This window comes from Setaria viridis, chromosome 9, assembly GCF_005286985.2.
Source record: "Setaria viridis chromosome 9, Setaria_viridis_v4.0, whole genome shotgun sequence".
In the NCBI taxonomy this organism is placed as follows: domain Eukaryota; kingdom Viridiplantae; phylum Streptophyta; class Magnoliopsida; order Poales; family Poaceae; genus Setaria; species Setaria viridis.
This window is the reverse complement of record NC_048271.2, coordinates 43101276-43376002: the sequence shown is the minus strand read 5'-3', so window position 1 is coordinate 43376002 and position 274727 is coordinate 43101276. Positions and strand designations below refer to the sequence as shown.

General features: G+C 45.7%; 35 protein-coding genes, 1 long non-coding RNA gene and 1 pseudogene across 60 annotated transcripts in view; 22 read left to right on the top strand and 15 right to left on the bottom strand.

The window, feature by feature from the left end:
- Positions 1-1169, top strand: part of LOC117835479 (uncharacterized) — a 3057-nt gene extending 1888 nt beyond the window's left edge. Inside the window, exon 5 of the mRNA XM_034714820.2 lies at positions 833-1169. The gene's annotated coding sequence lies outside the window, so the exon portion shown is untranslated. The remainder of the gene's footprint in view (positions 1-832) is intronic.
- Positions 1170-5590: 4421 nt separating this feature from the next.
- LOC117838946 (sugar transporter ERD6-like 16) lies at positions 5591-10706 on the bottom strand. Of its 3 annotated transcripts, XM_034719155.2 has the most exons (18): positions 10329-10704; positions 10111-10173; positions 9655-9744; positions 9507-9566; positions 9364-9429; positions 9104-9169; positions 8946-9021; positions 8632-8696; positions 8155-8247; positions 7998-8078; positions 7763-7847; positions 7649-7692; positions 7511-7573; positions 7373-7432; positions 6667-6720; positions 6393-6452; positions 6145-6259; positions 5591-5911 (listed from the first exon to the last, which is right to left on the bottom strand). In XM_034719155.2, the coding sequence occupies exons 1-18, from the start codon at positions 10698-10700 to the stop codon at positions 5790-5792; spliced, it is 1635 nt and encodes a 544-aa protein (XP_034575046.1). In that variant the 5' UTR covers positions 10701-10704; the 3' UTR covers positions 5591-5789. The 3 variants fall into 3 exon arrangements, with proteins under 3 accessions (XP_034575046.1, XP_034575047.1, XP_034575048.1); XM_034719156.2 differs by lacking the exon at positions 7763-7847 and having other exon boundaries at positions 7649-7762; positions 10329-10706; XM_034719157.2 differs by lacking the exon at positions 6667-6720 and having other exon boundaries at positions 10329-10705.
- A 1912-nt stretch (positions 10707-12618) lies between these two features.
- LOC117836457 (sugar transporter ERD6-like 16) lies at positions 12619-17481 on the bottom strand. The gene is made up of 18 exons (XM_034715880.2): positions 17071-17481; positions 16285-16347; positions 15838-15927; positions 15694-15753; positions 15540-15605; positions 15333-15398; positions 15169-15244; positions 15021-15085; positions 14771-14863; positions 14609-14689; positions 14395-14479; positions 14275-14318; positions 14139-14201; positions 13996-14055; positions 13742-13795; positions 13470-13529; positions 13251-13365; positions 12619-13042 (listed from the first exon to the last, which is right to left on the bottom strand). The coding sequence occupies exons 1-18, from the start codon at positions 17332-17334 to the stop codon at positions 12921-12923; spliced, it is 1527 nt and encodes a 508-aa protein (XP_034571771.1). The 5' UTR covers positions 17335-17481; the 3' UTR covers positions 12619-12920.
- A 984-nt stretch (positions 17482-18465) lies between these two features.
- Positions 18466-22306, bottom strand: LOC117838649 (uncharacterized). 6 transcript variants are annotated; one of them, XM_034718760.2, is made up of 6 exons: positions 20005-22306; positions 19837-19921; positions 19550-19667; positions 19240-19323; positions 19057-19153; positions 18466-18924 (listed from the first exon to the last, which is right to left on the bottom strand). In XM_034718760.2, exon 1 carries the CDS (start codon positions 22191-22193, stop codon positions 20532-20534), a length of 1662 nt encoding a protein of 553 aa, XP_034574651.1. In that variant the 5' UTR covers positions 22194-22306; the 3' UTR covers positions 18466-18924; positions 19057-19153; positions 19240-19323; positions 19550-19667; positions 19837-19921; positions 20005-20531. The 6 variants fall into 6 exon arrangements, with proteins under 6 accessions (XP_034574651.1, XP_034574648.1, XP_034574647.1 ...); XM_034718757.2 differs by having other exon boundaries at positions 19550-19921; XM_034718756.2 differs by having other exon boundaries at positions 19240-19667.
- A 71-nt stretch (positions 22307-22377) lies between these two features.
- On the top strand, positions 22378-26898 carry LOC117838650 (serine/arginine-rich SC35-like splicing factor SCL28). Of its 6 annotated transcripts, none has more exons than XR_011897240.1 (7): positions 22378-22730; positions 23869-23946; positions 24443-24607; positions 24700-24767; positions 24854-24893; positions 25817-26096; positions 26234-26457. XR_011897240.1 is itself a non-coding variant. In XM_034718762.2 (7 exons), exons 1-7 carry the CDS (start codon positions 22513-22515, stop codon positions 26581-26583), a joined length of 735 nt encoding a protein of 244 aa, XP_034574653.1. In that variant the 5' UTR covers positions 22378-22512; the 3' UTR covers positions 26584-26898. The 6 variants fall into 6 exon arrangements, 4 of the variants coding, with proteins under 4 accessions (XP_034574653.1, XP_034574652.1, XP_072147189.1 ...); XR_011897239.1 differs by having other exon boundaries at positions 26317-26456; XM_034718762.2 differs by lacking the exon at positions 25817-26096 and adding an exon at positions 26580-26898 and having other exon boundaries at positions 26317-26478.
- A 3844-nt stretch (positions 26899-30742) lies between these two features.
- LOC117839970 (probable protein S-acyltransferase 17) lies at positions 30743-35635 on the top strand. Its single transcript, XM_034720416.2, has 10 exons — positions 30743-31036; positions 31114-31207; positions 32327-32421; positions 32498-32665; positions 32958-33030; positions 33104-33156; positions 33953-34044; positions 34348-34400; positions 34481-34606; positions 35145-35635. Exons 1-10 carry the CDS (start codon positions 30888-30890, stop codon positions 35418-35420), a joined length of 1179 nt encoding a protein of 392 aa, XP_034576307.1. The 5' UTR covers positions 30743-30887; the 3' UTR covers positions 35421-35635.
- Positions 35636-35767: 132 nt separating this feature from the next.
- On the bottom strand, positions 35768-39798 carry LOC117839971 (uncharacterized). Of its 6 annotated transcripts, XM_034720421.2 has the most exons (9): positions 39440-39798; positions 38715-38809; positions 38391-38553; positions 38029-38161; positions 37714-37952; positions 37349-37607; positions 36880-37059; positions 36428-36583; positions 35768-36337 (listed from the first exon to the last, which is right to left on the bottom strand). In XM_034720421.2, the coding sequence occupies exons 4-9, from the start codon at positions 38047-38049 to the stop codon at positions 36161-36163; spliced, it is 1032 nt and encodes a 343-aa protein (XP_034576312.1). In that variant the 5' UTR covers positions 38050-38161; positions 38391-38553; positions 38715-38809; positions 39440-39798; the 3' UTR covers positions 35768-36160. The 6 variants fall into 6 exon arrangements, with proteins under 6 accessions (XP_034576312.1, XP_034576310.1, XP_034576314.1 ...); XM_034720419.2 differs by lacking the exon at positions 38715-38809; XM_034720423.2 differs by lacking the exon at positions 38715-38809 and having other exon boundaries at positions 38029-38156.
- An 11782-nt stretch (positions 39799-51580) lies between these two features.
- On the top strand, positions 51581-53596 carry LOC117836239 (probable serine/threonine-protein kinase PBL15). Its single transcript, XM_034715627.2, has 2 exons — positions 51581-52632; positions 52724-53596. Exons 1-2 carry the CDS (start codon positions 51913-51915, stop codon positions 53309-53311), a joined length of 1308 nt encoding a protein of 435 aa, XP_034571518.1. The 5' UTR covers positions 51581-51912; the 3' UTR covers positions 53312-53596.
- A 13778-nt stretch (positions 53597-67374) lies between these two features.
- Positions 67375-69520, top strand: LOC117836144 (AAA-ATPase At3g28580). The gene is made up of 2 exons (XM_034715521.2): positions 67375-68265; positions 68378-69520. The coding sequence occupies exons 1-2, from the start codon at positions 67640-67642 to the stop codon at positions 69324-69326; spliced, it is 1575 nt and encodes a 524-aa protein (XP_034571412.1). The 5' UTR covers positions 67375-67639; the 3' UTR covers positions 69327-69520.
- A 2055-nt stretch (positions 69521-71575) lies between these two features.
- Positions 71576-78608, bottom strand: LOC117839096 (stomatal closure-related actin-binding protein 1). The gene is made up of 13 exons (XM_034719346.2): positions 78265-78608; positions 76339-76643; positions 76006-76134; positions 75713-75805; positions 75103-75243; positions 74473-74541; positions 74289-74372; positions 73424-73604; positions 73221-73337; positions 73077-73135; positions 72617-72751; positions 72200-72349; positions 71576-72112 (listed from the first exon to the last, which is right to left on the bottom strand). Exons 2-13 carry the CDS (start codon positions 76621-76623, stop codon positions 72074-72076), a joined length of 1482 nt encoding a protein of 493 aa, XP_034575237.1. The 5' UTR covers positions 76624-76643; positions 78265-78608; the 3' UTR covers positions 71576-72073.
- Positions 78609-87639: 9031 nt separating this feature from the next.
- LOC117840185 (probable mediator of RNA polymerase II transcription subunit 26b) lies at positions 87640-90621 on the top strand. Of its 2 annotated transcripts, none has more exons than XM_034720644.2 (9): positions 87640-88416; positions 88526-88594; positions 88679-88761; positions 88899-88951; positions 89041-89162; positions 89275-89302; positions 89395-89726; positions 89811-89928; positions 90136-90621. In XM_034720644.2, the coding sequence occupies exons 1-9, from the start codon at positions 88033-88035 to the stop codon at positions 90264-90266; spliced, it is 1320 nt and encodes a 439-aa protein (XP_034576535.1). In that variant the 5' UTR covers positions 87640-88032; the 3' UTR covers positions 90267-90621. The 2 variants fall into 2 exon arrangements, with proteins under 2 accessions (XP_034576535.1, XP_034576536.1); XM_034720645.2 differs by having other exon boundaries at positions 87642-88416; positions 89814-89928.
- A 7556-nt stretch (positions 90622-98177) lies between these two features.
- Positions 98178-100105, top strand: LOC117840039 (GDSL esterase/lipase At1g28600). Its single transcript, XM_034720492.2, has 5 exons — positions 98178-98673; positions 98782-99003; positions 99095-99246; positions 99339-99618; positions 99744-100105. The coding sequence occupies exons 1-5, from the start codon at positions 98298-98300 to the stop codon at positions 99968-99970; spliced, it is 1257 nt and encodes a 418-aa protein (XP_034576383.1). The 5' UTR covers positions 98178-98297; the 3' UTR covers positions 99971-100105.
- Positions 100106-100581: 476 nt separating this feature from the next.
- On the top strand, positions 100582-102081 carry LOC117835704 (GDSL esterase/lipase At1g31550). Its single transcript, XM_072290532.1, has 4 exons — positions 100582-101011; positions 101080-101314; positions 101403-101562; positions 101734-102081. The coding sequence occupies exons 1-4, from the start codon at positions 100729-100731 to the stop codon at positions 102079-102081; spliced, it is 1026 nt and encodes a 341-aa protein (XP_072146633.1). The 5' UTR covers positions 100582-100728.
- Positions 102082-103224: 1143 nt separating this feature from the next.
- LOC117835898 (10 kDa chaperonin, mitochondrial) lies at positions 103225-105708 on the bottom strand. Its single transcript, XM_034715223.2, has 3 exons — positions 105513-105708; positions 103983-104122; positions 103225-103455 (listed from the first exon to the last, which is right to left on the bottom strand). The coding sequence occupies exons 1-3, from the start codon at positions 105615-105617 to the stop codon at positions 103407-103409; spliced, it is 294 nt and encodes a 97-aa protein (XP_034571114.1). The 5' UTR covers positions 105618-105708; the 3' UTR covers positions 103225-103406.
- Positions 105709-118350: 12642 nt separating this feature from the next.
- Positions 118351-125723, top strand: LOC117838827 (calcium/calmodulin-dependent serine/threonine-protein kinase 1). The gene is made up of 11 exons (XM_034719001.2): positions 118351-119427; positions 121469-121599; positions 122777-122818; positions 122901-123009; positions 123223-123301; positions 123381-123677; positions 123770-123882; positions 124577-124684; positions 124757-124819; positions 124908-125075; positions 125150-125723. Exons 1-11 carry the CDS (start codon positions 118909-118911, stop codon positions 125285-125287), a joined length of 1767 nt encoding a protein of 588 aa, XP_034574892.1. The 5' UTR covers positions 118351-118908; the 3' UTR covers positions 125288-125723.
- A 1872-nt stretch (positions 125724-127595) lies between these two features.
- On the bottom strand, positions 127596-128312 carry LOC117838828 (agamous-like MADS-box protein AGL29). Its single transcript, XM_034719003.2, has one exon. The coding sequence runs from the start codon at positions 128310-128312 to the stop codon at positions 127596-127598; it is 717 nt and encodes a 238-aa protein (XP_034574894.2).
- Positions 128313-129805: 1493 nt separating this feature from the next.
- Positions 129806-132831, top strand: LOC117835142 (uncharacterized). The gene is made up of 6 exons (XM_034714514.2): positions 129806-130168; positions 130352-130438; positions 130526-130759; positions 130859-130961; positions 131638-131867; positions 132243-132831. The coding sequence occupies exons 1-6, from the start codon at positions 129855-129857 to the stop codon at positions 132457-132459; spliced, it is 1185 nt and encodes a 394-aa protein (XP_034570405.1). The 5' UTR covers positions 129806-129854; the 3' UTR covers positions 132460-132831.
- A 1212-nt stretch (positions 132832-134043) lies between these two features.
- On the bottom strand, positions 134044-136916 carry LOC117837502 (heat stress transcription factor B-4d). The gene is made up of 2 exons (XM_034717147.2): positions 136108-136916; positions 134044-134881 (listed from the first exon to the last, which is right to left on the bottom strand). Exons 1-2 carry the CDS (start codon positions 136393-136395, stop codon positions 134231-134233), a joined length of 939 nt encoding a protein of 312 aa, XP_034573038.1. The 5' UTR covers positions 136396-136916; the 3' UTR covers positions 134044-134230.
- Positions 136917-138354: 1438 nt separating this feature from the next.
- LOC117837503 (CST complex subunit STN1) lies at positions 138355-146986 on the bottom strand. 5 transcript variants are annotated; one of them, XM_072290656.1, is made up of 7 exons: positions 146828-146986; positions 145838-146319; positions 145068-145401; positions 144644-144717; positions 143231-144543; positions 141873-141938; positions 141475-141747 (listed from the first exon to the last, which is right to left on the bottom strand). In XM_072290656.1, the coding sequence occupies exons 2-3, from the start codon at positions 146316-146318 to the stop codon at positions 145304-145306; spliced, it is 579 nt and encodes a 192-aa protein (XP_072146757.1). In that variant the 5' UTR covers position 146319; positions 146828-146986; the 3' UTR covers positions 141475-141747; positions 141873-141938; positions 143231-144543; positions 144644-144717; positions 145068-145303. The 5 variants fall into 5 exon arrangements, with proteins under 5 accessions (XP_072146756.1, XP_072146758.1, XP_072146757.1 ...); XM_072290658.1 differs by lacking the exon at positions 144644-144717 and having other exon boundaries at positions 143231-143429; positions 144333-144543; XM_072290655.1 differs by lacking the exons at positions 141475-141747; positions 144644-144717 and adding an exon at positions 138355-140028.
- Positions 146987-147136: 150 nt separating this feature from the next.
- LOC117837501 (peptidyl-prolyl cis-trans isomerase PASTICCINO1) lies at positions 147137-156889 on the top strand. Its single transcript, XM_034717146.2, has 20 exons — positions 147137-147446; positions 147625-147709; positions 148248-148317; positions 148868-148965; positions 149155-149277; positions 150194-150226; positions 150475-150533; positions 151171-151252; positions 151732-151890; positions 153072-153129; positions 153993-154141; positions 154237-154334; positions 154409-154478; positions 154577-154636; positions 154991-155047; positions 155426-155494; positions 155630-155707; positions 156094-156195; positions 156276-156347; positions 156423-156889. Exons 1-20 carry the CDS (start codon positions 147361-147363, stop codon positions 156708-156710), a joined length of 1896 nt encoding a protein of 631 aa, XP_034573037.1. The 5' UTR covers positions 147137-147360; the 3' UTR covers positions 156711-156889.
- A 5153-nt stretch (positions 156890-162042) lies between these two features.
- LOC117838872 (flavonoid 3',5'-hydroxylase 1) lies at positions 162043-167403 on the top strand. Its single transcript, XM_034719060.2, has 3 exons — positions 162043-162857; positions 163366-163663; positions 166636-167403. The coding sequence occupies exons 1-3, from the start codon at positions 162232-162234 to the stop codon at positions 167278-167280; spliced, it is 1569 nt and encodes a 522-aa protein (XP_034574951.1). The 5' UTR covers positions 162043-162231; the 3' UTR covers positions 167281-167403.
- A 1787-nt stretch (positions 167404-169190) lies between these two features.
- On the top strand, positions 169191-171953 carry LOC117838873 (uncharacterized). Of its 2 annotated transcripts, none has more exons than XM_034719061.2 (5): positions 169191-169384; positions 170166-170482; positions 170920-171024; positions 171117-171164; positions 171469-171953. In XM_034719061.2, the coding sequence occupies exons 2-5, from the start codon at positions 170216-170218 to the stop codon at positions 171712-171714; spliced, it is 666 nt and encodes a 221-aa protein (XP_034574952.1). In that variant the 5' UTR covers positions 169191-169384; positions 170166-170215; the 3' UTR covers positions 171715-171953. The 2 variants fall into 2 exon arrangements, with proteins under 2 accessions (XP_034574952.1, XP_034574953.1); XM_034719062.2 differs by having other exon boundaries at positions 170134-170482.
- A 2561-nt stretch (positions 171954-174514) lies between these two features.
- On the top strand, positions 174515-175966 carry LOC117839664 (peroxidase 2). The gene is made up of 2 exons (XM_034720058.2): positions 174515-174797; positions 174900-175966. Exons 1-2 carry the CDS (start codon positions 174591-174593, stop codon positions 175659-175661), a joined length of 969 nt encoding a protein of 322 aa, XP_034575949.1. The 5' UTR covers positions 174515-174590; the 3' UTR covers positions 175662-175966.
- A 2335-nt stretch (positions 175967-178301) lies between these two features.
- LOC117839700 (peroxidase 2) lies at positions 178302-179670 on the bottom strand. Its single transcript, XM_034720095.2, has one exon. The coding sequence runs from the start codon at positions 179594-179596 to the stop codon at positions 178604-178606; it is 993 nt and encodes a 330-aa protein (XP_034575986.1). The 5' UTR covers positions 179597-179670; the 3' UTR covers positions 178302-178603.
- A 721-nt stretch (positions 179671-180391) lies between these two features.
- Positions 180392-182152, bottom strand: LOC140221337 (uncharacterized). Its single transcript, XR_011897109.1, has 2 exons — positions 181341-182152; positions 180392-181166 (listed from the first exon to the last, which is right to left on the bottom strand). It is a non-coding gene; the product is annotated as an uncharacterized lncRNA (long non-coding RNA).
- A 5487-nt stretch (positions 182153-187639) lies between these two features.
- On the top strand, positions 187640-192873 carry LOC117835161 (uncharacterized). Of its 2 annotated transcripts, none has more exons than XM_034714538.2 (2): positions 187640-192179; positions 192565-192873. In XM_034714538.2, exon 1 carries the CDS (start codon positions 187728-187730, stop codon positions 192099-192101), a length of 4374 nt encoding a protein of 1457 aa, XP_034570429.2. In that variant the 5' UTR covers positions 187640-187727; the 3' UTR covers positions 192102-192179; positions 192565-192873. The 2 variants fall into 2 exon arrangements, with proteins under 2 accessions (XP_034570429.2, XP_034570428.2); XM_034714537.2 differs by having other exon boundaries at positions 187641-192179; positions 192613-192873.
- Positions 192874-201158: 8285 nt separating this feature from the next.
- On the top strand, positions 201159-202714 carry LOC117836955 (peroxidase 2). Its single transcript, XM_034716486.2, has 2 exons — positions 201159-201500; positions 201640-202714. Exons 1-2 carry the CDS (start codon positions 201267-201269, stop codon positions 202411-202413), a joined length of 1008 nt encoding a protein of 335 aa, XP_034572377.1. The 5' UTR covers positions 201159-201266; the 3' UTR covers positions 202414-202714.
- An 11564-nt stretch (positions 202715-214278) lies between these two features.
- Positions 214279-215624, top strand: LOC117837152 (peroxidase 2). Its single transcript, XM_034716737.2, has 2 exons — positions 214279-214596; positions 214676-215624. The coding sequence occupies exons 1-2, from the start codon at positions 214366-214368 to the stop codon at positions 215435-215437; spliced, it is 993 nt and encodes a 330-aa protein (XP_034572628.1). The 5' UTR covers positions 214279-214365; the 3' UTR covers positions 215438-215624.
- Positions 215625-221112: 5488 nt separating this feature from the next.
- On the bottom strand, positions 221113-222916 carry LOC117840602 (cytochrome P450 89A2). The gene has a single exon (XM_034721123.2). It carries the CDS (start codon positions 222794-222796, stop codon positions 221255-221257), a length of 1542 nt encoding a protein of 513 aa, XP_034577014.1. The 5' UTR covers positions 222797-222916; the 3' UTR covers positions 221113-221254.
- A 3364-nt stretch (positions 222917-226280) lies between these two features.
- LOC117835703 (protein STRICTOSIDINE SYNTHASE-LIKE 10) lies at positions 226281-227364 on the top strand. The gene has a single exon (XM_034715041.2). The coding sequence runs from the start codon at positions 226286-226288 to the stop codon at positions 227312-227314; it is 1029 nt and encodes a 342-aa protein (XP_034570932.1). The 5' UTR covers positions 226281-226285; the 3' UTR covers positions 227315-227364.
- A 3130-nt stretch (positions 227365-230494) lies between these two features.
- On the bottom strand, positions 230495-231544 carry LOC117835702 (F-box protein PP2-B15-like; annotated as a pseudogene).
- Positions 231545-239641: 8097 nt separating this feature from the next.
- On the top strand, positions 239642-241437 carry LOC117840365 (pentatricopeptide repeat-containing protein At1g28690, mitochondrial). Its single transcript, XM_034720873.2, has one exon. The coding sequence runs from the start codon at positions 239758-239760 to the stop codon at positions 241309-241311; it is 1554 nt and encodes a 517-aa protein (XP_034576764.1). The 5' UTR covers positions 239642-239757; the 3' UTR covers positions 241312-241437.
- A 33-nt stretch (positions 241438-241470) lies between these two features.
- On the bottom strand, positions 241471-245871 carry LOC117840366 (novel plant SNARE 13). Its single transcript, XM_034720875.2, has 10 exons — positions 245528-245871; positions 244161-244253; positions 243725-243818; positions 243612-243649; positions 243309-243412; positions 242756-242835; positions 242617-242673; positions 242282-242374; positions 242071-242145; positions 241471-241834 (listed from the first exon to the last, which is right to left on the bottom strand). The coding sequence occupies exons 1-10, from the start codon at positions 245602-245604 to the stop codon at positions 241718-241720; spliced, it is 828 nt and encodes a 275-aa protein (XP_034576766.1). The 5' UTR covers positions 245605-245871; the 3' UTR covers positions 241471-241717.
- Positions 245872-254430: 8559 nt separating this feature from the next.
- LOC117839512 (pyruvate dehydrogenase (acetyl-transferring) kinase, mitochondrial) lies at positions 254431-259805 on the top strand. The gene is made up of 6 exons (XM_034719855.2): positions 254431-254864; positions 256581-256842; positions 257547-257727; positions 258074-258221; positions 259016-259220; positions 259514-259805. The coding sequence occupies exons 1-6, from the start codon at positions 254628-254630 to the stop codon at positions 259570-259572; spliced, it is 1092 nt and encodes a 363-aa protein (XP_034575746.1). The 5' UTR covers positions 254431-254627; the 3' UTR covers positions 259573-259805.
- A 1217-nt stretch (positions 259806-261022) lies between these two features.
- LOC117837903 (uncharacterized) lies at positions 261023-265313 on the top strand. The gene is made up of 3 exons (XM_072290623.1): positions 261023-261527; positions 261641-264194; positions 264283-265313. Exons 1-3 carry the CDS (start codon positions 261269-261271, stop codon positions 264470-264472), a joined length of 3003 nt encoding a protein of 1000 aa, XP_072146724.1. The 5' UTR covers positions 261023-261268; the 3' UTR covers positions 264473-265313.
- Positions 265314-265454: 141 nt separating this feature from the next.
- Positions 265455-266958, bottom strand: LOC117837905 (probable transcription factor At5g28040). The gene has a single exon (XM_034717713.2). It carries the CDS (start codon positions 266800-266802, stop codon positions 265657-265659), a length of 1146 nt encoding a protein of 381 aa, XP_034573604.1. The 5' UTR covers positions 266803-266958; the 3' UTR covers positions 265455-265656.
- A 4121-nt stretch (positions 266959-271079) lies between these two features.
- LOC117837906 (protein DMP2) lies at positions 271080-272129 on the top strand. The gene has a single exon (XM_034717714.2). It carries the CDS (start codon positions 271215-271217, stop codon positions 271806-271808), a length of 594 nt encoding a protein of 197 aa, XP_034573605.1. The 5' UTR covers positions 271080-271214; the 3' UTR covers positions 271809-272129.
- Positions 272130-274727: the final 2598 nt, after the last annotated feature.

Below are 274727 nucleotides of genomic sequence, written 5' to 3'. Positions count from 1 at the left end.
TGATAGCAATATCCATACCAAGACATGTGTTAGACTTGCAAAAGAAGGTCCGTCCCATCCCGTCCCACTTCATCCTCGCATCCAAGCACACCCTTAGTAAGTACTTCCAATATGGCTGTACGATTTTTGAACAAAACTGACTATATATTCAGAACAGCATCGGATACTGAAACATTAGCTGGAGTGTTTTTTCATCAGTAAACTGGCCAACCAGCAGAAAACATTCCAATATTAAGATTTTGAACCCTGGTTGGTCCTGACTTTCCACCTTCTATCATTTTTCCTATTACTTATGGAGTTTCTCAAGATATTCCCATCTCATGTTCCATTACCATGCGGGTACAGTCAGTCTCTGAGGTTGACTTTCATTGGTCCAATGACCCACACATGTCAATTAGACAGTGGCATATCCTTGAACTCAACCTAGGTTAGTAGCATATTCTCCCTGAAATCATAAGCTAATTGATACAAGCTTGGGCACCTGGAAAATGGGAAACATATTTGCTCAAGGAACTAACTATATCAGTGAGAAAATATGGTGGACGTCTATGTTTCTTTACTTTGCTGTCAGGACTCGACATTGATAATTTTGTAGGATCTTATTTCACAATATCAGTGAGTATCATGCTTCTATCGGATTACCTTTGGCTTATTAGGATGGAATCTCTTTGTATTTTGTTGTTTTCTGTGCTGGCCCAATAGATTATGTTATTTCCCCAGACAGACAATTCCATTTCAGCTTTTCTCTTTCTTTATTTTCTTTGATTTCATTCTCTATAACTTAAAGAAGCCTTTTCATGACATATATGCTGTCGCATAATTTTTTTTCCAGGGAAAACCGAGAAGCTAACAATGTGCAAACGCGGAACATGCTGAGCGAGATACTCAGTGGAGGCAACCTAAACAGCTGCTACGACAACTCTGACATGCGAGTGCACACTTCAGTTCTGAACGTATTCACGATACTTTCTTTAGTGAAGCCTGGTGGCAAGAGCCCAAGAGTTTGTGGTATTCTTTATTATTGACAATTGTTTCCGGCGGCACAGCATAGTACTACAGTAGTAGGTTTTGATTGGTCCCAGACTGTTTTTCTTTATCGGGACTGTTAGTTGATTTCTGTCCTACACTCAAAATTTGGATCCTATAAGAAATGCTGGTTGTTTTCTACATATTTTTCGATCTTTTTCCAAGCCATACTAGTTTGTTATTCAAATGTGGTGCCCGCTCAACATTTACCGACCTCTTGCACGGCATGAGATTGTGCAGGCACCTCCTGCGTGCCCTGCCCAAACTCAAAAGAATCTCAAGGGAACTAAAGCAAGCACCATGTGTTGATTTAGTTCCCTTGAGATATTAATGTACTATATCCCAAGCAGTAGTTTGCTGGCTCCTTTCTGTCTCCAAGATTTGTGGCTGCATATATAGTGCGGCTTCAGTACATGGACTGGACTATTGTTGATTGCGATCCAACAAATTTCGCACATGCTATCGCCGTGTTTGTTATTCTGATGCGGTGCTCCATGTACATTTTCATGAATTCTGGATCCGCCACCACTAGTTTTAGTAGTGATTTGGGCTGAATCACCAGCATCGGTTTTTTTTTTTTTTGAGCTATAAACAGCGCACAAGACAACCACGAAGACAACCGATGCAGCGATGAGAAATAATAAAACAAGAAGATAGAATATGCGGTCAGTCCAAATATGAAATATCAATGTCCAGATATCAATGTAGCGTCGATCATGCAACAGGAAACACTCAAATTCTAACGCAAAGCGCATATGAAATGGCTGCTTTGTTATATTGACAGTAATCAAACAAGCAAAGGAGGATGAAAAACTGAAGACACGGCTGCTCAGATTATTTTGATAAAGAAACCGTTGCTCAAAAATAAGATGGAATCGTAAACAAAGGGTATGCTGTCTACTCCATCGTTCCCATAGCTTGCAGCACATTTGTGCTAATCTTCACTTCGAGCTTCCAAATTACCAGGGCACCGACACATGGTCGCTCAGATTATTTGCAAACATAGATAAAGGACAAAAACTAGGTCACAGCGTCAAAACACGAGCACTGGTAGTATGGTACTGTCTACTCCTTGCTCGCATAGCTTGCGAAAACATGAGTGCTCATCTTAAATTCACACTTGCAGCTTTATTTCTGGGAACTCCATCCAGCATGGTGTGTACGGGAAAGATCTCTCAATGTCTACACATTGGCCAGCAATGTCACGGTAATTTTTCGGAAAGATGTTGCCCAAGTCCTGAAACCTCGAGGTATTCCAATGATAGGCTACTGCTCTGCTCAACGCTGCAGTCAAGAAGACAATCTCTTTGTAAGGGTGAAATCCAAGAAAACTGGTATATCCATCGTAGTGTCCTTCAACCATATGTTCAGTGTTGAGAACACTGTCGTCGTCGGAGCTCCAATTGAACCTGTCTTCCACAACCTCTTTATGTTTATCATTTCCACAAGGATATTTGTAATAGTTAATATCCTGCAGTCCTCACGTGCATGCAACTTCCGTGCAAAGGTCCTAAGATCAACATGATGCTTCATTTCCCAGACCATCTGACCGCATGATCCATTGAGGAGCAAAATCCAAACTCTATGCCAGTCATGATTGAATGCAAAATACACCCCCTTCTGTGAAATTCCCAGATAAAGGCTTCCATCATAATCCTCGAGGTCGCCGGAGATGGAGGGGCCCGTGGTGGGGCTGGAGAGGAACTCCGGGAAGCAGTGCGCGCGGTAGTTCAGGAAGAGGCCGCCCACGGAGCGCGGGAGGAGGTCCGCGCGCGTCGACGAGGTCGCGTCACGCCCTGCAGACGCACCGGGACACGGCCAGGCCGCGCGGCGAAGGACGTCGGCGATGAGGTCGTAGGGCAGCTCCCACCCGATCAGCGTCTCCGCCATTGTTCCTTCCTGTTCGACGGCGAGATGGCAAGGGCGGCGGCCGGGACACAGATCCAGTACTGTAGCACTAGTAGCAGCCGGAAATCAGAATCCAGGACACGATGCCAATCTCTGTGTCGCGCACATGCCCTCAAAAGCCTCGCTCAACAGATTTTACTGATTAATAAAATGGAGATATTTCCACCTCATTTTTTTCTCCCCAAGATTTGTTTGGACATGGGTTTAAGGACACATGAATATAGAACCAAAACGTGATAACTGCAATTTAGCAACCCGTCAGATAGTCTGCACTTATAACTGAACAAAAGGAGAATGCAAGATCGATTCAAATATCCTAGGCTCACGTTACAAACTGAGAGCAAAACATGAGATGTAAAAGATGAAGTTAACCCAGCAACAACAAAGAAAAAGGGTAGAAATATGAAGATGGTCACTCGGATTATTTCCCAAAAGAAGCATAGGGCATATACAACTAGATACAAGGACAGAGAGCCTGTGCTTGCACACATTTGTTCTAATCTTCATTTCGTGCTTCCAAATTATCTTCGCATGGTACGGTGTGTATATGAAGGAGGTCTCTATTTCTGCACAACTGAGAGCAATTTCAGTGTAATCTTTTGAAAATATGTTGCCCAAATCCTGAAATCCCTGCAAGTATTCCAATGATAGGCTGCTGCTCTGCCCAAAGATGCAGTAAAAAAGACAATCTCATTGTAAGGAGTATGTCCCTCATAGTGCCCTTCAACCATATCTTCTGTGTTGAGAAAATTATCATTGTCAAAGTTTATCTTACACCACCTCTTTATGTTTACCATTCCCATAATAATATCTGTAATAGTTAATATCCTGTAGTATCCAAGGTGGCAAGGTCCTTTATGTTGCTGATTGTAGTCCTAACGTGCATCCAACTTACGTGCAAAGGACCTAAAATCGACTTGATGCTTCTATTCCCATCCCATCTGGTCACTTGGTTCATCGAGGAGAAAAATTCGAAGTCCATGCTAATCATGCACGAATGCACAATACACCCCGTTCTCTGATCTTCCCAAAGAAAAGCATGATGGTGCCTACATTCAGCATCTATGGCCTTGGAACCAATCTGTACTTTGCATTCAACAAGGATATCCTAAAAAAAAGAATCAGTGACAAAAGATCTTGCAGCTTAGAAAGAGGAGAGGAGAGGTAAGAACAGAGGCGGCAATTGTACTAAACAGCAAAGCGAAGCTTGCCTTGCTTTCCTTTTGCTAGGAGAGGCGAATCGGGCATTGGAACCATGGGCGCTCTTGCTCTTGTCCCACTTCATTTTTTTTCCTTTTTTACCTAGATTTGTTTCGACTGGAGCTTGAGGACATGGAATAAAGAACCAAAAAAAGGATCGCTGCAGTTTAGCAACTCTTTAGATAATGTCTTGTACTCTTGTTATAACCGAACAAACATAGAACATAGATGAACGTTGATTTATATATTTTGGTGCATTTTACAAACCGATGGCACTATCATCCAGGCAACAACCAAAAAGAAAAAAAAAGGGTGAAAATGAAGATGATAACTTGGATTATTTCCCAGGCAAAACATTAAGACAAACTAGAGGGGCAGAAAGTCAAACATGAATACACTGTCTTCTATACATTGCTTCCACAGTAGCAACACATTTGTGCTAATTTTCGATTCGCACTTCAAAATTATTTTCTGGGAAATCATCCATCCAGCATGGTGTATATGTGAAAGAGGTGTTTATTCCTGCACAATGGCCAGCAACCTCAAGGTATTCTTTTGGAAATATGTTGCCCAAATCCTGAAATTTTGAGGTATTCCAATGATAGGCTACTACTCTGTACGAATCCGCGTTCAAGAAGACAATCTCTTTGTAAGGATGAAATCCAAGAAGACCGGTATATCCCTCAAAGTGCCCTTCAACCATATCATCTGTATTGAGAACATTATCATCGTCAGAGTTCCATTCAAAGTTGTCATCCACTACCTCTCTTTGTAAACCATTGTCATAAGGATATTTGTAATTGTTAATATCCTGTAATATCCAAGGTCCTTTATGTTGTTGACTGGAGTCCCCACGTGCAAGAAACTTACGTGCAAAGGACCTAAGATCAACATGATGCTTCAATTCCCATCCCACTTGACCACATGATTCATTGAGGAGAAAAATTCTTAGTCCATGCCAATCATGCTCAAATGCACAATATACACCCTTCTCTGATCTTCCCAAAGAAAGGCATCCATGGTACCTAAATTCAACATCTGATGGACTTGGAATCAATCTATACTTTGCTCCTTTTTTCTGTTTGATTGATCACCATCAATCCTAAGTTTTCAATTAAGAGCTCTTTGGCAAGACTCCGGCTCCTAAAATGGGAAGGAGCCGCTATTTTTAGCTCCACCTAGCGACTCCTGTGGAGTCATTTTTAACATACCTGTTTGGTAGGCTCCATCCGGAGCCGCGGGAGCCTTGCCAAAAGGACTTAATCATTTTTAAGGTAGGAATGCATATTAATAGGGAAGAGTCTTAATCTTTGGTCAACAATGTATTAAATATTTGTAAATTATAGAATATAAATTTAGTAACATTTGATTCATACTTGAAAGTACTTTTATATGATGTCACTTTTACGGTCATAAGAGGTACTAATTGTCAAAATATGGCCTTGAAGAGCGCACCTAGTCAAACCATGCCTTGTATTTTGAGAAAGGAGGGAGTACATTGCAGAAGAATTACATGAGGTGAAATTAGCAAGAACATCCTTCACCAGTTTAAGAGAATTTACATGAGGTGATAGTTTACAAGAGGAGAGTATTCACCAAAATTTTTCAAATGTGTTCTAGGTAACGAGCGTATGTACGTCCTTCATCACAGTCTCTCACGTGCTGGCTTTGAGCAACGCCTGGATCTCTTCCAGTGTTCTCCCTTTAGTTTCTGGTACTAGCTTTGCCACGAATAGCACAGTGACCAAGCTCGCTGCAGAGAACAAAAAGAACGTACCTGCATACAGAAACGAATAGGAATATCCAACAGTTATAGTTATATCAACCAAACAGATACAATACACACTGCAGCTTCGAATCAGATCCTTCTGTGGCTAAATTTCCAGCTACTGAAATGTTTCCTTTCAAAACGTCTGTTGTTTTTTAACTGCTCCTTGAACAGCCCAGTAGTAAATGCCCTAATTTTTCCCCCCCTCACTCTCCTGTGTTTTCGATGATAAATAACTTTACCTGCAGGATTCCAGTCCATAAGGGAGTTGAATGAGTAAGAAACCACAAAGGAACCAATCCAACTGACCAGGGTTACCAAGCCCCCGGCTATTGCTTTCATGTCAATTGAGAATATCTGTGGAAATAAATCAGGAGATGTCAACAGTTGAAAACATATTCTTTTCAAAACAGTTGAAAACATGAGTCCCTTACACACCCCTGAACATATGATCATCATCTAAAATTAACTTCACATGATACTTTCTTACCTCAGACATGATAACCCAAGGAACTGGTCCCATTCCAACTGAGTATGCTGCGTAATATACCTATTTTATTAGAAAGCAGGATCACGGTGTAAAATCTCCAAAAGTTCAATGGTGTCATTTTCAGAAAGGGTCCATTTCAGAATGTACAGGGTTGATCCCGATTAGCAGTGTTCAAGAGATTATCTGAGAATTAACTTCAACTCATGGAATATGTAAACAAATTTACATTTCAATTACATAAATATAGGAGTTTCAGTGATTGTAATTTCTATACCAATATTCCACAAAGAGCCAAAGTAGGAACCAACTGGGAGTACAGTCCTTGTGCCTGTAAAAGATCATTGGCTAACATCGCAAATCAAAATATAAAGAAAAGTAAATGTTATGTTTGCTGCATTGTTTTTCTAGACATAATACATGGATAGCTGGTGGATGTTCACAAAATTGTTATTTAGTTTATGTTTATTCAACTGTTTGATCATGTAGGTTTGGTCAGTTCCATTTTGTGATATTTCTGACTTCATCCAGTTATTCAATGGAGCCTCATACATACGAAGTATGAGTGTCTAGTAATGCAGGTCTTGTAGGAGTATTATTTATCCCATCATCAGCTACAAGATGGAAAAAAATAACTCAAGGCTCCGTTTTGGAATTAAGAAAAATTTTCTGAATCCCAGCGGAAACTGAACCATTTTTCTATGAAATTCCTGCTTTCCAAATAGAGCTTGAGCAATTCAAGGAGTGCAACATTCATAACTGCAGCTACCTCTGCGTGCAAACACAGTCTCAAAATAACTACTATTGATCAAAGGAGTCAAAATCAATTAAGTATTGAAGAAAGCAGTGGACAATCACAGAGACAAACCAGAAGTTGTTATAAAGTTCATTTTTTGTAAATCTTGATACCATTTGATTGCTAATTTTAAACATTAAGCTCAACTGTTCCTCTGTAAATTGACAGACTAAAATGTTTATGTTACCTTAAAATAGAATGATAACCCAGTCAGAAAGCAGCCAAGAAATGTTCCAGATGAAGATACCTAAAAAACAGAAGAATATCACATATAGAACTCTGTTTTTCCTGTGTGCACATCAGCACAGTTTTTGAGTGTCCATACCAAAAGAAGGGCTCTTCTTCCACTCCTATCCATGAGAAGGGCCCCAAGCAGTGTGATTGGAATCTGAAAAAATTGTAATTATAGAAAAAAAAATCTATGACCAATTACTTTTATTGAAAGAAGTGGTTAATCCTGAACCTGAATAATGCCAATCAAGGTGGTCCCAAGTTTTCCAGAAAACCCTGAAATTTCAGGAAAGAGCAATTGCAGATACCTCATTTTGAGAGAGAGAAATTTATCTAGTTCAGATACCTGCAGAGGAAAAGATATAGCTTGTATAGAAGCCTAAGGCATTTATTCCTCCCAGTTGCTGAAAAATCATCAGGCTAACACCCACCTGGGTATTGAAGTTACAGAATTAGCTCTGAACTTCTTTCATACTTTCCCAGAAAACAATAGACTGCACCATTAACTTCTGGATATTTTTTTTGCTTTTACAAGAAACTGATAAGGTCTTTCATAATAAATCAAGCGAATAAATTCTTACCGTGACTGCATAAATATTTTTACTCTGAAATAAATCTTGAATCTTTGCCTTAGGTAATCTGTGAATTGATTCTATATAACCCTGAATAAAATATTTAATTGAATATCTTATGGTCCACATTGTCTGATAAATGGAAGCTGTGTTGGGAAGAAATAACTTTGATCTCAGCAGACTCTTCAGAAATGTCTGAATCTCTTCCCCTAAACTTCTGTAATGAAGCATGAAACTCTTTCTCTCTCCCTACGTTGGCCTGTCACATCTCATCAAAGAATAATGTACAGTTAGAAGTTATCACTTCCGTCAAGGTTTTCGCTTCATAAAAGAGGTTATATTTTATTATTATTTTGATATATTTTACCATGTGTTGCAATGAGAAACAAGTCATGAATGTAACATAATCTTGATGTTGTAAGGAAAAACCAATGAGTGCTGAATTTGTAATACACATATCTTACGAAACAAACAGGATGGGAAAAATTGCCTGCCACATGATTGCCATCCTTAGATGAAAACCATGGACAGCAGAAAATGATGTTATTTTCCTCTAACAATACATGAAATTAACAGAAAAAAAAATCATCTTTCACATCACGAGTCATGACCATATCACACGCAAAGTCAGTTACCGTCTCACCAGCCACCTTGGAGACTCTGGAATGAAGAAAAGCCCCACAAGTAAGACAGCACAAGGTACTAATCCTGCATGAAATGCTACATTAGTTTCTCTTGATGCGGGACAACATCCATGTGAAGATAGTACTCCCTCCGTTCCAAATTGTAGGTTGTTTTGGCTTTTCCAGGTTCATAGATATTATTATGCATCTAGACACACACTATATCTAGATGCATAATAATATCTATACACCTAGAAAAGCCAAAACGACCTACAATTTGAAACGGAGGGAGTAGTTATTACTTGTATTCAAGAAAAAAAATAAAGGTTATTACCTACTAGAACCAAAGAGCGCCATGGAAGAAGTGCTCCAATAATGTAAGCAGCTGAACACCCTGAACAGATGAACAACTGCATATGCCAACGAGCCCATATTAGTTCTTAAGATTCACTAAAAAAATTTAAGAAGCTCTTCAGTTCTGATTTCTCTAACCTGGTTTGAGGTTGCAAGGCCCCCTCGGATATCCTTTGGTGCTATTTCAGATATAAAGACAGGCACCTGTGTTATAACCCCACGGAATGTTAGTGCAACAGAATAGGATGTTGTTAAATAAAACAAAATCTTAAGAAAGTTCTAAAAGCTGTGTGCAAACTTTTGCTGTTTTGCAGAGGCTGGGACACGTTCCCATTGTCTAAACAAAGTTTTAGAAAAATGAAAAATTCAGGTGCATATTGAGAACTATATATGCTCACCACATAGGAAAGAACTCCGGTACAGTAGCCCAGCAGAACTCTTCCGGCATAGAGCATCATAGCATCCTTCATATCATTCCAGGCCAGTATTATAGCTAAGAAATAACAGATGAAGCAATAAAATAGCTGATGGAGGAACATACCTTGGCAAAATATACAGTAAGCCAACCAAAAATGCCTACAACTGCTGCAAACCTCATGGTCTGTGATAAATGCAAATGGAAGAGATATCATGAGGATGAACAGAAGCAACAACGTGTGTTATCCCAATCATCAATTAAATTAGTTCACCATTTTTCGTCCAAGTATGTCCGCCAGGCGGCCGCTAGTCAGAGCACCAAGCATTGCTCCAATCGTCAAGACAGATGCAAAGACACCATACTACAAGATTAACATGAATCAAAATGATGTTGTGGTTGAAACCAACAGGGACCTTCTGTCCAACATTGTATTTGGTCAACAAAAAATCGATTCGAGAAAAAATAAGACAGGTTCAAAGGGACCAGTAGCTTGGTTGCATTTTAAATCATAATTCATAGCTGCTTCATCAACTAAACTTTTAGGATACAGTTACAATAAATCCATATTCTGCTTTGATAAAATGATGAAATTGCTTCTGTTGTTCTGCTAATAGCCTTCTACCATTTCTGGACACAAAGGTTAATTTGAACCACAGCCACGAGAGGCAATAAAGAAACTAATATCCCTGCTCGAGAAGGATATTGCATATGCCAAGAGCTAACCTACCTCGGAGTTCGACAGTCCAATGTCGCTCACAATCCCAACTTGAGCAGGTGCAGAATACCCGACCTGCATAGCATTAGCATGGCGACCAAACCACATTGAAAGCAAATCAAGAACGGCAGGTCAAAATTTTCTCCTCGAGAAGTATTACTTCGTGGAACTAATAAATCATATATATGCAGTAACATGGCTCATATGGCTAAACCAGAGTTAGTTCTCACACAGGTGCCGAACTCGAAGGAGCCGCACACGACCACCGCGGTGGCGAACAAGACCATCCACAGCGACCCCTGCCCCTCGCTTCCTCTGTGCGGCGCCTCCCCCGCCGCCGCCGCCGTACGAGTGGCTCCGCGCGCGCCATTGCATCCGGTAGGCGCTGCTGGCGGCAGCCACCGCGCGTCCCGCATCGCCAGCGGAGCTCCGGGTGCATCTCGCCGTGTGGCAGCCGGGCGCTGCCAACGCCGGCGGCAGCGGGAGGATAGGGAAGCGGCTGCGTGGCGGCGGAGGAGCAGCGGCGATGCTGCGGCGGACGAAGGGAGCGTTGCAGCCATACGTGGCGGAGCAGGGAGTATCATGTGTGGCGAGCGCCACATGTTTTTTTTTTTCTGGAAAAAAACCTTTGGGCGTTGCTAGCGCCCGACGTCGACTGTAAAATTTCTCATCGGACCCGACGTCCAATGCATCGATGCATCGTGACATCAAAAAATAACATTTGCAATATAGAAAAGAAACATTTGCAATATAAAAAATCACCATTTGCAACATCAAAAAATATATTGAAAAAAATTTATTAGCTATCTATTGATGATGAGGAAAAAAACCCGCCGCAATATTTGTTTCGTGTTGCATGGATCATTCAAATCTCTCATTGAAAATGAAACATCCAGATAAAACACTTACAACATGTGTGTGAAACATATGCAACATCGCAACATCTAGATCTACTTTGCAACATCCACATGAAACACTTGCAACATTCTTCTGAAACATCTGAAACACTTGAAACATACGCTTGCAACATGCAGCAAATCCTGGCAGGAGGAGCACTGCACAGCGAGATCCGACGCTAGGAAACTGTGGAGGAGGAGGATCACTGCAACAAACCGATTTACTTCATGCCACACGCACTCATGTTATCACCGACGCCATAGCTACAAAAAGCTTGTGCTGCTGTTTCCGCCTCTCGCTGCTCGACCGAGAGCATGCTGCTCTCATTCAACTGGATTGCAAAACAAAGAGAGAGGGTGGTGTAAAAGTGGTTGATGATGAGTATCCGGGGAGCAGGCCCAATGACCTTGACTGCATGCTTCCACCCTGGATCTTACTCAAGCAGCACGAAGAAGCCAACAATCTTGTTGCTGTGCTCCTTGCCTAAGAGGAAGGAGAGGGAGGGAGGGAGATGGGATGATTGAGGAGCTCCGACTAGAAGACAACTGATGAGCTGTTGGGCGAGATTGGAGGATGGAACGGAGGCAGCTGGGTCTAGCGGAGATAACGAAGGAGTTGATATTGGACTTGAGACGGCAGCAAATTGACATTGATGGTTATTCGGGTCCGGTTACAGCATGTAGGCTCATAAGAGCGTCCGATGCTTTGATGCTTCCAGAGCTATTGGACGTCTTCACCGAAGCATTTCTGACAAAAAATTTATGATACAAGAAGGTAAGGAATATCCACCGACACTTTGTAGCCAAACATAGACCGCGATATCATTCAGTAGTTGTGATCATTTGTGTTGAATTGGATGTTGTGTTCCCTTTGTGTATCTTGGACGGTGTTGAATTGCAATTTGTTCATAGTTGTAATTGAGGTGGTGTTTGGTTGGGTCGTAATCTGATTATTGAAGGTAATAAATCATATTATATATGTTTGATTGCGGTGGTTTGTAATCAATTGACACTGTAATCAAATCCCTTACCTAAATAATATCTATACAAGCTTGTTACCCCTCCTCTCCTACTAATCAGATACAGCACCCACACCGTATTCTGACTAATCTTTGTTTTGAAACATTTATTTGACTAATCTAACCACGTTACCAGAGCGCAACCAAACAAAGAGGGTAATCACCCGTTCTGCCGCCAAATACACTACAATATGATTCCCTTTGCGTTTACATTACCTTAGCACAAACCAAATACTTCTCCAGCATTTATCAGTCGACAAAAAAATCCAAATATATTCCTAATATGAAGCTATGCACTGCAGGATCTGCCCCTCATGCCTCAATAAACAAGAAAATAGTGTTGATTTCAGAATTTTGTAATTAACTGTAAGTAGGTTCAAGAAAGGTAGAAACCCCGGGACACTTTTTCTAATTAAGAACATTTGTATTATATTAGAATTAGAAATGTCTTTCAAAGTACATGGGGATTCCATAAATTTCTCAAAAGTTCAAAAATCTCACAGATAATTTTTTTAAAGATTTTTGCTTGTCTAGGATGATGCGTATGGAGGAACGTCCCGGTAACACAGCAGCAGTTATAACACCACTGTCATATCTGCTGATCATGAATGTAAATGTGATGCTCATTAATCTGGAGTGACATGGTACATTATTATCTTTCAGTTACAGCTCAATAATCTGGAGGGAACATGGTACATACTACATAATCTCAATATGCGTCGTCCTAAAACTACATAGGGTACACTATAGATAACAGAGAGAGAGGCAGGGGGGAGGGGGAGGAAGTGAACATTTGCATCTTCTATCTCCTGCAATGGGGCAGAAGTCCCACAGTGAAGGTGGGAAGGGGAACTCGTATATCACTTTCCATCTTGGAATTCTTCTGTAGTATGGTGTAAATTCATTATTATCTTCGAGAGTTCAGAGAGTCTTGGATCTCCTCAAGTGTTCTTCCTTTGGTTTCAGGAACAAGCTTCGCCACGAACAGTATAGTGATCAAGCTGGCTGCAGCGAACATGAAGAAGGTCCCTACGAGCAACGAGCAATGGAACAAATGTAAGCAGGAAGGGTACATTCTATGTCTTCTCTGTTCGTCTTTCAAAAAAGAAATGTCTTCTCTGTTCAATCTGAAAGTCAGCTTCTGACTAAGCAAATTTCGTAACAGCGACGTATTTTTTTATTTACCAAGAGAAAAGGAAGAGTAAAAGGTGAACTCCAGTGGAGTCAGGTGCATTACCTGCAGAGCTCCAGTCCATGAGGAAGCTGAACGAGTAAGAAATCGCGAAGGAACCCAACCAGCTGACAAGGGTTACCAAGCTTCCACCAATTGCTTTCATTTCGATTGAGAATATCTGCAGGCAGGAAATTCGGGTAAAGGTAAATGGCCAGCATACATAATGTACCATTTTTCAGCCAAATTATAAAATCATCAAGGCCAATCCAGATGCCATTTTACCTCAGACATGACAACCCAAGGGACAGGACCCATTCCAATCGAGTATGCCCCTATGTACACCTATTTCAGGAGGTAGCAACGTGCAATGTCAGATTGCTAGAGAGTGCGTGACCCGTGGCTTATATGGGGATAACTATCTCCCACAATGTGCCGCCTTACTAGATATGATAATTTCAAGCGGCTTTACCTAGAATAAATACAGCTTAGGGTCCTTGAAGATTTCAAATTGTAACTGAAGAAAACTGAAAGTGCAGGGATACAGTATCACTTACCAGTATGCCGGAAAGAGCCAATGTGGGAACCCATTCAGGTAAAAGTCCTTGTGCCTAACAGAGGATTAAGCATTACTATTATACACAAAAATAAATCAAAACAATTTTTCATAGCACGGGTTGCAACTTTTACCGGTAAGTTCCCAAGTGATTGCCATTAATTAACTTAAGATACTATCATACATGTTGTCAGTCTCAAAAGTTATTTTTTCCTCCACATACTAGATTAAGACTTAAGATCATTATACTCTTACCTTTAGGTAGAAGGATATTCCAGTCATGAAGCAGCCCAAAAATGTTCCAGATGTGGAGACCTAAACGATAAAAGGATCTCACAAAACATTCTACCTAACAATCTTTCTTTGTATACATCAGTTCAGCTTTGTAGCATTTATACCATCAGAAGAACCCTTCTTCCACTCTTATCCATGAGAATGGCCCCAAACAATGTAATTGGAATCTGAAATGGTCATTGTTATAAACAAAATGTTCTAATTAGTAACTTTTACCAACTGAAAGTGGCTTTCTCAAACCTGAATAATGCCAATCAAGATGGTTCCAAGTTTTCCAGAAAATCCTGAAGTTGCGATAAAACCAACAAATTCATAAAGGACTGTTAGAAAAACACAACAGTATCAGAGATATTTGCACACCAGCAGAACTGAAGATATAGCTTGCATAGAAGCCGACACCATTAATCCCTCCGAGTTGCTGAAAAACCATCAAGCCAACACCCACCTGCACATATAAGATCAACAATTATTGTCAGCTGGCAAATGTTTCTGAAAAGTTTCATATATTAAATTCCAAATTTAGTGAACAGAAAGAGACGATGTTGTAAAAGTATAGTTGCAAATGATTCCTTACAATGACTGCATATATATTTTTGCTGAGAAACAAGTCTTGAAGCCTGGCCTTCGGAAAGCTATGGAGTGATTCAATATACTCCTGAATAAAATATCAGTTTGAGCATAGTCCTCTTCACATTATAAATTCAAATATATACAACCAATTAGGACAGAAACCAACTTTAATCTCAATTGCCTCTTCAGATATGTCAGCATCCTCTCCTCGCAGCTTTTGCAGTGAGATGTGAAATTCTTTTTCCCTTCCAACATTAGCCTGTAATTTAAATTCATCAAACTCACATTTTGTATGTCCTACTAAAACCACTCTTGTTTAGCAGTGGAACCACGGGGGAAGCTAATTGTTGTTCACCACAGACACATCCAAGAAATAAAGTTTCGCATAACATTCACCTAAGGGAGAAGTGCCTTACCAGCCATCTTGGAGACTCCGGAATGAAGAAAAGCCCGCCTAGTAGGAGGACACAAGGCACTAATCCTGCACACGATAACTTCTCATTTCCATCCAGCATAAATATGAAGTATATCCATGAATCCCATATTGATACGAACACAACTTACCTACTAGTACCAAATTGCGCCATGCAACCAGGGCCCCTATTATGTAGGTAGCTGAGCTTCCAGAACAGATCAACAACTGCAAATGCAGAAGAAAGCCAGTGGTCAATATTAACAGTTAAGAATCAAATGCGAGATGTGGAATTCTTGAGCTCTAGTTATCAAACCTGGTTTGAAGTTGCAAGGCCCCCTCGGAGATTCTTTGGTGCTATTTCAGCTATGAACACAGGCACCTGCCAGAACCAGTGAATCAGTACACTAAAAATGAAGGTTAACAGGGTTAAAACATGAATGATGCAACTGATATAGACAGGGAGATAGGATAGAGTAAGAAGTGTAGTGCATCTAACTCGGAGATGCCGTGAGCTGCGTACCACATAAGAAAGAACTCCAGTACTAAATCCCAACAAGGTTCTGCCGAAATAGAGCATGATAGCACTCTGTACATTCATGACAAGTTACAGATGAGAACTGGTCTCTCAGAACAGATACGACTTGGAACAAGAACCATTATATCAAATAACAAACCTTAGCCAAATGTATAGAAAGCCAACCAAACATGCAAAGAGTAGCTGATATCCGCATGGTCTGTTACATATCGAAACAGATGAGACACTGAGAAATGATCTTTAGTAGGCAAATCGGCCCAACTGACAGGGGTAGTAATTTTACCATTTTACGTCCAAGAAAATCTGCTAAGCGCCCACTAGTAACAGCACCAATCATAGCTCCGATTGTCAATATAGATCCAAATATTGCAAACTGCAGATTAAAATGTGACAGTACACATCACAGTATAACAGAGAAAAAAGGTCAGAAACGAACAAAGTCTTGTACAGTTAATCTACTAAGGCACTACTCAGAAAGCTTGTTCATGCATGCTATACCCTGATGGGTCAAAACAAAGGTGACATTTTGAATAAAGTTTACTAAGACAATCTAAATATTTGCCATCTAGTTTTGGTACACTAAGATTGAACATCTGAAAATGGTATTCAAATTTTTTTCAAAAGTAGTTTTTGCAATACCATTGCTGTGGTTTATATACACAATTGTGTTTAAAGAACATGCCAACGTTCTGAATAACATTTAGTTTTCAAGGATGATATTGTCACAGACCTCGGAGATAGATAGCCCGACTTCATCTATTATCCCTGACTGCGTGGGTGCCGAATAGCCGACCTGCAAACAAACATGGCCGAGCAAATGCATCACGATTCGACAAAAAGAAAAAGAAAAAACTCCACCAGCACGTTCTAGCTAGTGCCCAGTGGAACACAGATATAGTATTATATGCCCCAACAACATGATTGGAAAAGGAAATCTTGTCCTCTAGCTATAAAAGACGGATCCAAGACACGTCCGAATCTGATTTTTCTTTTTTCACTCGAGGGGGCTAGCTAACAAATATATGCTGGACTGTTCGTTTCACTATATGCGCTTTGTGTACTGCAAACGCATCCGTGTAGTTTTGGAATGTTTCTTTTTCTTATATTTGAGACATTTGTCCCTTGCGGCATCGCAGTAAACCAAATGGTGACAACTGAGACAAAAAGGAAGGTAACTCTAGAAAAGCAGCAGTGATGCGGTGCTGGTACTGCAATTAGCTGTCTCTCATCAGTACTACACACTCATATCTTCCTTTTTTTTATCTGTCCAGGCGTCCAGCCAAGAAGCTAAGGTCCATATTAGAAATTCAGAACAACGAACGCAAACTGTCCATCGTATTTGGGACGAAGAGATTTACGAAAGATTATGCCTGGTTCCTGAAATCTGTAAGGATGTGATCGTCTTCTGATCTTCTCATACAAACGTCTCTCCCGGAGGCTAAATGCACGGCGCCAAATAGAGTAGTATATATAGGTAAGAAAGGAACGTGGTTAATGAGGCGGCGGCGGGGCTTACGCAGGTGCCGAACTCGAAGGAGCCGCAGACGGCGACGGCGGTGGAGACGAGGACCATCCGCAGGGACCCTCCTCCGCTCGCCGGCCGCCCCTCGCTCCCGCACTCGGACGCCTCCGCCTCGTCGGCCCGGATCTTGGGCTCCGCGTCCTCCTCCTTGCCGCAGAGCCGGAGAAGAGGCTCCGTCACCTCGCCGCCCGCGCCGCCGCCGCCGCCGGCACCGACCACCCCGGCCTCCACATCCTCGGCGACCCGCACTATCCCCATTGGCTCCGCACCAACGGATCAGGAACCCCCACACGCAAATCAACCGGTCCTAGTACCCCGCGCGCACGGCGGATCGGCGGCACAGGCAGGCCGCAGTGCTCTCCGGCCTCCGGGGCGGGCTGTGTGACGAGTTGGGCGACGCGAAGCGTGGCGGAGCAGCGGGGTATTTATACCCTGGCGCCGGGGGATCGCTCGGGGGCCCGGCGTCAGTGGGACAGAGGAGGAAAATATCTCGGGCCCTTTTTGGCAATTTTCCTTTCGACGCGTGTGGCGATTCATCGTGGAATGATCGATCTGGGTGGTTGATTAAGCGCCGCGGTTTTTTGTCTCGTCTGATGGCGCCATTACATTAAAATTTTTGCGAGATCAGGGTTAGGAAGACGAAGGATCTTGATCTGGTTGGTCGGTGACAGGCTGACACCAGAGTCCAGAGAGCAGAATGCAGGTTTAATCCTGTGCACGCTGTAGGTAAAAACTTGTACAACTCACAAGCCAGCAGCGTTCCGGAAAATATCTGTCATATGAATGTAGCCGTGCTTCATTCCTAGGAAAATATCTTATGTCGGAGCTTATATATCACCAACCATTTGTTAAGCTTTTACGGCACCGGCTGATCTACGATTACCGTTGCGTTAATTCAAATCGGGCTCCAAGTCCTACAGATTTGGATTGTGGTTAATATTCCCCCGCGTTGGCTAGGCCTGTCCTGTGTGTGCATGAGCGGAGATGGATCATCGGTTGGCAGTTAGCACCACTCAACCGATCGAAATCATGGCTGAGGGGGTGCCGACTGCCATCTCTCTGCCCATGCACCACTCAACCGGCAGCCATGATTCTTTTCATTTGGAGTTTGCCTTCTTGGAGTACGCGTACGGTCGAAACCCGAAGGATATCGTTAAATGGCGTGCCATGTCGGTAGAGCTCGCTCGGAATTATACGAGACTACATTTTTATTTCAAAAAAAAGAAGGAAATTATACGAGACAACATGACGCAGCAATCGAACGATGATGATGCATCACTATCGTCAAGGAACACCCCAGCCGAGTGCTAGTGCGCACTGACCCCGCGCTTCGTCTCTCGCTCGGGACTTGGCTCCCCTCATCGAGTAAAATGATCAGCTGCAAACGAATACAGCATACTAACAATCAGCTGCACAAAAGAATATCTCACTGTTTCTAGCGGTGAACAGTACATAATCAGCCACATGATAGTGCAGTATAGTATATACGATAACGATACTGTTTCGATGATTTCTCACATGGACGCATGCAGCCGATCACATTGTGTGTGTCAGTGACTCAGTGTGTGTGTGGCCTGACTGGCAAGTGAAGCCATGGGCTGCAACAGCAAGTCAGCAACCAAACCCCCCCACCTGGTCAAAGAATCATGGCTGCCGGTGGGACGCCTCCAGCAGTCGAGCCGAAGCCCGTGCATGTTACGGCAGACCGACGTGGGATCCGTGCACAAACTCCCGGATTCCCCCAATCATTAGGCGCTGTGTTTTTGCAGATCGACCATAGAACCATTCAACTCGACACAGGTCTGTCTCCACTTCTCCAGCCCACCCGGTCGCCTCCAATGATGGATCCTGCACGCATACTTCCACGTCACTGCTCTGTACGGAGTGCCGCAAAACAGTATTACTTGTGTGCCTCTTCCAGCTCCGCAGCACAGTGCACTAACACCAACCAAGAAATTTATCAGGAAAAAAAACACTAACCAAGAAATGTAATAGCGCCTCCCTTTGCACCCTCTGTTCCAATGCTGGAAAGGACGCTCGCAAGAGGCTGTTAGCCAATGAGGCTTTCCAATCAGAGCTGCTAGCGAGAACAAGCATCAGCTTAGCAACAGCTCACAGGTTACCTTAAGTCGCGATTCCTATTGTCAGAAACGAGCAGCTTACCGGATGCATCCTACACAAGTTCAGTGGAGACAATGTGGGGACTTGTACAAGATACCTGTAAAGACGAATAATTCCTTGTCCAATCTGTTGAGTTAGCAAAAACAAACGTTGGATCTGTACTCAGGAAAATCTCATTTCCTCAATTTTGGCGAACATCTGAGCTGATTTTACAGTCGTGGTAACAATTTCAAGCGAAAAGCATTGTCATTCAGTGGAGCTGCTAATGAGATTGGAGCTAAATTAAGAGCCACGCACATGATCAAGCACCAGCTAGTTACGGGTTACCCATGACCAGGAACGAGCAACTTACCAGATGTATCCTACAAAGGTTCAGTGGAGATATTGCTGCTTCTACTAGCTCTGATGATGCAAACATTGGATTTGCACTCTGGAAAATCTCATTTGCTCAGTTTTGCCAACCACCTGAGCTGATTTTACAATCACAACTTCAGGCTACAAGCATTGTCATTCAGCTTTATACACATGGTCCAGGTAAATCATAAATAGTCCTTCTATCTTTTTAGCTACATAAGAAAGCTGAACGGGACAGAGAAGAACACTACCAAAGGGAAAACAGAAAGAAAGGAGAGAGCATACCTCACATCCCTTGCAAGACAAAACGGCGTTGCTCTGGTACGGCCAATAACATGATGCACATGATTCAACACCATCTGTTGGAAATCTACATAACAACAGGTACATGGTAAAGCAGTGAAAGTTGGAGTATGTGCTGTGTGCCTATAGGGTGCAAACGTAATCCCTTACCATGCAATTTGGTTGATCAGATTTACATTTGCAACAGCCTTCAAAAAGTTAGTATCAGGATGCAGGAGTTAGCTCCTTTTTTGAACCATTTCCCACTACAATGATTCCTACACAGTTACACTGTTAAAAGTTTGTGTGAAGAAAAATCTTCTCTGTGATATTTTGACAACATGAAATGTCTCTCAGAGAATTACTCATATTTTGCAGCAAAAGGAACTCTGAGTATAGTGCATTATTCTCATCTCTGAATGATACACATTGATAACTATTTTTGATTCTTCAAGAAAATTCTACAGTGACACTACAGGAGCTACGACACTCGGCAAGCTCCACGGCAATTGCAAAAACGCTAGTCAAGAGTCAATTACGAACCAACAATAACATCAAAATTTTCTGATCATCAGAATCTTCTGCAGAAGGCATTTGAGTAACCCCCCTGACAGAGTCAAAACAACACGATCTTGGTGGGCACATCAGTCTTGGGAGGGCCAAAGAAACATTTATGCCATACGCAAGGCAGTTGATTGCTACTGGTTGCTCGCCAAAATATCATCCAGTTGGTGTGAGTACAATACATTGCCTGTGCATAGCTTATCAACAAGTATGGTACAGGCACACCTGCCTAATTCAAATCCAACTTTGAACATTATATCTAGGATCAGCAACGCATCATCCACTCGCCCTGAGGTGCTCAGCGATTCCACCAAAGAATTAAATGTCTGTTGTCGAGGTTTTATGTTGTTCTTCAACATACCTGCCAACCATGCCATACCCTCATCTGATCTACCAATCTTACAGAACCCATTGATGATGCAATCATTGTTCCACACCAATGGCTCCAAGCCCTTAGCCTGCATAGACTTGATCAGGTCCACTGCAGCATCCACCTGTCCTTCCTTACACATGGTGGCTATGAGCGGACTGAAGGTTGACACTGTCGGCTCCAAACCAGATGATGATAGCCACTCGTACATCCGTATTGCCTCGGCTAACATCCCAACCTTGCATAGGCCCCGGATTAATGTGTTATAAGTGATCACATCATGCTTGATCCCCTTTATTGACATTTCCTCAAACACCTCAAGTGCGTCATACACCCTCTCATGGACACAGAACCCTTTGATGAGAATGTTACAGGTAACAGTGGTCTGCTTGAACCCCTTCCCAAGCATTTCATCATATACCTTGCGGGCCTTCTCAAAATCACCAGCTTTGCAATAGTGAGTGACACGGGAGCAGTAGGCATACTCATTGGGCTCGAACCCCCTGCCCACCATTTCATCCCACATCTTCCGTGCATGTCTAGTGCGCCGCATTTCGTATAGCCCGTGGATCACCATGGTATACATAGCTCTGTCAATCTCATAGCCCCGCTGCTTGATCTCTCTGAACACACGAAGAGCCTCTCTACCCTCCCCTCGCGCAAAGAGCCCATGTATGATCCGCTGGTAGACCACCGTGTCCGGGATGGACCCGGCGGCGATCATGAGGTGGAGCGTCGCCGAGACCTTGGCGAAGTTGCCGTCAGCCGCGAAGGCGCCCACGACGTCGGCAGCGGCGTCGGCCGGCGGAGGGGACCCGCGGCGCGCTGCGTCGCGAAGGAGTTGGAGCCCGTCGAGGGGGCGGCCCTCGGCGGCGTAGGCCCGCGCGAGGCAGCCGACGGTGGTGGCATCGCCGGGGTAGTCGGGCGAGGAGGAGAAGGCGGAGAAGAGGCGGAAGACGAGGTCCGGGCGAGCGGCGCGGAGTGCGACACGGGACGCGGTATTGAGGGCGCGGAGGGAAGGGTGGATGCCGAGTTGGGAGGCGAGGAGGTCGGCAGCGTCGGCGGCGAGTCGCGGTGGGAGGCGGAGGAGGAACTCATCGACCCCGGGCAGCGGAGGGGAGGCGCCCGCCGGGGCGGCGTCTGGTGCGGGGGCGGGGAGGTGTGAGGAGAGAAAGCGGAGGAAGCGGAGCGATGGGGCTGGGGCGGGGAGAAGGCGGGAGAGCGTGAGGCGGGCAAAATCCGGGTCGGAGAGGACGCTGCTGGGGACCAGGGAGAGGAGGCGGGACTCGAAACACGGTGCCCGAAGGGCGGCGGCCGCGGCGAGCTCGGCCGCGTCGGAGACCGTGGATGGCGTCAGGGTGCCGACGGGATCGGATGCGGAGGCGGAGCAGAGGCGCCTAGCGAAAAGGAAGCGAGATGGGGGCATGGCTGTGCCCTGGCGGCGGCGGCGCTAGCGGGCGGCGGCGGCGGCGCGAGAGATTTGTCCGCGCTGTGTGTGAAGATGCCCATATTTGGTTGTGGGCCGACACAAAGTTGGCCCATGGGGCTTTCCGGCGCTCTCTCTCTCATCTCATAAGAGCCTTGTTCAGTTGTTCCTCTCTCTCTCTCCCCTCCCTCTCAAATCCATTTTCTTGGGTGTCAAAAATCAAAATCTCTCGACAGAAAACACCTTGAGCCAAACCCCGGAGAAACCCTAGCAAAGCCGGTTCCTCGTCTCAGGCGCGGCGCAGCATCCGCGACGAACGATGGCCGGCTACCGCAGCCGGAGTCCGAGCTGGAGCTACAGCCCGCGGAGGCGGTACAGCCGGAGCCCTCCTAGGCGCAAGCACTACGACGACCCCCGCGACCGCTACCGTGGGGGCGGGGGCGGGGGCGGGGGCGGCGGAGGCGGACCCCGGCGTTTCTACGGTCGGCCGTCGGCGCAGTCCGGTCTCCTCATCCGCAACATCTCCCTCACAGTCAGGTGAATTCTCGTTGTGCCTCGTGCCTGGGGTTCTATAGCTCGCACATGACCGTAGGGTTCGTGGACTCGGCGCTATCTGGTTTGGTCGATGTGCTAAGCCGTCAATCCTAACCTCTCTATATTTTGTTGGTGTTGCATGCAGATACATCTTGTTGACTCAGTTGTATTGTTAGTCGTTGTTTTGTTGCTTAGGACAGTTTAATTAGTCATTGACTCCCTTTATGTTTATTGGCCCTTAACGTGATACAACAAAACAAATACAATTGTTTCTTCTCATAAGTTTAGCTTTGATTCAATTGTTCACTTGTGATGACGAATTGTTTGGTTGTTTACATGCTGACAAACGCTTGCTTGAACGTCACTGCAATGGGTTGTTTTACCCTTTTTGATGGTTAACTGAAGATGTGTGCATAAATAACTACTCAGATTGTTTATAAAAATGTAAAAATGTATTAGGAGAGAAATAATTCCATCTGCCATGAAAAATGCTTTGGATTTTGGAAGCCATTCACTAAATGGTCTCAACATGATTGTGTGCATTCTTAATCTGAGCTCCGTGTCTTGCTAGCAATCCCATCGGAGGTGACATTTCGCGCAGTTAGATCCATTTCCTGATCCGCAAAATCCGACCGCCCAGCCAATCCTGTTCCACTGAATCCCCTCAGTCTGGACCCACAGCAGGAACAACTGCCTGTGGCCTCGGAGCCAATCCTGTTCCACTGAATCCCCTCAGTCTGGACCCACAGCAGGAACAACTGCCTGTGGCCTTGGATCTATATATCATATCATTCATATGTTAGATCAGTCCTGTTTAAGGCTTTGACAATTTTAGAATCAAATCTGGATTTTAATTTGATGTAGTGGGATGACATTTTCCAACCACTTTGGTTTTTTAAGAAAATAGATTACTGGTTCATATATGGAGTTGGTGCTCGCGATTGTTAGTATTATGGTATTCAAGGAACACTGCTAGCAGTTATAATCCAAGCATTTTAGGTTTGCTCAACCATATGATATAATCATATCAGTGATCAGATCTATGAACAAGATGTTTCCACATCTTATTTAGTGGTTGCCACCATGTACACCCCATATCTTACAGCTTGATGAACTGCTTTTTCTTACCCATCTGCTTCAGGCCAGAAGATATCCGTGTTCCATTTGAGCAATTCGGCCCTGTAAAGGATGTCTACCTTCCAAGGAACTTCCACACCAGGTGAGAATAGCTTTCTTTTGCATTTCTTATATCAAATTTTAGTTCAGCCTCATGCCAACCTCTTCATTGAGGCTATAATACTTGTGCATAGACAGACACTTTTTTTAATATGAAAAAGCAGATGAATTATGTGGCACACTTAGAAGACTAATACACTATGAAGCTTTAGTGTTTATTTCCAAAGTTCATTTGAAGACTATTAGTTTGACCCATTTGGATACAAATGAAAATTTAGTAGAAATGGATCGAAATTCTCTCAATGAAAATGCCTTGTCCTTTTTTGTCAATAAAGGCCCTCTATGATATCATGGTGGAGTTTATGCTGTATATTCTGTCTTTGATAAACAGTTGTTTTATGTGTCTTTGCCCATTCTTTTTAATTGGTGATGGGAATAAACAACCAACTGTTGGAAGTTTGGAACGATGACTTGTCCTTTTCTGAATTACAATAAGTTTCTTCTTTCTTGATTATTAGTTAAAATGGTCGATGTTACAGGGAACTTCGTGGTTTTGGATTCGTGAAATTCCGCTACCCTGAGGATGCTGCAGTGGCCAAGCAAGAGATGAATCATCAAGTTATTGGTGGTCAAGAGATTTCAATAGTTTATGCTGAAGAGAATAGAAAAACACCGCAAGAAATGCGCATGAGAACAAGAATAAGGTAAGTTCATCCTTTATCGACGCTCTAGATTGGCCTTAGTGGTAGTAAACTTGAAGCAAGCAAGGAAATAATTCGTGCTTCTGTTGCTGTAGTGGTAGGTACATGGATGGAAGGTTCACAAGACGATCACTATCAAGATCTCCAAGGTCTCGTTCCCACTGTAAGTGTAAAGCGGTTCATAAAATTTAGATGTTACATTTTTTCCATTTTACTGTAAAATAGTAAACGCTATTTGTTTCCTGGCAGCTCATTCACCCTCACCGTCTCCACTTAGGCATCACTTCAGGTATGAATCCAATTTCTGTTGAATAGATGAGTATGTTGATTGTTCTTCACTCCTATAGATCCTTCGAATGTCTATTTTTGGCTTCTGAATAGTTGAATTTATGCTTTTTTTTCTTTCAGTAGTTCAGTTCTTATGGACATACTGTTGACCATGATCAAACCAGTAGGATTAATATGCTACATTAGTTACAGTGTTCCTAGTATTTTATTGTAGCATGTCTAAGCTTGTTAATTTCTGAAAATTTCCAGCACAAGCCCTTCTTAGAAAAGAAAAGAGAGGGCATCAGCTTGTCTAGAAGTTTTGTTTTGAGGTTCATAAATCCATATAGCCTGAAAATCCATACTGTCGTAGTGATTCATTTGAATTTAGGTAAAACAAGCAGGAGATGGATATTATAGCCCATTCGTAAACATATGATGTTTTAGAAATCAAACCTCTAAAATTACCAGCATTGTAAAGAAATATTTAGTTTGGTCATGTGAAAATATCATTGGGTTTATCATGAAAAATGTTTTCAGAAGATAATGTTACAATATCTGGCTGTTATTTCGTATAAAAGCAGCGGTCAAAATTGTGTATTGGTGACTCGAGAAATCTAATTTACCTTGCTTGTTGAGTAACTTTTTATCCCTTTAGTCATGCTTATAACTGACTTTGAAGACTCGAGAATGATTGTGTTGCTCGTCCAGAATGTTAAATTGTTAATTACTTACAAGAAACAAAATAAACCAACTATTGACAAGAAACTGATAAACATACCTTTCCTACATTTACATTTGGGCATGCTTGCCATGTTTCATTAGCGATATGGTTTGTTAGATTGTTTGACATTTGTTGATTGGTGTAATAATATATGTTAATGTTGACAAAAGGCTTTGAATTTTGCTCTGAATTGTTCTGTTCTGGTTGTGTTTATTATCCAGTCAACAAAGAATATAGTGTGTAAGACCAAAAGACAACCATGATGTTTGGAGAATAAAGAGCAAAGTGAAAGTACAGTGACCTCCAGAGTTGGAGAATGTGAAAGGCATTACTTTTAAAGATAGAGCAGTACTGTCACCCAGAGTGTAAAGATAATCTTGGCTAAGAAACCTGGGGGAAAGAGTATTTTTCAAGTGAGCTGATTATGTTGAGCCAGCACCTTAATGCATTGCACATTGCATGTTTGGATCAAACTGGGTAGCTTTTATTGATATGGGACAGGTAAAAATTGATATCTCGCTTTATACTTCAGTTGTCTTGGGATAAAAGTGGTACTGTACTGCTAGCTGCTGTTGATAAGTGTTCAGTTATATATAATTTAGTTTGTTGATGATTCTGCTTGTTCTTGTACTTTACAGGTATTATGCTTTTGATGTAGTGCTCCTTTTGTCCTTTGCGTGATATCCATACTCAGGATTTTGAACTCTTAAACTATTTATAGGGGCAGGGACCACCGGGATAATTACTCACCTGGGGGGTCATGCTCTCCACGTCCTCGGGCCAACAGGCACCGCAGGTCACATAGTCAATCTCCAAGCCCAGATGGGGGCAAACCTCGTGTGTCACCAGTCACTGACAGACATGGTCCAGCTGTTGTATCCAGGTCCAGACCTCGCTCTTAAATGTTGCCTTTTTGTTTTGTTGCTTTTGTACATTCTTTGTGATCATTTCATATTTACACGATGGTGTTTCATTCAGCCGCAGATAAATTTGATGCTGTTTGGGATGCGTTGGAATGGAGGTGGGAGGATGGAAACTGCAGACAATCCCTTATTTTGAACAATCTTCCCTACAAGAGTTCAGTAGGCTTTTTTGTAAAACATGCTTGTATGACAGGTGATGCTGTCGGTTTTGACACACGCTATCATTTTTGTGTCACGGCTTTTGCCGTTTTGCGCATTTCAAACTGATGGTACCGTTATGGAATTTTCTGTATTCTTTTTGCTTGAATGATATCGTCTATTTGGCTATTTGCCAAGGACATTTTCACCCCGTCTTAATGGATTGCCCTACTGCAAATTTAGATATTGTTGTTACTGTGTTATCATGAAGGCATCTTGATAAATGATCTATTGGCTGAGACAAGGTTTGAATGGAATTACAGCCATTTGAGTCCTGTATTTAGGCAGGGTTAGAAAATTGAATAGAAACTGCTCTAGGATCAGAAATGCCCTGGTGGAATTCGTGAGCCCTGTGAACCGACCTTCACGGCGCTTTTCCTTGTGAACTGTGAAAAGCTACATAGTGGCGTCTTGCAGTTGAAGTAACGGGGAACGCTTTCAACACTTCGATTTCCTGCGATCGGGCCAGTTCAGTGCTCGCACTGCGAGTAACGTCCGGCTGCTGGCGCAGAATCACAGAAAAATGGTCGCAGATATTACAAACATATGCAATTAGATTTTGAAACCTGTTAAACAATATATAATGTAATCCATTACTCATCGATACCTTGAATAAAAGTCGACCTCTTTGCGTATCTAGCCCTCTCTTAGGCCTGTTTGGTTCCCCTTGCTTATTATAAGCAGCTAAAAGTTACTTATTTGGAGTTGCTTATTTTTAGTCCTAGCTGTTTGGTTGCTTAGGCTAAACAACATTGAACGAGGTGGACATTGACGTGTTTGTCCCTAATTATTGTTGCCACTGCCCTTTTTCCTTCTCCCACAGTCCCACTCCTCCATGGCAGAGCTCCAAATCCATGGCCGTCGGTACCTCACGCACGCCGGCCTCCGCGCCGCGCGGTCCCTCTCCTCCTCCCCCGCCGCCTCCGCGTGCTGCGCCTGGGATGCCGACGACCGCGTCGCGTCCCTACACCTCCCCGCGCGGCCTCGCGGGGCCCCTCCCTCCTCCTCGTCCTGATGGCCCCGAGCACGATGGCCACCGGAAGCCCATCCCCCGCCGCTGCCAGAAGCCCCATCCCCCACCACCGTTGCCCCCATCCCCCGCCTCCAAGCGGCTGCTCCCCTCATCCTCCTTCCTCCGGCTCCTGCGGCTGGCCAGGCGGCTCCAGCGCGCGCTGCGGGTCATCGCGGCGGCCGCGGCCGCGGGGGACGAGGCGGATGTGCTCCCGGGGCCTAGGGGCGAGGCAGTGCCGGGAAGGCTCGAGGAGCCATGGGACATTGGCAGGCTCGCCTTCCAAGGCGACGTGGCGGGGGCTTCGCCGGCGGCGGTGAGTTTAGGGGCTTCTGGCGGCCGGGATCCGGGGGGAGCGGCGGGGGATGGCGCAGGGGCGCCACCGCCAGGGATGGCGCACGGGACGCAGGAGAGAGAGATCTGGGGGAGAGACTGAGAGAGAAAGGGGATCGGTGGGGGAAGAGAGTGGTGATGGGAGGAGAGAGAAAGGGGGAGTCACCCAGCCATAAATGAGGGAAGGGGGTAAAAACCACCTTTTAGTCCTCATAAGCAACACAAGGCTAAAAATAAGCAACTCCATAAGTAAGCCAATAAGCAAGGGTGATTGGTTTCATAAGCAAATAAGTTGCTTATTTTTAGTTGCTTATGCATAAGCAACTCAAACCAAACAGGGCCTTAACCTGCCGGTCTACTTTTGATTTTGAAGATAATGATTGACCGGTAAGGGGCGGAAACCCAACGAGCATCACCCCTACAAAATCTATCTATACTGGGTCTGTTCGTTTCCGCTTATTCAGCTGACTTATCAGCCACCAAATAGTGTTTTCCTCGCACAACAAATCAGCTGTTTCAGCTTTTCAGCCGGCTTATAAGCTGAAGCGAACAAGCCCAGTGGACCCTGCTGCCCACTTTTTTTTTGTTTGATCCAATTTTAGTCATTGACGGGTGGGTCTAACAATTGATTTATTGACCGCGGTGCGTGAGCGTGTCCCGGTAGCGGAGGATGGAGTCGAGGCGCTGTAGCCGGGGCTGCTCCCGGAACCGCTGGATGAAGTCGTCCGCGCGCGCGTCCACCTCCACCGTCGGCACCTTACCGAGCCCGGCACCGGCGCCGATGCCGGCCTCCCTCGCCACCGCCGCCGTGCGGTGGGCGCGAGTGGGGGGATGACGACGTCGTGCGCGAGCGCCGACTCCTCGGCCGCCGCCGCCCTCCACATCCTCCTCGTCCGCGGACACCGGCTGCTGGGCGCCAGCTCCGTGGCTGCCTCCGACCGGGTCCTCTCGATGCACACCACCTCCTTGCGCTCGAGCTCATCGTCGTGGCCGTCATTCCCCGCCGCCGCCGCGGCCCCCCTTGCCGGTGGCTAGGGGGACGGATCCGCGGCCGCATATTCGAAGAGCGGTGCGTGGTCAGCGGCGAGAAGCTGAACAACGCGGAGGCAGTTGACTGCGAGGGACAGCGTGCACAGGAGGGCCCTCGAACTCGCCACCCTGGCCACCCGCGCTGCCCCGGCCTCGGCCCCGCCGCCCGCCACGGCCACCCCGCCCGAGCCGCCTCCCTAGCCCCGGCGGGCGGCGTTGACTCAGCAGCACCTGGAACGGAGGGAGCGTCGAGACTGGCAGCAGCAGGGAGCAGACGTTGAAGGGTTACTGCGGCTCACGAAGAGGTAGCTACCGGTGGCGTCGAGGGTCGACGTCGCCAGCGGCAGCAGGGGTGGTGAACACCTCAACTCACCATGGCCACGACCAAGGCGTGGAGGCCTCTCCAATGAGGAAATTGGATAAATCGACGGCCGAGAATGTGGGTGCTGGATTTGTAGGTTGATTGGATTTTGGGAGTGATTTTAAAGGGGTTGCGGTGGATTTGGCGTACGAGCGGCTGGAGGCGAGCTGTCGCGAGAGACTAGGTTGGAAATACGAGCAAATTTTGAATTTCTAGTGTCCCTCAGGGTGAACCATTAGAAAACCGAAAAAAAACTAACTTCCCCACTTGAGTGGGGGCATAGGACGCAAAATCAGGAGAAAGTGAACTAGGAAACCGGATAGGGCATCGGCAATGATCAGAGCCATAGTATTCCTTTTGGTATCACATTAAAAAAATATTTTTAGTTTGCAAGGAACATACATGCAGATATTTTTAAAAAATATTTCAAGCTATTATTTAGTTTCCAAACTTTAGGTACCGTTTGTTGCTGGAAAAAAACATGGTATTTATTAGGAGTTTAATATGTACTAGAGTAGAAAAATTACACATGAAGATAAAAATTATCGCATATTGAGTAGTGTCGGTGTAGACTGACTGTACACTATGCTACTTGCACTTAGAAATTGATCCACATCTACCAACGCATATACCCAGTGTTCAGACAACAATGGTATTTGCTAAGCCAAAATATATGTGAAATGTGGTCGCTTTGTATGGTACAACATGATTACATATTTTTTCTGTAGCAACTCTCTTGCTTAATAAAAAAGTTTTAATTTAATAGGTATTTGAGTTGAAGGAAATAATTAAGTCAAAATTCTTTTGATTTTCTATTAAATGTGTGATATGCAATAAAAATTTAGTGATGAAAATAAAAAATATCATAAGTTTAAAAAAAACACAATTGATCTTTTACTGTAGCAACACACGGGCATTTTGCCAGTCTAACCTTAATTCTGCAACTCTCTCCAATAGCAAAATTCAAATCTTAAGAAATAATTTTAAATCCGAACTAGTACTCCGTACTACTCCCTCTGTTCCTTTTGATAATGATATTTCCAAAAAATCATATTATCACAAATGATAGTTCTATTTGCCATTGATGTGGGCTGCGGCAATAAATTTTACAAATAACGAGGAGTTATTGAGGTAAATATTGGGGGACTCATGAGAAAAGAATGGTTTGCATTAATTAGACGATAAGTAAGGTTATTTTTTTTGTCAATGTGAAATATCTCTGTAAAAAAGAATGGATGGAGTAAACTTTGACCAATCCCAATCAGGCCTAAAACCTCGCAAATGCCACGTCTCCCAACTCAGGTGCCCAGGCAGTGGAGGTTGCTTCGCGTTGTTTCCTCCGTCCGGCGGCGGTTCCTCTGACTGGATCGATCAGAATCACCGGTGGCGGCGACGGCTGCGGTTCCCCGGGGAGGGCGACGGGAGGGGCCGGCGGCGGGATGGAGGTGCCGTGGCTGCTGGTGGCGCACGGGTCGGTGACGGCGCTGGTGGTGGTGTCGTTCCTGTGCGGGCAGTGGCCCATCTTCGAGGGCACCTTCATCCAGAGCATCAACCACTTCCTCACCTTTGGCGCTTACCACTACCTCTTGTACGTTCTCGCGCCTCCTTCCTCCCCTTCCCTTCACTCCCGCCCCGGCTTAGCGAGTGAAGGGTTTGTTCGCGCAGGCGGTTCGTGCAGGCGGTATGCGGCACCGGGGCCAGGGATCTCGTCCTCGGCGTCGAGCAGTACTGCTGCGACCGGCCCAACCCGATCCTGCAGGTACGTAACTACTCATTCAGTACTTGAATTGGCAGTGATTGGGGAGAAGCGTCTTGAGTTGTCCATGATGGGGTGAATTATTCGCGACGAAAAGGGCATCTAGTGAGGATTTAGGTTTTTTCGCTTTCAGTTCTGAAAGCTTAATGCTGAGTGATTCCGGATAGCTGTCAAATTGTTGATAGGGGGTGTGGGTTCTGTAGCAAAATTTCCCTAATCGTCATGATGCGTCCTTGGAAACCCTGATGCTCGATTTAGTTCTGCAAATTTGGAGCTTGTTCTGAATTATAATGTAGTTGGTTGAAATGTTGAATATGTTGGGGCTTCGGTTAGTTGCATGCATTGGGTAAACCTGCTGCATTTTCCGAACAGTAAACATGTAGTCAAATCCTGCTGATTGAGGGAGGGATCTTATATTCTTCAGGTTCTGTGAAATTGTTAAAGGCTTTGTGCAACTCTGCTTCTTAGCTGGTGTAGCTTGGATGCATGAGGTGTATGCCTTATATGTAGGTTGAATTGGAGTGAACTAAATGTAGGTTGCCAACCACTATAAGTCATTGCAGTTGTCACACAGGTGTGCGAGGTAATGAAATGTGAATACTTGGGAGGAAGATTGTGAAAGGAGGGAGGTAAGAAAGGCAGGGGGAGGAGGGGGTAGAAACGGATTTGGAAGGTGGGAAAAGTGAGTGAGGACCGGAAGGTAGACCAAGTGAGAATAGTTTACTTTCTGGCATCACTTGGCATGTATAAACATATGCTTGGACAGTCGAACTGAATTTAAACTCTCTGCTCTGAAATAGGCAGCACACTGGTTCTATTATGAATGGATAATACATACATATAATTCATGTCAATTTCAGTTCCTCCTATAGTTAGATTCCCTGTTTTCACTGAGAATTTTGGCTTATTGAATATTGATTATTCAACTAATATCCTTAGACACATGAGCTGGCATAAAATGCTTGCCATGGAAAATCTGTAGCTCACTCTTATTCTTATATGAAACTCCCAACTGAGCTGAGAGTTTTGCTCCTGATGTGTTAGCTGAATGCATAAAACATTTAGTGTCGGCAGCAGCTCCAAAACAGTAGTTGGTGACTTCATTTCTTCTCTCAACTGCAGGTGTTTTATGTTGCCATAATTGGGGTGACATATTTTATAATAGTGCAGACATCTTTCGAGTACATTCCTGGGTATTATGTGAGTGGATGGCACAGGTAGCTTGCAAAATATTTACTAATTTGGGATAGATTTCATTGTCCATTTCTAATGATGAGAGGTCTGATTGTGCAGATATTTGAGCATAGTTGCTGTTGCTGTTGGTGCTATACTCTTCGTGCTCACTAGCTTTTCTGATCCTGGGACCGTTACTGCTGAGAATTTCTCTCAATATGTATCTGCCTACCCATATGACAACATCATTTTTGTGGAGAAAGAATGTTCTACTTGCAAGATTACTAGGTATATTTTACTAATCTATCAGCTAATTATTGCATGCTGAGGACTTTGGAATAGTAATCTGTAAGATGGTAATTAGCTTTTCTTGTAAGTTCCACCGTAGAATTTCACAGGGGAGATGCAATAAGTAATCCAACACATGTGCAACAGATAGAACTGATTTCTTTCATTCTTTGAAGTCCTTTTAATTTTGTTAAGATTCTAGGATAAATAACTTCCATTCTCTTCTAATGCTCATTATATCTGTTACCTTTATTTCATATCTTAAAGTGATTCATCAGTCATTTATGTGCAGACCAGCCAGGGCAAAGCACTGCAGAATATGTGATAAATGTGTTGCTCGATTTGATCATCATTGTGGATGGATGGTACTTGCACTTGCTGCTTGATGGTATTTTTTTTGCTTTTATTTATGTTCTGAATTTGTCCTTCTTGATACAGAATAATTGCATTGGGGAGAAAAATACTCGCTATTTTGTGGCCTTTTTGGTTTGGTGAGTTTTGCTCAGGTTTTCTTTTTCAGCCTACCTTATAATCTTTGTCTGGCCTAAATGAGAAATCTGAAGGCTCATGCCATTTCTCACAGATAATTCTTTATATTTTTCTATGTTTACCTTCTGTCTGTCTTTTATGGCCTAAATAAAAATTCTGAACATCAACATGATTCCCAATTAGAGCTCCTCTGTGTTACTATTGTGGAATGAACTGCCATTCTTTTTTAGTACCAAATATTAACCCAACTACAATAACAACAATAGGACATCAATTAATGTGAAAAGACAAGTAAACGTCTCAAAATAGATATGTTATCTGACTTTGGCTTCAAGATTACCTTTCTTACAATAAATTGGATCATTGGCTCCTTGCTCTGTTCTTTGTTTGTATGTGAAAAAGCTTTGCTTTCTAGAACTCTACCACATAATTTTACAATGTAGTGTGCAAAATGCAGTTGTTTAGATGTAGTGTTAACTACTAATCGATTTGTGCTGTAACTTCATGGGTTTTGTTATAACTTATAGATCATCTTATCTTTGCATTGCCAAATCAATCTGGGAGATTTAGTTAGCCACTTGGCTATTCAACCTAGCCAAACATTAGAGCCTTTTTGTAATAGTCATAATTGTGTAATTGTCATAAGTAGCAAGCTAATTAATCATCAAGGTGACTTACTAACCTGAAATATTTAAAAAGTTTGTTATTGATGACTATTGAACATTTTTTTATTGACATAGTCTTCTCATTTTCTCCCCTAGATGTTTTATTATTTACTTTGTCCTCCCTTCATAACAGGCACTTTCTTATATGTGTGTACGGGGCACTAGTCCTTGGCTTCATTCTTGCTGGCGAACTAAAAGAGAGGAAAGTTATCTACATTCTCACAGGTAATTCAATGGCTTCTTGAGAACTTGCTGCCTTGTTCAATTTGAGCAACTTAACATATCTGCTATAAAGCTTAACCATTCGCATAGGAGAATTGAGTTCTCTTATGGGAGGGTTAAACTCTCCTAGTAGCACATTTTAGGAAATTGTGTGCCATCTTGCTGAATCTCTGTAATTTCTGAATCTGTTATGAACGACCTGCATACACTAATAGAGGGATCATATAAACCGTGCTACGTAACATGTCTTCTTTTAATGGACTTATATTTTCGCATTTGAATTGAACTCTTGTTGGATTTTGACAGCTTATTATGGTATTGAGAATTCATTCTTGGGATTATTTCCACATGTTGCACAGGTATAATAGTGGAACACAATGAATCAATCTTTTTTTATTGCTCTACTGTATCTGGTTTTTTACTCTGGTCAATTTTGCAGTGGCTGCTTGCTGTACATAACACACAGATACTTCTGAGTGTATTTTTGGCTATACTAGCATTGCTACTTGGTGGTTTCTGCGCCTACCATGCACACCTTTGTTTAACAAATACAACAACCAATGAGGTAAGGCATAATTGACAACTGCACTTAAACATTTGAAATTTAATCAAAATTTCTATCTCAACACGTACACTTTGTTCCTGTTTATCATTCTTTGTTGTAGTCTTTTAAATATTATAATTAAAAGACTAGCTTCCCTTACTATCTGGATATGGCTTTTGTTTGGGTGGACAAAGTATAACTTTCTCTTTAAAAAAAATCCGAAGAATTTTTCTAGATGAAGCATATATCACTGTGGGCAGATTTTTTAAATAATCAGATGCCTCTCTCAAGTAGACATGAAGTGCTATATCAAGTGGGAAAATGACTTTAATTATAAAAAAACTAGGCCAACCTAGGAGTAACTATGTGTCTTTATATTAAGAAGAAAATAGGCACCCAAATTCCCCTCGATAAGATTTGAACCTGAGTGGTCTAGGTGTACATCCACACTCAACCGAGCTAGGTTCAGCTTCCTGAATTTAACTGTATAAAACAATAGTTTGAAGGATGTTTCTAATACAAAAATTCCTTTGTGGATTCTTTGCACAATCTTCTTCAGTCATTCAAATGGCAAGACTACATCATGTGGATGAAAAAGGAGAACGAAGCGAAGGCAAATGCTGCTGCACTCAAGGCCAGCATGGGCTCATCTAACAGCGAGGCACACAAAGCTCCTCCAAGCAAATGGAGGTCATTCTTTGTTAGGTCCCGAAGACCGAGTGTGGAACCAGTTGTGAAAAACAATATATATGACAGAGGCATGATTAGAAACATGTGCGAGGTGATTGTCCCTTTGTCAGAGCGGAAGTCATTTTCCCGCAGGAAATCAGATTGAGACCGACTGTTCTTACAGCTGTTGTATCAACAAACTGTTGTATATCCATGTAGAATTCGCAAAACATTTTTTTTCATACCATAGAGGAAATATTTTCAGGATAATCTTGTTCAGCACTGATGGGTTAGCATCAAAATATAGATAAGAAGTTTTGAAATTCCATTTATCTGTAACTTTGTACCCTTCCTGAAATAGAGAAACTTGCTGCAAGGAAAGAGGATTACCGCTGTTGAAGTAAAATTAAATCAAATCGGTGCTAGGAATCAAACCCTGTGCAATAAAAGTGTGCATAGCCGGCAACTGTGAAACTTTCAATGCGATGCATCAATTGCTGGTTGGGGTTCATGGAGCACTGGAGAACATACTGATCTACTCGAAATAAAAAATAGAAGTCGTCAGTAATGGCTACAAGTATCACACGGCATCTGATTATCTGCTCATTGCCGTTTTCTTGGAAGAATTTCGGAAATGGAGCTCAATTGCGAGCCACCTTTGGAGGACACCCAAAAAACCAGAAAAACATACACAGAATCTAAAAGGCGGAAAATGAACGCCTCAATTTTTATCTTCTCTGCTTCCCTCATCCCTTCTGTAAACCTCCTGCCTACAAACAACGCTGTCGAAACTGCAACCCTCTTACGCACTCTTTTTGTGGGGGCCAAAAAGAGGAAAAATCTATTTATGAACTCTTTAAAACTGGAACTATATCAATGACCCGTTTGGCCCTGAACTAGAAACCATCACTTGACGTAGTCTGCATCATCAAGAAACCGAGCGTACTTCGTCCCGTTCAGCATGTCGCTCACATCCTCCCAGTTTTCGACGAGGTCCGGGAGGGGGCGGGTGTGGATCTTCACATGCTGGCTGGACAGCTTCGTCACCGGAACTCCGAGGAATTCCTGCACTCGAGACAGTGCCTGCATAAATCGTAGAAAAGGAAAATTATGCTATTGAGTAATCCTGGAGCTAGTCAGAGGATGAGAACGTCGTTTGTTTGTGATCACTACATTTTTGTCGCTGATCACATCCTCATAGTAGAGGATCATGTGGCGTGTCTTGCTGAAGTGGCCCAAGCAAGTTCTCATGGAATGTTCAGCGTTTCTGATGCTTGGGATTAGAGTTGACACGTCCATCTTTGGCTTGAATCTCGCTAGTATCTCAGCCTGCCCAAGAAAAAGGTACAGACAGGATGAACTACTTTCCAGAGAGAATCAGGTAAGGTTGTTTCAGTAGGAGCAAAATGATATCAGCTGAACCATCTTACTAATACAATAATTTCATATTTTGTTTCATTACTTCATTGCCTGTTGGACTTTAGCTCATTCAAAAACTGACAGATGGCTTTGGTATTAGTCATGTTCTTAATTAGTAGGCTTATGAGCTTAACCATAACTCCAGAAATTGCATTAGAATAAATTTCTTCAGAAAATGTAATTGCAACTGCATATGCATGAGCTACCTCCTCTTTTGAGTGGACGTGTGATTTATGAATGCCATTCAACTGCTTTGTTCTCCTATCATGGTTGTTAGCCAACACAGAGATAAGCCTCCGTAATGTATTCCTCCTGAAGAGAAGTATCACCATAGCCCCTTTTCTGTTTAAATAATCAATAATGTCTTCATGGTGCTCCATGAGTCCCTGCAAAACATGCATGGAGCAAACTATCTTAATGCAATCCAGTGCTTTTATGCTTCATATCTACAGCATTTCTCAGGGCAAGAGCATGATGAGTAGCATTTTTAAGTTATCAAAATCCTTGTTGCTAGGTTTGGAGTACAAGAACATAAATATAGTCAAAGGCTACATGATAAGACCTATGGGTATGCCACTTCTGACCAACCAAACAATATGTGCTTTGAAAGCAGCTCACTGGGTAAACCTTCACACATACCACAGTGAAGTGGGGAATAATGCAATGATAGCTTACCTGATTTAGCATCCACTTCAATCCAAATGCTGATGTGCATTCATTTTTTGCTGCACTAGTGAGCCAGTCCATGCTATGCAGTTTATCAAGAGTCCTCAAAATAGTTGAGATATTTTCTCTTCTATCTCTAACAGAGAAGATTTCACCATTTGAGCTGACATTAGGATGGCTGTTCAACAGAGTCTCAAACCACCCACTTCCTGATCTCTGCATAGACACAATAACAAAGAAACGGACCGGGGTACATGCGCATTCGCCCCTTTGAAGCAGGAAATGAGTTCAGAAACAAGAATCAGAGAACATGACATGCACGAATTATATACATAGAACATTGGAGTAAGCCATCTATCTTCAAACCAAGTTACCTGTCATAAGTCATAGGCTTTGGGAAGTGCACATATCGCCTCTGCTCATGCGGAACTGCAGGTTTACTGCAAATACTTTTTGTTTGTTCTTCTTCGTTTGTCATTTTTTCTTCATTTTCGAAAGTTAACTGATTAAAGGAGAAGTAGCAGACGTAGAAGCCAAATAATGCAATGAAGAAGACGAGGATTGATCGGAGAGGAAACACTGGACCTTTCGAACCTTTTAATGAGTAAACACTCTGCAAAATGAGAAACCAATGATCAGAGATGTTAACAATAGTGGGATGAAGAAAAAAATTCGTTCCATAACATTACCATTCTCTCTTGCGATAGCATCTGCTAGATCAACTGTCTGCCTGTTCTCCTTGCGTGGCATGTGAGCAAGAAACCGATGCCTCTTGTCTTCATTGGCAGCACACCTCACCTTTTGTTAGTTAGTTGTGCTGCGCTACATTTACAGAATTTCAAAGTTAGCCCTTCAGCAACGAAAAATATAAAAAAAAATTGGGATGGTTTTTGTTCCAGGAAGTGCGAGGACTCTTCTTTCCATGCAAAATTTTAAACCATTTTTTCCCGACAAAATTGACCTGATATTTAGCGGCTTTCAGAACAACATGTTCCTGCTGAAACATTTAAAAACTTATAGGATTCTAGACTACGTGATGCAAAGTACGTACAGCAATCATACATAAAACATGGGTCTAGTTTTGTCGGGGGCTGTGCAGGATTGATTTGCATAAAGACTGAAATAAGTCCTCTGGTTAGTATCAGTCCCCTTGCCCGTATTGCCGTACAGCTTTGTTGGTAGAACCAGCAGTTGCTTCTGCCATGTTTTTCCTACTACACAAGCAAGATTAGTTAAGATTGTGACAGGCTGACAGCTACATTTTTTTAGATAACAGAAAAGGCTGTAGCTGTCAGCTACATGCCATACAAGTAGTTCAGCTCACCCAAAAAGAAGGAAAGAAAGAAAGGCAAAACAAAATAGCTAGTTACCCTACCACAAGTCAGAGGAAGGATAGCAGTGGCTTAGCGCAGCCTAAAACTTGACTCTGGAAATTTTGTCCAAAGGTACTCGATATTTGCATCATCGCAGCTGGATCAGACAAGACTCGGTAAGCGAAATGCACAAGTTTTCTTCAGTGAATGCGTAATCACTCGAATCGCCTTGGGCCACGACTTAAAGGACGGCAGAAAACACGGTAGCAACTAGCAAGCATGGAAAACTGGAAATGGAATTGGCAACCAAGGCTCGAAACAACGGAAGGGACCGGAGAATGCAGAAAGCATGGAGGATTCACGACAGGGAAAAGGAATATGCTTGCGCAACGAAAATAAATAAACGAAGAGGAGAGAAACGTAGTCAATTCTCAGGTGAGAATCCTGGGAAATGCTGAAGCAATTTCAACCTGGAATCACTCCATTTGGCAAGAGGACAAAGGAATCCATCCTCTCTGGTAGTCTGGTGAGGGGGCTAGAAGAGAAGTAAACTAGCTTGAGACGACGAACTCGATCAACAGCTACCCGATTCCTCGAAGGTTCAGAGAAATTCAGGGTACGGGGGATACAAATAAAGCCCAAACCAAGAAAGTCCCAAACGCCCAGGCAAGACCACAAGTCGTTGGCACGCAGACGCAGGCTACCGGTATGAAGGATGACTCATGGCCGAGGCCATGATCACAAACAGGTCAAAAACCATGAGACGGAGGTGTCTTGGATCGCTTACCTGATCCAGCCGCGGCGAGGAAGCAGTCTACCTGGAGCGGAGGAGGAAGAAGGCTTGGAACACTCGGAGGGAGAAGAAAAGGAGCGTGACGTCGCGGGGGCGGAGGGAGGAAGACAACAAGTAAACAAGAGAGAAGAAGAGAGGAGAAGAGCGTGGAGAGGTGCGTGACAGCGACAAAGCCAAAAGGAGCCGCAGCAGAAATTACATGAGAACAGAGGACTGGAGGATCGTGGGTTGCTGGCTTGCTGCTGCAGGCCTGCAGCAGGGAAGAGGTGCTTATTAGCCATGGTCTCTCTCATGGACCACCAGCCAAACGAAACGGATGGTAGGGTTTGGCAACGGCTTCCAGCTTGGAACTGCTTGCCGGCCCGTACTACAGTGCCAATCCTACCTACATGTACTTGCAACATAAACGTGATGATGTACCGGTGCGTTAGCTGGGACTGGTGCAATGTCTTTCTTTTTTTTCTTTTTCTAATTCCTTCACTGTTTGCGACTTGCGAATTTCATAAAGGCAGTTCGATTTTTTTGGTCTGGACCCTAAGATCAACCAGCAGCAATTGGTACTGGTGATGTTATGACTAACAACTCGATAGACCTCTTCCATTGCGTGAGACACCAACCGCGCTATCACAGGCAAAGTATGAAGGCCCGCGCGATTACGATATACTCCCTCTGTTACGCCGTTAACTTTTTACTCCAACTTTGACCACCAATATCTATTGAAACTAAAATAAAATATGTATCATTATATCTATTATCAAATGTACTTTAAACTTAACTTGTAGGTTTATCTATTTGCAAAAATATTTGTAGAAAAAACAAATAGTTAAATAAATGAAAAAAATCAACAGGGTCAAATATGTAAGAACGGAGGGAGGTTGGTGCCACGTAGACAGTGTGTTTGAGGTTTAAGCATGGCACCAACCATGCAGGCCGGCAACACCGACAGCATTAGTGGCTCACGGGATAATAATTAAGTAATTAACATAACGCTGCCTACCTGCCAAGTCGCCGGTGCGTGTTGATCGAGTTTTCTCAAATCTCCCGGCATTCAATTAAATTTTTTAAACACAGGTCACTTCTCTTTTCAGTATGGTGACTAGGACACCTCGACCCATCTCTTTGCAAGTTTGCAGTTATCCCCCTCTGCTACCTGGGGCAAATAAAAAATATATATCGCCCCCGTAACAATGATCTGACTTTATGCACGTACGGATCGTGGGGCAGGTGAGGTCCAACACTAGTTCTGCACTACAATGCGATATATTATATTCTAGGGAGTATTATTATAAAAAAAATCGGATACGATTATGTTATCTGGTTGGCGTATCTGCATCCGTAGCTGTGTACGGAGGGACGTTGGGGCCCACTACCCTACCCCCGGAGGTCAAACTCTCTCAGATCGAAGCGGAAGCTTGGGCATCATCGTCCATCTCTGTCGTTGCTCTCCTGATCCATTCATGCTAACCACCTATCACTTATGATCACATCTTTGTTTTTATCCATAAAAAAATATGCGTGCAACGGCACAAGAATTGCTCCAAAATTAATGAAACCTGATTTCCGTCGACTTGGTACGAATGTGATCGTCTTACGCGTGTTTCTCCAGACGTGTAGCTAGAATATAATTTCGGTTCCAAGGACGAGAGCAACTAACATGAAAAGGGTCGTGCATAGTGCGTACCTGATGTGTACACCATATCATTCATGTGCTTCTATGAGCACCAACAAACCGTACCAAAAACGAGATTCACACGCCGACAACTTTAGCATCACGGATGGCTAAACTTTAACCGAGACGAAAGAGGAAAACCACAATTCGCAAATTTGGGTTCAGATTGATGTGCAAGCAAGCATGTAAGACGACAAAAATTAGTCCAAAAAGAAGAATAAACTGGGCAACAATTAATTTTTTTTCCGAAACGAACGGAGAAGAGTGGCGGATTATATTAAAAAGAACATGAATTTCAGAACGAAAACAACAAAAAGAAAAAACAACACAAACATCGACGGTTGGATAAGATCATCAACGCCTGTCGCACCACGCCCTCACACGCAACTCAACTCTACAACACATCGGCCGGTTGGATTGGGACATCAACACGCACCGAACTCAACTCTTCTTCAACGCCTCGGCGACAGAACCGAAACCTTACCACAGCCCGTACCACCATACACACGGTCAAAGTCACTGATCCCTCCCAGCGTAACCTAGCGTCGATGTTGAATCGAGAAGCAGACTGCACCACACCGAGAAGGCCACCGCCATGCAGGACCTTCCGCCGTAGTGTCACTGTAACATCACTCTCCACCTAACAGGATGATAACACCGAATCAGGATCTCTCGCAGACTGCCTCGCGGTCGCCGCCACGATAACACAATACGCGGGGGCCTCGCCACATCCGCCGTTGGACTCTGTCTCTCTCGTCGCCTCTAAGAGACACCGTGCGCGGGGTCTCGCTACGCCCACCGCAATACTTCACGTCCCGAATCCATTTCTTTTGTCGCTGTCAGAGTGTTCGGCGATATTGCCCCGCTCCCCACGAACTCCATTAATCAACCAAAGCCGTTGTAGGGTATCGACCTCACCTCGTTGCTTCACCCTCGTACATAGCCTTCTCCGTCGTGACAGCAAGTTAGAGAAGTCGCTTGCGCCGTCTTCTGACGATGTACCGCACTAGATAGCCCAGCCAAGCTAAGCAACCTGCCGTGATCCGCTGCAAGCCTAGTCGTTCCACGCTACCGTTGCCGCAAGCACCGTCCTCCGACGCAGTTCCACACCGCATTGACCGCTGCCAAGCAGCGTTAGTCGCCGCGGTCCACTGCGAGCAGCCAAATCCAACAACCATGCAAACAACCCCTGACCGCCACCATAACTTTGATTGCTTGCACATGGGCTCGGCAACACCCAGTCAGCTCTCCACGCGGCGTAGTTGCCGCCATCGGCTATGGCCTCCCATGACAATGATTCAGCAATGCCACGAACCAAGTTGTGTCTCTGGAGAAAACGCCTCCAAGGAGGGTACGGCACCAATGGTGCCGCCATCGCTCGTCTAGGATCTAGACAGGGTTTTCACCCCGTGCAGTAGAATCGTGATTCCAACATGATGCCTCAGCGGGAAAAACGACATCCTAGGACGCTGCCGTCATGTCTACCAGCATGAAGGTCGGTGAGGACTTTTGCCCAAAGCAATACAACTCCATGCTGCATGTACATGGTTCGGCACTCCCGGACCACTGCTATGGCAACCCAGCCTAGGCAACGCCGCCGCCGCGCCTCCACTCGCCATGCCATCGTTTGTCCACCTTCGTTTCTGTCGCCACCCTCCACCGGTGCCTACACCCCTCCGCCGCATGCACCTTCCTGGCGGCGGCGCACGTCCGCTTGCCATTCCACCGTCACATGGCCTGCCGCGCGTCCCTCCTGGCCGCACGCACTTCCGGGCGCCGCGCGCTCCTCCCGGCAGAACAATCGTGACAGCGAGGTTCCAACAAGCAATTATGGAGGAATCATGTCACTGCAAAGTGGCCCATTTGTGTTAGGTCGAATCACTAGTTGGTCACAGAATGCAGTTTCTTCTTACCATTGCACGGCAGATTAAACAATATGCAGGTGCATCGTCGGTTAGATGGTCAAAATCAAGCCTTGATCCAGCCCATGCATCAACTGTTGCCCAGCACAACATCCATTCCCATTTCGCAAGACCAAAAAGGAAGACGAGCTGCAGCGAAAAATTTGGTGTCCTTAAATCACACGGAAAGGCAACAGAGCCTGCAATCACGACGACGACATGAAATCCTCTGGCCTTGCATCTTGCAATGGAAATAAACGTCCTCAAACTCACTGCATGCCATCACCTGTTTCGAGAATGAATAAGCAATCAGGTATCTCTGTGCACAAACTGTGGAGATGATCATGTTCAGGAGCCACCAACAAATATGCATGAAACTCGGTTGAGAATACTATCCTCATTCACCATCCTCTTTAAACAAAAGACTCGGCGCATTTAACTTGCATGATTAGAAACAGGGTCCAGAAACCACCGCGAGACATGCCAAAGCGCTATACACCAGCTTTTGTTAGTCAACTTTCATGTTTTTGCTGCCAATTCATGATGAGATGGTTGTAACAACAACTAAAACAAACCAAATGGATCTCCGTAGCACTACTGATTCATAAATAAGATTAAATAAAGTATAAGTTGCCTGCGTAAATTTGCCATAGATGGTTGCTAATAGAAGCTAGGATAGCAACCACAAACAAACAGTTAAAACGTGAGTGTGTTCAAGGAGAAATTTTAACAAAGACGGAAACCTTTTCTGAGTGTTAATGCAACGAGGGCATCATTTTCGACCTTCAGACATAAATAGACAAAATTAGTTGCATTGTTGTACATGATTCAGAACAATAGTTATAATGATAATAAGCACAAGTTTATTGCTAGTTTAGAAAAACCAAAGTTCAATTGGCCTTTTTCTAGAATATATAAGTGTCTCTCTTGGCTATTAGGCTCCCGTGGAAACAGCTGAAGTAAAATTGATCCAAAACTCTGTTTGGACAGGTGCACTGTGGGCATAAGATTGGTGTGATGGTACCTTTTGATTTGCCGATGTCTTTGAGTCATCCAATACATCATTCGTTGACAATAAGATAAGCCGTTGATTACTGGGAGGCTGTTCTATCAGTGAATGCAATTGTTGTTTGATGTTCAAAGTTGTCTCCGTTGGATCACATTGTATGAGGTAGGAAGTCTTGTTCCTCTTAACTATGAATATACATTGCCTGCACAACAGAAGATGTCTCTCGAATATCAGTAAACAGATAGTTTGATTGCTGAGCTGAGCTGAATAAGATTTGTAAAATCATAAAAATGGGGCACTTCAATGTAATGCTACACATAATAAGCTGAGCTTTCTTTTGGCACCGTAACCATCAACGGAGGAGTCAGAAACTCAAGATTTATCTTGTTAGTGAGGCAAATAGTGTTAAACTGCATTTCGCGACTCTAAATGAGTGCCAGGCTAGGCTTAGCCCGTCAAGCTCGGCCCGGGCCTCTTTTACTCAGGTCCAATTTAGAGTGTGCGTGCATGTAAATAAGTGTTTGTGGTTTTAACACATGTTTGACGGAAAAATACAATATAACAGTCATAAATAATTGGAATGCTAATAAGATTTGGTAGATATTAGTTTGTAACTTTCTGAAACATGTGTTTGTTCTAATAAGATTTGAATGCTCGGCCCGGGCCTCTTTTGCTCTAATGAAGTGCTTATGCTATCCATTCAAAGATTCATAGATATTAGTTTGTTTTCAGGATCTTGTTGGTATGCTACATGTATAATATTGAAGCACACAATCCCCACAAGAGCCCGTGTTCCCCATTTGAAGCACCAAGCCTGTACAAGATGGCAAGCAAAGGGATACTTGAATTCATAGTCTTTGCTTTAGTTTTTATCTTGTTTGTAGCACATCAAGTTTCTTGTCTGAGGGAGAGAGACAACTGTTTGCAATAGAAAATTCGCATTCTGGACGGTTGCAGGGATTCTATAAGAAAGCGGGGCCGCTACATTGGTCCAAACCTGGACTGCAAAAATACTTGCAGAAATACTGACATGCCTTGCGTGTGTAGGATACTCACTCCGATCGACGAGGTTTCGATAAGTGCAAGAAAAAGATTGTACGGGTTGCAAAGAAATGCGGCAGGCCGATTCCAGTCGGAGCCTGGTGTGGATGTAAGTGACCATTACAATTTATGTCCTTGTCAACTGATAGTGCAGATGTTTTTTCCCATCAAACTCCATCTTTTTTTAGATAAAGGATGATCTTAGAATATTACATCAATATGGTACAGTTAAACTAATAATGGGACTCAACTTTGTTTTTCAGGGCATACTGTTAAGCCAGCACCGGCAGCGCGCGCGACCACCACCACAATCGCCACTAATGATACAGCCATGAGAGCTCAGAGGGAAGCAAACCATGGGGAATAATGAAATGATAATGTGTATTCTTCCATGCATGTCTTATTGTCATGGCAAGTTACTGCGAATAACAATGAGATTGATAATATAAGCTACATGGCAAGATTTGGTTGCAGTACGGATGACCTTATAAACTAGTCCAAGAAGATTGACAGCTAATTTGAAGCAAATTCGAAGAAAAACCTAGTAGTCAGCTTCTATATGAACCTAAAAGCAAACGCCGCATTTAACATGTAGCTAAGCTACACAAATACACTTCCTTAGCAACATGACTTTTGAGAATGTTGAGTTAGTTTTTCGCAATTGTTGGATTTTTCTTCTAAATTGCACCGTGCACAAAAAGAGGAAACTAACTACTAAACCAAAGACAATAAACGCATGCTTGAATAGGAAAAAAAAAACTTGGAAAAGAAAAGGCTGTACACAGAAAAATGTAAGAAAAGGCTGCTTCGTTCGTGGGCCACTAATGGGCTGGCTGGTCTGAGCAATTGGGAAAGGCTTCGTTCGGTCAGCCGGCATTGGGAACTCTCGATCCAGCGCGTTCGACAACGACAAACGGAATCGGCGATCCATGTCATCATCGCAGGTCACAGCGACCACAGCCAACTGCTCCTCCTATCGTAACAAGGCTCAGATGCTGCCCAACCCAAAAAGGGGCAGATTTGTTTGCTGATTTTCCTTCGCTCTTCACAATTGCTCAACCTTTTCCACGTACTCTTCTAGCATTATCAAGTCCAAAGATAGTTAGGATCCGATCCGTTTACAAACTTTTACAAGATTTTGCTTCCCCCAACAAGATGAGTTCAGTCCCAAGGCCTCCAAATAAAATGTTCCAAGAGCTAGCTAGCTGCAGTGGCGCGTACCGTAAGGGAGGCACTCGTAGTGGGCTGGAGCCAGGTGACCCAACGCGTACATGATCCAGTGCAGACGTCCGGCTCGCGGAATGCTATCTGTCTGCAGGTTCGGCTCCGATGCGTAAAGAAATGGAGCGCATGATGTGGAGAGGCGACATGCTGCTTGTTGTGCAGTGGTTAACACGCATGGGGCTCACTGAATGGTTGGGATGATGATGCAATTGGCCCGCACTTACCCAGCAAAACTAAAGGTTAGGCTCTGTATGTTTCCCGCCATCTATAATCTGTGAGCTGACAATACGGCCTGTATAATATAATCTGGTTATAGCCTATTAGGGCATGTTTTTGGGCTTATTTTTGGTCGAAATAGCGATGCAGACGACCCGAATTCCATATCGTTGCAGATTCAACTGCTTTCGTACGGTGCACGTGCATGCGCGACACCAGGGTAGCTAGCATATGCAGTAGCGTACGTGGAAATGGGCGAATAATCCCATCGACCTCGTGCGATAAACATATAGACGCTGATCCACTACCGCGGCTGTCTCGCAGTCGATGGATGCTTTTTCGATCGATAACAATATTTAAGTGAGAGGATGACGTGGAGATCGAGAGGCGACAAAGATGCTGCTGCTGCTCGTGCAGTGGTTAACACAAGGAAGCAATAGCATTGCGCTGCTCATTGAAAATGGTTGGGATATCCAAATTTCAAGGAAGAAAGGAAAAAAAAGAATTATGAAGTATTGAGTTTGTATAAATACTCAATAGTTTAATAAGAATTATGAAAATGGTTGCTCACCACTAGCAGCAGCAACGCGATGTTTGTATAAATGCTGAACACTATTGAGTTCAATAAGAATTATGAACTGTAAAGGAGCACGTATCCAGCACGAGCACCCCGCGCCCTTTTTTGACTAGCTGCAGCATATTGTTGCCTAGCACTCGCGTCGTGCCCATCTGGCATGCATGCAAGGGGGTCAGCGACCAAGTCAAACTAGTCAATAGTCATGCAGGGTGGCCCCCAAATCCCAATTCAACATTGTTACACCTTGCACTACTTTTTGTGTACGGTACATGTGCGCAATGCCAGGCTAGCATATACGGTACACTACTGGAAAGATGCACGGATGCCTTTGCCACATCCATGGTCACGTGTAACACGCTGAATATATACTACCCAAATATTTATCGTTGTTAACTTTTTCTCGTAATATTTGACCATTCATCTTATTAAAAATATATGCAAATATCATTCGCTTTGTTTGTGACTTACTTTACCATCCTCAAAAGTGTTGTAAGCTAGACTTATCTTTTCATGTTTGCAATAATTTTTTTAATAAGACGAATGGTTAAATATTGCGAGAAAAAGTAACAGCGACAAATATTTTGATACGGAGAGAGTACCTAGATGCCGTGGATGCATGCTTTCCTATAAACTGGTCCATCCTCCCAGCTTATTTCTATGCTGGTCTAGCAAAAGATCATACTCTCTCCGTTGGTCCATCCTCCCAGCTTATTTCTATGCTGGTAAAAAGATCATACTCTCTCTGTTTATTTTTATAAAGCGTGATATGACATGGCACGGCCTCCCAAATTACACTTTGACCGTTAATTTATCTTATATTATATTTTTACGGTTATATAAACTTATAATTATTGCCAATTCAAGTTTACATCATAAAATAAAAAAATATTGGTTAAATTATTAGTTAAAGATAACAAAGTTTGAATCTTGATATGCGCATAAAATAATTTTATAAAGATAAATGGAGGGAGTAAAACACATCAAAGCCTACGCCTAATCCATCGAGTAATTTGGCTATTTTTTTGTGAGTGTATGTGTACGTGTATGTTTATACATGTGTTACTTACACCTAAGGTTATATTGTTGAAACCGGATCTTTGGGTGATATAATAATCACATGATCTCAAATAAAAACCTTATTATCTTAAAGTGCCTTGTTTTCTTTAATATATATCGGATTTGAGACACTAGCCAAGTCGATGTCTCTTTCAAAAAAAACATAATAAAATCATAGATTTTATGAAGAGTATATTTTCGGTCCAGTAAGGAAAACCGGAGGTATATATGGTAAAAATAAAATGGCCTACAATTTGGGATTACATATCATCTTATTAAAGGTAGAAGTATATGTCTTGTGTTCTTTTCGAAAAGGACGCTAGATTAGACTGGAAGTTCCATCACCGTTTCCCCACCGTACCTAGGGATCTTTTCATCTACATGTAACGTGGTGGGCTACTCGCTAGCACACAATAAAAATAACCGTGTAAATAGGATCACATATTTGTAGATGATTATAGATCTTACCTTCGCTCTTTGCACAGCGCAGCAGAAGACTTTATATAGATGTCGCTAATGGACCTTCTACAGTTGTAGCCCATTATGACTCTAATACCCTAATGGATCAAATCCATCAAAGACCATTAGCGGATCCTAATCCGGTTGGCTCTAGGACATATCTCCAACACTACATGTATCTTTTCTCTTTGAAAAAGACTAGCAGAAATATCCGTGCATTGCTACGGGTCCTTACTTGCTCTCACGTTATTATTCGCTTGTTCCTAATATGTTGGCTTTGCTTCACAGTATGTTGGTGCGTTATTCCTAGTAGTCCTCTTTTTGCAAGAATAGTAGTAGAAGATATTTGTGGGTGCTTTGATGCCATTTGTTTATTACGTGGGACCCACACATGGAAATAAAAAAAATTCACCGCTTAATCTCCACTCTATCCATTCATTTGATTTCCCCTGTACTTATCGTCATCCAGCCAGTCGTTGCCTCTTCATCCATCAGCGCCACCTGCATCTTTCTCCATCCTCACCGTCACCCAGGCGTTGTGCATCTTGCCATCCTTGCCGTCACTCAAGCAAGCGCTCGTCCTCCCCGTGCCTAGCCTCATTCCCGCTTCAAACGCTAGGCCATAGCGCCTCTGGCCGCCATGAGCAGGAGTGCGTTCTCCTCTTCTTCTCGTTTCCATCCACCTCCCTTCAATAATCCACTCCAAATCATTCCAATCAAGTACAAAATCAAACCCCCAAATCGTTCCAATCAAGTGCAAAATCAAACCCCCAATTGCTAGATATGGAGGCCTTAGTTCCGGATATGAAGGGGATGGACGTCATTGAGAGGGGGGTGTAAGGTTCCGGGCGAGCGGCAGTAGTGCGTGGTGAGCACGGGGAGGGTTGGTCTCGTACAAATACCTTATTGAAGGGGCCACCAAGATGAGTAAAGCGAATACAGGATGATTATATGAAGTTGATACAAAGAAAATACAGAGGGTAGAATATTTAGAAGAGAAGATGATCTGATGTCATACTGAGCTCCCATCGATGAAGTTTTTGTTAGATTATTAAGAAGTGCATGCATATGAGTCTTTTATGATGACTTGCATCCTGGCGTTCTAGGCGATCACGCAGCAAGGGAGGCCGGGGCAGACTTTATTGATGCATGTGGCAACACGTACAACGCATGGTCATGAACCGTGTCGAGCTGGCCTTTTAGTACGTGCATGTGCACCAGCAGTGGCAGTACCGGACGGACACGCACCACGGAAGTGTGGAGGATGGAAAGGCTCGGCTTTGTTCCAACCCGGCTAGGCTCTCGGCATGCAACTTCCGCGTGATTGGTTGCCTGCCCCAGCGGCTAAGTCAGGCTCCCGCGCGATGCAAGATGCGCCTCCCAGCCGGGTCCGCTGGAAATGCAGGAATCGAGCGTTTCCGCTGGGCCAGGCCGGTGCGAACGCACGAGTTGCATGAGGGTGGAGAGCAGCGGTTCAAGACCACCTCGTGCACCTAGGCAACCAATCAACTTCTCTGCTGGCCATGGTGCATGCGCGCACGCAACCAAACAGTAGGCATTTGCATGGCAGGATCTGGCTCACTGGTGCGATGCATGGATGGAGCGTGCAGGGAACCAATCAGACCCTTTATCTTCTCGATCGACCTTCTCCTCATCGTTCTATTCTACCGTTTCCATATTTTCTTTTCTGTCCTCCAGCAGTCTCACCGAGTGGCGCCGCATGAGCCTCCCTCATCGCGCGCAAGCCCACCCATGGGCCATGGCGGCGCACGAGGAAGAGGGAGCCTGAGCGCCCGCGCTAGCTGTTGCCCTCGGCGCGTGTCGTCGACTGTAGCCCACATGGAGGCAAGCGGGGTAGGGGTTGAGTGGTCAAGCGGCTGCTCGTGCGTTCCGACGAAAGCGGGAGCAGGCACAGCTCTAAGTGGCGTACCGCCGTTCGGAGTCCCACTGCCGTGGTAGAAGACGACCTACGATGGGAGCGGCGTCAAGATGTATGGCGACGATGACAGCGCAATTATTGTTGGGCTGCGTAAATAGAAACAAAGCTAAGGATGAGAATGATTAAATTTAAAGGGTATATTTTTTTAATACAAACTTTTGCGTATGATCTCGGATAAATACAAACTTTATATCAAAATTATAGACCACAATTAGATTTTAAATTTGTATTTGACAACTTTTTCGTTCGAGATCGTTTAGTAGTCCAAAATGTGTTATAAGTTCAGAGAAGAAAAATATTTGCCACGTCATCGATCCACAACTCCGAAACCGAGCATTCCTATTGGCCGAACTCTCCTCCCACCCTTCCCTCTCAACCAGCCAACCTTATCTCCTACCCTCTCTCTTCTCTCCCACCTCTCCTCTCTCTCCTGGCCCTATATCCTCTCTCTCTCTCTTCTCTCCCACCTCTCCGGTGCACCCCCGCAGAGGAGCCCCGGTGGCCGGCGCGGCCACCTCGGCTCGACGCCGGCAGCAGAGGCAGCAGGAGCGGCGACCATACCAGCCCCAGCCCCGGCGGCGGAGGCGGCCGGCACGGTGGCCACCTCGGCCCGACCCTAGCAGTGGAGGCGGCAGGCGCGGCGGCCACCCAGGCCCGACCCCGGCAGCGGAGGCGGCAGGCGTGGCGGCCACCCTGGCCCCGGCCCCGGCGGCCACCTCCACCAGCAACGCGGGTGGTCGGTCGGTTCCAGCTCCACGGTGGCGACAGACGGTGCAGCCCAGGCAAGACTGGCCGGTGCGGGCGGCCCCGACCCCGGCGTCGAGGCCGGCCAGCGCAGGCAGCTCCACCTTCACAATTGCAGGACCTTTTTACAAAATCGTCAAGACATATTTCAAGGACTGCAGGTTGATTACGAAAAAATTGAGGGACTTTTTTGCAACACAACCACGACGGTAGATATTTATATATGTTGTCGTGGAGAGAGTACTGGTAGTAATACTTACAAGATAATCGCCCGTGTGTTTGATGCTGCCGGAAAATTTTTACAAGGAAAAGACAAGCAAGTGCCAAGCAGTGCACGCGAAAGCCGAGGCCCATGCTGCCATAAGCGCACAATTGCCAGAAACGGGGAGTGGTTCGGAGCAGTTGAGTTGTGTGTTGGAACGGTTGGCCTCGCCTTCCCTTTCCGTGCCGGGGCCCCCTTTTCCTATATCATCCCGCCTCCCCCGCCGCGCTAACCACCGCACTCCCCTCTCTCAGACCATTCCCCTGGTCAGCTCATTCCTTTCCTCCCACCTGATCGATCACACGCGCAGCTCAGCTAGCTAGCTAGCTCCCGCAAGCGAAGCACCTGACCGTCCGTACGAAAGAAGGCGATGGGGAGGCCGTGGCGACCAGTGCTGGCGTCGGCGACCAAGTGCTGCGCGGCGGAGGACGCCGCGGTGGCCCCCGACGGGCTGGCGCGCTGCCGTCCCCAGCAGTCGGAGCTCTCGCGCCGCCTGGCGTCGTTCCGGCGCCTGTCGTCCCTGGCCAACAGCCCGGCCTCGGCCACCATGGCGTCGTCAGACGGCGGCAGCGGCAAGGCGTGCGGCGGCGAGGCGGCGGGGGAGATGGCGGGCCCGCTGCAGCTGCACTCGTTCGGCCTCGGCGAGCTCCGCGGCGTGACGCACGACTTCTCCAGCAGCTTCCTGCTGGGGGAGGGCGGCTTCGGCGCCGTGTACAAGGGCTTCGTGGACGCCGGCATGCGTCCGGGGCTCGGCGCGCAGCCCGTCGCCGTGAAGCAGCTCAACGCCGCGGGGTTCCAGGGCCACCGGGAGTGGCTCGCCGAGGTCATCTTCCTGGGCCAGTTCCGCCACCCGCACCTCGTCAGGCTGCTGGGCTACTGCTGCGAGGACGAGGAGCGCCTGCTCGTCTACGAGTTCATGCCGCGGGGAAGCCTCGAGAACCACCTCTTCAGGAGGATCTCGGCCACGCTGCCCTGGGGCACCCGGATCAAGGTCGCCATCGGCGCCGCCAAGGGGCTCGCCTTCCTCCACGCCGCCACCACACCCGTCATCTACCGGGACTTCAAGGCCTCCAACATCCTACTTGACTCGGTTAGTTGGTGTCGAATTCTCTGAACTCTTTCTCCCCCGGCCCTCTGAATTCTGAACTGAAGTCTGAACTGATTCCTGCATCAATTATTAGGACTTCACGGCGAAGCTGTCCGACTTCGGGCTCGCCAAGATGGGGCCCGAGGGCGAGGACACGCACGTGACGACGCGCGTGATGGGCACCCACGGCTACGCGGCGCCGGAGTACGTGCAGACGGGCCACCTCAACGTGAAGAGCGACGTGTACAGCTTCGGCGTCGTGCTCCTGGAGCTCCTCACGGGCCGCCGCGCCATGGAGCACGTCCGCGGCCGGAACGCCCACGCCGAGCAGCAGGTGAAGCTCGTCGACTGGACCCGCCCCTACCTCAGCGGCGGCAGCCGCCGGCTCCGCTGCATCATGGACCAGCGCCTGGCCGGCCACTACTCCGTCAAGGGCGCCCGCGCCGTGGCGCAGCTGGCGGTCCAGTGCACGGCGCCGCAGCCCAGGGACCGGCCGCGGATGGCCGCCGTCGTCGAGGCCCTCGAGCGGCTGCAGGGGCTCAAGGACATGGCCGTCACCGTCGGGCTCTGGCCCGCCAACGCCCCCGTCGCCGGGAGGAACGCCATCTCCGCCAAGATCCGCGCCGAGGTCAAGGGCGCCGCCGGGTCGCGCCGGAGGAGCGCGTCCTCCAAGCTGCCATGATTCAGTCGCGTCGTGTGCCGGCCAGAGTGTATGATGGAGTTGTATTGGATTGTATGTGTCCGCGCGTGCGTGTGTGTATGTACATAGTGATCGATCAAGATTTGCGTGCGTGGTGTTAAAAATCGGCGCAATGCGGGATTGAGTACTGCTGCTAGTGTCCGTTTAGTCTAGGTGAGCTGCCGGCAGATGATCGATCCTGCCTGTGTCTCCATGAACTGTACCATGCGATCGATGGCTTCGTTCCAGCGATCGCTATGATGAAATCTCGATCAAAAAATTTTCTTACCTGGATCTCCGAACAATTTGTGACCAGAGTGACCAGTGCTCTCAGCTTCACCTATTCTTGCATCTTGCCTGCGCAATGCACACGCAAAGCAGGTCAACCAACCTCTCTTAATCCCGGTGTGGAGAAGGAATAACGTCGATGTCTAGCGTGCCCGTGGATTGGCCGGCCAGCGAAACTGCAAGTAAAGCATCCGAACGAAAGGATAGGATAGAGCACCACTTGTCGGGTCTGCATCTTCCGTCTAATTTTCCGGTGGATCGAGATCGGAAGCTTGAGACGAAGCAACGATAGCGCGCGGAGCTACCGGACACTGGGGTGCCATTCTCGACGGCGACCCTGCCGCTATGGGACGGCGCCATATTCATCAACTCACCCATCGGCATGTCCCTGTTGAGCGCGCTTACTGTTCTCCTTCGCCGATACGATCAACGAAGGTGTAGGTGAGCCGCCTGGTGGGCCGTTTCGAATGCATGGATTTTTCATGGATTATTTGCCGCGGGGACAGGTAAACACCCATCCAATTCCACGCACTGTCGCCAGATTATATCACCGGGGTCTCGATCGGGGACGGGCTGCCGGCGCGGCACGTAGGAGACTCATACGTAACGGTCGTGGCGGACCACACGGATCTTTAGCCGCTGGCCAGGTCCCGACTTGCCTCCCCAAAGCAGGGCGTGGCCGGGCATCTTGGAACAGCGCCGTGCTCCGCCGGGTGGGTGGCGTGAGCAGGAGGGCGACAGGGCCCCCGAGCAGGGAGATGCGTGCGGCGCGGCCGGCGACCCAGCTGCGAGGAGACAAAAACACAAACCGCGAGTGCGCGCGGACCCGGCCGCCGCGACCGCGACGGCGAGAGAGAGAGAGAGAGAGCTCGCAGTCACCTCTCGCGCGCGCGGGTGGATGGATCTCCGTGGCCGCGACACAGGATCACACACACAGGAGACCGCGTGCGCCTGGTGAGCTCAACTTCCTGGACGGACTCCGTCTCGCCGGATGATTGATTGGCCCCGCACGCCGCAAACAACCCGGGGGCTACTCCGCCGCGGTCAGTCCACGCGCGCGCCGGTCGCCGATCCCCTATTCCCCTCTGCGTCTGGGCCCCGGATGGCGGTGGCACTGACGTACGACGACGCTGGGGGTGAGTTGACGGCCATGCATCACTGCGTGCGAAAGCGGCAGGTGGCTGGCTGGTGACGTCACGCGTCACGCTCCTCGCATCCGTCTCTTTCCCGGGAAAATTATAAGGAGCTCGCCACATTCCTGGAGCTTCGCGTCAAAGACGTGGCCAATCCGAGCACGAAAAAAAAATATTCTTGACTAGTTGAGGTGCGTTTTTTATTTCCTTTTCCTTCGTTACGTTGCTGAAGAGATGAAGCTTGCGCTATCAAACTCAACAGCTTCTGGTTCTGTGCGTGCTTCTCGATCCGTTGCCACTTCCTAGTGTGACCGTAACTACAGTTCGCCCTGGAAAATATGGTTCCCAGTTCCCACGTTGCCATTCATGCTTGCTGCATACCGCCTTCGTTGCAGAAACTGCTGCTTGGCAACGACCGACTATTCCTTCCTCTTTCAGTCAACCTCGTCCGCAACCTTCTGCATGAACCGGCTCTTTTTTTTCGGCCCATCAATTCCACTCAGTTGAAAGCTTCAAGGACAGCGACGCGTCATCGGGACACACGTCGTCTCAGCGAGTTTTTTCTGTGTTGCCTCGAGAAAGAAGGCCTTGTTTTGGGCATGTACCTCGAATCACGGCCCAATCAACGTACGTGGGCTCAGATTTGCGCTAGATTCCAGCTCACCCATCATGTCTTGATTGGGCTGTCCCACCCAAATCATATATAATCCAGCCACCTAATATTTTTTTCCCTTTCACGTCTTCGGTAAACGGTTAGGCTGTAAGCTGTGAAAAAGCCGTCAACCGGTGAGCTGTGAAAAACCTTATGGTACGAGGAAGCTAAAATCCGTTGGGTATGAACTGTGAGACGTGAGATATCTGACATGTACGGCTAATCTGTCAGCCTCTCATTCCCTTTCTTTCTCTCTTCCTTCTTATTAATTTTCTATGCTTCAATTTTCTATGCGCCCTTATCTCCTTTATCTCTTGCTCTAATCCAAGCACCTCCTCTCAATTTTCTATGCTCCAATTTCTGTTGGCAGCAAGAAATTACAAATTATTCCCCTGCTCTCCCCAACAAAGCAAATCCAAAGCGCCTCTGCAGGAGCTAGCATCGCCCACGTCGAGAACTCGCATGCGCTGTTCGTGCTTGCGCACCGTCCTCGCTAAAGCTCAAGGTCACCAGCAATGGAATCTCACGCGCCGTCGCTGCCGTCGCGGCTCTCAGCTCCTCTCGCTCCGCCGGGAGAGGAGGGGCCCAGGAGAGGGGCACCGCCGCTGGGAGAGGAGGAGGGGACCGCGGAGGGGCGCCGCCGTCGGGGAGGGCGGCCGCCGGCAACCAAGCGCGACCCAGGTGCGCCTCTGCTGGGCAGGCGAGGAAGAAAAGAAGAAAGGCCCAGCAGTGTATTTTTTGACGAAGGGTACGCATAACCAGTGGGGGTAATTTTGAGGAAAAACTCGACTCCACAGCTCTTTGATTGATCTTCGGCTTTTTCTAGCAAAAGAACTTCAGGAAACCCTGGGAACCCAACCAAAGAGCCTTAGGCCCACGCTAGCGGTGTTATAGGCCGAATCCGTTTGCGTTTTTGTTGTAGAAGCGTGCGTGGTCCACTTCGGCCCACATAAATCATGAGATTGATTCCTGTGCCGTGCTGCCTAGTTTTTGTTTCCCTTTGTTTTGTCTTTTGTTTTTTTTCTTTTGAGACTTTTTTTTCCCTAAAACAACGATACTATTTCCATACGAATACAAGCACACACGACTAACAGATCTTGAGAATAGCTAAATCACTATAGTGCTTCACCCTCAACGATCATATCACCTAGCACTGAAAGAATAAAATTATTTATCCTAAAATAAATTTAGGACATGGTGAGTCCAGAACTCAGAACATGAATATAGCTTCTGCTGTGACGAACCTAACCAACGGATCTCTGTTTGGTTTTCTTCAAAGACTTTGTAATCATAGTAATTCAATATTGTTACAACATACATATCTATATCTAATATCTATTAGTATAGCGCTGGAAGGATTCCTGCAGCCCGTTTGGATGGCTTCCGCTGGGCTTTTTCCGGCTGGGCTTTTCAGCCCAGCCGTTCGGATGGCTTCCGCTGGTGGCCTGTCGTGGAAGCCGTTCGAGCGGCTTAACGACGCACCGACGCTGCCCAGCTGCTCCAGTGCCTCCCTCTTGCCCCCTCCGTTGCATGCTCTCGCCCCTGCTCCGCCGCCGTTGCCCCCGCCGCTCGGCAGCGCCTGCGCTATCGCCGCTCTCCGCCGCCGGCTTTGAGTCACGTCGCCCGCTCCCTCCCGTTCGCCCGCGCGCCGCCGCCGCCGGTCGCGCAGCTCGCCCCCTCGATCGCTCGCACTCCCTCCGGATCCACCGCTGCCGCAACTTCCGCTCAGCCGCTCCCTCGCTCGCGCGCGCTCTCCGCCGCCGGCGAGCCGTCGCGTCGCCCTCTCCCTAGCGCTCGGCCGGGTGACGTCGTCGTCGGTCCCGCTGCTCGCCCCCTCCGTCGCTCGCTCCGGATCCGCCGCCGGCCGTCCCTCCGGATCCGCCCCCGCCGCTCCCTCCGCGCACCCGCTCCCGCGCTTGCGCCCGGTCTCCGGCGCCGGACGGCCGTCGCATCGCCCTCTCCCTCGCGCTCGTGCGGGCGACGCCGTCGTCGGTCCCGCTGCTCGCCCCCTCCGTCGCTCGCTCTGGATCCGCCGCCGGCCGTCCCTCCGGATCCGCCCCCGCCGCTCCCTCCGCGCACCCGCTCCCACGCTTGCGCCCGGTCTCCGGCGCCGGCCGGCCGTCGCATCGCCCTCTCCCTCGCGCTCGTGCGGGCGACGCCGCCGTCGGTCCCGCTGCTCGCCCCCTCCGTCCCTCGCTCCGGATCCGCCGCCGCCGGTCCCTCCGGGCGCACCCGCTCCCGCCGCCGGTGGGCCGTCGCATGCAAGGAACGTCTCCCACTCCGTCGCCCCCTCCCTCCCCTTCGCTCACAGGTATGGCTGCTCCCCCATCGGTATGCTGATAGGCATAACACTTAACCATATTCTTGATTGTCCATTTGAGGATGCCGATAGCCACATTTCCAATCCTATATTAGGTTCTTCAAATTGTAGCAAAGATTGAGCTCCTTAAATAATTTAATTAGTGGGAAGGAAATGCATAACTAATTGTATTTTTTGTGACTAGGTACTGTGTCTATGCTCTAGTGCAACAGAATTTGCAGATGGTTGCTCATATAGTTTGATTTGCTAATTAGAACTCAAATTTGGAATTACTTGGTGCACAAAGATGCCTTGTTTGTGATTTAGACATTATGTACTGATGACTGTGATAGTGATTCAAAGAAGGCATCCTCAATATGAAGTGCTGGTCAACTATTTAGCGTTTACCTAATCTTCTTATTGTTGCTACTTCATAGCAGATGCTTCGTATTGTTGTATGAATAAAATGAGATGTTTTGACTATGTTAGATGTTAAACTACCTACTGCAACATTGTAGCATGGCATGCTTATTTCTATATTTTGATTGCATATCACTCTTACTGTAATTGTCAAATGGAACTAGTGTATGAATTTAAATTCAGGATAACTGATTCAAATGATGAAATTTGCACATCAAAACCGTGCCAGCTTTCTTTTGTGCCCGTGATTATACTTTGAACCGTCTGGATTATGTTGACCGTATGTTTTCGGTTTTCTCACCTTCCAGGCGACTGATACAAGGCTACTAGGAGGCCAACCGCGAGGAAGTATCAACGGTGCCCACACTGGCATCGTCATCGACTTCGTCCTGCTCTCCTCCACTGGTGTGCCCATACAATTTCCGCCACAAACGCGCCAAGACACGTGCTAAGGCAAGTAACATATCCAGTAATTTTAGATTGTTTAGTTGTACGCAGCTCCTGGTTATCCGTAGCTCGATGCCATATAATTGCAGCTCCTGTGTACTCAGATGAATAACCGTGCCAGCTGGGATGAGGGCACGACGAAAACTTTGCTGGACTTGTGCATTGCTCAGAAGAACCAGTTCAATTGGAGCAACAAATGCCTCACTAAGTTGGGATGGAGGAACGTGTACTCAGGCTTCAGGGCACAAACTAGGTTGCATTTGGGCAGCAAGCAGCTGCAGAACAAGCTCAACAACTTGAGGAGGGCATTCCTCAGCTGGCTGGCCTTGCAAAACAAATCTGGTTTAGGGCGCGACACACAAACTGGTGGTGTGTCTGCTGATGCCACCTATTGTGATGAGGACGCAGAGGTACGTCCTATGCCAGGCCCCTAAGTTACTCGGCATCTTATTTGTATTGTTATGTTTGTGACCTTGATCATTTACTGTTGCTTCAACATTGCAGGACACCACTGGTGGTGGCGCCCAAGCGAGGTCCTAGTCGAGTTCTGTTAAGCCTCCACCTTTCCTCGATGAATTATTTGAGTTGTTTGTCCATGAACCCCAAGACAGGGGCACCTTGCTGACGGCAGGAGGTATTCGTGAGGTGACACCTAGCGTGGGGACTGAGGGCAATGCAGCAGACTTGGAGCAGGACCCCCCTGCTAGTAGTGCTCGTGCCATGTCCAAACGGCCAGTCCGGGAATTCTCTGTGGACAGTCCTACGAAAAAAAGAAGTGACAACTTGGAGCAGTACATCAGGGAGCTATCTGAGAGTGTGGCAAAGAGGAGCCTGAACATGCAGACCGTACCCATGAACAAATGGTTCGTTGTATGCAGCTCCTGAAAGAAGATGGTATACAAGAGGGGTCTCCGCTTCACTGCCAGGCTGTGTATTTATGTACTAAGAGCGCGGAGTATCGGTCGGTGTTGATGGAGATGACAACGAAAGAGGGCCGAATGAACTGGATAAAATTCTACTGGGACATGTCCAACAAGAAGTGATTGTGCCATGACTTTGTTTTATTGTAGTGATGTGTAGTGATGGGTTTCGAAAATAATGTTTGCACTTGTGTTGGAACAGTAATGTTAGCTTCTGTAACATGTCCTGTTCGTTGAACCTTTCTTTTTAGTGCTAGTTCAATTCCTTTGAAGTTTGTCACCATCCATGCTCAGTAATTTATTTCAAGTTAAATTGGATCAGTTCTTTGTGTTACGTTCCTTTCATTAGTATCTGTTAAGTTTTACCTATAAGTTTTGTAGGTAAGTTCCTTTCAAGTTCGATCAGTACTTTGTGTTAAGTTCCTTTCAAGTTGTTTCAGTACTTTCAAGTTAAGTTTTCAAGTTTTATGTTCAGTTTTCAAGTTAAGTTCCTTTCAAGTTAAATTCCTTTCAAGTTGGATCAGAACTTTTTTTACCTTGTCTCATTTTACAGTGCTTTGAAGTTATTCGGAATTTTGATGTCTGTTGTGTTTAACTTTTGGACAGGTACTTCAGTAGAGCATTGGTGGCCCTCCGCTCATCAGTAGCAGGAGCATTGGTTTACTTCTGCGTCAGCTCAAGGAAGGGGGAGAGTGAACTTTACAGGCACTGCACAGGTTCGAAACAAATGAATATGTACCTATGTGTAAGGTGGGTTTGCTGATGCCCCTCCGATTGTGCATGCACAGGTTCGCTCAAGTATGAGTAGTGCAGAGGAACAAAACAGTGACACCGGCAGCGATAGCAGCTCTATCTTCGATCTGAAGTGTTTAGGAGGAGCTGCATCCGCATATGCGGAGCTTCGCAGCATTCAGCGTCCTGGACGGAACCCGCCAGTTGATCTGCCACGCATGACGGGACGGCAATGGGTTGAGCTGAACCTCCGGGACAGGCGGCGGTGCTTCGATAATTTTCGTATGTATCCCGACACGTTCCTTCAGTTGCATGACATGTTGGTTAGCAATCATGGATTGAAAACGTTGCAAGGGGTAGAATCTGTTGAGGCTTTAGCTATGTTCGTGTGGGTGTGTGCGACACAGCAAGCTTGCCGTCAAATTAGAGAAAGATTTGACCGGAGTTTGGACACAGTTAGTAGGAAGATGGCGCATGTGGCAAATGTAATGTATTCGTTTGCCCAGACAGTCATCGCTCCAAAGGATCCTGCGTACTCTAAGGTGAATCATAAGCTGAACCAATATGCACCGTTCTTTGATGGGTGCATAGGTGCTCTAGACGGTACGCACATTCCAGTACTGGTCGAGCGTGAGTCCCGTGTGGATTTTATTAACAGAAAAGGGTGGACGAACTTCAATGTGTTAGCCATAGTCGATATGGACATGCGCTTCACGTATGTAGGAGCGGGGATGGCAGGATCCTGTCTTGACATGGCGGTGTTGCGTGATTGTATGGTGGCAAGGAACTACCCCCATCCACCTGCAGGTATGGTACTTCACTAATTACGCACATGAAGCTGCAATTGCAAAACGTGGAGCACTAATGTTGAATATTTTTTATTATCTATAGGCCGATATTATTTGGTCGACTCGAACTACGCAGTTTGAGAAGGGTATCTGGGGCTGTATCGAAATACCAGGTATCACCTGGAGGAGTTTAGCAGAAGGGCGGCGGACACATTGGAGGAGAAATTCAACTTTCACCATTCCAGTCATCACAATGTGGTCGAACGAGCATTTGGCGTGCTGAAATCCAGGTGGCACATTCTGTGGGAAGTTCCACTATACTCTCGAGATCGACAAACGAAGCTTGTTATTGCTTGCTTTGCACTCCATAATTATTTGCTGGACCTTGCCGATGCAAGTACTGCAGGTTCGACCATGGCGCGAGCTCCGGACTATGGGGTGTCCGAATGGGTGGCAGCAAATGCTACTCCTGATATGGCCAGTGTACGAGATTGGATTGCGGCGGGAATCTCTTTGATGTAAATGATGGGTGTATGCTGTGTACGTTAATGTTGTAATTTGTATGTAACAAATTGTAGTAGTTGGTGTGTACGTTCGTACCCTCCAGTGTGTTGGTTATGTTTGCGCGACAAAATTTAAATGTTGTAGGTTAGAAATTTAATTTTCGAACGTAGCAGCGCATCCGTAGGGAAAACAGACCGAAAATTGTTAAGGAGCAGCTGCCACCGCTCCCTCGCTCCCATCCGTAGGGAAACAATTTATTTTCTTTATTCTTAACAACCTTACATTTTTTAATTCTCAATAATTTCCGAATGATTTGTAGTCCCACGCCTGACAATAGTTTCATTTTATAAAAAAGAATAGCCAAATGAGACTTGCTAAATTATTTGGTGGATAAATTCTTTTGGAAACAACATAGATGCTTGTTTGCAGGTAATAGTGAGTAACTAAAGTTTAGAGCTGGAGTGGCCCAAACGGCCATTATCCACTGCTTGAAGCCGCAAGCAGCAGCAGCAGCCAGCAGCGGCAGCGGCTTCTAGCTCTGCCGAATGGCCTGCTGGCTTCCAGGCGCTCGACGTGGTTCCAGCCGCACGCGTTGTGCCGCGTGTCCAGGCACGCGTGGGTGACGCGGTTCCCACCGCTCGCGTCGCGCCGCGTGTCCCCAGCCTCCAGACGAGTGCTTGCTTTGGCCTGCCTTGGTTGTGTGGGTCGGTCTCTTCGCCGTCCGTCACTGCTCATTATTTCGGACTCATCCCTACTGTTTGCAACCCATAACAGTCGATCCATAGCACGCGCGAAAAGTAGGCACATGAAAGCCTCAGTGTTCGTATACCTCACGGGTGCCTGATGTCGTCACATCACACTTCCCGTGGTTCGACCATTAGGTGGCCATCAACTGATCACTATCGTCCTTTCCTGGCGATTGTTTCGGCGCGCTCTCTCTCACCACCTTCTTCCATCTCTGCCTACGGACCTCAGCCCCAATGCTCGCATGCACCATCGCCGCCGCTGTCGCCCGCACTGGCCCCTCCTTTTCTCCGTTGCTGCCAGCGCTGCCTGGGCTGCCCCAAACCGTCGTTGTTGCAACTCAACAAACTCGACCTCCTCTGAGCTATTCAATCCTAACACCCATCCCTTGCTCTCTCCTGCCATGATGTTCGCCACCCTCAATTTGTGTCTGGTCTGTGCCACTGCAGTAACAGCCACTTCACTGGTTTCCAACACGAGCAACGTCCCTTTTTTCTGCCCTATTGATGTGACCATCCTGGAGGCATGTGTGCAGCCGCACGGTGCTCTGCAGTTGAGTCCCCACGCCATCTGGCGGCCTACGATGGCCGCTACGAGGCGTCCCTCTCTGACGGCCTATCCTCCAATGGATCCGTCGTATCTGAGGTCAATGACGAGCACTCATGATGCCGTCATCAGCCCAGACAATGCTATCCTCTTCAACAAGTACAAGTTCTTGAATGCTCATGCGCCGTCCTCCCCTCTAATCAATGAGGCCCTACTGCCTCAGCAGGTCATCCATCCCAACTTTTATTCAGTTCGATTCTCTATCTAAGTGCCTGTACAATCTACATTAGAGAGCGCTCTTATCTATATTTTATCTCTTCATCACTAATTGTGCTGAACCTCATCATCTACAGGCGTGGCATAGCACGCCAATCTTGCTAGTATATACATGCTTCACCGGCTGTTCTTTTTAGTTTGCATCTTCACGAGATAACAACATGTAGTATATGCTTAGGTACACTGATTAATTTGTAGCCAAAGCCCAAAGGTCACTACTGGAAAACTAAGCATTCGTCCCGAGGCTTAGTACCGGTTGCATTTGGACCTAGTACTAATATAAGCATTAGTACCGAGCCTAACGGATAGTTTTCGAGATTCCCCCCGTGGCCCCCTTCAGTACCGGGTGGGAGCTCCACCCGGTAGTAAAGGTCACCCTTTAGTACAGCTCCCACCTGGTACTGAAACCTTCTACCACCTTATCCTCAAACCCCCTCTACCGACCGCTCCTTCTTCTTATCTCGTCTCCCTCCTCTATCTTAGTCACATCTTATCCTCTATCTCTCTCACAGCTTCCTCTCCTCCTTGATCTGCCTCCCCTCCCCTCCCCCCTCCGCTCGCCCCTCACCGGCAGTGAGGAGCAGTGGCGGGGAGAGGTGAGGCGGCGGCGGCGGCAGGCGGGAGCGGCCGGGGTCGGCGGCGGGGCGGGGGCCGGGGAGGGCAGGGTTGACGGGGGGAGGCCGGCGGGAGGCAGCAGGGGTGAGGCCACGCAAGGGTCGGGGGGGAGGTCGAGATTTTTTTTTTATTTTTTAATGTCCCTTTAGTACCGATTATTTCAACCGGTACTAGCGGGTCCCGTTTAGTACCGAACTAGTAGTACCGGTTGAGAAACTGGTATTAAAGGGGGTTCTCAACCGGTACAGAAGAAACTTTCCCTATTAGTGGGTTGACAAGCCTGCCTAGCTCCGGCCTATGGATGGTTAAATTCTCCAAACTCGTGGTGAGGAAAACTGGTAACAAACATTTCCTTTTTGCAGGAGCACTAATCACATCAGCTTAGAGCAACTCCAAGAGACTGCTAATCTTTACTCCTAATACCTTTTTTATGTAAAAAAAGAAAAAATGAACTCCAACAGTCCACCCAAAACTATCCCAAAAAATTGGCGACGCGAAAAAACACCCTCTTACCCCGCATATTTTCTCGCCCCGCATATTTTCGCGACGCGCATTCTTCCCCAATCCCCCGAGCTCCATTCTCGCGCTCCTTTTTTTTGCCCCGCGCGCGCACCGCCCGCATCGCCCCGGCCGCTGCCTGCTCGCCCCGCGTCAGAATCGAGAGGCGATGGTAAACCAAGTCGACTCGTGCTCCGAGGACCGAAGAAACCGTTAGATCTGCGTTGGGGGAGAACTGTGGTTTCCATGAGTGAGATCCACCTGCATCTCGTCGTTGCCGCCGCCCTCGCGCTCTCCGGCAACTGGTGTTGGCCCTGCCATTGCGCGTGCTCCGCCACCGCCTAGTGCTCGCGCTCCGCTCGCAGTCCCGCTCGTCGCTCATGTGAAGCTTGCCCACCCACTCGCCGCCGGTGCCTGCTGCTTGCCCCCTGGTTCGCTCAATGTCAGACCACACCGCTCGAAGCTCCACCTGCGCATGGTCACTGGAGGTCGACCCAGATCTGGCCACTGGAGCTCCACTCGCGCATGGTCGGCTCCGCCAGGATCTCCACATGCGTGTTGCAGCTCGTTCACCCATGTCCCTGCTGCCACCTGCTTGCACGCAGAATTATTGCAAGCTAGCTAATTGTGAACGAGCACGAATTGATTCTCGGATAGTTGAAATTGAATCCCAATTGCAAGAATCCATGCCTGGTGGAGTGAATCAATAGCGATGGCAAGAATCAACACATGACTGCGGCTGGAATTGATGGATTTGCTTCGGCTCGCTGCCCCGGCTCCCTGCGCCGAACGTCGAGCTCATCGTGGCCGCCACGGGCCTATCCCCCGACCTCCTTGCGCCGCCCCTCGAGCTTGCCCAGCCCGCCGCTTGCCGTGACGGGTGAAATGGATGCGGGATGGCAAGAGGAAACTGCTGGTGCGAGGAATTGAACAGGGACGGTTCGGATACGGCGGATTTAGCCGGCGGCGAGCTCTGCTCGGAGGGGCAATGTAGGTGTGTTCCGGAGGTAGAGGGGGGCCTTGTTCTAGAGGTAGGCACAATTACGTGGTAAATATTAGGGAGTAATTTTTAACATTCTGTTGTGGTTTCGTATGTTTTTGGAAAAAAAAATTAAAGCATAGCCTTCAATATCCCGTTTTGGGGAAGACCTCTAGAAGTTGCTAGTGGCATCAGCCAAGTTGCCGATGAGCGGCCTGCTAGGTGTTTATGGAAAACCCCATTACGGAAATTGGCCGGCACTTATTTTCTCCTACGAGCTGTGTTATACTCCCTCCATACTCGCAAAGGAAGTCGTTTTGGATAAGGGTTGGGTCAAACATTGGGAATATAAATCATGAATAACTTTTAAGTTGTTGAGTTTGGAAATGTGAAAGTCATATAAATAGATTTGTCTTGAAAAATACTTTCATAAAAAATATATCACTTCTTAATAAATATTTTTATAAAAACACAGAGTCGAAGTAATACTTTGGAGACCGTGTTGCTGTCCAAAACGACTTGAGGATAATCAAAGCACATGCCCACCGGCGTTACGGTACCGGTCGCGGTGTCGCCGGAGCTCTGCCTCGCCCCTCCCTCAACCTCAAGCAGGGGCCACAGGCCACGCCGAGTGCAGTCAACGCCGTACTAGCACGAGTGCACGACGAGAGGCGCGTGATGCGACGCCGGCCGTCACGCCGATCGACGACCTGGGAAAGACTAGGAGGAGACAATTCCAAGCGATGCCGCGAGCAAGACGACGCGGACCGAGCTAGGGACGCGCGCATGCGCCCGTAGCGTCCTCGTCGACGGCTAGAGCTGGGACAGTGCCGGCGGCAGCGAAATTCTTGGCTCCACCCGCATGGACATGCATGACAGGGCGAGAATCAAAGTGGCCTCTCGCCGTCTCGCGGTTGGTTACTGGTCAAGGGTCATCATCCACCCGGACTCGGCCAGTCAACTCCGGTCGTCGCCCCCCCTGCCCGTGGGCCCCGCATGCGTGGAACCGAGATATACGGCGATGTGGCCTTTGTCTCTTAGATGGACGTTCTTTTTTTTCCCCCTCCCTCGCCTAGCCTAGAGCTAGCTAGCAAACTGCCGACATCACACTCATTGCTTTCAGTGATTCCTCGACAAAATTAACCCTGCCACGTTTATAGAGATCAAAATTCGTACATTAAAAGAGGTTGTCTACTTTGCTTTCTAGATTCTAAAATCCCGAGCTTTACAAACATTTTTTTGGCAGTCCCAATCCATGAAGTCAGGTAGTTTCTATAGTGCCAAATCAGCCAACATAAACTTTAGAAATCATGTCACCCAACGCATCCAGTTTCTTTGAGTGTTGAGCTCGGTCTGGGGGGCCCATGCTCCGATAAAAAGGTAGAAATGTATTTCTCCTCTTATCGATCCATCAGAACGGCGAGACAAGAAAGAGAGAGAGAGAACAATGGCTGCCGGAGTTTGAGTGGCCGTGGTTGGAGCTGCAGTTGCAGGAGAAGTGGAGGGACTAAAGCAGAGGAGAAGTAGAAGCTGCAAAGGATTCTTGTCCATGGCGGGGATCGATCCGGCCGGCCGGGACTCCGTTTCAGCTATTGCAAGTTCAATTTGGCGAGTCCAACTCTAATGCCTGATTGAGAGCTTCCTCTAAATTACTTGACTAAACCTGTCTAAATCGTATGTTCCTAATCTCGACGAGCTCCCCGCATAAAACACTACCTCGGTTACCTCCTCGATAGGTTACCGGGTCTGATCACCGACATAGATAGCTTGGCGTCGCCGGCTAGCTCCCAAGGTGTGGCGAGCAGTGGCAAATTTGTGAGGGCTGCGATTTTGCCTCCGCAAGGAAAAAGATCAACTAGTGGAGACGAGGAAAGTAGTTGAAAGAGATCCGGCTTGTTGGAAGGGAGTTGAAATAAACTCGTTTTCCAATAGGCTCCTCAACGGAGACGTATGATTCATTGCGGTGAATCTAAATTTCGGATAAACAAATCCTCATGTCTTCATTTGGTTTGCTTCCGCTTCGGATAAACAAACTTGTTGATTTCCAGTAATTTACATATGCTTCCGCTTCGATCTACTTGGGTGTGTTTGTCTTGTATGCAGGGACTACTTTATCCTGTTGAAAATCATTTACAAAAGCCACTCTTCAAGTTTGGTTGGTGCTAAAAGTCAAGGAAGGACTCGAGCAATACTTGTGTGCCACCCTGCGTGGACCGGTTTGGTGAACCAGTCCGACCAGTTTGACCTGAGCAGTGCTTTAGGTTGAAGTTGATAAACTCCTCTATCCATCCCCTCTAGATAACGTCTCGGTGTTCCCCTGTGCATCGCATCACACCCGTAGATGCGCCCCTGGCGACTGGCGTCGTCCAGACCTCCACTATACATAGGATTGCCATGTCGCAAGAACGAACTCGAAACTGAACAGGATAGCCAGTACCCACTAGCTAGCGAGTAGCAGAGCATACAAAACGGGTGCCGTTCCATTGAGAGATGGATGAGCTCATGTCATGGTTCGGCCAGGCGTCTGTGCTGGTCAGCGTTCTCACCGTGTGCTGGACCATGATCTGGCAGAACCTGCAGCACATCCACCTGCAGCAGTTCTTCTCCCGCAACTTCAACCGGCGCGCGCGGCGGCTTGCCGCGGCGGTCGACCCCTACCTGTCGGTCACCTTCGAGGAGTACGAGGGCGGCCGCATCAAGAGCAGCGACGCCTTCGACGAGGTCAAGTCCTACCTCACCACGGCGACCGGCACGCGCGACGTGCGCCACCTCAGGGCCGAGTGCGGCGGCGGATCCCGCTCGGACGCCGCCGCCGCCGACAGGGACAAGCTCGTGCTCAGCATGGCCAAGGGCGAGGAGGTCGCCGACGTCTTCAAGGGCGCCACGGTCTGGTGGTCGGCGGCAGCCGTGCCGCCGCCGCAAGACACCGTGTCATGGAGGCGCGCGGCGCGCGCCGAGCGCCGGTTCTTCCGGCTGGACTTCCACGAGAGCCACCGCGACGTCGTGCTCAACGAGTACCTCCCACACGTGCGCAGGCGGGGCCGCGACGTCATGGCCCAGAACCGCCAGCGCAGGCTCTACACCAACATCCTCAGGGAAGGCTTTGATGATGATGGGTAAGCAGAAGCAGGAACACCCTTTCTTTCTTGAACATGATTAAAGACACTTACGTTAACGCACTACGAAAGTAATTAAAGGTCTGCTAATTGATGCAACTGCCGCATGCAGTTTCTACCGAGACGTCTGGACCCATGTCCCGTTCGACCACCCCAAGACGTTCGACAAGCTGGCCATGGACCCAGCGAAGAAGAAGGAGATCATCGACGACCTGGACATGTTCAAGAAGGGCAAGGAGTACCACAGCCGCGTCGGGAAGCCGTGGAAGCGGGGGTACCTCCTGCACGGTCCGCCTGGCACCGGCAAGTCCACCATGGTCGCGGCCATGGCCAACCACCTCAAGTACGACGTCTACGACTTCGAGCTCACCTCGGTGAAGACCAACACCGACCTCCGGAAGCTGCTCATCGAGACCAAGAGCAAGTCCATCATGGTGTTCGAGGACATCGACTGCTCCCTCGACCTGACCGGCAAGCGCAAGAGCAAGGAGGAGGAGGACAAGGACGACGACGGTGGGGAGGACCCCACGCGCCGTCCGGACAAGAAGGGCACGAAGAGCAACGTCACCCTGTCCGGCCTGCTCAACTTCGTCGACGGGCTCTGGTCGGCGTGCGGCGAGGAGCGGCTCATCGTCTTCACCACCAACCACGTCGACGGGCTCTGGTCGGCGTGCGGCGAGGAGCGGCTCATCGTCTTCACCACCAACCACGTCGACAAGCTCGACGCGGCGCTGGTCCGGACGGGGCGGATGGACAAGAAGATCGAGATGTCCTACTGCGACTTCGAGTCCTTCAAGTTCCTGGCCCGGATGCACCTCCACGACGGCGTCGTTGAGGAGCACCAGGCGCAGTGCGACCGTGTGAAGGCGCTGCTCGAGGAGGTGGACATGGCGCCCGTCGACGTCGGCGAGCACCTTACGCCCAAGGCCCCCGGCGAATTCGAGGACGCCGGACCGTGCCTCGCGAGGCTGGTGACCGCGTTGGAGGAGGCCAAGGAGAATGCAAGATTGGGGCCACAGGTAGATGGGCAGGGCGTCGTCGTGGAGGATGACGGTAATTAGGGTCTAGAGGGTGTTGATCACTCCATCTGTTATATGTTTACTTTTTTAATAAGGCTAGTCTCACCGGCTGGCTATTGCTAAGCACTGGCAGAGCTTCTCAGAGGTCAATAGGGGCCATGACCCCCCCGATGTGCAAACTCCATTAGTCCCTATCATTTGGCGATAAAAATAAAAAAAAATAGCCTTGTTCTTCTCGCTGCGGTCACCAACGAGTCCGGCAAGATGCTGGTGGCGGACTGGCAGCCAGACAACGTCTACAGCTCCATATACATGATGGGAATATGGGATGGAACAAGCTGGAACAACCTAAATAGAGGCCGGCCGGCCGGGCCGGGCCGGGCCCCTTTAACTTGGCTTCTTTTTTTTTTTGTCACCTTCAGCCCGTGCTCTCCCCTCCTGTTTATTAATTTGGTCTTTTCCGTTGGCCTGCCCTGCTGCTCGATCTGCTTTCTTCACTGGCTGGATACTGGATTCATAGTTGTTGGCACCAGGCCACTCATCACGGGCTTTTGTTTCGTTTCGCCGGCCTACAGCTCATTCAGCCGTTCTCATTCCTCCCAGTCCCACCCTACCAAGGCATGCAGAAACCACTGGCACGTTAGCCCTGAACCTGAACCGCTCTGGCGACTCAGGGGCCAACACTAGACGAAGCGGAAGTTGGGATATTCAAACTTAGCGATATTTGACTTCGGGAAGGGACGAAGGGTAAAATCAGACAAATTGAGTTAGAGGGCCAAAAATATGGACTTATTCCTAATTTTCAGGTGGAAGTGGAACTCTGAGGCAATAGTACCGATATCGTCAGAAATCGGGACCGTTAAGTCAAGCCCATTGTTAATTACAATAGCAGTTTGCCCTGAAAAAGAAGGAAACGATCAACAAAAGCAAATGGTTGCACAAAAATTGTTTGTAGGATCGAAACATTTGGCACTCGTTGTTCTTGTCAATTAGAATTTTTAGTTGAACAAAACAATATACACTTAAGTCACCAAAGTCCCCCTCCTCCTCCAACCATCTCTCTTAATTAGATCATAATCCAAGCACCAGAATCCATCCATCTCGTTCCCTCTCCATCTCGTCACCACTGTGTGCAGCATCTCAGATAGAAGTAGCAGATTAACATTGTGGGAAAACAGAACAGACCATCAATCAATCAGCTTATTATTTCAATTTCATATCAGATTTTGAGCCTGCACTAAAAATCCTTCAGTTGGATCAATTTCATTAGAATGGAGGCTGACAGAAACCAACTCTCAATTCTAAGTGCTAATGCATCAGTTAACCAGGCAACCTTGCCGTGCGTTTTTGCAAGCAATCAAGGCGTTGCTGTAGTTCGGCATCTACAACAGCACTGCGGCTTCTTACACCCTACCGCCACTGCTTGACCCGCGAAAAATTACAATTTTGTGAAGGGACAGGCGATGATATGGGAATAATCTGGAATTGTGATCATCTAGTTAGATCAGAGAATGAACCAACGAACCATTCAAGCTGCAAATGATGAGATGGCTTGACGGTTGGCGCCGTGCTCCGTGAGTGCTTACAAGTGATCGCGGCGTGCCGTACCAACCCAAAACCTAGCGTATAAATCTTGTGGGACTTCCAATTCAAAACGGTGTGTCACTCATCTTGATCTGCTCCTTGTGGTGGAGACGCGAGAGCGACACTCGGCTATGTCTCCGACAGATAGTGTTGTGCTTCACGGCTGGCCAGCGGTGATCGCGGGCGGCGGACTGACGGGATCATGGCCGCCGGACTGATTGCTCCGTGATCCGCAAGTGGCCATCGACGATCGCGACTGCCGAACCGATGACGATCTCGAGCGAGAGGAGCAGTTATCTGGTGGAGTGATTGACGGGCATGCATGGCCAGTGCCGCGAGGAGCCCGAGGTGTGGAGGTGCGGCGCAAGGCAGACGAGCTGTGACGAGATCGACGATTCGTTTCTTCCGCGATCGGAGAAGCAAAGTATTTGGCAACTAAAATTGAACGGCGGAACGGGCGAAAAGACGGAGCTGAATGCGAGAACGATAGATGGGCCACCAATCACGTGGAGGGCGGACCGACCGTCGAGCTACGCGCTCCAGGCCCACCTGCCTGGGCGACGGACGATGGAGGGAGGACGAAGCGGGGTGATTGGTAGTAGAAGATAGATAAAAAAAATACACTGCCTATTTTGGTGGGTGGAATCGTAACACTGTTGGATGATTAGAACTCCTATAGTTGTAGAGCAATTAACAAATAAGGATAATTAAAATTTAGAAACTAGGCAAGAACTATCATTTCAACCATAGAAATTAGAGTTACATATTACAGTTGTATTTCAAACCTTATCGTACAGTTGTATCATTCAACAAGAGACACTAAGGCGGGTGGTAAGGTTTTGTTCCCCATGCATATTAGTTATTACCTACCACTGCTTCAACATCAACACTAACATATGTCAAACACAATTAGATGTGTTCCGCATCAAGCTTAGCTGTCACAGCTAGCAACAGATCACAACGCTCGCAACTGAAAAAACACAGCACAGTGAGATAGAAAGATGGCGCCGAGGTGGTTAAAACGGTGCGCACGGCGCCTTCTTTCAGAAACCTACAGCACGAGGAAGAGCAGAACAGCCCAGACTGAACAAGAAACTAGGAAGAACTGATGCAAACACGCTGTGCACGCAAATGTACATCACTGCACGGGTCGCAGACCGACAGGAGCCATTGGATATGAGGAGCACTACCAGTGCCACCTTCCTCTACCAGGGAGTTTTGTCACCTGGCCCAGCAAGGATGATCTGCAACCATTTCATTATGGTAAGAAAAAAATTGTAGCAACAATATATGAATCAGAGCATGTCATAGTGCTAGGCGAAGGCACATACATTGCAATCTATAGCGAATCGCCGAGCAAGCATGATGGCTGTGTTGCGTTCTCGAGCGGTCTCAAAGGCCAGCACCAAGCTGAGGTCGTTTCTGGGTTGCCAAAAGATTGCCTGAGAGGCTGCTTCACCACCACCTCTAACACCACATAACTGTAACAGAAACAGGAAGGCTTTTAAGGGTAGGCACAAGCTTCTCACTTCTCGACTTGGACTGGTAGCAGTATTGAACAAGAGCAATATGCCAATACTAACTCATGCTTATAAGAAACATGACTACTATAGATGCAGGGTCGCAGATGACTACTATATGTTTCAACCAACTGAACTACCAGTAACATAGATATGGTGTTTTTTGCCTTCAGTCACTATCTAAACCGAGAAGAGAAGATATGATGTTACTCATGTACTGTACCATACCTGCATAGATGAGGAATAGAATTCCTTGGCAACTACTGACTTCCCTTTAGTAAGTCTCATCCGCAGTCTTCCGACATTGAGAACATGAACTGACTCTTTTGGCTGCTCAATGCCATTCAATTGAAGCACAACAACCTGTCATGAGACACAAAACAAGAGGCACCTAAGAACACCTGTTCAAGGTTCTTATAGTTATTTTTGGAGTGTTCGAGAAAAAAATAGTTGTGCCTTGATGGGATTTGATGTATGACTAGGTTACCAGCAGTATTCAAATTAAGAGCAGTAGTACATGCTTAAGAGTAGTGCATGTGCAGGGTTAAATAAAACTTTAAGCTAACATACTGGTTATGATGGTTCGGACTGCTTATTTGGTGAATAGAAATAAAGATTTCAAAAAAATGCAACCCCAACATGTTTGTGCAAAAGAAATGCCATAAAGTGAGAGGACGTGTGATCATACATTGAACTCCGTTTCAGGTTTCCTTACGAGTGTCTCCACATAATCCACCAATCCAGCATCTGCCAGCAATAATAAAAATACAAGTCAAGCAATAACCAGACATACAGATAATATTGCTCGCCAAATATGTTCAGTCAAACAAACCAGGGTCTACTGGCCCAGCTGTCTTTGCTACTGCAATTTCACCACCAACATCAATTTCAGCTTGCAAATAGCGTCCAACATCATGTGGCTCTAGAGCATATACTGGTCTTGTGGCACCTAAAAAGGTTCGATGACAAAAGGTGTCAAAAGCACTGGCACTCTGAATTTAATTTGAAGATGAGAGAGATAGAGCATGATTTCACCTGAAATTATCTCTTTGTTGCTTTCTTTTGGGTGTATGCGGAACCACTGGATTGAAATATTTGACAAATCCATGTGAGTACCACTCAGAGCAACTATACATAGGACTGAGCCTAAGCATTGGAGACCCTCCAAATCGAATGATGGGGTACTATTTTCTTTTAACCTTTTATGCAGTTCCAACTGCCAAAAACATATTTTGAAATCAGTAATCTAACACATATTTATATTCTACCCGGCAAAAGATCTTCCGCAGAAAATATTTTTCAGATGTTGAAAATAACAGAACTTGAGGTTGGTAGCCACACAGAAATAACAGCAGAACCAACAAAAGAAGTGGTATGTATGCATCATGCTTCTGAATAATATGGTGTCCTTGCACCCGTTTGTGTAATTTGTACTAAGGCCTGGTTTGGTTCCATTTGCTTAAATTTAAGCAAGTGTCACATCAATGTTTAGATACTAATTAGGAGTATTAAACGTAGACTATTTATAAAATCCATTATATAAGTGGAGGCTAAACGACGAGACGAATCTATTAAGCATAATTAGTTCATGATTTGACAATGTGTTGCTACAGTAAACATTTGCTAATGATGGATTAATTAGGCTTAATAGATTCGTCTCGCTGTTTAGCCTCCACTTATGTAATGAGTTTTGTAAATAGTCTACGTTTAATACTCCTAATTAGTATCTAAATATTGATGTGACACTTGCTTAAAAATAAGCAAAGGAACCAAACGGGCCCTAACTAATTTCCAGTACACTACACAATACAAATGACAAAATGTTGTATGATTTCAACTTTCACCCTTAAATATGAAATATACGCGGATATAATTGAAGCCAGCATCTGTAAAGATATACCTCTTTCAAGAGATTAACACAATCTGTGGACTTCTCAGCAAATGTCTTACGTAAAATCCGTATTTCGTTTTCCAGATCCATTGCCTAAAGAACAGCAAAATGTATCGTGCGGTCACATCGCTGAAAAGAGTATACAGGCAACAATTGACATACTGAGTTTTACAGTAAGTATGATTATTCCTACCTTGCTTGGCTGATGCAACATTTTGATCCTTCGAGCCTCTCTAACTTCTTTCTTTAGTTCATCCATGTCCTTCCAAACAGCAAATAGATATCACATACACGTTCATAGTTGAAAAATGGAATTATACGATTAATTGTAAATTTGAAATGATGTAAACCTCTGAATGAATACATGTATATACAAAGGGAGTAGCTTCTGCAAGTTCCGTATAATAGCATGGAACTAGGGATTTGAACTAAGAATGGTAAAAAAAAACAGAAATGCATGTACTAACTCCAATATGGCTAATAATACAGACATACACCGATACACGACAAGGGAAACTATGGGAAGTATCTTCCAGGTTATCCCAACCTGTACAGATGTGCTGAAATAAACTTTCATGTAACTAAATTTTATAATGATGCATGCATTGGTCCAGAGAGATAAGCAAATCTTCAGAACTGATCATACTGATTTTTGTAGATAAAGCAATTAGCAAGGAATAACAGATTGGTAAAACAAGACAAGATGTATCAACAACTATATCGAAACCTCACTTAAACTAGAGGCAACAAATCCAGTTTATGCATTAGCTTGTAGCAATTCGAAGGTAATGATTATGAAAAACTTCTGAGTTTATCCACATACTTGCTTCCCAGTACTTTGGCACATCTTCTCGTGCTCCTGAACTGCTTGCTGAACTCTTTGGACAGCATCCTTAGCACTTTCTATCTCTGTATGGGCATTAGCTCTTTCTTCTTCAACAATTCTCTTTGCATCTTCAGAAGCCTATGAGCAAGATTGAAAAGGAGCAAACTCTCACACGATTAAACAAATAATAACATGAAAGAGGAGTAGTGGGTTGCTAAATTCAGAATGCTGGGATGATTTTTATGCTGAGAGAAATCAATGCCAAAACACAATGCTTAAAATGAGTCTAAAAATCAAATCCTACATAAGGTAATCTGTGCTATGCTTGTATAGTAAATATATGATTGCTGAGTCATATTTAAATTACATAAAGTCAGGTGAAATAAAGGACTACCATTACAACAAGATTCATTTTTTGAGGCAGGTCATGAACAGAAATGGCTTCAAAACGGCAACCTTCGAGCTAAACATGTTGGTGGGAAACTATAAACGGTGCAATATGAATGAATCATGACAGTAAGAACTTTGGAATATTTCAATTAAGTAGATTTCAATTAAAATATTATCGCTCACATTTAGATAAGTTATACAAAAATGTGGATCACACCTGCTTTAATGATTTTGCTAATTTCGTGACCTCTTCTTTTTGCTGAAGCAACTCAGCTTCTCTTTTGGAGAGCTGAACTGCAAGGATCTCCACCTACAGAACAGTACACCCCAATCAAATATAAAAATGAAATAGGAGCACCACTTGAGCATGTTGCTGGAAGTTTCTTGATGAAAGTACTGCAACAGAATAGATAAAACACCCTGACACAACAAACTAGGCTATGTGGAGTCTTTTTAAGAAATGTACAAACCTAATAAAAATTCATTGACAAAGGATATGAAGAAACCAACCATAGATATAGACTCCTCGATTTCATCCTTAGTTTTGCCAGTCACCCGACCTCTCAGTGACTCTAATACACTCTTTAGATTCTTCAAAAGGATATCCCTCTCCAGTAAAGCTACTTGTCTCCATTTAACCTGTCAATTCAAGCAAAACATTTAGTGTTATATGTTTGGTCAGGCTTACAGTTATTGGTAAACCGCATTCATCACGGAACACATCAACCAACACACTACAATACTACATATTAGTATGATCACAGAAGCATGGAAAATGGTATTGTGTTATTGAATTAATTTAAATAACTGGCACATAATGCACTGAAATGTAAGGGTCTGAACCTCATTCGACAACAGCGTAGCAGTATTGAGACCCTTCTCAAACTTCATTGCAAGTTCACGGACAGAGAGACGCTGACGACGATCAAGTAGATCTGCAGTCTCCTTTGCAACAATCTCCTTGAGAGGTGGTATTTCTGGACCATCAGCCAGCTTGATCACTATACCATTTGAACCATTCTTGTATGTAGGAAATTTACTCCTGATGATATTTGCTGGACGCAATGGCCCTGGCCGTAGGGTCTCAGTCTGTGTCTTGGCCCCATAAAGAGTTGCAGCCCTCGTCATCTATGAAATACGTCACAATCCTGATCCACAAAACATAGCATTGTTATTGTGAAATTCACAATATTCTGTATACATATATCTTGTGGATAAACATTTGCCATATAATGATTTCTTTTGCTCAAAAGCATGCCAAAAAGAAAAGAATAATGGCCAAACAGGAAAACTTTCACGATGGAATCCAAGTATGTAAAGGTTGGTGGATACAGACTGGATGAGCAATAAAATAGGGATGGCCTAATTGTTTTTAGCATGTACTGCAATAAAATAAACTTCAATCGAGCTTGTCTTTGAGATGACAAGAAACAAGGAAACAAAAGGCGCATTCTAATGATAAAAAACAGTAATGTCCAAACGCCTTCTTTAACAATTCGCACCAAAAGAAAAAGAAAAAAAAATTAGGCACTCACAAAAAGAAGTCAAAAAAGGCCTATTATCTGGCAGGAAATATTTGGAGCATGAATGATTGCAGCCTGCAGGTGGTTGGAAAAATAATGCAGCAAGCTTCCCATACTGTCCACAGAATTAACAGCAAATTTGAGTACTAAGCTGAAATCAGAGTGGAACCAACCACACTTTTGACATCGCTTTCTTGAAATCCACAAAAAGGACAGTTAGGGGACGGCAAGAATGCAACTTTATCAGTGAATAAGAAAAGCATTTGTGCTTTACAGTTGGGAGTGGGCCACCATTGTTTGTTAGGAAAACAGCAAGTGCTTGGGACAGAGCTAGACTCCTAGAGAGGTGACTGAAAGCAGGGATCGGCATCTAGTGATACAGAAGATCAGAATTTCCTCACATGACAGCATCCCCTTCCTGCCTCATTTACTCCACATGCAGAAAGTCAATTAAATTACCGAATCAAGAACGCGATCTGACGTTACTCGGGGGTAGATCAAAAGTACAGCATAGACCAAATCTTGCACTGTGACTGCTTCAGTTTTGAGGACCTTTGCCTTGAAAGAAATAGCAATACATTACACTAAGCTAGAGCATAAGTGCATGACAAGTCATTATAACTATGCAATATACTGTAGTTGCTTAGCCCATTGATTTGGCATCCACTTGAGCTTTTTTTTCCAACAAAAACCTCTGTCAGCAAGAGGGATGAAGCCAGTACGACCATTTTTTCTTCTCTAGTACGCCAATACAATTATTGGCGTAGACCATAAGATAAGATCGTATCTTAGACCAAACAATTCTTAGAAAAGAAAACATACGGTGTTTAGCTTACTCCTACTAGCCCCCCAAAGTGCGAGTGTATTGCAAGCTCTACAAGGCCCCATCAAGAGCATAAACAATTGCACTCCAGCTGTATCACTGAACTAATTCGGACTCCACACGGCATCCCATTTTAATTCACATCACCGAGTCCCAGGACTAACCAACCCAACCGCTACACGGAAATGCGAGCCCCGCGCTTCAACCTTCTTCGCTGGCACTCAAGGGATCGAACAGAGCGCCTCGATGATGAACACAGGTCACAAAGAACCTTAACAGTACCAACGAACAGAGCTAAAAGATCCAAACTTTCCGCTCCCGTAGCAAGGAATGCATCAAACAAATCGCCAGATTGCAACGAAAGGCACACTAAAATCCGCGCGGAGGGAAAGGAACAATGATTGATACCAAGAAGTAACAAACCTCGCAATGCGCGCGCCTTGGCCGCGGCTCGGGCGGCCTCCTCCACGACAAACAGAGCTCGAATCGAGTCGCGGGACTCACAGCAGCAGCATGGAGAGAACTGCGGGCCGCGGAATCGGCAAGCCCGCGCCGCGGTGGTGGTCGCTCCGGCGAGAAACCTGCGGCGAGATTGGGGATCTTGCGAGGGCGAGGGCGAGGGCGGTGCGGGCCAGAAAGGGAGGGGAGGTAGTTGCTTTTCTGCGCGGGTTCTGCTCGCGCCTCGCGCTCTCTCTCTCGCCCTCTCTCTCCTCTCTCTCTCACACACACTCTGGTAGGGCTAGCTATGGGCTGGCTGTGGGAGCAGGGGAGGGCGGGTGGCAGCTTTGAATGGCAATCTCTAGTCCGGGGGTATCGCATCTCTCCTTTGCTAGGGCCACACTGCACAACGTGCATCTTCCTTTGGTGTTTCCTGGTTCACAAGGCATGCAGGAGCAGGACCATTGGTGGAAAAAAGAAAGCTTGTATTCTTGCTTTGTACGTTCTACTATTTGTTTTGCTTAACTTTTATTCCACATTAATGCTACAGCAGTACAGCACATTGTGAATTTCAAACTTGTCTTAATGTGGCGGCGGCTATAGAGACAAAAGGCAAATATTGCCTGAGAAATGGATTATAAACAACTTTACACATATATATAGCGGTCGTATCACGCGGTAGCCAATGTTTGTGGTTGTGTTAATCCTAAAACTAATTGAACGAAGATGTGTCATCTCCCCTTGAATTTGTTTGTTCGACTCCTTTCATGTAGCTTTTTTCATACATAAAAAAATAATTGAACAAAAAAGCGAGAATGAACCATGCTTATCTATATTAAGGTCCAATTTTGATATTATTTTGAATATACACCCTCCGTTTCAAATTGTAGGTCGTTTTGACTTTTCTAGATTCATAGATATTTGTATGCGTCTAGACGTACACTATGTTTAGGTGCATATAAAAAACTATGCATTTAGAAAAGCTAAAATAATCTGTAATTTAGGACTGAGGGAGTAGAAATTAGCTAAAAATCACTATAAGATCAAACACCTCAGGTAAAATGGATGGATTATAAAATTCCAATCACCCAAATTATTATAGTCCCACCACCTCCTTCAATCCTACTACTTAGAGACTATAGACATGACCAACCCTCCAACTGCCTTATAATCCATGGATCCAAATAGTCCAACTATTTTTCGTAAAAAAAAATAACCCATCTATTTATAATCTATAATATTTATAAGATATAAACATGACTCAAATGGAAATGTCGATACTACTCCATGAATCCTTAACATAATATTTTTAGAAATAATTCTGAAGGAAATTTCTCGTAATTGAGTTTGCGGTATTCAAATGCAGGGAAGTGTTCATTCTTATTTAGTGTTCCTGTTGGGTATTGACATAGAATTAACATGAAAAAAAAATGTAGGTAGCCGAACTGGATACCAAAGGTTTGGCTCACAGGGACTAAACTTTAACCCCTACTAATTAGGAGTATTAAACATAGTCTAAGTATTAAACATAGTCTAATTACAAAACTAATTATACAGATGGAGGCTAATTCATGAGACGAATCTATTAAGCCTAATTAGTTCATGATTTGATAATGTGGTGCTAAACCATTTACTAATGATGAATTAATTAGACTTAATAGATTTGTCTCACGAATTAGTCTAGGGGTTCTACAATTAGTTTTATAATTAGCTCATGTTTAGTCTTCCTAATTAGCATTCGAAAATACCATGTGATAGGGTTAAAGTTAGTCCAAACAGTTAGATTCCAGGGCATCCGTCATTCTCGATCGAGATGTTTCCATCTGGACTTCGTTTAGTTCTAGATCCAAGCAGTTGAATGGGAGTTGCCTCCGATTTGAGGTTGCGTGGCACTTGTGTTCAACACGGCTGCCAAACCTTTTGCAAGGACCCGTAGAGTCGATCGTGCACTCGTGGTGCACTACCCTGTTCGCTACGCAACACGTAGGAAATAAAAAACCTGCACGGAAACTACCTAGCCCTAGTGCGTCTTCGAGCGAACCAAATACCACATCAATCCTTTGGCTTTGGTACGCGAAAGCCGAGCACACCGGCGGTCACCATGCAGACACGAACAGAAAAGCAACAGGGCCGAGCAATCTGTGCGCCTGCGCCCCGCGGGCATCCGGTGCGGCGGCGCCCCACTCTGCGGCCTCGCCCGGGTGTCAGGCCATGGGACGGAGTCGATGGAGGAACGCCGCAGAGGATCCCGGCTCGGGAGTCGGGCCGGGGGGGGCGGTGGGACCCGGGCAGCAGCCGGCAGGCCCGCGCCGCTTATCCCGGTGCAGGCGGTCCCCTCTCCTGGCAGACGACGACCGATCGCGGCCGTCGGCTGGCCTGGCCGCCGCTCGGACGCGTCGGATCGCGCCGCTGGCTGGTGGCGGGAACGGGAGGGCGGGTCCCCGACGCGGACGGGTGGCGGCAGTCCGTTACAGGCCGTTGCGACGTTTTACGCGAAACCCCTCGCGGTTGTTCATTATCGCAAGTAGGGACGGACACGCCCCTGGAGAAGAGAGATCAAGTGGAGGAGGCCATTGGCTAATTGGCTTGGCTTGATCAACTCACCAACCTGATGAGCGTCGAGGCCGCGTCTCTGTCAGGCCGCAGGCAGAGACCAACCAAACCTAAGGAAGCAGCGTATGAATATACTCGCACGTTCCGTGTCGACTGTTGGCGGGTGTCTGATTCCGCGCCATTACGCCTGAATTATCGGGGAGCCCCATGCTAAACGTAACGCACGTACAGCATGTGCTACCGATGCCGAGGTTGTTCGGACTTGTCTCTCTTGTGGTCCTCGTCGTTTGAGGAGGATCTTGTCCTCTCCTTAATACAAATATAATGTGTGAGTGTGGAGTGCGTAGGTCATGTACATTCTTGTTCTACCCTCTTGAAAAAAAAATCAATCGCAATACAAATACACAATACGATCGTTTGGAACCATCGTGGTCTGCGGTCATTTTGCAAAGAGAGAGAGAGGAGAAGGAGATCCGCAAGTTGCCTACCTCCGTCGCCGGTGCGCCATAGCCGATTGTAGAGCTCCAATGCTTCACCTCTGAGCCATGGGGTTGTTCCATGGGGCTTGCCTCCACCACCAAGCTATGGAACCTGAGATCCACTTCTTGGGATGTTGGGCCTTCTCCTCAGGCAGATCTAAGGAGGAATTGGCAGCATCGGGAATCGACGGAACAGAGATGAGGTAGGGGCGACGTCGCTGCGCGAGAAAGAGATTGGATCGGAGGGTCGGAGGGATCAGGAACACATGAGAGAGAGATGGGCAGGAAGGAAGTAAAAAGGAAAAAAATAATGGGTTACTGACATACGGGTCCCACCTGTCTGAGAGGTATTGGAGATTGATTTTTATTAGTCTGCGGTGGCAGTGATCTCCAAAATCGCAAAAGTATCTAATGGGGATGGAGAGAGAAAATATTTTGTTAAGGGAATATGAGCAATCTGCTCAAGATGCTCTAATAACATTGATGCTATTCTCTTAATTGATATACCCCTCTACTTTCTCTACCGAATCAAGGCCATCTTTCTTTCTTTTTTCTCTTTGTATTCCGGCGTTCCAAAGAGGACTTAGAATGCCTAGCAGTGTCATGCTTCCAATTCATGCATGTCCTATTTTCATATTAGCACATGAGTAATTTATAAATAGGTATTTGATGCACTTCAATGGGTTAGCTGTAAAGTAGTTGGGTTTTATAAGTTCGTTTTTTAAATAGCAAGATCTGGGTAACTTATGAACAGATATTAGAGGTAGTTTGGGTTTCATAGTGGCATTGGTGGACAGTTTTTACTTTTCTTCCTTCTGCTCCATCTTTAATTTACCTCCTCGGCTCCCTCTCTTCTCCATGGATTAGAGAGGTTACTTTGAATTAATTATCTTTAATTGTAAAAGTGAATCAGTGAGTACTCAGTAATTTAGAAGAATGTATTGATCGAGGTACTTTTGAGTTAATATTTCATATATAACAGCAAGGTTGTAATTTAGAGATAAGTTCCATCCAATGGCTATTGTTATCAATGGTGATTAGAGTCTACTAAATCGGAGATAAGATATTTTTTATCAGAATCTCTATGATCCTTTTTCAGTGCTTCTCATACTGACCTTTTTTTTTCCTTTTAGGAAACTCGACATGATCAATTACCAAACTTGAGATATGTAGCCTTTACCTTTTCGACCCCAACTGACATGTTAATTCTAGCTGCTAGCTAGCTACAGAAAATCAGGCTTAACGTAAGGATGCAATTTCCACTTTGAGCAGACAGAGGAGAGAGGAGCGAGCTTAGGGAGCAACCTATGAACACTCGCCATCATTGCTGCTGCGTGCTGCAATTGCAGTGCGGTGCGGTCAGTGTTCTTTTTTAATAACAGTGCAGCGGTCACCAGATGATCGATATGCCTTGAGACGAAAGGCAACGATGATATGAATCTATGATGGGGTGCCCTAAGCCCCTAACCAACTAGCTACCTAATAAACCCAATTAAGCAGCAAGTAATCAACGCGCTTAACCACTGCGCGCACCCATCGGCGATCGGCCTTTTGTTTTTTTTCCCTCGCAATGATGCAGTCGGCCGCGCGCCCACCGGGACGTACGCCAAAATCATCATGGCTTGGAAAGGAAATCGCTCGCCATGGACGGAGATGGACGAAGTAATCCGTACGATTGATGACCAGCTTCACTGCTTCAGCGAAGAGAAGTATGTATGTATGTATGTATGTATGTATGTATGTATGTATGTATGTATGTATGTATGTATGTATGTATGTATGTATGTATGTATGTATGTATGTATGTATGTATGTATGTATGTATGTATGGCAAATGAGGATGCGTGCTGCGCAGGCCGTTGTCCGGATTGCCATTGCGACTACGGCAGCGAACATGCAGGCTACGGTGCCGCCCATATCCAATAGTTTCTCTCCTCCAAACTGGTCCTGCCAAAGATTATTTGCGCGCATCATGCGGTTGCTGTAGCTGATACTGAAACGTTCGAGGCATTAGGATAGGCATATGGACAGCTCGATTCCAAGCTCAACCACATCCTCTGTTCCATGCATCCTCATCAGTTCAGCTGCCACAGTTCATGCTACGTGATCTGTCGTCGTCAAGCTCGTCCTTGTCAAAGACTCACCCAACCAATACTCCCTCAGTCCCTCCACATGCTATGACACTTGAAACACTTCTTCGCCATCTGAACTTTCCTTTTGCAAGCATATGTCAGTCAGGCCAGGCCAGGACAGGAAGGACCGTTTTGCGTTTTTACGGAGGTTACCCGCTAACAGAGGCAGTAACTAACATAACCTAACCGATGGTAACCCCTGCATTCAAATGATGATTATTGTACCCTTACGGCTGCTGCAAGATCATTTATCTGCATCTGCCGATGGATCCATCATCCACCCGAATCCGATCCAGGCATTTATCAGGTACAGGCGTACAGCTAAGGGGTTTGCAGGAATCCTTAATTCGCTATGGATATACACGCATGGATTGGCCGCGTGGCCCAAGGAATCATGAATGCCTGGTCCAAGCTAGATTTCTCCGGAGGCACCACGTCCAGGTTTTCAGAACACAATCATATCGCTGCACCGCCTGAACGCACTGCCTGCTGGGTGCTGGCCAGGCCACCCCTTCTCTCAGCAGATTCTGTTTCTTTGGTGTTCCCAGGATGCTGTGGATCTCGTTCAGCTCGTTTACCTTGTTTTTGCAAATACACCAACCCGGCTGCAAAAGTCATTACATTGAGGACCGGAACGACGACTAGAGGGGGTGAATGGGAGTCTCAAAAATTCTTAACTAGAATTGAAACCTATGTCCTAAGTACGACCCAACGGATCTCTCTTCTAATCGCCAAGATCACCTGCACCATCCCGCAATGTATTGACCTTAGTAACGATTAGGAAATCTCCAAAGCAATACGGAAGCGAAAACACGAGCTTAGCTGCTGAACCAAGCTTGCACTAAGCAACTGTACTACTATGACTATAAGAAATTAACAACACAGTAGCACAGTCCAGGAGATCAAGTAACAGCAAAAAGAATTACTGGCATAGATGCAAGCTGACAGCGAGTCCAAAAGTACTCAAAACTAACTCCTTGCAATTGTACATGTCGAGCACCAAAACCTTGCCAAGGAAATAAACTAATACTTCAAAGATTAAACCATGATTATGTGAACAGTTGATTCACCATTGCATGAAAGTGACACTACATATCAAACGAATTTAGCTGGTACTTGAATAGCAAACTGCAAGCATGAAGGAACTGTCGAAATGGCAAACTAATGTGAAACTTCCAGTCACAACCCTCCTGCTGTTATTTTAGCACTAAGCTGAACCTGCATAGGAAGCTTGCAAATTTCCAGAGCTGCTCGGCAGCTTGCTTCCCACAGAAACTGAAAGGTAATTCCTTCGAGCTGCAGCAGAACAACTCAACCCCAGGCCATCTGAATAAAAGCTCAGGACCACAATCAAAACTGTAAACAGGGCAAGCTGCAAGCAAACACAAACTGAAGACCTATCAGTGTTGCTCTCGACAGGGAGCAGAGAAGAGAAACCACACATGCAAACAACCCAACTCAAAAGAACAGACTGACACAAGAACAAATTTGATTCACACAAATTTGTAGCCTCACAAGGTCACAGGCAGTCCATTCCAACCAGAATCAACAAAAAGATTTAGCCTCTAACTCGAATTTCAGATAACAGAGAAACCCTAGGTGAAGAACAATTTTAGGGAAAAAACAAATTCGTGAGATTTAAGCAGGGGAAATGCTAGGGAAATGCCATAGGAAAACTCACGAATGAACTAGTATAGAATCCCCCAAAAGAACTGTCTCAGAAAGCATCAAATCCTACGAACGAAAAATCCTCAGAAAATCACCCAAACATAGAGTAAAAGAGAAATATCCAGGAACAAGATGGGAGAGGTAAGACTTGACGAATCAACCAGGTCATGGATTAAGCAAATAAGTCAAGATTTTGATACAAGGCTAGGAAGCCACCTCATCCTCCCACTCTTGTGAAGATCGAAAGAAAAGCAGTCACTTCTCCTCTCTCTCTTTCTACCGTAAAGCCCTATGTAGCCTGGTGAAAAAGGAAAAATGAAAACTAAGAGAGCCCCCTCAACCAGCCATCGTCCATGCCTAAAGAGTAAAATATCCCTACAACTACAACTACGATACATAACCTCTTAAGAGCAAATCTACATACCCTCTTAAGAGCAAATCTGTTCATATTTTTTTAGACGTATCGGACGGACACGTCGCCTTCACGACTTCACTTTGCCTCGACACAAGCTTCACGATGACGCCACGTGCCCTCCTCGAAGCTCCGGCTGCACCGGGCTCACCCCCGGTTTTGAGGCCCAAACCGGGAAACCTGCCTGCACGGTGATTTTGAGGCCCAAACCACTCAAACCGTCTATCTCCGCTTGTCCGCCACGCGACCTCCTCGATGTCGACGCATGTCTGGCCTCCGCCAAGTCTTTGACGCCTCCATCCCGCTTGACTTGACCGGCGCCGTCTCCATCCTGTCACGTTCTCTTGCTCTTCCTTGCACCATATGGATCGCCTATGACTCCACCCAGACTCCTCGGGTCTCTCGTTTCAAGCCTACTCGTTTTCACCCTTCACCGTCCTTGGTCCATCAGCATAAACCTTTCGCTTGACCTTCACCGCACGTCGTTGGCCGCCATGTCGCATTCTAGACCTGCACATCACAAGCCAAAAGCAACATCATTCCACACAATGTTGTTAATCACTCATCATCCAAGGGTGACCACCGTTGGTTCTTACATATGAAAATAGGACAAATGATTAAGCAAGATTTAAAGTACAAGGCAAGTAGTATATGATCACAATTTCTTATTTCAAGAACGTGCAAAAGATCTGCGCCCATTTGATTATGGAAAGCATTGTGTGTACTGCAGCCGATAGTGAACCACTGAAATTAATTAATTTAGTTGAATCTACGTAGCCTTCCAAGCCCAACCACACCCTCTGCTTCCATCCTCGTTTCAGCTCCATGCACATGATCTTTCATCATGGTCACCGCTCTCCAGCTGCACTCTCTAATGTGCCACCACGCGCGTCGCTAACCTTCAGCTAATGCTCATGCATGCATCGCCGTCAAGCGCCCCTGTGTATGTCTGCCTGAACGGGATCCCCTTTGGCCGGCAGCCTTGAAATCCTCGGCGATCAGCACAGCTAGTTGATCTCGCGGCATTCAAACGCACGTACGGATCGTCACATCACGCAGTTGGATGTTGGGCTTGGCTCGGGAGATCCGTCGATCATCAAGGCTTTTATAGAGCACAGCTAGCTGGGCATTGGCAGAAACTAATTGCAATGGATACTACTGCAGCTAGGATCGGTTTGCTACACACAATCAAGCGCAATAGAAGAATTGTATTTTGGAATGCAGATATTATTACAACCTCATGGCACGGTTGAACAACTCCAAATGGTCCACAGGCTCGAAAAGATCTGCACAGCCATAATCTAAGCAGCAAAAGTGACATTCTCGACCGTATGAACGTCCTAGCACATAGTTGCATCTTCAGCTCAGTGGAATGGTAAAAAACAGGGCAGTTCTCATGTTTGCTGTGCTGCCAGGTATGGGAGATTGATAAAAGGTTTTTTTTTTGTTTTTTGTTCAAACTTTAGATACAAGGATCTTTCAAAGCAGGTGCATGTTTTGGATACATTTTGACGTCCACATTCCATGTGATAAATAAGATACGAGTTGAATAATTTTTTGTAGTGCCTTTGATAAAATTGTAGAAACACTTAGATTAACGTGATACGGAGTAATATCCAATACACTTTTTAGTTAGGTTATATTAGGTCTTACACGATGAATAAAGAAGTCCATGTCATCAATTTTTTTTAAAAAAATAACAAAGAAAAGCGTACCTACACTTCATGGGCCAGTCCCTCGCGTCGAACTGGGTTGGTCATTTTGGAGCAAACGAGTATCATGTGGGCTTCCGTCGGCCCGAGTATTATGTGGGCTTGTGTTCTATTATTTTTCAGCATCGCTGGGCTTAGTATGTAGCCTATAGGCTAAATTGGCTGGACCTGACTACGTAGAGGGCCCAGTCACCTCAAAGTCTCCAACGAGCGCAACGAATCGATCGATGACGCCCCCCCATCCCCTCAGGGATTTGCTCCCTTTTCTCGTTCGCATCGAATCGCATCGTGAAGAAAATCCACAGGAATCCGGATTGGATTGGATTGCGGCATCCATTCCATTCCCATTCCCACTCGCCATCGCCATCGCCATCGCGGTCCTCCTCGCAGCACCAGCCGGCCCACCCCCAACCCGCCCCGTCCCTGTCGCTCTCCATGGTCGCCCTCCTCCACCTCCACCTCCGCCTCCGCCTCTACCTCCCCCAGCTTGGCGTAGACAGGCAGACAGATACAGCGGCGCCGTTACCAAGAGAGACAGATCGCGCTGCCCAAGAAAAGAAGCCGCGCGAGCTTCCTTCTCTCTCTCTCTGTCCTCCCTCCTCTCTCCTCGACGGATCCATCGCCGGTTGAGACATAAATTTTTCGCGGTTCCATTGGATTGGACCGATAACCGCGAGATCAAGAAAAACGCCTAGCATTAAATTCCAAGACTAAAAATAGAACCAACCTTGATTGACTGCAATCTTCAAGAAAGGCGAGAGCTTTGGTTTGATCGGCGGCGGCCGATCTTGGCTCGGATGGCGCCGCCGCCGCCGCCGCCGTCGCTGGAGTACTGGCGGGGGTTCTTCAGCGGTGCGCGGGCCAGCATCTTCGACGCCATCGACGCCGCCATCCGGGTCGCCGCCGCCGACCACCCCGACGCCCTCCGCGCGCGCCGCGACGCCATCGCCGAGCGCCTCTACACCGCGCTTATCGCCCTTCCGCAGCCGGAGGCGCCGGGGCTCCCCACCCCGGGCCAGCCGGCGCTCCTCCTCCCCGAGGGCGCCGCCAGCGTCCCCAGCCTCTGCAGCTCCGACCGCGCCGAGGTCGTCACCAACGACGGCGGCGCAGCGCCGCGGAATGACGCCGTCGTCGCCGAGGCGTTCCGCGTCAAGGCCGCTCTCTCCAATGCCCATGAAAAGGTCCTCCCTTGCCTCCCCCTCCGCGGCACCGCCGGTTTCTTTCCTGACCTCTTGATGTTGGCTCTAGCCTTTTCTGATCGGCCCAGCTATGTGTTCTTCTCACTTGCAGTCGGAGGCCGAGTTGCTCGAGCTGCTTCAGAGGCTGCGCCAGCTGGAATTCACGGTGGACGCCATCATGGTGAGCCGTGATGAAACTGCCGCCGCATGTGCTTCATGAACTATCCTTTGTTTCTTTGTTCATATCTCTCGGTTGGTCATATAGGCTACTGAGATTGGAATGGCGGTGAAACCGCTGAGAAAGCATGCCTCAAAGCAGATTCGGCAACTCATCCGATCGCTCATTGAGTAAGCTGCTTATGCTTTTCCATGCTAAATGTGTCTATTTCTTCATACTGCTTGGCCACCATTTTAGGTGCCAGTTTGTTCCTATGCAGCTTTCTAGTATTGCCATGTTTGATGTTATGCTTCATCCGAAATTGTAGGGGTTGGAAGTCTACAGTTAATGAGTGGGTGAATGATGGAGGTCCCATTGTAGGTAAAGAATGCAGAAGCAAATGTACTTTTCACTGCCAGTTCTTCCTGTTCTGCTTTTGCTCAATATGGTCTTGCTGAAACAATTCACAGATCACACACCACAATCAGTGGATGCTTCTTGCCTGGATCAGGAAGAAGGGGGTCTGCCTTCTCCTCCAATGGACGAGGCTGCCCTGTTTGCGACACCATGCACTTCAATCCAGCTATCTGAGGTACCAGACACAGAAACTTCTGTTTTTGTTTTTACTTCATCTAGCATTGTTACAGTTGTTCTGACAAACTTGGACCCTTTCTTGGTGCTGGAAACCTGCTTTGGTTTCGAAGTTCTTCGATGAAATGGATGATGATGGAAGTGAGTAATCACACTTCCTTGATCGCATGCTGCGGTGACTCTCGGTTACATATTGCATTGACCTGACTCCTGTCACGTAAACCTTTATGCAGACATTAGAAGTGATGCCAAGGAGCGCACGCGGTGTAATCCTCCAAACCAAGAGCCAGTCAGGAAGCAATCACCTATGGGCCAATGGTATGACCCAGAGCAGAATTGGAGGCTAGATCAGTCTGCAATGAAGCAATCCCGACCGAATGAGCCATTCAACTGGCAGACAAAGCACCAACCTAATCCAGGGGCACAAGGGAAGCCATCAAATGCAGCATTTGGTCCAGGAAGACCTCAGATGATGCGTTTGGAGCTGAAAGGCTCCGAAATGAGACCAAAGCAAGAGCAAGATGTCTCAGTGGCCCAAAGAAGACTGAAACCAACGGTGCCTAAGGTAAGCATGATGCATTGTTACAAACTGCATGGTTTTTTGATGTGTAAGGTAATGTTGGTCTCAACAGTTTCATTGTCGGTATAGCAGCCATCGCCTCGGCAGGATGAAAATTCTGTTCGAGCAAAGCTAGAGCTTGCAAAGGAAGCCAAGCTCGAAGCTACAAAGCGTAAGCTTCAAGAGGGTTACCAAGAATTCAACAATGGTATGCCGTTTTCTTCAATTTTAGTTAGTTCTTTGCAGGACCAAAATTTCTTACAGTGGGAGATAATCTTAAAATAGAATAGTGTACGGTTTGCCGATGACCAATGTGTAGGTCTGCTTAGAACACTTACATTTATTGATCAATGATGATCCTAAGTTCCCAACCTCTCAAAAGTTGAGTTGTGACCCCAGTTTGATGCAATTGCAGCAAAGAAGCAGAGGACAGTACAGATGGTGGATCCACAAGACCTGCCGAAGCAAGGGAACCGAAACCTGGCGCTCAACGGCAAGGCAAGGAACAGCAACAACATCTGGAATCGGCTGGGCATGCGTCGCTGATTAAATCCATCCACCATGTGCATCTTCACTAATTTTGGATACCCACCATCATATCATCCATCCCTTGCCAAAAGATAAATCCCTTACCCTTGCCATTGGTGGTTGCTGCTTGTAACCTGGATACATGAGTCAGAGTGTTTTGGTTTGGTCTCAGTACACTATGCACATGCATAACAACGGTAAGGCGGGAACTGAGTCACCAGGGATGTACATGTACTGCTTTAAGTTGCAGCCCTAACATGTTGGGTCATAACTCATAAGTGGCTCGTTCGCCAAACTTTGTAGAGATGATGTTACATTATTACATAGTGATACTATAGATAGCAGCAGTTGTGACTTCTGGGACCTGCTGACATACCGCATTGTCTTCCTTTGGTCTGTATGCACATGCTCACACTTGCTGCTGCTGTCACCTGTCGTAGTAAGGAGACTAGGATGGTCTGTGTTGGTCTACTTGCGGCTGCAGCGAAGACCAAACACAGACAGTGCGTGCCCCCTCCTTTTGTGGCGGAGGTGCCTCCTGCCTGGGGCCTGTCGCTCGCACTGACCTGACCTGACCTGACCTGAACGAGCCGTTGTCAAGTGTGGCTTGGACCGAGAAGATGGCACGAGAACACGGAACAGTTGCATGTTTTGGAGCAGCGTTTTTCTTCTGCCGATCGGGATCTTGATTAGCACGGCAGCTCCGTATCAAATGTTCCAGAACCGACTGGGATAATCTTGCGCCGATCGGTTTGACCGGCAGTGGTTGGTAGGTACGGAGTAGCTTCCAAGCTCAGTCGGTGGCCTTCTTCAGTTCCATGTGATTTCGGGGTGATGCTGTGATGTGAACGCGAGGGACCAGAGCCCCTGGAGCAGGCGTCGCTGTCGAGTGGCCGCGCGACACGGCGGGAACCGGCGGCGAGCGAGCGGGCGGAGGAGAATGGTCGGCGGCGTGTCCGAGCCGAGCTCGTCGTGATTCATGGCCAGGTTGTCGTGGTACGCGGCTGGCTGTGTGGATACGGTCTCCAGCCTCCTGGTGCTGGGCCTGGATTGCGTGTCGCCCGCGTCGGGCGCGGCTTGTGTCACCGTGAGACACGTCGAGCGGTCGAGGGGTCTCGTGGCGTGGGGCACGCACGGGGCCTTTTGCTCGTGTCCCGCCGGGCGCCAGCCAAGCGATCCAAACAGGCTTTGGGGCTGCTCTGCGCCCTGCCATTCTGTTATCCACTGTGTGTCCCCGTCTACCGAGATGGCTATGAGTGAGGATCATCGTGCTTTCCGCAAACCTCTAAGCATTTTGTCTGACGGGAATACTTTGGTCTTGCCAAAGCAGTTTTTCCTTATATCGTAAAGTTCTAGAAAGAAATAAAAAGAGAAATTATCAAGTGAATAACCGCATAATGCCGCGAAGGAGCTCTTAGTAGCGCAGAACAAGCAAAGAGAAATCCAGCACGATCCTTTTGGGGTAGGAGACATTGACTTGTCGCAATCCGTTCTATCCGGCTTTTGGAGATGCTGATAATCCAATAACCGCATAATGCAAGGCTTTTCGATGCCTGCAGCAGGTCGGCGCTCCAAGTTCAGGGAACGATACTACAGGAAGCGCATCTCTGGGCTAGACGCTATCAGTAGTTGATAGTTTTCTTTTACCTGGGTTGTGTCCATGAATGCTACAAACTCTTGCCTAGCGCTCGGTGGCGTTGAGCGTCGGCTCCGCGGCGCAACACCTACTCTTGCAAATTATTCTTCTCTCCTCTTAATGAATGAAATGATACGTAGCTCTCCAACATATTCGAGAAAAATATGCATGACACCCTCTTCCTTCTTTTTAGCTTTATTTCCCCATCCATCAGTTTTGACAGTCTTGACTTTGAATTTGTATCTCGTCTGGACTCTTTCAACTTCCTTCACATTTTTTCCCCCTCTTTCTTTCTTCTCACTCTTCTTGCCTTGGCAAGATTTGGTGAGTTTTGACGAGGTTGAATTATGGTTTGAGTTGATTAAGATGATTCCCCAAACGATATTAGAATTAGGGCTACATAAGTTTTCCTCTTAGATTTCTCTAGATTTGCTTTCAAATCGATGTCTGAGTAGATTTCTTTTCCTTATTATTTTTACTGTGAGAGCACCAAGAGTACGTGAGACTGACAAGCCGTTGATGGAAAAAAACATACGTATTAAGCATTTATTAGCTGTGCGTAACACAACTTAGGAATCAAGCTAGGGGGATCCATTGGGCTGGAGCCTCCTACCCCATGAAGTTTATGGAACCCCTAATTTCAACCATAAATAAAGAGGAGGAAGAAGAAAGGAAGGAAAAAGAAGAAGGAAAGAGAGGAAGGAGGAAAAGGAAGGGGAAAATGAAAACCCCCTCCCTTCACAACCTGTGTCCGCCCCTGGAATCAAGCGATGAATGTGTTGGATCACGAGATAGTTTGGCTCACTCCAACTCGTTAAGATACCAGGATGGTTTAGCTTGGCTCGTTTATCTAAACGAGCTGGAATGGCTGCTCGGCTCTCGGCTCTCGGGTCGGTACTCGGGTCTTTTTTTTCCCTTAGTTTTCTCCGGATCGATTTCCCTTCAAATCGGCATGTGATGTAAATTTCGTTTGCTTGTTTTTCAGTTGTACGTGACAGTTGAGGAATCGAGCGGCGTACGTGTTGGATAACGAGACGTCTCGGCTCACTCCAGCTCGTTACGACTTAATTACGATTTGGAAATGCTGGTCGGTGCAAGGAATCGGTCCTCGTAACTAAAAGAAAGATAGCTTCTACTACTTTTGCATCAAATTTGAACTAGATCATGTCGATTTAGTGTGAAACTCTCATCCCAAAACAAGTTTTGCAACATAAAACCAATTCTAATAAGATACTCCACTAAGAATGTAAAGACACACAAGTTGTAAGAATGTAATGTGAAAATATAAGAGAAAGGGATGGGGGGAAGCAAACTCTTGACACGATGATTTATCCACCACTAGCTCACGTTGTTGAAGCACTCACACAAGAGTATTGCTTCCCGATCACCAAATCTCTTCCGGAACCCGTTAACTTGCCACAAAGGCTTGGCCATTAAGGCTCACGCCAAGTTTTCCAGTCACCTTGATGCCGTCTCCACTAAAGATCTTCTCCATAAAGGAAGGGGTCTCCACGTCCCGCACACGGTCGTCGACACCGCTCCACACCAAGTCGGAGGGTCTAAGACTTGCCGCGAGCCACCAAGGCTCCAAGGAGCCGGCACATCTTGTACAACTGTGGTTCCCTTTCTTGAACCGATTACAAGGTAGGCACACCTTGCACTCACTCTTCTAAACTTGTGCGAAGCCTTTGACAAATCATTTATGCACTTTTGGTGACTTGGATATGTTCTTGATGGGTCTTGATCTCCAATGGATTCCTGCACACTCCAGCAACTTCAAATAGACGAGTAAAGGGGGTATAAATAGCTCAAGGCATCAAAGAGCCGTTGCTCCAACGGCTAGTTAAAGTATACATCGGATCTTCCGATGGTCTGTTTTGGCATGCATCGGAACATCTAGTGCAACTAGCCATTGGCCTCACTTCGCCTAAGTTTTTCACTAACTCATCCAAAATTCATCCGACGCTTCATCCGATGGTGCCATCGGATCATCCGGTGCTAGAGAGCTTCTGACCAAAATCTCTCTAAAACTTCGCAAACTAAATATGCTTCATCCGACGCTCCCCTTGGCCCACCATCGAATCATCCGGTGCTATAGTGTTTTCTTTGTCTTTGTTTTCTTCATCCTAGAATTCATCTGACGCTACTAGAAAACCTACCATCGGAACATTCGATGGTCTTGACTCTTTTTCCTATTTTCCATTGTACCAATTGATCCAATGATTGTTCCGACACTTCTCAGATAGGCCATCGGAACATCCGATGGTGCCATTTTTCTTCTAAGCGCCACAACTTGCACACCGAAGATGCCGTCACTTGGATGCTTAGGAATGATCATGCATTTTCTGGATTTACACTTGGAGCGCCACAACTTGGTGCTCTATCATTTGGATGCTTCAATACCATAGAATAATCATAGATACTTTGGCTTGATCATTTGAATACCATAGCTTGGACACTTGAATATCATGATTTGGATATCAAGATTACCATGATTTGGACCTTACCATAATTTGGTTTATATTCTTGGGACCTAGAAAAAACCTAAAAGGTACATGCTAGATAAAGTATTAGTTCCAATAATTATGTTGTCACATAATTACCAAAAATCACAAACTATGATCTAATGAGCCATGTTCACTTCACTCGGCTAGGCTCGGTAGATGGACCTTCTTTTTTTCACTTAGCTTTCTCTGGATCGATTTCCCTTCAAATCACAATCTGATGTCATTTCCATTGCTTGTTTTTCACTGTAAGATGGCAGCGGGGAGCACCAAGAGCACGCGACTAACAAGTCGGCGATGATGGCGAAAACACATGGTGACCAGCAGTTCTCTTTCTTGACAAATTAAACAACGGCCTAATATATTGCATCCAGTTATGCGTAACAGTCGAGGAATCGCACGATGCGATCCACCGGCTGGCCGGCACTGTAGCTTGGTCGTGGCGTGACAAGGGGGTGTGAGCTCCGCACGCGACAGCGGATGGATCAGGTCGGGTTTAAACGTCAGCAACCAAACAGCGTCGGCAAGCGCTCGCGTGCTCTGCTCTCCCCTCCGGCCGCTTCTTCAGTCTTCATCACCACCTACCCGGGAGGCGGCGGCAGTGGCAGCTGATGCGCGCCTGACAGCAGACCACCGTACCCAACTCCAAACAGCTGATGCCGATCGATCTGGGCCGTCCATTGTATCGAGATCAAGCCCGTAATAAGTACTCAGTGGCAGGTCCAGACCTACCACCGAACTAGGCTGCCTGTTAATTAATTATGCCCTAATTAACCACGAGCGAGCCACCCACATCGAATTATCGATGATCGTCCTTTTCTGTGTTGGTGATGTGATCCTGCATTGCGATCGATCGAAAGGGAGACATGCATAGGGGACAAGGAGGTACCCACCATGACAGGTGATTAAAAATAATCACACAAAGAAAAAAGTTGTGACTCATGGCTAGGGCTAGAGCACCACACGAGAGAAAGAACACACACAGTAGCACCTAGCCTAGGCACCAAGGTGGTGAGCAGTAGCCAGGGGCTTTTGTCGATCTCGGTCACTCACTAGTGGGATCGAGATTGTCTGGATAGGGCACGCCGCACACGCACTACTCTCTCCTCTTATCATCGTTGGTGCCTCAGAGAGGGGTGAGTGGCCCACTTTGACTTCATGTCAGCGCACAGCAGTACTCAGGCAGAGCCGGCTGTTGGTGAGGTGGCCACCAACCTGAATGATACGATTCAGTCGTCAGTGCAGTCGATCTGCATGTGATGTGGGGTTCCTCTAGAGAGATGACTAACCTGTATAACACAAAGACCAAGATCGAGCGAGCGATCGATTTGATGTGTTAGAGATGAATGGTTGGTTGGACCGCAGTTGCAACTTGCATTACATTGCGTGATCCGTCAGCGGTCACTTTAGTAGTCTTTGAGAGACGTTGCATGCAGTTCGCATAATTGGAGCCCTGCGGCAGCCTCACTCACAGGCACGGCACTGCACCTATATACCTATTACAGTATCGTCCAACCACTTGGATCGTAGGGCAGTGGGCAGATCAGATAATCTCCTATCGTGCTTGTCGTAATATAGTAATGCATCAGGAAAAACTAGCTAGAGGACTTATTTTCTCGCCTCTGATGATCTCCGAGAGCATGGCGCATTAGCATCAGGCAACTAATTAACAAGGCCTTTTTCTAGCCCTTTTTATCTTTGGAAACGAACAGTGACTCATCATCTTACTCGAAGGAACTGAGGCTAAGGACGAACGAAGCTTTGGCGTCCATGCATGCATTTGCTCCATGGCTAGCTTAGCGGCTAAGAATCTCATGTAGCACTGCTACTACAGGTGGTGTCCGAAAGGCGCCTTTTAGGCTTTGCCATCAGCCATCACCCCCTACCTGCATGCATTGCCTTTGCCTCCCATCCTATAAAGAAAAGTGCGCTAGTCGTTGTTGTTCTCCTAGCAGCAGCATCGCCATCGCGGACCAGCAATGGACAAAGGCAGCTTCACTTTGGAGCATAAACTTTCTGGTACTCCGGTGTCTCCTTATGATCAGTTTTATTACCAGAACAATACAACCCTGATCGTCTGAACAAATAGTATGGCTACGAAGTGGCAGTAGCGCAGACCGCAGATGATGAAATTTGAACCAAATTGAGTCGAAAAATTAAACGTCGTTATAATATAGTAGGGATCACCATTTATTCACCACCCATATCAACAAAACGCGATCATTTTCAAACTTCAATTTGGAAGAGTTCCCCCAGTCTCGTGCAGGTTGCGGTTCCGCATAGGAAGCAGGCGACAGCAGAGCTGAGAAAAACGTCGCTAGGTCGGCCACCTTTTTGCTCAGCTCAGCGCACATGTGCATGGGTTCCAGGGGCATGAATTTCTGCCGCTTTCTTTCAATCTTTCGACTGTCTATTACTTTATTAGTACCTGTTGTTTATGACATTTTGATGTACAGTCTTAAAGTATAAACGTTTCCGAATGACTCTTTATTTGTCTTTTTAAATGAAAAAGATGCTCGAAACATGATGAAATTTGAGGATGGAAGGACTAAAAGGAATATTGTAGAATGTTCGTGCCCTAAAAATTTGTTTAGGAGCACGTTCAAAAGAAGAATGTGTGAAGTTGGTGTTGCGTTTCAAGCACCAAAGGCCGAATATTTGTTGAGGGAGAAACTGACGGCACATATCAGCCCAACCAATTTTCAGCACTCAGTTGGCCCACCAATCTGCTTTCGGCCTTGCTAGTGCGTAGCTGGGCCTTAGTAAATACCTTGGCTGGGCCGGCCCTCGCTCGAGAGCGGACCTCCCCTCCAGTAGCCGGCGGCCCGCGAGAGGGAAGACCTTGGCTGGGCTGTGAGCCTGTGAGCGTGAAGAATCTCAAATTTACGACGAAAACAATTTTGATGTTGTAGATGTTTGTACATTTTTCTATAAATTTGGTCAAAACTAAAGAAGTTTGACTTAAAATAAAATTAAAATGACTTGTAATTTAGAAAGGATGGAATAGCAATAATCTTGTCACTAACGATCCATATTATGTGCTACCTGCAAACCACAAGTCAAATTACGGCTTGCTCCATTGGCAGACCGCCGGCCTGATGTCTCGCCTGAACCACCGCTATGAAATGCATCTGCCGCATATTGTGCAGAATGTTATTTTGGACTTTTGGGAATTCAGTATCACCATCGATCGTTCGGTCGCAGTCGAGGATGACAAGAGTAACCGAATGCAAAGCTTCTGGAAAAATCACGGGTTGATCTTTGCTTGCGTACGTGATCACGACTAATCTACAAAACTGGAGATTTGACGAGATCGCGAGATGGCAGCGTCTTAGCTAGGCCAACTTGAGTTTCTCTAAATTTTACCAACCTTGCGTACCTCTATAGACCAATGGTTGCGCAAAATTTTATACGATTTTGTACGAGTGAGGCGTATATGTTATCTTTTGAGATTTCAACATGTGACCTTTGAAACTGCGAACGTTAAGATGACTGAACTGAATGTCAATGTGATCTCCAAAAAAAAAAGCATAATAGGGTTCAGACTTCAGACTATGGAGCTGCTAGCTAGGTACAGCACGCTACTGCATTTTCGTAATGCTAGATTTGCATGCTGCTGTGACAGTCTTTAATGCCAATTCGTTGTGTGTGTTAACGACACGTGCTCAGTTGACTAAAATTTTAAAACCAAGTCTTCGATCGATCAGTTGCCGGCCAAATGCGTGCGTGATGATAACTTAAAAACCCTTCATCAGTTGACGCCGAGAAAAGAATAGGTAGTTCAAGAGATTATGTGGATCATTGCACACACAAATAATAAATCGATCGCCTAAGATTGTGTCGATCGTTGCACACGCGAATTGATCTCGCGTATCTACGCTCGATACTCTTATATATGGAGTTCAACACATGCAACAAATTCACCGAGAATGCGTGCGAAAATTGATCTGTTTCCTCTTTGCTCGCAGCTTAATTTGTAAGTTAAGGTTAGCAGACAGCCAGACACCCATGGGGTCTTCGTCCATGGCGCGTGTCGTCCCCCTTCTCCTGCTGCTCCTCCTCGTCGTGTGGCCGTGCCCCGCCGCGTCGGCCGGCCGGAACGACGACCCGCCGGGCGCGTCCTGCTACAAACGGCTGTTCAGCCTGGGCGACTCCATCACCGACGCCGGTAACCTCGCCAGCGTGGCCCCCAACACCTCCGTCCTAGCGTTCCCCTACGGCGAGACCTTCTTCCGCCGCCCCACCGGCCGCTTCTGCGACGGCAGGCTCATCGTCGACTTCATCGGTAGGAAGGATCCATTGGTTGCCTCAACGCTCGCGGCGCGCCTGTGTGCTGATGTTGCAATTGCATGTCGTGGATGAATGCTAAGCGTGTGTCTGCCTGCGCCTACAGCGGAGGCGTTGAAGCTGCCGTTCCTGACCCCGTTCCTCGCCGGGAAGACGGCGGCGGACTTCCGGCAGGGGGCGAACTTCGCAGTGTCCGGCGCGACGGCGCTGAGCCAGCAGTTCTTTAAGGACATGGGTCTTGACCTGGCCATCCTGCCGCCCTTCTCGCTGGACGTGCAGCTCGAGTGGTTCAAGCGCGTGCTCCACTTGCTCGGCCCTACTGAGAAAGGTAGTAACTACTAGTATAACCGATGCATGTAACCAACCGATCGATTGGCAAAAAAGGCTTTGAACATCGTGACACGTGTACGTGTCTGCAGAGCGCCAGGACATCATGTCGAGCTCGCTGTTCCTGTTAGGGGAGATCGGGATCAACGACTACAACCACCCCTTCTTCCAGAACCGGTCCTTCGTCGACGAGATCAGGCCCCTGGTCCCAAAAGTTATCGAAAAGATCGAAAACGCCACCAAGGTATCCGTCCTAGTTCCTACCAAGCCCACACTTCAAAATAAAAGGGTCAGCTCCCTCTCCAAGTACGAAACTTTGATGCTCGATCACATCAGGTGCTGTTCGGGCTTGGAGCGAAGACGATCGTGGTCCCCGGGACGATCCCCATGGGGTGCATGCCTCGGTACCTGACCATGTTCCAGAGCGACAACCCCGGCGACTACGACGCCGCCGGGTGCATCCGGTGGCTCAACGACTTCGCCGAGGAGCACAACCGCGCGCTCCGGCGCATGCTGGGGCAGCTCCGCCCCCCCGACGACCACCCGGGGGTCGCCGTCGTCTACGCCGACTACTACGGCGCCATCCTGGAGATCACCCGCAACCCTCTCAAGCACGGTACCTGTCACAACCTGAATCAGCCGTGTTTTACTGACAGTAGAAACTGTCGTTCCAACATGCTGCTGCAAAAAAGTAAAACCGGAAATTCAACTTAAATCAAAGTAATTAAATTCAACATGCAGGGTTCAGGAAGGATGTCGCGTTGACGGCGTGCTGCGGCGACGGAGGCCCCCACAACTCCGGCACGCTCATCGCCTGCAACGCCACGTCGGTCCTGTGCCCGGACCCGTCCAGGCACATCTCGTGGGACGGCGTGCACCTCACCGAAGCGGCCTACCAGTTCGTGGCGGGGGGCGTGCTCGACGGCCCGTACGCAGCGCCGCCCATCCTGTCCAAATGCAGATGCTGATCATCATCAGCTGCAGCCCGCAGAACGGCTTCGTCTCATTGTCTGCGTGCGTGATTGTGAAATGGGCCCGTCCAAATAAAAAACAATGTACTCCAAAAATACTTTATTTGCATTGCCTGCTGCTGCTTGTGTGCATCTGCAGTGATCATTCCCAGTTGCCATTGCTCGCACGAGACTGCTCCTCGTCCGGCAACAGAAACTACCAAAACCACGGCACCCTTTTTGGTGCACACGTACGGCCACTCGATTCTTCTCGTGAAACAATCTACAGTTCTCTTCAAGGCGTAACACATTTCATACATTCCGAGTGATGTATAGTAACATGTGAGTACATCCAAGACTCTCGTGCACACGTCAACACGAAAAGATGGCTATGTGCGTTCCCAGTTTGTGCACACGGTTCAGAGCCAGCGAGACAACAAAATCGATCATGATGGACTCTGCTTACCCTGATTATTCATTCTTATTGACAGAAACGCGCATTGGAACGAAGTTTATATGATTGCTTTATTCACTAACCGGCTGAATGGTCTCCAAGTCAAAGGGACGACTTGCCCCATGATCAGCACATCGATCGGTCTTCTATCTGACGCGCCAACGGTGGCTGATAACATATGCAATGCTACCTCATCGATGTTTAGAGGAAAATCATGTCATTACAGGAGCAAATTGGTGACTGCCATCTGCACTCCGTGATCTCGATCACCACCATGGTTACGTTTCTTCCCCGTTTGATCTAGCTGTGACGACGTTGCTATATGTACTTCGATTATCATGTTGCAGCTCGGCAGTTAGCAAGGACGGTATCATCCGATCCATGGCGGCTTCTCCGCGGTGCTTCCCCTTCTCCTCCTCCACCTCCATCTCCTCGTGTGCCCGTACGCCGCCGCAGCATCAGCCGCTGGCGTCGCCTCCTACGGCTACACCACCTTCTTCCCCGACGCCCCCGCCACCGCGCGCTGCCGTACGGCGAGACCTTCTTCCGTCGCCCCACCGGCCGCTTCTGCGACGGCAGGCTCATCGTCGACTTCATTGGTCGGTGTTGAATGCACGCTTCATATACGAACTAGCTAGTGTACGAAAGTGACGCCAAATTGAAACGTGCGCAGCGGAGGCGCCGGGGCTGCCGTTCTCGCCCCTGTTCCTCCGCGGCGGCGGCGGCAGGACGGCGGAGGAGTTCCGGCACGGGGCCAACTTCGCGGTGGGCACGGCGACGGCGCTGGGCAAGGATTTCTTCAGGGAGATGGGGCTCAGCCCGGCCCTCGTCCGCTTCATCCCGCCCTACTCGCTGGACGTGCAGATGGAGTGGTTCAAGCAGGTGCTCCGCTTGCTCGGGCCCACGGAGCAAGGTAACCTTGACGGTACGTGTGTTTCACCAAAGCTGTAAGTGTTGCCAACACATGGACATGGAGCACGGTGCTTAGCTTTCTGCTGCGGAACGCAAGGGCATCATGCCGAGCTCCCTGTTCGTCGTGGGGGAGATCGGGGAGAACGATTACAGCTACCTCATCCTGCAGAACCGATCCCTGGACGCTGTGATCAAACCCTTGGTGATACCAAAAGTTGTTGCAAAGATAGAAAACGCCATCAAGGTAAGAACTATTTTTCACTACATTTTTCTATGTGAGGTGGGGAGGATGATGATTTACAGAAATATAATAAGAACTATAATTCTTCTAAGTAAAAAATAACCATCTTCAAGTCCGTTCTGCAAACCTGAACCCTGACAAAGCCACGAAATAATTCTTCTCTGCACCCACAAGGTCCTGATTGACCTAGGAGCCAGGACGATCGTCGTCCCAGGGCATTTCCCGATGGGCTGCCTGCCGCGGTACCTCACCATGTTACAGAGCACCGACCCGGGCGACTACGACGCCTCCGGATGCATCAGGCGCCTCAACGACCTCATCCAGCAGCACAACCGTGCCATCAGGACCATGCTGGCTCGGATCCCCCGGGATCCGGCGGTCGCCGGCTTCTACGCAGCCGTCGTCTACTACGAAGCCGGCCTGGAGATCATCCGAACCCCCTCAAGCACGGTACGATTCCGTTATAGTTGTCCATTCGGACCGCCCAGCCCGGTCCGGTACGGGCCTAGCAAGGCCTGCTAGTTTTCATGCCAGGCCTGATCCGTCACGACGGCCATGTCGTGCCGTGCCGTGCACCAGGGGCCCAAGCACGGGTCCACAAGGCCTTTTTCGTGCCGGGTCGGCCCGTAAAGCACGACCGCTTCGGGCCACCGCGAGGCACGGCGGGCTCTCATGGCCTGCTCCTTGTGTTGTGCTTGTGCATCACTACAGGCTGCAGCTCCTCCTGCGTGCCGCCACCGTCGCCCCCCGCACCGCCGCCGCCACCGGCTGGCCATGCGCCGCCGTGGCCAGCTCCTCGCACTACTGCTTTGGCTCCATGTGGTCGGCGCGTCGCGCTGCCGCCGCCACTACTGCTACGGCCGGACCTCCACACCGCTGCTTCCGCTCCCTGTTGTGGCTCTCCGCCCAACCGCCCGCCACTCCCAATCTTACTGCCAAGATCTCGTGGGGGGAGCCGAAGACCGGAGCCTATGGAAGGAGTGGCAATGGCAGCTAGCAGGAGCGACGAGGCCGCAGGGAGGGTGAGGCGTTGTGTGGAGTGCGATGGGGGTAGGGGCGGCGGGGCGCCAGATGCGAGAGCCGAGAGGGAGGCGGCGGGGGAGGGGGGGGTCTGGGGTACTAAGGGAGAGAGAGGGCCGGAGGGGTTGTGGCCTGTGGGCCGGATGGCTACCAAGCCGCCACCGTGCTGTGCAGGCTTGGGCCGGGCCAAAAAACCAGGCTTCGTGTCGGGCTGCATGGACATCTATAGATTTCGTGGGCTAGCTTAATCTCACATGCTGAGAATACGCTGGAGATGACCTCTAACCTCGCATGGTTTGCGGAGGACGGAGCTCTGGTGGCGTGCTGCGAAGACGGCGGCCCTTACAACTCCAACTCGTTTGTGTCTTGCAATGCCACGTCGAAGTACATCCCATGGGATGGGGAGCATCTCACCGAAGCAGCGTATCGCTTCGTGGCCAGGGGCGTGCTGGACGGACCGTATGCCGAGCCGTCCATACTGTCCACATGAAGATGCTGAACACTGTAATCCCAAAACAAACACAGTTGAAGAGTTACATGTAACAGCAGCAGCAGGAAATAAATCTGCAGCGTCACTTGTCCTGCCCCGAGCGTCATTCGAGCGTCAAAATGAGCAATTATGTAATGATAACACGATGGCAACCATTCGAGCGTCAAATGAGCCATTATATCATTTCAAAAGATATTTCAGGATGAGGCAATGTCATCGAATTCTCATGGTTGGGTTTTGTTTTTCCCATTCACACAAAAAAGAGAGAAGTCTCTTGCTACACTCCTGCATCTCTACTTGCAAACAACTGCAGCCTTGGGATCATTGCAGCCCGAAGTTACTCCAAAAGCTTTCCCAGTATGTCGTGCTCTCTGAAAAGAAGGTACCTGAGATTGCAAGCAGCCAGGTTAGACATCCAGCATGGAATCGGATGCAGCACTTGACAAACCAGAGTGAACTGTGTATTAGTCTTAAATCAAAATTGCCTTTAGCTATGAATTTTATAACTAGCACCCACTTCAGTTAAAGATTCATATAGCATATGGAGAAAAATAGTGTCAGCAAACCAGAAAATATGAGCAGATGAGAAGAAGCAAACACCCATTCAGACTACTAATTCATAGGACCATGCACAGAATTATTGCAACCTAAATCCTTAATTGGTCAACTCCAATGAAGGAGTTGATTTAAAGAATTAAGCAGCTTACATAATCGGAAATATAACCAGCTTAAGCATATATTGGCTTAATTACAGTGTCTTAGCAGAAGGAACCTAGTTGCCATTTCACTTGCTCTACCTTCCAGAATGCAAGTTAATAAGTTTTTGAAAACTTGGAGTGGCAACCGAAGCAACAGAAAAGGGAAAAGAAAGAAATATCGAGCCAAATTAACACGATAAAGAAATTTCACGTACTCCTTCTCAGCGAGCTTCACTTCTGTTCCACCATACTCAGGAAGTAGAACAGTGTCACCTTCATTCAGGGATACAGGTATCAGCTTGCCATCCCTATCACGATCACCAGGACCAACAGCTATGACTTTAGCAGCATTCAGCTGGATTCAAATAGAAGGTATGTATTAGGCTCCAAAGGAACATAAAAAACTCAAGACCAAAATGAACTCAAGCTCAATCTGGACCTAAATTAACCAGATTATTACATTTCAACTCAAACTCGCCCTATGCAATGTGCACCCACATCTATATGCAAATCTACCAGAAAATTGTGCATACAGCAGCATATTATGAAAGAAATATGCAAGCCAAATGCTCACACTGCCAAGATTGATCTAATGATCTGTAAAGGGCCTCAGGCAGGGCTTGATAGAGATATTGCAGTAACAGAAAATTCATTACCACTAGTATGCAATGTTGCCCAAATAAGAACCAAAGAATGGAAAAATAATCTTAGCACTAGCACTTGTCTCATAAAGACAGCAGTTTCACTATCTCTAAGGAAGGTCATAATGCATTTTATTTAGCCCTGATCATACATCAGCGGTGTCTTCTGTAAGCTAGATTACGAAATCACCAAAACCAGCATCCAAGGCAAAACCCACGTCAACAGCACAATGACATAACAAGTTGATATATTTTAACGAATCATAAACCATAAATATAAGATAGCAGATTATACAGCCTTGGTACTACCAAGACTCACATGGACAATAACAAAAATCTACCACACAATGATGCATCAAGTGAGCTGTGTTTCAATCAAAATACATAAGAATTTATGCAATATCACTCCGACATCAAATAATCTTTCTTGATGCATGTACAGAAGTTTATCGTAGCAACTAATTAGTAAAAACTATGTAGCATCAACACCTAATCTATTCAACTGTACATATTTTTAAGTCCATTGTCGGTTCTCTAACGCTGCATACCATGGGATCCCTGAGGAGCAGAAAAAAATCAGGTCATGCAAACAGAATTCCATCCCCAAACCTTGAACACATAGTTCAAAATATTTGATTTGGTCTTGGAACCGGTTCATGAATTCAAGCTGCCACCGGACCATTTGGTATCATCACGGAATCATACAAGAGCATAATTTCAGCCTTTCAGGCTTCATCCAAGAAAATAAAGATTAGTTGCAATGCTCAAATAATAACAAGCTGGCTAATAGCTCCTCAACTGAATAGTTTACAGAGCGCTCAAAACCCTCCTTTGTAGTCGGATCATCACAAACATAATCTGATTAATGTCTAATAATCACAACGCATCGACTCAAAACTACCACTTTTCCCCAAGCAACTGCGATACTGCCATTATCCCCTCCCTCCCAACAGGAATCTCAACTTCCCCGACCCGGATCTACAAACCCAAACTCCACGCCGAGAAGGCCTCCCGCGCACAAGCGCTGGACCAATCACGCGCGGATGGAGCAGGGACCCACCACGGGAAGCTGAGACAAACGAGCGAGATCTATGCAGCGCGAACCTGCTTGGTGGTCTCCGGGAGGAGGATGCCGCCGGCGCTCTTCTTGGGCTGCAGCAGCTTCTCCACCAGCACCCGGTTCAGCGAGGGGATCAGACGCTTCGCCATCGCCGCGAGGAGCTCTTCCGCTCGTTTCTTCGTGGGGAGCAAGTTGATGCGGGCTTCTGCTTGCGGTGGCTTTTGCTGTAGCCGCGGCCCGCAGGGTTTAGGGTTTATTTGGGAGAACGGCGACGGCGCGGGGGTGGGGCTTTACGAATTTGCCCCCGGACAGCGTGCGGGGTGCGGAGTTTGGCGCTGAGGGTAGGATCGGGAAACGGGGTGCGTCGCGGGAGGTCTAGAAGGTTCCAGGTCGTCGATACGCGCTCATTCGTTGTTGGGCTAACGGCCCAACGTGCAAGTTAATGGGCTGGCACCCATGCTGCTGATTCTTTGCACTGGAAGCTGAGCCTTTTTGTTTTTCCGTTTTTCCCTTATCGGATTTCATTTTGCGGAGCTCTGTGGTGCATGTATTTGCAAAAAGGCCTGGACTCAATATTTGTAATTTTTTTCTAAAGTCAAAGAAATTCAATGGCATAACAAGGCTACTCCAAGAGTCCTGCATCAAAGTATGCACATTAAACGAGTGTCACATAGAATTTCTTTTTTGGACATGGTACGGAGCTAAAAGAAGAGAATGAACTTATAATCACAAATATACGAAACAATTAATTATCGTACGATATATCAGAAACAGAATTCACTATCGAAGGCTACGTATCGATATGGGTCGAAAAGCCACCCCTCTACGTCGCCTACGCGGGCGACGGGAGGGGCGACTCTGCCTCCCGCCGCCGAGACTCCCGGTCAGGCCCTCCCCTGTCCGCAGCCGCCGCCAGCGTCCAGCGAGCGGCGGCGGTGGCCCGCGACGGTGCCGAAGCCCGTGGCCACGACACCCCTTCCCTCTCCTCCTTGAGGTCTCCTTCTTCCACTCCTCTCTTTCTCCCTTCATAAATTTCCATCTGCTCCTCCGTCTCAACTACATGCTTGCCTGGTACGAGCCTCCTCGTGGTTGGTAGATCCGGCATCATAGGGTATGGATCTGGCCTCCCATGGCTGGTCCGGTGCCATGAGACTCGGAGGAGCGTTTCGCCAGTACTGTTGGCGGGGCCGCCGATCTGTGTTGCTGACGACGCCATCTGACGAGCGTGCAGCGCCGTGGGTCTTCTAGCAGCGTGCTGTAGATGCTGCCGCGGGGGCCGTACGGTGATGGGTGGGCATGGCTTGGCTCCCCTTCACCGGATTCGGGTGTGAGGCCCAGATCCGGCCCCTCGGGGCTACACCGCCACAACATTCATGCCCCTCTGTGCGTGCTCGTCGTCTCCGGCTGGTTCTCCGCTTGGTTGGCATGGTGGTTGTGTGAATCAATCTACTCATCATTAAGGAAGGCCGAGGTGCGTCCATGGTGGCCATCCCTTTGTGTCTCATCTTGGTGATGAGCAATGTAGAGTTCCAGCAGAGACGGCACCTTGGTCACCGGGTATTATGGAATGAAAGTGTTGCGCTCGTTGTGCAGAGGTGCTTCTACACCTCGCACGTTCCGGTGACTTCGCAAAGTTTTGCTGCAGCCAAGGATCCTATCATGGTTGATGCGGTGGCAGCTCGTCGTCCATGTAAGTCCTCTACTATTGGAGCGTGCTATGACTTGTGGTGCTGGCGGCCTTGCAGCGAAAGCACCGCACCCGATGCATGGGGAGGTCACTGACCTTCGCACGGTCCGCCGTCCAAAACATCGTCTAAGTGGGTTTTGGTGAATTGAATGACAAAATGATTAGAGGACAAACTTGTTTGCTTAAGATTGTGAGCAGGATTTTATTCTCATATTTATGATGTGATATTATTTCATAAGTTGAATATGTATTATATGGCTCACAATAAAGAAAAGCAAGTGAGTATGTGATCCCGTGATGCAATTAGATGATCAATGACAAGCAAGGGTGAAGTAAAACTTGGGGATATATTTTATGATCTGATCTATAAGTCTCCAAATCATGTGATAGCTTGATTCACAAGTAAAGGGATCATTAAGAAAAGAATAGTGATATTCATAAATAGATATTGCAAGACTTCATGTGCATATGATAAAAAGACATGAGCGTATGTGTTACATATTGATCTTATTATTGGAAGTTTGCAATTTATGAGACATTCTTTATCAATCAAGAACAATCATTTGAAGAGGATTTCAAATGGAATTTCATTGTTGATGTCAAAAGCAAAGCTAAACTCAAAGTGGTAAGAATAGGTGAAGAAATCAAGCGAGATACTAGAGCGAGGGACTAAGCAAGCTTTAGTCAAGCGAAGGCTTAACTATGTGCGTTTTGCTACGGTAAAGTGGCTAGTATCCGGAAGGTTTCGAAGTATCATATCTAAACCTTACCAAGGAAAGCAATACAATGCATCTAATCTATTAGATTATGATTGATAAAATGGAGTGACTTAAGGATTCAAGCATATCTTATCATGAACAAGGGAAAATCTTAAGTCACTAAGTCAAGATGGATGTGCTCAATATGATAGCTATGTTGAGAGCCCTCAAATGACTATTGATCAAAGTATGGCATGGATGAAGACTTACAAGCTCAAGTGGATGATATAGTGTTTATATTTATTGTTTAGTATAGGTATGCCGTACTATCAAGAGGGATGCAACATTAGCTAATTGACAACACCAAAAGTACTCCTACTTGACCTATGTGAGATTGGCCTTAAGAAAACCCTTGAGTGAGCTAACTGCCCGGCTCAGTTAACAATAGTCGATTCAACCAGTGGGTGGACCGAGAGTGAGTGCTTGAGAGTTTTGGGGCTAACTTAGCCAAATCGGTCTGACTAGTTTAGCAGACTGGTCTGACTAGTCTGGGGGTTCAGGTAGCTAACGGCTAACTCAGCCAAACCGGTCTGACCGGTTTGGTGGACCAGTCTGACCGTTCTAAGGGCAACAGCTAGTTTTTCAAACTAGACTGGTCTAACCGGTCTAGCAATCGGTCTGAAGTTTGATCAACTCCAACAGCTAGTTTCTGGTTTGTGGGGTGTTTATACCCCTTGGGCCCCTCCTTGGTGGGCTACTGGTTACACACGCTCTTGACATCATCTAGTGACTAGAAAAACTCTCCCCAACCTCTCTTGTGAGACTTGAATGATTCTTGAGAAATCTTTGAGTTGGGTTGACAGAGTGATCTTGTGTGAGCATTAGTGAGCTAAAAAGAGCAATCCATAGCTTGAGCACTTGTGGTTTGCGTTGAGAAAGCATTTGAAGCATTTGTTACTCTTGGAGGTGTGCCTCCTAGACGGCTAGGCGTCGCCGGCTAGCTCCCAAGGTGTGGTGAGTAGCGGCAAGTTTGTGAGGGCTGCGATTTTGCCTCCGCAAGGAAAAAGATCATCTAGTGAAGACGAGGAAAGTGGTTGAAAGAGATCCGGCTTGTTGGAAGGGAGTTGAATAGACTCGTATTCCAATAGGCTCCTCGACGGAGATGTAGGATTCATTGTGGTGAATCTGAACTTCGGATAAACAAATCCTCGTGTCTTCATTTGGTTTGCTTCACTTGTTGATTTCTAGCAATTTACTTGTGCTTTCGCTTCGATCTACTTGGGTGTGCTTGTCTTGTGTGCATGGACTACTTTGCCCTATTGGAAATCATCTACAGAAGTCACTCTTCAAGTTTGGTTGGTGCTAAAAGTCAAGGATGGACTCGAGCAGCACTTGGTGTGCCACCCTGCCTGTACCGGTCTGACCGGTTTGACCTAGGCAGTGCTGCTGAGTGGGTTGAAGTTTTACAAATTGGTCAACTCGCCTATTCACCCCTCCTCTAAGCGACATCTCGGTCCTTTCAGCCTCATCTTACTTGGTTTATTGGGTTTATCCGTGGTTTGTTCGATGCCCGCTTCTGGCACCTCTGCTCCGTCGCCGCACTCCTTGTTGTTGGTGTCATCAAATCAAATGCTGGGTGTGTTTATAGTAGCCAACTCTCCCTCCTTTGAGGCTTCCTCCCTTTGAAGGGCGTTGGATGGTGGTAGGTGGAGGCCCGGATGTGCTTCTAAAGGTGCTACCATTAGCTCAAAGGGAGATTGGTGTGTCCAATGATATTGAGGTCTGCGTGCTCCCCTCATTCTTAGTCCCCTCTCTGTTGTAGTTGTCCCTTATTCCTTCGGGGCTTTCTCCCCCTGTTGGACGTTGAGGGCGGCAACAGAGTGCGCGTGCTATGAGGGGTGGTGGTGTAGAACTATGGTCTCCGTGGAGCTAGCAAGCATGTCGCTTGGTTGTAGTGCCTAAGGTGAATTGTGGCTTGCTCTTTGAGCTTTGCAAGTCTTAGTCTTTGTTATGTCTTGTGCTTTGTAATTCCGACATCTATGCCCCCTTGTAAAACTCGGCCGTGACCGTTCGGTCGCTGGCCTCTTTGAATGAAATGTTCAGGTGGGCGCATTCCGCCCCCATTTCTTCCTTAAAAAAATATATCAAAAACAGCCTATGATAGTGTATTCACCAAGGTAGTCGTATCCAAAAGTTCAAGCGACATGGTTTATTTGGAGTTTGTAATAAGATAAAGAATTGAGGGTAGCCTATAGGCAAAGAATGAAGAACAGTACTTGATTCTCTTCTGTCAGCAACTTTCCGATAGACGGTAAAAGTAGCATAGTTACATAGGCACATACACTAGTAGAAAAATGACCTTCCATCCTCAACAAAAATCTCGATCGTTTTTGGACCAGGGACTAAATAGGCTTTAGTCCTGGGTCTAAATTTCGTGATCCGTGGAGACCCCTTTAGTCCCGGTTAGTGTTACCAACCGAGAGTCACCTTTAGTCCCAGTTGTTAATCCTCCGAGCTTTAGTCGCGGTTGGTAACACCAACCGGGACTAAAGGGCCAACCGAGACTGAAGGGTCTCCCATGGGTGAATTCAAAAGAATAGCATCCCCTACTCAGTTGAATGTACTGTGTATGTGAGATGGTAAGGAAACTACGCGCGAGGTAAGAGGTTGCGGGTTCGAATTCCACGCACCGCGCACGCACATATTTCACATGAAAAATCACGTGACTTGTGACTTACGACGTGCACGTGTCTCCAACGGGTTGGTATTACCAACTGGGACTAAAGGTTTGTCTTAAAGACCTGGGACTAAAGATGGAAACCTTTAATCCCGAATAATTAGTCCCAGTTGGATTTTCGAGACCTATGTCTCTCCGGAGACTAATACTCAGTTTTTTACCGGTGACAGCTCAAATGTTGGTGGAACTCAACTAATCTTTCGTGCCGGATGGAAAACATAAAAACAAATAAAATGAACAATTACATGCATGGAACAATCTATAGCTACCTCTCTAAGAAAGAACCTTGAAAGTTGAAAGCGAGAGGACCAGAAGAAAGGTTGAAGAGGAAGAACTCGAGTGAAGCAGCTCGCCAGCACCCCCTATCTCCTGTTGTGAAGTGGATTAGGCCCTGTGATGACCTCCCTCTTGTCCTCCTCACGGAGCGCCCCTCCACCTTCCTTGGCGACCACTGGCTCCTTCAATCCCTTCGCAAAGATCGCCTCGCCATGACGACCCATCAACAATCTTCTACCTCGAAGCAGCCCTCCGCACTGATGGAAACAGCAGGAAGAGGAACAGCTTACACTCTGAAACTGCATCAGGAGCAGCAGGGATGCGAGGAGGACTAGAGGGATGAGCTTGAGCTCCTTGCCGCTATACAGCGTCATCTTCTGTCTGGATCTCTTTAACTAGCTAGGAGTGCATGCATGAACTGCGAGCTGATGATCACTCAGCTCTGGCTAAGCTAGCTAGTAATTGGTTCAGTCAGACAGACGGTCGAGCTCTTGCTGGTGCAGGAGTGGATTAGGTGCGCTGAAACCCTGGAAGAGGAGACAATAGCTGAGCTGTCATTGTTCGTTTGCCATCGATCGGGTTCTGCCGCCCGGTCTCATTGGAGACTGCGAAATTTTTGTGCGCGTTTGGTCAAGGCATTTACTGCAAGTCAAAGCACGCAATTAACTGCCATTGATCCTGGTGAGTGGAGTACTAAATAATCGAGGGCTCAGCCTAGTATGGTCGTCAGACAGCTCACAAGTCCAGTGTTAGAAGCTTCCTCGCTCAGTAGTGTGTCTGTCTTGGCTTGCACAGGAAGAATAGCACAAAGCAGAGTGGCCGTGGTTAAAGTAAGTTGAACTCGGCTACTTCTGAACTCAGGTCCTGTTTAGTTCCTCTTTAGCACTATGCAAAAAGAAAATTCTCCGTTACATCAAACTTGCGATACATGTATGGAGTACTGAATGTAGACGAAATCAAAAACTAATTGCACAGTTTTGTTGTACTTTGCGAGACGAATCTTTTGAGCCTAATTAGTCAATATTTGGACAATAATTCACAAATACAAACAAAATGCTACAGTTGCGCTACAGTATTTTTGGTTGTCCAAAGTTGGGCAACGAAGTCATCTGACTTTTTTTTTCAGACAGTTGATCTGAGCGCCGGCTAGGACATTTGCAGCCCATACTGCACTGGACTCTGACGAGCTTTTGGGGTTCTCATGTCTTGTGGTCTCCCTTAGTCTCAGGACCATCTTCGACTTTGCCATGCAAGCTTGCATTGAGAATCCTTCCGCGTGCGTTGTCAGGACCATATACATCTCGCTAGCTCGCTGACTACTCTGACACTTAGCTGCTGTTAGTACACGATATGCATGCATGGCGTGGCGTCGGTTGCGCACTGTGTGATTCGCTGTCGGCAGGGTGAAGGTGTCCCCCTGGATACGCGGCAACGTGCTGAGAGCCTGAGACTGACTGTCGTGGCGCTTAATCAACTGCTTATCACTACTGGATCAAGCGGTAGCAGTGACACATTCTCATTTCCGGCCACTAGCAGTGACACAAATTCAGCGAGTCCACAAGCGCAGGTTCAGAATGGATGGTCTTGCTTCAGATGGAACTGGCCACTGCAGAGTCTCCGGCATCCCCTTGCCAGAATTTCTTTTAGCTCTTCACGCAGCCACCTGTTGAATTGACTTGGGTGTTCATGGGCCCATCGATCGATCCATAAGCTTCCCTTGCTGCAGTGCTGTGTTCATCAGATCACTTGGTTTAGCTAGCTAGCATCGTGTACTGTTGGCCTGAAGTTAAGCTAGCAGTCGGGGCACAACTCGTTCACGAATCATGAGATGATGTACTACTGTGAGAACTGCTGGACATCATGTATAATGCATTTAGCATGCATCTGCCTTATTTCCTTCCATTATTTATCGCAATTAATCGACGTGCAACGCGTTCGCTTTCTTCTTGATTATTGGCGGATCCCGGCCTCTAACCAACCGTGCAGGCGTGCAGTGCCAGCCTAGCCATTCATTCCTCTTCCTCACCCTCAATGGACCAAGAAAATGATCGACCAGAGCCACGTACACATCCGCACAGACCATGGCTAGCGGATTGCAGAGGCAAGCCAAATTTCCATACACTTCTGCTCTAGTCCAGGCCCAGCTAGCTACGATTATGGTTGTCATTTGTCAACTGAAGCTGTTCGATCGTGCAGGCTAATGCTTTGGTGGTTAACTTGCAATGGCGACCTTCTCCCGAAAGAAAGCATATAAGGTCATCTCGCAATCGCATAAAAGTAGCACACATTCTTCCTGGACCAACATGCATGTTGCCCCATGTTCCACCAACTTTATTCTAACCAATACATTCCTTCCCTCCCCAACTACTTAATCAGGTTTTGAATCATTTTTGTCTGGTTGCTTCAATTATTCCGCTCAATGATTTTTGTACTGATATACTGATCATATGACTAATTCCATGGCGGAGGTACGGACGCTTCAATGGTTGTTGGAAGTTGGAAGTGGGAATGCGAAAAACTGGCCTGGTCTTTTATTTCTAAAGAAAATGCTGCTATGTAAGCGTCTAAGCGAGTCCTCAATTCATCAGAATTTTCCTAGGTTGTGCCCAAATCAAGGTCATCATCTGAGATAATTCTGCATGTATCACAGAAAATTATAAAATTTTCAATCTCTTTGCAAGACTCCTGGGGTATCACACAATATGCATGTGCCCATTAGCAATAGCCAAAATCCTAAAAAGAGCTGCTGGCAATTGCCTGAGAACAGAACGCTTATTACTAGCCAAATCAAATTAGTTGTATTACCTTAGACAACGTGTAATGGCCAATAAGAAATGACATGTTTTTTATGTAAGATAGTGTAAGAATTATATTTGCGCTCGGGCACAAGTTTCAGTTTCCTACCAAAAGAGTGAGACTGTTTCTAGAGAACTACTACTTGGCAAATGGGAACTGCAAGGTGACCAGCTTATCTGCAAAGAACAAATGTAAAGATCTTAATCTTAAGATAAGTAATGACAACTGCAAACTGATCAAGTATACCAACTTTTCCTTATTTATTCCTTTAATTCGTACTACCTCGATTGTAACCCCTATTATTTTCTTCGGCAATTCCCAAGTTGGACTCAAAAAGGGCAATCGAGTGATCGGAGTTGTTTAAGTACAGATATGATGATGACAGAGTCATTGATCAAGTCTATAAGTACAGAACTGATGATGAAAGAATGATTCTTCTTCTATGTATGTCCTTGTCATTCTCTAATCCACTCCTGAATCCCTGATCATCAAAGTGGTCAGGTTGCGGTGATTTCGTAACCTTTTGCTTGGCTGATCTGAGATTTGGTGGACCGTGTGAATGTTAGGCTGGCCATGATGCTCTGGGGTCAATAACAAAACACTAACCTTTCCCTTGTTTCAGAAACCCGAGAAAATTCTGTGAATTTCCATGTGCTTTTATCTGCTTTCTTGTAGAAATCTGCCATCTTTCTTTACATTGTTTATACATGGAGAGGAAACGTATCCCAGTGAAGGAGCACGCTAAAGGAAAACTAGCTAGATGGTCAATAACCGACACTAAATTTTTACTTGTTTCAGCAACCGGAGAAAATTCAATGGATTTTTCATGTGCTTCATTAGTTTTCTTATGAGAAAATATAACCATTATTAGACTGCCTCATTTTGTATGTATAAACAGAAAAAGGTTACAACAAAGGTGCATGGTAAAAATGTTTTATTTTTTTTTTCACAAATCACAATTTAGACAAAGACATTTATATACATGCACGAACACTCACCCCCTTTGAATACAAACACAAATCCTACCCCTGTGAGCGCTTCCGAGAGATTGAGTCGGCAGATCTTGAGATTAACAAAGTCGCACAGGAGCCTTGCTATCGATGATCACGTCGCCGCTAATGAACAACACCGTTAATTCATGGAATAATTCATAAAAATACAAGCGCTCGTGCTAAGTTAAGGAATTAAACCTGGGGGATAGATTGCACCTCAAGGAATCTAATCAGCTGAGCTAATATGCTTACCAAGTTTTTAGCTTCCGACAAAACTGGTTAATTATGATTATATTTGCAAGGTATTAATTACTTACCTTATCGTGAAAAAGGATACCATTATACTATATATGCATGCTTGCATCATACAACTACTTTTGATCAAGACTAATTGTAGTTAAAATAACTGAACATATACACATATGATGGATGTGTACGTGTAACCTGAACTTATAGCAGATGGCCTAGATCGCACATCAAAGAAATAATGATACTGACAACCAACCTGTATTATGTGAGTTTTGGAGAAAGTGACAACAGAATTATTGGACATTTTGGTTCCAAATCAACTATCTTTTGAGGTGAATCCCATTTCATGCTTCGAGGCCAAATTAAGAAAATACTCTCTGCATCAGCAGAAATATATAATTTGGGGTTTCCTTTGCCCAAATTCTAGCTGGTCACAAGTATAAATATCTTTTTCCTTCAGGACGTCGATCAATTTTAATACAATTTACATTGTGCTAGTATTATTGGTTACTACGTCAAATATTATTGGTCGAGAATAAATGCAAGTCCCTTTTGTTTTGTTAGGGCAATTGGAGTTTATAGTTTCTTGGAGATTCCACTTGAGGCTCACCCTTGGAGACTCCACTAGTGATATCTTACCTGCACGTCACACATACTTCATCTATTTGCTGTGCATAGAACAATTTTAGGTAGCTAGTCTTTTTCCTGAGAACATGAGTAAATTTCCTGTTTGGTTTTCTTGTGAAGGAAAGTGTGAACACGATTGGTTGGACGATACGTCTTATGCTGCACAAATCAGCTTAATATTTGCATGTTTCAATGTTGGGATTGGTACCTCACGCACAATTAATATTTTAGTAGGGTCCTAGATGTTGATGTGTTTATATAGATGGAGATGGCCATGCACATTACTCCTGTCCTTATGAAAACAAAATGTTGGGTCTCGAATAATTGTCTGATAGAAGAGGTAAATGCAAGAAGCTGATGCTTGTGTACATCATCGTTCTAGGATAGTCTGCAAAAGGACTAAAAAATTTATAGGAACAACCACATAGAAGGATGCCACAACTTACAACACAATATATGTTGGTCATAGAAGTAGGCTAACACATAGATCCAACCTTTACTTCATTCGTTGATAAAATTGTCAATACACATATTTATATGGAGATTATACATATTTTTCTCGTTATAAGATTTAGTCCAACCATATTCACTACACCACCTCCCCAGCCGCCTCTCGTTTGTGCCATTTTCTATCACGTCACCACCAGCTCGGTGTGGGAGGACCATTACCACGTCTTATTCATCCTCTCTCAATATGGGCAATCCTCCCACATGCACTTCCCCTTCCACCCACCAAAGGACGGTGATGTGCCATTGACCGTCGCATTATCTTGCAACTCACCGGTCACCGCCATAACAAATTATTCTTCCCTACACTCCTCGGTGTGTGCTGGACGATATCACAAAGTCATATAAATGTCCACAGGAAGTATATATAGGAGGCGCATTCGAATGCTTGGTTGGGCCGTTGCACTCAATTTTTCGGTCAATTGGATCAAGAGCTTACAATCCATGCCCTCCTTTCTTTGCCCTCTATCAACACGTACGTGATCTCTTCTCTCTCTTATCAACTAGCCTCCTCCGATCCTCTGTAGCAGCTCTTGGCATTGGATGTGCTACTACCACCCTCCCGGCACACTAACCTGTTAGAATGAGTTGTTCATGTCTTGACCTTCCTCATTGATTTCCTTAGCCTCCTCGCCCACCAATCACGCACCTTGGGTTAGTGTGGATTAGCATAGATTAGAAGAATCCTCAATGGAGCCCAAATCCACCAACCTTACACCCTATAGGTACTTGCCAAAGAAACTCTGCTGAAGGCGAACAAGACACAAGGCCTCGATGGAGTCACGGAAGCCTATTTAGCATGCATAAGATAATAGTTACAATAATTTATGAAAGAAACAAGATAATAATCGAAAATATAAACCTATATCCAATCCCGCTTTGACCTGACCATCCACACGTCACTCATTAATGTGTGTGTTTATGTTTTTCTATTTTCCCGTCCTTTTTCCCACTCATCCTACTACTTTTTTCTGACCGAATCTCATCCTACTACTTTATTCCTATCTTGGAAAAAAAATAAATCTATTGTCCTTTAGTTGTCTCTAGTACCCCCTATTTTCTTGTTTTTTAGATTTTAGAAGTTCTCTAGAAAAAAATTAAAGATGTTTGTATAAACATATTCAATGAAGTTTTTTCCATAAAACCTATTCGAAAAGGTTTTTAGAAAATTGATTTGAAAAACTTTTTGTAGAAAATTTGGTTGAAGAAGTTTTTTGGAAACTTATTTGAAGAAGTACAAAATGGTTTTTGTAGAAAACAGGTTTGCAAAAGTTCTCCTAAAGAGTTTTCGGTAAAACCTCGCTTAGGTTTCCGGAAATGTTTTGAAAAGCTTTCCAACAATAGGATGTTAAAAAAAGTCACTAAAAATAAAAATGAAGTTCTTTTATTGCTTCTCGGTTAGAGGTTTTCTAGTCCATTTTATTGAGATCTTACAATCCATGCCTTCTTTCTCCGGTCGTTATCCACCTATCCTCTTCTCTTTCTTGTCAGCTATATATATGTCCGGTTACACTTGCATCTACCCTAGTATTCTCCTCCTATATCTCGCTCCTGACGCTGAATATACTACCATCGCCCTTCCACCACACTAACATACATGTTTGAATTAGTTGTCCTTGTTATGACCTTTCTCACTGGCTAACATCATTGTCTCGCGCTACCGCCTCCATGATCAGGTTATCCTTCCTTACTGGGTTACCCACTAAATATTTTAAGTTCTCTTGAAAAGTTTTCATGAAAACCTCTCTTGAAAAAAATCTCCCTTTTTGGAAAAATTTCAATTGGAAGGTTATTTGGAAATGTTTTTTGAAACTATACTGTTGTGGAGGGAAAAAGTCAATAAAATCAGGAGGTATTTTTTTGTCGCGTCCTAGTTAGAAATTGTGTTGAACGGATTAGTAGGACCTTGATGTGTAGATTTGTGCAATAATCCAATAATTGAAAACCTTTAACTGAGATAAAATATTGATTTTTACCTGAAATAATACATTATACCCATTCTAATACACTCAACTAGTTTTGGTTCTCATGGCCGCCTACACGACAGCCTGCCTAGTACCAACACAAAATATGATCCGTACAAAATGTATACAAACTTTAAAGAAGACCATGAACGAGTTAATTTATTTCAATTATATTCTATTTCACCTTGGGCGAGAACGCGCTTTGGCAACAGAAACTGTCAAATTCCACGACCAGTGTCAGGTCAAGGAGCAGTCTCCACCTTCCTTCTGCACTGCAGGTACAGTACAGCCGGAGTCTTCAAATGGAAAATAGAAAAAAAAAAACTTCGAAAGAGGAGGAAAAAGATACGGAGCGAGAAGGAGAGCGCAACGGAAAGCAACCCAAGCCTCTCCTTTTCCGCCACTTCCCCCCATTCCACAGAGGACTCACGCGCCCTTCAATCGTTCGCCCTGTTTCTTCCTCCCCTCGCCTTCCTCCGATCCAGGCCCCGTCTGTCGTCTTCGCCCGCCCCCAAAGCTCCAACCTTTCCCTCGTTTTTGCTTGGCGTCTACGGCCTGGTCCGTCCAGGAAAACAACGGATTTTGTTTTCGTTGCGTTGTTTGCTGCTGTGCTGTTGCCGCGGTATTTGTCCGCTCCTCGGAGTTCAGTTCGTCTTCTCCATTTCTTGAAGCGCCCCCTCAGTGAGCTGCGTTATTCGCTTTGGATTCCGCAGCTTGGTTTGGAAGCCTCGGTTCTTGGTTTGGGAAGGATCCCCCTTTCAAGGAGAGGAATTTGGTGTGGGTTGATGGTATCCTGAGAGGAGTCCGCGATGCAATGATGGGTTCTTGAAGCCGAGGTGAATCTTTGACCAGCCCAATCTCCCGAATTTTGAGCTGACGTCGCTCGGTTCTTGATCCGCCGGGCGCCATGGGCCTCTGCTACGGCAAGTCGGCGGGGGTCCAGGAGCCTGCGGCGGAGGAAGAAACCCAAGTAGCCGCCGGCGCGGCACCTCCAGCGGTGGCCCGCGATGATGGAGCCGCGTCGCCGGCGAAGGCGCCCCCGACGCCCAAGCAGCCCAAGTTCTCCTTCTACCTGCCGAGCCCGCTCCCAACCTCCAGCTACAAGGGCTCGCCGGCCAACTCCAGCGTCGCGTCCACGCCGGCGCGCAAGCGCCCGTTCCCGCCGCCATCGCCCGCCAAGCACATCCGCGCGCTCCTGGCGCGCCGGCACGGCTCGGTCAAGCCCAACGAGGCGTCCATCCCCGAGGGCGCCGAGCCGGACCTGGGGCTGGACAAGAGCTTCGGATACTCCAAGCACTTCGCGGCCAAGTACGACCTCGGCCGGGAGGTGGGGCGCGGCCACTTCGGCTACACCTGCGCCGCCAAGGCCAAGAAGGGCGAGCTCAAGGGCGAGGACGTCGCCGTCAAGGTCATTCCCAAGGCCAAGGTGCTAGAGCATATCCTCTTTCCCTGGGGTGATTTCTTCTGTTCTGTTCCTCATTTGTTTTCACTGCCTAGTTTTGTTTGCTCGATTGGATCGTCCATGGCTGTTTGCATTCTTTAATAAATCGCCTACAGAGTAATGCTACTCCGCAGTTTGGGCTTAAAGCCCATTCTTTCTGTATTCACCTGAGTTCACCTTGCTCATGTGGTAATAGACTTTCAGATGACATGCCTGTGACTTATTCAAACTTCATTGCTTCATATTGCACTACTAGGAGAAGATAGGAACTATGTATGTAAATATGAAATAGATGTACACTGTACTTCCAGGGGACTTCATTTGGCACTCTATACTTCAATTATCAGATTGTTAGACGTTAGTCGGTTGCTTGATTAGTATTAAAAGGACAGATTGAGGAGTCTGAATTTGATCTCTTGAGTGATTGGGGTGGTTCCTGGTGTTGGTTGTTAGTTGGGACAGGGACCATGATGCTCCAGCAAAGCTTGGTTCCTTCTCCAAAATGTTTGTTCAAAAGCTCTGTTAGTGACCTCCTCTGACTGGTTTTAGAGAGCTTGCTCATTAAATTGGTATCATGTTGTCATAATGGTATCTTTGGCTATTTGATTCTCCGCTCCCTGTTGGTGGTATCTTCTTATCTCAAAAACAATCATGGTCATTAAATTTCCATGAGTCAAAGGCAGCAAGGTGTATGGTGCTATGCAAGTCCAGTCTGTATTTGTTAAAAATTCAATACTGTCACGACCCAATTTTCATTCTGTTGAATTAGTCACATTTGACCCGTTCTGGGGTCTTTCAGTTCTGTTAGTGGAAGTTTCCTTTAATAAATGCTTATGTAGAGTTTTAAGGCTTCTGTCAGAGACACATGAATTATCAGTTCTTCATCTTGGTAACCACGCACATGCAATTGGTACTTTTAATCTGGTAAATTGATGGTGCCACTTTAGTGGTATTATTTGTGTTACCAATTAGGTGCAGTGGTACCGATATGGTGAATATGGTCACGTTTAAGGTGTTATTTCTATTAATTGTTGGATGAAGACAATAAAAAAAATGAATGTTAGCATTAGATGCAGTTAATTGGATGGCTAGGATCAAATTGTGTGATATTAGTTAGTTTATTGAAGGCTGGATTGGCCAACAGTTGACGGATGCTACTACTTTTTCATACATTTGTGTTTCACAGTTTCAGCAATGTTGATTTCCAAAGTAGAATCTCCAAACTGATATTAGTTAGTTTATTGAAGGCTGGATTGGCCAACAGTCGATGTATACTTCTACTTTTTCATACATTTGTGTTTCAGGAATGTTGGTTTCCGAAGTGGAATCTCCAAATTGTATTTTGGGTTTGCCCTGCCTCTGTTCCACCCACACACCCACACAAACGCACACAAAATTAAGTGAATTCAAGAAGACAGAGTATAACTTTATGGTTATGCATTATATTCAGTATGTTGGTGGTGCACTTTTCTCGATGATCAGTTTGTAATACGTAATATGTATCGGTAGCATGGAGCATCTTGTTTTTCGTGTACCTACTATTCATGTTTAGTGATTTGTCTCTGCTGTCATTTGATTGTATAGTTTTTAACCAGACCAGATTGTTGGTTGTTGAATTAGAATAATCATTTGTACTTGGAGGTCACTTGAATTTTCTGTTACTAGTGGTCATAGCTTCTGGGCAAAACAAAAAATAATACAATATAAAATATACTCACACAGTTGTTTGGGCCCTAATTGATTTGATATATTTTATGCATTGATCTTGTAACTTCAATGCACAGTTAGGATTTGATCTAAGGAGGGCTTAGAAATTGTCTTGCAACAGACTCCAACATCAACATGGACCCTCTTATATATCATGTTCACCATTTTATCTTTTTTTATGGTTGATTGCATGATCAATTTTGATTATACTGATATAATTGTAATAGCTTGTTAGTATATATTGTTAGTAAAATCCCACTTAAAATCCTAAGAACATGCTGTAGTCTCACTCTCACCCAATCTAACTACTTTTGCACAGATGACTACTGCTATTGCCATTGAAGATGTCAGAAGGGAAGTCAGAATATTGAGTTCTTTGACAGGCCACAGCAATCTAGTGCAGTTTTATGATGCTTTTGAGGATGAAGAAAATGTATATGTTGTTATGGAGTAAGTCCACACTTGTTTCATTTATAAGTAATTTTACTAACTTACTGAAACTTCTAATTAGGTTTATGCAGCATTATGTCAACGAAATAGGACAGGTCATCCAACCTTGTCGTATGCATTTTCAGAAAAGGCAAAACTTGATGTACTAATTCTTGTACAGATTAGCAAGACTAAAATGTAGTCCCTGGTTGTGGTTGCTGAGCAGCCTTGGTCCCCGGCAAACTTGATATGCAAGACACTCATTTTGCTTGGCTTTTGGCTACATCTTATCATTCCCTTATTATTCCTTTTTTAATGAAGATTAGGTGTCTATATATGATACTGGTATGTAAAAAGTAAGCAAGCAAATCAGATGAGTCATTGAAACATGCGTCACTTAGAATTTGAACTTTTCTAAATTCAGTCACCTTTCAATGCTCTTTGTATTTTTGTCAGATCTGGAAAGGAAATAAGCGTGATTGGTTTGGCTAACTCAAATGTAGGAAAAAGCTAGGAATATATACATTATAACCCGACTAGAAGGATATGTTACCTCATGAATCATTATTGCTATCAATATTTCCGATCTCATGCACATTCTGCTAGTGTGATCAGCATTTTTTAAGAAAAAAATAGCTCTCACTCTCAGGATATGATCTCATGAAACTAATTATTAATAGAGATGCTTTATTACCTATCCATGCATAGCTTACATTCCAAGCGTACCAACCATAGAGAATAAAACTAGCTTTCCTTTTGGGAAATAGTGTCTTAACATCGATGGAACCTGTGCGGTCCATATTGACTAGTCCCACACCTAGAGTTGGGACTGGCTCTAATAATGCCACTTTATTTGCTTTCCTTAGATGTTGATGCCAATTTTTTAATACATTCAGCCTCTTGTTGGCTGTTCACGTATTTGCATGGAGTTGAGACTGGATAAGAGTCACCCAATATGATAGGACTGTTTTGTTGGAACAGCCAGACTGGGATGATTTTTTTCCTTGTATGTGTCATAACTCATAACAATGTTAGTGCAAGAACAGATTTGGCCTTGACTTGTATCTTTAAGATCTGTAAACTTTTCTTCCAAAGTAGGTTACCAAGCAAGCCCTTTTGATATGTACAAATATGTTGTATGCATCTATAAAGGTGTTGCAATACCTGAATAACTCACTGGTATTTTTTCCTGATCCAGGTTATGCAAAGGAGGTGAACTGCTGGACAGGATTTTGGCTAGGTACTTACATGACATTTCATTTCTAAAACTGAACTCATTGACTCTACATGAATTCTGAGAATAGCTGACTACTGTTTTGCAGAGGTGGAAAATATTCTGAGGAAGATGCTAAGGTTGTTATTCACCAAATTCTAAGTGTTGCTTCATTTTGCCATCTTCAGGGTGTTGTTCATCGGGATCTGAAACCAGAGGTAAGATTGTTCGAGCAATTCACAACTAATGTTTAGTACCATGAAGCTCACTAGTTGTTGGTGGAACTGTGTGAACGACGGCATACTTCCTTTTAACATGCCCTTATCTCTGTTGTTTCTGTGGATCTTAGCTGAGTTAAGAGAAATGCTATAAAAACCTTGATATTTTATGCTGATGCTAATGCTAGTTTGCATTTTACTTCCATTTTTCAGAATTTTCTTTTCATGTCAAAGGATGAGAATTCTGCCTTGAAAGTCATAGACTTTGGTTTGTCTGACTTTGTTAAGCCAGGTTAGTCTAACAGTTTTTTCTTTGGATCATTGCTTATCATTATTTTCTATTAAAATACACGTGCCATCATATTATGCAGATGAAAGACTTAATGACATTGTTGGAAGTGCATATTATGTTGCTCCTGAAGTGCTCCATCGATCTTACGGCACTGAGGCAGATATGTGGAGCATCGGAGTAATTGCATATATTTTGCTTTGTGGAAGCCGCCCTTTCTGGGCACGAACTGAGTCTGGAATTTTTCGAGCTGTCCTAAAAGCAGACCCTAGTTTTGATGATACCCCATGGCCTACCCTTTCTGCTGAAGCAAAAGATTTTGTAAGAAGGCTACTCAATAAGGATTACCGCAAGAGGATGACTGCTGCACAAGCCCTCTGTAAGTAACATTCTTGTTTTGAGCTTGGTTTACCCTGTTTTTCAGCTTGCAGATGAGATTACACCACGTTTTGCATACCTTGACAATTACAGGCCATCCATGGATCCGTGGCACTCAGGAAGTTAAGATTAATTTAGACATGATTATCTACAGGCTCATGAGGGCTTACATAAGTTCATCTTCTCTACGGAGGTCTGCATTGAGGGTAATACTTCTATAGGTTGTTTGTACTGTTCTGCAAGTCATCTTTCTTGTCTGTAATTGAAGATATAATAGCTGAAGCCTCCATTTTCCAACATAAACGATGCCAATAATATGAAATAATCTCCATTTTTCAGAAAAAAAGTGTATTGTATTGGTAAATGATTCTAGCAAATGGTTGTTCTGTTTTTTTTTGGATTCCTGATCCTGTCATGTTTTTTCCTCATACAATATATGTACCTGCTCTGGAAATGAAAACACTGAATGCCTGTGGACATGATTAAAAAAAACTCAACCAGAGGGAGAGACGTCTCTCTGATTTGGTCTTAAAGAAGCTGGTACCAAGATTTGAACCTGGGCCGGCAACAGGAGAGGGGTTTCATTGACCCCTGGAATTCAATGCTCTAACCGTTACGCCGCAAGAATCTTTGGTGACTGTGGACATGATTGTAGTCGACTTATTATGTTTAGCTTAATGCATCATGTATTACTACACATATAACTATTCAGTACGTTCCTTGCCTGCCTTTCACCTAAAAAGTTATAATCAATGATCACAAATTCATCCTGTGGGTGTTCTATTTTTCCATTCTACGAACCCTTATTTTCTGTGACTTCATTTTTGCTAGGATTGTGAACGGAGGCCACTTCAAGAAACTGCCATGCGGATTTGCTAATGAGCTCTTTACGTTTTTCAGGCTCTTGCAAAGACACTGACGATAGATCAACTCTTCTACCTGAGAGAGCAGTTTACACTGTTAGGTCCAAACAAGAGTGGCCATATCTCCTTGCAAAATATGAAGACGGTTAGTTATTTTTCCTTATTCAATCCAATAAATCCATGATATGCAATTTCTAAATTTTCATGGAACTTCTAGGCCTTGATGAAGAATTCCTCAGGTGCAATGAATGATTCTAGGGTTGTTGACTTTGTTAACTCAGTGAGTCTTCTCTGTTGTTTCTTATGTTCTTTTCATACTTGTGTGGCATGAGTAAATGACCATATATTAATTGTACCCATTGTGCTAGATATGCAATATCCCATATGGAAAGTTTGATTTCGAGGAGTTCTCTGCTTCGGCTATTAGCGTTTATCAAATGGAAGGCCTAGAGACTTGGGAACAACATGCTCGGCAAGCGTATGAATTATTTGACAAGGAGGGCAACAGACCAATTGTGATCGAAGAACTTGTATCGGTATAGTTTGATCTTAAACATAGTTTCTGCATAGGAAATGAACTGTGACTTATGATGTGTCGTTCATCTTTCAGGAACTTGGACTTGGCCCTTCAGTTCCACTTCATATTGTTCTCCAAGATTGGATCAGACATCCCGATGGAAAACTCAGTTTCCTCGGATTCATAAAACTATTGCATGGAGTTTCTTCGCGCCCTATCCCTAAAGTCTGAGATAACCTCTTGCGCCAACCAAGGAGAAAAGTGACAACTAAGCTAATCTCTGCCCAGTGCATGGCATGTCTGGTTGTAGAAGTTGCATGAAACTAGTACAAAGGTTAACAGATGATATAGTAGTGTAAAGAGGTAAAGGCTCTCAGTAGGTCTATCTATATTGTCGCCGCCTCTCACATGGATCGACATTGCACTCAGGATGTTTAGAGGAATGTTAGAATGTATAGATTTGGTTTGGGGAAGAATGGAAGGGCTAAAAGATTTGAGGCTGATTTTGTGGGTGTCAACGTTGTGTGGTGCTGTGTGTCTCAGTAATGGGTTGAGAGGTAATGCCTTGCCTTGTGTTGTGCCGCTTCATGCCCTAATTTCGTATTCTAATTGCTGTAATCTCCATGTTATTTATATTTCTAACGAGAGGTAATGTTTAGCTTTGTAACTTTAGAGCCCTTCCCAATAGAAGGATCAGACAGATCCAATGATAGCTACTGGGACTCATTCAGGAGCAATTAACAAAGTCGAATTCTCCAGTGTGATTGGTAAGTGTCAGTTAGGCGCTCTAGATTTTCACCCCATGTTTTTTACATCAAAATTTGCATTTATATACTCGAGGGACATTGGCTGATACGTCGATGAATTTTAGATTCGCGAAAAGAACAGTCGTGTGCGAGGACATGGGTCCTGTTAGGTTTTCTTTGGGCTGTGGTTTACCAGTTCGTGCCATAATTGATTGGGTCATAAAGCCAATAGCCTGCATTTGGCGAAGGGAACCGTTGTTTAGGTAAAAATATTACGTATTCCAGCGAGGGCGTCCTCACTTCAGCCCACCTCAGCCCAACACTCTGGGCCGTTCGCTCGTAGCCCGCGCAGGCCGGCCTGCTCGCTGCCGACTCGCCGAGCGCGCGCGTTTCGAGGCCCTCCTGTAAAGTGTAAACTAGACTTTCCTCTCAATCCAGGCCCGCTGCTGGTTCCTGCTCCAACAACTAACTTTTAATTTTTTTTTAAAAAAAATTATTGTTGGCTTTCTAGTTTTGAAAAACCAACACAAAATTTAAAAAATATATTTAGCTTTCTGCGCACAGAAAGCTACGAAAAGCTGAGCTTTCCAGCTTTTTTATATAAAAGTCCCATCTTTCGGAAAGGTGCATAAAAAATTTGTTGTTATTTAAACTTCTAATTTTTCACTACGAGAATTAGAAAGTTCAAGCAAACAGACCTGAACATGTCAGGCCGCATCTGAACCCGAGCTACGCCGAAGCCGCCGGGCAAACAAATCACAATTCACACACGGATGCATCGCGGATGAAGACGTTATGACAGGTGGGTCCTGGGCATCCATAGGGGCAAAATAATCATTTTCATAGTGATTCTAGCAGCAATGTCCACGTGCATTAATGAAATAATGAGGGAATCGAGCGTAGCTTAACTGGACGTTCCTTGTGGTAGAATCTATTCATTCGGGTTTGAGATCTTGACTCAACACGAGTGCTTGTATTTTTCTAGATTTGTTTAGGATTTAACTAGTGTTATCTTTCAGTAGTAGGTGACGTGCCCGTCGACAGCGAGCCTTGTCGTGACTTCATCAATCTTGAGGGTTACTAGCCCACTCTCTCGCAGGTGCTTGTAAGGGTAGGATGACATACGTGTATTTACAAGGGTGAGTGTGTGCGTGCACTTGAGCGTTTGCGTCTGTAATGCGTTAAAAAAAGAACATCCTACAATAAAAGAAAATAGAGGATTTTTTGGCCAACCATGGGACCTTGTGTTCCTACTATCCAAATATATTCAAAAGTTTTAATCCCATGCAACAGGGACTAGATCAAATGATCAACTGATCGTTTATAGTGAATATAGGGGTATTAAATTTTTAAGAGTATCTAACAATAAGCATGGGTCTCCATGGCGCAGCTAAGACCTCAAAATTAGAGTATCCTGTAGTAAAATTTTTCCCACAAAGATGATTATTTTGCTAACTATGGGCCTTGCATTCCCACTACATGCAGAGTTACCTAGAAATCTAAACCATATGCTCGATGGAAAAGACCAGACGGTTTTGAATAGAGCAATATCATACGACATAACTCATTCTACGAAAAATAGTACTAACATGTACGGAGAAATCAAGCTTCATAAAGTAATTCCAATCGTAACATATCTCCTGGATGCATGTATCTTGACAGTATGTCCAAGATATACCTTGGAGACATACATCCAACATAAATAACACAAATTGCATGTTTTACATAACCAATGATCAATCTTGCACATATGACTGATCATTGTTATTCTTATGACATTCTACTTGCATCCATCACCCATCAAGTTGATTGCTGGGATAGTTCACCGAGGTACCAACGGCATGGACACTGCTAGTCGAGGGGCCATTGACATCAAGCCCATCAGCAGCTGTGTGGTTAGAATTCAGAGTCGTGGAAGAAATATGTGTATCAATTTGCATATCAAGCATGTACTTTGAAACCAAATCGATAAACGCAGGTGGATATGGTCGTGTTGGGTGCCTTTCTTCTTGCATCACCTGTTTGATCTTTTCCTTGACAATATCTTGTATTGCTACAAGCTTCTTGTGGAATTCTTGCAGGTCATCAAGCCCTGATGAGTAGACTTCCGTAGTCAACAGATCCATCACACGCGCATCAATATCTCGCTCAATAATTGTCTCATCTAATCTCTTCTTTCTCTTCTTCTCACCCTCAATCGATTGTTCCAACTCTGAGTACTCTAAAAGCTCATGTGTAGTGTTTGTCTCCTCGCTACTACCATCACAACTCTCACCACTTATAGCAGGGTCGATCAAGGTACGGAAGCGATTGTACACGGCCTTAAAAGAGGGGCTACCAAATGAGAAGGGCCTACCAGAAGGGGAGAAGACAACAATAGCGACCATGGCACCACAAAGAATGGAGAGCTCAGCAGCTTTCTTGAACATGCCCGCACGACGCTTGGAGAAGCACACCGAGCGTGCCTCCTCACTCTCGATTTTCTTCATCTCGATCTTTTGCCTACCCATCGATGTCTTACCCTTCACCATCCCTTAGTTTTGACTATTTTTAAGCTTGCGTAGTATGTAGATGGAGATGCAATCATGCTATGGAACAATGCAGGCGATTATATAACCACAGATAAGGAGATAGCAAAGGAAACTTTAGTTTGTATAGATGTGAATGACATTCTGTTGTTGTGTTCTCACTAGGTACCGCGTCAGCATACTTGAAATGAAATCATGAATGCTTTTTTTTTAATACATCAATAGTCAGATATTAGCATTGCAATGATCTGGAACTTAATTGAGACCCAGTTGGCTATTTACTCTCTTTGCCCCGGCAATCTTTCTTAACAGCTAGAATGAACATGTATACTAAGCAATTTCTTATCAAGGACGGTGACCACCATTCACATTTAGAAAGACGAATCCCAGATCACACGACTCTCCTCTAGGTGGCTAGCCAAGGCACGTCTAATCAATCGTTTATCCTGTTTAAACGACTATTTAGCCCAGTCATTTAGCCTAAAAAATGACCGTTTATGTGAACACACTACCTCTAGGAAATACCGTAGCGTGTGTGTATGTGTGCCGGCGTGGGTACCTGGCTTTTGGGTATAAAAGGCAGTCCCAGCTCTCTTTCTTTCCAGGAGAAGCAATACACACCATAATAGCTTTAAGCACACCCATGACGTAGGGTTATTACTCAATTCAAGAGCCTACACCTAGTAAAATCAAAATAATCAAAATCCCTTGTGGGTGTTCAGGCCCATTAGAGTGATTTTCACCCTTTGACTCCCCTTGCCGAACACAAACTGCTTAGCAATCTTGGTATGCTAGCAATAAGCCGCTGATAACTGATGACAATGCAATGATCCCAATGCAAACATATCCCATCCTCGAGTTGATAGCTAATGCTGCTAAAATATTGCCCTCATCTTGATATATGTAGTAGAATTATCTAGATTATTTACTCCAAATCGATTAAAACTACAATCAGAATGGTCCATATATACAAGCACCGATTTCTTTCAAAAGTGTGTCAAAACCAGTTTAATAGAAGTGTTGATAGTTCCTAATATTTTTAGAGATTCCACTAGAAAGATTCTCCAAGAAAAAAACTAAAGTAATGTTCATATTAGTATTTTCTATCCAAAAAAAATTCTTCGCGTGCAATATGATAGCAATCATAGTCCAAGATCTATGAATAAACTTGATTTTGCTGCTCTAAGTTGGTGAAAATGGACGGAATCTAATGAGCACGAGAGTGTGTTTGATGGATTTTGCAACGCAGTTAGCTAGAGTATGAGCATTTGGGATAAAACATCTTAGGTGGAATCTCAAAACCTAAATACCATATGAAGTGTTTTTTTAATTTTTTTTCTCTTGATCCCAAAATATCCTGAAATCATTAGCAGTGCAAATAAACAGGGAAGGTGGCCCGACTAGTTTTAGACGCTGGATTGATTTTGAACGGCTCAGATGGCCACCTATCAATCTATCATTTAAGTGGCATCCAAGCCAGTGACAGCCCTGCCCCGGATCCCAGCCCTCCATCGCACCCTTCCCATGGCGATACCTCCTCCCCGGATCGCCGGGGGCGGCGGCGGCCGCAAGCCGAGGATTCCGCCGCTCCCACCGGCGAGGACCCTCCTAACTGCATTGGCAGCAGCGGTGGCGCTCGCCGTACTTTGCCTCCTATCCTCGTCCCCCGCCGCCTCGCTGTCGGGTGCTTGGAGATCCGGAGCTAGGAGCGGCGAGAAGTACCTTTACTGGGGCGGCCGCGTCGACTGCCCCGGAAAGCACTGCGGGTCCTGCGCCGGGCTCGGGCACCAGGAGTCAAGCCTCCGCTGCGCCCTCGAGGAGGCCCTCTTCCTCGGCAGGTAATAGCAACCGTCCCGCCCTCCCGTGCTTATGCTCGCCAAAGATGGTTCTTCGAAGTAGCTAAAAGTTTCATCTCATTGAAATACGGAATGCGAAGACTAAAAGACAAAGACTGGTACTAGAAGGCAGATGCCCCATGCTGCAGACCTACTAATCTGTGCTACTGGTTTGTTTCTTTGTAGAGTATTTGTGATGCCCTCAAGAATGTGCCTAAGCTCAGTACATAACACAAAGGGGGTCCTCCAAAGCAGTGAAACTTCAAAACAAAGGTTATTGCTTCTTAATCTCATCTATCTCTCTGTTGTTTCCGCACACTGAAGTTTGAATATTTCAATACTAAAGCAAGTATTTTGTAGATGGGAAGAAAGTTCTTGTGCTATGGAATCTCTATATGATATAGATCAGATCTCAAGAACAGTACCGGTTATTCTGGACAATTCCAAGACATGGCATGATATAGCATCAAAAAGTGTGAAATTAGAAGTGGGAGGTGTGGCACATGTGCAAGGAATTAGCAGAGGTGAACTCAAACAAAATTCCCTGTACTCAACAGCTCTCATAATAAACCGTACTGCAAGTCCTCTTGCTTGGTAAGCATACAGGTTCTTGTAGTGCCTTTGGTTTTCCCCCTCTCTGAACTTAATATTTTGTTCAGCAATGCCTTAGCCATTGATGTCCAAGAAATTCAGGTTTATGGAGTGCAAGGATCGCAAGAACCGCAGCTCTGTTATGTTATCCTACACCTTTTTGCCAAGTATGCCAGCAAAAAAATTGAGGGATGCAGCAAATAAGGTATCATTTCTTGCCCTTTTGTATATGCAGGCTGACTAATATTTTGGAAATGGATTGGTAGTGTGTTTCTGTTTCTTTTCCTGCATCTTTTGTTTATGTTTATATACTTAGGGATTTATCTTTTTTTTTTGTTGGAATGAGAATGACGTACCTAGTTGTTTTCTACAATCCTTGAGCTACACTGTATTAAATTACTGTATGATGATGTACCAAAAGTGGGAACTGTTGTCGCTAACTAAACCTTGACATTGTGTAAATGCCTGACGGCTCATGTTTATCATTCGAAACATGTATTAACTTCTGCAATCTGGTGTTGTTTTGATGCTGCATCCATAAAGTAAAGTATATAACGAACACCCTGGAGGTACAGATATCAGTTTATCTAGATTATTGCACTCTGTCTCCTGTGCCAAGTTATTAAAGTGATGTGCTAAGGTTGTGCAAACTTCTGACTGCGCGCAACAGAACTTACCTCAAGTGTCATGCCCTGAAACATCTATAGATTTGTAGCTTGTCAAGCATACATCAGGTTTAGAAGTATGGGTGTGGGTACTTGTTAACTCTCCTTACACGAGTTCTTAAATCAAGTAAATTGCTCTATTGCCAGCTCATGCTCACTAATATTCTCTTTAGTCTATATGATTTAGCTCCCTAAATCAGTCCCCCTCTGTTTCAGATGAAAGAAATACTTGGTGACTATGATGCTATTCATGTGAGAAGAGGCGATCTATTGAAAAATAGGAAAGATAGATTTGGTGTTGAACGGAGCCTTCATCCCCATCTAGACCGAGACACTCGCCCTGAATACATCAGAAAAAGAATTGCAAAATGGATTCCACCAGGTCGAACTCTATACATTGCATCAAATGAAAGAACTCCAGGCTTCTTTTCCTCTCTGTCAGACAGGTACCACCTGCACTATTTTCCCACTGTTCTCGTCCAACCAGGATCTCTGGCATTGTTTACATTGGCATTTATCTTCCTCCTGCATCCCGATGCATGGTACATCATTTCTTAGTAATTGCAGTAAGAAAGCTGTCCTCGTTCTTGTTCATATTCACGATTACCAAAGGCGTTAAATTCATTTTTCCGTTCAGTTTTCATGTTGTCATGGTTAAGCCTTTTTTTAGCAATAAGATGTTCTCATGTGGTTGGTCATGTCAGTTCTTCAATCTGTATGCTGGTTAAATCGAATTCAGGTTTCTACCTCCATATGTGTTAATATATAACCATCTGGTGCTTACTGAAAGTATTTGCTCATTCATTTGGGCAACAATCTAGGTACAAGTTAGCATACTCGTCCAACTTCAGTAGCATATTGGAGCCAGTAATTGAGAACAACTATCAGCTATTCATGGTGGAGAGGCTCATCATGCAAGGAGCAAAGACATTTGTCAAGACAATGAGAGAATTTGACAGTGATTTGACCCTCTGTGATGATCCGAAGAAGAACACCAAAGTTTGGCAAAGGCCAGTGTATACAGATGATTGGCGGTAGCTGGCCACCAAATATGAAGCTCCCTCTTTCAGCAACTTGACAACCTGACATAGCCTGTTAAACATGAATCTGGCAAGGAAGCATTTGCTACTGAAATCAGCCAGCACTGGTGGAAACTCCACCTGGGATTCACTGCAGCACGTTTGTTCATATTAACACATTCCTTGTAATCTGGAAAAGACCAAAGTTTTTGACTTGTTTGTTCCATTCTTTTGCAATTAGGGACTAGTTTAGAAGAGAAGATTTCTTTGCAGATTTAGGATGCATATATGTAATACCCTTCTGTATAGTATGTGTAAGAATCAACTGGCACATCGAGGCTTTTAAGTGTGGAGAATATCATTGGTTGGTTCTTGGTTGCCCTTTTTTTAATTCGTTTTTAAGGTACTACTCCCTCCGCTCAGAAAATACACTTTTTTTTATACGATTTCTAATGTTATCTTTGACCACTACTTTCTAGTATTATAATGTATTTATAAAATTCAATAAAGACTATGAAAGTATTCTTTTAAGGAATATCTACATATGAATTTTATGCTTCCATACTAAATATTGAAAGTTATTGATACTTGAAGTTTTCCCATCTCTTAGGTGAGTTCTTAGTTGTGACAGTGAGATTTTTTTAAGAGATTTGTTTTGACAGCATCTGAAATTTGACTGGTTCCTGCTGGGTCGGGCTGGAAGCTGTAGCTGGCCTTTTATTACAAGATTCCAGCTTGGCTTGGGCCATGTCGACATCCCTTCTCCCCTAGCCTGCTGGCATTGGATCAAATTCAGTCTGCAGCATGCTAGCTCTAGCAAGCCTAGCAGCCAGGCAGCCAGCCAAGCCGATCTCTACTATTAGTACAAAGTATTTACATTTACAGTACTATTTATGACGTCGAGGGAGTTCTCAAAATTTAAAAAGAAGAGGAAAATTGATAAATTATATGTTGCGGACGTCTCTGCTCTAAAATGAATTTGGTTTAGAAATTCTGACGAGTAAAATTTGTAGTACAAAATTGACCGCTAACTGAGCTTAACTTAGCTGAATTTATTCTAAGAATTAACCAAATTTTTAGAGATGTTCATAGGAGTAAGTGTACATGCGTGTCTGTATCTGTAATGTGTGTACTACATACACACATGTTCCGCGTTGAGTATGTTCCGCGTTGAGTGGTAAAACGCGGGCACCCACGCCACTTTACGGTGTTAAGAGTGTAACGAAACACGACTTGTTGTGTTTGCGACCGGAAAAGAAAAACTCCAATGAGGTATAGTAAGTTTTTTATCCTAGGCCACCCATTGTCAGTTATTATATATACACTCTCTTCATCCACAAATATAACAAGGTCTACTTTATTCTAGTAACTATTTCAAATCTAACTAAAGCTGTAAATAATCAATAATATTTATGATATTACGAAATGTATTTTTATGTTTTACTTCTTAGATGATGTTAATATTATTCCCTACAAATTTGGTTAAATTCTAAATAGTTTGCCTTATGACAAACAAAAAAAGACTTACATTTTAGATGGAGTACTACATGTCCATGAATTTTCACCAACACCCAAATCATTCCTTTGAAAAATAGAAGAAAGGTTAGTGATGCCATCCATGCAGGCCGAGAGCATATACTTAAGGTAAAAAGGGCAATGATTCCTCTCAAGCAAGGTTCCAATCAACTCACATAAAATGGATGCCTACCTAGCTAGCTAGCCTGCAGCAGCGTACGTACTACCATCATCTATATCTACAAAACAGTCTACGTGCTACGCGCAACAGCCACCTAATACGTCTCGCTTCCCTGGTCATCGCCATCGCCATGTCCATTGATGTGGTCACCATCGCCATCACACCGATCATCGTCATCGTCTTCTTCTTCCAGCAGCACGGCCGCCTGCGCCTTCCTCTTCTTGCCGTCGTTCAGCCGCACGCCAAACAGCTTCACCGGCGCCTCGTCGTCGTCGTCGTCGCCGCGCGGCCTCCGCGTCGTCGGTGGCCAGGTGTCACCAGAGCCGAGCTCCACGAGCCTGCAGCCGGTGGCCGCCGGTGGCGGCGGCGGTGCCACAGGCTCCACGTGGTTCTGCAGGAAGTAGATGATGTCGTTGTAGAGCCGCCTCATGTGCGCCAGCTCTGACAGCAGCAGCGAGTTGCGCCGCCGGAGCTCCCGGTTGTCCTCCGACAGCGTCGCAAGGAAGTCCTTGCCGCCGCCGTGGTGATCCTCCTCCCGGACGCGGTACGCCGACGGGGGCGGATGCGGCGGCGGCGGCGGCGAAAAGAGGCTGAGGTAAGGCTGGTGCGGAGGGAATGGCTGTTGCGGCGGCTGCGAGCACGACGAGGACTTCCTCCGGTGGATCTCCGAGAGGAGGTGCTTGGCGCCCTTCTTGAAGAACTCGTTGGCGAACTCCCACCTGTCTGCCACGATCTTCCTGAACCCCTGTTAATCACAGGAGACTAACAAAGTTAATTCGAATGCTTAGGCGTTGTACAAGTTAGTGTGAAAATCGATGCTACATGGACACAATATAATGCCATAGGGGTTGTACAGTACTTGGATTATTGCAAGTGTTTATGTCAATCTTTTCTCTGCCAATGATTGGGAGAGGAACATCACTGCAAAAAATGTACTGTTTGCTGGTGCATGAGAGGCATGAATGCCTGGATTGCTAGCTGTAAATAAGAGGGTGGGGAAGATAGAAGATGGATGTTAGTAAATGTGATGTATAAGTATAATGCAGGCATGCAGCTACTTCCATTGTTGTGACTTGTGAAAAAGTGTTGGTTTGCAAGCCATGGGAGTAATACTAGATATGGACACAAAACTGGACATGATGAAGCATAAGTAGCAAGAACTGAGCTTAGTTCAAAAAAGAATCAAACCTAGGCTGGTCCTAAAAGAATGATAAATAAAAAAATAGAAGCTCAAAAGAACCGCATGGAAGAAAAGATAGACGTAAGCGTGCACTCTCCTTCTGTTAAAAAAACATCCCTAAGAAAAAAGGCAAAAAGACATCCTGTGATGACCGATCATTTGTGACTATTAAACAAAAAAAAAACAAAATGAAAAATCGAGAAGAGATTTTATTTAAAAAATAATGTTTTCTCAACACATAGAAACAAAAAAATCGGCAGGTCGGAAAACCACACTATAAGTGCCTTCAATCTAGCAACAAGATGGTAGATGTCCTCGCCAGCTATCCCACTCTTAATTTAGTCCACAATCACCCAGAAACAAACACTATCGCTTGCCACATTGTAGGAAACACCAAGTGGAAAAAGGATGAAATGTCACCACCAACCAACATGTAGTCTGGTACAGCAATAAAATCTTCAGACATGCATGCATATATATCACGCTCTATTTTCACCGCCAAATTATTAGTGGTTGTATATCAAAACAAATTTCCGAGTAGAAAACACAAATCTCGCAGCTAACGTAACAGCAAACCACAGTAAAATGTCATCAGCAATGCTGTAGCTTTGAATAAAGCTTATCTAGGATGAAAACCAGAACCACAAGGATAGCTTCAGAACTGCAGCAGAACCCCCATTAAGTTGCACAGAAAAACAGGAGCCTCAAAATCGACGAGAGATATAATGAAGTGGCACTGAAACGCACATAAGCGACCACACACAAAAATTGTGTCTGATCTAATCACTTACGTAGGTGTTGAGCTGCCTGACGAAGCTGGAGAAGTTGTTGTGCTTGAAGTAGTTGGGGAGGAGGTCCCTGGCGAACTCCGGCGGCCGCCACACCACGAAGGTGGAGCCGTCCTCCCCCCACGACACGACGTGGTCAGTGCGGGGGTCGTCCACCAGCTGGAAGGTCTTGGTCAGGAAGGGCGCCGGCACCACCGGCTTGGCGTGCGAGCTCATCATCTCCATCTCCATGGCCTTGGACACCACCGTCTCACCACCACCACCACTGCCCCTCTCCACAAGGAATGCCATCAGCTCTGGGACAAAAGATAGAGGAGGGGATGGAGGAGAAAGAGGGGGGAGACAGGAGAAACAAGGCCTCTCTCCCTCTCTAGTCTCTCTCTAGAGCTATATCTCCAGTCTCACTGTCTGAGACTGGAGCACACATACACACACATGCAGGCGCAGGGCGCCACCTTCAAATATTCTCGCTGGGGTGGGTCACTGTCCAGACCTCAAGCTCGAGCTAGTCTCCTCCAATCTCTGTCCCCATCTCTCCCTCTCTCTCCCTCTCTCTCCCCGTCCCCCCTCTCTCTCATCATTATACATGCATATGCGTGGATATCTGTGCGAGCCTGCCTCTGCACGCACTTCCGCTTGGCACGTACCAGCACCGGCCGCTTGGTTTTTAGGAGGGGCTGGCTGCTCAGTGCTCACGAGGAATTCCAGGGCACGTATGTATACATCATGCATGTAGACCTCCTGGCTCCTGCTATGTAACTGGTCAAAATTTGTACAGTGAGTAATTATAGAATAACCGTACGTATAGATCATGCCTTAACTACAAACACTAGTACAATTATATTGGTACCACCAGCTAGCAGAACTCAACGGTTCAAATAACCAAGGTTTTTTTTTTCAAACAATGGTAATGAAACACTAACTTAAGTCTTGATGTGATTGATGACTGACGCTTATCATCTAGGATGCTACAGGCCTAGCGCAGAACTCCAACAGTCAAGGGTGTTTGGTTCTTTATTCCGGAATAAATTCATGTCACATCAAATATTCGGACGTTAGTTAATTAAAGGATTAAACATGAGCTAATTATAAAATTAATTACATAGATGAAGGCTAATTCAAGAGACGAATCTATTAAACCTAATTAATTCATCATTAGCACATGTTTACTGTAGCACCATATTGTCAAATCATGGACTAATTAGGCTTAATAGATTCGTCTCGCAAATTAGTCTCCATCTGTGCAATTGGTTTTATAATTAGTCTATATTTAATACTCCTAATTAGTATCAAACATTCGATGTGACAGGAATTTAGGAGGTTCTAATGAACCAAACACTCCCTAAGACCTTGTTTAGTTGCCCAACTTTGGGGTGCCAAAATTATTGTAGCAACATCGTAGCGTTTCATTTGTATTTGTGAATTATTGTCCAAATATTGACTAATTAAGCTCAAAAGATTCATCTCGCAAAGTACAACAAAACTGTGCAATTAGTTTTTGATTTCGTCTACATTCAGTACTCCATGCATATATCGCAAGTTTGATATGATGGAGAATCTTCTTTTTGCATAGTGCCAAAGTTGGGATTTTGAAGTGAACTAAACATGACCTAACCTAGCCAAGGGAGTGCATAACAATCACCTACGACTCCAAATAAAAGAAGATGCAAATATAGAAGATACACCTTAGTCTCGAGGAGGATTTTTTTTTTGAGATGCCCCCAAGAGTCATGAGCGAAATAGCTCTACAGCTTAAACACAACACACCATAGTGTGAATCAGACATTTAGCTCACGCTGAGCAATCCTAAGCAACTTTTGCATTCCAACTGAAGCAATTTTCACAGAGACCAAACAAAATATAGGTTTCTATATATGGTTTTTTTCCCCTAAACCTAAAACTTGTTACAGGAATATCCAAAATCTCAGATTGCACTTACTGTCCATAAAAAAAAACTCGACCATGAGATGATGACATCTGCTGGATTTGTCTTAAAGAAGGGCACTAACAATGTTTTGTGATGAGCAGGTTCGAGCCCGAGTGGTTGGCCGGCCTAGCTCTTCGACAGGAAACTCTACAAACGAGTTGTTGCTCGGTTCTACTTAATAATTAAAAAATATAGGTATTTTAGATATACATTGTCCCGCCCGGTAATGATCCTTTCTTAATTGCAATGATCCTTTCTTAATTATATCATACCATGATATATACCAATCCATATATGAATTAATAATACTTTTTGGCAGCATCAAACAAATTAGTTGTCATGAACATATATATAGTAGCTCACCAGATAGTACAAATTGTGTGAAGACACATAACTGCAGCTAACTAAAGTAAGATAGGTTTTAACAATTAGGAATCCCTATTTCTACAACCTTTTCATCTTAAATATAGAAACAAAAGGCACCTTCATGAATACAGAATTCAACATTTACAAGCACTATAATTTGACGTGATAGCACACTGGCTTGCATGTAAGGTCAGGAGAAAGTACACTTTACAGAAAAGAGGGGATAAATGCATGCATGAATAGGTTCTGGATTCATCAAATCCAGAGATGATCTATAAATTTCCTCTCTTTTTTCCCAGAGAAGATGAGCTTATTATATGTTGTGTAGTGTGTGCTGTACTTACCCAAGAGTCCTGACTGGTATATATCCCTATGGCATTTGGTGCCCAAATTATTGTGTTCTTCACAGCCTCATCACCTTCTAGATATATAGTTTCTCTTGCAGAGGTATCTTGTTTTGTTTGCAGAGAAAGGAACAAGGATACTGCAAACCTTTTTTTTTTCTAGTTTCAAGGCGTACCCGTGACTTCTATGCAAACACATAGGAATTAGAAGTGACAGGGATAATCATAGGAGTAGAGTATACAAAACTATATACGACTGATGGGTTCCTTCTGATGCAGCATCAATTTCCTACTGCTCTTCCCATCCATTGGACTGCAATACTGCATGCATGGATGTGCTACCTGCTGTAATTGTTTCCATTAATTCAGATCCACCTATAAAAGAACAAACCAAATCCCACACCCAACTTTTTGATGAAAAAAGTTTCCGTATTCTTTGGAAGTTGTTGAATTTTCTTAATTCCTTCTTGGAATTTGGAGACTGGAAGAAGGTTTGCAAAGATATAGATTGACCATGATTTACCAAGGCCAGGTTCTCTCCATAAAAGGAGATGCCACGAAACATTAGAAACAAAAAAACATGGAAAGATAAAAAATCAGATGGACTTACAGAGAAATCCATAGCTGAACCCAAAAGGTGGGCGCTGTCCATTATATGTGGATATTTACCTTTGTTCAAAGGAGATGCAGCAAGGGTTCTGGACTTCTGGTGTGCAGTGACTGAAATTGAAGCCCCTCCTCTATCCCTTTCCCCATTCCTTTCTCTGATGTTTGGAAAGCATCAGTTTGTCTCAGTCAAGTTAGCCCAAAAGCAAGCCGGGATATGCTACCCCTGTACACTGAGCACGTATCAAACTCAGGGCAGGCCTGGACCATGGCGATGCATCGCAAATACCACATTATCCTGCAAATAACTAATGCAGAGGCACCAGTCCAGGTGTGAATGACAAACATCTCTGCATTATCTACCATACCTCACTAGCTTTCAATCAACTTTAGCACCTAAGCATCAGAAAAAGTCATAAGCCATAACCCACTGGGAGAGTGGAGGCAGATTTAACGTACAAGCATTTATTTGTGATAATCAAACGGATTGCATTCGTGTGGTGTGGTAATTGGCTGTAGAATTTGAATATCTTGGAAGATTCCGTTCCACATATGACAAAGCTGCGTCCATGATGTGCTTGCAGAGACATTTTATGGGTACATCACATGACCTTTCCCCACCCCACATGTGGCCCACTGCATTTGCGGCGACTGGGCAGGTCCAGATCTACCTTTGACTGGCTGCATCATATAAACACCCCAAGAAAACAAAAGAGAGAAATGATGAGATGTGGATCATCACATTACATATTAGATAAAAGTGAGAGCATACTTTGTTCTTATATGCATATGGATGAGGCCAAAACAATAAGCTGATGGCATCATGCATGCCATACTACAAAAGACCAAGCCATTTGTACAAGAATATCTGACAGTTTTCGTTGGTTCCCTTGAGATCCTTGAGCTCAATTATTTTGTGTATCAGATTTTTTCTGCTGGAATAGGTTAATGTATACATCACATCGTCTGAGCTTTCTTTTTTGCTTCATGCAACTTTGGTACAACCCGGCTAGGCAGCCACTTTGGCATGGGGGAACTGCTGCTTTACTGTCTTTCTGAATTTTCAAAAAATCGAAATTATTTTGTTTTGGCCATTTGAAGTAAGGTATAAAGTATAAACTAGAAACAGATAGAATAAGGCTTTGAACAAAGGAGACAAGTGGTTCAACCAGAGGGTTTTACCATGCCACTTTTTTTAAAATGCTGGACGGGCGATTCAAAATTTTGGGCCTGACCTGGCTTTAAATGGTTACTGGCCATTTTTGGAACAATGATATATGCCACAAAGCCATTTATGATTATTAAAATGAAAAAGATGGAAGGAAGGCCCTATGCAACTACAGTATGAAACTAGCTAGTTAGACCAAGAATTGAGCTCACGTGAATATAGACTACTGTTTATGCATGTTCCCTTGCTGCATCGAGAAGAGCTGCAAGTACTGTTTGATTCTAGCACAATTGCCACTCTTGTATGGTACTGCCTGCAACCTCAGCTCATGAAGTTGGATGTACCTGATTAAATAGAGATCCGTTTTATCATCTACTACCCGCCACCTTACTCTACATCTAGCCTGAAAAGGAAATAAATGCAAGTAGGGAGGAAAATGTACCATTTCTCCTTATCATAGAGGTGTCCTATACTCCTATTAGGAAAGAAAAATTCTAGATCTCTCGCAAAAAAAAACCCCTCTAATGAGATAGAAGAGCTCTTGTTAAATATGACATGTATATTGCAGAAATATTTACTCTCACATGATTCCTTATAAATTCATCGCATCGTACCGAGAACTTTAAAGTTTTCATGCAGAAAACTAAAAAAAAATAGAAAAAGCAGAGGAAAGGTGCCTGGCCAGCCGAGGGGAACTTTTCAGAGAACATTTCCTCTTAGTGAGGGACGTGGGTCAGGGTGCAGAGCATTAAGGGAGACCTGATTAAAGTCAGTGCTCATAAAGGAGGTGTAAAGATGTGAATTTACCACCACCACTCTTTTTCCAAACTCTTACACACCCCACATGTCACATGTGCATGACCTCTCTCTCATGCTGCCATGGTGCTGCACTGCTGCTGCGGTAGAATAGAGAGAGACAGGAATGGCTCTGAGCACTAGATTTAGATGTTTCTGCATTAATAAACAAAGGGCATCATCTTATGTGCAGATGAACCAAATCACCAATAGTGCTGCCACACTGCAGCCACCTCATTCATCTCAGCACGAGAGCACAGGCAGATGCACTATCATCTTATATTAGTACAATACTGGGGCTCCATACATCAACTTATCCAGTAAACAAGGCCATAACACTTCTTGAAGACTTGGACCACACACATATATATCGGTTTGATCTAGTGAGGAATGTTGATTTAAAAGACAAACCTAGTAGCCCCGAGAAAAATATCCATCTAAGCAAAATAAGGGAGACAAAGTTCAAGGATGAGTAACATTTACTGAATATGCTAGAAGCCTAAGTTAGCAAATACTGCGTTAGAAGGGATTAGCAAATGACAACTAACTGTAAGTTGCTCACCAGGGGAACCTGTAGCCCGACTAATGGAAGGCAGACACTACCATGTCTTTGAAGGCTGCTACAAGCCTGCAAGTCAACATTTAGAAAGAATTACAAGTTAGAGATTAGAGAAGAAAGCACTCAAAGGCAAGGCAGTAGTAAAAATAAAATCTACTCATTAAATCTTAAACTGATACTTATACCACATCGATGCATATTAACTTTAGAATATTACTGTTTTTCATCCAAGTAACCACCCTTTTTCCATCGTCATGAATACAAGTGTCTATGTACCGTAATACAGATATCACGCATTATCATAAAAGCTTGTGGGACGTCAACTATCTGACTTCCAGTTCCAGGTATGCAGGGACAGAAATACAGAGGCGCACAGCTGAGCCTGAGCAGCAGAACAAGCGCATGCATGCGCCACTGCAGCCTCACTAATTATTTCTGCCTACATATGGGCACTGCTGGGAGCAGCCCACCAGGCATCAGTCCAAGCTCGTGCACTGCACACGTGAGTTGACGCCAGGCTCATGAGCATGAAGCTTCCAACACACATTCACACATACACAGCTGAGTAGCTGAGGTCGCCACTCTCCAGTGGTTGTCTGACCGGCCTTCTGTTGCACCGCATGGAGTCACATGCACCATGGCCACAATATTAGAAGGGAACAATTTTACATGTTTCAATGTGTATCTACTGCTTGGCTGGCCTCTGCGTCTGAAGCCTACTATTTCCTTTTTCCATTTTTACTAATTACTACCCAAGCATGCTGCAGAATGTTGCAATGTGGATGGCTTTCCTACAGCCATTTAAGTTCTTGCAGAATCTAATCATGATCCGGCTTCAGCCTTGGCCTCTTTTCTACAGGAGAAAAATAACATACTGATCTATAATTATGATGGATCAATCACCTGGCAGGCTGGCACATTCACAAGCTGTAATTTGTTCTGAAAAGATGATCTTTTGTTGATACTTCCTATTGAAGTTAAGAAGGTATTGACTATCCAGACACCTTTTCAAATCTTTTCCCCCCCAAATGCCACCTTTTCAGCTTAAGCAAGATTAGAGTGAAAGAAACAGCATAAATTTATGTTTCACTGTTCATTACCTTAAATAGTTTCTCAACTATATATAGTCTATATGGAATAAGGGCAAGACAACAGGTGAATGAGAAGAGTGGATCCCATAATTCAGAAAGAGAGGGGCTGCATACCCTCTCCACCAACCAAAAGGAAAAAAAATTAAAGAAGGACTAGAAAAAAGGCATATTTTGCCAAAGTAAAACATCTTTATAAAACTTTTAATGAGACAATTAAATCTTAAACATGATGATAAAAGGAAAGCAAAGAACAAAGATATCTGCACTTACTGTTATATATTGTGGATTCCATATTGCAGGCCTGAACAGCTCTCTGATTTAATTTTCAGGCATCCCACTTTTCCAAGTACTAAACAATTAAAGATCATAAGATCCAAGGAAGTTTATTAGTCCCCTAGGTGCAATGTAACAATAGCAATTTCTTCATATGTAATGAGAGTGTGTCCCCCTTTGGAGCTTATTTCCACACCTGAAATTACGTACAAAATGTAAACAAACATGGCCTTGTTTATGGTACACCAAGCACATCATTCATCTCAAGCATACTATACATGCACATTCCCTCAAGGGAAATCATGGACCAGGCATACATATGTGAACATAAATATAGAGAACCGAAAATATTATATTATCCTAATATTCATTTTTAAGTGTACCTGATGGCACAACTTACACGTTTCAGCTGGCGATCTCCCATCAACATTTCCGAATGCATGTGAGTGGCATATTAATATGTTAGAAAGGGACAATATAGAATACTGGACAATTTACTAGCAACACAATAACATGGGCTGTCTCTATGGCATGCTAAAAAGGAAGTCCGTAGGGAAGTGCCTATGCAGGGAATCAACCAAGTGACTGAAGAATGTTGCGAGCAATGATTGTACTAGTGAGCTCCTCTTTTGATATGCCTCCCTCTGGGTGTCTCAGCAGATTCTGATGCAAAAGATTTAGATCTCTATGGATAAAGCAGGAAGAGAGAAGAGGAGAAAAGGCAAGTGGGAATCATCAGAAGGCACCAACTTTCCAAACCCAATGGGTCCATTCTGAATCAAAAGTTATCCAATGACCTCTAAAGAATACGAGTTTTCTTAAAGTTGTGACTACATACTGTAACTTCTAGCTACCCAAGAATGTTGTCCTTTTAGTAAAGAAAGAATGTTGTCCTAGACAATGGTATAGCTGAGATAAAAGTAGTCTTTAGAGGAAGAACAACTCATTGCCCATGAGAGGATAGAAAATACTTTGAAGAATGCAGGATTCTTCTTGCAGCTGTGACAAAAATAAGAGCTGAATGCCAAACTCAAATTGAGCAACAGATACTTTGAGGATAAAATCAGTCATGCAATTTTGCAGCTCTTGTCGAACTTACGAGTCATGACTTATGAAAAATCCAAGGAGGTTCTAAAATTTAAGCAGACTCCACCTCGAAAACTGCATAAGTAAAGATAGGTCCATAATTTTAAGGAGAAGCAATATATAGCTAACAGGAAATAACAATTTTTCTTATCAAAGAAACACATGTCCAAAGAGGATGCACGGATTGCCTTAGTTTCTTTGTTTGATCCAAGGGGTTTCCAAACCTGCAGAAAAGCAAAAGCCACTCTTAAAGTTAACTTTAACATAAACATTGACTAGCAACAGATTGTCACCATCAGAAAAATCAGACATGCAAGTCCTTACTGGGAAAGATAGCACTTCTTTTTTTTCAAACAATCCAAAAAAGGGAAAAGCCAAAGGAGATTGCGATAGGAAATCTGTCAGCAACATTTAGTTAGTTTGCAAAATTATAAACTTTTGGTATTGTAATAGTATCAGAATATATTTTTTACTGGAACAAACAGCATTTAAATACAGTAGCCTCCAGAAATGAGTACAAAACATTGCAAATATCATTCAGTGAATGTGAATTCCAATATAAAACAGTAAATAAAAGTCTAAAAGGGGATACAAGATCATCTGACTTGGTTTTGTTTAAGTTTTTGGGCCCTTGAGGACCACATGTAGACACCGAAATTAATAAACGATGCAGCCAATGCCAATAATTGTAATACTGCCAACATTATAAACCTCAGAAGAAAAGGCTGCAAAAGGTTTTGCCTCTCACCAATCAGTCATAATATGTCTCTTCATGTTTGCACTTTGGTTTTTGTTCCTCCTAAATTTAATGATGGGCAGCTCGCCTGCCAATTCAAGGGAAAAAAATATGCATCAGAATTTCGGCTTGTTCCACATTACAACAGGTTGATCCTTCTTTCTGTCCATAGGTGATGACATCACTAGATGCTCCTGCACACTTGGCTTGAACAATGCTCAGCTCCTCAGAAGCCATAATGTTTCTGGTTATATTCTTTTAGGTGCAGCTTGACCTGTATTACCATTGCAGCAATAATGGCTTGGAAGAAAAGGAGTCAAGCCTAAGAACAGGAGCCACTGTTTTCCTGCAAGGCGAATATTCCATACTGAGCACCAAAGCGCGTATTTAAGTGAACGAAATATGAAATGAGATAGTAGATATAGTACCATTCAGTGTCAACATCCACTTAAATGGATAAGTGAGAACTAAAATAAAACTTTCCTTCTCGACTGACAGATAAAAACATAACCATTTTTGGGCACATGGATATTGCCTGGTCCAAGTGTAGAATCTTACCACTAGCCACTAGGTGCCTCCGCATTAGACCTTGTAATGCAGTTGCAAACAGCAGTTGCAAATTACTCAATAAAAGTAAACCCACACACCCAACATAAGCATGTGTATTTCATTAATGAGGCTTATTATGCACAATTTGATCATGTTAGAAGAGATTGGTTCTCCAGCAAGTACAGAGATGAATTTGTACATATTACACATCATCAATTGCATTCAAATGGCACCTTGAGCGGAAGGTGGTGACAGATCATAGCATTCCTTGGCCAAGCGGACACATTGTAACCAATGTAACACCTCCACATTAGGGTCCTTCTCCAGAACTACATCTCTCACAGCAATCTGGATTGCACCTCGGTACATGACAATCTTTCCTCGGACCCTCAAAAGAGTGCCTAGAAGCACATCCTCTGACATTTTCAATGCCATCTCCGCGGTAGGATCGGAATCCGACAGCTCGGAGGAAGCATTCGCATTTAAATATTGGTGGTTCAACCATAGGACACACGGTACACAGCCAGTGCCATCATCAATGAAGAAGCGGAGGAACTTGTCCCTGCGGTCACGCGAGACCACAATTCCAACAAGCTCTGCACGAGTAACCGTACGACCACGGCGAAGAAAGGAAGGCGGCGAAGTCTGCTGCACGGTTAGGGACAGAAGGTCCGCAGCCAGAATCTTGATGTGCACGAGATGAAGAGGTTCCATGCTGCGAATGTTAGGAAAGAGATGTTAGAAGAGCTTCATACTTATTTTCATACAGAATGAGAATAAAAGAAACTGCCACATCCCTTCAAGACATGAAAACATGATGAAAATCTCAAGGTGTTATTGACTGCTACCCTAATCACAGGGAACTATGCATTGCTGATTCGTTTTACTTTCTCTCTCCCATGCCTAAATAGGTAGCTACCAGTCGCCTTTTATCAAAGATATTTAGTTTTATCACACGGTTGGTCCTTTCCTCGAACACCTAAAGTGCAGCTCAAATATTCCCCATACCACCGTAGTTCCATGAATCACCACGATGCCTCTACATGATTAAACAGCCGGATGCATAAGAGAACAATTTGCTAAATGTATGCAAGAGAATCAAAATGCACCAAACAATACAATGCCCAATTCTCTTGGCGAAAGAGTTGTTTGAGACGAACTGAAGACAAGATAGAGGAAAGGAAGGATACTGCACACCAGTACCATTACTCTGAATTACTTACCTATTTTACGGTACCGCTGCCGAGCCTTGCTGACTACCTCCCGGTGCCGGCGCACAAGGAGTAGGCGCGGTGGCGGCGCCGGTGGTGACTGGATGAAGACGACGCGCCGCCGCAGAGAAAGGAAAGGAAGCAGGCGAACCACCGTTCTGCCAGCGTGGGATAGGCCTGGAATGGGAGGCCCAACGGCCCATTCTGATGAGCAGAACACGGAGCCAGGGCCCAGGGCCCACTGGACCGAACGACCCAAGTCAAAGCAAGCCAGTAGCAAGCGAAGCTTCGTTGGACTCTCCGCCGGCGCCGGCGCGAGTCCACCTCCACCACCATCCACCCGGTTCCAGCCAGAGGGACTCGCTAGGTGAGCGGCGCTGCCGCTACCGCAACTGCTCCGCCTGCCCCGGCCATTAATGCGCAGTTACGCTCGCACGCAGCGCCCTTGATTGGCGAAGAGATCGAACCCTTGGCCTACCTCTCCCCACCGTTTCGACGCGGCGGCAGCGGCCGGCGAGCACCTCCCCCGGGAGCTAGCTTCGGCCATGGCCCACGACGCCGGCGACGGCGGCGGCGAGCTCCCGCCGCCGGCGAAGAAGAAGTCGCCCGCCGAGGAGGCGGCCGAGAAGAGGTCAGTCCCTGTCCGCCCCCAGGGATTCCGAAGCATACAGAAGTCTAATTGCGCAACTTAATTTTGTATTTTTATTCCCGGATGTATTATTTTGCAATTCAGGTTTTCCAAATTTTCGTTCGTTGGTTTAACTGCTGCTGCTTGCTTGTGATCACGCGACGTTTGTGTTGTGCTGCAGGAGGGAGAAACTCACCCCTGGGAGCTTGATGAAGGGGCTCATACGGTCTGGGAGTGGCGATGCTACCCCTGCGGACGGCGATCAGGTTACAGTGTCCACCTGCAATCTTCCCTTCCTATGTCGCCCGATACCATTGCGAAAATACAATACATGAATGTGTGTTTGTATCTGCAGCCGAGCACCGTTTTGATTATCCCTATGCTCTTCTGTTTTTGTAATTTAAGTTTCCCTTGTAATGTTGATGATCAAAGACGTTTTGAGCTTTAGCTATACTTGATTGATTAAATCATCCAACAATTTGTGCAATTGGCTGTTGATTCTTAAATAGGAATGACCCTTCTGTTGTAATTATTTTGGGTAATGCCGAGAGCATCCATAAACTATCATTTCCTACTGTGTCCTGTAAATGCTATAACGAAACTTAGCCTGATGGTTAAATGAAATTCTTCTTGTACAGCTTATATATAATCTTTTTTTCTTCATTCAAGACTAGTGAGTTTACATTGTTCATGACTGCACTTTTTTCTGGCCCTCGTAATGGTTTTAAGACAGTCCTGTTTTTGCATTGTAGGCATATGGAATTTTAGGCTGTCAAATATTGCTCATCTGTAATAATTGTGCAGGTTATAATTCATTGCACTACTCGGACAATGGATGGTATTGTTGTCAATTCTACAAGAAGGGAGCATGGAGGTGATGCTATATCTTTCTGCATTATCACCTTATGTATACCCAAATATATTGCAGAGAATCATGGAGATAACCCTGAATTTAGAAATTCTTATTTCTTATAATGCTGTTGCTTCCATATCCTTTTTTCATATTAACTAGTTTGCTTTCCCCTCTGCTCTGAGCTGAGGTATCCTGCTTCCATTTCCCAACTACCAATTTCTCAGTCGCTGAGAGGTTTACATTTGTTTTCATTGAATGGTTATGATTCTAAATTTTATGTTGCAAGCATCCTTATTGCTGTTTTATGCTGGCAACTATGTATGCGATTTTGAAAAGGAGAAACAGAGGTCCGTACAAAACCTAATTTTCTAGCTAAACACATGTCCTGTGCTTCCATATACCCTATGGAGTCTGGAACAATATATTAGATTAAATGCCTTTTCCATAATATTTGTATCTTACAATTGATTGTTACATGAATTATGTACCCCAAATATTTGTCACATCTATATGAGCAGCCAATTGAATAACTAATTTAAATCATCTTCTTTTTTATTGTTATAATTTACAGGTAAAGGGATCCCTCTCAGGTTTGTCTTAGGGAAGAGCAAGATGATCCTAGGCTTTGCTGAAGGCTTCCCAACAATGCTGAAGGGTGAAATTGCTATGGTATTTCTTTGAACAGATTAAAACCATTTAATTAAACTAAACAATTTATTCTAAAAAGAGAACACTAATTTTCAGAGAGAATGCAACTATTCGAATAAAAAATGCACATGTCAATAACAATGCAAGCACCAATTGTTTTTTTTTCATTTTTTCCCTTTCCCCTTTTCTCTTACAGTTTCCTTTTTTCAGTTCAAAATGCAGCCTAAAATTCACTATGCCGAGGATGATTGTCCAGTTGCAGCTCCAGATGGCTTTCCAAAAGATGATGAACTTCAATTTGAGATTGAAATGTTGGATTTTTTTAAAGCCAAGGTTAGTCTCATTAAATGACTGCTTGAGTATGAATTCAACCGGTGGTTATTTCAGTAATGTCAAAGCACTTCTGGCAAATAGTTTCCTTTTCTAGTAGTAATTTTATCTACAGCATAGTACGATTTTAAAAATAGTATCCAATATTTGCTTACAAAATGGGATATTGTCATATAAGTTAAGACTCAGTGCTCAAGATCGCAGGGTACCTAATGTGGTTGTTGACATGGCATATCATTTTTCCTCTTCATAACTCAAATAATATTGTGTCTACCAATTGTTCTTTTATGGCAACACTTGTTGCTAACTTTGTATATAGTTTTTTTGGCCAGTATATCCCACTAAGTAGTACTCCCTCTGTTCCAAATTATAAGTCCTTTCAGCTTTGTATTAATTCTAACTTGTCTAACTTTGACTAAGTTTATAGAAAAATATGTTATACAATATCATATAAATGCACTATGAAAATACATTTCATGATCTACCAAGAGAAATTAGTTTGATGGTTCTAGATATTTATGCATTTTTTCTTTAAACTTGGTCAAAGCTAAAGAAGTTTGACTTAGGACAAACCTAAAACGACTTATAATTTCTATATATCACATAAGAAATTGTTTATCAATATTAATGATTTGGTTTTCTCTTTTCCTGGATAAAATCGATTTCAATTGAATATGAAAGCTGTTGAGGTTAACTGTTTCATGCAAACAAGCGTTTTTACTCTGATTATGACACTTGTTTCACTTAAACACAGTTTGTCAGGTTTATGTCACAACTGAGAAACACATTTTCTCTCCTTCAGTCGCCGTCTCGATTATTTCTTGATTTCATGGATGCTGTCCAACCTAAAATTTAAAGAACTAATGAGGTTCAAAATATATATTTGCTACTTTTGATTACTCTGCTTATTTTCTGACAGGTTGTGGCTGAGGATTTAGGGGTTGTAAAGAAGGTGAACAGCCTTCTCATATTGTTGCATTCAGCTTGAAAGATTCTGAATTCTGTTTTTTTCCCCCAGTTTGCTTGGAGTACCGCTAAAGGAGTACATTAGTCTTTGTTTTCTTCAAACTTTATCAGTGTTATTTATTTAACTGCCATTGTAGATTCCTTTTTTGTGGGTTTGCCCAATAAGTGGTCTAGTATGTGAGGCTGGATGCTTCAGCTCTTTGACAAACAATTTTTTCCCTTTGAATGTGGCAGATTATTGATGAAGGCAAGGGATGGGAAACACCTAGGGAGCCATACGAAATAACAGCACGGTAAACTATCTACGTTTTTTTATTTGCAGAAGGCTCGTCTAGCCATCTATGCTTTGGCTGTATTCATAGGATATGTTTTCGTTCTTCGTGTCAGCCACTTAATCTCTGTGCTTAGAAATGGTCAACATGATTGCCTATATTGTGGATTTCTGGCATGGAAAGGAATGGGGGTGATTCATGCCTTCTGTTTGTTGTTGCACGTGCCTGTACAAAATGCTCTTAAGACCTTGTGACTAGGTATGCGAGTTTTGGTTTCTTTGGATCATTGGGTTGACAAAAAACTCATTCAATTGAACTAATCTGGATTTCAAAGAAAAAAGGGATGCAAATTAACTAAGGAAATGATCTAGAACGACCCATCAGGTACCCTCTTGCATCCCTACTTGTGACCAATATACCCTTGGCTTCAACAATTAGCTAGTACGGGCACTATGGAAATTAAAGTATTTGATGCAAACCAGTTTACATTCCAGTCTTCCTGTACTTTGACTGCATTCTTATCTTCTTTGCCTTCTGCAACTGCCATTTCTGTTTACAGTAGTTTATGGAAGGCACATCAATACATGTAATCTATGACTGTATTATTTTTTTGCCTACCTGAATATTATCTGAATTAAGATATTGTTTAACATTCCAGGATAACTGCAAGAACAGCAGATGGAAAAGAAATTATTCCCAGTAAAGAAGAAGCATATTTCTTTACTATTGGTAAATCTGAGGTCAGTGATATCTTGTTGGATGTAATAGGAACATAGGTTATATCAATATTTTGTGCTTCTTCAAACTCCGTTGCATGTAGCAGGATAAAGATACATAGTGTATTTCAAACTCTTCTATTGTAAAATATTCTACAGCTTTGGGAACACATAGCACTGATCACTGGAGATAACATGTCATATCATCTCTTTTGAAGTTCTTTGCAAGGATATAGAAATTCAGTAGTTTGCTTGTAGCCTTGTAGCACATTGGATGATGTGTGATTGGCTGTTTTCTTTCATATACATGAACTGTTTAACATCTAGCAGTTATTCAATGCAACAATCTGTAGTGCTGGCTTCCTGGTCTTAATATAAGTCTAAACTTGACACTGATTCTATTTAATTAACACTAAAAGCATATATGCTTCATTTTGATTTAAGTGCCTTTTTTGCCCCTAACGACTGCTTGTTGCAATATCTTTGTTACTGTTCTAGTTTAGGTACCTAAAGGGCTTGAGATGGGCATTGGGACAATGACACGCAAGGAAAAGGCGATTATTTTTGTTAGCAGTACCTATTTGACAAAGGCCTCACTAATGCCACACCTTGAAGGCCTTGAAGAAGTTCATTTTGACGTTGAACTGATTCAGTTTGTTCAGGTACAGTCATAACTGTTTGGTAGTTTCATTTTGTGCGCCATCTCCTTGCTATGCTCATGCATCTTTATATTAATTTAGAATTAATATTAAGGCCTGCTATATTTTGATGACATCCCATGATTGTCCTAGGCTGCTATAATATCAGGTATTGTCCTAGACTATACCTGATGATGATTTCATCATTGTGGTCATACTTTGATTTTTTGACTAGATGATTATCCTGTCTACCAGAACACTGCAATGAAAATGATTTTGTGGCGTGCTACAAGTGGGCAAGGCTCCATGTCAATTATCCATTGAACAGTTTCTAGATCAAGGTCACTGGAGCTACAATTCACCTCCTAATGCGTTAATTTTAGCAGACAATTTCATATCAAGGTCACTATAACATATCAGTATATCTAGGCCACCAAACTAGAGATACAATCCCAGTCATGCTGATCATTGGCCCATCCTAAGCTCTTTTGCTTTACTAACCATGCTGATGATTGGCCCATCCTAAGCTTTTTTGCTTTACTAACCATGTGTATCACTTGGATCACCAATTAAGTTAGCAGTGAACTGATTGAGTGTATTGTGTCATAAATTGGCCTGCTTGCATCGCTACACCAACCTAAAGTGTTTGAAGCTTGGGTGATCACCTGCCATCCACTAACCACTAAGAAACTGTTATGCTGTCTTGTTTAAAGATTCTTATGATTGGTTTTATTTGAAGGTCTCAACTTTTTTTTTTCTTTCTTCCATGTTTATGTAGCTACATTTAATAAAATGTGTTTCCCTAAAGAATTTTTTAATCTCATGTTTCTTGAGACTTAGAATAAGAGTGTACTACAACTTTTGGGTAGATTGAAACAACAGAAAACTGGGTGCAATACTGGAAAAGGGTTATGACCTCTATATCCAGATATGCTTGACCAATATTTGAGTTCCAAAAATCATTTGCTGTGCTCACTGGTCAGGCATGGAGGGTTCCTGCTATATAATAGATTAGTCTGGTTCTCATATCTAAATATGCTGATGGAAGATACCAGAGCATTCTAGGAGTTCTGATACATTTGAATTATATGATTAAGACCACAATCTTTCTTGTACATATAACTTATATTCTATTGTTATGGAGATTCACATTCTCCTTTCCATGCTAAACTGCATTAAAATGTGTGTGTTGGATGCATTAACAGGTGAGAGACATGCTTGGCGATGGTCGCCTCATAAAACGACGTGTAGTTGATGGAAAAGGTAGATAAGCTTAACACTCTGTTTCATGTTATTTCTTTTTTTTTTGTGAGCATGAAATATTTTTCTTGTGTCTCCTACTACCTTCCATTTGCATAAGTTCTTTAGAACAAACAAAATTATAGTACAAATGGTTGCTTCCTTCCCAAAATTCATCAACTTGTCGACTTTAATACATTTAAGTTATTTATATTTTGTTATCAGATTTTGTATCCAGGGTTCTGGTATCCCCTTTTGTGAATGCAGCATGTTGCAGTGTTTCAAAAGTTCGTAAAAAGTCATGTATGCACTACGTATTACACATAAAGTAAGCCTGCCAAAAAAATGAGAGGTCAATTCATCCTAGATGTCAAGAAACAAAACAAAAGTAGTCCATCCAGCATTGTTCATCATGCGCTAACAGTAACACTTGATTTTTAGTCTATTTCAAAGATGAATTTGAAATTGAGATTTTGTAGGTTTACCTACTTTGTACTACACACATGATTCTTATGGAACTTTTTTCCTAACATGGACCCCAGAAATCCCTGGTCAACAACTGATTTCCCAATATTGAACAAGTCGAATTGACTTATATGTATCATTATTCCATGAGATGAAAATCAGATGACTAATGGTGTCTGATAATCCAAGTAATAGCGCTAGAAACAACCAAAATTTTGGGTTAAGGGAAGCATTAGTAATGTGAAATTAGACAAACTGCTTTGTTATTTGTTCTTATATTTTAATAAAACCTGCAGGTTCTTCACTAAATAAACCTTGCAGATGGAATGTAACTTTACCTTCGATGGTGTTACTGTTCTTTGTTTTGATTATATCATGTAGTTCTGCTTGTGATGCTTCTTTGTGTTCCTTATAAATGCCAGGTGAATTTCCAATGGACTGCCCTCTTCATGATAGTTTATTGAGAGTGCATTATAAGGGTATGCTCCTTGACGAATCGAAATCAATATTTTATGATACACGAGTTGATAATGATGGTGAGCCATTGGAGTTCTGTTCTGGAGAAGGCTTGGTAAGTAATACCACATTAACCTTTCTCATGCTAGACAATGATCAGTGGAATAAAATCTTGCTGTTAAATTTACAAATCGACGAAGCATGTTGTAGGTTCCTGAAGGATTCGAAATGTGTGTTCGACTAATGCTTCCTGGTGAAAAATCTATTGTCACCTGCCCTCCAGATTTTGCATATGATAAGTTCCCAAGGTTGTATCAACCATTTATATTAGGGTCCATTTTTGTAATGGAGCTTTCTGAATAATGCCTTATGGCTGCAACAGGCCAGCAAATGTTCCTGAAGGAGCGACCGTTCAGTGGGAAATTGAACTGCTTGGATTCGAAATGCCCAAGGTAACATGCCTTTTTTATCCACCTTTGCTTTCACTAGTGCCAGTAGTTTTCACTATCGAATCTTCTTTCTTCTGACAACTAATCCAAATTTAATGTAGGATTGGACTGGCTTGACCTTCAAAGAAATCATGGATGAGGCAGACAAAATAAAGAACACGGTATACTAACTTAAACTAATTATGCTTAGCTTGCCAATTCGTATCCCATTAGCTTGTCATACGTGTATTTTTGCAGAAATGTGTATACTTTGACAAACTGAATAGCCCGTCCTTATTTGGAATGATATCTAAAAGGAAATACGCAATGTTTCTCAATATGTTCAATTGGTTCAGTATGAACATGAGAAAGCCTTGAAGCTTACGTTAGTCCATTAACTGGTCTGGTTTTGTTGGTGGTTTCAGTCCTATATTTCAGCCTGTACTTGTTTACATGATATGCAATAATTGTTTATCTGCTGTCAAATACTTGTGCTTGCTATGCTTGATTGGTTCTAAATGGGAGGCCTTTCTCAGGGTAACAGACTGTTTAAAGAAGGAAAGTACGAACTTGCGAAGGCAAAATATGATAAGGTATGGCCTCCATAGGATCTGGAATTTGTATGCCACAAATTGATGTTTATCATAATTGAGTTACTGTTGTTTGTCATATAGATATTGGGTGAAGGCACATTATGTTCTTACACTTCGATTCTGTTCTGGTTACTAATTGAATTGTTGTATTTGTCATATAATTGAAGGAAGATGTTTTTTTTTTCTTTGTGATATTTGTCTTGTTACCTACATCTTTCCAGCGATTTTAATTATTTTGTCTCTGAATGGTCTTCCATGCTGTTCGATTAGTACATGTTCAATATTCATGAGTACATGTTCTCTCTCTTGGACCGATACAAGATTAAACACTTTTCAAATTTTTCATTAACTTTGGCACTCCTACCTCTATGGCTGCAGGTGCTTAGGGAGTATAACCACGTGCATCCCCATGATGATGAAGAGGGAAAAATCTTTGCCAATTCAAGAGTATGATGATACTCTGTTCCAACTTCACTCCTACCATGACATTTTGATGCTTGGATCAATCGACCATTTTCTTGCGCATCCTCCAATAAGCAGCAGTGGAAGATTTGTTCACCTTCTCTTTTGTTACACTTGCAGAGTTCTCTACATCTAAATGTAGCTTTTTGCTACCAGAGGATTGGCGAATACAGAAAATCCATTGAAACATGCAATAAGGTAGGTTTTTCTCGGAATATTAGTAGGTATTTTCAAATAACTGCCTTTGCCAAATACTGCTTATAGTCATTTGGGTTTAGCGGTAAAGAATTTCCTTGCTTTGTATATCAAAAAAATTTCATTTGGTGCAGTATATAAAAAACATTGCTGGTAGTGTGTTTATGATGTTCAGTCTTACTTAATCCCCTCTTCAGTTGAAAATTATGCATTTGTCTGGAAGATAGTAACAGTCACATATGTGCTTTCACATGGTGCACCAAATTGTAACATAAGTTAATGAATTTGTTAGCCGATCGTTTTGTTTCACATAACATGCATCACTGCCTTAAGCTACGTAATGCTGAAGCTAAATTGGGAAAACTTTTTTTTGTTTACTCTTTGAGCAGGTGCTGGATGCAAATCCTGTGCATGTGAAAGCTCTTTATCGCAGAGGAATGTCCTACATGTTACTAGGAGAATTTGATGACGCAAGGAATGATTTTAAGAAGGTTAGTGACGCCGTACTTCAGTGCCATGTCTAATTATCAGCATGCATCACTGTGCTAAGGTGATCGTGCTTCTTTGTTAGATGATTACTATCGACAAGTCGTCAGAACCAGAAGCTACAGCTGCCCTTCTTAAACTTAAGCAAAAGGAACAGGTATGCCATAGAGCAACCTTAACCCAGACCCTTCCAAATGTGTGGCTGACATGAGATGGACCCTTTGTAAATCAGGAAGCTGAAAAGAAGGCAAGGAAGCAGTTCAAAGGACTCTTCGACAAGAAGCCCGGAGAGATATCCGAAGTCGGTGCAGCAGAATCAAAGGGTGGAAAGGACTCAGGCGACGTGAAAGGCTCTGGTGAGGCAACAAGTGCTGATAGAGGTGCGGACACGAAGGGCAGCCCGAGTGGAGAATCAGAGTACGCCTTTGAGGAAGAGAGGCCAGGACTGCTTGGCCGCGTGTGGCCTTCCGCGAGGAGGATCTTCTCGTCTCTTGGCCTCAACAGGTGCACGATACTCTGAGGTTCCAGAATCGTGCCGGTTTAGAGGAATCGTTTTCGAGCTTTCTGACATTTTATAGTTCACTCGACGATGGAAAGTTGGTACGGAAACCTTTTAAGAGAAGTTGTTACGTCGTGTATGGAAAACAAACCATGTGTAAGATGCAACCATTGACGTAAATGAGAAGAGATGAGGAAGTATATACCGGTCGTTCTACAGGGGTGTATGAGTAGGAACCTTTGGTCTCAGTTTACAGTTTTGATGCATTTTGGTGATGGTGATGGCTCGGCAGCCGTTAGCTCTGAAAATGACACCGCAGAATACACAGAATCTGACTGGCAGCAAGACAAGCGACCCGCTGCGGCCGCCGCTAGCTTGGAGACGGCTTATTCTTTTGCTGCAGGTTGTGGTGGTGGTGGTAGCTGGTGAGCTGCTGCTAGTCGCTGTACAAGGGCACGTCGGATGTTAACGGGACAGCGATGTGGGGTGCAGGGGAGTACCGATCTTGACAGTGAATCCTGAGGCTTGTGTTTCATCGTCAACTTCCCCGTTTTACTACTCATGGTTTGTTTCCCGGTTTCCCCTCATGGGTGTGTGTTCGTCAGCTCTCATGATGGCTTGATGGGGCATGGGCAGCAAGCACTAGCCACTACTACCGCCTTCTACGGCGTGGAATGATTTCCCATGTTCCTTCTAGTCCTAGGGTCTTTAGGGAATCTTTTGGTTGGCATGTCGCGGCTTGTGAAGCTAGCCAGTATTTTTCGTGGCCGAATTGGACTTCGCTAATTGTAAGTGGTGAATTACTGTAGTGTCGCCAGCGTTTTGCAAGCGCCGGCAGAGGCACATCCGAAAGGCAAAAGCCTGTGCCACTCGCTGGCTCGTCGGCCGTCGCGCGGCCCAGTCATAGCTGACTCCGCGGACGGTCGGCGCGGTTGGTTAAGCCTCACCAAACCGCGACGGGGACATTTATAGATATATGGACGGGTCCATTTCCATCCATGTCGACCTCTCGTGTCATGCAGCGGCGGCTGCCGGTGCCTGGCCGGCCGTCGCCCTCCTTCACCTACTCCCCTCGAGCGTCACTCCCACGTCACCCCTGGCTGGCTGGCTGGCTGGCTGGCACTGAGGCAGCAGCAACCTTGGGATTTTAGGACGGAGCCCTAATTTGTTGCATTTCGATTCGGATGGGGCGCTGATAGATGAAACGTACTGGTGGTTACGAATTAGTGCAAGCTTTGAGGAAGGAAAAAAGAATTCTTTCGAGGAAAAGGTAGGGGAAAGATTGGAGCAGGAGCATCAAAATTTAAAGTACCCGTCATTTCCATATATATGCAAAACAATTGGTAAACTTGTTTTTCTTTTGCTTGATGCAAGTCTTGCGGAGCGCGGTACTTGAATTATCATGATTTTCCCCATAAGGTAGCACCATGCAGTCCTCTTGTATAAGTTTGTTTCCCTCATAAATTATATAAGTTAGATTATGGTCCAAGGGTAGTAAGGTAAAAGATCATCGTGGGATCACTCTGTGATCACGAATAATCTGAAATAAGCTATCCATGGCTAGCTTATTTCAGATTATTTGTGGTTCTAAGTGGTCCCAAAGTGATCTTTTACCATAGTACCCATGATCTATAATCTAACTTATATAATCTAGGGTCGAAGGCATCGAAGCATTCGAATTTTTATCCTTAAATAGTGTACTCCTCCGTGTAGGAAAAGAAAGTCGTTTAGGACAGCATTTAACATACCAAGGAGTGATTAATTAGGGTGTATTTTTTTCCTGTTTGCCCTTATTAAATACCCTTGCGGGTATTACCTATACAACTAACTTTCCTGGCTGGAGTGGTTAGCGTGCCTGCCTTAGAGGCTTGAGGTCCACAGTTTGTTTCCTGGAAGGTGTTTTTTTTGCCGCGTATTTTTGCCGTATGGGCGCGTATTTTTGCCGCTTGCTCACGTTTGGGCACACATAGGATTTGATTTGATCCATTTCTTATTAGTTTCCTTTTTCATATTCAATCGCCTCTCATATCACTCTTTCCTTTTTATATTTAAAAATCATCTCTCATATCATTGTTTTCTTTTGGATAGGATTTTATTTGAACTTACCACTAGACGAATTTGGTGCAGTTAATTTCAATTTTGAAGAAAACCTTGCTGGTAAGATATTTTATTTTGATAGTAAACTATGCTGGTAATCAAAATCGTTGGTTTGAATGTGCTTGTTTTTTTTTACAACTAGAAGATGTTGATGAGGCTCCCGTTCAAGTCAATGGACGAAGGAAAGACATGAAAGAAGAAGTCACAAAACAAGTGTTCCAAACTTTATTGGCAAGAGTAAGAATGGGGAACTAGGCAAGTATGATACGAGAGTTGTAGCTGAATAATTTGGACTTCACATTCGATCTGTTCAGCGCTTGTGGAAGCGAGGTAAAAATCCCCCTTGCTCAAAACATTTCGGTTAATGTTGCTAGTCTAAAGAAGGGTACAGTAGGCCGTAAGGCAATCCCTGTTGATTTGGAAGCATTACGCAACATTCCTCTTAAGGAAAGAATGACCATAGAAGATGTGTGTATTGTGCAACATTCCTCTCAAGGAAAGAATGACCATAGAAGATGTGTGTAACAAATTTAACATGAGCAAATGGAAGATACAAATGTATTTAAAAAAAGGTTTTCTTAGGCGCCACTCTAGTAGCATCAAACCATACTTCACAGATGCTAACAAGAAGTCTCGGTTAAAGTGGTGTGTTGACATGATTGAGAAGGGTTTACTTGGTGATCCAAGATTTAAGGGGTTTTTTGACTTTATGTTCATCGATGAAAAATGGTTTTATCTCTCTCAACAATTTGAGAAATATTACTTGCTACCCGAGGAAGATGAGCCCCATCTCACTTGTAAGAACAAGAATTACATCCCTAGGCTCATGTTTTTGTGTGTTTGTGCTCGGCCGAGGTTTAGGGATGGAGAGTGTATTTTTGATGGGAAAATTGGTTGCTTTCCATTGATCACTTATGGAAATGCTGTAAGAACAAGTCAGAATCGTCTTCATGGAGCCCAAGTTATCAAGCCCATAACTTCAATCACAAGAGATGTGATTAGAGATTTCATGGTAAACAAAGTATTGCCTGCCATCGAGCCAAATGGCCAAGAGAAGATGTGAACAAACTAATTTTCATACAACAAGATAATGCACCTTCCCATTTACCTGTGAATGATCCGGTTTTTTGTGAGGCTGCTAAGCAACAAGGATTTGACATTCGTCTAATTTGTCAACCACCCAATTCTTCAGATTTCAACATTCTAGACTTGAGGTTTTTTCGAGCTATTCAATCTATTCAATACAAGAAGAATGCAAAAACAATAGAAGATCTAGTTCCAGCAGTGCAACAGGTAAATGGATCAATTGTTCACTTGTTTCATTATTTTTTGAACAACTAATTTACCCATTGATTGATTTCTTCAACACATGTTTTGTAGGAATTCATAGAGTATTGTCCACACAAAGAAAACATAATTTTTCTACACTTCATAGTGTTTTGAAGGAAGCCAGTTAAAGCATGCAACAAGTTCAAGATTTCTCATATGCAAAAAGAAAAACTAGAGAAAGAAGATCGGCTGCCATTGCAAATCCCTTGTGAGGTGTCGTTGCTAGCTGATGCCATTGCTAGTCTTCCTGCATAAAAATAGTTAGACGTGTAAGCTTAGGTAGCAATTTAGGAGAGGCATGTTAGCTTGAATGAATGAGATATGTAAGCTTACCGATTATCTACTGCTCTTTCCTTGCATCTTGCTTCATCTTCCATAGCTCATCCAACTTCTTCAAAACGTGCTCACAGGCACAAGTATAGTGTCGCCATCAATTTGGTTGAAACTTTTTGACATCAGGAATATAGATCTCGCAATCCAATTTGTCTATGTCATCCATTATCCTTGCTGCGAGGTCGTAGTCACTATGAACAAGACCACAACGGACACACCTGCTAGGCGGCGAGCTAGGCGGCAGCCCTCAACGTCATCGCAGTCATGGGCCATGTCACAGCGAACGCAAGTAGACGGCTGGGACTCCGGCGGCAAGGAGTCTGGCACAAACGAGATGGCGGCCTGGGACTCCGATGGCAAGGAGTCTGGCACAAACGAGACGGCGGCAAACGAGTCTGGCACAAACGAGTCCGGCGGCAAGGAGTCCGGCGCCACCTCTCCAACAAGACGGAGTCTGGCGCCTCCTCCATGGCGCGAGCGAGCTTCATGGCATCGGACTCTATGGCGCAGGCAAGCTAGCGAGGAAGGGGAAGGCTAGCGCACAGGAAACAAAGCTAGCGAGGAAGGGGAAGGCCGGCACACAGGAAACAAAGCATCACAAGTAATGAAGGGAGGCTAAGAAAACAAAGCGCCAGGGGCAAACACATCCAAAAGTTGGTTCACGGAGCCAAAACGACTTCATTTGCGTAAATCATCTAAACGCCTAAAACGACCTCCTCTTCCTATACGAGGAGTACGTCACTATAACCATCCTTGCACAATTTTGCACTAATCCATTTAATTCTACTCCAATTGCATGCAAAAGGTTGCCTATTAATTGCACAGGGACACGAACAGCCCACCAATAACCCATGCAGTCACAACAGCTCTTAAATGCTTAACGAGGGACATGTTGGCTTTTTTCCTTTGCCCCCTTAATCTGTCATAAAAATTTCTTCGGTGCCTTGTATTTGAAGGTGGATGGATTATTACATATGCGTAACGTGTGTTACGCAGTACTCTCGCTATGTTTAGTAAGCTGGGTACGTAATTGACATGTAGTATGTGTATCAGGGTCATGAACTCACTCGTAAGTTGGCATGCCCGTGGCGACAAAGAAATTCTCTTCCCGCAGCTTTATATAGGAAGAAAGTGTGCACCAAGCTCACCAAACCATAATTTATGATCTTGTTGTGGTTGTGATTGTGTTTGATCTTCTGGATAGCATAATATAACACTATGATACGAGAGCCTTCTTCGATGCATATGCCAACACGGAATCACCCTAAAATGCGGTGATCGATCCGTAATCATTGCTACACGGGACTCCCATCTTGCACGCCTAAGTTGCTTTTCCATTTTTCTACATGCTGCACCACGCCACTAAGGGGGCCGGGGTCTTCTTTTCTGGTGGAGGGTGCACTAGCTCACCACGCCATGACAGCATGCCCATGCTCCTCTGACCCTAAGAAAACTTTCAAGTAAACGAGAAACGGTGTTTCAAAAAGAAATCATTGACGCTGGTTAGCTCAAATTTGAGCTAAGCAACGTCAAATAAAAAAGAATAAAAAAGAACGGAGGGAGTACGTATAAAGACGAGGATCGCACAACAAACAAGTCAATCGAAAGGTACAGCAGCCAAGCATCGATATCTTGAGCCACAACCTGAACCAAACCTATCAGATCGAGCTTGCACGCTAGCAGTATCAGCTAGCACGGATATATAAAAGCCGCCGTGCGCGCGCGAGGGAGAAGCTTAGGGCAGGTCTTCCTCCTCCCTACGCGCCACCGCCCACCGGCCACCATGCAGCTCGCCACACTCTGCACCGACCCCGTCGTGCTCTCCTGCGCCTTCCTCTGCCTCTTCCTCCACCTCGCGCTCCGCCGCTCCCTCTCCTCCTCCTCCGGCCGCGGCCGCCTCCCACCGGGCCCGCCGGGGCTCCCCATCCTCGGCGCGCTGCCGCTCGTCGGCCCGGCCCCGCACGCCGGCCTCGCCGCGCTGGCCCGCAGGTACGGGCCCGTCATGTACCTCAAGATGGGCACCGCCGGCGTGGTGGTGGCGTCGTCGCCCGCCGCGGCGCGGGCGTTCCTCAAGGCGCTGGACGCGCCGTACGCCAACCGCCCCGCCGTGGCCAGCGCCGCCGACATCACGTACGGGTGCCAGAACATGGTGTTCGCCAACTACGGGCCCAAGTGGAAGCTGATGCGGAAGCTGGCCAGCGTGCACCTGCTCGGGGCGCGCGCGCTCGCCGACTGGGCGTGCGTGCGCCGCGACGAGGCGGGGCACCTGCTGCGGGGGATGGCGGAGGCGGCCGCGGCGGGGAGGCCCGTCGTCGTGCCGGAGGTGCTCGTCTGCGCGCTCGCCAACATCGTCGGCCAGATCACCGTCAGCAAGCGGGTGTTCGACGCGCAGGGGGAGGAGTCCAACAGGTGAGTGAGGACCTGTATGCGTGCGGTTCGATGGATATCATAAAAATTCAAATTTCTTAAAAAGATAATTATGTGTTGAGATCGAACAGAAAGATAAATTAATAAAGTCGCTTCTAGAAGTGAATAAATAAAAAACCACATTTTCCCCACATTTCAGGATAATCGGTGCCTTTAGTTTAGATATAATTAAAATTTGGATCGTACTTCCTCGCAAATACTCAGAAAATAAGAACTAATCGGAACTGTCCTTTAGACAGACGAATAATCAATTAGGTTTAGTTGAGGTAGTGACCTATGTATGATGTCCGTACTTAAAAAATCTGTATCTGCCAGCTGCCAATGACTGAACCGTGAAGTCCCTGTCAGTGAAGAGAGTCGCTCACCAAAACTTAGAAAGTGAAACCGTGAAAAGCATCGGACTAACACAAATTAAATCTTTTTTTATCCAAAATATGGTGTGCAAAACATAATGTCCGTATCATACTATCATGTCGCATCATTGCATCAGCTACAAGGACATGATCGTGTCGCTGCTGACGGGCGCGGGCCTGTTCAACATCAGCGACTTCGTGCCGGCGCTGGCGCGCCTGGACCTGCAGGGCGTGCAGGCCAAACTGCGGCGGATCCACCACCAGTTCGACGGCCTCATCACCAAGCTGCTGGCGGAGCACGCCGCGACGGCCGCCGACCGCGCGCGTCACGGCCGCCAGGACTTCGTCGACAGGCTCCGCGCCGCCATGGACGCCGGCGCCGACGACGACAGCGGCGAGACCATCACCGAGGTCAACATCAAGGGCCTCATCTTCGTAAGCGCTCGACCTGGCTCATCCATTACTTACTTACTGCTTTTAGTTAATTTCTTTCCTCCATTGCTTGCTTTACGTACTCATTGACTGATCCATCGCTCCGAGATGTAGTAGCCACTACCTAACATGGGGCACTATTCAACCGAAAGCTAGCTCTAGCTGTGTAATTGTAACGCATGCCATGTTGTTGTTGCGGGATCGTGTTGATGTCCCAATCCGACCGGCCAAAGTTGTTTCAGATCGTGTCGATGTCCTAATCCAATCTGCTCATGTTATTTTTTCTTCCATTTGCTGTATTGTCTAGTCCAGACTTCATCTTTGTTTAATATAATCGGCAGCTCTCCTGCTTTATTTAAAAAAGAATAATGCATGCCACATTGGTGCGGGTGCAATTCGTGGGGCGCGCGCGGCTTCCATGACCGGGCGGGAACGAGTGAAGTGAGGTAGGTGGAGCTACTAGTGGATCGAGTTGTTGGAAAGCGACGACGACCGAAAGCACGCTCGAGCTGATATGTTTGGTTAGTGGTCGAACTGATGGTACAGTTTGGAGCCTTCCACAACCATGATCAGTCAAGTGAGGTGATAGCTGATGGCTTGTTCTGTCAAATTCCTAGAACAAAATGCATGCTTTTACGCAAAGATGATGTTTACCTAGTCCCCAGAATTCACTTAGCTTTTAGGATTTTTTTTTTGGGACAATCTATTTAGCTGCCCATAGATTTGCGGTCCCTGGATCATTAACTTTTGCAAAAGCGTTGGATAAATCCAGTAACAATTAATAAGGCCGAAATATAAAAGTAGGTGAAATTAAACAAGAAAAAAATACAATTTTCTCGAACATTTTCTCTAACTGGAATGTTTTTACTAGATTGGAACATGACAACATATATTTTTTAAATACAAAAGTCTATACATGTGGTGGCCAAAATTATTTCTTGCTACGGCGTGTCAACAATTGGAGAAGGTGGCCAATAAATTTCTTTTTACCCCGGCATATGGGTGCATGACAATCTAGTCTGCAAATTGATGGTTGTTTAGCGTGTCTGTTTTGCATGCAGAGGCGGCTGATCTCAAGATAGTTGCGATCACCTCTTACATTGTTTTGATATCAGTAGAAGCTTTTTTTACTGAAAAAAAATGTGGGTGGGGTTGGGGGGGGGGGGGGGGGAAGGGAAGGGATCCTCGAATCCTCACCCTAAAGAGGAGGGTTTTTTTTTTCTGAAAACAAACAAAAAGCCCTCTTTGGAAGAAACACTACAATAATAAAATATATTCTTATGGAGTATATTCTAAATGAAATTTTGGGGGAAAAATGGTGTGTTCCAAGATCATATAGAAATTAATTAGTGAAAGCCACGTAATTCTTAGTAATAACAAGTGAAACAGTCTATCAGGAAAGAAATAAAGAGACATTTATACCTAGGGATATATTTGCACTCTACTTCCTGTCCTTATGTCATTTCCCAGAAGAATTTTGTAGGCAAGTGAACCTATGGTGCGAAGGCTGTTGCCTTGAAGCATGATCTAGTTGTGATTATTGGTGAGTGTCAACACTGATATCATTGAGCCTAGCCCGCGCCGTGACTACTCAGGCAACCAAAACCACTAACGGTTGTTAAGGTTTGGACAAGCAGGGCTCTCAACATGACATCCTACTGACTCCTGTGGCCTTGACTCAAGTCTGAACCTCGATATCTTTACTACGTACACACGGTACACCCACAACTTTATGACGACACCTGCCTCCATATTGATCGATCGCTATCTAGGGTAAATACAAAACTGACAGTACCAAAATTGTTGTAGAGCAGTGTTCCCGTAGACCAAAGATGTTGACAAGGAACTGGTGATCACCATCCATGAATTTTGTTTTCTCTAATACTCCCTCCGTTCCAAAATGTAGGGTACGTCTAGATGCATAATAATATCTATGAATTTAGAAAAGTTAAAAAGACCTACAATTTGGAACGGAGGGAGCATAAGGTACACTGTGCTTGACGTAATAAAAATTGTTCTGGATTAGTGATGCTGTAACCACCTGTTGTTCTCAACTCACTTGCATACCTTGCAATGTACTGCTGCTGTTTTAATTTGCCACTGAAAGGTGTAGTAAAAGCATAAACTTTTCGGGGCCAAACTTGAAAAGAAACTGATCACCAACATACCTGAATTCGTAAACAATGGATCTATCCATATATAGTTTAGTTGTTAAGTTGGCTGGAAGTTAAGGTAGCCTACTCATGCCCGGTACTCGGTTGGTGCAGAGTTGCTTGCTGCTACCGCTAGCATACTCATCAAGTCACCGGTCACTTTTTTTATCTTCTGTTCAACTTTCTTTTACGAAAACAATGCACCACTGATCTCAAGTCTAAACTCACCAACTTGTTAGGTATCGATAGATAGTGAACTAAAATGGTGAAATAAATGAACAAGTTCAGGGTGTTTGGATACTAGGTGCTAAACTTTAGCAGTGTCACATCGGATGTTCGGATGCTAATTAGGAGGACTAAATATGATCTAATTATAAAACTAATTGCAGAACCCCTATGCTATTTCGCGAGATGAATCTATTAAGCCTAATTAATCTATCATTAGCAAATGGTTACTGTAGCACTACATTGTCAAATCATGGACTAATTAGGCTTAAGAGATTTGTCTCGCGAATTAGACTCCATCTGTGCAATTAGTTTTGTAATTAGCCTATATTTAATACTTCTAATTAGCATCAAACATCCGATGTGACATGTGCTAAACTTTAACATGGGGTATCAAACACCCCAGATGACTGCACTTGACCAAAGTTTGTTGAGATTCACATTCATGCCGTACAATATCGAACAATCTCACCTACATCTCGGGGACCATGCATCGTCGATCGTGTCTCCAACCAACCTATAAACTAATCTTCTGATTATTAGCCGTTGAGTTGCATTCTTGCTCATTAATTTTCCAATGGACGCGCACGTACGCAGGACATGTTCACGGCGGGCACGGACACGTCGTCGATCATCGTGGAGTGGGCGATGGCGGAGATGCTCAAGAACCCGTCCGTGATGGCGCGGGCGCAGGAGGAGCTGGACCGCGTGGTCGGCCGCGGCCGCCGTCTGGAGGAGTCGGACCTGCCAGCGCTCCCCTACCTGCAGGCCGCCTGCAAGGAGGCGATGCGGCTGCACCCGTCGACGCCGCTGAGCCTCCCGCACTTCTCCTTCGACGCCTGCGACGTCGACGTCGGCGGCGGCGGCTACCGCGTCCCGGCCAACACCCGGCTGCTCATCAACATCTGGGCCATCGGCCGGGACCCGGAGGCGTGGGAGGCGCCGCTCGAGTTCCGGCCAGAGCGGTTCCTGCCCGGCGGTGCGGCGGAGAAGGTGGACCCGCTCGGGAACTACTTCGAGCTCATCCCGTTCGGCGCGGGGCGGAGGATCTGCGCCGGGAAGCTAGCCGGGATGGTGTTCGTGCAGTACTTCCTGGGGACGCTGCTGCACGCGTTCGACTGGCGCCTGCCGGAGGGGGAGGAGAAGCTGGACATGGCCGAGACCTTCGGGCTCGCGCTGCCCAAGGCCGTGCCGCTCCGCGCCGTCGTCACGCCGCGACTCGCGCCGGAAGCCTACGCGTGACTCCCTGCTTGGTTTGATGTTGCCTAGTACTCCTGCGTACATATTTCGTTATCGCTGTACACACTTGATTGTCTCTGTCTGGTATTGGAACGTATGAATCCCGGACCATGGTTTCTGTAGCTAGCACGAGCATCTTCAACCGCTGCGTTGTGCTTCCATGATGCCCGCCTCCCTCTAATTCTAAACCCAGAGGACGAAGAAACTCTACCGGAGAAAGGAAACGGCTCGCCGTATGAGAAGATTGTTGCCCGTTCACGCTTTTCTCAGAACACTCAACCGAGAGAAGAGTTGGTTTTCAGGCTTTAGTCTAATATGGAAATCAAATGCAAATAAAAGCAGAGCATTTTCAAAAGAAGAAGGTCGAATTGAGAAATTATGAACGAGGTCACTACTAGTCCTTGTTTTAGCATCAGTCATCCGTTCATGGGGCACGCAGAATGAAAACAATCCGCCGCCGGTAGGGTTCACTGGTTCAGATAATATTTTTCTATCCCTAAAAAAGGATACATGGCAGGGCTGTGAAATCCTCCGCATCCCCGACATGCCACGGGGGCTCATATCTATCTCTTGGAAAACTCCCGGCCCACCTAGCTCCATCTCAACCTTATCTTCTTCTTCCTCAACTTCTTCCCCGACCCGCTCATTTGATAATGGCACACTGAAAAAATATTGGATAAAAAATAGTGTTCAATATTTTATTCAAAAAATTGGACCAACATTCCTTCGGGGAAAAAGTTGAACCAACATTTATTCGAAAAAAAAGTTGAGCCAACATCTTTTTGGAAAAAGTTGTACCAATATCTTTTTAATTGTTTCAAGTTTTTATTAGAAAACGTTCGCCACCGGTCACGCCTTCTTCTCCAGCTCCGGCGGCCGCGGCATAAGGATGTGGGCTGGGGCCGCGGCCATGCGAGGCGAGCGCGATTGGCGTCTACGACGGCCATGCGGGGCGCGACGCGACGGCGCCAGCGTCGGGCAATGCGCAGGCTGGTGGTGGTAGGGGGAGGGGGTGGCGACAAGCGGTGGTGCAGGTAGGGGAGGAGAGATGAGTGAAGGTTAGATTTAGGTTTGATGCACATCTGACAAACCACATTTGTTGTACGAATAACTTAAAAAATTCTTTCGGAAGATGGATAGGATTTCCGCAATGCCACGAGCCCCCAACTCATCTTGGGCTGTTAAATCCTCCTAATCCGACATGCCACAAGCCCACAGCTCATCTTCAAAGCCCACGGGCCAGGCCAGGTCGGAGTAGAAAAACGTTCGGGCTCAAATCGGGCTGGGTCAGGCCATTTGTCAAATTTTTACACGTTGGAACAACATTAAGGCTGTGGTCGGGCCGAATAAGGTCGTCACTACTTTTCCGGCCTGAAGAAAAAAGTGCTGTGGTGCAAACAGCAGCAGCAAACGGTTGGCGCCCCCTCCTCAGCTCCTCTTCCCGTCATGGCGTGACCTCCGCGTGGCCATTGCCGTGCCGTGCCGTTCCGTCCGGATATCGATCCAGCAGGCGCCGACGCCGGCGCCGCGAGCGCGAAACCGTGGCGCGATAGAAAAACCGCACGAGCGCCATGCGGTTTCAGGAAACCTGCCGTGGTAGCGTAGGAGACCAGGCCCCGCAAAACCAAACCAGACACGGGGGCGGCGCCGCCGACAAAGGCTGACGTCCCGGCGCCGGCACGCTGGCACCCTCTCAGCTCAGCTGCCGTCTCGTTTTGCTTCCGCTTCCCCAGACCCCAGAAACCGCCCTCGCTTATCCCACGCCGGGGCCCGGGGGTAGCTCAGCTGGCTCCCACCCCCACCCCCGTCGAATCGCCGCTGAATCGTGGGGCCCCGCCGTAGCGCCCACGGTCTCTGTCCTGTGGGCCCGCCCGCCGGCGCGCGCGCTTTAATAAGGGGGCAGCTGGGCGGACCCGGCTCCTCTGCTAGCCAAAGCTCTTCCTTCCGTCTGCTTCTTCCCCCACACCCACACGGCCACACCACACCCCGTCCGCCCCCGAGACAGGCCGAGAAGCAAGAGCAAATCGTTGCACCGCACTCAACCCAGCAGCTGCAGGAGGAGGAGGAGGAGCTCCTTCGTCGCCCCCGCGCCGCTCTCTGTCCCGAGGTGAGTGCGTGGCTTGTTCGGGTCTACTCCTGCTCTCGTGTGGGGAATTTCGTTTCGGGACAACTTGGAGCACCTAGGATGGGACCTCTCCCTTGTTCTTCTGATCCTGTGCTTTCTAGCACAGAAAGAAAATTCCTGCGTCATCTACGGATTCTTCTTCTGAGCTGCCTGGTTACCGGACAGGTTTCTCGATGTTGGCTTTGGGCCGGATTGGGCTGGCACGCTACTAGAATAGAAAACATGTACTCGCACACAACGGAAACAAATTCCTCCAAGTTTCCATGTTTAAATTGTTCCAACAACCCACTGTGGATGAACTTTTAATCCTCTGATCCGGTCAAAAAAGATGGGGTGGTTTTGTCATTGCTTGCTTGCTCCTAGTATATGAGACTCCGGGCCGACGTCTCGGTCAGTCGGTGTCAAAGTCCCTGGCAGGATGGCTTCGCCGCTCCGTGGCGTCCTGCCAGTCGCACATGTAACCAAACACCCGATTACAATCCTTTTTTTCTATACTTTGTTGATAAGCTAGTGGTTACGACTTCGGACCACATTTTGATTTTTGTGGCTTTCCTCCGCCCCATCATTACAAATTTCTTCTTGGCAACGATATTGCTGAATGTCATGTATCATGGCTTGCTTAGCATCGCCCACATGTTGGATGTGTGAATGCATTCACGCTGTGCAGTTGCAGCAATTATCTGCATTCTGCAGTAACCTCAACAAACATGCTTTCCCCCTGCTGGCTGCAGTACCTTACATATACAAGCCGGCCTCTATCCAGGTTCTCCGGCAGAGCCAAGGTTTCGCTGCTCAAGCTGCATAACAAGATAGATGGGTTCCGAGGGGCCTTCTCCGGTCACCGTTCACGTGACCGGATTCAAGAGGTTCCATGGAGTCGCCGAGAACCCGACCGAGAGAATCGTGCGCAATCTCCTGTCGTTCATGGAGAAGAGAGGGCTGCCCAAGGGCCTTGTGCTCGGGAGCTGCACTGTTCTTGAAGCGGCCGGGCAGGGTGCACTGCGTCCGTTGTATGAATTGTTCGAGTCAACTGTCCTGGACCGGGAAAATGGATCACCGAATCAGGGGCAAGTAATTCTGGTAAGACCTCACCTTCGCCCGATCCTATATCGGCACAGAATGTAAATTGTCTGACGAAGTATGAAACTGTGAGCTAGTTTGGAGTAGCGGTTTTATTAGTTCCTGTGATAAATTCCCAAGTTTTAGAAATAACAGCACTTTGTAAATTTTTTAATTTACACACCACATAGCATCTTTCATCATGAGATTAGCATAATTTGAAATCAATGCCATCTATGAACATTTTTCTGCAGGCAAAGTCGGAACTATGTATATTTTACAGAATTCCATCACCTCTTGGTTTGAAATTTGACCATTTAAATAGAAGTTGGTGTCGATTGACTGATTCTAATTTGGGTGAAAGATATAATGCTGAAATGTTTTCAGATGGCTAAACATTTTTTATTTATCCATTCATGTGGTTTAAACCTTGACTTATGGTTATGGAACATTTTTAGCTCCATTTTGGAGCCAACAGTGGTTCCCATAGGTTTGCTCTTGAGAACCAAGCTGTTAATGAAGCTACTTTTCGTTGCCCAGATGAGCTAGGATGGAAACCGCAGGTTGCTATCCTTGTACCTTTGTTTCCATTCTTTATTTCATTATATCTTCGTAACTTGTTTACATTCAATCATTCATTTGTTCTACATTCCAGAGGGTGCCTATATTGTCATGTGATGGAAGCATCTTACACTCAAGACAGGTATATTTTAACCATTAAATTTGAAAATCATTATGAGTATCTCTAAACATGTCATTTGGAAAACTTGTCTTTCACATTATGTTGTTAACTTACTGTCATGCAAATCCTCTGTTTTACTGACTCTGCTGTCCATTCTTTTCATTTTCAAGAGCACAATCCAAGTATTGATTTTCCATTGTTGAACTTAAAGCTATCACTTCAATGCAACACCCTCATTAACGAGCGATTTATCTCAAATGTTCTCCTGTTAGTTATATTATCATGCCCATCAGCTGAACCACGTTTTGCTTCCATGACCAAGCAGACTACACTACCAGTGAAGGAACTAAGCGAGTCTCTTCAACAAATGGGATATGATGTGGCGCCTTCAGATGATGCTGGTCGATTTGTGTGCAACTATGTCTATTATCACTCTCTTAGGTTTGCAGAGAAACATGGTATCAGGTCTCTCTTCGTTCATTTCCCCCTCTTCTTGGCAATTGATGAGGAGGTTCAGATGCAATTTGTTGCTTCCCTTCTTGAAGTCCTCGCTTCCTTGAATTTACAGTAATATAATGGTAGGTCTATGAGTCTATCACTACCAGTTGTGTATTGTTCCCAATTTATTTAGAAGGGTAAGTTGTTCCCAATTTACAAGTGGAGTGAATAAGAATGAGAAATCATTCATGTCACTATGTGTGCTCCAAAATGTGTATAATTTTTTTTCTTCTTAGAGTGCATCTCCATGTGCCCCAGATGTACAAATATTCAAAGCGGTCATATAATGGTGCATGTTGTTCTGAGAGCTTATATGTTTCACTGTCTGATGCTATTCAACACTTGGCTATTTCCTCTTTCTGTCCTTGGACATTATGAGCAACATTCTGTCTGATTATCAGGTCATATATAATAAGAGGAGTATCGTTTATGTAAAAAACATGGACATGACTCATTTAATCTTTGTTCACATGATTATGTTGAAAGAAAATGAAATTTATTTTTAAGTGATGAAATTCGTTGCTGAGTGACTACAATTTCTGGGACCAATTTCACAAAGCTATGCTACTTGGTACTTGCACCCTCATTTACTATTTTTCTTAGTATTCTTCCTTCTTCAATTGAATCTTCAGGAATAGTAACAAATACAGCAGGAATAATTTGTAAAAGGCTAAATTGTGCTGTAAGCCTCTAATCTAAACTATTTTTTGGGAGTGGTCCTTAAATCTGTGATTTTGTTGATTTGAACCCGAAACTACTTGTACAAGGGCTTCACCAATTTTGCTAGCTGACTCACCTTACAATGTTCGATTAAACCTCTGACACAACAACAAATGTTCACGGGTGTTAAGTTGAGCGAACCAGGATTAATAGATGAAATTAAATTAGGCAATAAATTGTTACCTGAACTATGTAGGTGTTCTTTGGAGAAACCCTTAGAGTTTGGTTACCAAAAACATATAATCTGCTTGAAATCCATAGTGCAAAACCTATTGTACACTGTCTTTTGCTTGCTACCCTTTCAACTTATTTGTTACCAAAAACATAACGAGTTTGCCTTTTACTCTCTCAATTTTTAAATACATTTAGAAACAGAGGAAATAATTAGAGTTTAGAACATGCTCCCTATGCCTACCTGAAGAGTGCACGGTAGGCTAGTAAGCTACAAGCCTACCACAAGTACTTCCTCCAATCCAAATTGCAGATCGTTTTGATTTTTATAGGTTCATAAGTATTATAAATATTATCAATAATATTTATGAACCTAGAAAAGCTAAAACAACTTACAATTTAGAATGGAGGGAATATTAAACTAGATGCATGAACAAAATCGCACAAGAGAAAATGAACCACCACGTATTGAAATTCAGGAGCTCAGCTAAATTTAAGTAGTGCGTCTGATTCTAGGCTCACTTGAAATGCAGGGAGTTATCCTGACCCTTCTGGAATCGAATTCAAGGACACTTCCAATGGGATCGGAACATTTCCTACTCTCTCCATCCCGAATTATTGATCATTTTATTTTATTTATAGTTTTTGCTATGCATCTAGATATATATCTAGATGCATAACAAATTCTTTAAATATAGAAAAGTCAAAATAATCTATAATTTGGAATCTATAATTTGGGATGACAGGACTACTAAACAACTCAACTTCCCGGTTTATGAAAACCTGAAGGAAGCAGCCAAAACCGTATGCACAAGAGGCAAGCAAGACTGGCAGTCTGGCACAACGCCCCCAGCTGTGATGAGTACTGTGCATTGCCAGGTGTAAACTTCAAACAATTCAGTTTTAGTCGGCTCGCTTGCTCATTGACTCAGTGCCTAATCCCACATGGTACTAATAATTCCCAGTTGAGCTAAGAAAGAGCGTACAGCTATCTGGAGCTTAATTATTTCATCGAACTTAGGTTGGCGGTCCTGTTTGATTGGCAGACGTCAACCAACAGGGGGAGGTCATCTGTGTAATTTTTTTACTCTATACATTCCCAAATACATGTATTTATACCTTATGATCAACTTTTGTGTTGAATGCATATCATTTACTACCTAATGTAGGTTGTGAATGAAAATTCAGCAAGGCAGTTTCTTGTATTAAAACTTAAAATGGTAATTATTCTGAAAATCCTACAATAACACAGTAGTAATTACTGAGGCGCCAATAAAATAAGTAGAGATCCAATCATATGGACAGCTTGTTAAAGGCGCCAATAAAATACAAACTTTCTGATTTAGAAAGGAACAAAGACACCACAAGTTGTTCTTTTTTTAAGAAAAAAACATCTACAGGTTCTTACAAGGCAATTTGAATGCATTATTCCTAGCACTGACACATATATCCATTTGAGAAATTTTTAAATCCAACCATCAGGTGCTAATTTTCCGTGGCTTCTTCGACATTGTGATCCGATAATTCGAAGATTAAGTGATCATCTAATCCAACGGGGCAGCTCCGTCCTGCTCTTCACGAGCATATATTACTCTTCACTACAAATGTTCACTTCCCTAAAGAAGACCACGAGATATATGTAGTGTGAGCAATTGGTTGAAAGCAAATCATGCAATGGAACATTCCCATCAAGAGACAAAAAAATTCAGTCACAGACAGAGCGAGGATACCACAGGCAGTTTTCCGCAACATGCAGCCACAGCAACTTAAACAATCCATCTGCAGACTGCAGGTTCTGTAACATGCTTAGCTACTTGCGGTTGCGGCTTCCATGCATGTTCTGTAACAGCTAGCTCCTTTAATCAGTTCCTCTTACTCCATAATACAATACACCATGGATCCAACTAACAACGTCGACGTCGTCGGCGAATCTCCATCTATAAATAGCCACCCCATCCGGAAAGCACTTCATCATTTCCCATCCGCTCTTAGCTCCCGCACTCAAATACACAAAGGCTCAGAGCAAAGTAGAAGAGAGCAGCCAAATAAGGACACACAATGGCTGCTTCGTTCAGGCTCGCCGTGGCGGTGACATGCGCCCTGTTGCTGGCGACGGCGTGTCAGGGCTTGCATGTGGGCTACTACAAGAAGACGTGCCCGCGCGTGGAGCACATCGTGAGAGACGAGGTGAAGAAGTTCGTCTACAAGAACGCCGGCATCGGCGCCGGCCTCATCCGCATGCTCTTCCACGACTGCTTCGTTGAGGTAACGCACTGTTGACCGTGCACACGAACACGATCGAGATGCTTCTTCGTGCAATGCTGCAAGGGATGCGACGACACTGACACGATGCACACTTATATATAGGGATGTGACGGCTCCGTCCTCCTGGACCCAACGCCGGCGAACCCGCAGCCGGAGAAGCTGAGCCCGCCCAACTTCCCCAGTCTGCGCGGCTTCGAGGTGATCGACGCGGCCAAGGACGCCGTCGAGAAGGCCTGCCCCGGCGTCGTCTCCTGCGCGGACATCGTCGCCTTCGCCGCCCGCGACGCCGCCTACTTCCTCAGCGGGTTCAACATGAAGATCGACATGCCCGCCGGCCGCCTCGACGGGCGCGTCTCCAGCTCCTCCGACGCCCTGAACAACCTGCCGCCGCCCGTCTTCAACGTCGCCCAGCTCGTCGGCAGCTTCGCCGGCAAGGGCCTCAACGCCGAGGACATGGTCGTGCTCTCGGGAGCCCACACCATCGGACGCTCCCACTGCTCGTCCTTCGTCCCCGACCGCCTCGCCGTTCCCTCCGACATCAACGCCGGGTTCGCCAACTTCCTCAGGGGGCAGTGCCCCGCCAACCCGACGCCGGCCAACGACCCCACCGTGAACCAGGACATCGTCACCCCCAACGGGCTCGACAACCAGTACTACAAGAACGTGCTGGCGCACAAGGTGCTCTTCACGTCCGACGCCACGCTGCTCACCACGCCGGCGACGGCCAAGATGGTGCAAGACAGCGCCAACATCCCCGGGTGGTGGGAGGGCAAGTTCAAGAAGGCATTCGTCGAGATGTCCAAAATCGAGGTGAAGACCGGCAAGCAGGGCGAGATCAGGAAGCAATGCAGGGTCGTCAACTAAGATCATCCACACTACTGAGCAATCCGATGTTGCTGTTGCCATGAACGCATGGCCATTGGAGCGTTCGTTCTTGTTTGCAGGGTTTCTCACGCACCTCGATTCCCCCCCCCCCCCCCCCCCCCCCCCCCATTTTTTGGCAGCAATTGGGCCTCTGATTTCCAAACAGCAAATTATCCATGCTTACTACTTCTTGTATTCTTTTGCTATTTGTTGTTGTATTGCTTGCTCTGTTATATTTGAGAATGTGTATAAATTGTAATGTGTATTTTCATTGTAACGATGGAACACTCGTTTTGATATGCTAAGTTTTGTGACTGACTCTTTCTCTTTCTTAAAAATGTGTTATGAATGATGGATTAAAATTAAAGCACAATTCCAGCTTCGGAACACAAGCCACATGACGCTTTGGGACTGCTCTGGGAGCAAGTTCCAGGACTGTTTGGTTCCTGTCAGAAGCGGGCAGCAGATAACTTATTAGCAAAACAGCTAATTTCAGAGAACCTTTAGTGTGCTTAGCCTTAAATACACAACATTATTTCTAAAAGTTTAATTCATTTCAAAAAACATGCGGTAAATGATTCTGAGAAAATTAAACTGGCCCACTATTGAGGAGTGCATGGCATCAACACAATCTAAGTACCAATTTAAAATTTGCACCGGATCTGGTTGGTCACCAAACGCCCTTTCAATGACAAGATCGAACTTCCCATGAAAACAAAACGAAAATATTTAGCACCGGTTTTCAACCAATCAAGCCATGAGACTGAAACATTTATTTTCATTTCAATAGATTTATACTAGTTAGACTAAATTGTATGTCAAATGAAATTTTTAATGACACATTAATAATATGTAAGATTCCCTAATAAGGAAATAATTACATACTTTTGAGTTTTTAATATATATATGTAATTGCTGGTAATAAGTACAAAATGAAAATTAATTAACTTAGTATTAACTATATATTACTTTTCATATCAATATTGTTCAAGAAGTAACAAGTTCTTTCTGCATTTCAATTTTACGCATTTAGAAACATATGTATTTTCATTGCTTGAAATAAACTTAGTGGCAGTTATGTAATACCTCAAATTGGCCACAATGGCAGCATTGATAAAAGGCGTATACTTATCATGAGAGTATGTCATGACATAAATTCAATAGGAAGACACATAGTTAAGCATGTTAAAGTTATCGAGTTTTTTAGCCATAATTTGATGACATGTGAAATCAAGGAGAAGTCACTGCCATTACATGGACAAAACCCAAGCTAATGAGGCAATTTAGAAGCAAAATATTCATATTGATGATGTTCCATCCATTATGTTATTCCTAACATATTGATTTTTTAATATTTTATGTCATTAGAGATCGTAGCTCTATCATATTGTCCTAAAAATAAATCTATTATTATGTAATCTTATGCACACACCAATTTGTAGATACAATTCATAAGAATAATTATCTTTTCATTATAGTGTTTGATCACTTGGTTATGTCTATAACAAAATAGATAGAAATAAGCTTTTGACAAATACAAATGGCTACATGTGTAGAAATATCTTTTTTTCATCATTTTTTATTTCACTCATTTTTGTTCTCTCCATGGTAGAATCACCGCTACCTTCTTCGTTGAGATCAAATGTAGTACCCCTCTTTTGTTTAACAAACCATTGTTTTTAGTTCTTTTGTGAAGCACCTCTATACATTGGGTGAAAATTCATTATTTAATTTGTCATCGGAAGTTGATGCGGTTCCTTATTTGCCATTGTCTCAAACTTTCATGCCTTATATAGTTATATGAAATTTCCTAAATTGGTAATCATTTGCTTGAGGAAGCACACCCATTATGATATGCTTGGTTATTTAAATGCTTTCATAGTTTCCCTCAAAAGTTTAAAGGTAAGTTCTAGAGCCTTCACTCATTTTTCTGGTACATGCATATCTATTTGCTCTAGAATTTACATCAACACTGCCCCCAAATTTGATCAGCTTTGCTCTCATATTTGCCTCAAAATTGCCCTTATGTTTGCACCGAAATTGCACTAAATTTGCCCTTTGATGTCAGTTATTTTTTCTTTGAAATATGTACTAACTTACTCTTGACATTCTAGAAATTTTAGTGCAACATTTTTCTCCCAAATATGTCCCATTGCTTCCTTTGAAAATCTGAAGAATTATCTTGAGTTCCTTTCTTTTATAATTTTCTCTCAAGTTAAGTTGAGGGAAATTAAATGTGCAAACTGCTTGCATGTTTCATGGGTCACGCAAGTGTGGGAGCTAAACACGGAAAGTGGAGGTGCAACGATATTTGTCATCTAGCCATGTAAAAGAACACATACAGAAATATGTGTCTTGGCGCGCAATTAAAAGAAAATTTTGCACTAGGCACCACACAAGAATGAAAGATCTGTGGTACTCTTCTTAGGTGTCTGCTACTGCTTTTGTCATGGTTGTTTCGCCATTGCTATTTTGCGTTACCAAGAAAGATCATCTACGTTGCTAGCTCGCATCTTAGACGTCGTGTCATCATTTCCCACAATTTTTTTTCATATTTCAGGCGCTGCTGTGCAGAGTAAAAAGTGTAACAAAGTAGTAAATCATCACCCAATCGATCGTTTATTACACAAAAATTAGTAGTAAATCTTAAATCACCAAATTAATCATTTATTCACAAAATTGAGGTATCTAACCGAATTACCACTATACATTCTCGAGAGTGAAAGGAGATTACATTCAAACCAGACACGAACAGCCAAACAACGTGTTGACGCAATTTAGAGCCAGTTTTGGTCGTCAACGCAACGAACAAAGAAATGAAAACAATAATGCAAGCCGAAGAAAATTCGAAGGATGGGCAGTTGATAATCATGAAGCAACCTCATGGTATGGAAATCGCAAGAACGAAACAATGTGGATGCAGCATCTGATCGATCGGTCGATCAGTAGTGTCTGTGCGGATGACCATGGTTGACAACCCTGCAATTCTTCCTGATCTCGCCCTGCTTGCCGGTCTTCACCTCCACCCGGGACATCTTGACGAAGGCGGCCTTGAACCTGTCCTCCCACCAGCCGGGGATGTAGGCGTTGTCGCGCACCATCTTGGCCGTCTCCGGCGAGCCGAGCAGCGCGGCGTCGGACGCGAAGAGCACCTTGTGCTCGAGCACGTTCTTGTAGTACTGGCTGTCGAGCGCGTTGGGGGTGACGAAGTCCTGGTTCACGGTGGGGTCGTTCGCCGGGGTCGGGTTGGCGGGGCACCGCCTCCTGAGGAAGTTGGCAAACCCGGCGTTGATGTCGGAGGGGGCGGCGAGGCGGTCGGCGACGAAGGACGAGCAGTGGGAGCGGCCGACGGTGTGCGCGCCGGAGAGCACGACCATGTCCTCGGCGCCGAGACCCTTGGCGGCGAAGGCGGCGACGAGCTCGCTGACGTTGAAGAATGGGGGCGGCAGGTTGTCGAGGGCCTCCGAGGCCCTGGAGACGCGCCCGTCGAGGCGGCCGGCGGGCATGTCGATCTTTACCTTGAGCTTGCTGAGGAAGTAGGCGGCGTCGCGGGCGGCGAAGGCGACGATGTCGGCGCAGGAGACCTTGCCCGGGCAGGCCCTCTCGACGGCGTCCTTGGCCGCGTCGATCACCTCGAAGCCGCGCAGGCTGGGGAAGTTGGGCGGGCTCCGCTTCTCCGGCTCCGGGTTCGCCGGCGTCGGGTCCAGGAGGACGGAGCCGTCGCATCCCTGGACGAAGCAGTCGTGGAAGAGCATGCGGATGAGGCCGGCGCCGATGCCGGCGTTCTTGTAGACGAACTTCTTCACCTCGGCCCTCACGATGTGCTCCACGCGGGGGCACGTCTTCTTGTAGTAGCCCACCTGCAGGCCCTGGCAGGCCGACGCCAGCAACAAGGCGCATGTCACCACCACGACGAGCCTGAATGCCGCAGCCATTGTCGTGCACCTCTGTCTTTCTGCTTTGATCCTAGCTTTTGCTCACGCGACTGTGCGTGTGAGGAAGAGAGCTCAAAGGGAGAGGTGACGAAGTGCTGCTCGTGGGGGTGGCCCTTTTATAGATGGAGACAGAGGGTGGCCGAACAATATTCTTAGTACACGTGCAACATGGCATCCACGAACTTGCCGGTTAATTGGCTGATCGGTAATTGACCACTGGATGTTGCTTATGAATCTTTCTTTGCAGAACTAGGGTACTTGGTCGTACTGCTACTACTCGGCAATTTACGACATAAGTATTGGCATCATGGCAACCACTATCAGACTCTGACAACAACTCTTCCTCCGCGTTACAAATCCAAAGTAAGCTGTGGTGGACATGATGGTTCAGCCACAGCTAGCTTAATCATCCAAGAGCAGTTTCCCAAAGAACAGAAAATATTATCCAACAATTAGTTTTGATTCTAATACTGCTGCTTTAAATTAGCACAAATCTCTAGGCTGTAAGGACAATTCTCAGTCGTCAATTAATGATACTGGTTGCAACTATTACCGCATCCATGTGTATGGATAAGGGTATCTGGGTCAAATTTGTCGAACCAAATTAAACCTCTCCCCTCCAACAAAAGCTACTCCCTACTTCCCTATTTCATTTGAAATGTAGACATAATGTTGAGAACTTGCAGCTAATTCTAAGTATGTTTGAATGTTGTATGCACCAATAATCGATGGACCAAAAACGTAGTTGACCTTACTTTGGGACATTCTTCAACGGAAACAAAACAGTATTCCAAATTGCCAAAAAGAAAAGATTATCCATCTGGACACACACTGTTAGCCATAATCAATCAACTTAGAACACTTTATTATCTTTGAATCCAAATAATATTAATCTAGATTCTATACTAGGAGCGACTAAGGGGGCGTCTGGATGCCAGGGGCTAAACTTTAGCCCTGTCACATCACAAGTTCGGATGCTAATTAGGAGGATTAAATATAAGCTAATTATAAAACTAATAGCAGAACCCCTAGACTAAATCGCGAGACGAATCTATTAAGCCTAATTAATCCATCATTAGCGAATAGTTACTGTAGCACCACATTGTCAAATCATGGACTAATTAGGCTTAATAGATTCGTCTCGCGATTTAGCCTAGGGGTTGTGCAATTAGTTTTGTAATTAGACTATATTTAATACTCCTAATTAGTGTCAAACATTTGATATGACAGGGACTAAAATTTAACCGCTCCTTGCCAAACACCACCTAAGAGTGTAAGGCATCACTCGTGCGCGGCGGCAGTCGCATTGTTGTGTTCGGCTGGGCTGCTGGGTGCGGCCGGTAGTGGTGGGTCAGTAGTAGTGTGGCGTCACAGAAACTATGAGGAAACTAGCCCAGACGAGTCTGTGAACGCGGGCTGCATCTTCGGGCCTGTTATGCATCGAATGGCCGAACGATGCATCTGTACTTTGCTGGGCCGTTTGGAGGGGCCTCTGACCCACACACACAGACGGACCAAGAACTTCTGAAGGCCCGTATGTGAATCATGTTCTACGATGATATGTGTAGCTCTGTAAAAAAAAAAAAGTTAGGGCAGAGTTCGGCAGCACTCCAGAAAAAACAACTATCAACTCCATCTTTTCATAGCTCCATCAAAGAAAACATAAAGTTATTGTATGTATTTGGCTGATTATAGGTCTCCAGCTCCAAAAATATAAAAATTTAGTATAAATAGTCTATTTTACCATTATAAATGGATCCACATGTCACCCTCCTCTCTTTTCTCTCCTCCCCTTCCTCTCTCCTCTTTTATCTACTGCCGGGGCCGTCGCCCTCCTCTACTCTTCCTCTTGCACAAGAACAGAATCTAACAACAAAGTGAAGGTCAATTTAATTCACCAAAAAGAATAACAAACAATAATAAAACCGAATTACAAGAGCCAATTATTCTAGATGCTGTCGCTAGCAGCAAGCAATCTTGAAATCCTTTGCTATGCAGGCACGAGCAAGATGGACGGACAATACCAGAAGAGCAGCTCGCCCGCCATACCACCGCTCTGCTCTCTGGCGCACCTCGAGCTTGAAGTCTTCAACATCCCAAAAATTTGTACTCTTCCTCCATGTGACCATGGATCTATTCGTTGGATTTTGACTTAACGCGGAAGACAGGAGGAGTGGCACATGGCCAGTGGCTCGATCTTGTTGACTTGGAGGCGGAGAGGCAACCTCGGGGGACGGGGAGCATCAGAGACGCGGCTCCGTAGGATCTAGCACCGGCGGTCTGCGGAGGCTTGGGGCCGCAGGGCAGTAGCGGCCCAGCGCGACATGGAGAGCCCCCGAGACCAGCGGCGCCTGGCGAGCGGCAGTGGCTTGCGACGGAGGTAGAGGCTCGCGGTCGGCATGGTGGGCAGGCAGTGCCAAGTAGGCAGCGCGACGGGGAGCAGGGGTGGCGCGGCGGCCCGTCCGGCGACAGCGACCGAACCATGGGGGGCATGGGTGGCGCGGTGGCGGCGGGCAGCGGAGAAAGGAAGGGGGCGACGGGAGGAGGAGGGAGGGATTGTTTTGTTTCGCGAACCGGTTGGGTAACGAGTGGGTGGTGGGTAATTACACCCCAACTTCACGAGGAGGTGTGAATTTAGTGTTTTTGAGTACCTTTTGAGGTACTTCGAAAAAAATATGGATCTGATTTTCTATTTCACGTTTTTTCTGTAGCTGGAGTTTACGAAGTTAGACGTGTTTGGCAGGAAGTTTTATGGAGTTGGTGGAGTGGAGTTGTTTTTTCTGGAGCAGAGTGCTGCCAAACAACCTTAGCTCTAATTTTCTTTCACTGTGCACGGTGGTAGCTAAAAAACTTTCTTTGGAAGATCTAGAACCTGGCTTGAATTCATATAAGAGGAGAGCAAGATTACAATCATGCACCAGAAGCACATATTTGTTATATATGCGATTGACGCTATTGCACGTTGCCAGTTTTTTTTGAAACTTGAAATTCACTTTTTTTTATTAAACTTTAGATCCTTTTGAACCTTTGAGTTCCGTGAACTAGTGCAACAAAAAAAAATATCGTATGAATATTTTATTATTTTTCATAAAGTTGGAAAATTATTTTCATGAACCTGGAATAATTTTCTACTGAACTTGAAATTGTACCAGGATCATAAAAATATTTCTTCAAGAAAATATCATCCCAATATATAATCAAGTATGGTTTTATTTTGAAAAGCTTACCATAAGAAATAAAATTGGGCGATCATATTTTAATTTGAACGCTTGGTTTGTGAGATATGGAATTGGTTTCTGTATCTTTGGTAAAATGTGAATGATGCCAACATCTTTTTTCAATCAAATGTAAGCAAAAGCTGGACCAGCCAAGGAAAGCGGCGCTGATCCCAGTTGCATGAGCGAAAGCATCCAAGAGAAAGATTGTAAGACGTACGGTCCAAGCACAGTATGGTTCACGGAAGTGGCCCAATCATAGGAGTGTATGTAGACGACTCTTTCTTCATCTTTGTAAAATTGTAAGGTTCACAAGCATTTTAATACTTCACATCGAGATCCTCTATTTCAGCACCCAGTCGCGGCCCCTGAGCGCCCCACGTCGTCCCGATTTCGTGTCCGTCCGATCACGCCGATCCGGCCGTTCGTAGGGAGGCACGTGCCATTTTGCAACAATACCCTCCATTTTCGGAAATCAACCCAAGGTCCAAGAAGGCCCGTCGTCGTTAACAGTGGACGCGCTCGTGTTTCTTATACGGGGACCCTGATTTACAAAATATTTCAAAAAAAAGAAAAAATTCCGATTTCGCGCCGGCCACCGACATTTTTACGCGCATCGGCAGCCCCGACCCGGTTCCCTCCCATTCTCTCTCTCTCTTCCCTCTTTCGAACGGCCGCCTCCGACGTCGCGCCGCCCGTCGCTGCTGCCGCCCTCCTCTCCTCCCCAGCGCCGCCGGCAGCCCCAGGCGCACCCTCTCCCTCTCGTCCTCCCTTTTCGCCCCCCTGTGAGTGGGTCGTCTTGCCCCGCGACCCGACCCCGGCCAAACCTTAGACATCGGATAGCTTTGGTGGCGGCGGTGCAGCCATGGGCGCCACGACCGCGCTCTGGTGCTTGATTTGGAGCACCGCGTTCGTGCGTGGGTCTAGACAGCGGTTCTCAGCGGCAGTATGGGCAACGGCAGGAGCACGAGCGGCGGTCCGGCGTGGGGTGCAGCGGCGGGACCTGCCCGCAAGGAAACGGGAGGCCGCGGGCTGAGGGGTACGAGTACGCGACCAGTGTGGAGGCGTGGGCATGGAGCAGAATTAGCGCCCCGTACGGCGGAGGCCCTCTGCTCTGCGCCTGCCGCGGCGCCCGCTCCTTCCTTCGCCAACAGCACGGGCTGCCGCGCTCCACCGACTACTGGCTACCGACTTCGTCACCTGGCGCCAGCTCGCTTCCCCTTGCCGCGGCCACGACAGCATAGTTTTACTTTTATCATGAAGCTGGCAAATGGACAGCATAGTTTTACTTTTATCTACCTATATGCATCGCTGCATTTATAAATTTCTCTCACACTAAATTTGCATTCATATGTCGATGACAGAAATTAGTTGGTCTAGTTGATTTCCAAAATGTAGAACAGAAATGCACTATAGTCTTTCAGATTGTGGCTACTATTCTTTTGTGTTAATGATTGAACTTTACGGGTTACAATTTGAGTGTTTATGTGTGGTACCAAAGATAAGCCAATAAGACAGATGATATTGGTATTGCATTTTTGAGAGCCATAGACTACTACTTGGTTTCCCAACAGACAAAGGTAAGCTGTTTGGCAATGACAACGGTGGGTTCAGTGCAGGCATCATGCAGTCCTAACGGTACTCCACTAAATTTCCCACCCTTTCTCAGCCAATTTAAGGTTTGTGATAGTGCGCATCATTCCCAAATTTCACAACTTTGATCAAGCCATAGGCAGAAAATATGAACTTTGTCCGTGTTTCACCTTTTGGTTTGCATAGATCTTCTTTGAGCATAAAAGTAGTGATAATGCTACTGATCATTTGGCCATGAACCTGAAGTACGAAGGACCATCAGAGATTATATTTTTTTATTTTGTACCTCAAAATACACAAAAAGGAGAACTTATTTTTCGCTGGTACCAGAAAAAGAAAAACTTCAACATGCCTTTACTGCCACAGATATGTGTTCATTACTGATAGTTATCTCAAAAAAAAATATTTGGTTAGTAAGCCACAAGGAGATGCTTTCTTGATGCTACATCAAGCCACAAAACTCATGCTTAAAAATCCTAGCACATTCTTCACTGTTTCTAACAAATGCCATTTTGCTTAGACCAATGCTTTGTACTTTTTTTTTAATGTCAACCTGGAGGCTCCTACTTTTTGATGGCCTATTCACGCTTGCTTGTGCTACAGTTTTTTATTTTCTTCATGCTATGGTCACATAAGCTACTTGAAAATGTTTCTTTTTTCTTCTGTTCAATTTCAAGCATCAAAGTCCTGTAAGATTATGATGAGAAGGAAGAAACACGGGGCAATTGCATTGTGCCTGCGCTTCTTTTCATTTCTTTAGTTGTTCCTAATTCAGATTTGATAACCACAAAGGATGCTAAAAGCATTGATTCGTGTTTTAGTTTTGCTTGAAATTTCATATACATATTGTCTTCAGCCAGCTTCACTGGATTGATCCTATTTTTAGTAGGTTTCTACAAGCAAAACCAAAGATATACATGACCGCTGGATACAAAAGATATATGGGATTTCTTTTATTAATATCGTAACAATTCTGCTTCTACTTTTAAATTCATTATGATTTATGAACCATTGAGACAAATTCATTGGTTAAAATAAGCTTTCAAATGCATCACTAACTTGCTCTTAATTACATGACAAATGAACTATCGAAACAAATTCATTGGTTTAAATAAGCTGGTAAATTCATTCTCTTTGTTTATACACTGCGCATCAATTTTACAAAAATTCTCAGAGACAGTGACATTTATGTTTCATTTGTATATGGGTGAAGGTATCATAATCCAAGTCAGTATTATGGAATTAATCTAGGTGTCATTCAGTTTAGTTGTGGAACTCATGCTATGGGAACAAGCTCTCAGATTCTATCATGAACATGGATTATTTCTTTGCCCTAAAGTTAATATAGAAGCAACTTTGGTTTCAAAGTTATACTTGTGGTCAAAGTTTACAAGCATAATTTTATTTGCACTACTTCACTGATGGATTTTCACCATAAATTAAGTTCTATGTTCTGCACCTTTGTTTTTTTTTTTTTGCCCCCTTCACTTCTCAAATTGGACGGTAAGATGTGTATCTCTAATTTTTTGTCCACTGAATGTAACAGCATGCTTTCTATTACATTTATGAGATTTCTGGGCTATACGTATCCTTTCATTACCTCTACCATTTTTATGTCTGCATATATAGTTGCCTTAGATTTGATTTGAATAACAGCTTGACTAGCTACATGTGAAAAAAAGGACAATACAACTTGCATTTGATCTGAATGACAGGTCCACAATGAAGCTCATTGATTTTGATATAAATTCATAAATAAATCACACCACCATTTTCAACACTTGCCTGGGAGATAGGCGCGCCTCCGGCGCGCTAGAGTCTCTAGTATAATATGAACTGGGCCGAATGACATCAGTTCAGTTAGCAGGGTTCTCTTTTTCCTTTTTGTTTTTCTTTGTTATTTTCATTTGTTGTGTTTATCATCTGTAAGATAATTAAATATTGTACAAATTTATGGTTTTTATTTTTTTACCTTCCAAACATCTTTATGATGTTAATGTAATATTTGATTGTTCCATAAATATTATACGAGATATCTCTTGTACTATTTTCAAATGCTCCAATGACACCACTATATTGTTCCGCACTAGAACTTGATTGTCTCAATACAATATTTAAATTGTGCCAACAATTAAATTAATTCATTGTTCTTTGGTAGATTTCAGATTGTTCTGGTAGTAATAAATTATTTAAATAATACAATTTAATTTTCCAACAATAAAATTGAGTATCTTCGGTTATTGTAGCAGCGATAAATTATTGTTCTAATAGTCCAATTTAATTGCTTCTTATAATATGTTGTAATGTTCAATGATCTATTTTTAGTTCCTGATGAGCCAAAATTTAGTCACCTTTGGTATTACAATTTAACTGTCCTCTATTATATTAAAATGTTATCATGGTATATTGGAAGTGTTCCCATAATATTATATTTTAAATGGCATCGTTCCTCTAATATCTTAAGGTGTTTTCATGATATATATTCAAATTGTTCCATTGCTTCTATTGCATCATTCGTTGGAACAATTATTAATTTTTTTTTATAATATATTTGAATGGGTCCCATGTTTCTATTGTATTGTTTGGTACACAATATTAAAGATTATAATTCATTGGAAAAATTAAAGATTATAAATGTGGATGAAAATATTATATAGTAATTACTAACTAAAATCCATCACAATAGATAGCTCAGGTAACAGTTTTGTATCAATATGGTATTATCTTAGAGTATTAAATAAATGAGAGAGCAGTAAGTTAAAAAAATTATTATTAACTAGGCGTCTAATTTTTAAATAATTTTCAAATATAATATCTTTTAAAAATATTAGTTCCCGCACAGGTTGATGGACTAGTTTTCTATAATAAAGATAAACATGAATCATTGTGTGTATGTTAAGGAGCATAACGCCAAACACTATTGGAAGAAATATTGGTGCCAACTGGAAAAGCTTTGCATGTAGCTCCAACTAAGGTGTTTTTTTTTTGCTTTTGACGTTACTTGTTAGAAACTAAGCTTTGCCTGTCGGAAGTAGGATTGTCATTTGGTAATCTTGAGTGGGGTTACAATTAGTCAATGGCAAGAATAGCTAGATCACATTGCACCTCGATTCTGTAGCTGTTAATCATGGTTTTATTCGCATAAATTGTGGATGTGTTATGTTACTTGTGTAGTTGTGTTGATTCCACGGAGACTCAAAGCTTTGAGTCGTGAGTTCAGGTCACTATATAGCCACTTGTCCCAAGCAGACAGCCCATTAAGTACTCGCAGTTTAAGTTTCCCTATATAGCCACTTGTCCCACTCGTGAGTTCAACTATTGCCATGAAGGTTGTCAGAAGGCTGTCCCGGACTGGTCTGTGCATAAAATACTCGCAGTTTAAGTTTCCCTATGAAATGGACGGCTGCTTATCCTCGTGTGTTTTGTCCTGCTCGTTTCCCTACACCAGTCACGGACGACCTCACATCACCTCTTGCCAACCCCATTCGCACTTCGCCGCCCTTTCTTTCACACCCAGCGCCGCCGCCGCCGCCGCCGCCGCTTTCTGGTTACCAGTGATCGGTGCGCCTCCGATGATGGCGGCATCTCATTTGGTGAGCGCTGCCCAGTGGATCGCAGGAGTCATCACGGAGAAGGTCATCGCCAGCAAGCTCGAGGAATGGGTTTCCCAGTTCTCCGGCCTCGGCGGCGATATCGACGGTCTCAAGGCGCAGATGAGGTTCGTCGAGACGGTGCTAAGCATGGCCCAGGGGAGGCGGATCCGGAACGCTCATCTGACCAGCCTCCTCTCCAGTCTGCACCAGCTGCTGTACGATGCCGACGACGCCCTGGACGAGATCGACTACCACCGCATCCATCAGGATGCGCAAAGGCGAGACCAGGTCACCAGCGTCAGCACGCCGTCGACGGTGGCCACGGCCGTACTGCATCTGCTGAGCGCTGTGGTGAGCCACCAACCGTTGGCCTCCCCCACGTTCAGGGGCATGTTCATGTACCCCGGGCCTTGGGGCCGGAGGAAGCGGAGAAAGCTCGCGCACCTACCAGCTTGTGATGCCAATGCCTCGGGCCAGCCTGGGTTGGAGCTTGACCGGAGCGCTCTTGGGCGGCGGATCAGAGAGGCCACATCACAGCTGCGAGATGTCAGCGAGCAGGTGCGCAAGGCGCTGCAGCTAGAGGAACTGGAGTCTATCAGCCTGGCGGCTCACAGCCTGCCTGACAATCCACGATTAACGACCTCGTACCCCGCCGGAGAGCACAAGATGTTCGGCAGAAATGGCCAGAAGGACAGTATCATTGAGGTGCTCACCGACATTAGATGCTCCAGCCAGAGTAGGCTGCTGGTGCTCCCCGTCGTCGGCAACGGCGGCATAGGAAAGACTACTTTGCTGCAGCACGTGTACCAAGACCAGAGGGTCCGGTCCTTCTTCCACATCATGATGTGGATCTGTGTATCCCACTGCCATAATTTCAGCGTCCTGCGGCTGACGCGCGAGATGCTGGAGGCCGCCACCGGTAAGAAACAGAACAGGGGAAGCAAAAACTTGGACAGCCTTCAAAAGAATCTAGTTAGACTGTTGCAGGGGAAGAGGTTTCTCGTTGTCTTCGATGACCTTTGGACTGTCGACGAGAAAAAATGGGAATTGCTATTGGCACCATTCAATCATATCAAGGCCTCCACCAATTGTACCATCTTGGTGACCACCCGAGACCGCCGCGTCTCAGAGCTGATCAGCCCAATACCAGCGATCAATTTGAGTGGTCTGGACGGAGAAGCATTCTGGGATTGTTTTAGAGCTTACATATTTGATGAAGAAAAGCATGACGGGCATCAACATTTACAGCCCATTGGAAGAGAAATTGCCAGCAAATTAAACGGTTATCCATTGGCAGCGAAAAGTGTAGGGGCGTTACTGAGGAAGGACCTGAGCATTGAACATTGGAGCAGAATATTAGAGAGCAGAGCATGGGAAGAACAGAATGGAACTGATGGCATCATGTCTATTCTAAGGCTTAGTTACGAGTACCTTCCATTTCATCTCCAGAGGTGCTTCTCCTATTGCTCGTTGTTTCCAAAGGGCTATCGGTTTCTTGAGAAAGATCTGGTGCTTATTTGGAATTCACAAGGTTTCATTGATACTAAGTTTGATAGGAAGCCAGAGGAAGTTGGTCATGGATATATGTACCAGTTGGTGAGTTTGGGATTCTTTCAGAAGGTCCATCCAAAAAATTGTGAGCCATGGTACCTTATGCATGATATAATACATGATTTGGCAATTAATGTCTCTTCCAAATTTTGCTTGACAATCGATCGTATCTCCATGTTCAATATGCACCCATCAGCGACCATTCGTCATATGTCCATAATTACAGAGTCTATGTATCATGAGGAAATATCCAGTAATGTGGCACGCAACGAGGACATCGAAAAGGTAGTAATCAAGATAGCCAGCTTGCTGCAGAAGAAATACCTGAGGTCCTTAATGCTGTTTGGCAGATATGATTCCAACTTCGCTCATGTTTTCAAGATGGCCTTTAGAGAAGCAACAAATATGCGCTCAATAATAATGTCCATGATGCCCTATCATGAACATGAAGGCTCTCTGCTGTATGACATAGGCCAGTGCATTCATCTCCGCTGCATAAAATTCATTTCTTATGATCATGTGCAACTCCCAGAAGCCTTGAGTAGACTCTACCATTTGCAAGTGCTGAATGTAGGAGGAGCCACTGGTGATCTGACAAGAAGTGTCTCTAGTGGATACACTGAAGCAGCAACTCCACCATGGTTGGCAAAACATATGTTTCTTACTTCTCTGAGATGTCTCTATCTCGATAACTGCAAGGGATGCAAAAATCTTCCAGCATTTTCGCTGTTTCCGGCACTTAAGAAACTGCATTTGATCGGCTTGCCTGATATTACACAGTTGCAAACTGCTTCATTAGAGGAAGTGATATTATCTGATATGCTAAAACTACAGAAATGGAGTGTTTCTGAAAAGCACCAGCTAATAGATGATCTGCAGGCACTCGAAATCTGCAACTGCCCCATACTGATAGACTTGCCTTTACCACCTGCATGCAACTCGGATATAGCAAATTACCGCCAACTCCAAAGTGCGGTGATTAAGAATTGCCCTTGCCTGATGGGATTACCACCGCTTCCTCTCGGTCCCAAAACTAAGCTGATGGTTGAGGATGTACGGACATTTCCATGTAGTCTCATGTCCTATAGTGCAGATACGAATCCAAGCTTGTTCTTAGTGGGGAAGGATCATCTGAGAGTTCTTGATGGAAAAGTTATGTCATTTCAAAATCTAGTTTCTTTGCAGGAGCTCTCCATTGATACATGTCCAAGCCTTACAACCATCTCATGGCAAGGATTCCGCCAATTTTGCATATTGAAGGATCTGACAATATATCGCTGCCCGAACCTACTCTCAGTGCCAATGACAGAAACAGAGCGAATGCTTGCTAAGGGACTTCTTCCATCACTCCAGAGGCTCGAAATCTGGTCATGTGGTATCACTGGAAAAAATCTATCTTGCTTACTGTCAAATGCACCAAATCTGTCCTTCCTGAAGCTGAAAGAGTGTTCGCGGATCAAAAGGTTAACCGTGCACCAACTGGCAGATCAAGGCAGCTCAATTTTTCTACCTGATGGTGTAGCAGCTGATGGTTTATTGCAGATCCAACCTCATTCTGTGTCATCACTCCAAGAGTTATGCTTTGACAGCTGCCCAACAATATGTCAAAATGGGGAGGGTCTCCGAGGACTCATCACACTAAAAAAACTGGAGATATATGACTGCCCAAGGTTTCTTTCCTACTTAGTGTTTCAAAATGAAGATATGCATCATGTTGAAGGTTCATGTCTCCTTCCATCATCGCTCCAAGTGCTCAAGATAACCAAAGCAGAGTGGAAGTCAATGTCCCTCAATGGACTCGCTGCCATGGAGAATTTATCCATTTGCCACAGCAAACTAGAAGCTCTTGACTTGGAATCCTCCAAAGAATTGAAGTACATTCAGGTTCTTGGATGTACAGAACTTACCACAGTACAAGGTCTGGAATCTTGTGTTGAGCTCAAAAAGTTGGAGGTAATCTACACTCCTGGGTTTTGGAGAGCTTGGGATCTTGAGCTGCAAAGAGAGGGAGAAAGCACCGAATTACTGTTTCCAGTGGAAGTCATCCACACGAGCGATAGTTCAATACTTAGATTGTCAATATGCAAGCACCTCAATCACCTTAGGAGGTTAGAGTTTCGTTGCCTTTCCGATAAACTGGAAACGGAGCAAGAGAAAGCACTTGAACAGCTCATCTCTCTCAATGAACTCCAATTCTCCGATTGTGAATATTGCTTCTCTGTACCAGAAGAACTACATCAGCTTACATCCCTCAAGAAGTTAGAGCTAATAAACTGTTCGACTATTTCCTCATTTTCAGAGAGAGGCCTGCCGCCTGGCTTGGAGCATTTGGTAATTGTTGATTGCAAGTATCTCGAGTCATTACCTGCTGGAATGTATGGACATTCCTTTCTGAAGAAATTGGAGATAAAGTCCTGTCCACGAATTCGGTCACTGCCAAGAGCAGGCTTGCCAGCTTCCCTTCAAGAGCTGAGGTTTGAAAAATGCAGCAGTAAGCTGCAGCAGCAACTCCAAAGGATGAATAAAGCTGACATGGTTATAGTATGGTCATGAGAAGATTTCTGTGGCAGAGAAGATAGTAGAGCTTTTAATTCCTCAAAGCCACGAAGACATTGAGCTCTTACCCTTAAGGTTTGACTTCCTAATCATGTTTATATGCTTAGTAAATCATCCATAGCATACCATGGAAATTCATTAAGAGTAGAAGTAAAACAACATGAACTTAGCTCAGAGGAACTGGTCTGGGAGTCAGAAATGTTGCTTCTGTGATCAAAATGAAACAACTAAGCATCTCTTTTTTTATTGTCATCATGCCAAAACCATTTGGAGAGTTGTTAATGTAGCTACTGGGTTAACTCTACCGAAATCAATATCTCATACGCTTGGAAATTGGTTAACAGGCATAAGTAAAAAAGATAAAAGATTAATTTTTGTTAGGGTGGCGGCTGTTATATGGGCGATCTGGTATGCATAATGATTTGGTCTTTGAATAAAATAATTTTCCTCTTTTATGCAGACTATTTTCAAGGGAGTATATTGACTATGATTTTGGTCTCTGTTGCAGCGTGAGAATACAAAGGAGACCGTCCGTTTGGCAGGCGTTGGAAGTGGTCGCCTTGGATATCTTTGCTAATAATGAATGGAGAAACAATAATAAAGTTTGCTTTTAACTTACTCCTATCGTTTGTGTACTATTTTCCTTTCTTATTTGTGATCAGCTTGAAAGCTGAGAATTATGTAAAAATTTGGCTGTGTGCGGTCGTAGAGATCGGAGACTATTCCATTTTCTAAAAAACCAATGACATGAACTCCAATGGACCGACTAGATGCGTGCTTGTCAGATTGATGGACCTAGGTTGCGAATATTGCAGGCTCCAGTTATTTACCATATGTTGAGTACAACAAAAACATTATCGGATTACCTTTCCTATGAAATGTTGTTGACAAAAAAATCATAATAATGGCCAAAACTTATCCTCATACTGATTAAGATTTGTAGGAACGGACCTATTTGTTAATAGAACTTCTTTTGCTGCAACAACGTTCTGAAGAACCGCGGAACTGAAATTTTGGCACTAAATTTGTGGAAAGATCCGAAATATCTGATTGTGAATACCTTATGTTAACCATGTCTGGTTAAATTATTTAGCAGGTGTAGGGACCCTTATTATTTCCTGACAGATAAAATCTCTGGCTTCTTGGAAAATCACCTCAACTGTGTGCAACGATAGTCCGTAAAAATGCACGTATAGAGCATTGTACAAACAAGCTTATGGTAAAGCTGAATATTGTACAAACAAACTTATTTTGAAGCTCCTGTATATACACGAAAGCCATGATAAGATCCTGAAAATGAGAGGAAAAGATCAGTGTCCAGAACGAGAAATTGCATCATTATTTATCGCCCAGCTAATAGCAAGTTTCGATTATAATGGAAACGCTGATTGTGTTGCTTTGGAAAATTTTTGCAGATGTGAAGCATCGATCCCTAATCCAACCTTGGGCGCCTTGCGGCTACCTGAAGGACTGAAAGGACGACCACATGGGGAAGTGAATAGAAGTCTATAAAAATTGCTCAACAAGAACCAGGCCTATATCCCAATCGTAACCCAAAAACACACTGCACGTTGTATTGTCAAGATGACGTTAGTCAACACGTGACAAGCTCACCCTAGGAACGATAAGCAATGCTCAAATCACAGCAGAAACATATCATGAATCGATTCCATCAAATTTGCTCAAAATGAGATTAAGCAAGATCACTACTGAGTGATTACTCAACTAACCATGCAAGAGAGAACGACTAAAGATTAAACATGCTTAGCAATAGATTTTACTAAAGAATCAAAGAGCAGGTGCACGTACTGCTACTGTCCATCGGCTGAACATGCAAACTCAAGAGTTAACAGAAACAACTCGACTAATCCCCAGCACAGGCTCACACGAATCACCATCAATAATAAATGACACTAAGGACAAGAAAGTAATGATTGCATGATGATTAGTCACATAAGAAGATAATACTCTGTACGCTTCAGTTTATCAGCGGGTCAATATTTTTCTCTCACAATAAATCAGCTGTTTCAGCTTTTCAGCCCGTTTATAAATCCAGCGAAACAGTCCCAAAAGATGGTGCACAACCTGATGACCGAAACCTGCAGCTTCTGTTGCTAGCTAGCTTGCATGTTCGCTTCAGCTTATCAGCCAGCTTATCAGCCACCGAACAGTATTTTTCTCTCACAACAAATCAGTCCATTCAATTTTTCAGCCGGCTTGTAAGTCCAGCCGAACACCTTTTACCTGCTGCTGAACGTTGTCGTTGCTGGGCTGCAACCTGCTGGCTCACGTGCGCTGCTAGGTCGTGCGCTGCATGCGCAATGGGCCTGGCAAGGTGCAGCCGCTGCCTGGGCCTCCTGGTCCGCACGGGCTGGTGCACTTGCTTGCTGGCCGTGACCGTTCACGCCTGGGCCGCGAGAGCTGAGGCGGCCTGCTTGCCTGGGACGCTCCTTGGGCCGCGTCGCTGGGCCAGCTACTCGCGCTTGGCACGCGCGGCCTGCTCAGCTGCTGGTTCGCTGCTCCCCCTGCGTAAACAGACTGACCCGAAGAACAGGAAGAACTCAAGAACTACCGGAACAAAGCTTCAAACTTCAAACGAAAAATCCTTCCTCAATAATCCACGGATCGAAACAAAACTTGAGACAAGGATGCAATACTTCAATAGAAAATAGATCCATATGACGAATCACAAAAAGCTCAAGTATTCATCTCAAATCTGGAAGAAAACCGAAACCCTAACAGCACGATTCGGGAAAAACTCGAAATCAAGCCGGATTCGTGAGGGATTTGAAGGGGATCATATCAAAGATGCTCTTCAAGGTCTTATCAACATTTCCTTTCAACCAATCTTATAAGATTCGGGCTCAAACATGATGAACGAAAATTTCCTAAAAAATAGCTCCAAAAATAGAGAAAGAAAAACGTTCGGGAATCAAAGATTTAGCACGATTTGAGACAACAAACGAAGCTAAATCACGAGAACATCTTTTATACAAGATGAGGATTAGTCTCCTCCCTTCATCCACCCACTAATGATGAAGAAATCAAGAGATAAAGAGTAATCACCCTCTCATCTCCTTCCCTCCTCTCTCTCTAAGCACATGACTAGCCTTTAAGCCAAATGATTATGAGTTGCTAAGCAAAGAGGTGCTGAAATAACTAGCCCCCATCCTTATATATAGTTCAGGACAAATGACCATACTACCCCTAACACTATAACTGGATAACTACCCACGCAGGGGCATTTTTATCCAAGTTTTTTTCCGCACATCAGACGGCGACTTTGCTTCGTCTCGACGCAAGCTTCGCGATAACGCCACGTGACCTCCTTCTCGAAGCTCCGGTCGCACCGGGCTCGCCCCCGGTTTTGAGACCCAAACCGGGAAACCTGCCTACGCCTTGCGCGGTGGTTTTGAGATCCAAACCACCCAAACCGTCCATCTTCGCTTGGCCGCCACACGACCTCCTCGATGTCGACGCGTGTCCAGCCTTCGCCAAGCCTCCTGCTCGACTCGACCGCCGCCGTCTCCATCCCGTCATGTCCTCTCGCCATTCCGTGCCCCATGTAGACCGCACATGACTTCACCCGGACTCCTCGGGTCCATCGGTCCAAGCCTACTCGCGTTGATCCTTCACCGCCCTTGGTCCATCGGCACGAACCTTTCGCTTGACCTTTACCGCACGCCGTCGACCGCCACATCGCATCCTACACCTGCACATCATAAGCCAAGAGCAACATCAAACCAACACAACGTTGTCAATCACTCATCATCCAAGGGTGACCACCATTGACCCTCGCTACCGCACGTAGGACCACAAGTGCCGGCAGGCAGCACCAACGGTGGATGGCGAGTGGATACACTGATATGTTGGCACGATGATCTCGGCTAACTACTTTGACCGAGAAAACAGGGGATCAGCACGATCGATGGGCCAAAGACCGATTCCTGGGCTTGGTCCCAGGCCACGCCGTGCCTGCAAGAGGGTCCCCGACACCTATCATGAGAGCTGAGCTAATGAATCGGGGGAGCCCTAGACATCCTACCGATCAGGAGTACACGACAGTGGCCTGAAGACCATTGCCTCCCGCTGTCCCTCTGTGACGCGTCTCCAGAACCGCGAGTCTACATCCTCCACAACACGCCTGATCGGGCAGGCCGCCCGGGGTCGTCAGCGGCCTCATATAAGGCATCTACATGTACACGGTCAGTGCAAATGGGTTGATTAGCTTATGTAATTATTAGGTGTTCATATCAATTAGGCTACTGATCCCATGGGTAAATAATGCTTAAATTCTAACATGATAATCTATAGAGAGGTGAGTATTGGATCAGGGTCTTTCGTTATGTAATGAGCATATAAGTGTGTACTGTACCACTTTTTTTGGTCGTCTGTATCAAAACTTTCGTCAGTGTCAGCAGTTTGATGCGGCAAAGAGTGAAATAAACTGCTAAGTGGCAGAGCTAGAGACTAGAGTTCCTCATATGCCTCGTAACCTCGGGCTAGCTGAAACTAGAGCCATTACCGATAATTTTTTCACCTTGGTATTTGGAATTTTAATGTTAGCTTTCAGTTTGTAACTTTTGCATATATGTACTGCCTCCCCTGTGCTAGTTGGATAAGCACTACGGAAACCTTAAATTTGCCGAGTGTATTTTTTTTACCGAGTGTTTTTTTGCGAGCACTCGGCAAACAAGCTCTTTGCCGAGTGCCAAGCCAAAAACACTCGGCAAAAAAAAACACTCGGCATATCGAGGCTTTGCCGAGTGTCAAATAAAAAACACTCGGCAAAGCCCCCTCTTTGCCGAGTGTCAAAAAAAACACTCGGCAAATAGGGGGGTTTGCCTAGTGTTTTTTTTGACACTCGGCAAAAAAATAATTTTTTTTTCCGTTTTTCGCCATGAAATTTTTTCTACTCCCCACATACAACATGTGGTACTCCATGTTAAAATTTGGTATATTTTTAGATTTATTTGCTATATTTATTTAATTAATTGAATTTCAAGGAAATTTTTGGTATAAGTCAAATTTGAACTGCAAATGATTCAAATTATGGAACAAAATGAGTAGAAAAATGATATTCATATTATTCGGCCCTATTTGAGACCTGACCCATGAAATGACAAGAAATTTCGAACATCTTGTTCAGGAAACACGACCACGAACGTGTGGCAGTGGTATTTTTAAATTATAAAAAAAACAAGCAAAGTCTGAAAATCATGAGATTTGTCATGATGTGATGATATCATAGGTGGAGGCTGTGGAAAAAAATTGAGAATGTTTTGCACATTTCGTCACATACGATGTTTACAAACCGAAGCATCTCAGAAGAAGATTAGTAACGTTGAGAAGGATTGCATAAGATTTGGAGTCAAAATGACGGTCGAGTTTTGATTTGACTACAAAACTTTTTGTATAGTCAATAGAGAATATATATTGGTTCGTGTGAAAATTTGGTATTTTTTTGAAATGGTTGGATATTTTTTAAATTTTTTCAAAATAAGTTTGCCGAGTGTCCTACGTTGGACACTCGGCAAAGAAACCATTTACCGAGTGTCCACGTAGGACACTCGGCGAACTTTTGTTATTCCCAACCCCGCACCGGCCGCACCGCACCTTATCCCCGGCCCGCACCGCACGCGCGTACCGCACATATCCGCACCTTATCCCCGGCGCCGCCCCCGAACTCCCGAACCTTCCTCTCTCCCCCCGCCCCCGGCCCCGTCGCCCGCCGCCCCCCGTCCCGCCGCCCGCCGCCCGACGCCCGACGCCTGGCCGCCCGACGCCCGGCCGCCCGCCGCCCGACCCCGCCCCCCGCCGCCCCCTTCTTCCCCTTCCCCCGCCCCGCCGCCCGCCGCCCGACGCCCGGCCGCCCACCGCCCGACCCCGCCCGCCGCCGCCCCCTTCGGATCTGGCCGCCGCCGCCCCCTTCTTCCCCTTCCCCGGCTCCCTCCCCTCCGGCCGGATCCGCGCCCCCTTCTTCCCCTCCGGCGCGGATCCGGCGGCCCCCACCTCTCTCCCCTCCGGATCTGGCGTGTGGTGGCGGGCGGTAGCGGGCGTGGCGGCGGCAGCGGCGAGCGGCAGCGGCGTGGCGGCAGCGGGCGGCAGCGGCGGGCGGCAGCAGGCGTGGCGGCAGCGGCGGCGGGCGGCAGCGGCGTGGCGGCATCGGCGTGGTGGCGGCGGGCGGCAGCGGCGTGGTGGCGGCGGGCGGCAGCGGCGTGGCGGCAGCGGGCGGCAGCGGCGGGCGGCAGCGGCGTGGTGGCGGGCGGCAGCGGGCGGCGTGGTGGCCGTGGCCGTGGATGGCCTGGGCGTGGCGGCGGCGGCCAGCTGGAGCTGCCCCCGATGGCCGGGTATGTTTTTTTTTATTTTTTCTGGAAATATTGTTTGCCGAGTGTTTTGTGCCACTCGGCACACCCTTTGCCGAGTGCCCGACCAAAGACACTCGGCAAAGTCAACTTTGCCGAGTAAAAGATTGCCGTGTGCTCGTCGCCGAGTGTTACACTCGGCAAACACGTTGCCGAGTGTTTTTAGGGTTTCGCCGAGTGCCTGGGGCACTCGGCAATTTGTAGCTTTCCCGTAGTGAAGCCGGGTCTCTCAGTAGTGATTGAGACACTTTCTCTCAAAACCATAGTATATTGAAAGAATCTAATAACAAGCAAAACCTAATTCTGGCGATCAGAACTGCGTCTTGTCCTTTACAAAAAAACTGCATGTGCCTTATAAAAAAACATGATACAATACATCGTTCTGGCAGGCAGCGACAATTTTTCTGTCTCTTACTTGCATTTAAAGTCATTCGGGCAGTATGAAAAACCCATGACGTACGTCCACGCCCATTCTTTTGCTCCAGCCGTACTCTCAATCGTTTCATGACTGGCTCGAATTCGCGGCATAAATTATGACGGCATGTAAGAAGTTTATTTGACTCACGTTCCATGCACCACTGGCTTTTCCTATCTTTTGCACGCATAGCTGGGTAAGTAGAGCAAGGATGTAGCCTTCGAACCACCACTCCATACACGTCAGGGTAACTTTGCCAGCCAGTCACCTCGATCCGTCACAAGAGAGAGGACTACAGACAAGCGAAGGAGACACATTCCGTTTGGTCAAAGACGACGCCCTAGCGTGGCGTGACAATTGGCCAGCTCAGCTCCCTGATGACGTTAATGCTAAAATTACGTTTCACCGAAAAAATCAAGGCTATCTTGTAGCATAAATTGGTAGAAAAAGGAACCACCGGAAAACATGTATGGTGGAAGCAGGTATAGTATTTTCCAGGTCAGGAACGAATTTGGAGCATGTAGTGTATGTCTGGTTGTTAAGGGAGGCTACCTTTTCGTTAAGCCGTGAAGAAGATACCAAACCTTGTGATTCGTCTGACCCGGCTTGGTCTTTCTCTGATCCTTGCCAAATGGAAACGTTGTTGTGAATGATCAGACCTCTCAACTAACTGCCTGGAAACATGCGTCCCCATCGTCGGCAACTGGTGGATTAATTGTTAAAACAGAAAATTAACTAAAGATGTAGGAGAAATCAAACGGAGCAAAAACACTTACTCCCTCATTTCGTCGAAATGTTTGCTCGGTCCGTATGCCTAGATGGCAATGGTATATGCTTGATGTTTGATCAAATTGTATCATATTTTACTCGTTGGGATAGATCATAAATAGGTCGTCCATCCAGTAAGAATAAGAATGATCCGATATTTACTGAAAATTCATTCGATATTTGAGAGTGCAAGGTATGTGAACCGGATCACAAACATTTTGAAAAATGAATGTAGTATTGATTAATAAATAATTGGTGCTTCTCCTAGCCTGCTAATAATTATATGACCAAGGATCATGCACGGAACCATCCAAGTCAGCGGCGGCTCAAGCGTAAAAGCTAAAGGTAGCAGTTGCTGCTTTAGGGACAGCGACCCAGAAGATTATATAAAAAGTGGAGTGGCATTATATTTTAAGCAATAGGAGGATGCTAATTAACCTGATGGTGATGGGAGAAGGAAACTAAAACAGAATCCACAATAAAACTGAGAAATTGCTTCCGTTTCATTACCATCAAATAAATTCTGCTGAAGTAGCTAGTTTAACTACATGCGTTCTAGATCAGTATTTTCTTTTTTATTGGATCTTGATTGAGAGTAGTAACATTTTTTCTTAGCTGGTTCAACAAAATTTTCACTTAAATCATATGAGAAATTGGGGGGGGGGGGGGATAGCTGGTGAATGTAGGATTTACAATTGTGTAGCCGCAAAAGGAAAAATAAATGCAATGGCCTCGATTAGTTAGGTTGATCCTGAACTTAATACGAACGAAATCAATTATATCTTGCGTTGAGAAAATCCAAAGTTATGCATTGTCTCATATCTCGACTCAACAAGGATGCTCAATTTTTCTCGACTCAACAAGGGTGCTCATATTTTTCTAGATATATTTTAGGAATTAATGATGCTATTTTTTAATTGATATGTGGCGTGCCCATCAACAACGAAGTACTTACGGTAACTTTGTCAATCTTAAGATATTATATCGACAAGTTTTTTAGAGGTTCTTATAGATTGGCTTTGCGTGTGTGTATTTCTAGAGGTAATCATGTGTACATGTACGTGAGTGTTTGCGTCTCTACTGTGTTTCGTAAAAAGAGTGTAGGCCAATAGTTCTCATTCATTGAACAGCTTATATCCAGGGATATGGTTTTCACTTTGTGATCATTGCGAAACTATCCACGAAAATAAGAGTTGACCACGATTAGCCTGTGTATAGTCTCAAGGTGATTTGCTCGATCCAAATTAAATTTAAGTGTAGCCTAGCTATAGTTCCCATTCGTTGAGCAGCCTCCATCCAGGGTTAGTGAACTGCTGTTGTCTAACAGACTAAAGCACGCCTCAGTTTTCCCTTGCTCCAATCTGAAAGGTAATTATTAACTACAAAAAAAACATAGTAGAGCAAATTGCTCACCAAACTCTTATTCAATTTTTAAGCCCATGCACATGTTGTGTATGGTTTATGCACAATGACATGGTCAATGTTGCACCCCTCCCGCCTATATAGCTTCTCACTTGAGCAGCAACTCCCCATCATCACTTCTTCCACATCACATTCTGAGATTCTCTACTCAAACATTGACTGCGAGAGATACCAAGCACATCTCTAGCAAACATGGCCACTGCTGCTACTTCATCGAAGATGCCCGTTTTGGCCGCACTCACCTTGCTGCTCCTAGCCGTGGCGTGCCGGGCCAGCCCGTACTACCCTCTGGAGCTAGGGTACTACCGTTACAAGTGCCCCCAGGCTGAGGCCATTGTGAAGGCCGTCATGGAGAAGGCCATCGGCCAGAACCCCGGCAATGGCGCCGCCGTCATCCGGATGCTCTTCCACGACTGCTTCGTCGAGGTATTTTATCATTTAATTTACATATCATCAGAGTGCGCCAAATTATAGTTAGTGCAAATAACAGATTTATATTGCAAGTACTATATAGTATATACTCTGACAAGGTTAGGTAAGCTAAACTTGTTTCATGGTTGACTAGGGCTGTGATGCTTCCATCCTTCTGGACCCGACCCCGTTCAGCCCGACGCCGGAGAAGCTGAGCCCGCCCAACAACCCGAGCCTGCGCGGCTTCGAGCTGATCGACGCGATCAAGCACGCGCTTGAGGCGGCCTGCCCCGGCGTCGTCTCCTGCGCCGACATCATCGCCTTCGCGGCCCGTGACGCGTCCTGCTTACTCAGTCACGGCAGGGTCAGCTTCGACATGCCGGCGGGCCGCCTCGACGGCACCTTCTCCAACGCCTCCGAACCGCTCAAGTTCCTGGTCCCGCCGACGTCCAACCTCAGCGACCTTATCTCCAGCTTCGTCGTCAAGGGGATGTCGGTGGAGGACCTCGTCGTCCTCTCCGGCGCGCACACCGTCGGGCGGTCCCACTGCTCGTCCTTCGTCTCCGACCGCCTCGACGTCCCCTCCGACATCAACCCGGGGCTGGCCGGGTTCCTCAGGAGCCGATGCCCGGCCAACGCGACGAGCGGCAGCGGCGACGACCCGACGGTGGTGCAGGACGTGGTGACGCCCAACGACATGGACAGCCAGTACTACAGGAACGTGCTGTCGCACACCGTGCTGTTCACCTCCGACGCGGCGCTGCTGACATCGCCGGAGACGGCGAAGATGGTGGTGGAGAACGCCAAAATCCCCGGGTGGTGGGAGGACAGGTTCGAGAAGGCCATGGTGAAGATGGCCAGCATCGAGGTGAAGACCGGGTACCAGGGGCAGGTCAGGAAGAACTGCAGGGCGATAAACCACTACTAGTTGATCGTTTTGCAACTGCACAAGTGTGCAACGCGTGAAAGACGATCGTTCTTAAGAAAAACGGCACGGTGATTGGTGAAGGATCTATCGTCGGTCGGTTTAGTTGTTGGTTTTTTATTCTTGACCGAGATGCAGTGTATTTGTCGTAATGTCAACTGTATTGTTATCTTTGTTGTGTTTTCGTCATTTGCCCTTTGTTTGATTTCTTCAAACCCTGGAGAGTTTTGTGTACGTGATTCTTTGATTTGTGTTTCTGTATTCGGAATATATATGTTAAATAAAGTTGAATAAGTTCAGTTTATATTACTGCCATCATACATTTCGTACATGTTTCGTTGACTCTTTCACAATTACATCTTTAGGCCTAAAGTAAACAAGTAATACAACTTGGTCGGCCTGAACTGGTCCGGTTGTGCTAGTATAGCAACTAGAGCACGCGTTGATTCTTTTATTTTTTTTGCACATACCCGCAAAAGGATGTTCATGCGGCAAATATCCCCTCTTGCATAATGTAAAAACTACTTGATGTCTTTGCAACATCCTAGAAATAAATCTTCAAATGTACTTTCATAACATCATAACCGTACTCTATATTTAGTTGTTCTCAAAAAAATATGAAAATCAAACTAATATTTTTTTTAATTTACCTATTTATTAATTTTGTTTTACAAGAACTATTTGTTTTAGGTATTTTCTTTCCAATTTGTATGGCGATTAAAGTACCAACTTTCCATAGTTTTTTACTTGAATTTGGCCTTTACTTATTGTGCTTTCATGACTCTCATTTAGGTATTTTGCTTCCAAATTTATATGAAACCAAACACTATTTTCATTTTTTATTCCGATGTTATTTATTAATTGTATCAGGCATGGTTTCTTAGATTTAATATAAAACATTATATCAACATAAATCTAACAATGTATGTTCTTTTTTATTAATGTAGTAATTTCTAGCCCTATCAACGAACACGTGTATAACACTCATTTATTAAGGTAATAGAAGATTGAGGTAATACGTATGACTGCATCAAAGGTGCCATCGACATGTTAACAAACCATACATCACAAAAAATAATTGAAACACCGACAAGTAAAAATGTATAGAAATAGTATAATACAAAATTAGCATGACATCTCAACACCCTTTCTGTGACTCCACGCGCGAATTAGGTGACGGCTTTTCACCGTTTGCCGTTTCTTTAGTGGCAGGGCGGCAGCTCTTTCGTCGAAAGGAACGGAAATTTGTGGATTGACGAGTGACAAAGCAGGAATCAAAGGAGAAAGACGTGCGAATCAGACGCATGCTCGGCGAGGTGAAATGTCGCTGCCGCGCCCTCGCGTGCGTTTCGTGGACGTACGGACTCTAACTCCATGCGTGCACGGTACCATCGAGACATACTGTAGCTGGAGCCTGTTACCACTGAGAAATTAAAGGAGATAAACCCCCGCTATGTATTTCCTACATAAAATAAACCTGATTAAAACCCTGCTATATGTTTCCTCTTATTGCTTCGGCCTATAAAATATTCATCTTCTTTTTTGAGATTTGAGACTAGGATCGTGCGGCCTATAAAATATTCATCTTCTTTTTTGAGATTTGAGACTAGGATCGTACCCGTGTGTTGCTACGGGCTAACATTATGGGAACAAAATTAGCATAAATAATTATTTTCTTAAAAAACTAAAGCATAAATTGCACATATGGGTGGCAAGATCACACATAAGCATCCTAATTAACTTTTGTTCATAGAAATTATTGCATCAACTTAAAATGTTTCGCACCAGGCGATTGCAAAGTATTGAAGCTGCAACTCTTTTATGTGAATCACATCAATGTACTCCTTGTAACCAACATATTCGAGAGAAGCCCAAAAACACATAACAAAAAAATATTTATATTTGTTTATGTGCCCAGCATTATTGCAATTCTAGTAAGCCAAACTTGACACATCACCTGGTCTCTTAGCAACACTTAATCTGCATTAAAAAAATCCAAAACCAATTAACATTGTATACTGAAATTTTCTAAGGAGAGAAGAATCTGTTACATGAGTCTATATCAGTCGCACAAACATGCAAAATCAAACACGGCGATCGTCTTATGGTAATGTTGTTCCACAGAAGATAGAGCTCAAGCAGTACTGCAGTACTCACAACCTAGGCTTTAGTATCAATGAGAAGGCTTGTCTCACGTTGCTGATCATCTGGAAGAAACAAAATCACCTCTCACATCTAAAAGCACTTTTGGATTGGTTAAAAAATAAGCAAGTTGATCAACCCAAATGTTGTATCTGACATTATTGGTTTTGTAACTCGGCTTTGCCATGGTAGCTCAGACATTGCCAAATAATTTTCCTTGCAAGGACTTAGCTTCAAACAACGTTTACAACCAGAATTCAAAAAACACGTGCAGCTATTCAGAATAAATTATAAGGAACAATACAAAATTAGACAAGAAGGATCGAAATAATAATTGAAATCAGATAAATGGAACATTTCAGAGTATCTAAAGGGCTAAATTGATGGAAACTCTCACCCTCAAATCCTAGAATCAGCTGGATGTTGCTGCAGATAAGATTAGCGCATTCAGATAGTTTGACAGATATAAAACCTTTTTCTTAATATTAGATGTAGTAATTATTATTAGTAGTAGTAATTTCATTCTATTTCAGATCCTGATTTAAGCTACACTGATTAGACATGACAATCATGAGTCAGCAAGAAATCTCAAATACTCGTACCTTGTATATGCACCCACATAAAAGCTGCAAATCAGAAATAATACCTTCATGTCTACATCTAATATCTGAAGATCATAGCCAGTGAGACCATTTGACCAAACAGACACTATCACTTGTTATGAAGGAATATTGGCATCATCTCAGGCTCTTATGAACAAAGTAAAATCTGTTGGCGCTAATAAATTTTTAGGCAAAAACAACTATATTTCTGTATCATATGGTATTAACAAAGTTTAGAATCTCAAGTAAGGCGGCAAAATACTTATACTGTAATACACGGGGCATTCAACAAGTTAATAATAAGCAGTGCATTTTTTGAAAGAAACTGGTACCTACACGCACAACACATGACTGTCCCTTGAATGTACATCCATAGAGTCTCTGCTGTAGGGATTTTCAGATGGGCAATAGGGATGATTTAGGATCCTAGTTTGAACTCAATTCAGAAGCACCTAACACTAATGCAGGAGCACCTATATGCATAGCACAAAATAGGCTGAAAAAAATATAGCCAACACCAATAAGCAGTTCAATCTCTAGCTCTGACTGGATAAAAAGACCAATACATATTATTAGATATATTAGAACTGAAAAAAAAAAGATCAATACACATAGTCTAACACCAATAAGCAGTTTGTGCTTTTAGGCTTATAATGGTTCTCCATCAGTTTGTGGTTTTAGGCTTATATATAATGGAAATTAAGGAGTCCACACTAACCAAAGTATATGAGAACATGATAATCTGAAAATTCCCACAACTCTTGGAACAAACTATGAATGTGAGGCAATGGCTTTTCGTTAAACCAGTGCCATCACCCACCACCTCTTGGAATAAGGCCCCTTTTCTTCCACTGACTTATTTTTAGCACCCGTCACATCGAATGTTTAGATACTAATTAGAAGTATTAAATGTAGACTATTTACAAAACCCATTACATAAGACGAATCTAAACGGCGAGACGAATCTATTAAGCCTAATTAGTCCATGATTTGACAATGTGTTGCTACAGTAAACATTTGCTAATGATGGATTAATTAGGCTTAATTAGGCTTAATAGATTCGTCTCGCCGTTTAGATTCGTCTTATGTAATGGGTTTTGTAAATAGTTTACGTTTAATACTCCTAATTAGTATCTAAATATTCGATGTGACACGTGCTAAAAATAAGTCAGTGGAAGAAAACGGGGCCTAAAAGAGAACATGATAATCTCGATTACCAAGTTCTTTACCGAATAATAAACTATGAATGTGAGGCAATGGCTTGAATATGAGGCAATGGATTCTGGTTAAACCAGTGCCATAAATTGATGTGCAGCAGGATCAGTACTAACAAGTCTACTCAAAAGAAATTATTTTTCAGGATCAGGATCAGTTATCCAAAGCAACATTTTTTTCAGTTTATTATTCCTTTTCGCCTCACAAAAACATTTTGATTAATCTGTTTGGTAGGCAACAAAAAGGAATAGAGCTGGCAGCCATGAATCGAAGCATTCATCACTACTTAGCATGGCCATCCTGTTAAACATAAACAATTGTTGCCATGAAAATAATCGTTGCCACGAAAAACAAGCATTATGTACTAACAAGTCTACTCCCTAGCCAATATATGTAGTGATCAATATAAAATATCTTCCTGAAGACCTGATAGACTGAGTGGCCAGATGGGATGATAAACTTGACACACAGTAGCTCATTATGAGTGTCTAAAAAAACTTCATCGAGCGCTGTCGAATGGGTTTTTTTGCGGTTTTCCCCCTGAACATACAAAACGCAAGCAATGCCTCTAATTTCTGATGAAACTCACTGAGCAGAACTTACAGAACACAATTATGCCTAATACGTTAGCAATGGCCAGTTTAATCAGGTTCTGAACATTGAGCTAGGTCAGATCATTGAGGTAAAAACATGCCAGCAGATTGTAAGCGTGGACTCTATCCATGTAGTACTTTTGATAAGCAAAATAAATCAGATAGTAGATGTAATATTCCAAAAATTTGAAATATTAACTTGAGTGAAATTTCCAAAAATTTAAAACTTTTTGTTTGAATTGTGTGCTCATTTGAAAATGGAAGACAAATTCTACTCTCTTCTAGAAATTCCCTAATAAATTAAATCTGAATTTTATTTGATTTGGTTCTTTTTGGATTTTATTTAAATCTCAAATATGAGTGTGTTTGAATTTTGAATCTAATTCAAAATTCAAACTAAAAATAAAAACCAACCCTAAACTAACCCACCAGGCCAGCCCACAACCAACCGTCCTGGTCTCCCTCCCGCGAGCAGCCCAACAGGCCGGCCTGCCTAAACGTCCCAACCGGCCTGCCAGCCACCGCGCCACCTTGTCCTCTCTTTCTCTCCCGCTGACAGGTGGGGCCCACCTGTCAGCTTTACCCCTCACCTCTCGCCGCCTCCCTCCCTCTCTCTCTCCCGCCTGCTTTGCTCCGTGCCGCGTGCCTCGCTGGCAGCTGCTCCGCGCGCCCGTGACCTACCAGAGCCTTCCGCGAGGGGGAAATCCCCGCCGTGCCCCTGTAGCTCCCACGGGCCACACCCAAACCCTAGCGTCCGGACCGTTGGATGGCCGCCAAGCCACCCTCGGGCATGGACGCCGAGGATGGGCGGCCACGTGTGTTCGCGCCCCGCGCCGCAACCCTAGCCTCAGCCGAGGGTTACAAATACCCCGGCCGGAAGGCCTCGCCCATCCATCCGGGGTCTCCCCGAGCCACCGCCACTAGTTGAGAGGGAGGAGGAGAAGGGAGGGAAGAAGGAGGATGAGGAGAAGAGAAGGGGGAAGAAGAGAAGAAGACGAGGAGGCCACGCCGCGTCGGGAAAGAGGAGCCGGAGCCGCCTCGTCGCTGCCCGAGGAGGAAGAGTCGCCGCTGTCGTCGCCAAGGGAGCCGCCGCCATTCCACGAGCCTTCACCACATCGGCGTCCCTCTTTTCCTCCGTCTCACTGTGAGCGTCGCTGTCCTTTCTCTCTCCCTCTCTCCCCTTAGCGCCTCTGTCCGGCCATCGAGCTGCCGCCTTTACCGCCAGTCTAGCCTTCACATCGCTGCCCCGTGCAGGTGCTGCCATTGTGCCCTCACCACGGCCCTACGACCCCAGGATGCCGCGCGCGTGGCTGGCCGTGCCGCAGGCAGGGAGCTCCCCTGCACCGCGCGGACGCGCAGCCTCACCGCTGCGCCGCGGCCAAAGGCGGAGCCTTGGCCGAGCCACAAACCACCGTGCGCTAGCCGCGCCACACCACGACATCGTGGGCGCAGTCAGCGCCGCCTTTCACCGTGACGTCGCACCGCCACTACTCATCGCGTCGCCGCCAATCGCGCACGTGCCACACGAGCGGCCACACGCGTGAGGCACACGGGATCCAGCCAGCACATCGGATCCTAGGCTAACGCCTGTGTGGCCACATGGGCGCCATCTGGCAGTGCCACGTAGGATAAGGGGGCCATGTGGCACTGACGTGGCATAGGACGGGCCCATACGAGGAGTGAGGCCCACCAACTGACCGGTGGGGCCCAGTTGACTGCTGATCGGTCAACATTGACCAAGTCAACATTGACCGTTGATCGGGTCAACGTTGACCGTTGACTTGGTCAACGCTGATGTCAGCCGACACGTGGCACACTCCCGTGCTGCCCCATGGTGCAACCAGGACCTGACACGTGTCACCCTAATTTAATGTTTTTCCAAAATTAATTAAATAAATCTTTTCATCTTCAAAAATTCATAACTAATTCATTTGACCAGTTGTATTAAATTCGTTAAATCAAGCCTGTGCTGTTTGTAGCAAGTTTGATATTAATTGGATCTTCTAAATTTGGCTTTCTTAGAGTGTTTGCCTAAATGTAATGCTGATTAATTTATATTACGCCATATCTCGTTTTGTACAGACCCGAGCTACGACCCGGAAGACTCTCCAGACCCCGACTATACCAAGGAGGATCCCAACGACTACGGACAAGGTGTCATGTCACTCCCAATCATATAGATCCTATGCATGCTTAGTTGCTAGTGCTTTATTTATGATACTTGGTTGATGATTAATTGCATAGCCTATGTTTTTAGCCATGCCTTGATAATTGTTTATCCTATCTTCCTTGTTGCCTACTTATGGGCTAGCTACAGACCCCTAGCTAGTCCACCTTACTATATCCATATACATGCTTTTGAGTTGTAGGTGGGCATATGCTATGGTTTTGGTGATGGGATTCCTTGTACACTCACGCGTGTGTTTTGGGTGAGTGTGATTCCTTGATGTCTTTTGGTGGGAGCGAACCACGGTTGGTACTAAGGAGTTCCTTGCCAGGGGAGAGCATTTTGGACTCTCTCCACCCCCTGTACCTGTGGTGGGTACCTTGTTTGACACTGAGGAGCAGGTGGCGTACTTGTACGTTGGAGGTGCTTCAGCACATACTTGTGGAGTTGAGTGCTCGCTCTCGGCCCCTAAGGACCGAGTCAATTTACCACCATTCACAGTATCTATTTTCATACATATCGTTCGCCTTGTTATGGGCGGGGTTCGGTCTGAGACTAGTGGTGGATAGTGCTCAACCTGTAGGTGGATTGGAGGATCTGTATAAGGAGTTCGAGGTGTTGACCTGCTCTAACTAGACTGCACCCTCGCGCGGGTAGGTTTCACAGCTTCAAGGTCCTCAACTAGGGAGGCGTGCCCTGCTGTTGAGGACGGTTCCAGACTCAAGGAAACAGGAGAGTACTATCCACTTACTAGGGCTCCGACTGTTAGGTGGGGTTTCGACGGATCACTACCGTTCAGGCACCATCCGTGCAGGTACAGTTGTACAATCTCTATAGAGTGTATAAATCTATAGCTATAGTCCGTATCCACTGGTTATGGAAAGTGCTTTGACTACCGCTAATTCTGACTAAACTTTGTTTATTCTTCTACCCCTCCCCCCGTTTTTTGAGATAGATCGGCATTTGCCATTGAGATGTGAGGAAAGGAAGCTCTCACATCATCTAGTGTGTTTGGGTGCTGGATCCTTGGGTAAAGGGTCCGGTGATTTGTGACGACTTCCTTGTTGTGAGGTGTTGACCTCGAAAAAAGGTATTGCTTTGATGCATCCTTGATTATTGTTGCTGCTGCTACATATACCTCTACAGCCATATATAGGATGATCCATGCATATAGTATTATTTCCTCGTTTCCTTGGCTTGCTGCTTTTGGGAGTTGACATGGCCTACCCGCTTATCGGGTAGATGGTGGCTTTTCAGGGTTGGAGCCCGACTACGACTTCGACAACGACAGATGGGAAGACTAGGGATGGTCCCTTGCTCAAGTCGCTTATGGAGATGTTGTTCGCCATGCTACATATTTCCGCTGCGCAGATGTTTTACCTTTCATAATTTAGTCCTGATGGACTTGTACCGGCATGTGCCGAAGTGTTGTACTCGACATTTATGATATTGTTATTCAGTTACTATTTTATATTTCTGTGTTGGTGTGAATTTATACTATCTGAGACAGGGATTCGCACGTGATAGCCTTCCTGGGACTATCACGAAGGTGCGTAGGCTTGAATTCTCAAAAATGAGAATTCGGGTCGTTTCAATAGAGCTTCTACTTCCATCACATAAGTGTAGCTGCTTCACCAACTCTGCATTAGCTCTACTCTCTAACAATCCGAGAAGACAAAAGCATCTTAAAGCCACTACGGATTAAGGTTGTTTTAATCAAGAGAGGGATGATACCTTCACGGCCTGGACGAAGAAGATGTCGCCCTTGATCCGAGCTCGATCCCTCGTCCTCAGTTTGCAGAAGAATCCTTAGGTAGATGCCAGACTGTGGCAGTGAGTCCGCGCGGGGCCGCGACACCATGGGCGAGATCACGCGAGGCAGTGACGACGGCGGTGAGTCGGGGGGCAAGGGGGTGGTGGGCGAGATCCCACGGGGCAGCGACATTTCAGGGGCATGGGAGCGGCGTGCGGGCCATCCATCCACAAGTGGGTCGCCGAGGTAGGGGTGGGCGGCTGGCGGCGAGCCCGCGGCGGAGTCGAGGAGGTGGCACTAGGAGGCGAGAAGAGCCAGGCGAGCGGGCTCCGGTAGGAGGCGGCAGTGGAGACGCGGGCGGAGGAGGAGGCTCACGGCGGCCATGGCCGGGGTAGGGGATCTGGGGAGGCAGAGGCGGAGGTGGAGGCAGAGAGCACGGGTAGGGCGGCAGCGCCTGGCGAGGAAAGGCTCGGGGTCGGGGGTGGGGTGAGGTGGAAAAAAAAAAGGTGCGGATGGCCGGGAAAAAAAATCGCGGGGGAGGGGCGTAGCGGACCGAAAAGCGGTACTGCGAAGTTTTGTCGGTTTTTTTTACTGTAGAGAAAAGAAATGTTTAGAGGCCATCCGTTCAAATTCCCCTGCTGTGGACCACGTTGCTCTCCCTCCTTTCCGTCATTTTTCTCTCCTCTTTCTCACTGGACCGGCCTAAGCCTGGTCCAGGAAGAAGTAATTCTACAAACGAGCCCACAAGCAGTTTACCCTTGTTGGGCTCCGAAGTGAAGAATTGGTCCAACTTGACATTGGGATAGAGGCCATCTTAAAATACGGACCTCCTTTAGAATTTGGACCACCCAGAGATAATATTGATAGTGTTTTCATGAAAAAAATTTATCCACTTGTTACACTTGCCATAACATACTCTAATTTAGGACAGACTAATAATAACGATGAATCGAACAGATGTATTATTGGAGATGACTAGGCAACAGCAAATCTGTTATATGTAACTAAAACATTTTCTCACATATAAGTCATTTATGCTGTCCAGCCGACGATTTATGGTGCTGGAGTGCACAATATTCAATATAGCTATGGCGTAAATAACAATGGTGGTTTCGTTAAAAAAAAATACATAACACAGTAGTGAGGCCAGCTTTGCGCCTACGTTGCCGTACCAACCAATCAGTTAGATAGATGTAGCTCGTAATCAAGCAAGTATGGGGAACTAATTTGGTATTGCATGGGAACGAGAATAGGTCAACTCAACACATTTTGACATGCTTTTTTGTCAACCATAAGCTCCCAATTTTGCGCTATTGGCGATCGAATATTCATTGTTGATTGACGTTTTTGGTCTGCCGCACAACGCACTTCTGACTTTCAGTGTTGTAGTAAGTATTTAACTACTAGATTTAACTATATTTAAAATACTTTCAAATATTTTTTAACGAGTGGCTGACGGTTATTGCACTTCTTTACTATTTTTCTCAAATAATATGCAAGGTATTTTAAGATCAACTAAGACACTTTCTTACATTTATTTACTAAATGGCCAACGGTTTTTTTTTTGAAAATGTTGAATGCGGATTTGTTTTCCCGAAATTGTCCAAATTTGACTACAAATAAAACCCTTAGCAACTTGAGAGAAAAATAATGTTTAAGAAAACAATAATCATCGGCCATCTGAGAAAACACTCAGGAAAACTTGAATATATTATGATGTTGTACTCCCTCCATTTCAAAAATATAAGGTGTATTAGATTCAAAAAGATCAAACTTTATAGTTTCCGATCAATAATTGGTCGAATTACATATCTCTCAATATAATATGGTTGTGTACTGATAACTAATATATTGTAATAGTAATTGACAGTCAAAGTATACATATAAAGACTTGTATATAAAAAGAAACGGATGGAGTTAGTACTCCGATCCATTTATGAAACTGTCATCTATATAATCAGGATAGCAGATGGCTACAAATAGCCTACGTCTAAGGAGGTGTTTGGTTCTTTATAACCTCCTAAAATTCCTGCCACATCGAATGTTTAGATACTAATTAGGAATATTAAACATAGATTAATTACAAAACCAATTGCACAGATGGAGGTTAATTTGCGAGACGAATCTATTAAACCTAATTACTCCATGTTTTGACAATGTGATGTTACAGTAAACATGTGCTAATGATAGATTAATTAGGCTTAATAGATTCATCTCGCGAATTAGCCTCCATCTGTATAATTAGTTTTATAATTAGCTCATGCTTAGTCTTCCTAATTAGCCTCCGAATATTCGATGTGACATGAATTTTAGTCCGGAATAAAGATCCAAACACCCCCTAAATGCATTTTTAGACACCCAGGCCGACGACGAGGCTGTTGCAGTGGATGTGGATGAATTAATCCTTAATATTAAGGGGCCAGACGACTTGTGCATCCGAACGCCATTATTTGACTTGAACCCTAGACCTAAAACTTTGCTTTTTCTTAGGATGGTCCTAACCAAGACACTAGCCATAGTTTCTATAAGCTCCACATCATCAAGATACTAAATACTAAAAACTACTCTTCCAATGCAAACACCACTATTTCATACTTGAATTTAATACTACTCATCTCTCATTATGTCTTAGATGGTGTGTAGAAACTAGGTCTCATGCAAGACCTGGTTTCCTTCTTTTTTTCATTTACTCCCTTGCCATATTATCTTTTATTCCAGGTGGCATCTCATTTAATTTTATGGACACCATCCTAGTTATTGGGTTGCTGGGACTAGCCTTATTCATCCACCGGCTGGTTGTTAGATTTGTTTTCCCCTTTTCCTTCAACCGGCTTGTCAACTTGCGGTGTTAATAAGCTGGTTCCCCTTTTCAGACGTGAAGCGTTTGTCTATGCCATGCAAATTCAGACAAAACCAAGTCAACCATAATTTTGTTTTTTCATGTTCTTTAATTCTGAGATGCAGTGTACAAGCATCCAGCTAGCTGCCCTGTCAGTTGATCACGAAATTAAAGCGTACGTCCCACCTAATGCCTTTCAATAACCCAGCTGCAGCGAACTGAACTGATCGGTTTCCCTTGTTTTGACTTCAGTCCCCTAGCAATCTGCTCGATCATGCACGCTCCATTTGCATCATCCAGGCAGGGTCGTTTCAGCTCCAAACCCGGCCCCTAAATTAGTACCTGCCCGGTTTAACGAACTAATACAAAAATGCTAAACAACATCGCTCATCAGTCGTCAACGACAATCATCTTAGCGCTTAGCTGTACTCAATCATCAGCCACGTTCCGCGCCCGGTCGCCTCCCCGATCGACATGCCGACCAGCTGCCCAGATAAACAAACGTTCAGAAGCCGCCCGTCCGGAAGCCCTAGCACGCTATAAAAAGCCCTGAGCAGGAACGCCACCTCACTCACACACTCTCATCATCAGCTTCGATCTCACTTTGAGACACAAAAGAAAGCTTGTTGTGAGATTAGAGCACGATGGCGAGCAAGGTGGCCGCTGTGCTCTCGTGTGCGCTGCTGGTCGTGGCAGCGACTGGCTACTACACTCCTCCCAGCCCTGCCACCTGCGGGCTCAAGGTCGGGTACTACCACGAAAAGTGCCCGCACGCCGAGGCCATCGTCAAGCACGTCGTCGGCGCCGCCGTCCGCAAGAACCCCGGCGTCGGCGCAGGACTCATCCGCATGCTCTTCCACGACTGCTTCGTCGAGGTACATTTACACTCTCTGTTCATACATGCTGATGCACGTGGCTTGTTCTGAGTACTAACACCGTGGCACGCGTTGGCAGGGATGCGACGCCTCCGTGCTCCTGGACCCGACGCCGGCGAACCCGCAGCCGGAGAAGCTGAGCCCGCCCAACAACCCCAGCCTGCGCGGCTTCGAGGTCATCGACGCCGCCAAGGCCGCGCTGGAGCGGGCCTGCCCGGGCGTCGTCTCCTGCGCGGACATCGTCGCCTTCGCCGCCCGCGACGCGTCCGCCTTCCTCGGCGGCCGCGGGGTCAGCTTCGACATGCCCGCCGGCCGCCTCGACGGCCGCGCCTCCGTCGCCTCCCGCGCACTCGACTTCCTCCCGCCGCCCGTCTTCACGCTCCCCGAGCTCGTCGCCAGCTTCGCCGCCAAGGGGCTCGGCGTCGAGGACATGGTCGTGCTCTCCGGCGCCCACACCGTTGGCCGCTCCCACTGCTCCTCCTTCGTCCCCGACCGCCTCGCCGCCCCCTCCGACATCAACCCGTCCTTCGCCGCGTCCCTCAGGGGCCAGTGCCCGGCGAGCCCGAGCGCCGGCAACGACCCCACCGTGGTGCAGGACGCCGTGACGCCCGACGCCCTCGACAACCAGTACTACAAGAACGTGCTGGCGCACCGGGTGCTCTTCACCTCCGACGCGGCGCTCCTGACGTCGCCGGAGACGGCGAAGATGGTGTCGGACAACGCCAACATCCCCGGGTGGTGGGAGGACAGGTTCAAGAAGGCCATGGTGAAGATGGCCAGCGTCGAGGTGAAGACCGGTAACCACGGTGAGGTCAGGAGGAACTGCCGGGTGGTCAACTAGCTCCTCCGAACCTGATCACCATCGGCTGCAACAAGCTCAATTTCACTCTTCTTATGCATGTATGTCATGATTTGCATCGCCATTGTTTCGTTCCATTTGCTATGGTGAACTTTAATTTGTGTAGGTTTGTATCATGATTGGATCGAGTTGGTAATAATGTTAATAAAGTCGATCGGTGTTTCATCTCTGCTCTGGGAAAACACAAATTCAACGTGTATATATCGACCGTCTTACCACAGAGGGCTCCAACAATGGAGCAAACAATAACATGACAGCAGAACTCTAACAGCCGATGGTTAAGTGTGGAACATTGAACGGGCGACGATGGCAAAACCTAGTGCTTGGCAACGACCCTGACACACAAATGTACTAACATGGCGTACGTACTACTACTTCTTAAACCTTTGGATTGGAGGAGCTTCTAACTTTGTCCTGACGAACCTTGGGTGCTAAACCGACGCCACTATTCATCTGATCCTGCCATGGAAGCAGCAGAACTCTGCGGAAACCTTGAAAGAGCAAGATAGCCAATGCCGGCGTTGAGACGGTGACCGTCACCGGTGAATCCATTGGAGAGGCCCGGGGCAAACCCATAGAGCTGAACTCCAGCAGCCACAATCTTGGCCGTGTTATGCCACGTACGCGGCGGGTAGATCCAGGGTGCTGTGGACGGTTCCTCTGGAGGCGGAGGCGCTGTCTGATCGGAGACAAAGTTCTGATCCATCCACATTGGAGCCATGATGCTGCAGTAGTTGTTGCCTCCTCCTAGAGGAGGCGCCAGGATCTTTGGGTGCAAGTATGGGACAAATTCTTGTGCTAAGAGTGGCGCCTGGAACTGCGAACTCCCCATGGCAGCGTTGCTTGGATGAACACTGATGTGGTTGTTGTCTCCTCTGGCAGCGGCCGCCATCATCGTCTCTTGCGGCGGCGTTGACACAGGCGACGACGTGTTAGAGAAGAAGCAATGGGACGTGTCGGCGTTCGGATCAACGGTGAAACTGGCCACTCCAGTATAGGCCTCAACTGCTAGTTCCTGCCCTGGTGCCTCTGTTTCGGATAGAGTTATATCCTCCTTTTGTGCCTCTTCTGCACGCATCCTCTTCTTTCTTGCCTTCTTACCGCCGGCACAACCGCCCTGCTCGGCATCCTGACTTTTCTCTCTCGTCTTCCTCTTCGTTCTTGTTATCTTCTCCTTGCTCTCCTCTCCATGCTTGGTCTTCTGCTTCTTCTTCTGGATCGTGCACAGCACAATCACATCCATCTACAAGAACAAAACGAAGCAAGATTATTAACCAAGGCCGCAAGGCGCTACGTAAACACAGGGACACAAACAAACTAACAAAGCTTGGTATCCAGATGAGGAGGGGATAAAATAGAGACGAGACCTTGGCATTGCCGTCGGCGCATGTTGCTACGAATTCCTCCTCGGACGCGAGGCTCTCGTACTCGTACATGGTCCACTCCGTCTTCACTCCCTTGTCTGCTTTGTCCTTCCCTACCGGCGGCGGCCCAGCTTCCTCGTGGGTCGTCTTCTTCCTACGCGGCGCTTCGTAGAACACCAGCGTCCTCACGCGCCCCACCAACGCGCGGCCGGAGCGGATCCGCCTCGGGCTCCCCGTCGCGTTCCAGTGGCCGTTGTCCGGCGTGGCCCGGTTCGGCCGGCTGCCGCCCTCGTGCTTGCGCTCCCTCTTGGTGAAGAAGAACCACCTGTCCTCGCCGTACTCCCTGTACTTCTCTGCAGCTCCAAATCATACATCAGCAATAGATGCGAAATCAAACCATTAGCTGATTATTTCTCAGTGGCCATGTTGAATTGTTGATAGAAAAATTGGCATTGCTGCAGGAGCTTTACCTATGAGTCTATCCGGATGGTAATGGAGGATGCGCTCGTCGAAGAAGGTCGGCAGGGGCAGCTGGTGGTTGGTGAGCCTCGGCCGCAGGTAATGGAGGACGAGCTCGGCGTCGGTGGGGAGGAAGTGGTAGCCCGGAGGCAAGTTCACCACGAACCTTCCCGGGCCTGAAGCAGAGAAAGAACCAACGGCGATAGCACCTGAACATGCAGCAGCAGTAGAAGCGGAAGCGGCACCTGCGGCCGCGGCCGGAGTATCATCTTCCATCGCCGCTGAGATGAGAAAGACCCTAGCTTGCCAAGACTATTTATGATCTGCTCGCGTGCGGCGACAGGGCTTGGATAGTTGGATTGGCCCGAGATGGCATAACTGAAAAGAATCCCATGTGTGCACGCGTGCAGACATTAATTTCTTTACCTAAAACGGGGAATTTCTTGCAGCGTAAAATGGGAACTAAACCAACAAATAAAAGGGCCATTCGGAAAGAATCACGATCATAGGTAGGATCGTCACATTTTGCCCGACAGGGATAGGACCGTAAGATTATGATCCTATCAGATTTTGCAAAATTTATATTTTTATATGAAATTTGCTATATGTTATATAAATAGGAGGCAATGAGATAAATAATTTGTAATACATCGTATTTTTGAGAAATCATGTTTATCATTACAGTGTGACAATATATATATATATACCTAATATTAAATGACGTGCATTTTTTTCCAACCGTCTGGTTATTTTGCAAAAAAGTCCCTTACCTTTTTCGTAATCAACCTATAATCCTAAGTTAAACAATCCACATGAAATTGGAAAAAAAAACACAACGTTGGTTCACCAGATACGACCTGTTTCAGAAAATAAGAAATAAAAAAATAAGTTTTGATCTGAACAAATTGCAGAATCTAACCCACCCATGAAGCAGAAAAAAAGAAAAGAAAAATAAGATGTCGTCGCCATGGCCGCCCTGGTAGAGGAGGAGGCCACGCGCGCTGTGGAGAGCATAATGAGGATGGACAACAAGCTCAATCGCGGTGCCATGGCAGCAGATTTGGCGGATGAGGAGGTGCTCACGGTCGCGCTACGGAGGTAGGCAGCCAACAAGGACGAGGCGCACTCGATGGTTGATGCGTTCGTCACGTCCGTGCGCCGCTTCCGGCCCGCCGGAAGCTCGCGGTCGTGCTGCGGAGGCAGACCGCCAACGATGACGTGGCGCGCTCGATGGTTGATGCGTTCGTCGCGTCCGTGCGCCGCTTCCGGCCCGCTGGCAGCTCGTGGTTGCACTGTGGAGGCAGGCCGCTAACGATGACGCCGCGCGCTCGATGGTCAATGCGTTCGTCGCATCCGTGCGCCGCTTCCGGCCCGCCAATAGCTCGCGTTGTCCTGCTACCGCAGGGGGCTGCCTAATGCGCCATTGTAGCCTGCTTGAAACTGACCGGTGCCACTATCTACAAGAAAATTCAGGAAAGAAAAGGAAAAATAGCAGGCTTCACAACTCACTCTGGATCTTGAAGCTGGGCAAGCACTCGTGATGCGTGTAGCCGATGGGTCATGGCAACGTTGGCGGCAGCGGTGCTACGTACGAGCGGGTCGGATTGGGTTCAGTCGGGGGCAGCCATGGCTGGCTTGCAACTCGGTGGCGGCTGGCAGCCGTTGGAGGGGGCCGGTGGTGCGTCTGCGCGTGGGCAACAGTGTCTCGGGCCGGGGTGCTCGGCCAGTGGAGAGAAGGGAGATAGATGGAGGGGCATGGGAGAGTGAACAGGAGAGGGAAAGGCGAGCTCAGGTGTGTACCTCTTGATGTGGCACCAAGGATGGGGGCAAGATGAGGATGGGGCAAGATGAGGACGGGGCAAGATGAGACCCTTGGAGTGGTGGCGCTAGGACACATCCTTGCCGCACCGGTAGCAATGATCGGGGGCTGTGCTCGAGGGAGAGGATACACAGCGAGAGGAGGTGGGTGACAGCATCTAAGAGGAAAATGAACTCAAGCAATATCTAACATTGAAAATACATCCGGCCTATGTGAAAACGCATACAGGCAAGTTCTTACAGATTCTTCAGCTCAATAGCTAATTATTAAAAGAATAAATAAAAGGAGGAAGAGTACATAAAAAGAGAATAATTATAAGCAATGTCTAATATTGCTTATCCATCCACCCTTAAGCAATGTCTAATATTGCTTATCCATCCACCCTTGACGAAAATCCAAAGCCTCAATTGCTCTGCTTGTCAAATGGACGGTCTCACTTATGTCCTCACGCCACGTTAATAAATTGCAGCCAATATGTTGCCCCGAAGGTAACCTCAAAGCGACGTAGGAAGATCACCCACGAGCAGCCGAGCAAAAATAGAGAATGCCGAAACACAAGATGGATCTCCACGACAACGCCTTCGTGAAGAACATGATGCCAACAGCGCCATCATCGTCGGTCCGAGTATTGGTCTAGGTTTACACCCGGAGAATCAAAACATGACCATGTGGGAAGGTGCAAACAAGTCGCCTCTAAGGAGTTAGTGGCACCCGCAAGCGTCACCGACAAGGCTTTCACCCCGACCTTCATCACGCCATGCCAATAACAACCTAAGCAAAAAATTCCAAAGGTACCTCACCAAGCCGCTAATGGTGTTGAGCACACCCGCGACTGCAGCCGTCATTATCGAGAGCCATACGCCGTCGTTGTGACTCACGCCCACCACACTAGGGTAGGGGGCTGGTTGCGGCAAGGCCTAGATGCGTGTGTCATGTCATAGCTGACACCGCGCCAAGTCCACCATGCTAGCACCCTATCGCACATCTGATGAGGTTCAACCATGCTGCCACCCCATCGCACATCTGATGAAGTCCGACTGGAAGGGTGCTGGTCGCGGGATCTGGGCACAAGGTTGCTTGAACCCATGCACTGGTAGGAATGGCATATCCCAGTGTAGATCCAGAAAAGGTCACTGTATTCAAGGTTGAATATACCAGATTAGATCGTCGGAGGCTTATCACCAAGAGTGCTGCCGCAAATCCACGGCAACAGCTGAACTCGGGGATGAAGTAGAGAAAGTCTCGCCAAGGGACGTGGGGGTAGGGCACTGCGGCGCGGCTACTCGGGCGCCGCCCGAGTCGCCCGCAAGGAGCGACGCGAGGGCCCTAGAGAAGCGGTCCTCCTCCTTGCCCATACGCGGCGCCGCCATGCCCGCATGTCGCTGATGCCGCAGCGCCGTCAACGTGGCCCAAATCTAGCCAGGACTCATCCTGAGCCGAGAATGCAGCCCCGTCGGGCCTCTGTGGCCATGCCCCCGCCGCCGTTGGGATGCTGCTCGCCCCACTCTGCTCCAGCCGCGTCACTCTGTCGTGGCACCGCCATGACCATCGCATCCGTCCCATGCGCAGATCCGGGTGCATGCCTCCAGATCCGGTCGATTTGCCTCACCGCCGCCATCGTGGCAAGCCAAGAGGGCTTCCTTTAACTCGCTCTGGCGGCGGCACAGCTGGGAAGACGGGGGGAGAAGGTGGTGCCACGGCTTGGTTGGTCACCACCCGAGTCGGCCGCACAGGGAGTGACACGGGGGCACGCGCCTTACACGTCTTGCAACTTGGGCGTATATTTTGAAATGGTAGGAGTAGATTTTTCTAAGAGGGTACATACATAGGACGCACACTACAACGCGTACACACACTAAAGAAGAGACTGGAGAGCCTACTGCCCTCGTTGCACGGGAAACACGCAGTACCGCTGAACATGCACGCGTGTGTACCAATAGCAATCCAGGAATAAACCTGAAAACCCCACAATTTCTTTACTTATTTAAGTATATGGACATATTTTGAAAGTTTAGTTCAAATCAAGCTGCACATTGCATACGTGTTTATTACGTCGAACACATACATGAGATACATCTATAAAACAAAATTACATCAGCAAACTTGAGAGCCTTTTTCCGATTATTTCGATTTTTTTCAGAACAGGCGTTGACGATTTCAATTCCTCGGTATGATGCGAGCCCGGAGCGACTGCTTCATGACGACTGTGAAATCCAGCCTCTCCGTCATGTCGACGGCCACCCCCTCCGCCACTGGCAGCCACTCCAGCTCCCTCACGAGGCTCCCCACGAAGAACTCCACCTGCAGCATCCCCAGCGTGTACCCCGGGCACATCCGTCGCCCGGCACCGAAAGGCATCATCTTGATCTCCTTGCTCCCCGTGATGTCCACGTCGAACCCCTCGCCACCGTCCAAGAACCGCTCTGGCCGGAACTCCAGCGGCGCCGTCCACACCTTCTCATCACGGCCGAACTCTCCCAGCAGGACGTTCACCTCGGCGCCCTTGGGCACCGTGTAGCCGGCGATCTCCGCGTCGCTCTGCAGGCCGTGCGGGAGAACGAAGTGCGCCGGTGGGTGCAGGCGGAGGCCCTCCATCACCACGGCCTTCAAGTACCGCGCTTCCTGGAGGTCGTCGTCGTTGAGCTCCGGTTTGGATTTCACCTCCTCGTACACCTTGGCTTGGACGTCGGGGTGGTTGACCAGCTCCGCCATGATCCACTCCAGCAACGTCACCGTCGTGTCCGTGCCGGCGTTCAGGAACTCGGAGCAGAGGCTGACCACCTCAGCGTCCGTGAGCGGGCGGTCGCCCTCGTCGGGCAGGCGCAGCGCGAGGACGGAGTCCACGTAGCATGGCGGGTCGTCGCCGCGCCGCGCCGCGCGCCTAGCTTGGATGAGCGGGAGAAGGATCTCGTCCAGCCTGCGGCTCACGGTGACGTAGGCCTCCCACCGCTTGCGGAAGATCTTCTTGGTGATCGCCGGGAAGAAGGAGAAGATGGGGAAGCAGGTAATGGAGCGGAGGATTTTCAGCAGTATGTCCTGGACCTCGTCGAGCACCTCCGCGTCGAGCCTCGCGCTGAGGCCCATGTACACAAGCATCTGGAACAGGGCGAGCCGGAACGCCGGCCTCAGCAGGACAGGGTTCGAACTGTCACCGCCGCGCGCGCGGAGGAGGTCGGCCACAAGCACGTCCAGCGCCGCCCGCCTCGCCGGCGCGTAGAGGCTGACGCGGGCGGGGTGCAGTGCCTCGGCGAGGTTTCGGCGGAGGAGGCGCCAGTAGGGGCCGTAGGGCGAGCTGCTCATGTCGCGTGCCCCGGCGGTGTAGAGGAGGCGTCCTGGATCGAAGAGGGGTGGGCGGTCGGCGAAGGTGGCGCCGCCCTGCACCAGGACGCGGTGCGCTATATGGCGGTCGGCGACGAAGACCACCGTGCGGAAATGGCGGACGGAGATGACGGGGCCGTAGCGCGTATGCAGTTCGCGGAGGATCGGGCCGAGGTCGAAGATCGATCGTCGGAGCGCCAAGAATTTGGCGAGGAAGACCAGCGCCGGCGGGCCGGGAGGAAGCTGCCCCTTGCTTGCTGGCGTTGCGTTCCTGCAGCCATGGGAACGGCGAAGCAAGAAGAGAAGCGAGGCAACAAGGGAGAGGAGGGTGCCGAGGAGGAGCAGCGGCGAGGTGGACCAGGCGGTGGATTCCTCCTCCATGGCTGCAGTTGCTGTTGGTGCTCTCGGACTCTCTCTGGCGCGCGGAGTTAAATAGACAGTTAGAGCACGCTAGGTCATAAACTAAACTGTATTCAAACGTATTTTTAAAAAAAAATCTTGAGCAGTTTAAGTGTTCAAAGTTTGACTGTCATTGTTAGTGTTATATACATCCTCCACGCCTTCCGGGCGGCAACAATGAACCAGAATACATAGCATGCTTTACTTTAGCAGCCACTGCATCACTAATGACATCGCCAGAAGAATATGGAGGTGAAAGTCTTGCTTTGAGATAAGCATCATCCTGCATCTATCCAAGAACATAGATGTAAAGTATCAAACTCCGTAATCAGCCGAGTATAAGCAAGATGATAAGGTGCGGAACTAGGATCAGTTCAAAGGGGTGCTGAGACTAGCACTTCAGCTAGCGTCGTGTCTTATGTGCATGATGATTACAGCACCCCTTTTGATCCGCCCCTAAAGATTATGTATACTCCCTCTGTTTCAGTTTCAAATTGTAAGTCATTTTAACTTTCTAGGGTCATAGATATTATTATGCGTCTAAACATATACTACATCTAAGTGCATAGTAAAAACTATATACTTAGAAAAATCAAAACAACCAGAGGGATTACATTAGTCGTTCTAACTTCTAAAATTCGCTCTGTTCTTTCTCCCTTCTTCGGTGCTGCTGTTTTCTTTATCTCCAGTCGGCTTCCAAGCCTCCTCCAGCCGGACCTGCTTAGATAAGCTACAATAACGAGAACATGCCATCATGCTTGCCGAAGTGGATTCCTTACCCATGCCTGCAGTTGCTGTTGGATGCTGTTGGACCTCTCACTATGAGCGAACTGTGAAATTACATCCGTGATATATACGACTATAGATAGAGCCGATACTGTTGGTTGCATCAGTACTGGTACTAACGGTTGCATATGTTAGTAGTGGAATGTGTGCAACTGGTACCGGTTGGTAACACTATCTGTATTAATGTGATGACTAATTGAGAAAACTAAAGGAAAGTTTTCAAATCCTCTTAGAATTCCTTAAGCAAAAGGAAAGTTTCCAAATCCTCTTAGACTTCTTAAGCAAGCATGGGCACGGTTCCGTCTAAATGTATACGGTGAATTTAAGGAAACACTTGTTGTTAAGATGGACTTTCCGGTATGTACGGAGTTTGCACATCTTATTTGTTCTATGCCACTAATATTTCATAATTTATTTTTCTGTTAAAGTGTCTAAAATAGGAAGTAGGGAACAATATATATAGATGCTATGTTTGTGAGTTCATTCACAATTCTGTAGGTGATAAGGTGATGGATTCAGATATCCAAGTACGTAAGCACCAATAACAATATATTGTTTCTCAATATGTTCAAGCGTTGATTTAATTTATTCATATTTTTTGCAAATGGCAGTCGATGAAGATGAAGAAAGAACTCATTATGTCGTATAGGATCTTCACAATTCAAGAACGAGGATTTCTTATGGGTGAGGTCATAAGTACCACAAGAGAATTCCGCTACGAGCCATCCTCTTCATCTACCAGAATCGTCTTCTTAAGCAAAGTAGTAGTAAATGTATAATATATTGTACATATGTATATAATATATTGAATATTATATAGGGATATATGAAATGCCCTTAATTACATGATGTTAGTTAGTTTTATACATTCTCAACTCAATCATAACAATGTATATGAACGTATAATAGTGCAAGATAGATATGTGGTACGCATGTTGCGTACACATAGTGGTGCAACTTAAAATAAGTAATAAAAAATAAAATAGGACCCTTTAGTATATGTTAAAGGAGTTCCCATGCATCGGCGTGCACGTGAATCCAACCGGTGCTAAAGGTTTTTCATGCATTGCAGCAACCGGTACCAAAAATCCCTCTTTAGTATCGGACCATGCATGTCTCTCATACCGGTTGCAAAGCACATAGGTGCCAGAGAGTCAGAGACACCAGTGTTTCAAACTTCTAAAGTTCGCTCTCTTCTTCCTCCCTTCAATGATAACAAAACTCAGTCAATTTTGTTAAAATTTTATGACGTGAATGCAGTGTTTTACTTACAGGGTCTACCTTTTGAAGTAGGGTGAAGTCGATTCAGCCGCATTAATATGCACAAAGTAGCTGACTGATATACTGAATTATCTCTTATAGATTTTAGTCCATTTTGCTAAAAACATTGAGTAGTCCACCTCCCTGGGGGCGAGCCTATCCACGAGCGTGGCGGACAGCGGCGATCCAACAGGTTTAAGACCTATATTAAACAGAAACACCTTGAACAAAATCGAGTCAATCCAACCAAACCAATAGCCTTCTCAGCCCATTTCCCACCAAACCAAATTGCCTAAAAAGAAAAACCAAACTGTGGAAACCCGGTTTGGCCTGAACTTTATCAGGAACAATGGCGGCTGTGGCGATTTTCAGTTGTTAGCGCAGTCAATGCAACTTGGTCGGCAGAAGAACAGAAGGAGCGTAAGACTACAGGTGCTGGGTTTAAAAAATGGGTAGCCTGGATGTTGGGATGTACTACTACCTCCGTATCAAAATGTTTGATGTTGATTAGTTCAAAAATGAACTAACCAACGACAAGCATTTTGCTAGGTAGTACTAGTTAACTAGGTCAAGTATTCTTTTTTTCCCTCTTAAACTTGACCAAAAAATTTGATATACTATCACTCAAGATGAGTACAATCGTGACTTCGTGAGCGAGGAACTTCCAAAGGCAGATCCCCGGTTACCAGGACATTTGTTAGGATCTGAGTCACAGATAAAACTTGTTCTGGTGCGCCAGCTGCCAGCACCAAGAACCAACCCATCGTCACGGCCTATAGAGAAAGAGAGAACGAGTGGAAGCAAACGGGCCTCGCCGTCGCCGAGAACGGGCAAGGCAAGGCAATGTCGAAGTGAGGTCCAGAATGAACTAGGTCCAATATATGTAAACTGAATCTCCAATTCATTTTCCTTTATGTTCTCCTATCCTTGCTCTGTTCTTCCTATCTCCAATTCAATTCTCTGTTCCTATATCCTGTTGCTGACTTGCTGTGCTACCTGTGGTGCTAACACCAGCGAGGAACGATCAAACCGAAGCAGCAGCAGAACGCAAAATTTCGCCAAATCCAAAACCGCTTGACGTGCACAAGACCGACTCCGTCAGAAGAGAGACACCTGAAAGGGCGAAGACGCGCGACGGACTCCTCCCGGTTTGCGGCGCCGAAACGTTGCAAGCAGAGGCGAATCCTGGGCGAGTCGCCGAGGCGGACACGGGACACCCACCAAAACGAACCCGAGCTGGGCTCGGACGACAACGCACCGGACACAGGAAAGAAGAAGAGCTCGAGTCTCCTCAACACTCACGGCGACGCAAGGCCGCGTCCGAGTCCGTCGCGGCATACTCGGCCTGGCCAATAAAACGGCAGCTACCTGCCCACCACGCCGTCCCATCAAACCAAAGCTGCTCTCAGCATAATCGAGATCGAGATGGCGCGCATTAAGAACCTGGTGGCGTCGCTCCTGTGTGCCGTCGCCCTCGCGCTCCTGCTCACGTCGTCGTCCTGCGCCGCCCAGCCGATCAAGACCACGCCCACGCTCTGGAGCTTTCATCTTCCGCTGCCCAACGGCGTCACCGGCGCCGAGAGCCTCGCCTTCGACCGCCGGGGCCAGGGGCCCTACGCCGGCGTCTCCGACGGTCGCGTCCTCAAGTGGGGCGGCAGCACCCTCGGCTGGACCACGTTCGCGCACAGCCCCAACTACCGGAAGATCCCGCTGTGCACGGCGTCCGTGGTGCCGTCGGAGGAGACGGAGAGTATCTGCGGCCGCCCGCTGGGGCTCCAGTTCTTCGCTAAGACCGGCGACCTCTACATCGCCGACGCGTACCACGGGCTGATGAAGGTTGGGCCCGACGGCGGCGAGGCGGAGGTATTGGCGACCCAGGCTGACGGCGTGCCATTCCACTTCGTCAACGGGTTGGACGTCGACCAGGCTACCGGCGACGTCTACTTCACCGACAGCAGTATCACGTACCCGCGCCGGTTCAACACGGAGATAATGATGAATGCCGATGCGACGGGGCGGCTGCTAAAGTACGACGCGCGGGCGAAGCAGGTGACCGTCCTCCGGGCCGGCTTGCCGTACCCGAACGGCGTGGCAGTGAGCGGGGACAGGACACACGTGGTGGTAGCGCACACGGTGCCGTGCCAGGCGTTCAGGTACTGGCTCAAGGGCTCCAAGGCCGGGCAGTATGAGCTCATGGCGGACCTGCCGGGGTACCCGGATAATGTGAGGCGCGACGCTAAGGGAGGCTACTGGGTGGCGCTCAACCAGGAGAAGGCGCGGCTCGACGCGGCGGCTCCCGTGAAGCACTTGGTGGGCGTCCGGCTCGGGTCGGACGGCCTGGAGGTGGAGGAGCTTACGGCGGCCAAGGGCGTCACGCTTAGCGATGTTGCCGAAAAGGACGGCCAGCTATGGCTGGGATCAGTGGAGCTCGACTACGTCGGCCTAGTTTATTAGGACTCGAGGATTAACTACTACTAATGTATAGGTGAATTAGTGTCAGATGAGTGTCATGGGATGAACTCCTCTCTTATCTGATAAAATTCTCTCTATTAAAATCATCATGGAATGAGTGTCAGATGAGTGTCATGGGATGTGACATTGAATTTAATGACATGAAACTTCCATTAAGACTAGTCTAATAGTAACGTCGTCATTTGCATATGGATGGATTATTAGATATAAGTAGATTCAATCAGACAGCCGGTTCTAAAAAGGTTTTACATTTCTTAGAACACCTTTATGCTTACATTAGATGCATAAATTTGTTTATTCTTTTTAAACATTAATTTTATTCGTTATATAATTTTATCCCGTAATTTTGCACGATCTCTTGTTTGTCATTGTCAGGAACACATATAGACCTCGTGTTCCATTGAGACATCGAGAACAAATATTTTTTTATAAGTAGTTGGCAAATAACTAATTGCCCAATCTTAGATCACCGATCTGGAAAAAAAATTCACATGGAAATAACATTGATTTGAGAAAGTTGTCCTGAAAATACCACTAATTTTACTATTGCGGACAAGAGCATGGTACCTGTTTGCAAAATTAATCAGGGGTATATCTCTACCTAATATTAAAGTACGGTTGTTTCTTCCAACCGTCGTGGTTGTTTTGAAAAAAAAAATTCCACAACTTTTTCGTAATCAACCCGCGGTCCTTGGAATAGTTGTTGATGATGGAAGGCTGGAACTCTCCCATCATGGTCGGCCAGGATTCGTAGCCAGCAGAAACAACAGGGAGGCCGCCCTCCACCGCCCACTCACCTTGCCCCTGTATGCACGCCGCTTATTGTTGCTGCTCCCCTCCGTGTCCATCCGCTTCAGCCATGAGCCCATGGTGCATTGATCCTCAACATGGTGCAGCGAGGGAAAACAAGCACCGGAGCAGTTCGCGAGGCTGCTGGTCATGCTTGAGCTTGCCCTCAAGGCCCTTGCATGGACATGCTACACTAGCAACCGACAAGAAGATCTGGAGATGAGTAATTGAGAGAGAGATGCAGGTGGAGCGGTGCTATGCAGCTGCCGTTTGCCTATTTGAATGATGAAGGAGCACAGAAAACAATCAAGAGAGAGGTAGGGATGGTGCTTGACACGATCGCCTCTTAGATGTGCTTCGTGTTTTGACCCAAAATAATTTAAACTGTGAAGTAAATTTGATTAAAAAAATTAGATACAAATGAATAAGAAGAGAATTAAATAGCAATAAAACTAATCCAAAGAATCAAAAAAAATATTTTGTAGTTCAAGGATCTTTCCATAGAAAAAAATAGGAACCGAAGGATTTTCTAGAGCAACTGAACTTAATGTGCAAATAATTGAGAATTTGAGCGAGAGCTCTATATTGGATCTTTCTTAAAATTAGATGCCAAAAGAGATAGCCCATATCCTCCACGGTGAAACGATGCCACCCTTGATCTAAGCACCTACAAAACGCTCCTTGATGCAGCTCATGTGGACGGTTGAGCAAGACAAAAGCCGAGTGAGCAAAAGTGATGACAGGACCATGACAATCAACAATAGCAGTTGTGCTTAGCCAGTGACGGTGACTCCACGCTCAACAAATGATAGCTAAGTATCATCAAAACAAGACAACTGTTGACACCAAAACTTGGTGCAGTAACCAGCAGAATCCAAATCGGCGCGCATGGTGTGCGCGGGCGTGCCAGTCAGTTTGACCATTCAACTGACAAGGTGGAGATAATTCTCTCGAAGTTCGATGGAGTCGGCCGATCGGGCCGATTTAATTCTGGCACAGTAGCAATAATAGTGCAACAAAATAAATCATGATAAATATATTAGCTGTGAAGCCGATTCCAGTGCCTTGATGAATGTGAGTGATTCATCGGCCATCCAGCCGATTTAATATAATTTACAATAACCATCGGCCAGGCAGCCGATAGAAAACAGGATGCTATTGAGCTGCCACTCCACCTTAGCTAGAGCCACAAACCGATGAGATCTAAACTAAACTCTCCACCAATATCTCTAGATGAAACCACAGCGATGCGCCCGGTAGTTGCAGTCTAGAAATATTTAGCAGGATGTTAATCTGAATCCCACCAGCCGATGATCCAATCACAACGGAACTTACTCCCAACAACACTCAAAGGATGGCCAAGATCAAGATGCAACAGGCTATTAAAAATAGATCTATCGTCTATTCCGACAGAATTAATAACAATTAATATGTCGTAAACAGCAAGACGATAGAACAAATAAATATCAGCCGATGCAAGCTTAATCAAGGCGGGATAACTGGTGAATACTGTAGATCGAGACAGAAGCGATGTGCCGTAAGTCAAAGATCCAAGATACTCGACAACCGGTAGATGAAACTAGACGAAACCATAGCGATGCGCCCGGTGGTTAAAGCCTAGAACACCTGATGACGAAACTTGCAGCTCGCCGGAGATCGAGGTCGATGCAGCCCAGCTTGCTATAAGGAACTCGTCGAGAAGCTACATTACTCCTACTCCTAGGGCAATGGCGTGAAGCCGAAAAGGTAAATAAAATATAAATGTATTGTATATTGATCGTGTGATGATTCTTTAAAATGGCCACATCCCTTTATATTTATAGGGCGGACGTTACGTAATTGGCATCTAACCACGCGCAAGGCAAGTCACGTACACAATCTTTTCTAATAAAAAACTCTATCTCTAACTAACCAAACTCTATCTCTAAAATATTTTATTCTATGAAACAACCTCCCGTACATGCACAGATCGGCCGCATGCATAATTATTCTGGTAGCCTCCCACTCATGGCATGCAAAGTGCACCAGAATCCATGTTGTATATTCTAATCATTTTTATCCATACGTGCTGGCATTTCCTTTATATCATCCTTGCCTCTCCTTGCCGATAAATCCAATGAAGCCGATTTGGACTCTGTGCTTACGTGCACGCATGCTAGCTTCTTATTGCTGTACGTGACTCCAATTATCTTGTACTCCGAATTTATAGGATTGGTCAAAATTCGGTGTCAACAACAACTTACGAATAGTAATAGTTGGATGCTAGATTTTTTTTCCTCCTGTGGCAATGCACGAACATCTAGTATTACATAAATTTCCCTTCAACCAAGCGTTACACGAAGAGTCGAAGTCGACAAGCTAGAAAGGCCGAAATCAGTTGACGAGCCTAAACTCGACGCCCTCGACAATGAGCCCACGCTTCGGGTACCACCCCAGCACCTCGAAGCTCACCACCACCTCCCGGTCGGCCTCCTACCCGCCGTCGTCGCTGGGCGTGCGCAGCCGCCCCATCTCCATCTCCGACCACCCGTCCTCCCGCAGCCTCGGCCGCCTCGGTGAGTCCTCGCCAGTGCCGCGGGACACGGCCCTGAACTTGCGCGCCGCGGCCTCCTCGGGGTGGAGGCACACGGCGTGGCGCGCCCGCGCCGCCGCCACGCGGCCCCCGCCCAGCGCCACGGTCGTCTCCTAGTCCGGGTAGCTCAGGCCGCGGTGCCCCTCCGCCACGCCGTAGACCAGGTACGCGGCGTAGGAGGTCGCCGGCGTGAGCTCGGCGGCCGGGAGCCGGCCGTAGATGTCCAGGGACGAGCACTCCACCAGCTCGGCCACGTCACCGAACCTGCAAACGATCGCAACGCTTATTACAGCATGGCTGCCAAATCAGCGAAATCAGGACGGATGAAAGATTAGCAGTATAATTTTTTCAATGACCGTGCAGATGCAATGATATGACATTGATGTCAACGTCTTCGACGATAAAATCTTGAGTATGAAAAGACTTTTACCTCCAGTGACATCTTGGAATAGAAGAGGCTTTTTGATACTAGGGCTAAATTTAGCCCTTGTCACATCAAATATTCAGATGCAAATTAAAAAGATTAAATATGAGCTAATTATAAAACTAATTGCAGAAGCTCTGGGCTAATTCGCAAGATAAATTTATTGAGCCTAATTAATCCATCATTAACAAATGGTTACTGTAGCACCACACTATCAAATCATGGACTAATTAGGTTTAATAGATTCGTCTCGCGAATTAGCCTCCATCTGTACAATTAGTTTTGTAATTAGCCTATATTTAATATTCCTAATTAGTATTAAACATCTGATGTGGCAGGAGCTAAAGTTTAACCTAGGAGCCAAACAGGCCCTAAGCAACTCAGAAGCACGGATCATCGAAAGTCACGGCGTGCCGTACACTACCATGCGTGAAAGTCACGTCACCACCGGTGCTCCATTCTAGGCCTTGTTTAGTTGCCCAACTTTGGAGATGCAAAATCACTGTTGTAACACTGTAGCATACTATAGCGTTTCGTTTATATTTGTGAATTATTGTCCAAATATTGACTAATTAGGCTCAAAAGATTCATCTCGCAAAGTACAACAAAACTGTACAATTAGTTTTTGATTGTCTACATTTAGTACTCCATGCATGTACCGCAAGTTTGATGTGATGAGGAATCTTCTTTTTACATAGTGTTAAAGTTAGGAGTTTGGGAAACTAAACATACCCCTATTCTCTTGCTGCAGTGTTGAGCGAATGAGCATTGATCTCTGTAGGGCCCGCTAACAGTTAAAATGTACAAAAATAACTTATTTTCTTCTCACTGCTAACCCGTGAGCAAGTAAGCAGCGGTACAGCTGCCGATGGAATTTATAATCTATACTTTGGCCTCGAGGAAACTTCGCATGTATTTGATTTTTGATTTTGGGACGAGGGTTGGATTGGAGCCTACCCCTTTTATGAGTTGGAGTTGATCCATCTCATTGTTTGGATGAGAGGGATGGAGAGGGATAGATTGGACCTAGTTTTTTGTTTCATTGGAGGGATCGAGAAGGTTGGGATGGATGGTATTTTAACACCGTTAGCAATAGGTCCCACCTATCAGCTGCGGGGTCCACATATCATCCTCTCTTTTTTCCCATGCCATCTTCTTCATCCTCCACGCCTACTCCTCTGCTCGCTCCCTCCCGGCCCCGGCCCCGGCGCCACCCGCTCCCTCCCGCCCCGACGCCGGCAGCCGCCTCCTCGCCGCCCCTACGCCAGCCCCGACTCCTCCCCGCCCAACGCCGGCCGCCGCCTCCTCGCCGCCCCTGTGCACGGCCGCCGCCTCCCGCGCACGCACGGACAGACGCACACGCCGTCCGTGCAGGTCGAGTGCGTCCGCTCGTTTTGGGCGGACGCATTCGACCCGCATCTACGGGGAATATTCCCGATGGAGGTCGAACCCAACCCACTCCATTTCCAACCAAACGTGGGATGATAGGGGTCGAACCCGTTCCGACCCACATCGACCCGGTAACCAAACAAACCCTACAATCATTGATGCTGGCTTTTTTTCGTTTGAGCATCGCGTCCTTCACTGCAGTGTGCTAATCCCATGCAAACCGATGCCTGATGAGGAAAGAGAAAAATGAAGCCTCGACTTGAAGGCACACTATGGCTGAGCCGGCGCGAGAGCTGGTTCCTGCATCCTCATGCTGACAGCATAGCCCCCGCGCTCTTCTCCTGTCGCGGTCTGATGCACATGTACGACACAGAGCTCAGTGTGCCCTTCCCTCCTCCATGTGTCACTGGTTGGACTGCCGGTACTGCTAAGTCGGTGCATGTCAAGGCTGACGGGGCTGACGTTGACGGATTGTACACCGTGCGGCCGCACGGCAACAACAATTAAGTTGTCACAATGTCACCTGAGTTGTTTGTCATGTTTATTAGGTTAGGGTTGTGCGATGATTTTTTTCTCCCATTGCAACCCACGGGCATACCTGCTAATATATTTATATATAATATTAAAGTGTCGTATGTTTCTTCCAACCGTCGTGGTTGTTTTGCAAAAAAATAACTCACATTTTTCATAATCAACCCACAGTCCTGTGAGTTAAACACACTGCAGTTTTTCTTCCTCGCCTGTGGCGCGTGTCTGCGATTGCCGACGTGTGCACAACACACGCCCCCTCCGCCATCCCCACGGACCTGTCTGAAGCGCTGCGATAGGTTCCTGCGACAACTTCTGCTTGCACGCGTTCGCGTCAAGTTCGGCGCCAGCACACTAATCACCACTAGCACCAGCTTCCCCTCCTTCTCCGTGGCATCACACGATTTATTACGCGTTCGTGCTGGCGCCGCCAGTGGCAGATGCTCGATGGATGAACGGCAGCACGCTGTTTGCAGGCAGGGGGAAGGAAGTGGAGCGGGATGTTGAGAAGGAGCTTGACGGAGGGGGCTCGGCGGCAGGCAGCTTGCAAGCAGCGGAGGGAAGTAGAACCGCCACTCCAACTGAGTGTGGACCTCTAGTTGCACGTTACCATTGTGGTTGTTTCACTGCTCTTGCGTCTCATTGCAACGCACGGGCAAATTTGCTAGTATATACATACGCCCTTCGCCTGTATCAACACATGGACACTTTTGCTAGTAATATCACTTTGATAATTTAATTGAATTCGTGTTAACTTAAGTGGACTAATTCACATTATTTTCAATCCACCATAAGTGTAGGTAATATTTTATTACAACTTGGTCTTTTAAAAGTTCCCATTTATACATTAAGTGTTAATGTATCACAACACGCAAAAGAGTATCAACATGTGGAATACGAAATTCCTAACAGTTATTATCAGAATCTGGCGTGCCGGGAGGCACATTGAGCGGGTTGCAAATTGTGAACTTTGTGGAGCCGAAAAAGAATCAATCCTTCATATCCTAGTGGAATGCACAATATTGGCAAGAAGTTTTTGGGAAGCTAGAGAGATATTACGGGGGTTAAACTGCCCCGTTTGCATCCAGTAACTTGGGCGAGAGATTTGCTGGACATCAGAGTGTGTCCTAAAGAACATGCATCAGTTATTTTATGCGGAATGTGATCCCTGGGGATGGCGAGGAACGAACTTCGGCATGGAGGGTCGCCAATGCCGCTGAACATGGCTGTTGCATGGGCCAAGGATACCGCATATGACTTGTGCCGAATCAAACACCCTGAGAGGGCCACAAGAGAGCCAAGAATCGAGAAGATGTGGGAGAAACCTGGGCTCGGGTGGGTCAAATGCAACTCGGATGCGCCCTTTAGGGCGTGACTGGTTTGCTGCTGAGCTTAGCCTAGCTCGTATCTGTGAGCCAGGCTCCCGATAGCCAGGCATCAACAGATGCAATGTGTATTCATTCACCCGGACCACGGACAGAAGTTGTTTAATTGCCCGCATGAGAACATGTTGCATGACATGAACTATTACAATAAATATTATTATGATGCTTATTTTATTTAAGTTTACTTTAGTAGTTCTTATTCTACCTCATTAAGTCTTAATCATCTTTGAAAAATACTAATACCACTTAATAAGTTAATCACTTGCTTAACATCATCATTAGTGAAAATCACTTGCACCCACCGAGCCAGGTCCACGGGAAACAGACTCCATCTGCGTTTCCCGGGAGCCAGGCTGAGTGGTGCCTTTTGCATGAGCCGGGTCAGGCTCGCATGAGTGTGCAGGCAACCAAACTAGCGCAGACTGCATCCTAGCAGCCTGGCTGAGCCTCCACACAGGCAACCAATTAACCCCTTAACGTGGACTCACAAACGGGAGCGGCAGGTACGGTTCTGCGTAGCCACAATGGTGGCATGATTGCTGGATATGCCAAATGGTACGCGAACTCTTTGGATGCCCTAACAATGGAGGCGATGGTGTGTATTGATGGTATGGAGCTTGCAAGAAGACATGATGTTTGTCAGCTAATTCTGGAGACAGATTGCCAGGAGCTTATCACCCTATGGCGCGCTGGTAGGAATCAAAGATTAGTGATCTCTCCGCACCTACAGCGTATGCAGGATCTGAAGCTTTGTTTTAGTGCTTTAAATTTGTGTTTGCTAGTAGAGATTGTAACGAGCTTGCGAATGTGTGCGCTAGGCAGGTATCGCGTTTTCATGTAGTGGCTGCGTGGCAGACTGAAGTACCACTACCAATGCGGGATATCCTGACTCTGACTCTGAATGTAACAATGTTGTTGGTTAATGAATGAATGTCATGTTAACCAAAAAAACAGTTACGAGTAAAAACTAATTTTTATCGTGAGTCAAATTTTGTTATTTTTTTGAGATCTCTCCACCTTTTATTTATTTAAAAATTTGGGAGAACGAATTACAAACACCATCCGATGGTGTTAGAAACCACACATATCTACTGACCTGACTATAAATTGAGCTCCTAGCTAGCACATGTGCGTTCGATGTTGGATCTTATGCTTTCGTGCACGACCTCAACAGTTTTGAATCTTCCTCCCTGTATTGATCTCCCGGATAACCTGTCCATAGCTACCCGTGCCAACCCCTTCGAGATTTTGTGTGTCGAATATCTTTTTTCGCCCAACCCGCGGAACGCGCGCAAGGCCCGTATATGCCAGTACAACCCAGGTTTGTTTGTCCGGTTATCCTTCATTGTCTTTTCTCCATCGCTCCCTCTCTTTCTCGGTCTCTCGGATCTATCTTGAACAGAGGCAGCGCGCCGGCGATCAAACTTTTCGACGGCGGCTGCGCTTCATGGCGGAGGGCAGATGCGCTCCCTTCGCAAAGGAGAGTTCTTGTTCTAAGGTATTCCCACCATGGTTGTATTATCCTATGCTCATTTTGGTAGGGGTTTCGTTCCTCAGATCATGTTCCATCTCTCACTGCATTCGACTTGCAAAGCCATGCATCCACCGGATTTAACTGCTCATTTGGGGAGTGGAGGAAGGTGTGATGAGCGGCTGCAGCGGCTCGTGTTTTATAGCTGGGGCATCAAAATTGGCAATGTTCTGGATGGTGACGTGAATGAGAGGTTATGCTTTTCTAAATGTCTAGAAAAGCATCCCCAAGAGTATCCAAAATCTACTCCTAAAAATTAGTTTTGGGAACAAACTCAAAAATACTTGCTCCGACAGGTGCCCAAACCGCTGCCCAATATTCCAGTGCATCCAATACTGGCGGCCATCGGAGCCATTTTTGTGCTGCTAACTCCCACACCCGACCCCCAAAATCGAGCTACCCCGGCGATTTTTCTTCTTCCCGTACGATTTCTTCTCCCTACAAACCATTTTCCCTCCTCCCATCTATCTCCTCCCGCGGGCGGCAATGGCTTGAGGAGAGAGAGGAGGGATCGATGGGGAGCACGGAGGAGCAGGCATGCTTGTCTTTGGTGGCTGTGGAGTTGGGTCATGTTGGATCGGATCAAACCCATATTTTTGTGTGTAATCTTCAGGTTAAGTTGGGTTTTTTTGAATGTCGGGTCGAAAATTTTGACCCATGCTCAGCCCATATTTTAGATCGGGTCATAAATACCGGCCCACGCCCACCCAACATATTAATCAGGTCGGGTCGGGTCGGATTTGTTTTTGAGTGGGTCAGGTCGGGTGACCCATGATCAGGTCTATTGCAGAAACTAGGTTGTTAGGTTCCCTTCATGTTATGTCTTTTTAGATCATCGGGTTTTCATTTTGTTACAGGAATTTTCAGCATTATGACACTACTCGGTCAAATCACTATGTTATTCATTTTTGTTTATAGATTGCTATGGAAAGGAAATTTTGCATGGTCGATGCATCAATTGCTGAAGATAATGTTAATCCTAGTGGACACCTAAATATTCTTAAATTTTCTTATTACTTATGTAATATATTTCAATCCTTACAATTTTGTTTAATTTTACCTTTGGCAGGATGTGATTTCTTTGGGCCAAATCAAATTAATGTAATATTTTATTATGTTTTGTAAGGCCAAGATATGTTTTCTTTTTCATATATGTGCCTATGAGTTTGTCATCTTCATCTTGTTATTTTTTGCCCATTCTACACTACCATTATTTTTTTCCAGTAGCATAATCGATTTATACATCTTGACGTATGCCTTGTTGCTAGCATATTTTTGTTTTTTTGGTTGATGAATATGTAGTTTTTTCAGTCTAATTTTCTACTACAAACGACATTGATTAGGGAAATCGAGTGACTTTTTGCTCCTTTTCACTCAAAATTTGTCTGATGTCCAATTCTAATATTGCAACATACCATTAGTCTAAAAATCGAGTGATGCAAAGATAAATTTCACTTGATTATTGTGGAGTCATTCCCGAAGAATAAACCGACAAAACTTAATTTCTTATATAGATTACATAATTTTAAATCTTAATAATATTTATGTTAGGATAGGAAGAATATCACACAGAATGCTTCGATAATACTATAAGGTTGCATTTGGATGTTGATATTCAGCCCTGGAATTGGGAATTGGTATTGGCTAACTCCAATGCCTACTGTTTGGATGGTTTGGAATTCGGAATTGGAATTTAACCCCAATGCCAACCGGTATTTACCGCACCTGCAGCTTGTCACCCTCGATACCGAGCACTTCCCCTCGGTTTTGCGCTAAATTCGCCTCCCCCTCGAAAAGAAATAGTCGCCCGCTCCCCAAATGTAGCGGGGCGCCCCTTCTCTTCTTCCTCGCCGGCAACGGCGCAGCAGCCCTTCTATTCTCCTCACCTGCAGCGGCGCGGCAGCCCTTCTCTTCTCCCTTACCGGCGGCGGCGTCCCTTCTCTTCTCCCTCGCCGACGGCTGCGGCCTCCCTTCTCTTCTCCTCACCAGCAGCAGCGGCGCCCCTTCTCTTCTCCTCATCCCAGGCGGCGGCACCCCTTCTCTTCTCCTCATCCCAGGCGGCGGCACCCCTTCTCTTCTTCCTTGCCGGCAGCGGTGCCCCCTTCTCTTCTTCCTCCACTTCCTCCCCGGTAGGGTCCCTCCATCTCCCTCGCCGGCGGCCGCGGCACCCCTTCTCTTCTCCTTGCCGGCGGCGGTGGCACCCCTTCTCTTCTCCTCACCCCCGGCGGCGGCGCCCCTTCTCTTCTTCCTCGCCAGCAGCGGCACCCGCGACAGCGCCCCCTTCTCTTCTTCCTCCACTTCCTCCCCAGTGGGGGCCCTCCATCTCCCTTCGCTGGCATGTGCCGCGCTGCAGTAGCATCCCTCCGCCGCGGCCCTCCATCTCGCCGACATGTCGGAGCAGTAGGAGGCGGAGGCGCGGGTGAGGACTCGATGGAGAGAAGAAGATAGTTAATGCCAAATTCTATTGTATGCACATCCAAACAAGAATTGGTATTTGAAGCCTCCTTGAATTCCATCTAGCAATTACATGTACATCCAAACAATTGTTTTAGTACTGTGAACCATTTTCAAAACTAGGCTGAATTGGTATTGGACTCAATTCAATACCGAGCCCTCCAATATCAACATCCAAACGAAGCCTAACAATTATGATATAAAATGGGATGGAGATCATTTTAGCTTGGTGGGGTCATAATATGGTAAGATTATACATATGAATCGGATGCTAACAATAGTCTAAAATAAGTATTTTATTCCCATGGTGTAAATGATTTCATGTGGCAACAAATTTATGCAAGCATAAATAGTAATGGGGTTATTAACGGCCCTTGTCCTTGAGCCGAAGATAGGGAGAGCATTAACAAGGGATTAAAGATGTGGCCATTGAAAGGTAACTTGGGATTGTGTCTTCCATAAGCTGATTTTTTCCCCAAAGCTTTAGATATTTGGCATCATAGTATTTTGATCAAAGTTTGATGTAGACCGTCTGGTACAATTCACGGAAGCACGTTTGGGCTAGCTCGAAGATTCTAAGATCAATTATCATAATATGTTAAGCAGAATGTACCTTAATGGAGATATAAAAAAAAGGCTTGTTTGTCTATCCAATAATCTTAACTACTCCCTCCGTGCCAAATTATAAGTCGTTTTAGCTTTTTTTAGATTCATATGTTTTGCTATGCAACTAAATATATATTATTTTTAGATGCATAATAAAATGTAGGAACCTAAAATGACTTATAATTTGGGAAAGAGGGTATACAAACACGGGTCTCTCGTTTGGCCACATCATTAATAAAACGTTAGCCCTTCGATCACAGCATTAATCAAATTTTAACCCTGGAGACCTGGATCAATCGACACTAACTGCCATCAGGCAACCACAGAAAATGAACCATCACCAATTCACCATGCATGGTGTAGTGAATACTGATACCTTCTAAAGCCGGGAGCAAAAGTTGCCTTCACTCTCAAATTTTCTCACGAACGGACAGTGAAACTATCAGCTTCACTAACAGATTGTACTTCCGACTAAAAATTAAATCACTTTGAACCCTAAGGATCTCCACAGCGCTATCTAGTTCAACCGACAAATCGATGGTTGTTGGACTGTTGGTTGAAGTAGAGAGAGGCTATGGAGGTCATAAATTTGCACTAGCTCAAAGATAACAATTGAGGAACCAAAATTAAACCCAAATAAAACATGTTAAACAAAAAAAGACCTTTAGCTTGTATACAAGGGATATCTCGATTGTCGAAGCGAGCTAGAAATATTTCAACCTGAAGCGGAAAGTGACATCGCCCAAAATGCAACAGAGTAACAGAGTCCACTGCCTCCCGCACGCTGGCTCGCTCCCACCGCGCGTCCCTCGCCACCTCCGCACCGCCGCCGCTCTCGCCACCGCGCTCCAGGGGCTCATCGACGCGTCCCCGCCGCGGCCCACGTCGCAGACCCTCCACGCGCAGCTCCTCGCTTCGGGCCTCAGCGGTGCCGCGGACCTCTCCGTCAAGCTCCTAGTCTTGCACCTCCGATGTGGCTCCCTCCACAACGCCCGCGCCGTGTTCGACAGAATGCCGAGGCCGACCCACGCCGCGCACAACTACCTCGCCGCTGGCTACTTCCGGCGGGGGCTCCCCGGGGAGGCGCTCGGGGTCGTGAGGCGGCTCGCGGCGTCCACGGGGCGAGTGGACGTGTTCTCGCTGTCCATGGCGCTGAAGCTGTCCGCGGCGCTGGCGCTGCCCGGCGTCGTCGCGAGGGAGGTCCACACGCGCGTCGTGAGGTCCGTCGTCGAGTCCGACGAGATCCTCTCCGCCGCGCTGGTGGACGCTTACGTGAAGAGCGGGCTGCTCGGCTACGCGCGGCGGGTGCACGGCACGATGCCCGTGCAGAGCGTGGTGTGCTCGACGGCGCTGCTCGTCGGGTGCATGAACGAGGGCATGTACAGGGACGCGGAGGCAATATTCGAGGGGATGGAGGAGAAGGACGTCGTGGCGTACAACGCCATGGTCGAGGGGTACAGCAAGTCGGAGGAGATAGTGGAGGGCTCCCTCGAGGTGTACAAGGCGATGCAGCGAGCGGGGTTCCGGCCAACGGTGTCAACGTTCGTGAGCGTGCTCGGCGCGTGTTCTCTCTTGTCGTCGCCGGAGCTCGGCGAGCAGGTGCACTGCCAGGCGATCAAGAGCAGCCTCTTCAGCGACATCAAGATGGGGAGCGCCCTGGTTGACATGTACGCCAAGTGTGGCCGGGTGGAGGACGGCCGGAGGGTCTTCGACCACATGGCCGAGAGGAACGTCGTCACCTGGACCTCGATGATCGACGGCTACGGGAAGAACGGCCTCTCCGAGGAGGCCCTCCAGGTGTTCGGCAAAATGCGGAAGCGGGCGGACGTCAAGCCGAACCACGCCACCTTCCTGAGCGTCCTCTCGGCGTGCGCGCACGCCGGACTGCTGTCGCAGGGCCAGGAGGTCTTCCGGAGCATGGAGAGCGAGTACTCGCTGCTGCCGCGGATGGAGCACTACGCGTGCATGGTGGACCTGCTGGGCAGGTTCGGGAGCGTGCGCCAGGCCTACGACTTCGTCAGGGGGATACCGGCGAGGCCGAGCTCCGACGTGTGGGCGGCGCTGCTCGGTGCGGCCACGCTGCACGGGGACGTGGAAGTGGCCGACGCCGCAGCGAGGGAGGTCTTCGAGCTCAGCCGCGCGGGGAGGCCGGGCGCCTACATGGCGTTCTCCAACACGCTCGCGGCGGCCGGGAAGTGGGACGGCGTGCGCGACGTCAGGGAGATGATGAAAAGGCGAGGGGTGATGAAAGACGCTGCCAGCAGCTGGATCGGCTCTGACAACCTGCCGCTCGTCGACTGATGTGAACGAAGATCTTGTTCAAGTAGAGTTTTTACCTTGCCCATGGGCCCATGGGCATGGCATGGCTTGTAAAATTTCTCGGTAACATTTCTACCTTTCTCTATCGGAAAAAAATCATTTTTGCAACTCGTACAAAAGAGAATAAAAAACCAAGTGACATAAGCATGCACTATTGAACTTACTTTTAATGACTCGTATAAGATCTCATCCCTGTTGCATATACAGAGCCAAACGGCCAGCGGTGTACAAACACCAAAAGCAGGAATTCGGACCTAGGGCTAGGAGTTAACACGAAAGAATAAATACACAAGCACAAAGAACAATTACGACATCCTATGTCTTATGTGGATAGCTGCTTCGCAAACAGTGCACCTTTATGTAACCTCCATGCACAATCATCAGTTCATCACAGACCTATGAAATCCTCTGCCCACAATAATCTCCTGTTATGGATTTGATAATTTTGTGCGGGCGGGGCCAGTCCTGGAATGTCTCGGATGTTTTTGTTGTTTGGATGGACAATCTGGAAGGACAGTAGATAGTGAATGGCTCTGATTAGATTCTCGTTGTCGCATTGAAATATCAGGAGATGGCATGAGATCTCCTTGAAGAATATTAAACTGAGAAGAAGAATATTAAACTGAGAATATCCTTGTAGAAGCATATGATAAGCCAGTAATATCAGATGGCACGAGATCTTGAAGAATATTAAATTGAGAATATCCTTCTAGAAGCATATGATAAGCATGCATTACATACCTTAACAACAATGATAGCAATCACACCTAAAACAATCAGAAAGAGGAATGCCATAATACATTTGTCAGTTGCAACCTGCAAAATTTATGTGTTTAACTTTCAGTTAGTGTTTGTGGACGACCTCAGCAAGTGTATGTGACACAGAGAGGGAGGGAGGGAGGAAGAGGGGGAGGGAGGCAGAGAGATAGAGGGAGAGGGAGGGAGGGAGAACCTGGCGACCAATCTCTTTCACTAATTGGCTAGCTTTCTTCAGAGAAAAGTGGACCGAATCAAGCTCATTGCCAATTCTCTTCATTTGCTCCGTCTGGAAACAAGATGAAATTTAGCGTTACAAACTCCTAATAATACTCTCAAATGCAAGTCTTAAGAGGGAACTTTAACCAGAAAATCTTGAGCCTGTCTACATGCAATCTATGAAATTGAATGGGACATTGCAGATACATCCATCTTCCAAGAAATCATTATGCTAAGTAAGCCAACATGTAAGCCAGCAGAAAACACACTTAGAAGGGGAAATTTCGGTACTCCGGTATAAGAGAAGCATACTTGCTGTGTTAATGTTGCAGCAGTTTGAGCTCCAGTCTCAACAGTTTGTGCCACAACCTACAAGAAGAATGTCTTGTAAGACATGCCATGGAAGAGCACTGAAACAAACTGGATAAGGGTATATAGTAAGGGAAGCAACCATTTTTGAACGTTCAATAGCTTGATCTGTTTGATCCATTTGATTCCTTCCAGCATCAATGAGTTGTTGATTTGTCATGGCTGCAAGGTTAGCCAGATGATCCTATTAGAAGAAATAAAATACCTTGCTCCTATATCAAGGGTTATGAACAAAAATAGAATGAACCAGTACAATCCTGATGTGAGAATTTTGTCTTGGAAAAAATTGTTGTTCATGTGTTTTTACTTTCTTTCTTTAGATGTCCATCAGGCATTTATAATGCATCCACAATTGGAACAAGCCAACTGAAACAAGATCACGAGTCTTTACTTGGTTAACAGAAAAAGATAATTTCCTATCATACAAATTTTTAAATTTCACAACACTGTCTTTCTGGAAGTTTAGTCTAGCCGTAGTACGTCTAATGTTAAATTTCAAAAAGGATCATAAGTTGAAATGTCGCAGATATGCTTGTATGCTCTGTGACTAAGCCATTTGACATGCTTTAAGTTTTGCAAAGCAACAGCGAGATAGAAAATTGTGAGTTTATGATGAAGTTAGCAGCTAATTTCACCTGATGCCATTTGAATATTGTCCTCAGCAGCAGGCTCGCTACTCCCAGCACCCATATCGAAGAGCTCAACCCTCTTATTGGTGTTACCAAGGCTACTTTGATATCTGCAAGAAACATTTGGAATTAGCCTTAAAACATAAAATAAGTACCAAGTGGCACAAGACTTTGCAGGAGGTATAACAGTTCAAAATAGAAGTTTCCAATTTTAGTATTATGCGTCTTTGAAATTGAGGTAAAAAATAAAAGGGAGCGAAAAAGAGACATGCACAACAGCAATTTTCTTAAGGACGGACTTCAACTTACGTTTTCCTCAAGGTGACGTAGGAATTCAACTCTTTGATCTGTACAGTGCACAAGAAACATTACAAAAGTGTGCAAAGTGAAAGGTAATGAGGCTACTGAAGTGAGTTACCAACCATGAACTGTTTTCTGTCATTTAGCTGCTTGTTGATCTCAGGTGGATTATTCGACTCCTCATCTTTGAGAACGCGATCAAACTCTTTGATCAAGCTGGAAAAAAAGGGTGGAATTGAAATTATTATACAATAATAATAATAATAATAATAATTATAATTGTAATAAAAACAACAACAACAATAGTGATTGTAATAATAACAACAACAACAATAATAATAAATCATTCAAAGGAGAAATCTTCATGACAAACAGAGATCATGTAATATCATTCCTAATTCAGCAGTTCACACAAGTTAAAGATGTTTAAATTATAAATACATAATAAAAATGGAGGACATGCATATGGATGAATAAGTAACTAAAGTGCATGCATTGAAAACAAATACATCAAATTTTGCAATAAGAAATTCAAGAGTAGTGTTCAGCTTGGCCTACCGCTTGCACTCCTTCATTTTCCCTGTAAGATCTTCCAATTGCTTAGCTTGCCTATTTGAATCTTTAATCTTATCCATCTTTTGGAATCCATTTCTGCACAAAAGTACATACCATGGAATAAAACTTCCTGTCAGCACTCAGAGGTACTTAAATAGGAAAGCAGCTAATAACTTGAACGCATGTTGAATGAGATCAGAAGAGAGTTAAACAATGAGTTTTAAAATCTGCATAAACATTTACGCAACGTAATCGGGTCTCATAAAAAAGGTGAAGATGCTATTATTTGCATCTCAGGTTGGATCCCACAAAAGAACTGCATTTCAAATATCAATTTGTGGGATCAATATAGTTCAGAGTAAGGATGCAAGCATCGAAATCCTTCAGATAAGCCAAAAACGGCTTGCAGTATTCATAAATGAAGTAGTAGAGAAGTGGGAGGGGGGCAAGGTTAGATATTTTAATTTTAATCAGATCAGTGTTTATATTACCAACAAGGAGGCATACATCAAAATCCATCCTGGCCCTAGGAATTTTCTACAAGAGCTTTAAACTTTCACCAGCATTTAATAGCACCAAACCATTCCATATCTCATTATCTAAGTGTCTACGAAAGGCAGGAAACTATAGCATCGGTCTGAAATCATTAATCAAATCATCTAAGTGACAAGCACGGATCAAACCACAGTACCTAACGTCATCCAAGAATGAAGTACTGGCATTCAGACAAAGATTTCCAAAACCTTATATAGAAATCCATGTACAAGACTATACGCCATGTACAGCATAGTGTGACAGCAAATAAGTTGATGAAGAGAAATTAGGTTGTCGAATCTACTAGAAGCATCAAGTTCAGCAGTTTCCAATCATACTATATAGGCACACCATAAGCCAATGCTGCCATTGCAAAATTTTGTCTATCAGTTCCAAGGTGGGGTTCAAGTATTATGAACAAAAGAGGCAGCAAATTCAGCGGGACTTCTTCACTAATTATGCGAGAATGCTTAGGAATGGTAAAATTACGAAACCATGTGCCATTTACATAATCTCAAAAGTAACATGGCAGCAGGAATACACTGAACGATGGAAGCAAAAAAACCATTTTTAGTATCCCGAATGACGTCTGTGCAAATCACAGCACACAAGGTTAAAGGTTCAGTGTTCCTTGTGACTACAACCCCGAACGCGAAATTGCCAATTGTTTGGTTACCAACTCGATTCCGTTTGCTAAATTCTAGCTTCCAATCGCCAGCTGTAACGCAGCTTAGACAGCGCCGAGGTCAGAGCAGCCCGAAAAGCCGTCAGCGGCTTCGCCAAGGCAGCAAGTCAAAACGCAGCGAAGGCGAGTGGAGGGGAGATCCAGGACTCACTGTAGCACGCGGAAGATGTCGTGGATCTCGCCGTCGATCTGCTCGAGCTCCGGGCTCATGGGCAAGTCGGTCGCCATGGCGGGCGGCCCCCGACTCCGCCCGCTGTCCCCGCCGTTCCGCTCACGGATCGAAGAACCCTAGCACGCCGGCCTCCTCAGGCCGCCATTCCCGGTGGGGTCCGAGCGGAGGCGGAGGGCGGGGCCGCGGCCGCGGAGAGGGAGCGTCGGGGGCGGGGAACTGGGGAACCGGAGAGGAAGACGATGGGGAAAGAAGAGAGGAGGGGCAGTTGGGGACTTGGGGTCTTGGGGATTTCGGGTCAGAGTACACGAGTACTAGGGGCCCTAGGGCTTGGCTCCTGCCTGGGCTGGCGTATTAGCTGGGGTTTAGAATAGAATCCGGCGAAACAGCGAGGCCGAAGAAAGCGATGCGGGACTGGCTGCCTGGTTCGGTTGGGGTGAGATAACGTTGTTAACTTCGTGGTTCCAGCTAACCGCTAAAACGTGATGACGTCGCTTCTTTCAGGTGTCAGAGTGGATCGATGGACACCTTGCAGCGAACCAACCATGTTACAACGTTTACAAAATCCCTAGTCGACGTGCGAACGCTTTAGAGGAGAAAGAACGGACACACATCGGCGGCGAGGGGTCGCCGGCCTGAGTCGGAGAAGAAGCTAGGTTAGAGTTATTGGGAGTGGTACCAGAACGGGGAAGAGAAGGCGAGGCTTGGAGAGGCTCGCAGTGGAGGTGACAAAATCCAGGATGGTGAGGTGAGGTGGTGGATGCGACGTTGGCTGGGCGATGAACAACAACGGGTGGATGAGTTTGGAGGCATAGGCAAGCTATCGGCGGACATCATGATTGAGACATCTCACGGTGAGTACAGCCAGACGTGAAAGGATACACGACAAGGTAGCAATACCAGATGTAGAAGATGATTAGCGCTATGAAGTAATGATAGAAGATTTATGGATTAACGGATATAATCCTACAAGAGAGGAGCACATAGGAGCACTAGCTTCCATGGAAAGAAGAAAGGAAATAAGGATGGAGAAAAAAAAAAGGAAAATGGAAGAAAATGGAGGGGAAAAGGACAATAGATGTACAGTTTCAGTCATCATCGCTAGAGCAAACAACGCACGTGCATGTGCCAACTAGTAACAATGACATGGCACATCGTTGGGACTTGTTGGTAGTAGCTAAAAAAGGATAAGTTAGGGTTTAGGTTAGAAGGATTGTCAGAGCTACTCCCTCCGATTTTTTTAACATGTCACATTAGTTTTGTTCTAAGTCAAATATGTCTAACTTTAATTAAATTTATAGAAAAATTCAACAACAACTATACTATAAAATATATGCACTATCAAAATATATTCCATTGTGGATTCAATGAAATAATTTTGGTATTGTAGATGTTGTTAGATTTTTCTATAAACTTGGTCAAAGTGGTATAAGTTTGACTTAGGACAAACATAATGTGACATGTAAAAAAACAGAGGGAGTATATGTTGGAGTACGATACAACAAAGCATCACTAATAGAGTGGTGTGCACTTGAGAATTTGAGGTGGTTAAAAAAGATAAAGATAAAACGGTGGTGGAAGGTTAGGTCATTACCATCCACGTATAATCGAAGTCGGTAGTGTTTGTGAGGTATGCATGTCACTAACGGCCATATGGCTAAGGGAGGTAACCGATAAGGTGATCAGAGAGAAGGGTGGAAGAGCATTAAATCTTGACTTGGAAGGAGGTCGTAGGAGCGGGAGGGGAAGAAAAAAATCGGATTGTGCGTCGTCAAGGATTTGACGTTCAACGTTTCATGGTACAATGCGATGTACCAACTTTGAGCTCTTCGTGATTCCTTCCTATTTGCGTCAGCGAAGGTGCACGGTGCACACATGGCGCTGTCTATTTTGAGAATGGTGGGCCAAATAGCTGAAGCAGCAATCCAGAGAGTATTTTTGAGGCCTTGTCAAGAAATGCCCTGCTCCAGTAGTTGGCCCATATTGTTCTTTGGGCTGAGTTACTAGCACATACTTCTTCTTCTCTCTTCTAATCTTCTAGCATTTACCTACCTCATAGGACAAAAATAAAGGAGGAAAGAAAAGAAAATAAAAACAAAGTTCATTCTTCAACACTCTACGAAATCTCACGTTGTGACGGATATCACCGCAGCCCGATTCTCACCTCTTCAGATTATTAAGAGACCAACAAGTCCTATTTTTTGCTTATTGACATTGCACTAGCTAGCACGCATTTTCAAATCACAGACCCGAATGTTGTTGACAGTCAAATTGGCTTGGCCCAATACTTTTTGAAAATCGGATGGTCAATGGTTATGTTCTATGTCCATCTCGTGTGCCCCCTTGTGCCTCAAGGTGTGCCTGAAGGATCTCAAAAACAAAACTTCCATTCAAATGGGAAAAGAGAACACGAACCCCGATCCGGTGGCACTCCGTTTCCTAGTATTTTCACGGGACACACACACGCCCATTTCGCGGCACGTTGACAGCAAAACTTTACCTTAAACTCCAGGAAGCTAGTCACTGAAAAATATATGGCACGTCAATGCCTTGCAAGTCACGGTCCTTCCTTCTATGCTGCCTAGACCTCTCAAAAAGAAAAACAACGTTGACATGTGTGCTGGAGCCCAACTGTGATCTCTTCAGATTGAGACCAACTAGTCATTTCTCGTCACCTATTTTAGCGCGGATTGCAAGTCACGGACCCATAGGATCGGAGGGTGTCGATGGGTTCTGTCCATCTCGTGAGTCCATGTGTTAATTCAGAGTGCCACACTGCCACTGTGCCTGATGGACCTCAGGAAAAGAAAAAAAAATTCATTCAAACGGGGGAAATTAAAAGAGAACACGAATTCGGCTCCCGGTAGTTTCACGGGGGCACACGCATGGCCATTTCGCGGCACATGGACTGCAGCACAACTTTACGTAGACTTCAGGTCGCTAGTCAAGAAAAAAAAATAAAAAAACACGTTAATGCCTTGCCCTTGCAATTGCAAATACATAAAAGCAATGGGATTTAATGATGGAAGTGCTTAGGATGCTGCGGTTATCTCTAAGAGTCTCACTGATTGGTTCGTAAAGCATTTTGCACATGTGTCGATTATATCCGTCTAGGTTGAAGGGGCAGACTAATGTATATGATCCTGATAATCTCGTTAACTCCGCACAAGGTAGCCAACGAAGAATCAGAATATTTCATTGTTGTTTCATGTTTGATAACCAACCATCCTCTCTTGGGCCACTTGGCATTGATCGAGGATTCTTTAGATTTTAATTTGGATCGATGCGAGAACTTTGAGTAATATTGTTTTTCGCCAACCTAGCTAATAGTAGCGAGATGTCAAAAGAGTGTGTGTGTACGTACGTATGTATGTGTAGCTCTCTATCCTCCTTGATCGATTAAATTTTATCCTAGTTCAGAAGCTTATGGTATTCCGGGGTTCCCCAAGCATACGGAAATTGTGCCAACTTTCAAAAATCCATATAACTGGCGCATATTGAAATGAACCGTAGCGAAGAAACCGCAGAATATAAATAATTAACCATTTAACCTAGCCCACTCTTTAGCTGAAGAGAACAGGTGCACTGCAGGACAGCACCGATTAGCTCTGTGATTTTTTTTAGAGGAAACAACTTCCGTTGCTAATAATGTTCCGAGATATTTTCAATAATCATCGAATGCAAGCCGGGACATCGTTCAACATGAGGTCTGTGAATTTTAATTAGTTTGTAGAACATGCACATGGAGCATGCTTCGTTGCAGATCTTAAGGAAGATGGTGCATACAGAGCTTAGAGCACGGATGGGGACAAAGACCACCAACTCGTATTGTACTCTTAGCTAGCCAGCTGCTGGAGTTCGTGTCGTCATCGTGTGAGCTCAACGGAGGCGTGCACGATATCTCATGGTCCGACCATATTTTGTTCACATGCAAAGATTTGTACCATTTTCCCGTAATAATAACCTTAATTAAGGAAAGAGGGTACATATGATTGGTGCGGACGCCGTGTCAAGCAGATAATTGGTTGGATGAGGTCCACTCGTACGAGTGCGCGGCTTAACGGCTTTGCCCTGTGACGTGGCCGCCAAGTGCCGTACCAAACCGAATTTGCGGTGCCAATACGCGCGTAGCCAGTCAGCCAAAGGAGCCGTGAGCCGTGAGCCGTGAGCCGTGCGTGACTCGGGGATTGCTTTGTTCAAGGCTAACGAACATTATTTTCAGTTCGATCTTTGCCGATCGAGGTGCCAGCATCGCTCATCATCAGTTCGGATCTTAAAGCAGGAGAGAGATCGCATATAGGGGCGGGGCAAGAAATTAAGAAAACATCAAACCCTTGACTTGGGGTGTCGTCGTCCTCTCTCCTGATGGTATTCTGGAGTTCACTTTTGGCATGCTATCTCATTTTCACCTAATTAATAAGCTAGTTAGCGGCTGATGGCTTAGGTTTACTTGGTTAAGTTGAACGATGACCATGTACACATCGGATGTCACTTGTCACCAATCACACAACGATTCTGCACCATACCTGAAACCAATGCTATCACCGTCAGACAAAAGAGCCGGCGTTCCGTTCGTTTTGTTTCGCGCTTGACTCAGCTGTCAATGGTGCTTAAACGACGTTCAACTGGACGGATTAGCTGCTGTAAACTAAGTATAAGTTGCCTGCTCTTATCGATGTGCAGGGCCTTCTCTCAAGTCGCTGGCACCCCCATCGTATTCTTCATCGTGCGGTCATCGCCATCTGTCAGTCCAACACGCGTAGCTCTAGTGCTCCACCAAAATATGTGGTTGAAGCAGGATTATTGTGGCCATTTGGCCAAGGTACTCTGTGATGAAGTCTTATATTTTTCCCAAGCGAAAGCGTGCAGATAAGCTGTACATGAAGTGCCTCTCTTTCATAAGCTCGATAATCTTGTTATTCCCATCCTTGTTTAATTCCAACCATATATGCTTAAGCAAGTGATTTCCATACATGCTGCAGGTTGCATGGCACATACATGCTAAAATGCATGCAACGATTCATCAGAAACGCGCTACTGTAGGAACCAACTGACCATTTGGGACAGCGACGAGATGCATGCAAGGTAGGATCGGATGGACTGATGGACAGTTACAGGCTCGGTCGATCTGCAAAGTTGGAGCTCCTTTTCTTCCCTGATGTGGCACGCTGTCTTCGTTGCGGCACCTGGTTTAACCCAAAAACAAGCAGCTGCATCCACCGTTTCCGTGGAACGAGGTGGCCATTCTTGAGCACTACCGTACTCATTTAGCTAGCTTAAATCATAAATACGGTTTTATTTACTAAACCAAATCTCTCCAAATATGTTTACTTAAAAAGATAAACTAGTAAAACAAACATGTTAATGACGCTGACCGTTAGACTAAATGGTTTGTTGTCAAATCCAAACGGTTTGCTGACACGAGACTCTTGTTCCGCTGAGTGTATCATCTAGCTGCACGACGGGTGGAGAGCGTGAATCAGATGATGGCTGGAAGGCACGAACGCCAGCAAGCGTCGCTCACCAGTCACCGGGCACCTTCCTTTACCCCCGCATACTATTCGCGGAAGCGCTTCCAGGCCCACCTGTCATCGAAAATAGAGCAATTGGTCCCCACATGTCGTCCTCGGTATCACCTTCCCAAAACGTCCCATCGCGTACCCCACACGGGCGCGGTAATCCGTGCCACGAGCCCACCGGTCCCCGTGTCCCCACCTGCCAGCTAGAGGTCCCTGCTCTCATGCCCACGCACCGCCCGGCTCGCCACGCTGCAGGCGTGCGGGGACACTGACAGGGATGGCCCACGGCCCGGTGGCACACCGGGCCCCACCCCATCGCGCTCTCTCCTCTCCTCCTGTTCGTCGTTGCCCGTCCCTCACATCCCATCCCATTTTGGCTCTCCTCTTCCGTCACTCCTCCCTCCTCCTCCTGTGCAAATCATCCCATCCCATTTTGACTCTAAGGAAATTTTGACTCTCCTCTTCCGTCTCTCCTCGCTCCTCCTCCTCCTGTGCAAATCATCAGTGGAAAGGGTACATAGCAGTGACAGCTTATTTTCTGGATGATGACTTGAAAAGTTTTCTTCTTAATAATAATAAAGCATATGACAGCCAACCTTATTTATCTTTATGTTATCCATTATCTGTATTTTTTTACTTTTTTCCTTGCTTCTCACGATACTATTTCTTACGATACTTATTTGTGCAGGTTCATTTGCGTTCCAGCTCCACATACAGCTGAGGTTATAACCGATGTTCTTCATGAAGTTCTTTTGAATTGGCATATTGAGAGGAATTTGTCCACTATAACTCTTGACAACTGCAATACCAATGACAACCTCATGAAGAATATGACCGGCACCATCAATGATGAGCTCAAGAAGGGTACGATCGCTATGGAAGGCAAGTTGACACTTTCCTCTTGTATGTTGAAGGGTAAATTAGTAATATACGTTGTGCTGCAAACATTCTAAATCTGATAGTGAAAGAGGGAATGAGTATCATGGAGGAAGGCATAGATATCGTGCGTGAGAGTGTTGCATTTTGGTCTGCCATGGCTAAAAGACATGAAACATTTGAGAAAATGACAATACAAACGAAAGGTAAATATGAAAAAAAGAATAGCACTTGATTGTAAAAGGAAAAGGTCAATTTTACTCCTCTCACCTATCCACTTTGTCCGCTTAAACCCCTGAACAAAGTTTTGACTCACTTTACTCCCCTGAACTATTTCATTTGGTCCAATCTACCCCCTAATTAGATTTCTCTTTTTTGTTTCTTCATGTATGAGTTGAATTTTGAGTTCAAATTTTGTGAGCATATACAAAACATGATGCTCATGTTAGAAAATTATACTAAGAATTTTTCATGGTTATTTTCATAGGTTAGGAATATTTAATATGAAATTGATCGTAGATATACAAAACTGTACAAAAAGTAATCATGAAAAAAATTCTAATATAATTTTTTAACATGGAGCGTCATGTTATAAGTGAACTGACAAAATCTGAAATTAAAATTCAATTTGTACGCGAAGAAACAAAAAAGAAAAAATTAATTAGGGGTAGATTGGACCAAATGAAATAGTTTGGGGGAGTAAAGTGAGCCTAAATTTTGCTTAAAGGGTTAAGTGAACAAAGTAAATAGATGAGGAGAGTAAAATAGACTTTTTCCATTGTAAAACTAGATGGAACTCCGCTTATATAATGCTTAGCACTGCATTGTTGTACCAAGATGTTTTTGAACGTCTTGCTGCTCGTGCTTCATGTGTTCCAACACAAGAAAATTGACAGTTTGCTAAAGATCTTTGTGATAGATTAAAAATATTATATGATGTAACTGAACTACTGTTAGGCACTGGCTATGTCACAGCAAACATTTTCTTTCCCAAAATCACCAATATTTATATTGCTATTAGGAAGTGGCAAATGAGTTCTATCCCCAAGGTAGAAGAAATGTCTACTAAAATGAAAGACAAATTCAACAAATATTGGTCAGATGTGCGTGGTTTGATGGCTGTTGCTGCTGCCCTAGATCTTAGGTATAAACTACACCTGTTGAATGCTCTTTTCACCAAGATTCATAGGTCTGAAAGTACAGCTACGACTGTCAATAAAGTGAAAGACTTGATGTACAATTTGATTTTGGAATACCAAGATTCCAGGGAGAGTGTTGCCACAACTGATGGTGCTCAAACTAGGCAAATCAGTGTTCATGCTGACTCGGTAGTTAAAGACTGGGCGGAGGCTTTTGATGATTACATGTAAAAAAAGCCACAAGTACGCACCACTTATGTGCGCACAGAGTTGGATTTGTACTTGGAGGAGGAGGTGCTGCCTAGGACACAAATGTCGGGCATACACCCCAGGTCCCCGACAACAAGAGTTGGATGTCATACAATGGTGCAAAGTTGGAGGGCTAAAATATCCTATTTTAAGAAAGATTGCACGTCATATCCTTACAATTCCTATGACAACAATGGCATCTGAGTCGGTCTTTAGTACTGATGGGAGAATTATTAGTCCACATTGTAGTAGACTTGCACCATCAGTGGTAGAAGCACTTATGTGTATGCAAGCTTTGTCTCGTACCGACATGTTAGTTAAATGATCTAATGTCTAACAACAGTTCAATATTTGTTTCGTTTCTTAACTAATTTGTGAATTCTTTATTTGTCATTATAGGATCCCAGTCCACTTTTTTTCTGCATTGATGACTAATCTTGACGAGGAAGATGAAGATATGGTAATGATGTTTCATTCTTGAACAATTCAACTTGGTCCCACTAGTCTCCTGACATTCGAGTATTTAACTTATTTCTTGTTTTTACTTATTCAGGATGAACCTGAATCAACTGTTGTTGATTAATAAACTGCAACAACAAATGAAACCATCAAGACTTCGGAAGCTCATTGCCTCATTCTATTGCTTAAGGACTCGTGTTACTGCTCATTTCTATTTGGTCTAGGAACTCATGTCTTGTAATGATCTTTTATTATGTTACTGGAACTTGGAAGCTATCAAGCTAGATTACGATTAACTGCTTATTTTGTTAAGCAAGGTCACAATAACTTTATTATTGTGTGACTAATAACTGTGGTTAGATATTTGTATTGTGTGGTAGCTTGATTAATTAGTAGTATTGCTATCCCTATTTTATTTCTGTATGACTGTATCTGTGATCTGTCACTATCTTGCTTAGGTTTCGGACCGTCGAGTTTCAGGAGATCTGCAGGGTTCAGAGGTGGGTGCACATTGTCACCCGAAATGAGGTTCGGAGCCGAAGCGGATTTTATTCTCGAGTTTTTGGGATGGGTCCGCGGAAGCTCCGCCCGACCCGACCTGCCCCGTTGCCATCCCTACCCATCGTCTACCCCTCACATCCCATCCCATCCCATTTTGGCTCTCCTCTTCCGTCACTCCTCCCTCCTCCTCCTCCTGCGCCCCCACTATTTATACCCCCAAGCCGATGCGCCGCTCCGGTGGCACCGCCATCGTCGCCGTCGTCGTGCCGCCGTAGGCCGCCCGCCCGTCCGCCATTTTTCCCCCGCCCCACAATCGCAGGTGAGACAGAGACGGGGAGCATGGCGTCGGAGCCCGTGGCGCGGGCGGTGGCCGAGGAGGTGGCGCGGTGGGGGGCGATGCGCCAGACCGGGGTCAGCCTGCGCTACATGATGGAGTTCGGGGCGCGGCCCACGGAGCGGACCCTCCTGCTCGCCGCGCAGTTCCTGCACAAGGAGCTCCCCATCCGCATCGCGCGCCGCGCGCTCGACCTCGAGTCGCTCCCCTTCGGCCTCTCCAGCAAGCCCGCCATCCTCAAGGTTGATTTCCTGCCCCCATGCGTCCTCCTCGCTTCTGGATTCTCTCGTGGCGGCCGGACCGGCCTGATTTGGGCCGGTTGCGCATGCGGGGTCGATTTGTTCGTTTGTACTTTGTTGCGCGGGGCGGTTCCCTTCCTCGCTTCTTCGTTCATGTGGATAGCTTCGGACATCTTGCTTGCGGCCTAGCTCGATCTGCACATCTTATTTTTTTGCGACTGAAGGGTTTGTTTCGTTTTTCGCGAACGATCGATTTGCCACTTGTTTATCTCCTAGGATGTTGACAATTTAATAATATTTCTTTTAGGATTCGGTGCTCTGTTCCTAGATTTTGTATGAGTGGACGTGCCATTGCTAAAGTTTAGTCGGCTAATGGACCGTGGTGCTAAATTTTAGCCTCTGTTTGGATCCGTGCATGATGCTTTTGTCTCCCTGCTCTCCTCCCGTGCGTCCTGGTCCCCTCCCTGACCACCCGCGTGCTCTCTGCTTGCCAAGCTGCTATGCTGCTCTGCTTGCTAATGCTCTGCTTGCCAAGCTGCTATACAATTTCAGAATGCCAACCTTTAACATAAATTACAGCCCCTAGGAGAAGAAGCCACCGAGATTGGAGGACGGCACTGTGGAATCCCCGTGGAAGAAGAAGTCCACGAAGCCCTCGCCGTCCTGCAGCCCATGTGGTTCCATCTCCGGTGACGGAGAACTGGGCTGGGCGAGGGGAGGAGGGAGGGTGCTGCGGCGCGAGTAGCGGCGGGGAGGAGCTAGCGGTGATGGCAGTGGCGGTGTGGAGCACACGGCAGCGGCGGCGGGGAGGAGCACGGACGGTGGCGGGGGAGGAATCCACGGTGGCGTGTGGCGAGGGAAGGAGGGAGGGCGCCGTGGTGCGGCTAGCAGCGGGGAGGAGCACGTGGCGGCGGCGGCATCTCGCGAGGGGGAGGGCGACGCGCGAGGATAGGATAAGGTTGGCAGGGGTATTTCGGTCTTTTCGCGAGTTCCAGGTGCCCGTTAGCACCTATGAGCACCTCCCCACCAGCTAATGCTTTTGCATCTTTTTGGAGGTGGGCTAAAGTTTAGCCCTCCCCATTAGCACTCCTGTTTGGATGTGTTAATGCATAAAGGTGCTAAACTTTAGCACTTTCACCCATTAGCACTTGGATCAAACAGGCCCTAAATATATAATAATGTGCCATTCCATTTTATGTTTGTTGCCGGTTCCTGCCTTCTTGGGAAGAACAGGAAGGATGGCCGCTATTACTGTTGAGATGGTCCCGTTTCGCAGATACCCCTTTTTTTATCCTATTCCTGAGTTATCTGCCTTTTGCAACCTTTCTGAGCCTCAGATATTTGCGAATTAGAAATTGATTCCATTAGTCCCAATTAACATCGTAGTTGTCATGTCATTTTCGGTCTCTCCCTTTCACTAAACTACATCATCAGATCATTTTTTTTCAATTCCAGCCGGCTTTGTTTAAGAATTGCTTTCGGGTCTTGTAGGTGCAGCATAGTTGTATTCTAGAATGATGAAGAAATTTGGAGCATTCCTACCTGCCAACTTGCTTAAATTCATTTGGATCTTTTTCTAATCCTATTCAGAAGCACCTGATCTCTCAAGTTGCAAATATTCAAAAGAGGAATTCACAGAGTCCAAACCAGCTAGCAGCTTCTTGCAGATCAAAATATACATTTGCATGTCTAACTTTTGGTCTGTTTGCCTCTGTGAAGGTGAGAGATTGGTACGTGGATTCATTCCGTGACATCCGGTCCTTCCGGGAGGTGAGAAGCCAGGAAGATGAGCTCGCATTCACCCAGATGATCAAAATGATTAGGGTGCGGCACACCAATGTGGTGCCCACAATTGCATTGGGTGTGCAGCAGCTGAAGAAGGACTTGGGCGGTTCGAAGGCATTCCCCCCTGGAATCGATGAGATCCATCAATTCCTTGATCGCTTCTACCTGTCAAGGATCGGGATCCGGATGCTGATAGGTTAGTGAACTTAGCACTTGCACCTCTCTTATGTCTGGTCCTCAGAAAGGTGTATTGGTCAAGATTGGTAATCTAGCACTTTAGGTATGAATAAACTCTTGATTGGAAAGCAGTCTGTCTACTGCCCCATTTTAGCCATCCGCCATGAATGTTAACATTCACTGTATTGCTACTGCTTTCTTTCTTGACCAAAGGGTTTAGGTTGATCTGAGCTTTGCCCAAAGGATTTAGGCTGATCTGAGCCTTGTCCAAAGGGTTTAGGTCGATCTGAACGTTAACGTATCCTAAACCCTTGCCGAAAGGGTTTAAGTTGATCTGAACATTAATGTACCCTAAACCCTTGTCAAAAGGGCATCTGAGACTCTTATTCTGTCTGACATCTTGCTAAAAGCCTTTTCAGCCCTAGTTTATTTGGAAACTATAATTAGGGTTCAAACATAGGAATCATGATTTTCCACAGAATGTGGTGGTTAATAGTTAATAAATCAGTGTTTTTAGCTGGATACAGAAGTAACTGTTGTAACATTCTTCAGTATCTAGTAGTTAATGGTTACCCAATCATCCCATTCCTCCTTTTTAGAGGACAATGGTTGCCATGCGATTGTCGTTTATGTCGTCATTTAAAAAAAAAGAAGGAAAAATGCATCTGTGCTCCTGCTTTTGTCCTGATATGGAGTAACCATGTGCTGATTTGCTTGATTCAGGGCAGCATGTTGCTTTGCACGATCCTGATCCAGAGCCTGGTGTGATAGGACTTATAAACACAAAAATGTCGCCTATGACAGTAGCTCGAATTGCTAGTGAAGATGCACGTGCTATTTGCATGCGGGAGTATGGATCAGCTCCTGATGTCGACATATACGGAGATCCGGATTTTACATTTCCGTAAGTCCCAATTCTGAACTCTTGCTACCTGCCTTTGCCTTAATTAAATGTCATCATGCTTTACTTCAGGATTCGCATGTATCCCTTGTGACATTTGACCTTTTTCTTTCTCATCATTTTCAGTCGATTTCTTGCTTGACTTATTTATATGACCTTTAATTGCTATTCTTCTCTTATCACTGTGTGTTGGGAACTATCCTAGTTGTACTTTAACCTCTGTAGCGACTCTTTTTTTTTTAAAAGTCTGATTGTATTGTACCAGTCATTCTGTTGATAAAAAAGTATTATTGAACCACGGAGAGTCCCTGAATGACTTTCTGAGCTATTCTTGAAATCTTCTTTTCAGATATGTTACACCACATCTACATCTCATGATTTTCGAATTGGTGAAGAACTCCCTTCGTGCAGTACAGGAACGGTACATGAACTCTGATAAGCATGCACCACCAGTTCGAATCATAGTTGCTGATGGAGCAGAGGATGTAACTATTAAGGTGCGACTCTACCTAAGATTTACCCATTACATTTTCTGTTGGGAAGTTTGTAGTGTCAAACATGGTATATAAGTTTTTTTTTTCAAATGTTTTTATCGAACAAGTTTCAATTAATTTTTAATGTGTATATTAATTGTCCTTCCTTTGTAGGATGGGCAAACAGTATAATTTTAACTGTAGAGAATTAAACTCATGAGTTATTATTGTTAGGGTAATGCTGGCGTTTGTGAGTCTGATATACGCTTCGAAGATAAATAGACATTGTAGTAGAACTGTAGAAGAGAGGTAGTTTTGCAGCTGACCTTGACCTTGACACTGGACTTTCCTTGTCTTGCGTCTTGCCGTGGTTCCGTGATGGTAATGTAATGTCACATGTCAACCAAGGGAGTAAAGGAGATTTGAGGGAAATGGACTCCATTTATTTCTTGCTGGCCCAAGGATACAAGTCACATATTAACAGACATCAATCCGTGTGAGCTGGTTCTTTTTTTTTCTCCTGATTCTAGCCAAATGCAATTAACAGAGTTGTAAAATCAAGTGCCTTTGACGATGCTAACAGATAGCTACATGAAACTAATTAACCAAATATCCTTTTGTCAGAATTTTTGCTCTCATTAATTCTATGATATGCCACTGACATACTTGTATCTTCTGCACCTATATCAGCAAACTTCGTATCTTCTGTACCTATATCTGTCAACTTTGTATCTTCTGCGCCTATATCAGTAGACTTCAATAGTTTCGATTCTTCAGGATTTTGCATGAGCTTTTGGACTAATAACCCTCTTTTGCAGATTAGTGATGAAGGTGGTGGAATACCAAGGAGTGGCCTCTCAAGAATTTTTACTTATCTCTATAGTACAGCAGAAAACCCTCCTGACCTGGATGAACATAACGAAGGAGTAACTATGGCTGGATATGGTTACGGGATCCCAATTAGTCGACTTTATGCTCGATATTTCGGCGGGGACTTGCAGATCATCTCTATGGAAGGATATGGTATGTCCATACTTCACCTTTATGTTTATGTAATGGACATACAGAAGAATGCGGCCATATTCATCTTGCCCTTTGGTTCTCGTAAATCACTGTCAGAAATTCTTAACATTTAAGACCTTGGAAAGTTAAGCTGATTTGCTATACAGAACCTACAACTCTTGAAACTGACATGATGCTCAATCAGCTCACAGTTCACAACTACTGTATTGCTACATCGATTTCCATCTTGAAATACAGCATAGCTACACTCTGGGCATGCAACTGATCATTATTGCCTTTTCCCTTTTATGTAGGAACTGATGCTTACCTCCACCTATCACGGCTGGGAGATTCAGAGGAACCATTGCCTTAATCAATCGGGAAGAAGCCATTTCTGTAATTAGGACTCTATTGCTTTCGCAATTGCTGCGCTGGTATGCAAATATAGTTCCGAAGGCCAGCCAGCTCTATATAGTTCATCTGTTCGTGTTGTTGTACTCGGAAGCATCCTGTTTCTGTTTTCTTCTGCTGCTATAATTGTTAAACCTCCAAAAATAGTTGCCCTCGAGCACCTGAGGCATTTAGTTTGAGTCATGGGATTCATCATATGGCCATAAGTCCGTAACTGCAAACCTAGCAAATTTTCAGTTCCAGGAGTGTGAACTGATCACATCCTTGTGCGACATAGTATGAGGATTGAGGAATGATCTTATTCCACTGAAATCTAATGGTGAATGCTGATGTGAAAACGAGCCTACTCTCTGTAGAATTCCTAGTTCCTTGTTATTAGAACCAAATGCCCCACAAAAGATGTATTGGCTGGAGCACGCAATTTGAGATTGATTGTTTTTCACATGCTCAGTGTCAGACTGTCAGCCTGTTTCATCCCCATACGACCATATCAAAACCGGCTCCCGCCGCTGCCGTCGTGAGCTTTGAGCTTTTCGTGGCTCCCGCCCTGCGCCCATCAGAACTTCGTTGCTAAGAGCTTCGTTGCTAAGAGCAACTCCAAGAGTATCCTAAAAAATTCTTCCCCAAAACTATGTATTGGGGGTTCTTCCGAAAAAAATTTCCTCCAAAAACATATTAGTTCACAGCAGATCGCTAATAAATAGCTCCCAATATTTCAAACACAGGCCACGTCATCGTATTGGGCCCATCGGAAGGGACGCGCGGGCGTGCGGGAATCAGGATTGGGGAAGGAACGCCAACGCTAAAATATACGCGGTGGCAGGCTGTTTTTTAGCGTCACTAAAAAATTGGGGAAGGTTTAGGTGGATTGTTGGAGTTTATTTTTTCTCTCTTTTTTCCTAAAAAGGGTATTGGGGATAAGATTAGCAGCCTCTTGGAGTTGCTCTAAGAAAAGGAAAAATGGAGAACACTCATGCAAGTTCACGTCCAGGGGGCGCCGTCTTTTCTCCACATATGGCTGCAAGAAAATATTCAGAGAACAATATGTTCTTGGGCTAGGAGCCTAGGAAGCACAAACCAAAAAAGCCTGAATGTTGAATTTTTCGTTTGTACAAGTTGTCAGCAATCTACGAAATTAGTTCGACAAACTTGTAGTGAGCACTCAAATGTATGCCCATTCAAATTTTAAAAATATTTTAGTGAACTCACAAACAAATGTGCCCAAACGCACAAATCAGATAGATCTTTCCATACACGGCAACACGAAAGGAGCACGAATTGATCTGATCCATTCAATTTAACGAGTCGCCCCGTCGGTCTCCGATTCCTCTTGTTTTGGTGGAGGCGGCGCCGGTGTCCAAACCAATAAGGACTCGCGAACAGGACTGCGACTAGTTGGTCAGCAGCCTCCTATGGAGGTTGCAGGTTCGGTCCCAACTGGTATCCGTGAGTATGAGTATAGGATGGAAGTCTTGAGCGTGTGGTGTGCGTCTACGTGTAAAGTTCAGATAGTACTTCGAAGGCAAGACCATGAAAAGAAAAAACCAATAAGGATTCCACCCCGCCCGGCCCCGACGGCTCCACCACCGTCCGCGCCGCCGCCGGCGAAACCCTAAGCCAGCCCTCCGATCAACAGCGCATCGGACCCGCGGAGGGCAATGGGCGAGTGCGCGCCTGCGACGGCGGCGGCGCCGACGACGTCGAAGACGTCGGTGTGGTGGGACATCGACAAGTGCGCGGTGCCCCGCGGCCGCTGCGACCCGCACCGCATCGCCCACAACCTCATCGCCGCGCTCGCCGCCGCGGGGTACGCGGGCCCCGTCTCGATCGCCGCCTACGGCGACGCCGCCCGCGTCCCCCCGCCCGTCCTCGCGGCGCTCTCCGCCACCGGCATCTGCCTCAACCACGTCCCCGCCGGTATGGACCCTCTCCCTTCCCGCTCACTCCATTGCCGCCTAAGTGGAGCGCGTTGGCAATCGGATTCCCTGTAAAACTTATCGTATTCTTTTCCCCACCCTGTCGATTGCCAGGGAGCAAAGACACAAGTGAGAAGAGGATGCTTGTTGACATGTTGTTCTGGGCATTCGACAATCCTCCACCGGGCAATTACTTGCTTATCTCAGGCGATCAGGATCTATCTGATCTCCTTCACAGGCTTAGGATGAAGCGCTATGATATACTGCTAGTACGACCTCCCAATGCATCTTCTCAGGCGCTTGCTGCCGCAGCTAAGAAGGTTTGGCTCTGGGAAAACCTCACAGTAGGAGAGCTGCTGCTGCCAGAGCCGCCGCCTGCAAGAAGTGTGTTAGGTTGCAAGCTGAACGTGAATAGTTTGGATACATTGAAGTGCTCGCAAAGTAAGGTTTGTTCTGAACATGGTAAAGGTGATAGTAATGGAAAGGCAGGTAATCAAAATAGAGTGAAACCACTTCAAAAGTATGTGAAGAAGGCAAGTATTTCATCTACTCCTGCAATTACTCAAGATCGAGTAGTGCCAGCTGATGGAGTTTCTAAAAGTTATACAGGAAGCACATTGAGTGAGATAGACCCTGCTTCGTCATTATCATCATCAAGTAGCTCACTGGCATGTGCAAAGGCGGATACCTCAGTTCCACAAGAAACCCCTACTTTGTCCAAGTTGCCATCTCATAAATCTGTGTTGTCTACTCATTCGCAACAAATGGAAGCGACAAACAGATCTGTCCCTGGTGAGAAACCTAGCACATCGACGGAATGGGTGCTAAGAAATGCAACTCTTGATCTGGGTCCTACTAATGGTCATTATAATCAAATGTCTCAGCATTTAAGACCACAGAATAAGCTTCATTCTGAGTTTACAACAGGTGGTAATAAGGGAAAGGCAGTCAGTCAACCTGGGGTGAAGCCACCTCAGAAGTATGTAAAGAAGATGAACGTCACATTTGGCTCTGCAGAAAAGCAAGTTTGTTCAGTTAGAGTCCATGGCCGTCCTATTGGAAACCGTACAATTGAGATAGACCAAGCTTCTGTTTCATCATCGCCAACTTCTACTCCGTCCCATTCATCAGCTAAAAAACCTGTAGCTTCTGCTCATTTGCATCAAGTGAAAGCACCACATGAGTCCATCCTTGGTAAGAAACCTAGCACATCACTTGAGCAAGTGAAAGCATCACATGAGTCCATCCTTGGTAAGCCTAGCACACCGGTTGAGCAAGCGAGAGTAACACATGAGTCCATCCTTGGTAAGAAACCTAGCACATCAGCTGAGTATGCATCAAGAACCGTAACTCATGATTTTAATGTTAGTACTACCAATTGTCATCCAGCATGTCAGCAATCCCATCCTTCTGAAGCACAGAATAAGCTCCCATGTTACTCTTATATGGGTGATAGTGGTGGAAAGGTAGGAAATGAACACAAGCTCAATAAAGATCAAGTCTATGTAAGATGTATAAATGTTTCATCAGCTTCAGCAAGCAATGAAATGAATCCATTTAATGGACTTATTGATAATTCTAAAGGAATCACTTTGAGCTATCCAAGTCAATCTTTGACAGCAATACCAAGCTCTAAATCACTTGAGAGCGCAAAGGCGAATGACTCAATTCCGCTGTTATCAGCTCATAAATCTTTAAAGACTGATCATTTGCATCAAGATGGAGCAGCATCCGCTTTTGGTAACAAGATTAGCACATCATTTCAGTGCACAGGCAAAGATGAAACTTTTGTTTTTGGTGTTAGTAGTGGCCAGTACCACCCGACGTACCCGCAAGCCCAGTCTTCTCTGCTACCAGAGCAACATAATTCAGGTACTCATCCTCATATAGAGTCACCTAGAGGCAGCTCTGCTTCGCAATCAGTGGTGCATAATGGGGTTTCTTCTGCACAAATACAAACATGGTCCAGTGGCTCACCTTTTGATGGTTTGGATTATATGTGCATTGGTTTTAGTAGATTGAATATTTCTGAATGCCCTAGAGGAACTGCTGAGACCACATCTTTCCAAGGTGCACCTACTAATGATCCTTCTATGAAAATGCCAGATATTTCTGGACATCTTACAGGTTTTCACGATAGCAGATCATGTTTTCACCTTGGTTCTAACACCAGCTGCTATCTTAATCACTCTAGTGATCCTAAAAGTAGCCATCCTCCATGCAGCGATAATTGCGGAGCAGGGCATCAACCTAATCTATCCATTGACATGCAAAGTTACAGACATTCTGGAGATAAGCCAGAATATCTGCCAGATTCTCCTAGGAATGAAGGTACTATAGGAATAATATTACATGCTTTGGGCATACTGAAGACTGAAAAGATATTCCCTACAGAATCAAATATTGCAGACTGTATATGTTATGGAGAGATGAATTTAACAGGCTTTGATGTTAAGAAGGCTCTTGAACTGGCCATTCAACATGAAGCTGTTGTTATGAAGAAGTTACTACATGATATGCCACTATTTGTTGCAAAAGATGAGAGCCTCTGGAAATGTGTGAATGTAACAAATAGCAAAGCAAAGAATCCCATAGAGGAGCTAGAGAGAGTTCATAAGTACATATCATCCCCTGATGGTTATTCAGCAGTAAAGAACTCGCAGTCCAGGTGAGGCTTTGTAACTTCTGGTATGTGATAATCATTTCGTTTTCCATTCTTGAATGCAGTTACATACCTGCGTCTCCTTTGCTGGTAGGTACCAAGCTGCAACGATCTTGAAGAGATCGTGCTTGCAGCACTGTGCCCTCGGTGATATTCTCCAGGTCCTACATATTGTAATTGTTAGGAAAAAGTGGATTGTGCCCCATTCTTCAGGGTGGCAGCCACTGTCCATAAACACAACGGATATTGCAACTACTGATGCTACAGCAAAAGTTAAGTCTTGAATCTTTTCCTATGGTCATGTCAGATGGATATCTTTTGATGCGCTGGTGAGTGTTGGCTAGAGATCCACATTCATCTAGAGGTTTTGTCGATGTTGCCTCTGATCTTTGTTCTAGCCATCAGATCCCACGAGAGTAGTTTAGAGTTGGAGCAATATGTCAGTGTCAAGTGATATTTGTGTGCCAAAGAGCTGTGAATACCCTGCTGGCCCTGCCCCAAATAATAGGGAGCAATGCAGGTCCCAGTGTTTTAACATTTGCGTTTAAAGTTCTAAAGTTCTACTCCCTCCCTCCGTTACAAATTACTAGTTGTTTTGATTTATTCGTAATTTGGAACGGAGGGGGAGTATTTAGTCCTGACTTATTCGTAATTTGGAACGGAGGGGGAGTATTTAGTCATGACAGCCTGTGATGACTGATGAGCAAGATATAGGAATACAAGAGGGCTTTTGATGTGTCTCCTCAGTGGCCCTGGCACAATTGGCTGAAGCTAAATTTTGAACTTGCAAAGCTGTGCATCTCTTGATATTCTTTCTCGCTGAAGTGACTGTTCTGAAGACAAAGGTAGCTTGCAGCCACAGAGAAGCTGCTACCTGCTGGGTGCTGGCAGATGAAGGTAGCACCGTAGCAGCTGCTTCCCTGCTTCAAAAGTTTGGCCTCGTGGCCCCTTCAGTCTTCGGACAGTGTCATCTCATCTGAGTACTGTTGCACTGTTTGCAGAGTACAATACCTCAGCTGCACTTTTTCTGAGTGATGCAAAATTGTCTGATACACTCAACTTTTCTCGTGTTTTCCTCTTGTTCGTAATGCATCTCCTGTATGTGGGGGAGCTGTTTCATGCTCTTGGCTACTGTCTGTCTTGTCGGTTTGCATCAGCAGCGTGCAGCGATGATGTTCCATGTGCAGTGAAAAGACTGACAGGCAATTTACATGAGCAGCTCGGCTCACATTCTCTTTTGTAAATTTTAAATAGGATAAGGCACGCTAGGACAATCTTTATATAAGTTATATTATAAATAATAACGACGAAGCGGCTAGCCTGACAGGCAGATAATCAGAATTACAGACGAAAACCCTTGTGCTCTGCTGCTCGAGCCTAGACAAATCTACCAGTAAATGATCTTTTCTTATGGACGATGCTATCTGCAAGAAGGCGGCGAATGCTCAAGCTGAAGTGAGGTGAGCAATCATGAGTTCATGCCGCCCGCGTGCGGCGCGGACCTGAGCTCCTCCAGCGCCGCCCTCGCCTGGTCCTGCAGCAGGTCGATCCGCCGGAGGTACACCTCCAGCTCCCGGATCCGCTGCTGCCGCCACTTCTCCCCTTCCATCGGCAGGCCCGCGATAGCCGGCGGCGGCTCCAGCCCCATCGGCGCCGCGCCGCCGCCGCCGCCGATGCTCAGCATCGCGCGGACCATCTCCTTGAACAGCGCCGCCAGGATGGGGTTCTCCGCGGTGCTGCCGCCGGTTACGGCCGTTGCCGCCGCGGCCGCGGATAGCGCGGCCGGCAGCGCGGGGTCCATGCTGATGCCGCCCACGCCGACGCCGCCGTCCATGGGAGGCAGCCCGGGCGCGGGGAAGGACGGGAGCGCGTCCTCGGCCATAACGGGCATGGGCGCCTGGGGCAGCGCGAGCGTCTCGGCGGCCGCGTCGGCGGGGAAGTCGCCCGTGCGGCGGCGGCGGCCGCGGCGGGGCCTGGAGGTGGGGGACTTGGTGGACTCCCCGTTGGGAGCGACGGCGTCGATGATGGCGAGGGGCCCGTCGTGGGCGTTGGCGCCGGAGGCGCCGCCCTCGTCGTCGGAGTCGCGGCCGTGCTTGTCGGAGTCGGGGCGCCAGATGGTGCGCGCGATCTCGAAGATGGCCTGCTCGTGCGGGGAGCGGAAGGTGAATCCGGCCCCGGCGACGCGGAGGCGCTCGACGCAGTTGCGGTACTTGCGCTTGAGGCGGCGGATCTTCTCGACGAGCTGGTTCTTGGTGAAGCCGGTGTGGAGGCGGCGGCGCATGTCCTCGTAGAAGGGGGTGGTGTCGTACTGGTGGGAGGCGAAGGAGGTGCCCCGCTGCGCGGTGAACTCGGCGAAGGCGCGGAGGATGACGATCTCGTCCTCGTCCGTCCACAGCCGCTGGAAGAGCGGGCGGCGCTCCCCGGCGGAGGCGGGCGCGGCGGCGGTGGCGGCGGAGGCGGGCGCGGCGGGAGGGGAGGAGAAGACGGGGGTGGGGTGGGGGTCGACGGGGAAGTCGAGGTCGTCGGAGTCGCCGTTGCCGTAGGCGTCGGCGTCCGGGAAGGAGGAGGATACCATGGCGCCGGCGGCGGAGGGGTCGTCGACGGTGGGGAACATTAGATCGGATCGGATCGGGGTCGGAGGAGAGGGGGGTGGGGGGATCGATCGGCTCGAGTCGTGGGGGCGCTAGGGTTGGGGTTTTCCGGTGGACTGGGCTCGAGCTTGCGCTCGGGTGGGGTGCGTTTTGGGTTGGGTTAAGCCAGCCAGCCAGCCTAGGCGGACTTGGACTGCGGCATGGTGCGGGCGGACGCGTGAGTTGGTTGCGCCACGACTGAAAAGTGGGCCCGTTCTCCAGGGATGGAGGCGGAGATTGCGACGGGTTGAACTATTTTCCGGCTTTCCGCGCACACTTTTTTTTGTACCTTCGGTCTACACGTGACAGCGCCGCGCGTTGTGCGAGGGAGGCGGCGGTGGCAAGAGATCCTCATTTGCAACTTCGAACTCCTATTGTTATCGAGTGCAAACAAGTGCCGATAAAAAAAAAAGTACAAACAAGTGCCTATATACACAATGAGTTCATCCGACGCAACCACTTTCAGAACAAGAAGTTAGGTCCACAGGCTACGGCAAATTAAGTTCGATGTTTAAGGAACCTTAAGATGAAGGCTCTTTATTCTATCAAAAAAAAAAGATGAGGGCCCTTTTGCATTGTGCAAATTGTGACACGGTTAACAGGGGGAGATGGTAAATGCTCCGTAGAGCTAGAGCTGAGATAGTGAGAGTCGTGACGAGGGACGTGAAGGGCTGTCAATTCGCGTGCTGGTTTGTGCCCTGTTTTTTTAGAGGAAGATGTGCCCATTAGAGGCAGCCGATCAAGAAGCTCTATCCTAAATTTGGGGAGTGTCTACTCATCTTCCAGGTGATTTCTTTATTAGTGATCAATCACTTTTTAGACCAATAGCATAATGACACATCACATCTAAACAAAAAAGAAAAAACTGAATGATACGACAACTATTTTCAACTGGAAAAAGCAAGAGACATGCAAGAAGATAAAACTGAGTGACAACAACTACAAATATCACCCAAAAGCTCCCGTTTCCTGTGCTGTTCAGGTCCATCGTCACAAAAGTGAGCCATATCTCTTCCACGTGACTTGGCATTGTGGTTGATCTAAACTTTCGATGCACACGCAACAACAGCAAGGACAGCCAGAATAGACAACACTGAGATTACATAATGATCAGCAAAATACTGATAATTATAAATCAAAACAATTAATTAGATTCATTAACAGAAGAATGAAATAACTGAGAATATAGAATAGCGACAATACTCAATTGTTGATAACCATTGAATAGATGTGAACAATGTACACTGAAGAAACATCTGAACTTAAAAGTACTGAGAACATAGAATAGTAACAATACTCAATGATTGAAATAGAAAATGAACACCCGAATTGCACAAGGTCTTAGCATAGCTCTGAACTACATTCTTCCATGTGTGTTCCCAAAGAAATCAACCGACACTATCCAATCTTGCTTTTCATGTGATTCTCTTGTACGCTTTTCACCACGAGGTGCAAGACAAATCACATCTTAATGAACAGGTCGTACATTGTTTCTAGGTTGTAGGTTTTCACATTTAAAGGGGGGGCTACCCACATGCTCAGGGGTGGAACCCAGGGCACGGTGACCCTGGCCGTATGCCCGGGCTGTGAAGAATGTCACAGAGAAGACCATGTTCAGCCGCCCATTCAAACCATCCCTTTAATTTATAGTCATAACGTGGCAAGAGAGAGCACCTTACTTGATCTTTGCCGAGGCTCCATCTTATGCATGCATCCGCCAAATGCATATGCTCAAGTGTAAATTTGCCCTAAAAAATCAAATAGTGTTAATAGACAAATCACACCCCATGCAATTCTTCCTTTTAATAGACAACTATATGAACATGAACACAATTGGTCAGCAGTCCCTAAAAAATCAATTGTTCTGTACATTCCAAAAGAAAAGAAAAAATAGCTAAAATAGCCAAATAGTTGCAAAGCACTACTACATTCAAAGCCATTTTTGCCTTAAACAACTCCAAAAGAAACACTGTTGAGATATGCTTAGAAGAGTTTAGTGAGATTTAGTTCATCACACATGCTTCAGTGAGATTTAATTCGTGATTCAGCATACCATCTAAAGTTGTAAAACCCTATAATTTTTGTTGCATGCCTATTGCTCAAACAATAATGTAAGTTACTTGTATAAAAATAAAAGCCCGCAACTCATAGAATCTCAGCACTACTAGTAAAAAAGTAGCATTAGTGAGGTACTTGGCAACAACCATACTTGAAACATGCTTTGCGAAACATGCTAGCTAGCTTTTTATATTGCATATGGTGATCGGATTCGGCACTTGCGTAGAAACATAACTATATACTTACTAGTCAACCTGACGCTATGGATTTATAGATAGGCTGACAACAAACAAAAAACTGAATTTGAGTGAAATCAAAAGAAAAATATATAATATGCCTACAAGAAAATTAGAAATATACTCCAAAAACATATTCATTAAAATTGATTAAAAAAGTCTTAAACAAAAGTGATAACTGCTAAAGAACACACACTCCTGGTAAAAAAAGGATAACTTAAAACCACACGCACGGCTAATAAATACCCGGAACCTAATACAACGTCTAGTTGAGATACGTGACATTCCTATTGTTAGTAGGGTCATTCATGGCCCAGGTCACCATACGAACTTAGGAAAAGGAAGGTTTGGTTTGGTTTCTCCTGCTTATTTTTAGCACCCGTCACATCGAATGTTTAGATACTAATTAGAAGTATTAAACGTAGACTATTTACAAAACCCACTACATAAGTGGAGACTAAACAGCGAGACGAATCTATTAAGCCTAATTAGTCCATGATTTGACAATATGTTGCTACAGTAAATATTTGCTAATGATGGATTAATTAAGCTTAGTAGATTCGTCTCGCCGTTTAACCTCCACTTATGTGATTTTGTAAATAGTCTATGTTTAATACTCCTAATTAGTACCTAAATATTTGACAAACTAAATGCCCCCCGAAATGATTTTGCTCACCTTACCACCACCTGCCACCAGCAGGCGGGCCTTGTTGTTCAACACCACCAGCGCCTGGACCGGCAATCGCAAAGTCTGCTCCTGACCACCACAACTGCAGAATCCACGAGGAGCACGCACACTGCTCCTGACTCAAGAAATAGATTGATAGGACGGAAAAGAAGAGTAGAACGAGGTGACCGGGATAAAACGCTCTGACCGTCACCGGCACTGCAGTCCATCAAAATCGCCGCCCTCGCACCGTCCCTCGTCACCGCCGTACGCCATCGCTCATCGTCGCGCGCCCGCCATCGGAGGTACGGGCGTACGGCGAGCTCTACAAAGAAAAGTGGAAAACAAAGCACACACCACGAAGCTGTTAACAAAATAAGCTGCACGAATCTTGACGGAATCCCAGCCATATCCCGAGTGAAATGAAGGAAGAAAAATCACCCGATAGATGTTTAGGAAAACCGTAAATTTGTGCCTAGGCCTAAGTTTAATATTCCCATCGACCCAGTAAACTGGGCCCAAAGTCAAGCGGAGACTTTGGGCTACTCGCAAAAGTGCTACTACGCCTGGCCCAATAATGTAGCGGCCTAGCGGGATTATTGTTTTGAAACTGCAAGTTGGAGACGGGCTGGGCTGTTTTTGCTAATTGCTGTCATCACGTAAATAAACATTGATGAATTCTAATAACGGGCGGTCCGTCGAGTGGTTTAGTACAACCTACTACGACTATGCAACATATTCCTTGTCCCCTCTGGAACGAACGACTTTACACCAGAAAGAGGCATGAAACCATGCATGTCATCAATCAAATAAACAAGAGAGTCGATCGGCACGGACTGTGTGGAAGTAACACTTAGCTAAGGGAAAACGAAACACTTAGCTAGCACGCACGCTGCCTATCTTCCCAAATTAGTACTAGTAATCTTAACACACAAACACCACCTTTTTACCTTATCAGCCAGGCACACCCCGCCCAGCCATTTCCAGTAATAGCCACCATTTCTTTGACACAAGCAACCATCAGTTGCTAGCTCGCAACAATTAGACAATGGCATGTACATCTCTTGGAAACAAAGGAAGCAAAATCCTGCCGATCCCTTCACCTAGCATGCCACCCCTGCTTAAAGCATGCAAAAAGGCTATCGACCGATATCCGTGTCGTCAAGGAGTGCAAGCAAACCAACACCGCCGACCCGGAAACGGATGCACCATCCTTCCAAGCAACCCTCCTCCGTCTCGGCTCGTCCACAAGTCACAAGATGCATGCTCCGCTAGCATCTACTAGCCATCTAGCTAGCAAGCAAGCAGTACCCCTGCCCTATAAAACCATAGGCGCCATTCGATCGCAACTGGTCGCGCGCGCAGCAAGAAAGAAGCTACACTTTGCTCAGCTACCAGCAGCCAGGAGGAGCGAGCATCGACAGATCGACCCGCGATGTCGTCGTCGTCGTCGTTGGCGCCGAGGAGCGGCGGCGTGAGCATGGCGGACCGCGCGCTCCGCGGGATGGCGGACCTGATCAAGCTCCTTCCCAGCGGCACGGTGTTCCTGTTCCAGTTCCTCACCCCCCTGGTCACCAACAACGGCCACTGCTCCACCTTCAACAAGGTCCTGAGCGGGTCCCTCGTGGCGCTCTGCGGCGGCTTCTGCGCCTTCTCCTCCTTCACCGACAGCTACGTGGGCTCCGACGGCCGCGTCTACTACGGCGTCGTCACGCGCCGTGGCCTCCACACCTTCTCCCCGGACCCCGACCCGGCGTCCCGGGACCTGTCGGCGTACCGGCTCCGCGCGGGGGACTTCGTCCACGCCGCGCTGTCGCTGCTGGTGTTCGCCACCATCGCGCTCCTGGACGCCGACACCGTGGCCTGCCTGTACCCGGCGCTGGAGGTCAGCGAGCGCACCATGATGGCCGTGCTCCCCCCCGTCGTCGGCGGCGCCGCCGGGTACGTGTTCATGGTGTTCCCCAACAACCGCCATGGCATCGGGTACCAGCCCACGCGCGCCACCGAGGACTTCGAGCACAAGTACTAGCCCATGCCCATGCATCGATCGTCGTGCCCTGCCGCCGCCGCCGCCGGTGGCCGGAGCCGCTTAATTGATTTGATCGCTGCGAGTTGGGTGATGTATCAGTGTGTGAATGTATGATGGATTGTTTGGGTCTCAAAGAGTCAAGACTCGATCGAGTCAGCAGCTGTGTGGAAAGCGTGCGTGTCAGGGACGGTGATGTGTGTCGTCTTCGTTTTGTTTGATTTCATCAGGTTTGTTTGCATACTGGGTTACTGATACTCTGTACAGTATAGCCATTGCATTATTCTTGTCCAAAGATTGGAAGCTTTCTGCTTCTCTCGCCAACTCCCAGCTGACTACATCGAACTGAGGCAGGCTCTGCTTGGTGCCTTACGACTTGGCCTGACCCGTCCCGTCAGTCAGGCCTTGCTTTTGCTTCCACTCAAACGCTCGCTTCCGCTTCTCGAGTACTTGAGCGGCCCGTGTTGCCACAGTGCTTATTCGATGATAGAGATGCTGCCGTGTGCACGATCGACCTACATTTGTGCGTGCCTACAGCGTCACGGCGAATAGAGAAGAGACTCGGCGTCCAGTCAGGCGCACACATCGCGTGACGACAAGTCACGACTTCCCAATTGTCGGGAAAAGGAAATGAGAGGAGGGAAAGCAGATGAAGGCCCAACAAATTTTATTGGGCCTTACGTCCTGAAGATTGAGCCCGTCAACATGCTCTCTCAGACAGTGAAACAGATGTGAAAAGAAAAAAAATGGATGAAGGCTGACGCTGAAGCTTTCTTTTGTCGGAACTGTCGTGCTGTATTATTCGCTTCAGCTTATAAACCGGCTGAAAAGTTAAAACGACTGATTTGTTGTGAGAGAAAAACACTGTTTGGTGGCTGATAAATCGGTTGAATAAGCTGAAGCGAACATGCCAATTGTATATTATACTTGAGAGTTGAGACGAATACAATCGAATATGATGGCTAGTTCTGTGCAAGGCCAAAACAAAGCTAAAGCCTAAAACTGCGGTGGACGACTCCTCCAATAGTCACCCCCCGTCTCTTCCTATCCGCACAAAAACTGTCGTTGCATGCACGCATGGGTTCCGGAACTAGAACAACAGCCAAAATCTTTGCGCTAACGTGCTGATCGATGCCGTCCGTTAGATCCGAGCCGTCGCTACTTGACGATGACCCAGACGGCGTAGATGATCCCCGGCAGGTAGGCGAAGAAGGACAGGAGGAGGCAGATCCAGAACTCGATCTGCATTCATGCATGCGTGGATGCATGAGAAGGAAATAATTAACGACACCATTTGCGGAGGAGGCCATGGTTGCGCATGGTCGTCTGTCGGTACGAGAAGGCGTACAACGATCCGCACCTTGATGCCGTGCTTGAGGAAGACGCCGAGCGGCGGGAGGATGATGGCGAGGATGATGCGCACCACCGTCACCGCGCTGTCCGCCATTATCGCTGCGAAGCCGCGGCGGAGGAGATAGGTCGCCGATTGTTCGGCTCGCCGGGGAAGGAGAGGTCCTCGTAGCCTAGCTTGGCGCGCGCGCGCGTGCGTGTGGAGCTACGAGCCACGGGGCGGGGAGGACGAGACGCGCTCGCGCATTTACAAAACAAAACAAAACTGAGAGCCGGTTCCTGTGGGGGATGAGAGCTTTTGGTGCTGGCCGGTGGTTTGGTTGAGGCGGCCAGGCAGGACAAGAGCCCAAGAGCGTCCGTAAAATATAAGGACAGACAGGCGCGAAATGAAGTAATGGACGCTGCGCATCTACGATCACTGCAGAAGCAGAAAGTCAGAACCAACATGACAGTACGAATGCAAGCGGGTTTGTCCGTGACCTTTAACGCTCTGCCACGCAGGATCCAGCGTGTCCAAGCCCAGCCGCGGGCGTCGAGTCACTATCCGACATCACCTCTTCCCGGCTGGCTGACTCGGCGCGTCAGCTTCACGTTGCAGCTAGGCCGTCCGCGACCACGACTACGTCCGCAGGGTCATGCCCCACTTCCTCGCCTGGAAGGCCCTTGTACATACATTTTTAGGAACTATAATTTTTTGTCAGTTCAAAAATATATTACTGTGTGTATGTATCAAGGGAGTACGAGCATATACATGTTTGACCTACATGAGCCAAGGATAAAATGAACTTTTCACAATAGTCTCATACTAAGATATAACACCACATTAGTACAAGGATGAGTTTGATCCGAAAATGGAAGTTGAGGGACTAAATTAACTGATCTGAAAGTTAAGAGACGAACTTGACCCTTGTTGTAAAGTTCAAGGACCAAAATACCTATTTTGCCATTTTGTAGCAATGTGGCCTCATTTTTTTCAAATGGAGACCATGCATTAATTTTGACGAGACATGCTAGAAAATAAAAATGTAAATCCTAGATATTCTTACAAAAATAAAAATATTGAACATCAATTATGTAAACTCTAATAATCATAGCCATTGGTCTATTATGTTTCCTAAAAACTTACCCACCACTATCCTTATGAAAATATTTTAAAGTAAACCCCTAAACCTATATCTAAATTACCCAGCTCTGTTATTGTAAAAAAATAATCTAAAGCAACCCTATAATCTGCATCTAATTTACCCATGCATATCATTATAAGAAATAACTTAAAGTAACATTCTAAAATTATATCTAAGTTACCCACATATGTCATTACTAAAAATAACCTAAAGCAAATATCTAAATCTTAATCTAATTATCTTTTTGACCAAAGTGTCCAAAAGTAAACTATATATGATTCTAAATTACTTATTTATAATATTTTTAATATAGAAATACTAAGTTAAGGTATATACGCATGATAGATGTCACCATATAGACCATTTATACATGTATGTGAGGAAGCGATGAAAAGATATTAATTTTATGCTAAACATAATGGATGAAGGTGCGATACAAAATGAAAAA

What these genes read in the sequence shown, in the direction of transcription:
- LOC117838946 (XM_034719155.2), bottom strand. Translation starts at nt 10,700, where the DNA reads ATGTGGCGCTCGCCACACATGATACTCCCTGCTCCGCCACGTATGGCT. An exon ending in CCTTCGAGTTCGGCACCTGT is followed by an intron (nt 10,174 to 10,328) that starts GTGAGAACTAAC and finishes AATGCTATGCAG; the next exon opens with GTCGGGTATTCTGCACCTGC. An exon ending in GAAGAAGAGCCCTTCTTTTG is followed by an intron (nt 7,433 to 7,510) that starts GTATGGACACTC and finishes TCTGTTTTTTAG; the next exon opens with GTATCTTCATCTGGAACATT.
- LOC117836457 (XM_034715880.2), bottom strand. Translation starts at nt 17,334, where the DNA reads ATGGGGATAGTGCGGGTCGCCGAGGATGTGGAGGCCGGGGTGGTCGGT. An exon ending in TTTCTATACATTTGGCTAAG is followed by an intron (nt 15,606 to 15,693) that starts GTTTGTTATTTG and finishes ATGAATGTACAG; the next exon opens with AGTGCTATCATGCTCTATTT. An exon ending in CTATATCTTCAGTTCTGCTG is followed by an intron (nt 14,319 to 14,394) that starts GTGTGCAAATAT and finishes TCGCAACTTCAG; the next exon opens with GATTTTCTGGAAAACTTGGA.
- LOC117838649 (XM_034718758.2), bottom strand. Translation starts at nt 22,193, where the DNA reads ATGCCCCCATCTCGCTTCCTTTTCGCTAGGCGCCTCTGCTCCGCCTCC.
- LOC117838650 (XM_072291088.1), top strand. Translation starts at nt 22,513, where the DNA reads ATGGCCGGCTACCGCAGCCGGAGTCCGAGCTGGAGCTACAGCCCGCGG. An exon ending in CGCATGAGAACAAGAATAAG is followed by an intron (nt 24,608 to 24,699) that starts GTAAGTTCATCC and finishes CTGTTGCTGTAG; the next exon opens with TGGTAGGTACATGGATGGAA. An exon ending in TCCAAGGTCTCGTTCCCACT is followed by an intron (nt 24,768 to 24,853) that starts GTAAGTGTAAAG and finishes GTTTCCTGGCAG; the next exon opens with CTCATTCACCCTCACCGTCT.
- LOC117839970 (XM_034720416.2), top strand. Translation starts at nt 30,888, where the DNA reads ATGGAGGTGCCGTGGCTGCTGGTGGCGCACGGGTCGGTGACGGCGCTG. An exon ending in TCTACTTGCAAGATTACTAG is followed by an intron (nt 32,666 to 32,957) that starts GTATATTTTACT and finishes ATTTATGTGCAG; the next exon opens with ACCAGCCAGGGCAAAGCACT. An exon ending in AGTTATCTACATTCTCACAG is followed by an intron (nt 34,045 to 34,347) that starts GTAATTCAATGG and finishes GGATTTTGACAG; the next exon opens with CTTATTATGGTATTGAGAAT.
- LOC117839971 (XM_034720421.2), bottom strand. Translation starts at nt 38,049, where the DNA reads ATGCTATCGCAAGAGAGAATG. An exon ending in TGCTATCGCAAGAGAGAATG is followed by an intron (nt 37,953 to 38,028) that starts GTAATGTTATGG and finishes CTCATTTTGCAG; the next exon opens with AGTGTTTACTCATTAAAAGG. An exon ending in ATGTGATCAGCGACAAAAAT is followed by an intron (nt 36,338 to 36,427) that starts GTAGTGATCACA and finishes CGATTTATGCAG; the next exon opens with GCACTGTCTCGAGTGCAGGA.
- LOC117836239 (XM_034715627.2), top strand. Translation starts at nt 51,913, where the DNA reads ATGGGGAGGCCGTGGCGACCAGTGCTGGCGTCGGCGACCAAGTGCTGC. An exon ending in CCAACATCCTACTTGACTCG is followed by an intron (nt 52,633 to 52,723) that starts GTTAGTTGGTGT and finishes ATCAATTATTAG; the next exon opens with GACTTCACGGCGAAGCTGTC.
- LOC117836144 (XM_034715521.2), top strand. Translation starts at nt 67,640, where the DNA reads ATGGATGAGCTCATGTCATGGTTCGGCCAGGCGTCTGTGCTGGTCAGC. An exon ending in GAAGGCTTTGATGATGATGG is followed by an intron (nt 68,266 to 68,377) that starts GTAAGCAGAAGC and finishes TGCCGCATGCAG; the next exon opens with TTTCTACCGAGACGTCTGGA.
- LOC117839096 (XM_034719346.2), bottom strand. Translation starts at nt 76,623, where the DNA reads ATGACGAGGGCTGCAACTCTTTATGGGGCCAAGACACAGACTGAGACC. An exon ending in CTACGCTGTTGTCGAATGAG is followed by an intron (nt 76,135 to 76,338) that starts GTTCAGACCCTT and finishes TTGAATTGACAG; the next exon opens with GTTAAATGGAGACAAGTAGC. An exon ending in TCGAGGAGTCTATATCTATG is followed by an intron (nt 75,806 to 76,005) that starts GTTGGTTTCTTC and finishes ACTGTTCTGTAG; the next exon opens with GTGGAGATCCTTGCAGTTCA.
- LOC117840185 (XM_034720644.2), top strand. Translation starts at nt 88,033, where the DNA reads ATGGCGCCGCCGCCGCCGCCGCCGTCGCTGGAGTACTGGCGGGGGTTC. An exon ending in TCTCCAATGCCCATGAAAAG is followed by an intron (nt 88,417 to 88,525) that starts GTCCTCCCTTGC and finishes TCTCACTTGCAG; the next exon opens with TCGGAGGCCGAGTTGCTCGA. An exon ending in TGATGGAGGTCCCATTGTAG is followed by an intron (nt 88,952 to 89,040) that starts GTAAAGAATGCA and finishes AACAATTCACAG; the next exon opens with ATCACACACCACAATCAGTG.
- LOC117840039 (XM_034720492.2), top strand. Translation starts at nt 98,298, where the DNA reads ATGCAACAAATTCACCGAGAATGCGTGCGAAAATTGATCTGTTTCCTC. An exon ending in GCTCGGCCCTACTGAGAAAG is followed by an intron (nt 99,004 to 99,094) that starts GTAGTAACTACT and finishes ACGTGTCTGCAG; the next exon opens with AGCGCCAGGACATCATGTCG. An exon ending in AGATCGAAAACGCCACCAAG is followed by an intron (nt 99,247 to 99,338) that starts GTATCCGTCCTA and finishes CGATCACATCAG; the next exon opens with GTGCTGTTCGGGCTTGGAGC.
- LOC117835704 (XM_072290532.1), top strand. Translation starts at nt 100,729, where the DNA reads ATGTACTTCGATTATCATGTTGCAGCTCGGCAGTTAGCAAGGACGGTA. An exon ending in CGTCGACTTCATTGGTCGGT is followed by an intron (nt 101,012 to 101,079) that starts GTTGAATGCACG and finishes AAACGTGCGCAG; the next exon opens with CGGAGGCGCCGGGGCTGCCG. An exon ending in AGATAGAAAACGCCATCAAG is followed by an intron (nt 101,563 to 101,733) that starts GTAAGAACTATT and finishes TGCACCCACAAG; the next exon opens with GTCCTGATTGACCTAGGAGC.
- LOC117835898 (XM_034715223.2), bottom strand. Translation starts at nt 105,617, where the DNA reads ATGGCGAAGCGTCTGATCCCCTCGCTGAACCGGGTGCTGGTGGAGAAG. An exon ending in TCCCGGAGACCACCAAGCAG is followed by an intron (nt 104,123 to 105,512) that starts GTTCGCGCTGCA and finishes ATTTGAATCCAG; the next exon opens with CTGAATGCTGCTAAAGTCAT. An exon ending in GTGAAGCTCGCTGAGAAGGA is followed by an intron (nt 103,456 to 103,982) that starts GTACGTGAAATT and finishes TTGCAATCTCAG; the next exon opens with GTACCTTCTTTTCAGAGAGC.
- LOC117838827 (XM_034719001.2), top strand. Translation starts at nt 118,909, where the DNA reads ATGGGCCTCTGCTACGGCAAGTCGGCGGGGGTCCAGGAGCCTGCGGCG. An exon ending in AATGTATATGTTGTTATGGA is followed by an intron (nt 121,600 to 122,776) that starts GTAAGTCCACAC and finishes TTCCTGATCCAG; the next exon opens with GTTATGCAAAGGAGGTGAAC. An exon ending in TACGGAGGTCTGCATTGAGG is followed by an intron (nt 123,883 to 124,576) that starts GTAATACTTCTA and finishes TACGTTTTTCAG; the next exon opens with GCTCTTGCAAAGACACTGAC.
- LOC117838828 (XM_034719003.2), bottom strand. Translation starts at nt 128,312, where the DNA reads ATGGGTAGGCAAAAGATCGAGATGAAGAAAATCGAGAGTGAGGAGGCA.
- LOC117835142 (XM_034714514.2), top strand. Translation starts at nt 129,855, where the DNA reads ATGGCGATACCTCCTCCCCGGATCGCCGGGGGCGGCGGCGGCCGCAAG. An exon ending in AGTGAAACTTCAAAACAAAG is followed by an intron (nt 130,439 to 130,525) that starts GTTATTGCTTCT and finishes AGTATTTTGTAG; the next exon opens with ATGGGAAGAAAGTTCTTGTG. An exon ending in ACTGCAAGTCCTCTTGCTTG is followed by an intron (nt 130,760 to 130,858) that starts GTAAGCATACAG and finishes CAAGAAATTCAG; the next exon opens with GTTTATGGAGTGCAAGGATC.
- LOC117837502 (XM_034717147.2), bottom strand. Translation starts at nt 136,395, where the DNA reads ATGGCATTCCTTGTGGAGAGGGGCAGTGGTGGTGGTGGTGAGACGGTG. An exon ending in TCAGGCAGCTCAACACCTAC is followed by an intron (nt 134,882 to 136,107) that starts GTAAGTGATTAG and finishes TGTGATTAACAG; the next exon opens with GGGTTCAGGAAGATCGTGGC.
- LOC117837503 (XM_072290655.1), bottom strand. Translation starts at nt 146,318, where the DNA reads ATGGAACCTCTTCATCTCGTGCACATCAAGATTCTGGCTGCGGACCTT. An exon ending in GTCACCACCTTCCGCTCAAG is followed by an intron (nt 145,402 to 145,837) that starts GTGCCATTTGAA and finishes TTCGCCTTGCAG; the next exon opens with GAAAACAGTGGCTCCTGTTC.
- LOC117837501 (XM_034717146.2), top strand. Translation starts at nt 147,361, where the DNA reads ATGGCCCACGACGCCGGCGACGGCGGCGGCGAGCTCCCGCCGCCGGCG. An exon ending in CAGACAAAATAAAGAACACG is followed by an intron (nt 154,637 to 154,990) that starts GTATACTAACTT and finishes GGCCTTTCTCAG; the next exon opens with GGTAACAGACTGTTTAAAGA. An exon ending in CAAGGAATGATTTTAAGAAG is followed by an intron (nt 156,196 to 156,275) that starts GTTAGTGACGCC and finishes CTTCTTTGTTAG; the next exon opens with ATGATTACTATCGACAAGTC.
- LOC117838872 (XM_034719060.2), top strand. Translation starts at nt 162,232, where the DNA reads ATGCAGCTCGCCACACTCTGCACCGACCCCGTCGTGCTCTCCTGCGCC. An exon ending in CAGGGGGAGGAGTCCAACAG is followed by an intron (nt 162,858 to 163,365) that starts GTGAGTGAGGAC and finishes TCATTGCATCAG; the next exon opens with CTACAAGGACATGATCGTGT. An exon ending in ACATCAAGGGCCTCATCTTC is followed by an intron (nt 163,664 to 166,635) that starts GTAAGCGCTCGA and finishes GCACGTACGCAG; the next exon opens with GACATGTTCACGGCGGGCAC.
- LOC117838873 (XM_034719061.2), top strand. Translation starts at nt 170,216, where the DNA reads ATGGGTTCCGAGGGGCCTTCTCCGGTCACCGTTCACGTGACCGGATTC. An exon ending in ATCAGGGGCAAGTAATTCTG is followed by an intron (nt 170,483 to 170,919) that starts GTAAGACCTCAC and finishes GAACATTTTTAG; the next exon opens with CTCCATTTTGGAGCCAACAG. An exon ending in GCATCTTACACTCAAGACAG is followed by an intron (nt 171,165 to 171,468) that starts GTATATTTTAAC and finishes ATGACCAAGCAG; the next exon opens with ACTACACTACCAGTGAAGGA.
- LOC117839664 (XM_034720058.2), top strand. Translation starts at nt 174,591, where the DNA reads ATGGCTGCTTCGTTCAGGCTCGCCGTGGCGGTGACATGCGCCCTGTTG. An exon ending in TCCACGACTGCTTCGTTGAG is followed by an intron (nt 174,798 to 174,899) that starts GTAACGCACTGT and finishes ACTTATATATAG; the next exon opens with GGATGTGACGGCTCCGTCCT.
- LOC117839700 (XM_034720095.2), bottom strand. Translation starts at nt 179,596, where the DNA reads ATGGCTGCGGCATTCAGGCTCGTCGTGGTGGTGACATGCGCCTTGTTG.
- LOC117835161 (XM_034714538.2), top strand. Translation starts at nt 187,728, where the DNA reads ATGAAGGTTGTCAGAAGGCTGTCCCGGACTGGTCTGTGCATAAAATAC.
- LOC117836955 (XM_034716486.2), top strand. Translation starts at nt 201,267, where the DNA reads ATGGCCACTGCTGCTACTTCATCGAAGATGCCCGTTTTGGCCGCACTC. An exon ending in TCCACGACTGCTTCGTCGAG is followed by an intron (nt 201,501 to 201,639) that starts GTATTTTATCAT and finishes ATGGTTGACTAG; the next exon opens with GGCTGTGATGCTTCCATCCT.
- LOC117837152 (XM_034716737.2), top strand. Translation starts at nt 214,366, where the DNA reads ATGGCGAGCAAGGTGGCCGCTGTGCTCTCGTGTGCGCTGCTGGTCGTG. An exon ending in TCCACGACTGCTTCGTCGAG is followed by an intron (nt 214,597 to 214,675) that starts GTACATTTACAC and finishes ACGCGTTGGCAG; the next exon opens with GGATGCGACGCCTCCGTGCT.
- LOC117840602 (XM_034721123.2), bottom strand. Translation starts at nt 222,796, where the DNA reads ATGGAGGAGGAATCCACCGCCTGGTCCACCTCGCCGCTGCTCCTCCTC.
- LOC117835703 (XM_034715041.2), top strand. Translation starts at nt 226,286, where the DNA reads ATGGCGCGCATTAAGAACCTGGTGGCGTCGCTCCTGTGTGCCGTCGCC.
- LOC117840365 (XM_034720873.2), top strand. Translation starts at nt 239,758, where the DNA reads ATGCAACAGAGTAACAGAGTCCACTGCCTCCCGCACGCTGGCTCGCTC.
- LOC117840366 (XM_034720875.2), bottom strand. Translation starts at nt 245,604, where the DNA reads ATGGCGACCGACTTGCCCATGAGCCCGGAGCTCGAGCAGATCGACGGC. An exon ending in ATGACAGAAAACAGTTCATG is followed by an intron (nt 243,650 to 243,724) that starts GTTGGTAACTCA and finishes TGCACTGTACAG; the next exon opens with ATCAAAGAGTTGAATTCCTA. An exon ending in CTGCAACATTAACACAGCAA is followed by an intron (nt 242,375 to 242,616) that starts GTATGCTTCTCT and finishes TCTTGTTTCCAG; the next exon opens with ACGGAGCAAATGAAGAGAAT.
- LOC117839512 (XM_034719855.2), top strand. Translation starts at nt 254,628, where the DNA reads ATGGCGTCGGAGCCCGTGGCGCGGGCGGTGGCCGAGGAGGTGGCGCGG. An exon ending in GCAAGCCCGCCATCCTCAAG is followed by an intron (nt 254,865 to 256,580) that starts GTTGATTTCCTG and finishes GCCTCTGTGAAG; the next exon opens with GTGAGAGATTGGTACGTGGA. An exon ending in CAGAGGATGTAACTATTAAG is followed by an intron (nt 258,222 to 259,015) that starts GTGCGACTCTAC and finishes CCTCTTTTGCAG; the next exon opens with ATTAGTGATGAAGGTGGTGG.
- LOC117837903 (XM_072290623.1), top strand. Translation starts at nt 261,269, where the DNA reads ATGGGCGAGTGCGCGCCTGCGACGGCGGCGGCGCCGACGACGTCGAAG. An exon ending in CCTCAACCACGTCCCCGCCG is followed by an intron (nt 261,528 to 261,640) that starts GTATGGACCCTC and finishes GTCGATTGCCAG; the next exon opens with GGAGCAAAGACACAAGTGAG. An exon ending in GTAAAGAACTCGCAGTCCAG is followed by an intron (nt 264,195 to 264,282) that starts GTGAGGCTTTGT and finishes CTTTGCTGGTAG; the next exon opens with GTACCAAGCTGCAACGATCT.
- LOC117837905 (XM_034717713.2), bottom strand. Translation starts at nt 266,802, where the DNA reads ATGTTCCCCACCGTCGACGACCCCTCCGCCGCCGGCGCCATGGTATCC.
- LOC117837906 (XM_034717714.2), top strand. Translation starts at nt 271,215, where the DNA reads ATGTCGTCGTCGTCGTCGTTGGCGCCGAGGAGCGGCGGCGTGAGCATG.